This window comes from Crinia signifera, chromosome 3 (genome assembly GCF_055691185.1).
Source record: "Crinia signifera chromosome 3, ASM5569118v1, whole genome shotgun sequence".
NCBI classification, from domain to species: Eukaryota; Metazoa; Chordata; class Amphibia; order Anura; family Myobatrachidae; genus Crinia; species Crinia signifera.
Window position 1 is genome coordinate 197,000,278 of NC_139219.1, and position 288,358 is coordinate 197,288,635.

Below are 288,358 nucleotides of genomic sequence, written 5' to 3' on the forward strand. Positions count from 1 at the left end.
TCTGGGAACAGTAGAGAAAAGCTTCTAGTGTCCTTCAAAGGGGGAGAGTCTCAGCTTTTGGAATATATCCTCAGAAAAACTCTAAGTCAGATAGAACCTGAAATATCTGACTGGGAATAGCAATTAACAGGCTTGGATGGGGACCACTGTTTTGAAGTCAGATATCTCCGGTTCCCAAGGGCCGATTTTAAAAATTCTTGTACCCTTGGAAAGAGAGGACCCTCAGCTTTCAGCCAAACACCCTTAGACTCCTGGAGGGTTTTTTGGGTACTCAGAACACCCCCCCCCCCCTGACGTGTGATTTCATGATTTGCTATATGCTTTCTTTAAAAACAGTGTAATTAATTCCAGAGGATTTGCTGTTCAAGATTAGTTGAGGTTCAGGCTCTTGGAGCCCTTGTTTTGAATATGTGTTTTTTTTATGTAATTGAATCATTAAGTTATAATATTGCCAATGTTTTAAAAAAAAAAGACCAAAATCACAACCTGCTTTGGCCCATGGCCAAATCCCGAATGGCTGGTGTAAAGATAAGGCAGTTGCTAAAATCTAGTGGGCTAAAGGATCTTCCACGCCCAGGGGGAGGAGCAAGGCTGGAGGGCTTGCTCCTTCACTATCCACGCCACCACTGGTTGCCTTTAGTAACCAGGTGGCGAGCGGAGAGCCACCGTGACCAAAGCGTGACAAGCGCCGCAAGACCGCAAGGGTCCAATTAGGTACATTATTCTGACCTTGCTCCTCCCCTCTCCGCCCCTGTCACATTACAAGGTCCCTTAGCCCACTTGAATTTAGCCCTAACCATATAGGAAATTCCATGAAGGGGCGTGATTAATTTCAGTGCATCTGCAGCCAGCCTACAACTCTGCTATAGCCCACCTCTCTTCTCATGTGTCTGGAGCAGGCTATTTTAAGAACAGAGCTCCACCACCTCGCTGGGTTGTGTGTACCCCTTCAGTTAATGTACCCAGGTGTGAGGTTGGAAGTGCGGTTCCATACCATTAAAATTCTTATACACATCTCTTTGCCCTTATATAGTGTTTCTTCCCTTATGTGTCCCCCATACAGTGTATCTTCCTTCATGTGCACCCCCATTTAGCATATGTTCCATCATGTGTCCCCCTTACTTCTTGCTTGCACTCCTCATGACTGAACTCAGCATCCACCTCCAACACCTTCCGGCTCCACATGCAACTGTTTTAATGCAGTTCCGCCCTATTCCAGCTCACTTTAACCCCATACTTGCCTGCCAATATTAGACGAATGGGAAGTGGGACACATATTGTGGGCATGGCCTAGTGGCAAGGGGGAAAGTCCTATGCGCGCCTGCTCCTGCGAGGCCACCCCCCATTTTGGTGCTGTGGGGGCATGGCCAGCGGCTCTGTAAGCTGCTGGCCATGCCCCAGCCCCTCTGGCTGCAGCTATTCCTGCGCACAGCATCTAGTCACGGGTGAGGGGGGGACTCCCAACCCACGCCATAGGACACTGCGGGATGTGGGAACCTACCAAAAAAGTGGGATGGCTCCGCAAAAAGCGGGACAGTTGGGAGGTATGAGACAGGCATACTAAAGTTTATCTTCAAATATGATTTCCCAAACAGTTGCAAAATCGTGGACACTCCTTCTGGTAGGGATACATAAAGATTTGTGTTGATCACAGGGTACGAAACATGGGCTGGTCTCTTCCAGATCACACCTGCCTACACTTATAGCATATATTCTCAGTATTGCGGAAGTTTTTCTGTGTAATCATTTCAAATAGAACAGTACAGGAAACTGCAGGTTTGATGGAAATGAAATTAAATAAAATGTGTAAACAGATGACTTCAATGAACCCAAATAATCATTAACCAATTACAGAAGAAACATTTTTGTATAGCATCCCATATTTTCAGTGGCGGCTCCTGCTTTTAGATTTAAGGGGGGCTGCAATTTCCTGAAAACTGCTCTTTGCAAATGGAACAAAACATACAGATAATCTACAACACTGGACTCTGGGGTAAGAAACATTTCACTAACTTTATTATACCAATCACAAAATTGCAAGGCTCTTATATGCCCTCATGCCTATGTAGCCCTCGCTTAATCTTATCAACCATACTTAGGTCGTCACCGTTGGGATGACAGGCTCTAGGTCGACATGGTACAAGGTCAACATGGGTTTAGGTCAACACATGCGTTAGGTCGACATGGATTTTTTTGTGGGTTTTTTCAGCCGAATGTCGACACAGTCGACATAGACACAGTTGGAAGTGAACCGCAGCCCCTTCGCATCACTCGCAATGCTTCGGACGCAGTGCCTTGCTGCGCTCAGCACACTATTTTATTCTCCCACTGTGCCCTAGTGCAGGGCTGGGCAACACCGGCCCTCCAGATGTTGATGAACTACACATCCCAGCATGCCTTGCATCAGTTTTAGCATGGCCACATAGCAAAACTAATGCAAAGCATCCTGGGATGTGTAGTTCATTAACATCTGGAGGGCCGGTGTTGCCCAGCATGAAATACTCATAAAACAGTGGAAAAAACCATGTTGACCTAGCCCATGTCTACCTAAACCCATGTCGTCCTAGATACCTGTCGACCTTCACCCATGTTGACCTAGAACCCTGTCGACCTTCTGCCATGTTGACCTAGACACCTGTCAACCTTCCAGCATGTTGACCCAACAGTGTCGATCTAAGGACTGTTGACCAAATGATCCCAACACCTGCACAGTATGCACTGGGTTAAAAAGTCTCCTCTCTGCTCTTTACTTCCTGCCTGTTCCTGGTGAGATCACAAGGGAGACAGCCTATCACTCTCTGTGACCTGCTCATGACTTGTAAATACCATTTCAGAGCCATTCACACTACAAATGGATTGGCTCTGAAACGGGTAGGACACTGCTTTTAACCCATTTTGGATTACAGGTATTTTAAAAACGGTAAATTGTCTCTGGACCTTTCACATTACAGCTAGAAACGTTTTAAAGCCATTTAAAATCGGCAATTTACCGTGTTTTAGCTGTAATGTGAAAGGTAGCGTCACTACTACTGTGGCCATTATGTAGAAGTGGCATCATGTGTAGAGGGCACTGCCAGGGGCGGATTGGGATGTAAAACCAGCCCGAGAAATTAATGGAAGCAGCCCTGGGGGCAGGGTCTGCTGAGGGGGTGGAGTCTTTCAAGAGGGGGCGGATCCTAAAATAATCTGAATCAGAGTTGCTTGCCATGGCGGCCTTCCTTTTATTCTTTGTTGCAGTTGCATCTGCAACTATATACCAGGGTTAGCTGACCCCTCTATACCCACCTCTAAATCACTTTTCAATACCATTCTCATAGTATATAAAAGGAATCTACACACTGCTGTTTTTATTTATCTTTTATATCACTGGAGCACTTCCTATCACGACTTTGGAAGACATCGAATCACGGATCACCAGGGAGGAGAAAGGGCTTGAAAGCACACTCCAACAGAGTGAGTTAGGTACGTCCATTATTTTTACAACGGTTTAGAACTACACAGAATATATATATATATATATATATATATATATATATATATACACACATATACACAGTGCTATTTTTGTAGGAAAATAGGTTCAGGAACTGTGGGCGGGGCAGAAGCGGGCAGTCATGTGGGTGGAGCTACCAAAGGGGCGGGGCATCAATTCATGCAAAACCTTTTTATTAAGCACATAATGCCTTCAGCAGTACCATAAATGCACAATGCCACCAGTAATGCCATATATACACAGGCCACCAGCAGTGCCAGTTACACTATGCCCCCAATACCCCCAGTAAGTCCAGATAAACAATGCCGCCCAGCCAGTGGTGCAAGTCTAAAATAATACCTGATGGTACTGTGTGCGTGCGCCGGAGGCGCGCGGCAAAAATTGGGTGTTACCATATGCCACATGAAGCCTGGCCAATGAAAATGGGGGCATGATACACATATGAGCCCAATAGTGCAGTCCGTGATGCCCATTATACATATGCCGCACACTGAGATGCCCATTATACATATGTCCCACACCGAGATGCCCACTATACATATGCTACACACCGTGATGTCCATTATACATATGCCACACACCGTGATGCTCATTATACATATGCCACACACTGTGATGCCCATTGTACATATGCCGCACACCGTGATGCTCATTATACATATGCCACACACCGTGATGTTCATTATACATATGCCACACACCGTGATGCTCCATTATACATATGCCACACACCGTGACGTTCATTATACATATGCCACACACCGAGATGCCCATTATCTATATGCCACACACGGTGATGTCCATTATACATATGACCCACACCGAGATGCCCATTATACATATGCCACACACAGCAATGCCCATTACAGATATGCCACACACCAAGATGCCCATTATACATATGCCACACACAGAGATGCCCATTATAAGAGACTTAGGTAAACCCACTAACCTCTGTGCCCCATATAAATGGCACCCATTGTATCTACTATAGTTAATCTCATTATCACATTGCAATCAGCAGATAGGTGTTGAGATAAAGGGATGGTGAATAAAAAATACACACATATATTTGAAATGGAGCAGTCTTTTCTGCAACCAATTAAACATCCCAGACTATCAATGGACCCAGACTATTTCGGGCAACTACAGCAGTGAGAAAAAAGAAAATTGAATTTGAATTGTTTCTCACTGTACCAGACAGGCAGGGATGAGAATCCAGCGCAAGATGAAAGGTTCCACAGGCTAAGGCAGACGGGGGAAGCGCGTCCTCTCAGGTCAGGTCAGGCAGGCAGTCAGGAGAGTGTGCTCCTCAGGTCAGGCAGGCGGGCGGGAGCGAGTCAGAGCACGCGTCTCAGGTGCCGTGCCTGGGTGTCACCATGGATGCGCACTGCACAGTGACATCATGTGCATGCATCCATGGAGTAGGAGGTAGACGGGCTGGTCGCCGGAACCCGACTGCAGTGAAGTAAGCCGAGTTATTCTGCCGCTGTTTAGAACTTCCGGAACGCCGTTCCTGATTAGGTCATTTTTCATCAGAGCTTCAGGAACGGTGTTCCGGAACGTTCCGCCACAAAAATAGCGCTGTATATATATATATATATATATATATATATATATATATATATATATATAATAATCAAATTATATACCCACTCTATTTTTCATTATATACACATCGTTGACCACTTTTGAAAAATTACTTCGCGGAGCACCTTATTCTATGAAAGAAAGGACACAGTCGACAATCAATTTTATTGAATTGGTTATATCACGTTATTATCACAATATAGTATTATCACGTTTAAACCTGCCACTTTATGCGCCTCCTGAAGAGTCTATTCCAAAAAACTTTCTTTCTTTATATTTATCTTGGGGCGTTGGTGACACCCAGGAGGACTCTCTTCTGAAGCTGCATAGCACCACCTTCAATTTGTTGTTCATTTTTTGCGTTCTATTGTAACATTATTCTGATGCTTGAGTGCAGAATGAACGAATGGGAAGAACCGAAATTCCAGAAGAACCAAGTGTATGTGAAGAACAGAGCCTGCAAGAAATTGTCAGGCCACAACTTTCTCAAGAGCCAGCATCTCATCGTGGCCCTACTATGGATGACACATATTCCAATATGGCCAACACCAATGAGGCGGAGTCAGATGGTGCTTACATGAGAAGGAAAACTTAAGAAGTGACCAACAAGGCCGCAGCAGAAGACCTGGGATCCTATAAACCCAATGCATCAGATTCAGTTATGATTCAGTTATGTCAATGTCTAAACCTCATGATCCAGCCAGATTCAAGAGGGAAATTAAACAGGACGTTAAATGGCTGTTCCCAGAGTGGCATTACCCTGAAAATGAGTAAACCTCAGCAAAGTGGTGAAGATTTCATCGCACTGTTGCAACAGGCAACAAAGAAACCAGGAAGGAGGCACACATTTCTGCCCATTAGATATGGACCTTGCTTATGTCTGATTTTACTAATGATATGGACTTGATATGCAAAATGCATATAAATGTGATGCTCTAAATTGTTCCTTGCATCATAGAATCAGGGACTGTTATATGCAGAACTTTGACAACTCCCATCCTTGCGTGAGGACACGCAAACCTTCAAGTGCCGAAGTATGTAATACCCCCATCTCAGGGATTACAGGGGTTAATGTGCACATTGGGGGGTTAACTCATTGGCAGCTTCTTGCACATGAACAGCACAAGTGTGCTGTGAAAGAGGGCTTTAGGACCCAATGTGTAGAGAGAGAGTGTGCTGAGGCAGGAAGTCAGTGTTGTGAGAGAGGACCATGTGGCTGCTCTATGAATCTGAGAGAATCCCAGACAGTGCTGTGCAGAGAGCTGTATTTGGAGCTTGGCAGGGACCCTGAGCTGTGGAAAGTTGCAGCAGAGAAATCAAGAGGTTTGAATCGAGTACCAGAGACCCAGGTGCAGTAACAGGTACAGAAGCAGGGAACAGAGGCAGAGGCTTGTTAGAGGCACCAAAAGAGAGCTGTGAGTCCTTTCATACAACTGCAGCCTGTGTAAGTCACAGTCTACAACTGCACCAGAGAGAGCCTACTATACACAGACAGGCAGCTTTACAAAGCAATAACTACAGCAGCTGCATATTGAGCCCCAGCAATGAGAGTACACCATTCTACTGCAGTTACTAACACAGACACCATTCTGCCAAACAGATGCCAGCAGGCTTCAGAGGAGTGGTGAGTCTTGTACTATGACATTATGCTACCCTGACATCACTCTTAGATGCTGGTATTGATAAAGACTTTTATGGCCTATTGAAGTAAAGTAAACTTTTCATATAATAGCTACAGTATTATATATATCCTTCCCACTATGACATCGCCACCTGTGTCTGGATCTGGAATTACAAGCCTACTGTTATATTGGATGTAAAGACATTGCCAGGATTACAAAGACACTTGCATACTGTACCTTTGGGAATGCTTATGTTGCTTAAAAGGAACCAATTATCCTCCTACTACTATACCTGGGCCCATTGTGCTGATCAGTGAAGATTTGGGAAATTATCCCTGAACATTCTGTCAGGACTCTGAGTTTATTGCCAAACTATTGATTACAGTATTTACCCCAAAAAGTTAATTTACATGTTTTTATTGTGAAGTATTGATTATTAATGCAATTATATGTCTAGTCAAAGAAGATCATTTTGAACATTTACAGTTTCTAAAGTAGAAATTCATAGCTAAGATTATTTGTACTATTGTATTATATGGTCACTGCAGTGATATTTCCAGTTATTCCACTGTCAGGAGCAGTCTGAGGTAAATTCATATGACTATTGATAACCAGCTTATTTCATGAGAGAACTATTAGAACAATTCTCTTCAAATAAACCAGTTTCCTGTGAAGGTGACTGTTTACCTTATACTGTGTGGACTCAGTTTCCTTACCCCTCTGAAAATGAAAAAGAGAACCGGGTACAGAAGAATCATTCACCAGGTAAAATAGAGTGTAATTATGATAAGTTACAATACCACTATTGCGGCTAATACCTGGGTACCACACACACAGTGGAACAGATATGCCCATAAAACTCCGCCCCACCCCTCCCAGCATTATACACGCAGTGGAACGGTCAATCACTGTGTGTATAACGCTGGGAGGAGTTACAAACTCTGCCCCGCCTCCCAGCGTTATACACACAGTGGAACAGATTTGCCTAGTTCCTGCACCCAATGACTTCTCACCCACCAGACTCACCCAACCCATACACCCCTGTCCGGTGTCCACCAAGGCTAAAGTCATGCACACAATGACACCCACACCCATGGCAGTGTTTCCTACCCTCCACTGTGCATGTGCGACCCACACGTCTTGCAGGTGGCGCCTGCTTGCGAGACGTCAAGTCGCCGTCACGCCATCATTACATGTGTTCACCGGCCACCGCGGGACTTTGTGGGTAGGGGTGACCACAACAAGGGAGAGGACCGAGGTGCGACAGCAGGACCGGTGCAGCCAGGTCACGAGAGACCTGCCACAGAAGCACGAGCGGTAGCGGTGCCAAGCGGATTGGAAGCAGGAGAGCCAGGGACCGGACACAATGTAACGACCAATCAGCGCAAGTGAGTACAGTGTTTCCCCCTCCCACAACACCGTACTAAAGCACTCAGCACCAGTTAATATAGTGTCTCCCCCTCCCACAAGACCATACTTTATTACTGTTCATTCGTCATCTTCCACACACCTCTCCTGTCTAACACTCAATACCTGCTCCACTCCTCTCATTCCAGCCCCATTACAAACATCTATCCTGCCTAACACTCAATACCTGGTCCACTCCTCTCATTCCAGCCCCATTACAAACACCTCTCCTGCCTAAGACCCAAAACCGAAACATAATTCACCTTAAACTATATTTCTAACTTTAAGGGGGCGTAGCCCCTTACAACGATGTGAAGAGCGCCCGTAGGGCGTGATGAATCACCTAGTACTGAATACAATACAGGAGAACAGACAGGGTATCTTGACTGAAACACAATAGAAAGTGAATGGAAAAAAGAGCTTGAGGATTGGCAGGAAATGGAGCTAGAACAAATACTGAAGCTGGCTGGAAACAAAGCTGAACAAATGCTGAGGGCTGCTGGACACAGATCTGGAACAAATGTGGAGGCTGACTGGAAACTAACTGGGGCAAAAGCAGAGAGCTGAGTGTCAAGGGCTAAAGCTACAACTGTGAGCTATGTCCAGCACTGGGAGAAAGGCAGACCAGGAAGATATAGGGAGCATGGACCAATCTGGATGGCTGGAAAAACACAAGCCTCCTGAATACAGATTAAGTCCAGCTAAGTGGTCAAACCCATGGTAATGAGCGAATTAAGCTTATGTGACAGGTTTGTGAAAACACACAGGAGCAAAGCTGCCTTTCCACAGACCTGCCAGAGGTGGCTTTAACTGTTGCCTGGCAAAAGCCAGGACAAAATCCTGACAGAAGATGTAACATGAACACGCATTCATTTTAGGGTTAATTTTTGTTGGAATCCAATTAACCTACCAGTATATTTTTGGATTGTGAGAGGAAACCCACGCAAGCACAGGGAGAATATAGAAACTCTGCAGTTAGGACCATGATGGTAATCGAACTCATGACCTCAGACTCGTGAGGCAGTAATGCTATACCGTCCGTGCTGCCCAAAGGTATAAGTCTTATGGTGGCCATACATTGCTGCAGGGCTGCCATCAGGAGTGGTACCAGGGGTACAACTGTCCTAGGCCCCCCTGCTTTGACAGAGAGCTGCAGGCCACTGACTCTCTGGCTGACTGCACCACTGTGTGATGGCAAGCCTGTCAGTGCCTCTCACTGCAGCCGCCCACCTCCCACCAGCTGCACACCTGCCACCAGCCCTGTGAGACCAATTCTCCAATCAGCGCCGGGCCACGGGTCACTGTGGCCACAAAACATCAGCCCAGCTAGTTGAACCCAGGGGGAGCTGTAGTGCACCGCAGCTCCTCTCAAGAACTGCCTGGCAAGTGCGCTCGTCCTCTTCTCCCTTTCACACAGCCCTGCATTGGCCACCTCTTCACTGCCTCTCTCCTCCCGTTAACCCCTCCAAACAGCCAGCCCCCGGATCCTGCCAGTGCTCCCCTGCCTGGGACACGTCGCATGCAACCTCGTTCCCTGCTGCAGGGAGGGGGTAGGAGTCGGAGGTTGGACGTGCAGCAGGTCCAACCTGACTCTGATGTGCAAGGGACCACACACTGGATCTCAAACACATCTGATTTGGCCACTCTTCATCCTTTTTCTCATCTCAATCCGTTGGAATTGAATTGAAAAGTGGCCAAACCTGACTTGTGTATGGCCAGCTTAACACATATCAGTTAGGGACTAACTGTACAAGCTACTTGCAAAAAGCTGTTGGATGTTTTACTTTTGAAATATCTGATGTTTTCTAGCTGTAAGTATTGGGCAATAAAAACACATTGCTAGCTGATCATTTGTATAATAGCAGCACTGTAATTGTTATTTAGACAGTTTTATTATAGGAGCTCCAAAAAGTTGCTTACACTAGGAACAACCATTAATCTGTTACTGCAAAAGCATAGTATTTGGCAGTTAAAAGGTTAACAAAAAAAAACACACTTTTAGTTTCATTTCTTAGATTCCGCTAGGTGGGAGGAGACCTACTTATATAAAGAAGTGCTTGTAATTTGTTTAAGCACATGCACATCATTCAGGAGCAGATAAGAAATGGGAGACAGTAGACGGAAAGAGATGGCAAAATGTCCAAAAGAAAAGAAAGACAGGAAATACCAGACTTCTGCGCAAAGTGAGGTATGTGTAGAAGGGGGATGGAAATCAGACAATCTTGAAAGATATATGGCAACATCAGAGGTTTATGGCAGTTCTGCTGGGAAGGAGCAGCAGAAATCACAAAAAGCTCACCCGAGTAAGGATAATTCTACATGCTGCTCAGATGAAAGTAACCTCTCTCGGAGAAAGCCACCCAGAAAAGAAACTGTAAGGAGCTCTTCAAAAAATGGAGATAAAAATACTAAAACTACACCAACAGATAATCCGGAGAATTTTATGTCACTAAATCTAGGGAGTGACAACAGTTATGCGTACCACCCAATTTCCCCAAGTTTGGTTGGACAGTCCCAATTCATAGGCTTTGATAGGGCTGGTGTATCACCCAAAAATGTTCTTTCCTTGGAAGATAAAGGTGAAGCATGTGCAGCTTTCGATGAAACTTTTTCAGATCAGGGGCATGGTGGAACCAAGGTTAAGGTAAATGAGGGGAAAAAAAAGAACAAAGTGAACAAAAAGAATGATGACTTAATGGAGCACAAAGCAAGGGATAAGACAACTATTGATCCCAAATGCCCTGGGAGACTAAAAACGGTGGTGGAGAGATTAAGACTGAAGGCGGCAGACATTTCCAATGCAGCAGAAACAGTAAAAAAGGTCATTAATAATATTGTCAAATCTGAACAACTAAAAAAAGATGATCTTTTCAGTAAAATAGAACAATTCTCTTCTGGAAGCTACTATGAAAAACTCAAGGTAAGACTACCAGCCTTTAATTATTATTACTACCATTAGAATTACTACCTTTTATTTACTGTATATAGTGTGTCATGGGTTCTATGTGACCGTAAATAGGTGATAGAACATAAACATTATACAGTTACATACAAGTTTACAAACTAAATGCCTACTTCTTACGTGAATACATTCTGTAAATTACATAATTTTATAGAGGAGACAATTGTAAAGGGTCCTGCTTGCTTGTAAGAGCTTACCTTCTAGATGGGAGAGGGAAGGATACAAATTCAGAGAAAACAAAGCTATCGACCGGGATTAAATACCCCCCAAAGAGGGAGATTTTAGCAGAACTGGGGAGCAAAAATTTAGGAGGAGGGGTGATAAGCTTGAGTCCCCCCTCCTAAGCTTAACCATCCCAAGGCTTTTTGATCCAGTCCTGGTTCTAAAAATACAGTATTTAAAGAACCAGCACTGGGCTCTTGGACCGGTCCTGGTTCAAAAACTTTGGGGAAAAGGACATAGGGGTCCCCCATATTTTTAAAACTGACACCGGGCTCCACCAGCCAATGCCTCAGCAGGGGAATATGTTTATACTGACGGAGCTGTATAACTAATCAGCCCTGGCGGAGGTTCCCCCCCCCCCCCCACACACACAAACTCTCCCTCTTACCTAGAAGCTGAGCAGCAGCATGTTGTAGATGGTGGAGGAGATCCGGTATGATATTATTAATCCTCACTACCTGGCAGCAAAATCCCAAGATTAGCAGTATTGTACCCATTCTCTTCCTTGCTCTGTTCTGGGTATTCAGTACAGTACCTCCCTACCTGCATGCACTACTGTATACACAGTGCTTATTATGGGTCTGATTGTCAGTTGGGCACATCCATGGCTATTTTAGGCTGATTACTATTTATACTAATTCAATTATAAATCCATCCACAAGAGAATTTGTGCCCCTACATGTATTGCCCACTGTTTTTCATCATTATTAGTATCCACAACAGGCCTGGGTGCAAAAAAAAAAAAAAAAGACCCATCTGTAAAAGGTTTCCCATTTATGTCAATACCAAAAACAAACACAAAATTCAGGCTACCACGACATTCCCATGATATGCATCTGTATTGTGTTTCTACATGGAAACCGCCCAGATGGCAGCCAGAAACACTCACTTAGAAGGCTATGTCCACTTGAGATTGCAGACACTTTGTGGGACGCATGCACGTACAAGTTTTTAAATGCATTATTCTTTGTTTGAATAAAATGCTGCGACACTACCTGTTGAACAGGTGTTTTGTGTACTGTCAATCTACAATTCTTCCTTTCACAGCTTTGTGGTCATTGCTGACTGATAATGGAGGTCTCCTTACCTTGTTTTCTTCAGTTTTTTATCTTGCTTTGTGTTTTGTTGTTGATTCTGCCACATACACAGTGGTAGCAGCATGTTGCAATCAGCATTTCTGATTTCTAAGCACAGATTCTGCAATAAGGAACATCCTGCTACTTACCACAACTATACTATACTGGCAACTTGAGGGCCTACTATCTATATTTATTGGATGTGCTGTATTCCATAAAATTATAGTTTTTATCAAATTATTACAGTCACTAGATACTCTAATTAAACAAATGTGTTTAACTAAAGAAAATGTACTAACAAATATTCTTACCCTAAATCAGTTTATTATCAGCAGCACACTGCATACCTCCCAACTGTCTTGCTTTCCGCAGGAACGTCCCGAGTCCCGCCCGGTGCTGGCAGTGGGGATTAGACGCTGTGTGCATAGCGCCTATTCCCACAGGCAGAAGGGCATGGCCAGAAGCTCACAGAGCCGCTGCCCATGCCCCCCCACAGTGGCAAAATGGGGCGTGTCTCTGCGTGAGTGATGTGATTTGTAGGCCATGCCCCCAAATTTTGGGGCGAGTGTATCCCAACTGAGGAGCATCTAAAGTTGAGAGGTATGCACACCAGCACAGATAAGAATGTGTGTTATCAATATACTGTGTCCCGGACTATTTTTTTTAGCAGGCACTAGAAGTAACTCTCCTGAACCTTTCATTAAATATGACATCATCAGTACTGGGTTCCCGAACCTGTTTTTTCCTTAAAATAAATGTTATATTGGGGCCATGATGAGGGTGTGCTGTACACCCAGAATGTCTGTGTCATGACAGTTTGGGGAGAACTAATGCTGCTGTATCACTGCCTGTGTTGGCTTGTGATACTATGCTGTGCACTTTTTATATGTTGGATTTGAACTTATGCCTTTAATAATATAAAAATACCTTGTATATGGATGTTGCTGGCTTCTCTATTATGTTGCTTGCATGATAACACCATATGAGCCCTGAACTCTAATTGTTGCCTGATAATGTTACATTCTTCCGCAAGTCCGTGATTACAGCACTTTGCTGACCAATATCAACGGCAAATATCATCCAGTGTGGATGCAAAATATCCTCTGCCCGTGGCTGATATGGTTAACTATAAAGGCCACAGCCCCCGTCTGCTAGGGTGTATGGGTCTTAACTCTCTCTGCACATGTTTCATTTGCCTCAGCTACAGTGCACATGGTTTTGTCCAGGGCCTAAAGTGGTCCTGAAGAGGTGCTGGAACTCAATTACCCTGCCACTGCAGTACCCCCAATTCAAATTACACCACAAAGTAGCACAAACATATTCACATTACACTGCATTTAGAGCCCCTAATTCATATTACACCATATGGTAATGCACCTTATTCACAATATGCTACACAGTGGTGCCCCTTATTTACATTATGCCGCTAAGTAGTACCTCTTATTCAGGTCATGCTACACAGTGAATTGGAGTGAACCCACAGCCGGGACTGTTGTTTAGAACATTCATGACGCACCCTACTCTGCCTCTGTACCAAATAAGGGAATACTCCCAGAACGGGTAGCTGTGCGAGACAGTGCTACCTGTGCAAATCCTCTGGTGGGCTTTTAGTAATTCAAACAAGTTTAAAGAAACATGGCACAGAAGAAAGACAAAAACTTGATAAGAAAAGGAAACCCAGGCTCCAAAGTGGAGCACTTATGGTACCAGAACCAGCACAGGACCCAGGGAGATGAGGCACCAAGCAGACCAGGACCGAACAGGAGAGGACCCAGGAGCCGACAGAAGCAGGAACCAGAAAAACAGGAACCAGCAAGGAGGCAGGTGACTGGTCAAAAGGACACTATCACTGGCAGGGTCAGCTCCCTTAAAAGGGCTAGACTGCCAATCCCTGTAGGGAAATGCTGCCCAGCCCTCCAGCCTTAATTATCAGCTGCGGGCGGGCGAACTGCTCTCACGTCTGTGTTGCCCGGCAACAGCCGAGCATAGGAAGTGACGGCCACTGCCATCACCTGGCATCCCTGGTTGCCGGGCAACCGCAGGAGCCCCCAGCGAAAGCAGCGCCAAGCTGTTTTGTCTCTGGTTGCTGAGCAACCGGCCCAGGAGACAACGCCTGCAGGGGGAGTGAGATGCCAGGAGCCGGTGCAGCCCCGGGGACTCATTGCGCATGCCCCCTGTGTGCAACAATACAGGCATGCCACACAGTAGTGTCACTTATACACAATGGTCACAGTAGTAGTGTCCCTTACACATAATGCCCACAGTAGTAATGCTGTTTATACATAATGCTCACAGCAGTAGTACCCCTTACACAAATGTTTCCAATAATAGTGACCCTTACATATAATACACATAGTAGTGCCCCTTATACATCCATAATGTCCACAGTAGTAGTGCCTCTTATACACATATTTTGCCTCTTTCATTCCATTGGTTCACTGCCTCTCCAGCAGCTTCCCTACCTCTGTGTCCCTCCAAATCACCTCTCACCTTGTCTTTAGCATGCAAAGGGGCTGCTTCTTAGTGGCTCTTCTGCACTTTAGTGGCGGTAGTGGTATGACATCACCTATGGCGTGTCAGAAAAGAAAGCAGCTGGGACAGGCTTTCTGTTTGAATTACTGTGCATGGCTGTGGTGGAACTCTGTTCTACCCAGTTCACCCCACATTTAAGTCCCTGTGTCCACTGCAGAGAGTTGTAATGCTTCCGGGAGTTTAAGAAGTTCCAACCGATGGGCCATCAGAAACTGGGCAGATACAAAGTTTTCTGCAGCACCGGAGTCCAGCAATGCTTGAGTAGTAACGGAACCACTAGGCAAAAAGATTTGGAGGGTAATAAGAGAGTCTGTTTTGGTTAGAGTGTTGAGTCTGTCCTAGATTGGCTTCTCTAAAGCCAACTAGGACCGAGAGTTTAATGGTCGGCGAGGACAACTAGCAAGGCGGTGACCGGACTCTCCACAGTACATGCACAACTTTTGCTGTCGCCTCTGCTGACATTCTTCGGGAGTGAGGCGAGCCCGATTGATTTGCATAGGCTCATCCCGAGGAGGAGAGGACGGTGTTGAAGCAGCAGGAGGCAGATGGGGAGCAGGAGAGGAAAGACCTCGATCCTGACGAGATCTTTACAATTGTCTTTCTCGATAGCAGAGATCTATTTTATTGCATGAGATGACCTCGCCTAAGGATGTGGGCAAGTCCCGGGTAGCAAGATCGTCCTTCAAATGGTCTAATAACCCTGCCAAAAAAGTGGAGGTCAGGGCTTCCTCATTCCACTGAATGGGAGATGGTGGATGCTGTAGGTCTCTGGGTCAAAGAAGGTTGAAGCTGGACCTGACGCTCGGACACATTTTGAAGAGCCCGAGACACTCCCTGTTGACCCTCCTCTAAGGCCTGAAGCCAATTGGCTATGCCCTGCAAGAGCTCCTGACCAACAGCCAGATCCATTTGGCCAGTGCTTACTGTCAGACTCTGTGGATTTTGTGAGTCCATCTACAGATTCGGAGATAGCGGGCTAGCTGGGAGACGGAAGGAGGCAGGCCGTATTTAAGTCCTTCGCATAAATGGCCAGGCTGACTATCTGAAGTGAGGAGGCTAGGCCGAGGGCAGTTCAAGAAAACTGAAGGTGCAGTGGTGCCGCACTTACGAAGAATAAAGATGAGGCTGCTGTAACAACGGAAGCCCAGGCACTGGAAGCATGGGTACCGAGAGCATAGAGTGGATACAGCAGGAGCACAGGTGCCAGTAGCACGGAGTGGATACAGCAGGAGCACAGGTGCCAGTAGCACGGAGTGATTGCAGCAGGAACACAGGTGCCGGAAGCACGGAGTGGATGCAGCAGGAACACAGGCGCCTGAAGCACGGAGTGGATGCAGCAGGAACACAGGTGCCGGATGCATGGAGTGGATGCAGCAGGAACACAGGTGCCAGAAGCACGGAGTGGATGCAGCAAGAACACAGGTGCCAGAAGCACAGAGTGGATGCAGCAGGTCACAGGTGCAGGTAGCTGAAGCACACAGGTGCAGGTGACTGAAGCACAGCGGAGCAGGTGGTCACAGGTGCAGATGGCTGAAGCACACAGGGGCTGGTGACTGAAGCACAGTGGAGTAGGTGGCCACAGGTGCAGATGGCTGAAGCACACACAGGTACTGGTGACTGAAGTACAGTGGAGCAGGTGCAGGTGGCTGAAGTACACAGGTATCAGAAGTCTCTAAAGCACAGGGGTCACTGGAAGTGGCTGGAAAGCCCTGGAACTTCTGGAGCACGGGTCGCAGGATGCTCTCTAGGGAACAGGTAGCGAAGCACTGGCACCAGCCTGTCCCAGATGAGGGGCTTTATCAGCTAGCCTTGCTCCTGATTGGAGGAGCAGCTAAATCTGATGCAGCCATTGGATAGCTACAACAAAATGGTGGCACCCAGCAGGGGACAGGAACTACTCCTGTATGGTGGGCGGGAACACACGCTGGCAGCCGGCGGGCAGGAGGGGATGGACGCAGCTGAACGGAGCAGCAGCACTCCCCCGACCGGTACCAGTGAGGAGGGACCCTGCCGCCGGACCCGGACTGGTAAGTGCTGCCGCCACCCGTGTCACCCTGGTCTTGTCCATTAGAAAAAAATGTTTTGCAATTCAGTCTGAATTGGATCCAAAATACGATTGATGCTGGCCAATTTAAGGATCAGAAAATAAATTGGATGTACGTATGTCAATACACTCAAACCTGGATAAGTGGGACCTGGATAAGTGGAAAACCTCTATTATTGGAACTTAAGCACAATAAAGACATTGTTAACAATGTTATTGTGCATATTGTTTAGTATGTACGAACTATAATGAGAACGATTAGCATTTTCCATTCTCGTCTGAATATGCAGTTCAATTTTCGTGCAGCGTGAGTGAACGAGATACATTTTTTTTGGCTGCTGGCTATGTATTGTCTCCAGGGTTCCCGCTAATGCCTATAGGATTAATGAAGATGCTTCCTCCACCCGAGTCTGAGGACAGCGCGGGTAGCTCCCGGTGGATTGCTGGTTGAGGAGAGGCATGAGGAGATGCTAATGATGCTGGAGACGGAACTGGAAGAGAGACAACATGATTAGTCTCCATGGCAGTGGAAGACTTCTTACACTACCAATATCATTTTCAAGAACCCCTAACTGGTCTACAGTGTACCCCAGGTTGGAAACCGCTGCTCTAAATTGTTCATTCCGTAGCTCTGGGGAGTTCAGGGGAAATACGATAAAACTATATCGTTAGCTGCCTTTATCGTATGTTGCTACAGGTAGCAACATAGAGAACCACCTTTCTTATTGGTTAAATGTATGTATTTTATACTTTATATGGTTAATTAAATATTATTTTTAAAGAGAACCGTGTAATTATTGAAACAGCAAGTGCTGGCACACATTCCTTCTTTACCTTTCTTATTGTACTAGTACCAGACGACAATTAAAATTTGTTCAATAATATTTGCATAGCCCCATTAATCCTTATAAGAAACAAGATAAAAAAACATTTAATGCGGCAGTACGGATGGTGTAATGGTTAGCATTACTGCCTCACAACACTGAGGTCATGGGTTAGATTTCCACCATATGCAGAGTTTGTATATTCTCCCTGTACCTGCATTTGATTCCTCCGGGTACTTCTGTTTCCTCCCACAGGGACTGAGGTGAATGTTCAAATATTCTCTGTAAAGCGCTGCGGAATGTGTGCACTATATAAGAAACTAATTGAGGAAAAGTTACAGTACCAAATATTGTAAAAGTGAACTAAGATGTACTGTTACTTGCATGCATACTCTTACTGGTTTCTGGGCTGTTTCGATGAGCCTTGTTCACAATTGTTACCCGATTGTGTTGCAAAAGTCTGCCTGAGGTATTTAGGTAGGAAAGGTTCTTTGAATAATAATTGGTACACTTGTTTAAAGGTACAGTAATTATATTAACCATTGGTATTCAGGTAAGTTTTCATCATAGCCGATTAGGAGAAGAACTGAGGACTACCCGTTGCAGGGAAAAAAAATGACTGTTCTTCCTTAAGAAACTTTTTTCCGTTGTTTAAGATTGTAAACGGATTGCTGTTGTGGTGAACTAGTGCGTGTCTACCATTCAGTAAGTTTACTGGTAAGTTTTTTGAATAAATGAATTTAAATTGAGAACACATCACTAATTTTAGGGCAGAGCAGTGGTGATCACTCACCACTGAACAGTGCAGGGAGGGGAGCCAGAGGCTGGCCAGCTGCTCAGGGAGGGCTGAGCACACCCCCAAAATTATAATGTTGGTCACAGCACAAGCCATGCCCCTCCACTAAGGCCACACCCACCCCTCCCAAGGTCCTGCCCCTTTTTGGATCTGAGGTTTCCATTCCCTGATTACTAAAGTTGAAAGGTATGTAAATATTCTACATATTAAAATTACAAATAAAATGTCATTGTGAAATAAAGAATAATCTTGTGGAGCCTGAAATCTGCCATCCTTAGTGGTTTTTAAATCATCCAGGCTTGCTGAGTCAGCAAGAGGTTGAATATATTTTTTTTTTTCAAAATAGATTTTTATTAAGTCTTGCAAAGAGAAGAGCAATTTACAGGAGGGTAACAATTGTGCATTGAACAGAAATATATTGAACAATGAGGAACAATATGAAGGCAGATCATTTAAAATCGGCACATAATCTGTAATATGATTCGCCATATCTTATTCCAGCCGGCAAGACTTACATTTAACAAGGTGGGGTGGGGGTTGGGAACAGAAGGAAGGAAAAGGTAGGGAAAGGAACGGGGGTGGGGGGGGGCTCAACATATTATACGATACAATAGGAAATATGTGAAGGGAGCCGAGATCACCCATCAGTGGTGTGCGGTGGGGAGGAGAGAACTGCCAAGTCTAAGGGCTCACTATATAATACAGTTTGACCATGTTTTTCTCTGTATTCGCTACACTTAAACCATTTCAGATGGATTGAAGTAGCAGAGGGTGAGTATTTGACGTTGGCTGTCTCAAGCAAGAAATGCTTATTAATTTTGTTTGCTATGTGTCTGATTGATGGGATGACAGGTGATTTCCAGTATTGGCCTATGGCAGCTTTGGTGGCTATCAGGATGTGACCAAGTATGTATTGATCTCCCACCTCGAGATGTGTGTTATGGTGTAGCAATGCAACTATCGGGCTGGGCAAGATGTGGGTTCCCAAAACATCAGCTATGAGGAGAAATACTTCAGACCACAGCGTGCGTATTATCGGACATTCCCAAAAGATATGGTAAATGGTGCCGATGCCTCCACAATTCCTCCAACATAACTTGGATACGGAGGGCCAAATGCCATGTAACCGCTGAGGGGTGAAGTATGCCCTCTGGCATAGCTTGTAGAACATTTCCGAGTGTTGTAGACATTTGGACATTTTAAAACCGGAGTAGGAGATAGAGTCCCACTCCTCTTCAGTTAACGTAATAGAGAGGTCTGATTCCCATTTAATATGTGCTGGTAGCTTCCCTTTCTTTGATTTAGTAATTTGATATTCGTACCATCTGGAGATTCCTCCTTTATGTAACGGGGAAGTCAGTCTAGAGAATAGAATTCTAGGGAAGGCTGGAACCCGTAGATTGAAATGCATTGGATAACCAGTGGCGTATTTAAAGGAATTTGTAGAAATCTCGCTTAGGGACATTATGCTGTGACTGAAGGGTGGAGAATTGTAAGAGGATACCTTTGGGGAATAACTGTTTCAGGGAGGGCAGGCCTGCTGTAGCCCAGCTGTCTAACTGCAAATTAGGGATCAATCTGGCTATGGCTTTAAGCGTTAAGTCCGGACCTGGTAGGGATATCTCCTCATCGTCTTTGATAGCTCTGTGCCATGCGGAAATTGTGGCTCTAATAGCTGCGCCCGACCCTGACCAAGTTGGGGATGCATGTGAGGGTATCCAGAAGAGGTCTGGAAGATGGAATTTAGGTAAAAAGGATCGTTCCATAATTACCCACGGTTTAGGTGAGTGAGGTGCGAACCAATCCCTGGCCTGACTAAGTATAGATGCCATTTGATAGGCCTCAATATCTGGGTAGGCCACACCCCCAGAGCGCTTGGGTACGGTAAGGGTTTTCCTTGAGATTCGAGGTCTAGCACCCTTCCAGATGTATTTAGAAAACAGGATATTGAATTTAGATATAATAACTTTGGGGGGGTTCCTAGGGATAGCTCGGAAAACATACATGAGCTTGGGTAATAAGACCATTTTAGAGGCCGTGATCCGGCCCATCCAGGAGATCTCATGAAGAGACCACTCTGTAATAAGCTTTTCAAAGGCGTTAAGTAGTGGTATAAGGTTACATTCATATATATCGCTGTCCCTGGTCACATGCACCCCCAGGTATTTAATAGACCTCGACTGCCATGCGTATCGGTATCTGTCTTTCAGTAGCGCAACAGTCTCCGGAGGAACGTTTAGGGGGAGGGCTTCAGTCTTGGATGTGTTCAATTTATAGAAGGAGATATTAGAATACTCTGTTAAGGCCAAATGTAGTGCAGCGAGAGATTTTTCTGGGTGTAGTAGGCATAGGAGTATGTCGTCGGCAAATAGGCATATTTTATGTGATATCCCTCCAATAGCAGGACCAACAATCTCACCAGCTGATCTAATCCTTTCGGCTAAAGGTTCTATGGCCAACGCAAAGATAAGTGGTGACAAGGGGCAGCCCTGTCTAGTGCCGTTAGTAATCTTAAAGCTAGAAGAGAGGCAGCCGTTTACAAACACCTTCGCGGATGGGTACGAGTATAACGCAAAAATAGAGTCTAGGAACCTGCCTCCAAAACCAAACTTCAACATTATGGATCTGAGGTATCCCCAGTGTAGCCTGTCAAAAGCCTTTTCGGCATCTAGAGAGAGCAGCAATAGAGGTTCTTGATTCAGATCGCAGCTTTCTAGAACATTAAACACCCTACGCGTATTGTCCGGGGCCTGTCTGCCCGGGACAAATCCCACCTGGTCAGCCGCCACCAGAGAGGGTAGCAGAGGGGATAACCTGTTAGCTATCATTTTCGCATAAAGTTTTAGATCCGTGTTCAGTAAGGCTATGGGGCGAAAATGCTGTACTGATGTGGGAGGTTTACCTGGTTTTGGAATCGCCACTATCCTGGCTTCCAGCATTTCTTTCGGGAAGCTTTTGGAATCTGAAGCTCCGTTAAAAACTCCTAGCAATATAGGGGCCAGCTCTGTCTTGAAGCATTTATAAAAGTTAGAAGGGTAGCCATCGGGGCCAGGGGCTTTATCACGTGGCAAAGCATCGATGGCCGCCTCTACCTCCGACAAGGACCAGGGGGAGCACAGGGACAGACAGGTCTCTCTTGGGAGATCAATGTTGCTCAAAAAAGCCTCAATGTCGGCTGGAGCAGGTTGAGGAGTATTGGGGTCCAAGTTTAGGTTATAGAGCTGGGAATAGTATTCCGCGGAGGTGTTTGCTATGTGGAAGGGGTCCACAACCCTATTTCCCCGAGAGTTATGTATAAGATTAATTCTCGCCTTAGCTCTGTGGCCTCTCAATTTCCTAGCTTAGAGTCTGCCCGCTTTATTCCCAAAGGAGTAAAAATGCTGATTAAGTCTAGCTATATTCCGCTGAACTTCCTGAAGGAAGAAGGTATTCACCTTATCTCTCGCCAGCAGAAGACTCCTATATATAGATCTGTTAAGGGGGTCCGCCTTATGATCAGATTCTAGTCTGGACAACTCCGTTTCGGCTGATACAAGCTCCCTAGCGTGGGCCTTCTTTAGTCTAGCTGCTGTTTGTATAGCGGAACCACGGACAACTGCCTTAAGAGAGCACCAATGATTAAACACATTAGTGTCCTCTGGCTTGTTAGTAGAGGTGTACAAGGAGAGGGAATCCTGAATAGCTTGACGGGATTCCAAATGGGACAGTGCATGGTTACCCAGTCTCCAGGGTAACCATGCATAGGCAGTATATCGACTTTACGTAGGGAAGCTAGCGTCCATTTGTCAGTTAATGCCAAATCAATCCGCGAGTATGACTGATGTGGGTGGGAAAAAAAAGTATAGTCCCTAACCGCAGGATGTTTGGCTCGCCAGGCATCGTGCAGGTCATATTCGCCCAGGATCTGACGGAGCCCGGTAGGGTGGTCTACTGCATGGGGGCCTACATGACTACCAGGGCGGGATCTGTCGACATTAGGGTCGAGGACTATATTGAAGTCTCCGAGAGGGAAGAGAGCTCCCCTTGCATGTTTTTGAACTAATGCGCATAATTTCCTACAGAAGGGAATTTGCCTTGTGTTAGGGGCATAGCAGGAGACCAGGGTGACTTCTGTGTTTTCGAGTGTGCCAACTAGTATAATGTATCTCCCCTCTGGGTCACAGTGTTGGGAGGTAACTGAGAAGGAGCAGTTAGCAGAAACCAATATAGCCACTCCTGCCTTTTTAAGAGGGCCATTAGCAGTGTAGCACTGGGGATATCTATTATCGAAAAACTTGGGAGGGGCTGATCTTTTGAAGTGTGTTTCCTGGACGGCTACTATTTGGGCTTTCAATTTGTGAAAGGAGGCCAAAGCCACTTTACGTTTCTGGGGGGAATTCAATCCTTTCACATTTAATGAGAGAATATTAACCATTATTCAGGGACATAAAGTGCTTATTTTTTCCTTGGATCAGTATATCAATCACATTGGGCATACATATGTTGAGTCGAGGGGTACCAAGAGGGAAGGAGAAACAGGACACTGAAAGGCCTAGGGAGAGGAGGGGGGACAAAAGGACAGCGACTCTAAGAGTCGTAGTAAGGCGCCAAAATAGAAACGCCTCACCCATATCTACAGGGGGGTAGTGGCTACCACCCCGCGGTCTCCTAGGTAACAAGGGAATAATCACATTGAGCACAGGATAAGTGAAACCAAGATGGTATCTAAACATAACACCATTTCAAATGCTAAAGCAGAACAAATTAGAGATATACTTAGCGTTACAACCCATGGGACTCTCACACAAATGTAAGAAGGGTAAAACTAGATAAGTACCTCTGCTGGTTTCTGTTGGCTCTGTCTTAGAAGCAAAGCCTCCCGGGTATATCCCAGAGCGCCCCCTAGAGCAGTTGTCGCTTAGCGCATTAATTAAAGGAGCACATATTTGAGTACCAGTGGCCCTTCCACAGGACACATAAGGTCATGCCCATTGGTGACATCGCGCAGAGGCACCCACGGAGCCGCGAGTCAGACAACAAAGCAGTGGAAATCAAAATATAACATCCTACATGTGCGACTCTTATCTAAACACAACATAACTGTATTTTAGGGCTACTCCCTACTTGTCAAGTACGATACCCATACAGGGAAAATAAAACAAATATAACCATGTAGTGTATATAGGAGATAGAACGCATACTGTATAGCATGGATAACAGTCCAGAGAGTTTGGGGGAGGTATGAGTCTCCATGTTGATGGGTCGCTACTCCACCTCCGACCAGTCCCGCTGAAGTCGTCGGTCAGGAGAAGCGTCCGGGTGGGAACCAGATAGATTCCATTTGTGCAGAAGTTTCATACCTTCATCAACCGAAGAAATGGAGATAGTCGACCCCTCACGCATGATCAGAAGGGCGAGTCGGGAAACCCCAGTGGTAGAGTATATTTGCCTTCCTGAGAGCTGTGGTAACAGGTTGCAGAGATCGCCGTTTGGCGAGAGTCGCCTGAGACAGGTCACCGAACAGCTGATATGATTCCAGTGCCTCCGCTGTGTCAGTGGGTCTGGCGGCCTTCAGTAGCGCTTCTTTAATGTGGAAGAAGTGTACCCTCATAAGGACATCTCTGGGAACCCCATCAGGTGCGTTCCTCGACTTCGGGATTCTATGTATCCGGTCCAGGAGCAGATCAGAGGGTGAGGCCGAGGGCAGAAGTTTTTTAAAGATGGTTATCACAAAGTCATGAAGGCTACTGTTAGAAATGTTATCAGGGATGCCCCTCATTTTAAGGTTATTTCTGCGTGACCGATCCTCCATGTCCGCCAGCTTGTCCCTCATGGCTGCAACCTCACCCTCCAATGCGGCATGCGACTCGACCAACACATTATGAGAACCAACCACTTCCCCCATTTTAGATTCTAAGGCATCTGTGCGCTCCCCCAGTTCATCTATGGAGCGCTGACACGACTGGAGCGAAGTACGGATTTCTGCCGTGACATCATCTTTAACTTGTGTCAGCAACATTTTTAGCGTGCCTACTGTCAGCGCCTCATCAACCGCTACTTCCATGCGAATTGAGGGTCCCACCTGGGAGGGCGTAACTGGGGAGGTCACGCTCGGCATTGGGGGAGGGGTCGAACTTGAGGTTGAAGGCTGCGTGCTTCTAGTGGCAGAGGGTTTGGGTGATGGTTTGAAGAAAGGCACCTGCGACACAATTTTGGGTACTTTGCTTCTCCGTGAAGGCATAGTGGCAAATGTGAAATGCTGTAAATGACACTGGGATATGGTGCACTATAGGCGTGAGGGGTCTAACTGAAATATTATACAAACACTGTTATTTACTGTGGAGTCATCTCAACCCGGCTCATATGATCAGTATAAGCTCTCAGACCGCAGGGTGTGGAGGGGCCTGTTAATGCATAGGGTGTTTAGGCATTGTGGTCAGGCAAGTGGGAGTCTCACCACAGCAGGGTTGGTATATACAGGGGCTGGCCTCACACAGCCCATAGAGTTTCCTCAGAGGGGGGAGAAAGGCACCCACTATAATATATGATGCTCCTAAAATGGCTGCTGTCCCTGAGGGGAGCTCACAGCCAGCAGTGTCCCTCACCTGTCACTCCTTTTGTCCTGGGGGTGGAGAGGTGCTATTTTTATGTGGGGCAGTCACCCCCTGCCAGACAGGCAGGTCGGGCTTCAGTTCCCCCTCTTCTAGCCGCTTAACTGTTTCTGCACCGCGTCACGGAGCCCGGCCGGCGGGGGGGCTCTCAAATTTAGTCCCCGGCTCCTATGGTGTGTAGGCCGCAGCCCGAATGGAGGCCCTACAGGCTCTCCCCGGAGAGCGCGGCGGGCGTCGTCGTCAGCGGGAGTCCTCCGCTCTGAAGGGGCACTCTGCAGCAGCCTGTTGGGGCAGCTCCAGCCCGCCAGAAGATCGCGGCGGGCGGGCGCCCAAATCGAGGTCCCGGCTTTGGCTCGGCGGGTAGGCCGCAACCCGCAGGCGCACTCAAAAGTGCACCCCGGCTCCGCAGCACTTACCCTCCGGCAGCAGGAGCACACGTTAGGGGGCTGGTATGGGGTGCAGAGGTGGGGGATTATGGTGCTTTTGAAGACCCTCTGCAGGAGCTCTCCAAACACACGTCCTTTCGCCTGTCCCGTTAAGCCACGCCCCCGTAGGTTGAATATATTATTTGAACCCCTTTGTTGTCTATTTAGTTATTTAAGATCAACTGAGGATTATGAAAGCAGAAATGTCTATATGTACAACTAGTTAAGAAATGTTTTAATACCAACTCTTTTTTTTTTTTTCTTCAGATTTCAATGCCAGACGAATTTGACATCATGCTGGGAATCTCTGTCCCCGGTTACCAATCAATTGAGCTGACCAATGTTATTGGTGCTTTTTACACACTTGCTTATAAAAAGAGAAAACCAAAAGTTATGGAAAAATACCTTGATCAGGATGGAAATATTTCAGCCGTTGCGATTTTATCTGAATTTAGAAAGCTTGTAAGTGACGTATTGCGAAAGTCAGGTGAGTTATTTTCACTTAAGGTTTCCTTTTTGTTTTTGCTTGTATGCAGCAGGTAATGGTGCAGCATAGGTGGTTGGGGAGTGACACATCATTGTGGCCCTGCCCCCCGCTATTCAATGCCATGATTATGATCATTGTAAAGATTTATCAATCCAAAATTTAATCTTTACAAGAGCCAGCATTTGGATTGGTGGGTGGCTGGCTGAACCCTTCCACACACACACACTTTTGGAATTGTACTCTAAATGGTGCTGGAGTTTTAATATAAGTGTAATATTTTTTTGTGAGAGCTGAAGCAGGAGGCCCAGGATCAAATCCGGCCCCAACCAATTTGATGCCCTAGGCAAGATTTTTGTTGGCGCGCTTCCAGTGCAGATCAAAACAGCAGCCAACATCACCCCTTGCACCCACAGCAAGTTATACCACTGACATACAGTATGGAAACACAATGTCACAGGAAAGCAAATTGGAAACCGTCACAGGCAGGTGCATGGACATGGGAGGGATCCCTTGCACTGGTGGACACACAAGTGGCACAGGAGAGCGCACTCTGGAACAGCAGGAAACAGTGGCATATATGAAAAGTGGGATACGGTCATTTGGTCTACAACAAGAAGGTCAACAAGCATTGGGTTGACACCATTAGGTCGACATGCAGAAAGATCGACATGGGTCTAGGTCAACAGTGTCATTATGTCGACACAAGAATTAGTCAAAAGGTCGACATGGGGTTTTTCACTGTTTTTTGAGCCGACATGGAGACAAAGACTGGTACAGGAGTGCAGTCTGGCATAGGACACACTAGCACAGAGACACAAATACTGGGACAGGAGAGCACACATTGGCACAGAAGGGTAAAATTAGGACACACACACATTAACAAAGGAAATCACACTGGCACAGGGGACACAAAATAGCAAACTGGCACAAGGAGACACAGGTATATGGGGGTTAGGGGGGTAAACTGGCATAGGACACACTAGTACAAGAGAGCACACAATGGCACAAGAGGGCTATAGGCAGAATTGAGATTGGTATGACTTACACACAGCGGGTATAGCAGGCCAGACTTTCCATCCAGTTCATACTGTATGGAACTATTTCACATTCCAGGTGGCTGGTCATAACTCTTTGGTACCCAGTGGTCACTGCATTCTTGCTATCATAATCTGCCAAACCAAAATGGCACTGCTGGCTTCACCCCTGAACCTGCATGCTCCTGCTGCCAGTGTCCTGCCTGCCGTCCCCTGTGACTGAGCGACCGTATTATGGTGCACTCACTGACAGCTGCCGCTGTACTCTCACCAGCCATTTCCCTTTTGTCACACCAGCCGGTGCTCCATCTCACAAGCCAGCCCCTTATATCCCACCAGCCACCCCCCTTTTTTCTCTCTAGCCAGACCTATTTTCTGTCCTATTTATGTCTCTCCAGCCAGCACCCCTTCCGTCACTCTATACAGCCCCCCTTCCGCCACTCCAGACAGCCCCCCTTTCTGTCACTCCAGACAGCACCCTCCTATTTTATCAGACAGCCTGCTTTTTTTCCTCTATAGCCAACTGCATATCTGTCTCTTCAGCTAGCCCCATTTCTGTCTCATCAGCCACTACCTCTTAGGTCACTCCAACTCCAGCACCCGGCCGACACTTACTTGGCTGCCCAGAAACCATAGATGGGAAAAATAATAGCCACTGCGGCTGCATTATTCAACAGGGAGCAAGCAGTGGTCACTTCACTCCCTAATTACTGTGACCATCAGTGATCAGGATTGGTGCAGAGGTTTGGCTGCTGTGCTTTTAATGCAGACTCAGGGGCACTGAATACGGACATGAGGGGCGGCGCTAGACTCCCCCATCCACAGTGATTGGGACACAGTGAAGCCACTCCACTGACTACATGCTGCACAATCACTGTGGCAAGCAGATTGGGACACACTGGAGGCATGGGTGCAGGAAGGCCGTGAGATCCATCTGAGACTGGAGGCTGCTGGGAAATAATCAGTAAGCATTTCTGGCTGGTCACATCTGATGTGACCACTTTAGGCAAGTGGTTAAAAAAACACTCCCTCACACCCCGACTTTCTCCAATTTATTACGCCTATAAATCTATGGATAGGGTCCTCTTCTGTTTTCCAGTTTCTAATCCAAGTCATCCTATCAACAATAGGTCTCATGGGTTACCAGTAACTAACTGAGAACCAATAGGTTAGTAATGCCCAATCCACGCATGCAGTTTAATGCACTCAACTACATTTATATTAAGTAGATCAGCAGTTCCCAAACTGTGGGTCCTGACTATGTTGCTGACCATCAGGCTGATGACTTCTCTAGTCTCAGTCAGTGAGTTAAGGAGTCTGAAAAGTCTGTTGAATGGTCTGGTGTTTTAGACTCCTCCCATCAGTCTGTGCCTCCACAATGCTGCCATGTATGTGCTGTCTGCTGACTACACATGTGATGTGATGACCTTCTGCAGTAACTTGCTGGAGTCCCGTAATTATTTCTATTGTCTGATGGGGTCCCAGAGAAAATAGTTGGAGGACCCCTGAAGCAGATCATTGGTAAAGATTAGAAAATTAGCTAAGCATAAACACATTGTTCCATTTAACTTGATTTATTTTTCTGAATTTTTATATTTACATGTACAAAGAAAAATATACAGGTATAACCGCGCCAAACCTGGCTGCTGCAGCTTGTACACCCCTGGGATACCAACCCCACCTCCAAATACAACCAGAACACAAAGAGGGTGTACAATGATGCGTGTCAGTGAACAAGGTGGATAATTGTTCTCCTTTCTTGGACAGGCGTTATTCCAATATTTACATGAAATACATCTACATGAAATACAAGCAATTCTTTGTAATGTAGTGTACATCCGGTTCAATTTTAACTTGCTTCTATAGTCAAAATCAAATTGGAATCGAACAGTTTAGAGATGCGTTTGATCCCTATTTGATGCCGATGCGCCCTCCCGTTTTGTCAAAATCAAATGTGTACACTGCTCAGTTTGATTTGATCCCGGCCGCTCCGTTGGATTTGATCCCGATCAGATTCATTAAGCAACGTTCCAGCCGCCCATTTTATTCATTCTCTGCCCTGGAGCTGCAGAAGCAAACACCCTGTATTTTGGTAGGTACACTGTCATTACCACACTAGCAAATGAAAAGTAAAGCACATGGGCCTACCTGTTCTTATTTTTCTTCCCTTTTTTAAACCACTAACTACCACCAATGCATATTTGGAGGCATATGCATACAGGAGACACTGATGGGGGCCTTATAGATATGTTTACTGTGCAATTTTAATACTGTATACATGATTGTTCTGGATACTTGCTTGTTTGTCACATGGCTGCAATTTTTTTTAATGCAGCCATGTGACAAACAAGCAGGTATACAGTATCATAATTGCGCAGTAAATGTTTAATGGGCCTTTATAATACTTTATACCTGCTTGTTCATGAAGCCTGCTTATGTCACATAGCTGCATAAGCCATGTGACAAACAAGCAGCCTATAATCTATACCGTAACCTCCAGAATAAGCAGGAATAAGGTGATAATATTGCACATTAAACATTGCTGTGTTCATTATGTTTATAAGTGGGTGGGTGGGGGGGGGAGGGGGTCATTATGTATGTAAGAGGACCTAAGGGGGCATTTTGTGCATAAGTTGTAGTTACGCTGCACTACTGTATATGTGTAAATTGAACTTTGGAGAAGTTTTACTTATCTAAGCGGCACTACGGAGACATTATGTGCATAAGTGGTCCTAAGTTTGCAGCACAGCCTTCCTACCTTTCTTTCTGTTTAAGTTGTTAAGAACCTTCATTTCTGTTGGGACCCAGAAAAGGTCAGGTTTTTTTTTTAGGTTTTCACTAACACTGTATATATTTATACATTACACATACATTGTTTAATCTGGATATTTAGCCGTAATATCACCATTTTGACACTTTGAGTATCACTGTTAATGCTTGTATTTGCACTGTCAGTTTTGAAAATGTCCAGCTGTACCTCTAATGGTTGGTATCCCCCAACACTTTATTCTTATTCCTCTTCTTTTCTATCTCTACATGTCCTCTCTGGATGAGCTCATTTGCTCACTTGACTTCCAATATCACAATATCTACAGATTTGTATGGTTTATTAACAATTAAGCTCCCTGCCCCAGAGGAGCTTACAATCTATATTCCCTACCACATGTACACACACAGCCATTCTAGGGTTCATTTTTGTTAGAAGCCAATTGACCTACCAGTATATTTTTGGAATGTGGGAGGAAACCAGAGTACCCGGAGTAAACCCATGCACGCACCGGGAGAATATACAAACTCCACACAGTTAGGGCCATGGTAGATATCGAACCCATGACCTCAGCGTGTGAGGCAGTAATGCTAACCATCACACCATCTGTGCTGATGGAGCCAGGTTAATATTTACAGGGGCTGGCGATTCTAGGGGGCATGCGTGCATGAGATGTTCGCAGGCCCGTGACGACGGAGCTCCTCGCTGCCGCCACCCTAAACCCCCCTAACCCTGCCCATCTGCCGAGAGACTGGGACACGCGTGCACGTGAGATGCACGTGCGTCCCAGTCTGATGGAGTACCTCTCCGCCAGCGGGGACGGTCTGGCGAGAGCCGCGCAAAGAGGGGCTCCATCTGTATGTTGATAATACTTAAATCTACCTTTCCTGATCTCTCTCTACCTCTATCCTCACTCATATCTCCTACTGTCTCTCTGCTATCTACTCTTGGATGACCCAGTGCTTTTTTAGACTTAAAATAGAGAAGACTAAGCTGACCCCTTTCCCACCCTCCTACATAAAACCTGACCATCTCTCATCCTAACCTTCTGTTTATGCTCACTTCTTCCCCTTCTGCGTCACCCCTGTCTGTCTAACCCTCCCCTTTACAATGTAAGCTCTCACGAGCAGGGCCCTCTCTCCTCATGTGCTTTTCTTAGAATATATATACACATCTCTGCCACCCTGATAATTGATTCAGTGTCCTGTCCCGATGCAACTATCCAATATTTACCATGTACTTGTCCTAAAATTGTCTTGTAGTGTAATTTGTTGTTTTTGTTCATTTGTGTATTGTTAGGCACTGCGGAACCTTTGTGGCACCATATAAATATATATTAATTAATACACATACACACAGAATACGGATCGGCACTCACCATAACTGCATCATCATTGCCATAATAGTTGCTTAGTCACCCAGTTCCCGGCAAGGTACAAGGAAAACTGCAACAGCAATGCAGTACTTTATAAAAGTCAACTTTTTCCTCTAAGGAAATCCTTCCTAGCACTCCAGTATCCCAGGTGGAAGGATGACTTGCCTGGGTTCCCTCCTTAGGGGAATATCCCTTCAGCGGAGTCCAAGTAAAGCGACACTCACAAGGCTTTCAACTTTGAAAAAAAGTGCATGTGTTCCATTTAGTAACATTTCAGGGACTGCATCCCCATCCTCAGAATAACACACTTAAGCAACAGTGGACAGACCTCCACCCACTGTGGGCATGGTCATCCCCACAGTCAAAATGTGCGGTTCCAGTCCTGGATGACAATTTAAGTTTCAGCTGTGCCTCCTGTCAGGAGTGTCCCTGTGCAGCAGGAAGCGGGAAAGACTGCAGGTGCCACAAAAAGTATAATACTATCTGAAAAATATACACTAAAAGACCAATAACAAAGTGACACAAAATCTAAAAATAAGTGCAATGTACATAAAATACAGGTCACCACACTGACCTGATATATTAGGACACTCGTTTATCAAAACTTACTTTATTGTATATGCTATATTACTCATATTTAAAACGCTACTATGCAAAATGTGAAATTAATTAACATAAATGCTATAACCATCAAAGTTAATTACTATATCTATATCCTATAATAATATGCGCTAAAACCATTTTACAACATTAATTCCAAATAGTATATAATTCTGATAGCACCATCTGGTGGTTGAATTGTTATATAACCATTATTGGATCATGAAAAATTATTCATTTAGACAAAATTTCTAAACTTATTATTAAAACACATGAGACCATATACCAGAGTTGTATTATGTTTTATTATGGCCCACACACATTAGGCAAACTTTGCCGATATTGGCCACATCGGGGACAACCGAGGTGGCCGACATTACCAATTGCATGCACACTTAGCGATGTCGGCTTCAGGTGAGCAACGGTGGGGGGGAGCGATGGCCATGCTGTGGCTGTAGCAGGGCCATCATTAATAAGGCCCTTCCTTGCCTGGACATGCTGGACAAAGGAGGGGGTCATTACTGATGCACGGGGGTGCACAGTGCTGACATTAAGCACCTTTCTGAGCGATATTGTGTACAATATCTTTTAGTGTGCATGGGCTTTATTCAATTGCCACCTCCATTCAAATGCATCTCCCTACATACGGACCTTACCTGACTATAGTTTGCAAAGTTCACTACCCAGGATATTTGCCATGCTGCCAGGCAAAGACACTGCGGTACTTGTTTCCTAGCACGGCCACAACGATTTAGATCGTTGTGGTCGTAAGATAAAAAATCGGATCGATCGCATCGCATGCGATTTGGTCACATACGATGCGACCGATCCGACCGACCGATTTTTCACCCGATTTTTTTTTTTTTTTTCACCAGATTTGTTTCAATTGCCCCCCCAAATGTTACTAAGTGGGCTAGACCCCACGATAGACGTCAACCCGAAGCGTGGCGAGCGCAGCGAGCCCGCGAGGGGCGGCGGTGCGCGTCCTCCGACCTTTTCATTCCCCTACTATCCACGTCGGCGTGGAGTTGAGAATATATAGTGTGGCGAGCGCAGCGAGCCACCGAGCCCGAAGCGTGGCGAGCGCAGCGAGCCCCGCGAGGGGACGCGTATAACTTCACAGGTATACGCGTCCGCTCGCCACGCTTCGGGCTCGGTGGCTCGCTACACTATATATTCTCAACTCCACGCCGACGTGGATAGTAGGGGAATGAAAAGGTCGGAGGACGCGCACCGCCGCCCCTCGCGGGCTCGCTGCGCTCGCCACGCTTCGGGTTGACGTCTATCGTGGGGTCATGGCGGGCACATAAAAAATGTGAAATGGGTCATATTGGCCCATTTCACCTTTTTTATCATTTTTCCCTATGTGAGATGGACTTAATCAAGTCCATCTAATCTTGTGCCATTATAATGGCACAAGACCGACGCGATCCTCCCGATTTCAATGTTAAAAGATTTTTTAACATTGAAGTCTATGGAAAAATCGGGTGAATCGGTCGGTCGCATCGCGGCCGATTTTAATTGGTCGCGACCGACCGATTGACCCGATTTCTGTCATTCAAAGTGAAAAAATTGTAAAAAATCGGCCACCGAGCCCGAAGCGTGGCGAGCGCAGCGAGCCCCGCGAGGGGACGCGTATAACTTCACAGGTATACGCGTCCGCTCGCCACGCTTCGGGCTCGGTGGCTCGCTACACTATATATTCTCAACTCCACGCCGACGTGGATAGTAGGGGAATGAAAAGGTCGGAGGACGCGCACCGCCGCCCCTCGCGGGCTCGCTGCGCTCGCCACGCTTCGGGTTGACGTCTATCGTGGGGTCATGGCGGGCACATAAAAAATGTGAAATGGGTCATATTGGCCCATTTCACCTTTTTTATCATTTTTCCCTATGTGAGATGGACTTAATCAAGTCCATCTAATCTTGTGCCATTATAATGGCACAAGACCGACGCGATCCTCCCGATTTCAATGTTAAAAGATTTTTTAACATTGAAGTCTATGGAAAAATCGGGTGAATCGGTCGGTCGCATCGCGGCCGATTTTAATTGGTCGCGACCGACCGATTGACCCGATTTCTGTCATTCAAAGTGAAAAAATTGTAAAAAATCGGCCACATCGTGAGGATCGTGTCCCTTAATTAAGAGCCACGATCACTCACGATTGTGGCCGTTCTAGGAAACAAGTACCGACACTGCTACTCCACAGCCACCAGGTGAGTGGCAGGTCTGCCCGCACCCCCCCTCTGCCAGCGCCCCACCCCAGACCCCCGCAGCCCACCCTCGCCCCCCCCCCGCGATTCACGGCACCCCCCCTCCCGCGATTAGCGGGCACACCCCCTCCCCTGATACAATTCTAACCATATTACTCACAATACAAACATTCACAAATTTAGGGGGCGCAGCCCCTTACGATGGTGTGAAGAGCGCCCGTAGAGCGCAATGAATCACCTAGTATATATATATATAATAGATATAGTAGTGGACTGTGGCGAGCCGGCACTCTCCTAAGGATGCTGGGTCCCCGGTGCCCGTTTGTGGTAATGTAGAAGGCTGGAAAAATACAGCGGCACTCGGAGGACTTTCAAATAAACAAAGTGTATTCACAGGAAGATGTCCAACGTTTTGGGGTGCTTACACCCCTTTGTCAAGGTACAAAAGGTACTCCCTCCATGATCCACTCCTCAATGTGAATTACTGCGCATGCATATAAGGAGAAAGTACAGGGAAGACGGACTAGTGCAATATGTTAAACACAATTTATTGTCACTGCAAATGACACAAATTAAAATCTGTACAATGTTTAAAAACAAACAGGCTTATCTGGTGGTGATGCACACAAAGCTGTCATTCATCCATCAAAGTGAGAATAGTAAATAATCCCTCTCAACGCGTTTCATCTCTCTGGACTTCTTCAGAGGGATGAAACGCGTTGAGAGGGATTATATAGTATTCTCACTTTGATGGATGGATGACAGCTTTGTGTGCATCACCAACAGATAAACCTGTTTGTTTTTAAACATTGTACGGATTTTAATTTGTATTAATTTAATTTGGGGTTTGTATACTACGACCACTCCTGCCCCCCCCCCCCCCCCGATGGGGTTTGTATACAACTAGTACCAGTTGTAACAAAATCCTGGGCAGTATTTAATATGTCTGCAGGTCAAAACCTGAAGAAAAATAGGGTCTCAGAGCATCTGAGGCAACTACATCTAACAAAAGTGATTAAAGAGGCCCTCTTCCCTCCTGTTGTGAAAGCCCACTTCTCTTCACATTTCGCTCTCCTATACTCAATCACTCAGTAACCATCTTCGTCTGCATGCTCATCTCCATCATTGGCCTCAAGCCTCTAGTTGTATGTTGATTGAGTCTTCACTACTTATATTTAAGCTGTAATGTGTATTGAACTGTAGTGCTCTTTATTTGTACTCTATTTTTGTTATTTATTCAATGTTATCCCAAGTTTTGTTTCCCTGTATTGTTCCTTTGTACGGCGCTGCAAAACACTTGTGGCACCTTATAAATAAAATAATAATTATTAAAGCTATGTTGGCTACAAGGGTTGACACATGTGTCGACTGACAACCAAACAGTCAAAAAAGGTTAATAAATCTAAACAAGGCATATAATATTGCAGTGGATGTAAAACTAATGTACATCAAGAGAGCAACATGGGGACTGTCACTGTCGTTTCGCATATGCTAAGGTCGACATCTGTGTCGACCACTACAAAACACAATGGAAACTGCAATATTCGTTAAGACCCCCCAGGTGCACCGTATTCAAACGGTGAATCCAGCGAGTTTCACACTGTAGGAGGGATTTATCTTGATCACCACCCCTGATATTGAACGGGATCTGGTCAATTATCTTGTACCTTAGGGTTGACAGGTTATGCCCAAATTCTCTAAAATGGCATGGTACGGGCTGTTTGTTTGCAGCAGGTTTACCCTATATAGATTGTCTGATCGTAGATCTGTGGGAGCCCATGCGTTCTTTAAAGCTCATTTTGGTCTTCCCCACATAGAGAATACCAAAAGGGCATCGGACAATATAAACTACATGGGTACTTGAGCATGTGAGGACCCGTCTAATGGGCATTTTAACCCCTGAATGGGGATGTGAGAAAGAGTTGCCCGTCTCCAGGTAGCTACAGGTGGTACAGCCCACACACTTGTAGCACCCCGTTTTTTCAGTCATAAAGTTGGTTTTGGGTGCCTTGTCGAATCCTGTAATGTCATTCCTGACAAGCCAATCCTTCTAATTCCGCTGTCTCTGGAAGCTAGGTAATAATGTACAGTTTTTGAAGGTTTTAAGGTTCGTGCCCCCTTTGTACCATGGGCCACAGGTTACGAGCCGATTTGACTATTTCTGAGCTGGCATTGGTAAATTTTTGGACAAAAAGGGATTCTTTTGTCCGCATTGGTTTTGGGATGGGACATTTGGGGGTTAAGGTGGAATTGCAGGGGATCGCCAATGCTTTGGCAGCTAGCAGTTCCCCATAATTGTATCCCCTCACTAAGAATTTTTTGATCATCAGGTCCATCTCTACCTCTGCTTCAACCGGGTCTTCGCAAATGTGTTGAGCCCGGAGGAGTTGGGAGAATGGGAGCCCTCTGATTGTTGAAATGGGGTGTTGGCTGGAACAGTGTAGCATTGTGTTCCGGTAGGTGGTTTTTTTTGTAAAGACCCGTTCGAATCTTCCCTCCCACCAGTTTCAATGTAACATCCAAGTAATATACAGTAACTGGGTTAATCTCAAATGTGAACTTGATGGTACTGTCCAACAAGTTGATGCGTTCAATCATCTCCTCAAACCCACGTTTATGCCCCGTCCAAATACACAGGAGGTCATCAATGTATCTGGTCAGGAAGAACATCCTGGATGAGACGAAAGTATCAGAGAAGAAAAAATCTTTTTCGATGTCAAACATATAACCATTGGCAAACGCCGGGGCTACGCAATATCCCATTGCACAGCCCCGGTGTTGGATGTACCACTTGCCCTTAAACAAGAAATTATTATTGCAAAATGTCAACGACAACAATTCCAAAAAGAATGTAAGGTCTGGGCCTTTGTAGACCGGACTGGCCGACAGTAATCTGCGGGCAGCCTCCACACCAGCATTTTGCAGGATACTGGTGTAGAGGCTGACCACGTCCATGGTACATGAAAAACTTCCTACGGGAATATCTGGAAGGCTCTTGCATTGGACACAGATGCTGCAGGGAGACTCCAGTACAAGCATGCCTGGATACTGATGGTGACTGCAGTCTCTATTGATTTTAAAACATGCAGTATTCATGCCCACACTGAGGAACTGTAGGGTACGAGACGTAATCAATCTGTGCTTTTTATCTATGAGCGAATCTATTCCTTTTATTAAAACAATGATGCACTATGAAGCACTTCCATCAACATTTTTTGGTACTTGTGTATTTTGGCGGCGCCCCCGATGTCCGTCGTACGACGAACAGATCGCATCGCATCGCATGCCATGCACCCGATGGCATGCGATGCGATGCGACGCGATTTTGACCCCCTATACGACCAAAAATCGTATAAGCACCCTAAAGGGTGCTTTTGAGCACCCAAATGGGTGCTTACAATGTTAAATGCACCCCCACGCCACCCCCCGCTATAAACGTGAACCCGAAGCGTGGCGAGCCCGCGAGGGGCGGCGGTACGCGTCCTACGACCTTTTCATACCCCCACTATCCACGTCGGCGTGGAGTTGAGAATAGAATAGTGTGGCGAGCGCAGCGAGCCACCGAGCCCGAAGCGTGGCGAGCGCAGCGAGCCCCGCGAGGGGACGCGGATACCTTCACAGTTATACGCGTCCCCTCGCAGGCTTCACAGGTGTCCGTGGCGACGCGGACACCTGTGAAGCCCGCGAGGGGACGCGTTTACCTGTGAAGGTATCCGCGTCCCCTCGCGGGGCTCGCTGCGCTCGCCACGCTTCGGGCTCGCCACACTATTCTATTCTCAACTCCACGCCGACGTGGATAGTGGGGGTATGAAAAGGTCGTAGGACGCGTACCGCCGCCCCTCGCGGGCTCGCTGCGCTCGCCACGCTTCGGGTTCACGTTTATAGCGGGGGGTGGCGTGGGGGTGCATTTAACATTGTAAGCACCCATTTGGGTGCTTAACATTGTATAAGCACCCATTAGGGTGCTTATACAATGTTTAATCGCATCGCATCGCATCGTATGGCATCGTATGCCATGTACAATGGCATACAATTTCAAAATTGTATGCCATCGTGCACTATCGTACGATATCGCGTCGCATCGCATACCATCGTATGTGTTATGGTATGCGATGCGATGGGCGCCGCCAAAATACACAAGTACCCATTTTTTTTCCCAGATTTGTCTTAATCCTGTTTGGATCCCGGGATTCTCTTTAATGGTTGGAAGCTGCTGTCTTTGAAATTAAGATTTTAGTGCCTTCAAGTGTGGACTGTCGGAGTACTACATTGACAAAAGCCTGACACCGGTCCAGGTGCAGACTATAACATGCAAAGTTTAAAGCTAGCGCACCTCTCAATTTATATATATATATATATATATATATATATATATATATATATATCTGGAAAAGGGATGGAAGGAAGCGCTATATAGTGCAGAATTACTTTGATACAAAATGAATTTATTTCAAGATAATAAAACAGAGCTGGTGATACAATGCTCGTACCATTAATTTCCACTCTGTGGGCTAAAAATACCACATGGTTTTTAGATAATAAACCCGGTCTCCCGGTCACCGTCTATCCACGTAGCTGCCTCCTGGCAGGGTTCGCTTTGTCTTGAAACGTCATTATCTTAGAAAATCTAACGCCATAGAAAAAAACTGGGAAAGTCAAAATAGTTCAGGGTTAAAACTAAAATCTACTTTGGTACTCTTTACTTAGAAGGGCGCCCATCTCGGGCATTGAATGCACTAAAAAATCAGGTGCGATGCGACAGACGAGATGCCCGAGATTTCCCATAGGGAACAATGTTAAATGTCTCAATTGACCCGATTTTCCTGTTCAATGCCTCAATTGACCCAATTTTTCCATAGGAAACAATGTTAAATGGGCCACAGAGGCCAAATAGGCACCCTGAAGTGAATAATGGCCACCCGAATTGTTAACGCCACCCCACGATCAACGTCAACCCGAAGCGTGGCGAGCGCAGCGAGCCCGCGAGGGGCGGCGGTACGCGTCCTACGACCTTTTCATACCCCCACTATCCATGACGGCGTGGAGTTGAGAATAGAAAGTGTGGCGAGCGCAGCGAGCCACCGAGCCCGAAGCGTGGCGAGGGGACGCGGATACCTTCACAGGTATACGCGTCCCCTCGCGGGCTTCACAGCTGTCCGCGTACCCTCGCGGGGCTCGCTGCGCTCGCCACGCTTCGGGCTCGGTGGCTCGCTGCGCTCGCCACACTTTCTATTCTCAACTCCACGCCGACGTGGATAGTGGGGGTATGAAAAGGTCGTAGGACGCGTACCGCCGCCCCTCGCGGGCTCGCTGCGCTCGCCACGCATCGGGTTGACGTTGATCGTGGGGTGGCGTTAACAATTCGGGTGGCCATTATTCACTTCAGGGTGCCTATTTGGCCTCTGTGGCCCATTTAACATTGTTTCCTATGGAAAAATCGGGTCAATTGAGGCATTGAACAGGAAAATTGGGTCAATTGAGACATTTAACATTGTTCCCTATGGGAAATCTCGGGCATCTCGTCGGTTGATCGCACCCGATTTTTTAGTGCATTCAATGCCCGAGATTTTTTACTAACGATGCCCACGATCAAAATCGTGGGCGCCCTTCTAAGTAAAGAGTACCTCTACTTTTTTCCCAGTAGAATCGAAAGGTCCATATATAGAGCTGTTTGCGAAATTAGCTAAACAGGATTTTGAAAAAATTGACACTAGCAGACAAGCCAAAAATTTGACAAATTCTGAAATGAGGGCCCTGAAAAATCTGTCCGATAATAAAGACCTGGTCATTAAGAATGCTGACAAGGGGGGTGGGATTGTTCTTATGGATAGGGAGTACTATGAAAAGGAGGCATATAATCTGTTGCACGATGGAGTGTCATATAAAAAACTTGAGAAAGACCCCACAGGACAGTATATAGAAGAACTTGAGGGAATCCTTAAAGAAGGTCTATTAAATAAATGCATTTGCAAGGAGGAATATGCCTACCTCATGAACAGAACTCCTCGCATTGCTGTGTTTTACCATATACCCAAAATCCATAAGAACATTTCCCACCCCCCAGGTCGACCAATTATTAGTGGCATAGGGTCACTCACGTCGAGAATTTCAGAATATGTAGATAGTCAAATTAAGGGTTATGTACCTAAATTGAAATCCTATGTACAGGATACCACACATATTCTTAAAACTCTTGAGGAATTAGACTGGAAGGATACGTATAAATGGTGCTCGATTGATGTACAATCGTTATATACCGCGATACCCCATATGAATGGAATTGAAGCAATTAGAAGGGTGTTGGAGGCGGATGAGACGGTTGAACAAACAAAAACAGAATTTATTTGTAAATGTTTGAACTTTGTTTTGAGATGCAATTATTTCATGTTCCTGGAGGAATGGTATGTACAGGTTTGCGGGACGGCGATGGGTAGCATCTGCGCGCCAAGTCTCGCAAACCTGTACATGGGACAGTGGGAATCGGAAATGCTGTCGACACATGCCGACCCACGTATAATCATCTTTCGTCGCTATATAGATGACGTGATAGTCATCTGGGATGGCACCATACCTGAGTTTGAGGAGTTTGTTGCGAAAATAAATGTGAATACCTATAATTTAAAATTTACATATGTGGCCAATGAGTGTAAACTAGAGTTTTTAGATCTGAGCATAAGTAGCAATAACAATAAGATTGAAACATGCACACATTTTAAAGCGGTCGATTCAAATAGCTACTTGGAATATAGTAGCTGTCACCTGCCTGCATGGAAAAATAATATACCATTCTCTCAGTTTTCCCGACTTCGGAGAAACTGCAGTGAGCTCCAGAAATTTGAAGAACAAGCCGGGGTTTATAAAGATAGATTCCTTGAGAGAGGATACCCACTCTCTTTGATAGAATCATCAAAAGACAGGGCCCAACAGACCCAAAGAACTGATCTATTGGTTTATAAAACAAAGAAAAATGATAAAAAAATGATGTGTCCCTTTATTACTGGTTATAATAATGCAGAAAAGCATATCAGAAATATAATTAAGAAAAATTGGCATGTCCTCTTGTTGGATCCCATATTGAAAAATGAATTACCCGAAAAACCCGATCTAATTTTTAGAAGGGCTAAAAATATTAAATCTGTAATATCCAGGAGTTGCCTGGAGCCGATTAAAACAAATGTGGCACGCCCTTTGGGTGGTCTTATTGGTTTTTACCCCTGTGGGGGATGTAAAGTTTGCCCATTGGGGGAGAGGGCTGCCAAGCACATTGAGGATAAGAGTGGTAAAAAACATCTAATAAAAAATTTCATTAATTGTAACTGTAAAGGAGTTATATATGCCCTCACCTGTCCATGCGGACAAATATATATCGGTAAGACAAAACGGGTTCTTAAAATAAGAATATTAGAACACACGAGGACATTAAAAATAGAGTCACAAACCATAGTGTACCGCGGCACTTCCTGCAATGCCATGGAGGGGATGCAAGTGGTCTCAAGTTTAAAGGCATTGAGCTAGTCTTACCTGATAAAAGAGGAGGTGATCCTGATAAGCAACTATTGCGAAGAGAAACCCATTGGATACTGACTCTAGATACCATCATTCCGAATGGATTAAATGAAAACTGCGAGATAACCCCTTTCATTGCTAATACATAAGAGAGCTGTCAGAATAAGAAAACATTATGCCTGTGTAAATTAAATCGATTTTTGATAGGGAGTTGGAGCAATAAGAACTGATTATCAGGTTCCACGTCCTTGTCACAATGTGCTATCTGTGACCTGCAAAATTATGCCTATGATAATAACCACCCCTGCCTGGTGCAGGTGGATTGTTAGTTTGTATTGTGCATATAAGTATAAGTCAACGACACAATTATAGCTATCAGGCTTAATGGTATATTTCTGTATTTTTTGTGTATTTTTTGTGGTTTTTTTGTGTATTTTTTGGTATCTTTTGGTTTTTTTTTCGACATCTTTTGATAGATATTATGAAACTGAGGGCAAAATCCCAAAATTGCCAGGTGTGTATGACTAATGAATAAATTGTAAAGTCCCGCTGACCTAGGACACGGTGAAATCACCAATGAGCTATTATAATTCACTAATAAAATACTGACAACCTTGTCTAATCCATCCAAATATATGAATATTAAAAAGGAGATGACATCAATCTGGAAAGTCATATGCAGCCGATAAGGGGTTGCTTGGAGTGAAGTATATATAAGTCGGTACTCAAAAAATTGAAATGCTAGGTAATTCATCTCTGTAGCATTAACAAAATATTCACCGCGTCTGAATTGTTTGTCTATATGTTGTAAGTGATTTTGTGCGAAAACTTTTTAGAGTCAAAAGACATTTTAATTTTATGCCGTAGCCACCAGAGAGTGATTAAGCCGTGTCCTGAGTGAGCGGGGTTAATGTAACAGCTGTAATTGATTGTGAGGGTAGAAAAAGACTGAGGTAGCGTCAGGTGGGACAGCCCACTGACGAAGCCACAGGCGAAACGCGTCTGGGTGTGTCTTACCTGACGCCAAACTATCACACCAAGTCGTAGTCCCGCTGCAGAGAAGGAGAGGGGAACCGCTTGTATCGTGGAGCGCTGTGCACGCGAGCGAGACAAAGCTAACCCTGCCAGGAGGCAGCTACGTGGATAGACGGTGACCGGGAGACCGGGTTTATTATCTAAAAACCATGTGGTATTTTTAGCCCACAGAGTGGAAATTAATGGTACGAGCATTGTATCACCAGCTCTGTTTTATTATCTTGAAATAAATTCATTTTGTATCAAAGTAATTCTGCACTATATAGCGCTTCCTTCCATCCCTTTTCCAGATACAAATTGGTTCTGTTTGGATCCCAGGACCCCATTTCGGTTGGAAGCTGCGGTCAATCACACTAATGACCTAGTGCCTACTACATAATTGGGACAATCTGGTCTGGAGAACTGATTGTGCATAAAAGTACTGGTTACTTTGGACTTGTTTTAAGGAAACCCAGGCTGACAAGCTAGCGCTCCCCCAAATACTTTTTGCAAAATATATATATATATATATATATATATATATATATATATATATTTATGCAAAAGAATTAGAGAAAAGCGCACAATGGGCAGTATTCAATGAGGCTGATTCACCATGTTTTATGGCGATTTTGTGCTATTTTCGCGCTGTACGGCGATTTTTTGACTAAAACGGTTAATCGCCCTATTCAATGACCAGATGGCGAATACATTTCAAGGTTTTTATCGCCATGATTCACCGAGTAGCAATCGCTATCTTTTTATGGTGAAGTGGAATGTGAACTTTTAAAATAAAGTGTTTTGTTTTTTACATTTGGTGTAAAAAAATCAGGAATTTTATTCTGAGGAGGGGCATGCTATTTTTATTCATGTGCTGTTATTACATGAATATATATTTAATTTAAAAAAAATATATATATATTTTTTTTACACAGAGCAGCCAGCAGGGGGTCGGGAGCCGAGCCGCTCATTAGATATTCATATATTAACTGCACCCGATCATTACATATGCACGATCGGGTGTAGTGAATACCCAGTCCCCTGTTGGCTATCCCGGGGGGCAGCCTGTGCTGCCTGGCTCCCAGGGAAGCCCACCTCCCCCCCACAAACATTCTGGGGCAGGCAGGGAGACTTCAATCTCCCTGCCTGCCGCGGTCCTCAGGCTTCCTGCGTAATCGCGGCAGGAGCTAAAATTCGCCGGTCAGGGGCAGTGAGCCCCTGACTCGTTGAATACTGGAGCTGGCGAGGCTCCGGAACGCGGCGGGCAGTGGCGAATGTGCAGCGAATCCTAAACAGGATTCGATACACATCGTCAAAATTCTCATTGAATACGGCCCAATGAGCTATAATTCAAAGTGTATTTATGTAATAAAAAATCTCACATACATGTAGGCAGAAAATGAACAGCTTGCTAGTGTATTACATACACTTTGAATTATAGCTCATTGTGCGCTTTTCTCTAAAGTGTATTTGTATAATAAAAAAGCTCACATACATATAGGCAATAAAATGCTTGCCAGCAGTAGTATTCAGCAGTCACACATGGCCGTCCATCAGCCATCTCAAGCCGCACAGGATTCACGTCACTGCTTGGCCACGCCCTGCCAAGCGATGGTGTGAAGCCTGACATGCAGCATCCACTTCTCCCTACCACAGCGTGCAAGGCTGTGTGGCTTTAGACGGCTGATGGAGGGCCATGCGTGACTGCTAAATACTACTGCTAGCAAGCTATTCATTTTATGCCTATATGTATGTGAGATTTTTTATTACATAAATACACTTTGAATTATAGATCATTGTGCGCTTTTCTCTTGCATGTACTTTGGTGAGCTGTGGGAACGGCTTAAGAGAGAACGCTGCACCATATTTGTGGGATAAATTGTGGACTTTATATGGACTAGCGCGGTCAGAACCTTGTAGAACTACAACAGCTGAAGGGCCTATCCAGGGGCATTTCAAGAGTGGAGAGGACATGTGTGTAACCTCTGCTGCTGGCCCCTTGCTCTAGCATTAGTCTAGAATCTTCTGCAAATGCTCAGGTCTCCATGAATGTTGCTCCGGTCTTTTCCACGGAAACATATTCAGTGTGCATGTGCAAATCACTCTGAAATGGCCATGGCGACATTTTTAAAGTGATTTGCATCTTCAATGCAGAGATGCCACTGGACCCAGAGACATGCGTTCACCATGCACACTGCAACCATTATAGAAATACCAACTACCCTATAAGCTGGTATTGATTTACTGGTTTTGGAGATGGACGATTGGTTGAATCTTATACTTTATTGCCCCACATGCAGATACGATGGCATTGAGCTTTGCAACTCAAAGGGAATTTTTACATTTTAAAATCATTAGAGGGTGATGGCTTTGAACGTTAAGAACATACACAAAATATAAACATCCATTGTGAATAAAGACACTATTGGATTTCCTTCATTTCTGTTGTAGAACTACACCGCTTTTCAATTATGGGCAAAAGTCAATATTTCCTAAGGTTCAAAACCATGATCTTCAAAGTAGTTCACCAAGAAACCTTGAGAAACTAGTTTTAAGCCCCATACAAACATGGGAGGCATTTGGCTTGAGAACAGATTGTTGAGCACACATGCTTGTGCTCAGTTGGGTTTTGTCTATGTGGATAGGCAAAACACAGCGATCTTCAAAAGAAATACAGTACATACCATGTATAACACTGCAGGCTATATGGAAAACCGTGCATCGTCATCGCAGTTTGAATTGTAGAATTATTTCGAGACGAACATCCCTATGCAAAAAAGAAAAATTAATATTTAAATTATGTTGAAAGATTAAATAGTAACACCATATTTTTAGCAAAAAAAAAGAAAGGATCAGATTAGCTCTGTTTTTTCGACCATGACAAAATATTATTCAAACACGTAAAGGAGCTTTCATCTTTTCCAACATTTATACATGCACGTGCATGTATTCCTAGAATGTAATGCCAAAAACCTTTTATAAACACTTAAACTTGAGAGGAAAAAGACATGTTATAAGATTATAAAGAAAATAAACTAATGGGAAGGTTAATAATGGAATGAATGAATATATATATATATATATATATATATATATATATATATATATATATATATATATATATATATATATATATATATATATATATAGAGCACAGAATGCCAAGCACTTCCTCCGATAAAGTTGCTGTGTGGGTGCCCGCACTGGGGGGTATTAGATAGTTGATCGAGATGTGCAGCACTCCAGTCAGAATCATTCGAAAATCAGCTTTATTAAGAAACAACAACGTTTCAATATCAGGTCGATATTGTCATCAGGTTAAAATACATAGTGAAACAGACACATTAAATAGACAGTGAAATCAATGTCAGCTGGAGCGTGCAGGAAACTCGCGCCAAACGTGTCCAGAGACAACGTCAGCGTCTGTCTCAGACACACCCCCCCACTGACATAGTACGCATTACATCACCAGTAGCCATGGAAACAACAGTAACAAAACAAAAAAGCCGTTCGGAATATAGCACATTCTAAATCAGCCATAAGAAAATAAAAAAATAAATGAAAAACATAAGAGCATAAAGAAATCGTGTAAGAAAAAATGACAATCGGTAACAAGTGCCTGTGGTAAACAACATACACCAATTGACAACAGTCAACACGATGTCGACATAAATCTAATTACATAAAATAGAAAAATACATATATACAAAATCAAGGTGAAGCATATAAGCAATATTACAAAGCACCAGGAGAGAAAATATCGGAGGAATTAATGAAGCAATAAAAATTTAGAATACAAAGCCATATAGCAGCATGTCTTATAGTGATACCATATAGCGGGTCAACCACCTTACAAAGAAATAAATTAAATTAAATCAGTAGTGAGGAAATGCCGGATTGCTCGTTGAGCCCATTCGGAGTAAGGGTCCCCAATCGTGCAATCCAGCGTGCCTCGCACTGAAGTAACATAAGTTTTCTATTGCCACCTCTAATCGGCACAGGAATGTGGTCAATCATGCGATATCTAATGGTGGTCACACCATGTCTCGCCATCACAAAGTGCCACGCAACCGGCTGATCGCTCAGACCGGTTGCTAAGGCTCCCTTGATGGCCGATCTGTGGGCAGCCATCCTGTCTTTAAAAGGTCTTTCAGTCTTACCAATGTAAGACAGCCCACACGGGCAGATAATCTGGTAGACAGTGTAGCAAGAGTTGCATGAAAGAGTGTGTCTAATAGATAGACTCTTCCCTGTGCGAGGGTGGTTAAACAAGGCACCTGGTAACATGAATTTACAAGATGTACAAGTACACCTCACGCAACCCAATTTCCTACCCACCGGCTGATTGGTGAGGGGTGCAGCATTAGATTTAACTAAAAAATTACCAAAATTTCTAGATCGTTTGAAACTAGGCAATAGTTTAGTATTGCCAAGTCCCAGGTCCACATCAGATTGAATGATGGGCCAATGGTTGCGGGCAATTTTAACAATCTCAGGGCTAAGCTGGGTGTATGTGGTGACCCAAGGTAAAACTTCAGGTTTTAAATCAGAAGAGTAAGAATTAAGAATTCACCCACGATTGGCAAACATGACCCATCCTTCTGTAGGAAATGGGTAGCCATAGCCAATAAATGTGCACTCGATTGGATGCTACTTATTATTGAACACTCGACTAAAGAAACAAATGGGGGGTAGGTGTGTAATAGGGAGACCCCAAAACTGGGAACACCCTAAGGCATAATAAGTCCCAACAAATTAAGAAAATTGTACTAGAAAATTTCAAACTATTGTCATATGACAAAATTTTACAAGAGATCCAGATCACCCCTAAAATCACCTTCAGAAGGAATAGCAACTTAAAAGACTATATTTCTCCGAGTCTGTTACCCTCATTAAAGCCCAATCTGTCATCCACTTGGATCCCTCCCAAACCCACCGGCAATTATAAATGTAATAGGAATATATGCTTAACTCGCAAATACATGTCTAATAAGAAGAAAGAAATAACATCTACTTACAATAAACAAGTGTTCCCCATAAAACAATTTTTGAATTGCGAAACAACTTATTGCGTCTACGTGCTGGAGTGCTCGTGTAAACTCCAGTACGTGGGACGCACAACTAGGAGTCTGAAAAGTCGCTTCAGAGAACACAGAAATAATATCCTTAAGAAACTGCAAAATCATAGTGTCCCACGCCACTTCTCAGCAAAACATGGAGGTGACCCAAGTGACCTGTCAGTTACTGGAGTAGAACAAATTGTTATTACAAAAAGAGGGGGAGATCGATACAGGAAACTTTGCCTCGCAGAATCAGCCTGGATTTTCAAACTCGACACCCTGAACCCTCAGGGATTAAACGAGGCTCTTGATTTCACTTGTCTAGACTAATCATATAAGACCCTTATTCTAATCCATTTTCTAGTGAATCTCTCACGGGATGGAGCGATAGGGATCTACCCGACATGCTCCTTATTGGTGACATGCCGGGTTTGCAGACCCCACTTGTCCCACCCCCTGAGAGATTAACAGATAGCTCATAGGTATAACTGAACAAATATAATAAAACATAATTAAAATAATAATAAATATAATTAAAATGACAGAAAAATAATTAGTATTATTTGGGACTAATATAACAATTTCAACCTAAATGTAACTGTAATAAATTAAGCCATATAGATTATTCATTTCACATGATTGCAGATGCGATTCTTAAATGCTTATTGGTAACGTTGAATTAATATATATAGATATGGTTATAATTGTTATGGATTTGACATATTGACTTTGAGGGGACACCTCCTAACTAAGAAATTATATACATGATTTTCCTAACTTCTATTAATTTCTATTTTCTGACTTTGGATTTTCTCCTTATTAAGTACAGCAGCGTACTACTCTAAATAAATTGCTATATATGAGAAGCAACTGAATGAATTAATCTCTCCTCGATAGACTTTTGAACTGGACATGCCGTTCCCTATATTAATATATATCCCCTGGTTTAAATGCAATTTCTCTCCATATACATGTGAAAGTATATATACACATGTCTATATTTAATTTTTGATGTTTCCTCTATAATTATAATTATTTTCTTTATTGTATTGTTGATTATTCCTTATTACTAATTGCTTTATATTTATGTATATATATATTTTTTATTTATTTTCTATTTTTATTTTTATTATTTATTTTTTATTTATTTATATATTTTTTTAGACAATCATAATCTCTCCTCTCGTCTCTAAGATCTGCGATACATAACCTTCTCTCTCGCGCATATACTATTTATAATAATTTAATTCGTGTCCACATACGTTATATATATTTTTTTTTCCCATATTAATTGTGAATATATCTAGTGGATTTATACACGAGGGTACTATTACTTTGATGGTTCCCATTTAGTCATGTTCATCGATTTCCTGATTAAATGAATGTATTCAGTCTAATCTTTCTTTTATATATTTTTTACTTTTTATATACTCCTGTCATTATAACATTGCATAATATATAATTTTTGTTATTTATATATTACTAATTACTTAATGTTCCTATTTAATATATGCTAGGCAATCCATTTAAAGTGCCCTATGATATTTGGTTAATTTGTTGTAGATAAAGGACACACTGTTTACTATATATATATGTTTTTTTTAACCTGTTATTTTAAGCAGGGTTGTGCTAAATTCCAAGCATGGTACAGCTATTCGACCAGGTGCATTATCACCTGTATTGAATAATTACAATGGCCACTGAAGGCCAATTACCTCCCTTTAAATAAAGCTTTCAGAGACAATCATGCTATCCGTCTTGAAAAAGTTCCCATTTCACTGAAGGGGACGAAACGCGTTGACGTCATACTTTACCCTCACCTGGAGATCCACGCTAAGATACCAGTAATTCTACAGCAGCAACGCAGCTTTTTCACACACCGCTGTCTACCTGCCGCCACACGCAGATTTCAACCTCCCAGCGGCACCCTGCCAGAGCCGGCCACCGCCGAGTGCTTCTTAACATCGAGCCGACTGAGGTGCGGCGTTCCCACTCACCGCCGGTTGTTGTCCGCTCCAACGGGTGCCAGCGCAGCCACCACACGTAACGGGCTGCCTGTGACTTCACGCTGACTTTACCCTCCAGCCGCAGGAGTTCAGCGCTGAAAGCTGACTCTGCGAAATTACAGTACTACACGCCGTATTATCACAGGTAAATCTACTGACTCACCGCTGCCCTCTATTTTCACTAAGTCAGCTGAAGTGCAGCATTTCCCCCCCCCTGCTGCCGGCCATCAGCTGAGTCCTGAACCAGGTACACGAAATTGCCGCATATCAAAGCATCTGAAATTACATCTTCAACTCTCTCCTTTTCCGCCGTGGTTAGTACGGTAAAATCTAGACCGAACCACTGGCTGGCTACACCGGCTTTTGCCGAGAGGAGCATCAGAGCTATGCACTAACGGAGACACCATACTCCCAACGTACTACCTGACAACAAAGTACTGGAGAATTCTTACCTCAATTCCATCTAACATCAAGGGTGAGCATACATAAGATTACCTGTGCTTATAGTACTTTTAATTGCTGCTATTGTCCAATTAAAATCAAGTCCTCCAATTCGGGACACTCTGTTTCTCACTTTATTCAAAAAAAGTGATTTGTTCCACATAGTGACTGGAGCCCATTGAATTACTGAAAGTCTGCTAATACTGGTTCCTATTTATCTCCATAAATTGGATATTAATTTCCCAACCAAGTGTATCCATTAGAATATAACTGTACCCATTTTTATTGTTTTAATTTGTTGTATGTAATTGTATTGCCATTTTCTATTTTTTCATATAAAATTATTTAAAATATAAACAGTGTGTCCATTACTCATTCATCTTGTACAGCTCTTGAGTGTGTCTATTTGTGTATCCAACTATATATCAGCAGCGCAATTCACTCCACCCCCCCCTTCCTAACTCGACTAAAGAAGTCAAACTTTGCAAGGAAAAGATTGCACAATTTGAGGCTGCACATAAACCAAATTTGGCAAATGACACATCAGTGGATTGGTACGAGAAACTTAACACACAACTGCAGATTCATAAAAGAGAGTTGATTAAATTCAAAAAAGAAAAAAAGAACAAAGTCGACCTCGACTACGAACTGAATACTGTATATCAATGGACAATACCCCAGAGAGAGGGTGATTCTAAGAAACCCTTCTTTAGACGTAACAGAGGCAGATTTCAGCGTGACTACCAATCCTCGACAGATTTTCATTCATCAAGCAGTGATGCGACTGACAGACCGTCCAACTCCAAAAAAATCCCTTTAGGAGTGAGGACCAGGCGACAAATCGCCGCTCCCGTCGATTCACCAGGCGTGGTGGCCAGTGGCGGCGGCAGAGGTCGGGGCAAAAAAACACCAAAAACTCAGAGTTAGTAATAAATCTATCCACGTATGAACTATCAGCAGCAGAAACTAAAGTGTTGTCCAAAGGCTTGTCGTTTATCCCCTCTGCAGACTTTAATAACATTGAATGGGACATTGAAAGTCACAGGCTGGCGAGACAATTACGCCTCAAAGAACATTTTTCCAAACCATCTTCGGCTAAATCTATGTTACCCATTAAAGAGTCTTTACCTACACCACTACAGAGGCTACAACCAAGATCCACTTATGATCCACAATCTTTTAACGCGTCTATACGGACATTTAATCGTATGCTGAACTCTGAGGTTCAAGCTGTGTCTAAATCCCCCAGGACGCAGTTTAACAATCTGAATAAAACTGAACGGGACATTGTTAAAAATCTTGCCTCCAATAACTCCCTGGTTTTCCGGGGAGCTGATAAAGGGGGTGCCCTGGTGGTCCAGGACATGGACAAATACCACCTACAAGTGATGACCCACCTGGACGATTCAGGGACTTATGTTTCGTTGCCAGGTGATCCCACTGTTATTTTTGCCAAAGAATTACGTGAGTTACTCTCTGAAGCTGTTTCGCGTGATGCTATTTCCACTGACTTAATGAATGCTTTGATTCCTAGTTTCCCGATTGTGCCCTTGTTTTATTGCCTCCCTAAGGTACATAAGCGCCTAATTGATCCCCCCGGCAGACCCATTGTGGCTGCACGGGGTTCCCTTTTGCAGCATGTATCTGTATATTTGGATTGTCTTTTTCAGCCGTGTATACGGGGGCACCCGAGGTATCTGTTGGATACTAATACACTACTGAAAAAACTCATTGAACTGGGACATATCGATGGTGAGGTCACGATGTTTGCCATCGATGTTTCTGCGCTGTATACCTCCATCCCCCATGCTTTGGGGTTGGCGGCGCTCAGACATTTCCTTACCAATAATAGACTCTATAAGGGTCCTGACATCTCCCTCATCTTGGAACTGATGCAACTGGTTCTAGAAAAAAACTTTTTCCTATACAATAATAAATTCTTTTTACAAAAAATCGGTGTTGCGATGGGGGCGGCGGTCGCTCCCTCGTACGCCAATATTTTCATGTTTGAATACGAGCAAACTTTATTTTTTGATAATCCCGCCATCGCCAGCAACATCGTCTATTATAATCGCTATATAGACGATTTGCTGGTATTTTGGAAGGGACCACCTGACATTTTTTGTAAATATCTGACCCAGCATAATGCTGGTTTGGATCCCATTAAGTTTACTTTTACCTATAACCAGTCCTGCATCAGTTTTTTGGATGTGAGTATTACTCTCAAAGATGGCAATATCCATACTGACCTCTTTAAGAAGGAAACTGACCGCAATAATTTATTAGAGTTTTCTAGCTGCCATCCGAGAGCGATGGTAAGAAGTTTACCATATTCCCAACTTCTACGCATCAAACGGATTGTTTCTGATCCGCTGATGGCTGATCATCAAATGGACCTCATGATCGAACGGTTCATTGATCGTGGATATCCATTATCCGAATTATTGACCATTAAAGCCAAAGTTATTGGTTTAGATCGTATTAGTTTGCTATCATCCATTAACTCTTCTGATTTAAAACCTGAAGTTTTACCTTGGGTCACCACATACACCCAGCTTAGCCCTGAGATTGTTAAAATTGCCCGCAACCATTGGCCCATCATTCAATCTGATGTAGACCTGGGACTTGGCAATACTAAACTATTGCCTAGTTTCAAACGATCTAGAAATTTGGGTAATTTTTTAGTTAAATCTAATGCTGCACCCCTCACCAATCAGCCGGTGGGTAGGAAATTGGGTTGCGTGAGGTGTACTTGTACATCTTGTAAATTCATGTTACCAGGTGCCTTGTTTAACCACCCTCGCACAGGGAAGAGTCTATCTATTAGACACACTCTTTCATGCAACTCTTGCTACACTGTCTACCAGATTATCTGCCCGTGTGGGCTGTCTTACATTGGTAAGACTGAAAGACCTTTTAAAGACAGGATGGCTGCCCACAGATCGGCCATCAAGGGAGCCTTAGCAACCGGTCTGAGCGATCAGCCGGTTGCGCGGCACTTTGTGATGGCGAGACATGGTGTGACCACCATTAGATATCGCATGATTGACCACATTCCTGTGCCGATTAGAGGTGGCAATAGAAAACTTATGTTACTTCAGTGCGAGGCACGCTGGATTGCACGATTGGGGACCCTTACTCCGAATGGGCTCAACGAGCAATCCGGCATTTCCTCACTACTGATTTAATTTAATTTATTTCTTTGTAAGGTGGTTGACCCGCTATATGGTATCACTATAAGACATGCTGCTATATGGCTTTATATTCTAAATTTTTATTGCTTCATTAATTCCTCCGATATTTTCTCTCCTGGTGCTTTGTAATATTGCTTATATGCTTCACCTTGATTTTGTATATATGTATTTTTTTATTTTATGTAATTAGATTTATGTCGACATCGTGTCGACTGTTGTCAATTGGTGTATGTTGTTTACCACAGGCACTTGTTACCGATTGTCATTTTTTCTTACACGATTTCTTTATGCTCTTATGTTTTTCATTTATTTTTTTATTTTCTTATGGCTGATTTAGAATGTGCTATATTCCGAACGGCTTTTTTGTTTTGTTACTGTTGTTTCCATGGCTACTGGTGATGTAATGCGTACTATGTCAGTGGGGGGGTGTGTCTGAGACAGACGCTGACGTTGTCTCTGGACACGTTTGGCGCGAGTTTCCTGCACGCTCCAGCTGACATTGATTTCACTGTCTATTTAATGTGTCTGTTTCACTATGTATTTTAACCTGATGACAATATCGACCTGATATTGAAACGTTGTTGTTTCTTAATAAAGCTGATTTTCGAATGATTCTGACTGGAGTGCTGCACATCTCGATCAACTATATATATATATATATATATATATATATATATATATATATATATATAATAGAAAAATACAACCCTAATCATATGATTCAGGTATCCCGGGCCTCTTGCTCTGGATCAACACTTTGTGATCAGTGATCACCTTTCTGGAATTAGCAGTCTTCTGAAAGTCTAGGCTGATTGAGTTTTATGACCGTGTATTTTTTGAATAGTGGTTGAGGAGGTTATCACTTAGAGTTTCCATGATGAATTATTGTTTGTGAAATCTAAAAAATTACAATACTGAAAGTCATTTGAATTTATTTTTAGTTTGATGTGGTGTTTCATGTTATTACAAATAAAGTTTATGTAGTTTTATTCTTGGTTCAGAATTTATGGTACTTATGTACTAACTGGGCTGCCGATTTTGAAATCGGGTCCATCGCATCGCATCCGACCATATCGCATGCGATGCGATGGACCCAATTTTTCCATAGGATTCAATGTTAAAATGGACTGAGTCCATTTTAACATGGAATTCAATGGGAAAAGGGGTCCTTTTCATACCCCTACTATCCAAGTGGGCATGGAGTTGGATATAAACCTGTGGCGAGCGTAGCGAGCCACCGAGCCCGAAGCGTGGCGAGCGGACACAGAATACCGTCCGCTCGCCACGCTTCGGGCTCGGTGGCTCGCTACGCTCGCCACAGGTTTATATCCAACTCCATGCCCACTTGGATAGTAGGGGTATGTAAAGGACCCCTTTTTTCCATTGAATTCCATGTTAAAATGGACTCAGTCCATTTTAACATTGAATCCTATGGAAAAATCGGGTCATTGCATCGCATGCGATATCGCATCTGATTGTATGCCTTAAGTTAAGGCATACAATCAAAAAAATCGGCAGCCCAGATAATACATAAGTACCGAATTTATCTTATAGGTGGATACCCCTTTTTAGATTCTTAACGGTGAAGCGTTTATCTTCTTGAGGTATTTAAAATAAAAAATTAAAAAATAGGATACCTTACAGGACTGGAAATCTACCTTAGAAATACTGCTTTTAAAAATGAAGCTTAATCATCCTGTTCAACAATGAATATTTGGCTAATGACTTTTGTATTGATGATTCCTGCCAAAGTACAATTCCAACTCCATTAAAATACACTCTGCATTTCTTCCTAACTTGTTTGGCCTTTGTTGTACTTGTTGGCATGGTGTGAGCTGGCAGTCTTTCCATGCTTGTCACCGTGTCAAAAAAACAGTGAATCCTACAGTTGAGCTGTGGCCCATAATGGAGTTTGTATTTGTCGAAGTAAATTCTGTAAGGCACAACAAGCTTAACCACCCAATCTATTTTGTCCACACAGAAATCAATAGCGGTGTGCAAAATTCTGAAACGATTGCTCAGGATTCCAAATGCATTCTCGATTATTCTTCTGGTACAAGAAACACTACAATTGTTGATCCTTTTGTACTGGGAAAGAGGACTTTGTGGATATGGCTTTATAATATTCTCATGTAAAGCAAATGCGTCATCAGCAACAAATATAAAGCTTAGTCCATATTTCGATTCCTGCGGTTTGGGTAGATGTAGATGCGGACTTTGATGTTTTTGGAAAAAGTATGCATCCTTTAGTGATACACATAAATAAATTCATAGTTTGCATTTACAATAGCCATTCGTATAATAATGAAGAAACCTTTAAAATTTTAATAAAGGGATCCACTCTCTGCTGGAGGTTTAAATTGCCATCGATATCTCTTCAGTTTGGAAAATTCACTCAACTAGAATGTAAAATGTTTTAGAATTTAGTTTGCATTTTGAAACCCACAAACTTTGCAAGAATCAATGATTTTTAAAAATATAATGAAAAGATGTGGTGTTGCTGAGCTCTCCGATGCATTCTTTCTTTCGAAGAATGTTCCAAACAGTTGATTTGGCCACACCTAATGTTTCTGTGATCTCTCTGATGGGTTTATTTTTTTTTTTTCAGCCGAATGATGGCTTTCTTCACTGATAGGGACAGCTCTTTGGATCTCAAATTGAGAATCAACAATAGATCTCAAATGCAAATGTCACACCTGGAATCAACTGCAGACCTTTTACCTGCTTAATTGATGATGAAATAACAAGGGAACAACCCACACCTGTCCATGAAATAGCTTTTGAGTCGATTGTCCAATTACTTTTGGACCCTTAAAAAGTGTAAGGCACATATAGAATTAAAGCTGAAAGAGTGTAGTTAAAGCACATCTTGTTTGTTTCATTTCAAATCCATCGTGGTGGTGAATAGAGCCCAAAATATGAGAATTGCATCGATGTCATAAAAATATTTATGGATCTGACTATGTGATGAAAAACGGAAGTCCCTAAATTATCTTCCAGTTGCAATATGAAGCATAGCCACAAGCCTTTCCTCCACAAGGATAGCCATCTGCATGTTAGTGTCCTGTTTCTTAAATCAATGGTGAAACAAGTCTCAACAGCTCTTTAAACATTGCATGATCCATCCATAAAAAGTTGCGATAATCCTCAGGGTTATTTTCTTGTAATTGATGAAGCAAGGAAAAATCTTTCCTTCTGCATCATTTAGGTATTTGTTCAGCATCATCTAACACATCTCCTTCTGCTGTCTCTCCATCTCCATGACTGCACATGCCTGGGCATATAAAACCCTGAATGTGTGGTGATCCAGCTTGAAAAGTTCTTCTTCAGTATGAAAAGGTGTTTATTTAGCAATAAAAAAAGCACTTCGTTTAGGCAAAGCCATAAATAGAAAGCAAAATAGAAATATGCAGGGTCCAAACACCACCTAAACTCAGCACAAATATAAGAATTCTAAATTGGCCACGGCCATTTATTTAGAAAGCAGAGACACACCCCTTTTTTTGAAAAATAACAAGCCAGTTATATTTCAGTATAGTGAAATCAATTAAAAAGTACAAATTGAACGTGCATTGCATAGCAAATCCAATGAGAAATAAGTCCAATCGAAAGGAGGTCGATTAGGACAAATCTAAAAGAAATCAAAATCAAATATAAATTAAATTGCACTGTGTGTACACTACTATAGGCCCTAAGTGTACGATTTGCTACAGGCTACAAGTGATGACGTATAACATTTATTTATTAACAGTTTCTTATATAGCGCAGAAGATTCCGTTGCGCTTTACAATTGTAAACAGAGATAAAACAATTTGGGTAACAGACAGAATAGGAGGTCCCTGCTGCAAGCTTACAATCTATAGGGACATAGGAGAGAAACACAGGGACAGGCACGAGTAATAGCATAGCAGTCCTACCAAGTTGCATGTTCAGAAGAAAAGCTATATAATACATACCGTATATACTCGAGTATAAGTCGACCCGAATATAAGCCGAGGCACCTAATTTTACAACAAAAAACTGGGAAAACTTATTGACTCAAGTGGGACCCTCACTCGAGTATAAGCCGAGGGGGGCTTTTTCAGCATAAAAAATGTTCTGAAAAAGTAGGCTTATACTCGAGTATATATGGTAAGTGCCTCAGAGATAACATGATAGGCTTGCCTGAAGGGGTCAGTTTTCAGGGTACACTTGAAAGTTTGGAGGCGTTGAAGGGCATTCCATAGGATGGGAGCAGCCCAATGAAAGTCCTGTAATAGTGAATGGGAGCTAGTGATCCTCGCAGAACAGAGATGCAGATCTTCCTCAGAGCAGAATGGTCCAGATGGGAGATATTTTGGGATAAGTAAAGAGATATGGTGCAGTATGGTTAATAGCTTTATATGCGAGTAGTAGTGTTTTATATTGAATACTGTAAAATACAGGCAACCAATGGAGGGATTTAAAATGGATTGCAGTGGCGAGTCTGTTCTTGGGAAGACCAGTTAGGAGACTATTGGAATAATCAATGCGGGATATAATGAATGCATGGATAAGAGATTTAGTAGTCTTGTGTGATATAGGGTCGTATTTTGGATGTTTTTTAGATGCATGTAGCATAATTTTGCAACAGATTGAATGTGGGGAACAGAGGACAGTTTAGAGATAAGGAAGACCCCTAGGCAACGAGCTTGTAGGGTAGATTGTAGAGTTGTCATGTATGGAGATATCAGGATGGTAACTGTTCTTGGCTGATGGGAATATAAGTAATTCCATTTTGGAAATATTGAGTTTGAGGTGGCGAGAAGACATCCAAGATGAAATGGTATAGACATTCAGAGACTCGGTCCAAAACCAGTGGTGACAACTCTAGGGTTGATAAATAGATTTGAATATCATCCGCATACAAGTGATACTGAAATCCGAAAGAGCTGATTAGTTTGTCAAGGGAGGAGGTATAGATTGAGAACAGCAGAGGACCTAAGACTGAGCCTTGTAGAACTCCGACTGACAGAGGTAGTGAAGAGGAGGTAGAGTCAGAGAAGCGAACACTGAAAGAGCGATCAGATAGGTAAGATGAGAACCAAGAAAGGGCTGTATCATTAAAACCTAGGGAGTGCAGTGTTTGCATGAGAAGAATGTGATCAACAGTGTCAAACGCAGCAGAGAGATCTAGAAGAAAAAAGTAGTGAGTAATGACATTTAGACTTGGCAGTTACCACATCATTCACAACTTTAGTCAGTGCTGTCTCAGTGGAGCGTTGGGAACGAAAGCCTAACTGAAGTAGGTCTAATAGGCTGTGAGATTTAAGAAAGTGTATGAGGCAAGGGTAGAAAAGTCTCTTGAGTAGCTTGGAGAGGCATGGGAGTTGAGAGATAGGACGATAGTTAGAGAGTTAGGGTCAGAACTGTTTTTTCAGAATGGGAGTAATCGCTGCATGTTTGAACAGAGATGGAAAAGTACCAGTAGCAAGAGAGATTGCAGATTTTAGTTAAGGTTTGGATAAGCACAGGAGATAGAGTTTTGAAGACTTGTGCAGGTATAGGATCAAGAGGAGAGGTAGTGGAGTAGGAGGATAAGAAGAGTGTGGATACTTCCTTTTCATTTGTGGGCTCAAATGAAGAGAAAGTGCCAGAGGGTTCAGGTGGAGAAAAAGTGGGTTAGAGGTTGAGGAAGAGCATACCATTTCATCTCGGATGTTATCAATTTTATCCTTAAAGTAAGAGGCAAGTTCTTATGCACTGATGGTAGCCGGTGGGGGAGGAGCGGGAGGGTACCGAAGAGACTTAAAAGGTGTTAAAAAGTCGCTTAGGGTTGGTGGCATGAGAAGAGATGAAGGATTGGAAGTATGTTTGTTTAGAAGTGTCCAAAGCATTGCAGTAGGAGTGGTAACTAGTCTTATACGTGAGGAAATCAGTCATATTATGAGATTTACACCATTGGCGTTCTACTTTACGTGACTGATTTTGAAGTTGTTTAGTTATTTTGGAGTGCCACAGTTGGCATCTAAGCCTGCGTGGGGTGTAATGGGAAGCTGAAGCCACTTCAAGAGTCTGGTACATGTGGCAAACAGCAGAGTCAGGAGAGGTAAATGTAGAAATTGGTGAGAGCTGTTGATGCAGAGAGCTGTAAAGTTGTGGAAAATTTATAGCATTAGTAGTTCTGCGAGTTTCAGTAGGCTTTCCTGATTGTCATTGAGCTTGGGTTAAAGGAATAGAGCGAGAGGGTGATGAGATTGTGATCATAGAGAGGAAAGGTAGTGTTAGTAAACTTAGAGACTGTGCACAGCATGGTGAAAAAAAGGTCAAGGCAATGGCCTTCCTCCTGAGTGGAGGAGTCAGACCACTGGGAGAGGCAGAGAGAGGAGGTTAGAGAGAGGAGTTTGGAAGCATGCAGAGATGGTGGACTGTCAATCACTGACTGTTCATAAATTTCTATGTCCGCCTGCTGCTGCCCGGCTTCCCCTAAGCTACCCAGTCTCTGGTCCCCTCGCAGCGTTCACCGCCCAGACCAGTGCGCCCACTGCCTCCCCTACCCGGCTCTCTGCTTGCGGCATTCACCGCCCAGGTCAGTGCGCCCACTGCCTCTCCAGCCCGGCTCCCTGCTTGCAGCCCCCCTCGGCTCCCTCCACCTGCAGCTCCCAGGGAACTGCATGTGATAAATCGCATGAAATTTATCACATGCAAAACTTGGCACATCAAGAGCCAAACCGTGTGTGACCCCCCCGGGGAGTTCTCAGTATCATTATGTTGACTTGTCCTTCGGACAAGTCATCCAAATGTATGGGGGCCTTTAGAGACAGGATTAGGTAGACAGGATAAGTTGACTAATGATGTGTAATAAGTATTGGATTTACCTTGCTTGATGTTTTTCAACTGCTTTTTAACTGAGAAATTACAATGTGGGAACTACTTTTATTCAGACAACTGCCCACTAACTTAATGCAGAGATATACTAAGCCTGATTAGGACATGCTACAGCTGAGGTCACATGACCACCTTATCAAGGACATAAATTAGCCTTTGTCAGATAAACACTAGCCAAAATATACTCCAATAAATTATACCTCACTGAACAACTTCAAACAAGCAATACAAACACTACAACACATCCTTTAATACAATACTGGTTATGCAGTAGAGAAAATACAGATTAAGGCAGAGATTTAAGGATATCAATACAATTCACATACATTGAGTATACTGCATAGATCTCATAGGAGGTGATGCAGAGCCGAATGCTAGGACTTGCAGTTCAGGCATGCAATTCACATACCTGGAATGGAGAGAGAAAAATAACAGATCAGTCCATATTCAGTGGGATTCATGCAGAATAACTTTTTTTTTTTTTTAACTGTTCTTTAAAAGTAATTCCCTCTTTGTATATTTATAACTCAGACAACTGCCCACTAACTAAATAGCATGTGTATGGATACAATATTGCATGTTTATGATGCTTTGAAATAACTACACATATATTTATATATATTTTACAGATATGAAAGTCCATTTAGAGAAAAAAGATCCTTTAAGTCCTGCGGTAACTCTTCGCATTGAAGAAAACACTAGAGTTATATCAGTGGACCTGGTTCTTGCCCTTAAACTCAATCAGCCATGGCCTGATAATACAAGAGATGGAATGGATATTGGTCACTGGCTAGGCACTAAGGTGAAACAAGACTATAGAAGAGAACCATTCTACATGGTACCTAAAAAAGCAAACTTGGGACAGGAAAATAAAATAGGTAACAGTTTGATTGTCTGAGTTCTCTATGTTCCAATGTTCCATTAAGTTAATTGTAGTCCTCTGGTGAGATTAACTTATGTTATGTGGGGTAGAGAGGGGTAACACGTGGCACTGTGTGTGGGGCAGAAAGAGGAAACACTTGGCACTGTGTATGGTGCAGAGAGGGGGCAATATATGGAACGGAATTTTGATTCTGTGCTGGGTAAATACTGGCTGCTTAATTTTTAAACTGCACTATAGATATCAATTTGAAGTACACACCCCACCCAAATCTAACTCTCTGCACATGTTACATCAACCATACCTGCAGTGCACATGGTTTTGTCATTTAGCAAACCAAATGTGCTTTGCAAACCAACCTGAATCACCCCCCAGGTTTTAAGGATCAACCTGTTTAAGTCCAGATGGTTAAATTAACTTATGTATTAAGTCACTACATGGACCCATACATGGATATAATTAAAATATGCACTTTAATTTTACACTTCGGGAAACTCTGGGTTAAATGTTATTTCTGTAATACAGTGGTTCTTAATCTCAACTCTCAAGTTTTTCAAACAGGTCATGTTTTTCCTCTCTGCATGATTAAAAAAACTCTATAAAATATTATCTGTTGAAATTCAATGACGTAATGGATTGTTTGTAATATCTAGATTACAAATCTGATTTCCTTTTAAAATAAAATGATATACCGTATATATTTTAAAAAGTCTTTATTATCTCTACCATGCAATTGGCTGTCTTTTACAGATACATGGCGAATTTCATTTTCAAATATTGAAAAGAAAATAATATCCAATCATGGGAGTCAAAAAATCTGTTGTGAACAGAGAAGAGAAATGTGCTGCAGGTTAGTACAGAGTTATGTTACAGACACATATATAAACAGAAAATTTTTGCTAAACACCAACTAAACAAAAAAAGTTTATTTTGTTATTAGTGTGTTGCCTGCATCTTCGCTTGCGTGGCTTAACGGAACTAACACGCGGTGAGCTTTGGGCAGTTAGAGCGAGAGGAATAGGTTTAGGCACTAAAAAGCATGGGGGGGTTGGTTAAGGGCTAGGTCTTTAAGCGGTAGGATTAGGCTGCGGGGTGATGGAGGGATTGATGGGCTCAGGCACAATTGGGGAGGGGGGTTAGGCATCAGGTAAGGAGGGTTAGAGGGAGAGGATTAGTATACTTATCGAGCCCCTGCTGGGATTTCCAACATTGGGATTCCGCTGTTGGTCTTCTGACTGGCATCCCAACCCTGTATGTATTCAAGAAATACAATAGTGAAAACAAGATCCATATTAAACAGAAAATTGTGAATGTATTTAATCTCCATAGTTCATAAACAGTTCCTAGTAGTAAATTTCTCCTAACAAATTCTACGTAGACACATCCCTTATATTTTTATTATATGTATAGATAACAGTTTTTATCTAAAATTATTGCTAGGTTGCAAAATGGTCAACTAGTCGTTGAGACAGATGTATTTTTTAGAGATTTACAGTGTTTTAAGAAGCAATAATAACGGCTTAGTAAGAATAATATAGGTTACGTTTTAGAGGTTTAATAGCGCCAAAGATTTTTTTTTATACTACATTGGAGATTAACGTTGCATGTCTAAACAATAAAGATTCCTAGTAGCTTGTAGTTATGTACACTTATTAATAATAATAATAACCTTAATTAGTTAATAAAAACACAAAAAGCATTTGACAATGGTACAAACAGTGCTCTTGTATTGTACTTTCCCTCAGAAAACAGTGCCTTAAACTGATGAAGAACCTCCTGGAGTTGCTTAAAAATACTGAAAATAAAAGAAATAAAAGAAAAATGGATCCGTTCTGCTCCTACCATGCCAAGACTGCTTTACTGCACATGTGCGTGATATACGCAAAAGATGACGACTGGAAACTGGAAGATCTGGATTCATGCTTTAACAGATACATTGAATATTTCCAGACCTGTCTTAAAGATTACACTCTTAAAAACTTTTTTATGCCTTCCCACAATCTTTTTAGTCCTGAAAGTATCGACAAAGCAAGCTGTGACTATCTTTATAAACAGGTAGAATATCAAAAAAATCAAAATTATCCATTATTTTATCCAGGATTGGAATGTCCAACCACTTAACTCAACTACTCACTCAAAGATAAACAATCAACGGACCAGATCAAATAAGTAAATAAGAGAAAGCCAATTTCAAATCTCTCATTACCAGACATAGGGGCAGATGTATTAAGCCTATAGAAGAGATAAAGTGGAGATAAAGTGAAAGGAGATAAAGCACCAGCCAATGAACTGTGTTTGAAAATGAGTTGGGAGTTCATTGGCTGGTGCGTTGTCTCCTTCCACTTTATTTCTTCACCAGGCTGAATACATCTGCCCCATAATCTACTGATCCTGCTAACCTGTTTGTCTCCATGAACCTGCTGCCTGACTGTAAACTCAGTTCTGGTATCCTCCCTACTTTTCACATTCCACCCACTTACTTGTCTGCATGAAATCATTGTCTGCCTGTCACCTTGAACTGACTGCCGGGGCCTGGTTTTCAGGTCTAAAGTCACTGGCTGGTACTGCTTTTTAAAAATACATGCAGCTCTGACCAGGGGACCACCAGCATAATTAACAATTCCAAAATGACATTCATTAGTTGGATGAAAAGCAAAAGTAATATACTAAAAACCGTAACGGTGTAAGACTAGTGGCAAAACATAAATGCACCTAGGCTCTCCAATTGGCGGCCTAGAAGATGAGATCGGTCTCAATTTGGACTTGGTAGCAATATTGCAACTTTGGAAAAATAGGAAGAAACTGGTTATCAAAATGGTTGCCCATGCAAAATAGTCAGCAGTGATATTGTCACTATTATAGAGATGGGCGCCGGAGCCAAAGATTTGGATTCATCACTGGGATTTGGATTGGTCAAGCGCTGGTGAAAGCTTTGGAGTTTTTTAAAAAATGGTAAAAAAAACAAAACGCCCAGATCACGTAATTTTTTGCGTTTTTTGTCCCTAGACTAATATTAACCTCAATAACCTAAATTTCCAGCTCTTTTAGACAATTTTGACCACTTTACAGCTCACAATGTTGTTTTCATTCAATTTAGGCCAAAGTCTGCAGCAAGCTGGCTGCTAATTAACACACGGAACTTCTGACAGTATCAGTATGGTGTATTGGGGTGCAGTACACACAAACAATAAAGAGCAAAATGTATTGTTTTTCTACTTTATTTTAAGGCGCAGCTTGCGCAACACTGCGTGGAGGCAGAACAATCACACATGGAACTTATGACGTTAGGACAGTATCACACAAACCCCTCTGCAGTCTGCACAAACTCCTTTACACAACACAAACCCCTCTGCACAGCCACAAACCCCTCTGCACAAAGTCACAAACAGTACACCCCTGCACAGCAGCACAACCCTTAGCCCAACAACAACCCCCCGACTGCAGAGCTGTGCGCTGCTTGGAGAAGTGTGGGAAAAATGGTGCCAAATTCTCGAGGTGCCGAGCCTATGAAGACTCTGCGTCTCACGCAAATCTGTAGCGAGACTTCACCGTTCGGCCGCGCTCAGGTTTCCGAGCAAAGCCGGAAACTTGCGAGTGCGGCTCATGGCGGGCTGTGTTTGGAGCGGTTCGGATTCCACAAAAAAATGCCATTCAAGTGATTAATGTAGATTTCAGGAGAAAAAGCTGGAATAATACTGATTTATTTTATTGTAATTGTTATTTTAGATGTAATAAAAAATAAATAATTGAATAATCTCATTTAAGAATAAACATTGTTTAACATGTTTATTGGTATACCTGTAATTAACTACATGTGATATAATCCAATTTAGTAATTGTATAGAAATAGTCATTTAGTCATTGTATGGATATAAAAACAATCAAGATGTGTGCACAGAAACTTTGATTTTAATTTTAAAAATGAATTTTAAGGCTAGAAAACTATCCTATCCCAACGGATCAATCCCAACACTATTCCCTTGTCTCTTGTATTGCCACGTGTATATTAGCTATTACAAATGGATTGACTGGAATACTTCTTGGATGCAGAACCTAAAGCACAAACCTTCTTTCATATTTGACTTCCGTATATCTATTTTCTGTGTCTCCGACTGTGATTGATAATGTTCGCAATGTGGTAAAGTTAACCACCTGGTTTAATATGACCTCTAACTAATGGCACTCCTCTATGAAATAACTCTTTTGTGTTAGTATACTGACCTGTACATTTACTTTCTAATGAACACCTTGTGATTTGTTCTATGTTTATTTGTACGGTTATATTCATGGACGATGATTTGTATGACATACCTATTTTTCTTCAATAAAAATAATATTGAAAAAAAACACGACTTTTCAGATTTGTTTTCTTACATGAAAGCAAAAACTAACACTCCTGGGGCCTTATTCTGATCGGTGCGGCCCGATCAGAATATGCGGCCGCGACCGTGCAGGCGAATCCCCGCCTTCCATACGGATCGCCACCTCCCGTCCGTACGCGGATATGTGGCGATCCGCATGAAATTGGACGGGGATACGCCTCCTCCGTCTTGGGAGCAGCCCCTGCATTCGATGGTCGCCGAACATCGAATGCAGGGCCGCACGCTCCACCAGGTCCCGCAACACAAGACCACACGGACACTTGTCCGTGTGAAATCTTGTATGGGGGCGGGCAGCTGACATCCGGCGATGTCAGATGCCCGCCCCGTACCCACGCGTCACGGCCTCATTACCATGCATACGCCCCGCGTTTGCATGGGAACGCCCATGAAACGCGGGGCGTATGCATAGGGTAATGAGGATAAGTAGCCCCTCACGCCCCTCTACGCCCCCTGTGCGGCGTATAAAGAATCCATGCGGCGAAATCGCCTGCACATGCGCAGAGTGACCTCTGCACATGCGCAGACTATAAACATCGGCGGCCCGTACGCAAGCGGGAATATCTGCACCGATCAGAATAAGGGCCCTGGTTAGGACAATACAATAATAAGTAAAGTTGTGCTTTAAATTAGGAGTGACCTGTGAAGAAATAGGATTAACTTGCCCTACAATATCATCAATGACACTACATCCAGTTATATATGCGGAATGCAGTAGGCAGACTAACCAAAATACAAACTTCTTGCACACCACTCCCTAATTCCTAGTCCAGGTAAACTGTTGCAAGCGGCACATCAGGATGCATGCCACCATCTCGTTCCCTGGATAATATCCTCAAGACCCACTATTGCTGAACACACAATAATACATCTGCCCTCCCCATGTTACCTATTTACTCTTTGCAGAATGTTAGAATATGTCAGTGTTAAGAAATGATAGGGAGAGGCTGGAGCAGCTTTTTCATTTTGACAGGAAAAATCTGGCAATGGGCCATGCCTATGGGTTCCACCATGGGGCCCTCTTGACCTATTTGCAGTACACACCTTGCACCCATGGTAGATACATTATTGTTCTATGAAGATCAAGAAGTTAGTACAGTATTGCACTCAGACGACGCAGAGCCTATTATATGGCATCTATAGAAAAGTGCTTTCTATGCTATTTCTTGGCATCATTTAAATTATATTTACCATGTACACATACAGTGCTGTTCTATATTAGGTTAGAAATGCACTGGAATTGGGCCCTGTCAAAGATTACGTTAAACATGCTGCCGAGTATTGAATGGAGAAGGGCACTAGGCAAGGCAAGAAGCTAACATTCAAGTGAATGTTAAGGCTCTTCAGGCTGCACATTGGTGTTCCAGACATCCTGTAAGCCAAACAGAGGTGCCCCTGGAGAAGCAAAGGTGCCACCTGCAGATACTTAGTAATAACACTGCTGTCTAAGCTCTAAACACATAGCATTCATATACCAATGTCAAACATGATAACTAATACAGTACATTCAGCTTGTTTTTATCGGTTTAAAAAAGAGCCAATAATGCTGCCTCTGATCTGAAACCAATTTCCTCTTTAACTTACAAACATTTTGGCATTCTTGTCTACTTTTCATACCTGCCTTCCAGAAGATACTGAAGCAGTGTCAGAGTGGAGCATGAAGGGCCCAACAGGGAATGCACAAGTAAGGGCCCATGCTAAGAGGTGTGGCCAGCCTCCAGAGGTCTAAACATCTTGATAAATATATAAAGCAAATACTGATTGTGCAGGATATTAACAGAAACAATGCACTGTACAAAATACACTATAATCATGTGCAGTATAAAGGAACACATGTAAAATTCAAGGGCACAGTCTGGAACCGATTCCTAAAGGAGGGGGTGAGGCCCACCAATGTTTTCTCCTGTAACCCTGTACTTAAGGGGGTTATAATACGAGAAGGGTATGACTGAGACAGATTTTATGTGTACAATGAAAGACAAATGAAGAACAATGTATTTTTCTTCCTCGAAGGAAACCAAACATACCTAGAAAAATCCTGTTGATAAACTTACTAATGCCTGGTCATTGGTCAGTGTCCTGTAACTCACCCAGCACCACTGTCCAAGGTTCTGGAATCTGTAAAAGAAGAGTCCACTTCACCGGACTGGAGTTTATTCCTTTAGCAGATTTATGCGTCAGAGGACTTTGGGTTAGTATAAATTATAATGGGGTGGCGACAAGGTAATGACTCCACTCTTCACATGCCCACATAATGGCTCTATTGCCTACATAATACATTTCATCAGGAGGCAATTTTTCTCAAGTAAATTCACATGAATGCCGATTCCCCCTTCGGAGATATTTGGATCATGTTGTTGCAGTATAAATGGGTTCAAACAAAACTTACATTTTTAAGGTACCAATGCCCCCTCTTGAAGTTTGGCCCCTCTTTTAATCATAGCAGTGAAAGGTGCTACAAGGATGGAAAATTACCTGCTGAATTGTCTGTAATCATTTGCAAAGCCCAGGAAACTTGTATGGCCTTAAGGTTGCTAGGCAATAACCAATCTATGATAACCTAAACCTTGACTAATGCCCCTTTCAGACCGCACATATTACCTGGTATTTTGCAGTTTTCTTTACCGTTTCAAAACGCTAATATGTGCGGTCTGAAAGGTCCACAGTGATTTTATTTGTAAACAGTAAAAAAGCAGGGTACCCGCTTCAGACCCGTTTGTTTTTTTTGCAGTCTGAACGGGTGTGAAATTGTATTTCGGACCCAGCAAACAGTGGTGCATATCTAATGAGCGGGACCCAGTGCAGTGAATATTTAATGAGCGTGTGGGGAACCACCCATTAAATATGCACAGTTGTCATTAGATATGAACAAAGGTGTGTCCCCCCCCCCGTGGAGGCATCCCCCTCCCCACACTGATGCATCGGACGGGGGGGGGGGGGGGGGGGGGGGGGGGGAATAGGATTGCCCTAGTGGGGAGGTTTTTCAGACCACAAAACCTGTTTAGACCACAAAACCTGTTTAGACCAGATTTTCTGTCAATCACCAGTGTATTTGCAGGTAAAGAGAAAATCGCGTTGATCGATTGATAATGGGCCGCGATAAGATCGACGCGATCAACCCGATTTTACATAGGGAACAATGGGAAATGGCCAATATGGCCCATTTCTCATTGTATATGGTTATAAAGTATGGTTAATGCCCCCCCCACTATTGACGACAACCCGAAGTGTGACGAGCGCAGCGAGCCCTTGAGGGGCAGCGGTACGCGTCCTCCGACCTTTTCATACCCCCACTATCCACGTCGGCGTGGAGTTGAATTTATATAGCGTGGCGAGCGCAGCGAGACACCGAGCCGAAGCGTGGCGAGCCCCCGCGAGGGGACGCGTATACCTGTGAAGTTATGCGCGTCCCCTCGCCACACTATATAGAATCAACTCCACGCCGACGTGGATAGTGGGGGTATGAAAAGGTCGGAGGACGCGTACCGCTGCGCTCACCACGCTTCGGGTTGGCGTCAATAGTGGGGTGGCGTTAACAATGGAGGGCCATTTCACCCATCAGGGGGGGGGGGGGGGGTTGCTATTGAAATGGGAGGTTTGGGGGCTTTTTACATTGAAATTCATGTAAAATTGGGTCTCAGGGACCATTTTACATGGATTCCAATGTAAAAATCGCGTCCATCGCATGCAATTTGATCAACGCGATTTTTCCGACCCGATCAATACAATCAAAATCGTGTGCGCCGTGCTAGGAAACAAGTACCTGTTTTAAATACCGGGTCTAAGCAGGTTTTGCGGTGTGAAAGCAGCATAAGTCTATGCATAATTCTTTGGGCAGAGGCATCACTGTGTGTGGTGACACCTTGCACTGGGGGTGTATTTCAGAGGGAATTGCCCCATGGGAAAACTGTTGCTTTCATCACTTCGGGGGGTGTGGCCAACATTAATCGGTCGGGCCAGTGTTCTCAGAGAACACTGGCCCTGACAGATCGCTCAGCACACAGCACTGGCAAATCGCTGGGTGCTGAGCAATCTAGCATCGCTCAGAACACATCTACACACATCACTACATGCGTTAGGACCCATTAAGGCTTTAGTTGGAGATCTGCTTGCTAAAAGGAAACCTCTGGGGAAATTCCAATTGTCAGCATTAACAGGAAAATAATGTATTGAAAAGTAAACCTGCCTGGACAGAAATATTAGAATTGATTTTACAATAACTATCATTGTACAGACTTAACTCGCACACAATAATGTGATAACTGAAACTTTATTGGCACAGTATTCCATGCAACAATGACATGTTGACAAAATGTACTGTATCATGCTTTAAAAGAAGCATCAACTCTACTACAAAAAAGACCGTCCAATTTGAAGACTTGTGTATAGTTCTTTGCAAATGGTTCCTTAATCCAACTGGATTCATATCAATGAACAAACTTTTTTCAGCCAAAGTAGTGAAATTTTCATATACTGTAGAAAAAAAAATAAAGAACTTGTGAATATTGATCTTTTTTTTTTATAAACAATCAGGTCTTTTTAATTAATTTAGTTTCTTTGTGTTGTGTTACAGTAGTATTAAAAATGAGGTAGATTGAGCTGCATTTAAAATGTCTAGCCTGCCAAAATTTGTTTATTTTGCACAATCCCCTACATCAGTGATAGCCAACTCTAGTCCCCGAGAGCTACCAACAGTTCACCAAAGGTGCACTTATTACTCACTAACACATTTTAAAAGATCCTCAGGTGGAGCTAATTACTTCACTTGTGATTCTGTGAGGAGATCTGGAAAACATGCACTGTTGGTAGCTCTTGAGGACTGGAGTTGGCTACCTCAGCCCTACATAATACCCCAAATGATTCTTCATCATTCTCCCTCATTTCCCCCTCCTTGATTTGCTGTGGACACCACTTTAACTATGCCCCATGACTCTGGACATCCCTAGAACTGTATCTGACTCTCTCAAAGCATGGGACTTGGTTGTTATCACTACTAATTCTGTCTCTTCCCACTCAGGCTTTTTCGTCTGATCCTGGTTCTAAACCTCTCCTACTGGATTTCCTGGGATATTGCTACTATAACAGATTTAGTAGGGTATGGATCATTAGGTAACCAGCATTAGGTCGACAGGGTCATTAGGTCAACATAGAAAAAGTCTACTTTTTTTTTACCGGAATGTCAACACAGTCCACATAAACACTAAAACGTAGTACTGTGCTCCCCATGCTTTGGGCATGGTGATTCTCTATGCTCGGCACACTATCGCATTCTCCCACCACGTCCTAGTGGATGATAGGGCATGTAATACCGCCTGTCGGCACATGTCGTGTCAACATGGACACAGAAACGTAGCACCACGTCCCCTTGCACAGCTCATTACGCTCGCCATGCTTCGGGCACTGTTCCTCGCTAGTGGATGGTAGGCCATGAAATACCGCCTGTCGGCACATGTTGTGTCAACATGGACACCGAAATGTACCACCGTGTCTGAAATACCACCTGTCAGCACATTTTGGCTCAATAAACAGTAAAAAAAAAAAATATGTCGACCCTTAACCCCTTCCCGCCGCAGCCTGTTTTTGCCTTCCTGACAGAGCCCTTTTTTTTTCAAATCTGACATGTATCACTTAAGTGGGGATAACTTTTTTTTGCTTTTACTTATCCCAGTGATTTTGAGATTGTTTTCTCGTGACACATTGTACTTCAAGTTAGTGGTAAATTTGGGTCGATACAGTCTGTGTTTTTTTGTGAAAGATACCAAAATGTCGTAAAAAAATTGGAAAATTTAGCAATTTTCAAAATGTTAAATTTTCTGCTTGTGAGACAAATAATCATACCACTCAAAATAGTTAATAACTAACATAGACCATATGTCTACTTTATGTTTCCATCATTATTACAACCTCCTTTTAATTTTTTTGGACACTAGGAGGCTTAAAATATGAATAGCAAATTCTCAAATTTTCAAGAAAATTTCAAACACTGATTTTTTTAGGGACCAGTTCAGTTCTGATGTGACTTTGAGGGACTTGTATGTGAGACACCCCCATAAATGATGCCATTTCAAAAACTGCACCCCTCACAGTATTCAAAACAGCATTTTGGAAGTTTGTTAACCCTTTAGGTGTTTCACAGGAATTAAAACAAAGTGTAGGTGACATTTCAAAATTTCATTTTTTTAGCAGATTTTCAATTTTAATACATTTTTCTAAGGAACACAGTAGATTTTACTAGAGAAATGTGACTAAAAATTGATTCCCCCAATTCTTTTGTTTTCATAAATATCCTATATGTGCCCCTAGTGTGCACGTTGACCAAACCACAGGCTTCATAATAGAAGGAGCACCTACTTGATTTTGGAGCCTCCTTTTTATGAGAATATTTTTTAGGCACCATGTAGGTTTGTAGGCACCATAAGATGCTAAAAGTTAGGAACCCCCCCACAAGTGACCCCATTTTGCAAACTACACCCCTCAGGGAATTCATCTAGGGCTATAGTGTACATTTCAAACCCCCAGGGGTTTCACCAATTGTGGTACAACTGGGCAGTGAAAATGAAAAATTACATTTTTTACACAAAAATGCAGTTCTGGCTCAAAATTTTCATTTTCACAAGGAATGAATGAGACAAAGCACCCCAAAATCTGTGCCCCAATTTCTCCCGAGTACGGCAATGCCTCACATGTGACCAAAAAATACCATTTGGGTGGATGGCAGGACTCAGAAGGGAAGGAGTGATATTTGGATTTTGCAGCACAGATTCTGGTGGAATGTTGGTGGGTGCTATGTCGCATTAGCAAGACCCCCGAAGCACCAATACAGTGGAACCCCCCCACAAGTGACCCCATTTTGCAAACTACACCCCTCAGGGAATTCATCTAGGGCTATAGTGTACATTTCAAACCCCCAGGGGTTTCACCAATTGTGGTACAACTGGGCAGTGAAAATGAAAAATTAAATTTTTTACACAAAAATGCAGTTCTGGCTCAAAATTTTTCATTTTCACAAGGAATGAAGGAGACAAAGCACCCCAAAATCTGTGCCCCAATTTCTCCCGAGTATGGCAATGCCTCATATGTGACCAAAAAATACCAGTTGGGTGCATGGCAGGACTCAGACGGGAAGGAGTGATTTTTGGATTTTGCAGCTCAGATTCTGGTGGAATGAATGGTGGGTGCTATGTGGCATTAGCAAGACCCCCGAAGCACGGTGAAATGATGAACCTAATAATCCATAGATGTGTGGTATATTTTAAAACACTCCTTTATACATAGGCCGGGTTTGTCGGGGCAAGTTTCACAGTGGAAAATAGTATCCTTTCTTATTCCCTTTTAATAGCAAACTTTGCACCTTTTTTGTGTCCTGCCCTTTTTTGCAGTGGAGGGGATTTCGTTAGGAAAATGCTGCCCTGGTACAATACGGGGGCCAGTACTAGAAGTACTGGGGCCCTCTGCCTGCTGGTTCCCAAATATTAGGCCCTTTATGACTTCCTCTTGAAAGTGCATAAATGTCCCCCTCTGGCTGGTAGAACGGAATAGCACGTAAGCGTTATACAGTGCCATCTGGATGATATACACGGCCAGCTTCTTGTACCAGATTTTTGTTTTCCGCAGGGCACTGTACGGCTTCAGTACCTGATCTGAAAGATCCACTCCGCCCATGTACTTATTGTAATCTAGGATACAATTAGGTTTTGAGGTGTGGGTACTGGTACCTCGTACAGGGACGGAGGTGGTACTGTCTCCGTGAATTGTTGTCAGTATAAGGACATCCCTCTTGTCCTTATATTTGACCAACAACATATTTTCGGTGCATATTCCCCTGCTTTCACCCCTTCTCAGTACTTGGGCAATGTGCGTTTTTGGGAGGCCTCTTTGGTTCTTGCGCACAGTACCGCAAGCTGCTGTACCTCTTGAACCAAGGGCCTTAAACAGGGGGATGCTAGTGTAAAAGTTATCCACATAGAGGTGATAACCTTTATCCAGGAAGGGGTGCACTAAATCCCAGACAATTTTTCCACTAACACCTACGAGGGAGGGGGGGCATTCTGGCGGTTCAATTCTTGAATCCTTCCCTTCATATACCCTAAACCTGTGGGTGTACCCTGAGGTGCTTTCACACAGTTTATACATTTTTATGCCATACCTTGCCCTCTTACTGGGAAGGTACTGGCGGAATTTAACCCTTCCTTTAAAATGTATAAGGGACTCAGCGATACAAATACATTTTTCAGGGATGTACAACTCTGCAAATTTGGCACTGAAATGATCAATGACCGGCCTGACTTTGAATAGCCGGTCAAAGGTGGGATCATCTCTGGGTGGGCACTGTGCATTATCGGTGTAATGTAAAAATTTAAGGATTGTCTCAAAACGAGTCCGAGCCATGGCCATACGGTAAAGTGGGGTGCTGTACAGAACATCTGTACTCCAATATTGCCTAATTTCTGGCTTTTTTACTATGCCCATATGTAACACCAGACCCCAAAACGTCATCATCTCTACTGCATCTACAGGGGTCCACCTAGCAAATGATGACGTGGGGTTTTGAGCAATAAACTGCTGGGCATATAAATTACTTTGGTCCACCATTAAATTTATAAAATCATCAGAGAAAAATAATTTGAAAAAGTCAATTTCTCTGAGACCTGTTGAATCAAATTGGATTCCTGGGATGGCCAAAAACTCAGGAACCTGGGGCTCAAAATTGTCTGGTGGCGGGGTCCATACGGGATCAATCATTTGGGGGGGTCTCAGCTGCTCTACGGGGGCGTCTTTGAGGGGGTCCCTCATCACTAGAGGAGGAAGATGAGGTTAAGACGAATCCTTCAAATTCCCCGCTTGCATCACTGGCTGTGTCAGAGTCAGAGGCAAGCATGGCATATGCCTCCTCCGCTGAATACATTCTTCTGGATGACTGGGATGACATTTGGGATGCCATTTTTATTTTTGTGTTTCTGTAAGTGTAATGTTTCAACACGTGTATAGTGTAGGGGGGGTACAAACTTTATTTCAACACGGGGGGTATGTAGTGTGTAGTGTGTATGTAGTGCAGAAAAAAAAATACTTTATACAGGAATTTGATCCCAATAAAAAAATAAAAAAAAATTATATCAACCCTGTGCCGAAAATGCTGTTCAGTGATGTACGTCACTGATCTGCGCTCAGCGGCCACAGGACACCCACAAAAGCAACGTGGGTGTAAAAACAATTTAAAAAAAATAAACCACAGCACTCTCCAAAAAAAACAATTTAAAAAAACTGCAGAAAAAAAATTATATCAACCCTGTGCCAAAAATGCTGTTCAGTGATGTACGTCACTGATCAGCGCTCAGCGGCCACAGGACACCCACAAAAGCAACATGGGTGTAAAAACAATTTAAAAAAAATAAACCACAGCACTCTCCAAAAAAAAAAAACAATTTAAAAAAACTGCAGAAAAAAAATTATATCAACCCTGTGCCAAAAATGCTGTTCAGTGATGTATGTCACTGATCAGCGCTCAGCGGCCACAGGACACCCACAAAAGCAACGTGGGTGTAAAAACAAAACCCCACTGCACTCTCCAACAAAAAAAAAACTGCAGATCAGGGATGCAACACTGATTAGCAGTGAGGGGCAGCAGGCACACAACTGTGGGTGCAACCTGACAGGGTATATATATATATAAAAAAAAAAAAAAACCCTGGACCCCAAAAAAGGTGCTGATCACTTAGTTTATACTGATCAGCACAAAAGGGGGGGGCAGCAGTCAGTTGCACAGGCAGCACAACCTTTGGTGCAACTGACAGGTATATATATAAAAAAAAACAACCCTGCACCCCCAAAAAGTTGCTGATCAGCACAGATATACTGATCAGCACAAAAGGGGGGGCAGCAGACACAAAATATAGCACTCTCTATCACTCTCTGTGACTCTATGACACTGCAGCAGCAGCACACAGGAAGTCACAAGATCCAGGAAGCATCCAGCTGCTGGCAGCACGCTACCAGCGGTGATCAGGTAAGTATCAGGCAAGGATCAGGTCAGTATATCGCGACAGATTGGCACGGTGACCGCTCTGCACGCAATTCCAGACCGGAATGGCGTCTGCAGCGCAGTCACCGTTAGTTTAAATCACGCGCCATGGCTGTGATTGGTCCGTCGGTCCTACGGACCAATCACAGCCTTGGGGGCAGGTGGGGTGAGGTGTGGTCATCACCGGTGACCCCCTCACGCCCGGCGGAGATTGATCCCTGTGTTACCGAGCGTCTGATTCGCCGGTAACACAGGAAAACGCTGCGACTGGCTGTTCACATTGAACAGCCAATCACAGCGATCGCCGACGGGGGGAGGCATCGCCGCCCCCCCTGGGCATGCAGGGACATGTCTGCTGTCAGGGACAGCAGACATGTTTAAACTGTCACCGCGTCTATAGACGCGGTGACAGTTTAAAGTCATGACGTATATATACGTCATGTGTCGGGAAGTACATCCCGGCCATGACGTATATATACGTCAAATGTCGGGAAGGGGTTAAGTCATATCGACCATCATGCTGCCTCATCTATCAACCCATTTTCTTCTTCCTGATAGGGACCTATTTACTTATACACAAATTAGACACTGGTTAGCTCGGGACCCCCATATCACCCCACTCCTTCAATAGTATTATAACTTACCTCCGTAAACACCAGAGGCTGCATTAGGTTTTGGTATACTATGCACCGTGATGTTGACCCAGGTAGTAAATCTCCCTCGCAACTTTAGTGGGAGGCGGACTAATAGTTGACCTTTACTCCCCTAAAATGGGACTGTATTTATGGTCCAAGTGTATAGGTTACACGTTCACAAGGGTCTCCAAGCACAGAGTGACACCGCAAGGTGTAACCCCCCCCCCCCCCCTTCTATACTACAATAGGTACTGGTAGTGTACCTTACACTTCTGCAGCCAGGAGACCTCCCACCGTCCACGGCGTAACCTTCCCGTAAACCCCATCCCCTAAAAGATGACTAAAGCTAACGAGTCGCTCCCTGACAAGGGCTGTTTAATGTGAAAGGGGGCTGGATGTACGTGAATACATCTGTAATTTGACTCCGTTCACCTAAAAGGCACGCTTGATACCAAAGAACTAACCATGCACAGATTAGCAGAATAAAAATAACTATGGAAAACCTTGAAAAAATTTAATTGGTCAGAATGATATCCCTGTAGGGGGAAATGAGAGTAAAGCAGAGAGGCTTGCAAAGGGTAAAACAGAACTAAAAATTGTGAGGATGGCAGCACAAGGCAGCAAAAAAATGCTCATTTATAACAGGCAGAAAAATGTATTATCTAAGAGAGCAAAGATGACCACCTAGCAGCTTTCAAGGTGCATCCATGCTGCCTCGTGTTGGCGCACCATTGTGAAATCAATATGAAATTACAAATGTTTGGAAAATGTGGAGAGTGAAAAAAGTACAATATTTTTTCCCCTTAATCAAAATGTAGGCACAATTGAAAGTAAGCACATGGTAAAAAAATTATTTGAATTTCAAATAAATAATTCTCTAGCATGTTAGCAATATCTGAAAATTGGTATCACTGTCTGCATGGACCCAAAGCTAAGTGTATTGTACATACAGATGGAGCGCCTCATTTAGAGCTGAGAATCGCCAGCGGAGAGGCGCTCCATCTAAATGGGATGCGCGAGCGTCCCAGTATTTTGGTGATGGGGGATGGAATCCCTGCCCATCGGAGGAGCGGCCTGGAGGCGGTGGTGGGCTCTGTCGGAAGGGGACGCGCATGCATCTCGTGCGCACGCATTCCTTACGGCGGTTGGCAATCTGACAGCCAGCACCCGGCTGAATGAGGCAGACACCATCTGTAGACAGCATAGTAGTGAAAGAACCACAAAATATTACCAAGTGAAGCCAATCTGAAGCCACTTTCAAGTCACTAATATGGCACAATTGTTTAAGAGCAAACCAATACATTTCTACTGCAGTGTACATTTTCAAAATAAGGCACAGGTTCTCGAACTCGGTCATCAGGACCTCACAGGGTGCATGTTTTTCAAGTCTCCACACAGAATCACAAGTGAAATATTTAGTTCCACCTGCAGACTAAGTTTGAGAACCCCTGAAATAAGGCAACTACATGCTTTTTTGTGCTAAACAATATGTACCCACTGGTGTTGAAATGCATCTAAAGCAAACATTTGAAGCAAACATTTGGAACCCTTGTATCCAATTCTGGCATACCCACACTTGCTTATACTTGTATTAAGATGCATTGTAGTTTTGGAACACATACATTACAGATGTGTTCTTTTATGTTGTTACCACCATCACAAACAATACTCTTTATAGCAAGACATATGCTATGCCTTCACTTCAATGGGGCAGGTGGGCATATGATCGATTTCTATGGAAGCTGGCAATGATATGAATGAGAGCGGTATGCTGTACTGAGTTTGCATTATTGTTCCAATACAGAACACTGCTATACGCAGCAAAGCTGTAGCGGGACATGTGTTTGGGAAATAACTGGTGTAATATATAAGAAAAAGTAACTTAACTCCTGCAAAAAATACTAATTAAATATAACCCTTCAAAGTGCGAATAAAATGTCAGTGGTGCAAAGACCTAACGAGCATATACAACTATATGTTCTATCATACATGAGCATTAATTGTCACGCCATCGTCCTTTACGGGGAAGCAGGTCTCGCTCGCCATCTTTTCTCTTCTTAAACTCCGCATACCTCTCAGCCATATCTGACAGCTCATTTGGAACTTCCTGAGAATAATAATGTACATAACTGTGACACGTATATATGTAAAAAGCATACAGTAGCTCAAAAGCAGTTATTCTTTTGTTTGGAAAAACAAAACCTAAATCTAGCATAGAATACAGCATAAGTATTCATTAGATAACTCCTATCGGAGGTAGCATCTAAGAATTAGTAAAAAGTTAATAAGGGAGTAAAAAGGTGGCATCTTTATACCAGAAAATGATGCACCAAGCCTGAAAATGACTACAATGACAGTAAGATAAGGCTATTGAACAGAAAAGGTATGATGCATATATACTTGCTAGCATATGTAAAAGCAGGAAGAAATCCAAACTTCTAGTAAGAGAGTTGAGGATTTCATCAAGTGGTTCAACAAGATGTCAAGGATGATCCTGACAACTTCACGGAAATACATAAATTTCTTTGTGGAGCTTGATATTTTTATACTGCTTTGCAGATACGCTTTAATACCACATGTTGCTAAATATCTCATAGTCTATTCATTACTTACTAGTCATAGGTCTGAAAACAGGATTTTGGTACTTACCGGTAAATCCCTTTCTCTGATTCCAAAGCGGGCACACTGGACAGAAGGTTTACATTGGGGTATAGACGGGCAATTAGAGGAGCTGTCACTTTAAATTATTTGTAGGTGTGACAGGTTCCTCCCCCTCTATACCCCTCTCCTCCACCAGTTAAGAAACTGTGCCCGAGGAGAGACTTACCGTCTCACACACACTGAAGAAGAGGATAGAAGCAAACACAAACAAACCACACAAACACACAGAACATAAGGCAAAGACACTGGAACAGCCTTCATGAAACTTTAACAACTGCAGGAAAATTTAGAACAGCACAGGGTGGGCATCCAGCGTCCCCTATAGAATTAAAGAAAGGGAGTTACCAGTAAGTAACAAAATACAGTTTTCTCTATCATCCATAGGGAATGCTGGAAGGTTACATTGGGGATGTCCCATAGCTCCCATCCTAGATGGAAGAGCGTTGTGTACCCTGCAAAACAACTCTGCCAAACTGTGTTTCTAAAGTGGCAAAGGTATCAAACTTATACCCGGGGGGAGGGGTAGTCAAACTTATACATTTTACCCTGAAACTTATACCTGGGAAGCCACCCAAGAAGATCCCACTGAACGGGTGGTATGAGTGTAAACCATAGACAGACATGACTGTGAAGCCACAGAATACGCCTGGGCAATGACCAGGTGGATCCAACAGGCTCTAGTCTGTTTAGATGCAAGACAACCAATTTTGTGTGCGGCAAAAAGCACAAACAAGGACTTCCGAAAAGCCGCAGTCCTTTTTTTTTTACAAATCTTGAGAGCATGCACCACTTCCAAAGATCTAACCTCAGAGGAACTATCCGTAAGAACTGGTAGCACAATGGGCTGGTTTATAAGGAAAGATGAAACCACCTTTGGAAAAAAAAAGCTCCACGTGTACGCAGTCCTCAAGGTACAATGATTTACAGGAACAAGCCCCTTACTCCGAGAATCTCCAAGCAGAAGCCAAGACTAAAAGCATAAGTCTTCAGGTACAAAAAACTTTAAATCTGTGGATTCCAGCGGTTTGAAACGAGGACTGCAAGAATCTCAAAAATAGAGTTACATCCCAAGGCGATGTAGGAGCAATGACTAGCAGCTGAAGATTTAAAACCACCTGTAGGAACATTTGAACCTGGGGTAGCAACGCAAGCCTGCGCTAAAAAATATGGAAAAGGGCAGAGACCTGCACCCTTGAGCCCAGCAGTAAACCAGCGTCAAGGCCCGCCTGAAGAAAATGTAGAGAATTGGCCAACCAAAAAAAAGACTGTTGTGGATAATTCTTCCGTTCGCACCAAGCAACATACAATCACCATATGCGATGGTAATGCTTAGAAAATTATGAGTGTTCAGCATAGTAGGAATCACTATTGAGGGGAGGACTGCTCTCTCAACAGCCAGGCTGTCAAACGCAGATGCCGGGAAGTCATGATAGCGAAAAAGGAACTGGATAGGCCAAGGGATCGTTAGACTGTCCACTGCCTGAGCTCCTCGATCCAGTGTTCTTGGGACATCGGTAGAAAGCTTAACACTGTGTCTGGATGCCATGAGATTCACACTGTGAAGACCCTGGCATTCCACCAGCAGCTGAAACACCTTAGGGTGCAGAGCCCAGTCACTGGGATGGAAGCCCCGGCAACTGAGATAATCTGCTTCCCAGTTGTGGACTTCTGGAATATATATGCTGCTGAAATTGCCTGTGCGTACCTTTCTGCCCTTTGAAGAATGGGAACCATCTCTCGCCTTGCAGCATGGCTGCATATGCCACCTTGTTTGTTGATTTAAGCCTTTTCATTTTTTCATCAAAGCTTGCGAATACTGATCGGCAAAAGATATTTCTGGTAAGACTGCAGTTCCAGTCACTGCCCCCAACCCTGCAGACTGGAGTCGGTTATATGGAGGACCCAATCCCATGTGCCGAATGGACGACCCTCCAGGAAGTGATCCCCCAACAACCACAAGAGGAGAGAAATCCCAGTCTGAAGGGAGGGATGAACCAACTGATGGAGAAACAGGAGGTCCAGCTGAAACATCCACAAGTGGAACGTTCATAAGGGCCTCAAAAACCGCCACCATCTTGCCTAACAGCCGGATTGACTGATGGATCAACACCCACCGTGGATAGAGAAGCAGTCTGACAAGATTCTGAATGGCCTGAAACTTGTCCAATGAGAGAAACACCATGTTTGTTGGTGTCCAAAATCATGCCGAGAAACTGAAGGCGTCGAGTTCACAAAACAAAGGGACTCCATTTTGAATGTGAAAACCCTCTGGAAGTGCTCGAGGGATTCTAAATTTAATATGGGGTCGACTGACCCATCTGCGTTTGGAACCATTAACAGATTTGCATACCTTTGTTCTGTTGAACTGGAGGAACTGGAAATATAACCCCCATGGTTATCAACTTTTGAACTGCCTCCTGTAAGACTACCTGGTGGTCTGTTAAAGCTGACTAACCGGAGGTGAAAAACTGAACTAGAGTTTGAAATTTGAATTTCAGCTTTAGGTTCCCCACGTGATAGGGAAGCCCATCATGTGGAGGGACTTGGGCACGATGATGGTAACTGAACAGAAGGCTGGACCAGAAGAATGGCCTCTGGAACCTCTAGCTGCAGAGAGGGAAGCATCCCTGGCCTTGCCATGAAACCAGGATGGTGGAGACAAAAAAGGTACTTCACAACCCACAGCGTAAATAGTGACACCCAGGAGATACAAATAATATTAATCAAATGTATTCACATTTTAGTGAAGTCAATGTGCATGTCAGAGGTGTCTTTCTCAATCCAATAGGAACTTTCCCATACAGTTTCCCTAGGGACTCGATGAAAAGTATATAGTGCAGGCATTACCAACCATGGTCCTCAAGGCACACCAACAGTGCAGGTTTTGTAGATATCCAGGCTTGAGCACAGGTGACTTAATTAGTATCTGAGGGATTCTGATTAAACCATCTGTGCTGAAGCCTGGATATCACTAAAACCTGCACTGTTGGTGTGACTTGAGGACCATGGTTGGGAATGCCTGATATAGTGCAATAGCGTATTTTTAAAAAATATATGACATTTGTTAAACACACTCACATGTAGTTGTAAAAAACAAGCATATCACCCCTCAGGGTAGTAAGATCCATACACTGTGCCAAAGAGACGCAGACACCTCCCGCCAAGCCGGCCAGGGTCTTCGACGGAGATGCAGCAACTCAGGATGGCATCAGGACAGGATCCGTTCGGCGTGCTTTCAGGCAAACAATGCCCTTCTTCAGAAGCGTAGTGGACACCATCAGACTAGGCCTTCTTATACCCCACACAATTAAAACATTACAAGCAGCTGATTTCACGGCACCCATGTGCCGGAAGTTGCGTCCCGTTCTTCTAAAACCTAGCAGGCGTTATAACAATTTAGACACCAGATTAGCCAAGGCTGAAATGGAATGGATATTTTGTATCTCCTGAGTGTCACGAAGTACCTTTTTTGTCTCCATCCTATTGTTATTCACCATCACTAGACACCCTAGCTGCAGTATGTTCTCATTTAGGGAAAAAAGGAGAGATCTAAAAGATTTGTTCAATAATGAATTACCATCGAATTTATGTGACAAAGATCTATCCACAACCATGAAAAAAAATTTAAAATCTGATTTTAAAAGAGAATCGATGTTGGTGGGAAGTCAGTACACTGGAGAGAGTTATTTATATGATAATTTAGTACCAAGGGGACTAAAAATTCAAAAAGCCCCTTCTTTTCCTCCCACTAATGGGGCTTTTAAAAAGGATTGGGATTTAATATTAGAACAATGGCCCTTATTCAGATCTGATTGCAGTACAAATTTGTTTGGAAAATGGGCAAAACCACTTGCACTGCAGGTGAAGCAGATGTAACATGTGTAGAGAGTTAAATTTGGGTGGGGTGTGTTGAAACTGAAATCTAAATTGCAGTGTAAAAATATTGCAGCCAGTATTTACACTGCACAGAAACAAAATAACTCACACAAATCTAACTCTCTCTGCACATGTTACATTTGCCCCACCTGCAGTGCACATGGTTTTTCCCATTTTCCAAACAAATTTGTACTGCGATCAGATCTGAATAAAGGCCAATGTTCACTGAAATTAATGAGTCTAATTATTAGAGAACGCGAGAGGAATCTTGCTGAATATAATGAGGAAGTTATCCAATTACAAAAAACTTTAGACGCATTAAAGGAGCTAGAGGATTATAAACGAATAGAAACTGAAATTTTGAGGAAATTAAACAAGGAAACTAGAGAATTGAAGGATAAGAAATGGAAAAAATATCAAAGGGATCTTAATGATCTAAAAATATCAAATTCTCCTCCTCAAGAGGTAGTTAATGTAGTAGAAAATCCAACAACTACTAATCCACAGCCAAAAAAATCTAAACTTTAGAGAATTTAAAAGATCACGTCCCCAAAAATTTCAAAGGATGGAAAAGGTATCCAAGGTAATTGGAGGATGAATCATCCCAAAAATAGAGATTATTCTCCTCGTAGGTTCATTCAAAACCACTATGAGTCCAATTATCAATCTAATAGGAGACTCTATGATTCTCCCAGATTTGAGAACTATGAAGCACCTAATTGGTATGAACCATTGAGAGAAACACCTTTTAGATCCCTTTTTTTCAGGTTTACCCCAAAAACAAGATGGAGAAATAAAAATGGGGTTCAAAAATGAAAACGCAGAGGGGCAAAAGAGGGGTTATCAAAAACAGAAGGAGTAGAAATAGAAACCCATTAATCCATTAACCAACCCCGATAGAACAAACAAGAAGGTTAACTACTCACACCATGTATGAATTCACACTGCTTCTTTAATTAATAGATAAAATATAGTTATTCCAGTAATAATAAAGGTAATTTAGTATGGTAGCCACCACAAATAAAAAACATACATTAAATGCATAAAATATCAAATACGTAAATCAAAACAAATTTAAAAAAAGAATATCCAGTTTGCCAATGCAAATCACTATTCATTTTTATGCAGAAATTTGTGCACTTCAAATTCAATTGACATCTATATTAGGCTGTCTTTATAAGCTGGGTGGACAGTCATTGATATAATGTAATAGTTGCTGTATAAATTGGTGAATGAACAGAATGCCACAAATTACCACTGTGGTACCAGGCTCTCGATACTCACAGCAGTGCAATATGGTGTTAACACTGATGTTACCCTGAAAGGTGAGCAGACCGTCTCCCTTTGCCCCTTCTAACAGATGGTAGTTTGGGCGGGGTTGCTGACTGACGTGACACGGCGTACCTCACCTGCCTGTGTCTGATGTCCTGTCAGAGCACAGAACGGCCGTGGATGAAGGGAGACGTGGAGCTGTGGTGCGTCTCTCACCCGCACCTGTCAGCTTTGCTCACAAGTCTCTTTGATGTAAATGGGACTTTCTCCTTCCAGGTTGGTGATGCTGGGACATCTTTCAGTGGCACTGTAGACGTTCAGGGCACCAGGTGACGAGTATGTAAATAGGCTTGTAGATGTCGGTGTAAAAAAATAGTAGTAGAAGGTATTAGCGTTCTGCCCTGTATATGGGCTGGATATAACAGCTGCCAAATGACCAACAAACGCGTTTCACTCTCAGGGAGCTTTTTCGAAGAGCCCCGATAGAACAAATAGATGTACAGACATCAGATAATAGTACAAACATCTTTAATTTAAGTAAAAAAAAACACTTACAAAAAGTAGAGGAAAGTGTACTAAAAAGGGGGTTGAAATACTGCCCAACGAGTAAAATTGATAGCTTCGACTTCTACGTAGACCTTCAAAAATATATACGTAAATCAACTGTAAAAAAAATATTTTTGAGTAAAGATGCAGAGCTGGAAGCAACCCGAGGTCCCTCGGATCACCAGTTCCTCCCAAAGTCTACATTCTATCCTAGGAGCATTTATTGAATAATTTAATAAAATAGTTCTAGAAGAAGTCGAAAATACTATAAAAAAAAGAGGAGAAACAATTGTAATCTAACTAACTAGAAAAGAATTGCAGGCACTTGAATCCCTAAAAAAACAAAAAGAGGTTGTAATAAAGCCGGCAGATAAGGGTGGAGGGGTGGTCCTTATGGATGTGGAGGATTATGTCGCTGAGATCGACAAACAGTTGGGAGATGGAAAAACTTCTGAGAAATTAAAGAGTGACCCGTTTGCACGGATATCCAAGTCACTACTTTCCTTAACAACAAAAGCGTTGGAAAAAAATGTAATCTCTAAATCGGAATTTAAATATAACAGATGCATCCACCCCAACGATATATGTCCTCCCAAAGATCCATAAGGACCCCCTCCACCTGTCAGCACTAATAGATCACTATTTACAACCACTAGTTAAGAAAACTTTTGTCTATATTAAAGACTCAAATGAAGTATTACAATTTTTAAATGAAGTTCTCTGGAAAGATAGTTATACTATGGTCACTGCTGAAGTCTCAACCTTATATACCATCATCAGAGAAGATAGAGGTATAGAAGCAGTGCAATACTTCCTGAGTCAAACAACATATTCAGAAGATCTAAAAAAAACTTTATTATAGAAAGTATAAAGTTTATCTTGCAAAACAATTACTTCTATTTTAATGGGCACTATTATATTCAGAGAGTAGGGACAGCCATGGGCACCAGGTGTGCCCCAAACCTCTTCATGTCCTATTAGGAGTCTCAAATCGTATGGCATGGAGGGGAGCTGGAGGCAGGCCTGGTGCTGTGGTGTCGATTTATCAACGATATTCTGTTCCTTTGGGATGGAAGTCCCACTAATCTAGATTCCGTCTGTAAAACCCTCAATGAAAATAATTATGATATAAATTTGACTTTCTCTCAAAGCAAGAACCAATTGTGTTTCTTAGATTTATGTTTCTATGTAAAATAAGACTCTTTGCATAGGAAGATTTACAGGAAACCTACCGACTCAAATAGTCTTATTGAAAAATCTAGTCAGCACCATCAGAATTGGCTGAAAGGCATACCATATAGTCAGTTCTTAAGAGTAAAAAGAAGCAGATGATAATTTACAATGGTCATTTATTAGCAAGTACCACTGTCAACATAAGGAGGTTGAACATATCTTTAGAAAAAATTAGCCAATCCTTCAAAAAGGACCCAATTTTGGGCCCAAAATTGCCTAGATACTCAGGATTTATATATATATATATATATATATATATATATATATATATATATATATATATATATATATATATATATATAGGCGGTCAAAAACGATTAAAGATACTGTGGTGAAAAGTACAATGGATGTTCCAAAAAGAAATAGTGTCAGAAGTCAGGGTTTCTACCTCTGTGGATTGTGCCTAATGTGTCGCACCACAAAAGGTGCAAGTAAAATTAAAGAATTTGAAGTAAAAAACATCAAATATCCCATTAGAGTCTTCTTGACCTGTAATACAAGAAATTTTATTTATGCTTTGGAGCATGTAAATGTGGTTTAGTGTATATTGGCAAGACCACTAGATGCCTAAAAAGCCGATTATCGGAACACATCTACAATATCAAAAAAGGTCATGAAAGCCATACTGTTTCCTCACATTATAAAAAGGTACACAGTTCGAATCCCAATTGTATTAGATCTTTTTGGGGAATCCAATCCATCAATCCTAGCTGGCATTATAACAATTTAGACACCAGATTAGCCAAGGCTTAAATGGAATGGATATTGAAACTAAAAACATTAGTTCCACTTGGCTTAAATAGTGAATTTGAATTAAAGTGGTTTTTGTAACGGTGAGCCTTTTTCTATATCCTATATATGTTTATTCTTTCTTTTCCTTCGATTTATTTTTCTATATACAGTACCACGAAATATGATTGTAATTTTCTTAAGTTTATTATTGCAATTTTTTTTAAGTGATCATATTATGAATATATGAACTTTATTTCTCTTTTTTGGGTATTTTATATTGCAAATTATGGAATTTGATGTGGAGCACTTTAAGATGGATATGCATTCCTTTCCTCATAAGTGCGTTCCATTAACCGGACATGACTTAAATAAACTACCAATCAAGGACCATTCTTTCCATCCATTATAAGGGTGATGCATCTCAAAATGGAGGAAACTTGCGTTCCAGGAAATGGACAGAGAAATCCGACAAAGGAGGTTGGAACGTCACTTCCGGTTTTAGAAGAACGGGACGCAACTTTCGGCACATGGGTATCATGAAATCAGCTGCTTGTAATGTTTTAATTGTGAGGGGTATAAGAAGGCACCTTCCAATGGTGTCCACCACGCTTCTGAAGAAGGGCATTGTTTGCCCAAAAACGCGCTAAAGCCTTGTGAACACCACCGAACGGATCCTGTCCTGAGGCTATCCTGAGTTGCTGCATCTCGGCCGAAGACTGCTGGCCGGCTAATTGGTGGGAGGTGTCTGCGTCTTTGGCACAGCGTATGGATCCTACTACCCTGAGGGGTGATACGCTTGTTTTTTACAACTACATGTAAGTGTGTAACAAATGTCATATTTTTTAAAAAGACGTTACTGCACTATATACTTTTCATCGAGTCCCTAGGGAAACTGTATGGGGAAGTTCCTATTGGATTGAGTAAGACACCTCTGACATGCGCATTGACTTCACTAGAATGTGATTACATTTGATTAATATTAAATTCATCTTCACTTCAGATGATGCTGTACTATGGTCTTTTTGCTCTGAGTCTCTTTTAGATCAAAAAGACTTCAATATAGGAATATTGGTATATGTTTACTGTGTAAGTGATTATATATATTTTTTCTGTGTTAAACTCGCCAGCGGATTTACAGAAAATTCTCTGTTGTCCTAGGAAACCTGGATGGTGCCCGAAAGGACCAACCGATTTAAGTTTCTCTACGAGGAACAGCTGTGGATGGCAAAAACCTGGACTTACCACCTGTAGCCTGCGGGATCCATCAATCTAATTCTGTCCAAAAAAGTTCATCACCAGTAAAAGCCAGCCCTATTTTAACCATCCTAAAGACCGGTTGATAACTGCCCCGCCCAGGTCTCTACAGCCTTGGTCACCCAAGAACCAACTAATTTGGGGCGCAGTGCAACTGTATAAACAGATTTAAGGGTACCCACCAACTTCCTGTAACAGGGGTCCTTAAAGGTAGTCGCACCTGGTATAAGGAGGACCGTCTTCTTAGTGAGTCTAGAGACAGACAAATCCACACCCAGGGAAAGGGATACAGAGAGGAAAAACGCCTAGGCACATGGAATTTTTTTAATCCCGGTGAACTCAAGCCATTTCCAAATCACGATCCAATTCCTCTGATGCAGGACGATTTTGGCTTCTTTCCAAGCACAACATTTTGTGAGGAAGCAGAATCAGAGTAATCAACAAAACCTGATGCACTGCCTGAATAAGGGCTTCTATGCCCTGGGACTGTGCATCAACCTCCACTAGTGGAGGTTCTTCTTAAGAGTTCTTTGGGAATTCACCCTCTTCTAAAAGGGGGGAATCATCCGATTGCAGAACAGCACGCAAATCTCAGTACAAGTCTCACAACAGAGCCATGTCCTCATGATTCTGTGCAAACTTAACTTTACATCCTTTACAGGATAACAGTTTCTGCGAGCTCTTACCAGCAGCTTTGCCTGTCATTCTTACACAGTACAAAAAGAATACAGGGGTGCACAATTCTTCTCCGCAGAGAGAAAGAAAATGATTGGGGAGGGAGGAGCACCTCACACGGTCCTAAACACAGTTAATATATACAGAAACACAGTAATATAGATATATGTGCACAGTCTATTTAATATAGACATATAAATATTATATATTACTATACATACAAAGGGCAGACCGCAAAATATACACAGCACCCCATGTCTACATGTCTACATGAAAACCTGGCCAGGGAGTGGCGAGTGCTGAGCGTAGGCAGTCATTCACACAGCAGGAACCCTGTACAGTGTGCTCCCCCTCCAATGACCACTGCCACATGTGGGTACCGCTAGGCTTCTGGGACTCGGAGTACGGTGTCAAGCTTCAAACCCCCCCCCCGACTGTTCGTAATGGCTCCAAAGTGTCCCAATGGCCGGCCCTAACTGCTGTGCTAAGCACGGGCTACTCTGCTAATCAGAGCACCAGGCGTAGCTGTTCCTGCCACCAGGCCTCTCTTCACAGTGCTCCCAGTAGCAGCTGACTGCAAAGGTCTCCAGCCGACTGGAAACACTGGACCCGGGCGGTGGAAACGGGTCCTCTTGGCAGCATCCCTCTGTGCAGGCAGACAGTGCCATTTGTCTGCCTGTTGATGAAAGGCATGAAAAAATATATATCAAAGAAATAAAAAAAACTTTCTGGACACTCCAGAGAAGCTTCCGGCTCACCCGGGCCCTTTTTTCTAAACTGGTGGAGAAGAGGTGTATTATTATAAGTGCCGGCTCCCATAATCATCATTTATACCCCAATGTAAGCCTTCCTTCCAACGTCCCCTACGGATGATAGAGAAAAGTAATTTACCCAATTCTTGGTCTAATTCAGCAAATTGCCATACTCTTGCTCATTTGAAATTCCCTACATTACAAATATCCTGAGACTTACTTGTTGTGCACGTTCTAATATAGTTATCAGTTCTCCTGCAACTCTCCAGTCTTTTCTACACATCAAGGTAACGGATTCACCAGAGCGTCTGTAGGCAAGTATAAAAATCAAGCAACAAAATTGACAAAAGGCAATTAGGAAAGGTCATAATTATATTTTCAATACCATTAACATCCCAAGAACCCTTTTAATTTAAGTACTTGCCAAAAGTTTATCAAATCCTGATGAATTTTATGTCGGTACTTGTGTATTTTGGCGGCGCCCACGATGAGGATCGCGTCCATCGTGTGTGAAAAATCGGGTCCATCGCGTCGCGTCGTGTGCATTAACATGGCACACGACGCGACCGACGCGATGGACCCGATTTCTCCATAGGCTTCAATGTTAAAATATTTTAACATTGAAATCGTGTCGGTCGCGTCGGTCTTGTGCCATTATAATGGCACAAGATAAGATGGACTTGATAAAGTCCATTTTACATGGAATAAAATGGGAAATGGGCCAATATGGCCCATTTTTCATTGTATATGTCCCCGTCATGTCCAAATATAACTGCCCCCCCATTGTGAGCGGCACCCCAGTATTGACGTCAACCCGAAGCGTGGCGAGCGCAGCGAGCCCGCGAGGGGCGGCGGTACGCGTCCTCCGACCTTTTCATACCCCTACTATCCACGTCGTCGTGGAGTTGAGAATAGAATAGTGTGGCGAGCGCAGCGAGCCACCGAGCCCGAAGCGTGGCGAGCGCAGCGAGCCCCGCGAGGGGACGCGGACACCTGTGAAGCCCGCGTGGGGACGCGGATACCTGTGAAGGTATCCGCGTCCCCTCGCGGGGCTCGCTGCGCTCGCCACACTATTCTATTCTCAACTCCACGCCGACGTGGATAGTAGGGGTATGAAAAGGTCGTAGGACGCGTACCGCCGCCGCTCGCCACGCTTCGGCTTGGCGTCAATACTGGGGTGCGCCTGACAATGGGGGGCATTTATATTTGGACATGACGGGGCCATATACAATGAGAAATGGGCCATATTGGCCCATTTCCCATTGTTTTCTATGTTAGATGGACTTTATCAACTACATTTGATCTTGTGCCATTATAATGGCACAAGACCGACGCGACCGACAGTATTTCAATGTTAAAAATATTTTAACATTGAAGCCTATGGAGAAATCGTGTCGGTTGCGTCGTGTGCCTTAACTGTAAGGCACACGACGCGACGGACCCGATTTTTCCATCGGGTTCAAGGTTAAAAATATTTTAACATTGAAGCCTATGGAGAAATCGTGTCCATCGCGTCGCGTCCTGTGCCTTAAAGTTAAGGCACACGATGCCCACGACGGGCGCCGCCAAAATACACAAGTACCTTTATGTCTTCTCAAAGAAGATACTACTCACCCAGCTCTTCCAGTACGGCCAACTCTATGCACATATTCTTCAATATTTCGTGGAAAATCGAAGTTGAAAACATGGGTGATATCATGCACATCAAGTCCACGAGAAGCCAAGTCCGTAGCAATTAATATTCGCACCCTCCCTAGGAGGAGAAAAAAAGGAATTCCTTTTTTATATTGTTTAAAGTGTAGATATGGTGGGTGTTCAATCTGTGCCACTATTTCCACCGGCGGAAATCTTGGCACTCACTTATTCAATGCTGCCATTACTGACAGCATTAAAGGCTGTCAGATCCAACTTTTTTTTTAAAAGTCAGATCTGTTTAGTTGTAAAGGGCCGCGGATTGATGAGTTCACGTCTTTTTTTTCGACAATCCGCGGCCGTTTTCACAGATCCATGGACTTTCCGACGCTCAAAATATTGAATTCAACTGTCGAGTTACTGTCAGATTGTACGAAAAAGGCCCTGGATTCTGACTGTCTGGACGTTCCGACAGTGGGAATTCCGGATTGATTACCCCCATAATTGTTTTGTTAGCAGATAAATAAAAAGGATGTACTTGGTCAGAGTAGAAAATATTTGCATCAACTTTAGAAGTAACTAACATTTTTGAAAATAGGCAATTAATTCTACAAACAATGGCAAAATCAATATTATACATAAAATAGTACAGTGAAAAAAATAATGGTACTCTTTACCTAGAAGGGCGCCCACGATTTTGATCTTGGGACTCGCAAGGTAAAAAATCGCGTCGGTCGCATCGCATGCGACCAAAAAATCGCATGCGATGCGACCGACGCGATTACCCATAGGGAACAATGTTAAATGTCCCAATTGACCTGATTTTCCATAGGGAACAATGTTAAATGGCCCACAGAGGCCAAATAGGCACCCTGAAGTGTGAAATGGCCCCCCCAATTGTTAACGCCACCCCACGATCAACGTGAACCCGAATCGTGGCGAGCGCAGCGAGCCCGCGAGGGGCGGCGGTACGCGTCCTACGACCTTTTCATACCCCCACTATCCACGTCTGCTTGGAGTTGAGAACAGAAAGTGTGGCGAGCGCAGCGAGCCCCGCGGACACCTGTGAAGCCCGCGTGGGGACGCGGATACCTGTGAAGGTATCCGCGTCCCCTCGCCACGCTTCGGGCTCAGTGGCTCGTAGCTGTCACCCGAGCTGAAAAAGCTGAAGTTGTTGAGATCGGCTACACCACTATTGATCACCCGGTCAACATACAGGGAGACATACATTTGTTTACGGGGATATGCGTATAGACACTGCGCTCACCGATGTAATCTTGTAGCAGCTGCTGGTCTCCAGGGGAGGGGGGCCACCCTCCAATAGATAATTATGGAAGCAGGGGGTATGGAGACCTGCGCTAATGCAATATCGGAGTATGTGTACCCCTAAGTATGCTGATGACAGTAAGTATAAGTGCTTAGCTATACAAATATGTGTAGGTCAAGCAAATAAGATGAGAGGGTAATTGTAATACAAACAAATTTATTGAGAATAAAATATAAGGTGCAGTGAAAAGCACAGAGGCTCAGGAGGGGAAGGGTTCACTGTTAGAGCACTCTGTGGTTGTGCTGAAAAGTTCCACAGTTCCCAGGGGCGTCGCAAGCTGCACTTGGGTCACAGCAAGAGCAGCTCACCCAATGTTAGCGGCTTGTAGATGGTGACAAGTGCCGGGGAGTATGGGACACAGAGTATGGGGCGCGGAATACACTACACCTGGGTGGCAGCAGAGGCTGGGCACCGTGTGCAGGATGCGCTCTTGGAAGTCTCGATAACAGTGGTGGTGGGAGAGAGAGAAAACAAGTCTAGTATGCAGGTGGGATGAGTCGGTCACAGGCCGGTGGTGCGGGGAGCTGGCGTCCCGTCCCGTCTGCAGTGCACCTCTAACCTGTGGCTGGTGTTGGTTCCGATCCTCGTTCCCTCCGTGTGTACCCGCAATCCCGCCGCGGATCAGGTCGGCGCCGTGTCCGCACGTCCTGCCGGGTTTCACGGACTTAGCACAGGACTAGACTTCCGGGATGTGGATGACGCGGTATCCCTGCACCCGAGTCTAAAGTCCTGGCGTCTGCTGTGCGCTCTACTCCCGACGGGAGGAGACTGGGGTGGGTGTCTGGTAGGTAGAGTGTCCTCCAACGCGTGTCGACCTTGCGGCCTTCTTCAGGGAGATGCTGTGTATTGGATGTGGTGGCCGGGGGTATTTTTAGTACAATCCTGGGGGCGGGTCTCTGGGGTTGAGCCGGCCATATTGGTTATGGGCAAACGTGCCCTCAAGTCTGTATTCGAAACCGGTCAGTTTCTGTATAGTTCTAGTGGGTATAATCGGTATCTGCCGTGCCTGGGTTACGTCTACTATTATTTTATAATAGCTCTGCTGTGGTGGGCTCAGGACAGTGTTCTAGCTTGTTTTTCTGAATGGGAATCTAAAAGCAAGATTCTACACTGCAGGAGTCGCCATTTTGATAGTGGGCACTATGCCCTTCTTTGTAAAGTGGAGCTGTGGTTTTATTACGTGGTACTAATTGACCTGACCTCGTTGTCCACATTGAGGCCTCTTGGTGTAAGGGTTTTAAGGTTAAAAATCCATTTTAGCTGTTCTTTATTTATCATTTTTAGGTAATCTCCTCCTCTCCAGTTTTTGGTTACTAATTTTATCCCAATTACTGTGAGGTTTTTGGGGTTGCAATCATGTGTCTCTTTGAAATGTCTGGAGATGCTGTGTGTGTCTGAACCTTTTGCAATGTTCCGCATATGCTCGCCCACCCTGACCCTGAGTTTCCTAATGGTTCTTCCTACGTATTGTAACCCACAGGGGCAACTCGCCAACATTTGTTTACGTATGAGACAAAGGCAATTGGGTGTGAGATCGCTATGAAAATCTGGGATGATTATATACCTACTTACTTCATAGGCCCTGAAATGGACAACTGTTTACCAATGCTCATTCCAGTAATATCCGATCCTGGCGGTGAGGGTAATATAACCCTCTGTGTCGCTCTCATTGCCCGTGCTACTACCGCCGGATATACTGTTTATGGGACTGGATACCCTATGGCTCAGATATGTCCTCTGGCCGTACTGCAAGCTCCTGTCTACTGTTTGTTTGGATTCTGTGGCATGGATGCCTCCTTGTCACCGACAGTGATATTTCTCCGGCTAGTTATCGGGGCACTCCAAAAGTCTGCATACAAGGGACTCACTGTTACTGTTTCTAAATTACTGTGGCATGGTCCTAGCGCTCTGCTTTCCTACTTTTGAGATATTCCACGCTGGCCAGACTGAGATTATTTTGCACATGATAGATGTAGCAGTCCTGATTGTGGGTTTTAGGCCAATCAGACTTGGACTGCACTTTGTTTCTCTATGTATGTTTGTATTTTGTTCTTCCTTTTAAAGTAAGTTCTCTTATGCTATAAAACTCAACAACAATTATTGAATAAAAAAAAAAATATCCAAACTTATTCCAAAAGCTGATTGGGATAATGACATTGACAATGTACTGGTGGCTCCCTCACTATTTATAGGAGCAGTATCATTATATTATAAATTTCTCCAAGACCTATGGACTATTCCTGCCTACGCTCGGCACTGTAAAAGATTTACTTAAAATGTTACAGTATTCCATTACTACCTTCCCAATGGCCAAATATGTTGAAATTTACTTAAATATTTTTCATCATTAGTATGACAGGATTTAGTATGGGTATCCTAAATGCTCCAACAAGCCCAAAGTGTATATTCTCTCAAGCTGATCTGTATCATTGTTTATGGTCCTGCACTGTTATTAAACAAAAAAAAAATAGTAATTTTGCTAAGGAACATCTAGGTAATTATGCTCCATATACTGCTGAATGGGCCATTCTTTGAAACTTAAGGATAAGTTGCTTTTCATTTTTCATATGGATTGGCTTGAAGCCTCTCTTCAAAAAGAATCTTGCACAATTTTTTTTTTTTTTTTTGATACCTGTGGCAACTATATTGAGGTTCTTCCACTGTCCATAAGACAAGCAATATTTCACTGTTTTTGAAAAACTATTTGGTATGAAGAATGAATATTGCTTAATGATCCTCCAATTTCTTTTGAATAATAGTTTTTATTGCGCAATGTATTAGCACACTGTCTATAACCTATAGTTATTGCTTTTATTGACTTGATAACCTTATTGTGGTTTTGTGATAATCTTGGACTTGTAGTTCAAGTACTGTATTCATTGCTTTGTCACATTCTGAAGCTTTTAAATGAAGCATTTACCCCCCCCCCCCCCCCCCCCATATTTACAGATAGACTAATGTTTTCATTAGCATTTTAGTCATTAGCATTGTTTCAACATAGAGATGCCGGAATTATGAAACCAATAAGAACATGGTCTGTGATGATGTTGTCAAGATTATGACTACAATCTAGGGCTTAAGGGGCATGTGGTGTGTCTGATGGCAAGGGAGGACTGTCAATTAATGGGCAGGGTCAAATAACATGGAAGAAATAGAATTGCCACAAGGAGCATGAGGGCAGACCGACTGGCATTTAATGCCATTTTGGGAGGTCGGTTTGGCTCCTAAGCTGCCTGTAGTGTAAATGATGGCATGGGGTGGTCTATTTGGCATTTAATTTTGCATCTGATAGTATGTAGGAGGCCTGAATGAAAGTTCTAGATCATGAGGCAGTGGTAGGATGGCACACGGAGTCCAATTGGCACTTAAGGTGTATGTGGGAGGGGAGTTAATGAAATGTACACAAAACCATAACATAGTACAGGACTCAGAAAAAGTAATCAGAACTTGGTGCAATCATTGGTCATATTTCTGCTATTATACGATTTTCATATAGCCACATAGTATTACTACAATATTACATACAATAGCTGTAGAGCTTACCCTCCTTAAAATCCTCCAATGCTTGTTCTCGGTCACACTGCTCTCTATTACCATGTAATGATTGAACAGGGATTCCTTGGAGACTAAAGTCACTTGATAAATCATCAGCACTAAAAATGATAACATAAGATAATTCTGATAACAGAAAACAAGATTTTGTACTTACGTTACATCCTTTTCTCAAAGTCCACAGGTGGCACTGGAGTGCTTTACAGTGGGGAAGGCACAAAGTGCTCATTACGGGAGGGAAGGCCCTAGGATCCCCGTAAAACCGAGTGACCAAATCGGGAAGCCGAAGCCGCAAAGGTGACAAAATGGTAGAACATGTCAAAATTCTTCCGAGCCGACAAAGTATCAGCACGGCAAAGCTGCTGAATGGACACTCCACGGGCAGCCGCCCAAGAGGGTCCCACAGATCAAGTGGAATGCGAGGAAATGAAATAAGGTGGAGGCAGAGAGGCCACCACATAAGGCTGGCATATAGTCTGGGGAATCCACGGAGCCAAAGCCTGCCTGGAAACTGGCCAACCTGGCTTATTGGCATCATAAAGGACAAATAAGGTGTCTGACTTGCGGACAGCCGCCTTCGGTCCACAAAAATGTGGAGTGCATGCACCACATCGAGCAGCTTGGAGACAGGGTCTTCCTCATGAAATGACAGAACCACAATCGGTTGATATGAAAAGCTTCAAAACCTTTTGGAGGAAAGACCGACTGGTGCAAAGCTCCGCTCGGTCCTCATGATATACCAGGTTTCCTGGTGCTCATTATGGTAGAGATCACCGCAGAGGGAATCCAACCACGCCGTCAAATGAAGATGCCCTATGTCTGGATAAACGAAGGGGCCTTGAGACAGCAAGTCGTCCTGCAAAGGTAGAGGCCATGGATCATCTATCAGAAGAGACGTGAGGTTGGTGTACCAAGTTCTGCGTGGCCAATCCGACACTATGAGCAGAACGGTCACTGTCTCCCTGCTTCTGTGCTGGAGAATCCGAGGCAACAACGAGAACAGAGGAAAGAGGTATATAATCTGGTAACACCAGGGAGGCTGTTAGGACATCCACCGCAACAGCCCCTGGATCTCTTGTGCGAGCACAATAAAGAGGCAGTTGATGATTGTGGCGAGATGCAATCATGTCGATCTGAGCACACTCCCAACACCTCACCAGCCTCTGGAACAGCCGAGGATGAAGACACCACACTCTCTGGTGGACGTCCTGCCAACTGAGATAGTCGGCCTCTCACGTCTCTACACCTGGTATGAAGACCGAAGAATCACCTCGGCATGGGCCTGTGCCCAGAGCAGAATCAGACTTACCTCTTTCATGGCCGTGCAACTGCGTGTACCTCCTTGCATGTTTATGTAGGTCACTGCTGTGGCATTGTTGGACTGCACTGTGATAGCTCAGCACTGAAGAAGGGCTTGCGTCTGTATCAGTTCATAGAACACGTTCGAGGACATTGATGGAGATGAGTCTCATGGAGTTGTCCACCAACTCTGGTAGTCCAGCGTAACCGCTCCCCAACCCCGGGGATTTGCATCCGTGGTGAGCTGGGTCCAGTCCCAGATGCCAAAGCACTTCCCCTGGAGGAGATTCACTGATGTGAGCCACCAAATCAAAGATAGGTGAGCCTTAAGAGAAAGCGTCACCCTTTGCTGGAGGGATAGGTAAGAACCAGACCACTGACGGAAAAGGGCAAGAGCAAAACTGGCCGTACAGAACTGACTCGAACACAGCCACCATCTTACCCAGAAGGCAGGTGCAAAGATGGACTGAGACCCGTTTGTGCTGTAGGATCTGATGGACCAATAGCTGAAGAGAGCAAACCTTGTCCTGAGGCAAGAGGACCCTCTGGAGGGACGTGTCCATAATCATCCCCAGAAATAGCAGTCTCTGAAGGCAAAAAATACAACCAAAAAATTCAGTGGCCCTAGGGACACTTAGTAGCGCTAATCGGGCTAGATCCTAATTCTCTTACTCATTTATAGAGAACAGATTCATAAACACTTATTCCCCTAATAAGATCAAATATAAGGGGTAATCCACCAATTTGGATGTAACAAAGATTTTTAGCTGTGCAGGATTTTTGCTGCTTCCTAATTAGGGAGTGTTAATCCCTTAGGGTACAGAAGATCAAGAGATAGTGTCAGATACCTAAGCATCTGGCACTTTAAGAAGCGCAATCCTGCCCAGAAAAAATTAGAATGTCCTTACAGTTTTTAGAAATATATAAATCAATTTATTAAAAAATATATATAAAGTGGAATCAATCCACACAAAAATTCATATAACAATACAATTGTGCACAATTCAACAGACAGACATGACAGACAGACATGTAACATATATTTGCAATAAAAAGCTGATTTTGCTGGGATTGCCGTTTTTCTTGTGAGTATTAAAGTCACTGAATTAGGAATGAAAATGTCTCATATTTTCATTCCTAATTCAGTGACTTTAATACTCACAAGAAAAACGGCAATCCCAGCAAAATCAGCTTTTTATTGCAAATATATGTTACATGTTGTCTGTCATGTCTGTCTGTTGAATTGTGCACAATTGTATTGTTATATGAATTTTTGTGTGGATTGATTCCACTTTATATATATTTTTTAATAAATTGATTTATATATTTCTAAAAACTGTAAGGACATTCTAATTTTTTCTGGGCAGGATTGCGCTTCTTAAAGTGCCAGATGCTTAGGTATCTGACACTATCTCTTGATCTTCTGAAGGCAAAAGCTGCGATTTCTGAAAACTGAGAATCCATCTGTGATGTATCAGTATCTACCTGATGTTGTGCATAAGAATCTCTTGCAAAGCTGCTTTCAGGAGATCGTCCAAGTAAGGTATTATCATAACACCCTGCGCTCGAAGTAGCTCCATCATCACCACCATGACCTTTGTGAAGATCCGTGGCACCGACAACAGGCCAGGGCCCCAAACTGGAAGTGCCAGTTCAGGATTGTGAACCGTAGGAACCCCTGGTGAGGTGGGCAAATAGCAATCTGTAAGTATGCATCCTTGATGTTCAGAGACACCAAGAATTATTTTTCCAGTCCCACGATCACTGAAGGGACTTCATCCTGAACTTGACGGCCCTCAAGAAGGGATTGAGCTGTTTCAGGTTTAGGATTGGCCTGGCCAAACCGTCCGGCTTTGGCACAAGAAACAGACTGGAGTCAAACCCGTTTCTGTTGATCTTGAGGCACAGGAATGACCATCCTCAGTGGTCAGTAGTTTGTCGATAGCATCCTCCAAGACCTTGCGCTTGTCTGGAGAAACTGTCAAACCAGTTGAAAAAAAATGTCAAAAAAATTCATCCTGTAAATGAAACAAACTGCCTTAACCAGGCATCCCAACATGAGTGGACCCAAGCGTCCATTAAGCAGAAGACGAGCCCCTACTGTATTTTATCAACACACCCTGTACGTTACCTTGTAATTTGTTTGCTATGTACGGTGCTGCGGACACTTTGTGGCTCCTTATAAATAAACGTACTACTACTACCTTGGGATCCCCCCAGTGGGTTAGAAGCCCAGCATGTTGAATTCTAGGATGAAGTTTTAAAGTCAACATGGGTGAGGTGAAAGTACCCCGACCATGGCCATTGGTTCCTCTAGAGGAGGATCCCTTCCCTTAGATGGCCTCCAAATCTACTGGCCAGCCAAAAGGACGGCTCATGAAGGGTTCTACGGGGGGGCCGGGGGACCTGCAGAAGATAGAAAAGGAGACTTCCCTCCTGTCGCCTGAGAGATCAATTTGTATAGATCAGGACCAAATAAAACCTCTCCATTGAAGGGCAAAGCTTCCACAGCCCGCTTAGATTCAGCATCAACCTGCCAATGGCGCAGCCAAAGAGCACGACGTGCTGAAACAGATAGAGCTGAAATTTTTGCAGCCACAAATACAGAAATATGTAGAGGCATCTATGAGATAAGCCGCTGCCTCACAAACTTGCTAAGCTATAACAACCAGGTCCCCCTCAGCCGGGTCGGATTGCAAATGTCTGGAAATCTGGCCAGTCCTGACCTCCATAGCTTTGGATACCAAACAGCCTACTTGAGCTAGGCGTTATAAAGACACCTTCAGCAGTATAGTTTTTAACGTGGTTTCCAATTTCCTGTCAGAGGGTTATTTAAGAGACGAAGCCCCTGGTACAGGAAGCACAAGTTTTTTTTGGAGAGTCTGGAAACCGATGGGTCCACACTTGGAGGGGTCTCACTTAACTGTCTATCAGAAAGAAGGAAGATAAAAATTTCCGCGACAATTGAAATTTTTTATCTGGGTGCTTCCAAACATCCAATAAATAGTCTAGCTCTTCAGAGACCAGAAAGGCCGCTGTCTGTTTTTGTCTCTTACCAAACATAGTAGGTCAATATGGGACCTGATCCTCATCCTGTACCTTAAAGGTTAATTTGATCTTGTCAATTAAATCCACTTCAGGTTCCTCTACAGCAGAGATTTTCAATCTTTTTAACTTGCGGCACACTAAATAAGATTTAAAAATTGCGAAGGCACACCATGAGGCCCCCACAGGAAAAAAAAAAAAACTATTGGCCCCTATATAAAAAAACAATCACACTGGTCCCCACAGGTAACAAACATAAAATACATTGTCCCTTTACATGAAAAGAAGACACCAGTAAATAACAGTAAAACTGGTGGTGGCTGTTAACTGGTTTGAGCATCTGTAGATCTGGGGGCACACTTGAGAACAGCTTAAGGCACACTAGTGTGCCATGGCACAGTGGTTGGAAAACACTGCTCCTGAAGGTCACCTTCTTAGAAATGCCTCCTGCCATCTCACACTCACAAAACACTCTATACGCACTTGTTAGTATAGGATAGTAAGAATTACTGTACAGGAGAGAAGCACAAAGGAAAAGGCTATGCCATAGTGCTCCAACAGCGCTATGGTATATGAATATGCAGAGCGCTATAACAGTAAATTTATACACAGCCTGCTCTCTCCCCGACAAGCCACTAAACCCCACTGTCTTGACTCACAGATCCTGGGGTAGAGGCAGTGGGGCACAGGACACCTCCACTTACTTCTCCAGCAGCATGCGCTTTAGAAAATGGCTGCCGCAGGAGGAAATGCTGGGGCAGCTGGGAGCCAGAACGTGCAGTGTAGCTCACCCGCGGCTGGCCCCGCCCCTTTAATGGTGTGTGTTTTGAAATGCCCACCTAAAATGCCGTCTTCCAGCCTGGACCCCATTCTAGCTGGGAGCCAGAGTATACTTACCGCTGCCCAGCTGCTGGTGGCAGCGGTATCCGATCCTCATTGTAGTGGTGGTTACAGCAGCGTGCAATAGAGACCCCCAGCAGCTCATGCAACGCAGGCAGGTAGGGCCTGTCCTCAATGTTAAAAACAGAAAATATTAAAAACCCAAGAGGGCTAAAAAAAATTACCAGCTCCTGCAGGGCACAATCTAAGACAGTCTTGGGGGAATTAGAAGGGGAAGAGCTAGCCACACTGTTTAATATTTAATGCGTCCATGCTCCTTGTGGTCGCCTTCTATTCCCCACTGTAAAGCACTCCAGTGCCACCTAGTGGATGAAGGAGCAAAACAATTTTACAACTAGCATAAGGCTACAATGGTTTGTCAAAAACAATTCACAACTAATGGAGTATACACTGGTTTCATAATATTACTAAAGCCGTTAATTTATTTCAAATTAGCACGCTGTAAATAATGTATACAAACTTGCAAAAAGTCCAGAGACCCCAAAACACCTTGTCAATATCATCTATAGAATATATATGTGTCTAGTGTCCATGTGACTCAGAAACACTGCCATCTATTGGTAGCAAGTAAGACTACATCTTCTAGCTTTGGAAGCATCTGCTTTGAGCGGGCTTATATTGTCACCTGGGTACTCTTTACCTAGAAGGGCGCCAACGATCAAAATCGTGGTCATCGCGGGTAAAAATCGCGGTGATCGCGGTAATCGCGGGCATCGCGGGTAAAATTGGATGGTCGCGATGCCCGCGATCACCGCGATTTTCCCATAGGGAACAATGTTAAAAAAGCTGATTGACCGCGATTTCACTGTTAAATGGCTCAATTGACCCGATTTGGCCATATTAACCCTGAATTAGGCCCAATTAACCCTTAAATGTCCCCCCCAATTTTTGACGCCACCCCACGATCCACGCCAACCCGAAGCGTGGCGAGCGCAGCGAGCCCGCGAGGGGCGGCGGTACGCGTCCTCCGACCTTTTCATGCCCTACTATCCACGTCGGCGTGGTGTGAGAATAGAATAGTGTGGCGAGCGCAGCGAGCCACCGAGCCCGAAGCGTGGCGAGCGCAGCGAGCCCCGCGAGGGGACGCGGATACCTTCACAGGTAGACGCGTCCCCTCGCGGGCTTCACAGGTGTCCGGGTCGCCACGGACACCTGTGAAGCCCGCGAGGGGACGCGTATAACTGTGAAGGTATCCGCGTCCCCTCGCGGGGCTCGCTGCGCTCGCCACGCTTCGGGCTCGGTGGCTCGCTGCGCTCGCCACACTATTCTATTCTCACACCACGCCGACGTGGATAGTAGGGCATGAAAAGGTCGGAGGACGCGTACCGCCGCCCCTCGCGGGCTCGCTGCGCTCGCCACGCTTCGGGTTGGCGTGGATCGTGGGGTGGCGTCAAAAATTGGGGGGGACATTTAAGGGTTAATGGGCTCTGTGGCCCATTTAACATTCATTCCTATGGCCAAATCGGGTGGATTGAGGCATTTAACACTAAAATCGGGTCCATCGCGGCTTTTAACATTGCTTCCTATGGGAAATCGGGAGCATCGCGTCGCGGGCATCGCGGGTACGTTTATGGCCGGCCGCGACGCGACCGACACGATTTTCATGTTTTACATTGATTTCAATGGGAAATCGCGGGCATCGCGTCGCGGCCATACATAAATGTACCCGCGATGCCCGCGACGGGCGCCGTACTAAGTAAAGAGTACCGTCACCTGTTGGCAACATCTCTCTTTCTCTCTCATACATGCAAAAATACAGAGGCAATCAGAAGGTAGCAAACTAGCTTTCGAAGCATTTGCTTCAAGCAGGCTTTCCAACGAATTTGTATTTTGCGTGTACAGCAATTAAGTAAACAGTTAAATCCTGAATATAATTAGTATTATTAAGTTTGTATATAGATCTACATTTTGTTGGGGTGCTGCTGTTATAGTTCTCCAGTTCGTATGAACTAATTACCACCAGAAAGAAAGTCTGTGTATAGTATGGGGGTCCAGAACAAGTGCGACAATTACCCTCTGATTAAAACTGTTCCACATGCTGACAATTACAGGTAGATAAACACATGGAGCCACAGATACCTGGGACTCTGAATTATGACACATCTCTTTGCCAGAATGCAGTGTGCGAATTACTAGAGCACTTGTCTCCATTTGCTTCTTTGTTGGTAGATTCATACTTCACATACTGTATATAGTTTTATTATACATACATCAATTTCTTTCCAACAAATATTATGACTTTGTCTTCAGGTTTCAAGGAATCAATGAAATGTCGAGTTATTGCTCTCTTCTCTTCTTCTGGGATAACCAAAACTCTCTGTTGTACTGTATTCACAGCCTGAAAACAAAACAGTATACAGGTGAAAGAAAGACTCCAATTATTTAACTTAAGAGAATGGACAGTGCTAAATGCAAGAGCCAAAGACCATGCCAGCCCATCGCCCCTAAAAAAGCAAGATTGTACTGTATATAGCTCTTTGACCATTGCTTTGGCACCACAGGTAAAGTAAATCTCTTTTTAATATATGGTCAGAAACAGAAATCAAACACTGGAACAATACCCTTTTCATGCATTTTCCTATAGCAACTAAAATAATTTCTGTTACATCTACTATTCACAGGGTTATCAAATGTGCACTTTAGGTGTCTTATCGGAATAGGAAAGGCTTGAAGTACAAACTTAAAGCCATTTAATTTTTGAGTTTAAAATAAATCTCTAATTACTATGACATTTAAATGGCAGTATATCGTGCTCTTCCAGACATATACTGTATCTACCACTTTTTTTTATTTTTTAAGTTTGTCCTGGTTACAACATATATGAAATAAAAGAAATTTTAATTTATCAGAGACTGAAGACAGATTGTTGAGAAATGTGGCACCCAGTAGGCGTATGGACCTAAAAGGTGCCCATACACTGAGCCAATTTGGGCAGATTCACAGTTACAGTAGGTGCACATACACATTGTGAAGGATCACATGCGTTCCTGCCTCCCGGGCGGCTCGCAGGGTATCGGGTGGATGTGCACTGCTGCGAGACATCGCAGCAGTGTATGGGCACCTAACTGTTCACTGATTGTACAGATATAGCCACGGTCATTCATCCTGATGGGGTGACTACTGTGCCTGCGAATGAGACTCGCACATGTGTACGAAAACACCATTCATTCCTGTGACTAGTCGCAGCCAGGCAAATACCGCCGCATGCAGCGATGCAAAGACTACCGTGGCTTCATGTCCAGGGACCATTTTGGTGTCTGGAAGTTTGTAGAAGGTAATTAGTGCTGTTAGTTTCAAGAGTGGTTTCAAATTGATAAAATTGACTAAAAATAGTTTAAAGGTTTTCAGGGTTTAAAGGGACTCTAGGTTTCTTTACAAACATACGTACACTAAAGAGAGAGAAAAAAGGATGCATAGAGAAGTGTTCTCATAGATCTTTGCTGCACTCTTGTCAAACAGCTCATGAGACTCTGCTAGTAACAGGCATCTCGTTCACAGAAAATTACTCTACATTGTAATGTGGTGCGGTTAAGATGTATCAGTATACTATGAGCAATGGAGTTTGTGAACCTGCATAAAAAGTGCTATCATGCAGCCGCAACAGCTTTTTTCATTGTCAAGTTCAGTGTTGATTCCTACACAGACTAAATCGTCCACAGATTTGCAGATGTGTTGTAGTTTCATGTTTCGCCATGTAGTGCTTTATAGTACTACTATGATTCACTACGCTATGCCAATGGACTCCCCATTTAAACTGTATAGATAACGGGCGAATGCATAAGCACGCCCAACAATAGAGGAGGACATATCTATAAGGGCTGCACATCAAACGAATGACAAGTTTCCTGGCTCGTCCTGGTCACATCACAAATGCAATAAGCCACATTTCAGTAAAAAAATAAAAAATATGCCTGATGCTGTTGTAGGAGGGCACATCTGTACATCCCCATGCAAATTCAGAAACATTTTCCCTTTCCTGCGCTCTATATTGCGGAGAGATTTTTAAAACCCCCACAGTGCAGAGTTTTTCAATTCATCTGCCTGTGAGAAAATGAGCCATGGAAATGCTTATAGAAATCAAAGCAGCTTTTTTTATTCAAAGCTTTAGAGAAGGACCAAAAGCCTTTTTGGACTTGCCTCTGGACCCCTTTTCCTGTCCTTTGTTTCTGTTTAGAGTATTTTAAAATGTTAGCCGTGGTTAATCCAAGGTAAAGACTTTCAAAAACTTTCTAGAATAACCAAAAGATAAATTACCTTAGGGCTATAGAAATGAGCTATAAAAGGTCCCAATTCAGGTCCAGTTGGAATTGAGTTTTTCAAGCAGTCTTCCGATAACTGGAAAATTGCCCATGCACAGGAACCGTACTCTGTGCAGTGTAGGTCCTGCATCCCCAGGGGCAGGAAGACATCAGCTGGATTAGCGGTCTCCATTTCACAAAGCCAGGATCTGTGTTAATTTCCTGGTCATGGTGAAGAAGCTGCATTAGCCGGTATGCAAAACCTCAGACAAAGGTGTTTCAGATTAATCCTTTGCTGCATCCTCGGACACAGCTGTGGATCACACATGGATTCAAGAGGTATTTACTTATGCAGATGCCTCCTGCAGCAATACCATGTCAGCATTACTACTACTTCTTTAAAGTAAGTAGTAGCTATGCAAACTCAGACCGAACCTGAATTGGGCCCACACAGAGTATACAGTTAACAAAACTCATGGAAACAAATCAAACTAAGCCATTAGTAACAATAAAATAATCGAAATTGCTTGGAGAGACCATCAGTGATCATATTTGCCAGGAAACGCAAAAAAAAAAAAATATATATATTTTTGGTGAAGGAGCTAATGACAGTTTAATTTAACATTACAAAAAACTTGGAAAAAAACCTACAGCTAAATCAAGGGTTCCAACGTATACCATCATTGGATCTTTCAAATAGGATTTTGCTAGACGACGAACTCCATCTGGCCAAGTAGCACTAAAATAAAAAAAGACAAAACAAATGAAAAAAATTAAATCAAAAGTTTGCATAATGAAACAATTAACATAAGCATTACAAATACATAAATATAATACATTTATACCCCTTTCAGACATACTGTACTACCCGGGATTTCACTCCCGGGTTCGATCCTGGGATTTTAGTGACCCGGGTCGATTGCAGCTGCGTAGGATCCAGGAGGGAAAATCCAGGAAGACCCTGGATCAAGTGATTCATGTCATTTTCACGTATGTCTGAAAGGGGTATTACTCTGTGTAAAATGGATATTGCATAGGTTATTAAACTTTCATCTACATGCATATCCTTCTCTATATTTATTTATAATCAATGAGCAGGTTGGCACACAGAATGCAAAAGCATCACATAAATGTAAAATTTTTGTATGGATGCACTCACCAGGGACTTTGAGAATAAAAATAAATTTTATTAATCCATATATTCAAAAATATTACAACAAGCTATATTTCATTGATATCAAGGTGATCTCACCTTTTTAGTTTCCTTTGGTCACTTCACTATAGGTAAGTTATAATGCCCCTCATGCTCACACTGAAAGCTTAGCGTAGTCAGCGTAGTGTTCCTGTCAGGGAGCGCAGTCATCATACTGTCCCCGCTAGCTGCAGCTCTGTCCGCAGTGTCCTTGACCAACCTAATGAGCACCTCTCACACAGCACCGGTAAACCACCAGATCCCCTGTGCTGGCAGATGCCGGCGAACATGCGGGCACCGGAGGAGAGGTGCTCCATCTGCCTGAAACGCACGAGCATCTAATACGCTTGTGTGTCTCAGTAATTCTTGCGGCAGGGTACAGCAACCCTGCCCGTGTCCACTTCAGGGAGATGGACAGGGTTAGGGGTTCGTTCTCGCATGCATGTCATAAACAATAAAGGACGCAAAGCCAGTGCTCTATGTCACATACTGGCAAATGCCTCCATTTCAAACCCCATTATCCACGCCAGCCCGAAGCGTGGCAAGCGCAGCAAGCCCTCTGAGAGGACGCGGAATACACATCAAGTTATACGCGTGCGCTCGCCACGCTTCGGGTTCGTTTTACAGGTGCGCTCACCACGCTTCAGGCTCGGTGGCTCGCCACATTTTATAGAGTCAACTCCTCGCCGACGTGTATAGTGGGGGTATGAACAGGTCAGGACGCCTATCGCTGCGCTCGTCTCGGGCTGGTGTAGATAGTGGGGGTATTTCAGGAACATATTCGCACCTGTCATGTCATCCATCTGAAACAATAATGATGACACATGTTAACTGTCAAATGGATTTTACGCTGACTGACTACACTAACTGCGTAAGCTCAGGTTAGCCGCGAACGTATACAGTCGCAGGATGCTGACTACACTGGCATGGGGGAATACGACGCTGATGCTGACAGGGACACCGACTACGCTGACTGCGACGCTGACACGGACACTACACTGACTATGTAAGTGCTGCCGTGAAACTACACAAGTACCGAAATTACTATTAAGAAAAAGAAAACATTTATAAGGGACTAGGTGATTCATCGCACCCTCCGGGCGCTCTTCACATAGCCGTAAGGGGCTACGGTTGCAACCCCCCCCACCCGTAGCAGCGGGTCTGGCCGCACCCCCCTTCACCAGAGCAGCGGGTATGCCTGCTCTCCCCCAGAGCGGCGGGTCTGCACCCACTCCCCCCCCCTCAAGCTGCGGGTATGCCCGCCCTCCCCCGGAGCGGGCATATCCACCAATGATGAGAACCAGGTTTACCGATCATAGCAGGGAACGATTCTTTAACAGCCCGTTGCTCAGAGTATGTTGATGTGTTTCTCAAACACAAAGTACAATAACTCCCGTCATGCCTTAATGATACAACTAACATCTTGAAACGTCTAAAAAAAAAAAAAGTCCTCTGGAAGGACTCATACATGTGGACCACTATAGAGGTATCCTCACAATGGCCCTTATTCAGATCTAATTGCAGTACAAATTTGTTTGGAAAATGGGCAAAACCATGTGCATTGCAGGTGGGGCAGATGTAACATGTGCAGAGAGAGTTACATTTGGGTGGGGTGTGTTGAAACTGAAATCTAAATTGCAGTGTAAAAATAATGCAGCCAGTATTTACCCTGCACAGAAACAAAATAACTCGCACAAATTTAACTCTCTGCACATGTTACATCTGCCCCACATGCAGTGCACATGATTTTGCCCACTTTCCAAATTTGTACTGCGATCAGATCTAAATAAAGGCCAATATATATCTGTAGAACACGAAAAAGGTATACAAGCATGTAGAAAAGCCCTAGAGAAAGATCCAAAATGGTCAGCAACACAAGTTAACTTTATATGTCAGATCATCACTTTTATATTAACACAATTATTTTAAGTTGTTAAACACATTTTATGTACAAACGGTGGTACGGCGATGGACACAATATTTGCACTGAGTTATGACAACATACTGATGGGCAAATGGAAGGACCAATTAATTTACAACAATACTCTAACAGCAAGAATATCCACACGTATAGACGATCTACTTTTAATATGGGATGGAAACTTAGAAGAGATTATACATTTTATTGAATATATTAACTGTAATAATTTAATTTGAAATTCACTTTGAACATAAATAAGAATTTCTAGATTTGGTGATATTAAGTGAAGGAAACTCAGATATGACAAAGAAAAACTGCAAAACAGTCGACACTAATAGTTACCTTCATTAAAAAGAGTGGGCTTGTGAGAAGATGGTAAAATAATATACCATTCCCTCAGTTTTACAAGATTAAACGTAATTGCAGTACAGCATCTCTCTGTATGGAATAGATTAACCTGTACGCAGATAGATTTAAAGAAAGAGAATATCCAGAAGAAATAATCATGGAAGCTAAACACAAATGTGAGAAATTGAAAAAAGAAGACATACTAGAGGATTCTCATCGAATAAAAGAAACATACATACAAAATCAATTGCCTTCATTACACAGTTTATTGTGAAGAAGCAAAAACCAGGCAAACATTCAATAAGCACTAGAACATCTTGTAGATGGATCCCCTGTTAAAAGAAACATCACATATCAACATTATAATGTGTACGGTCATTAAAATGTGGCCATTGCAATGTATGCAAGTATCTCCACCCAAAAAGGAAAGCATTTGACAACTTTAATAATAGAAATAAATACTGTATGAAACATTTTTGCAACTGTAACACTTAGTAATATATGATATAATGTCCATGCGGCCTCAAGTATGTAGGGAAAAACAAAACACCATCTTAAAACTAAGAATACAGGTGCATATTAGATATATTAATAAACTAATAACACACAAGGCAACAATTCAATACTCCAAGGATTAACAGGAGGACCACAACCATGTGAGTGATGGATGCCTGGATGTAAACAAAGCCAGCATCTGTGTCACAAGTACACATCTAGTAAAAACTTCCGCTTTCCACCATAAATCGAATTCTAGGATTCCACCAGCCACTACTTCTGGTTCCGCAGCTCAGATGCACTCCACAGCTGGATGGACAATGTAAGAGTGGGACAATGTTCTGGAACTCATCCAACCCTGCATGTATGTATTCTACAAGCAGGAGAAATAAACGGTCTAATGCAGGGCTTGACAAATTTAAAAAAAATCTAGGAGCCAGGATGAAAATGTAGGAGCCAGAAAAAAATAGTGACAGTGAGCGCCAAAAAGTAACACCATAATGCCTATTACACATGTCACATACCCATTACACATACCCACATGCCACAATGCCCATTACACATTGTGCCACACACCGAAAAACCTTTTGCATACTATACCACACACAATAATGCTCATTACATATACCACACACACACACCGTAACGCCCATTACCCGGTAAACCAAACACCGTAATGCCCATTACATATAATACCACACGCCGTAATGCCCATGGCCGGGGGCGTAACTAAAAGAAAGGGTGTCTGGGAGAGAGAGGCAGCATCAGGGAGGGAGAGAAAGAGAGTGAGCAGGAGAGACATTGCCAGCACAGTCAGGTAGGATGGACGGACATAGAGGTACAGTACAGATTGGGGAAAATGGTTGGAATGAGCACCATATGCTGCATCTATGAATATATGGATGGACTGGGGCAAAGATGGACAAATGGGCAGACAGTATGGGGGGGATCACACAGTTGGGGCAGGCTGGCACTTGCAGGCCACACATGTGGGGCAGGTTGGCACTTGCAGGGGGGGTTCAAGCCACACAGGTGGCACAGGCTGGCACTTGCAGGCCACACAGGTGGGACAGGGTGGCACTTGCAGGAGGGTGCAGGCCACACAGGTGGGACAGGCTGGCACTTGCAGGAGGGTGCAGGCCACACAGGTGGGACAGGCTGGCACTTGCAGGCCACACAGGTGGGGCAGGCTGGCACTAGCAGGGGGGTGCAGACTACACAGGTGGGGCAGGCTGGCATTTGCAAGGGTAGGGTGGTGGTGCAGGCCCACACAGGGGGGGGGGGGGGGGGCGACGACATATGTATGCTGGAGGTTAGAGTTGGGGAAAATGGTTGGAATGAGCACCATATGCTGCATCTATGAATATATGGATGGACTGGGGCAAAGATGGACAAATGGGCAGACAGTATGGGGGGGATCACACAGTTGGGGCAGGCTGGCACTTGCAGGCCACACATGTGGGGCAGGTTGGCACTTGCAGGGGGGGTTCAAGCCACACAGGTGGCACAGGCTGGCACTTGCAGGCCACACAGGTGGGGCAGGTTGGCACTTGCAGGAGGGTGCAGGCCACACAGGTGGGACAGGGTGGCACTTGCAGGAGGGTGCAGGCCACACAGGTGGGACAGGCTGGCACTTGCAGGCCACACAGGTGGGGCAGGCTGGCACTAGCAGGGGGGTGCAGACTACACAGGTGGGGCAGGCTGGCATTTGCAAGGGTAGGGTGGTGGTGCAGGCCCACACAGGGGGGGGGGGGGGGGGGGGGCGACGACATATGTATGCTGGAGGTTAGAGTTGGGGAAAATGGTTGGAATGAGCACCATATGCTGCATCTATGAATATATGGATGGACTGGGGCAAAGATGGACAAATGGGCAGACAGTATGGGGGGGATCACACAGTTGGGGCAGGCTGGCACTTGCAGGCCACACATGTGGGGCAGGTTGGCACTTGCAGGGGGGGTTCAAGCCACACAGGTGGCACAGGCTGGCACTTGCAGGCCACACAGGTGGGGCAGGTTGGCACTTGCAGGAGGGTGCAGGCCACACAGGTGGGACAGGGTGGCACTTGCAGGAGGGTGCAGGCCACACAGGTGGGACAGGCTGGCACTTGCAGGAGGGTGCAGGCCACACAGGTGGGACAGGCTGGCACTTGCAGGCCACACAGGTGGGGCAGGCTGGCACTAGCAGGGGGGTGCAGACTACACAGGTGGGGCAGGCTGGCATTTGCAAGGGTAGGGTGGTGGTGCAGGCCCACACAGGGGGGGGGGGGGGGGGGCGACGACATATGTATGCTGGTGGTTAGAGCAAAACATGACACACTGGAAGGAGAGGTAGTGTGCATTACCCCCCCCCCCCCCATATCCCCATCCCCTTCCCTATCCCCTTGGGGTTACATACTTTGCCAGGGGTTAACATTCTCTGCAGGGGTTAACATGTGTTCTCTGCAGGGGTTAATAGGGGCATAGAGGAGGCGCCGAGTTCTTTAGCAGCAGCTGCCGCACTGAAAGGGTCGACAGTGCGCTACCACTGTTCCCTGAGGGGGGAGGGCGGGCACCCAGCCCGAGCTGCTGACTTCCAGGAGACGGGGCGGGCGCCGTTCAGTGCGCTGCCACTGTTCCCTGAGGGGGGTCGGGCACCCAGCCCGTGCTGCTCACTTCCAGGGGGCGGGCGCTGCTCAGTGCGCTGCCGCTGGTCCCTCCAGCAGGTGGGGGCTAGGAAATGCTGCTACTGACCTGCCCAGACCAGATTCTGCTTCCTCTCTCCCAAAAAATCTGGTCGCCAGGAAGCAGAATCTGGTCGCCATGGCGACCGGTATTTGTCGAGCCCTGGTCTAATGGATTCCTAATACTTGGAAGGAATATCGGCACATTTCCAGACTGCCAGGGGGAGCTTCCGTTTCCGGTTTTATGTCCAAATAAATATATGGTTTATACAGTATACCCTAACTACAGAACAGTCCCCCACTCCCTGCTTCCTTTGTAGAAGTCCAAGACGGACGAAACGTGTTAGACCTCCTCTTTTGCCTATTTGGACTTCGCGTTTTGTAATTCTTTTTACCCAATCCTAATGGAAATAATTTTTTTAAAGTTAAGTACTTCTCTACTCTATTTTTTTTTTAAATAGAGTATTTTTTATTGTATTCTCAAAAGAAAGCAAAAACTAAAACAAATAGTAGTGCCATAACAAGAGACATAACACATACGGTGCATCATAATATATATGTATAGTTGCAGTTGGACCGGCACTCAATCCCAGTGCAGCATCTAGTGTGTGGTCCAATGTTTAGGTAGGTGCAGAGGCGGCATTCACTCGGATTTGTCCATATAGCAATACAGACTACGTCTGTATTGCTATACAGCAGTCTCACAGTGGAATGCAAATGAAAAAGGGTGGTCAGGTAAGGTAGAATCCAGTCAGCCAAACATCACCATCCCCAGGATGCCTGTCTGTTAGTACAGCAGAGGGTAAAAGGAGAACCGGAGAACAGCTCTGTAGCAGCAGGAGAGTATTTGGGGTATCGGTAAGCAGGACAGGGGTGTCCAAATTCCCACAGCCAGAATAAAAATCAGGATTTATGTGGAGCTCACTCACCCCGCGTCCTCCTACATGCACAGCCAAGCCACGCTCCCCTTCTATTTTTTTGAGTATGTGAAATTCCTTACAACATCATGTATGATGCAACAAGATTTGCACTTTTTTTGCACTTTAAAGAAACTATGTTGGTTTTGCACATTTATGACATAAATAATTTGTTTTCTCTGAAGGATGTTGCTGGCTTTTCGTGTTTATTTGCAAAAAAAATTTGAGCCTTGTACTGTGCCTATATTGAATACTGGAGCAGGTGCGGCTTGATTTAATGCAAAAGATTATTTATATAATAATATATATTTAATAAAAACATTTTTTTTTACAAATAAATAACAAATAAATAATAAAAGTTAAGGCACACTTACCTCGTCATTATGGTTTGTCTGTCAGGACGAATGTCAATAATTATCTTCATTATCTGTGGTTCAAACCCCATGTCTAGCATTCTATCTGCTTCATCCAAAACCTACAGTATTAACAAAATTCCTAGTTAACAGTATTTCTGATGCAGTAACAATACATTGCATATGAATTTATTTATTTTGCAAACTTTTATTGTATTGGAAAAGGTGTCACGTTAAATGGTTTAATTCATGAACTTCTGTTTGTTAGAAAGTTCTTTCTAGCAATTGCAGGTTCTGTAATATACCATTACTAGTTATCAGCCCATCAAAATGAACTAACCGTAATGTCAGTGGCTGGGTGCACCTAACATAGTAACACTTGAATCTCTCCGTCAGGCACCATCTAGTGGCTGCAGGCACTCACAACCCTTGAATTTCCCACATAGAGCTGAGGAGCAGTGTTAGCCTTTTATTATACAGGATATTATGTATAATAAAATGACACACAGATATATTGGCGATAGATAGATGAAATGATTTGGTATGCAGAAGAAGCCAATGCTGTATGTCGAACCTTGATCACTGGCACAGACTCATCCCCAGACTGGACAACGCATCCATATTAAACACCGGGTGACATGTACTACCAAGTTCATAATTTATCTTATTACATGCCTGTGTGGGCTTGGGTACGTTGGCAAAACTGACGCACTCTACGGAAACGGATTGCAGGACAATCCGAGCGGCTATTGGGTGTGAACCCTCCAATATGCGCAGAAGTGACAGATCGCTCCGTCTCTTACAGAGAGAGGCCAGATGGATAAACAGATTAGGCACATTCCCGTGGATTAATCAGTTGGTCTGCACTGCTTTTTATAATGGTCCGTATATTGGTTTCTGCTTCTTACTCGTTGCTAGTTTAAAGAGATTTTTTGTATACTTTTGTGCTACAATTGTTTCCATCTTATATTGTCTCTGCTTCCACGTTCATGACAAACTTAATCGTTATAGTGTTCTGTATAACTATGCATATAGCTCCAATTTTTTATTGCATACATTTATCAGCATTTTGATCGTTGCCACTTGTCAATATGTATTTTGTTTTTAGCAGGTCGCCACGGCAACCAGCTCAGGATGACAGCGTCATCAGTGGGCGTGTCTACCTTGGTCCAGTGGTGTGAGGGCAACCACACATGGTGTGGCTTTGTCTTTTTAAGGTTTGTGACGTTTGTACACTACTATCGTGATGACTATGTGAAATTACATCGAAAAAATTTGATCACATGAACTGCGTCCATTGCCTTATTATTGTCTCTGAGTGCCACCACTGAACCTCACACACACAGAGATGGAGCCACGTCAGTTGGCGGACCGGCTGACAGCAAAACAGCAGGGAGCGGGGACCAAAGGCTAACCTGCCCATCTCCACTTCAGGGAGATGGGCAGGCTGGGGCAGAGCGGGGAGACTGGAGGAGGGCTGCTACAGCCTCCAACAGAACGGGAAGCGCGAGCGTCTCATATGTTTTAGGAGTTGTTAATGAGTGTTCTATTTGATTAAATTAAAAAAATGTATAACAGACATGCATCTTATCTCACCGATATTTCTTATGACAGCGTAGTCAACTGTAGATGTTTGTATACATCTATTGTTTCCTGGTACCCAGCTGACATTTTTCCAGTGTTTGTGTATCATGTGTTCACAGGGTCACTCTGTCTTCACCATGCCTGACCTGCGTGACGTCATCACAGCATGTCGGAACCGGCAGCGGATGGACAGTCCATTTGGGTATTTAGGTGAGCGAAGTTTTGTTGGTCTGCTACTGCACCCTGATGAAATTGCTGCAGTTTAAGCATTTCTAGAACACCGGGTACACAGCCCTCCACCGCATTCTAGAGGTTGCCCACCTCGCCCTCTTCCTCCTTCCTTAGCTTCACCATAGGATTGCTTGGAGGATTGGGACCTACAAACTTTCTGGAAAGAACATCCGCATTGAGGTGCTGTTTCCCTGGAAAATGCTGCACCTCAAACTTAAACAGCTGTTAGTGGGTCACACGAGCATTCACCTCTGTTTGCATGCATCCATTGTAATGGAACATTGTCTGTGACCAACAAAAAGTCTTGTACCAATAAAAAATATTTTAAGAACTCCACTGCCCACTTAATTGTCAAGCATGCCAGCTCTACTGTGAATACTTGTGCTCACTGGGCAGTCATTTACAGCTAAGGGGGAGGATCGGCTTATCCTCTCCATCTACCTCTTGGGAAAGGATTGCCCTGAATCCTCGCTCAGAGGCATCAGTCTGCAACACAAACGGTTTTGTAGAATTAGGAGCTTGCCATAAACATAAGGGTGTTAGACAATGTGCATAAATAACTGAAAAATTTATCCCATGCAATCATAGATCAAGCAGCCCCTGCATGTGGTGACCCCCAATGTCATTCTCCTCTCCATAACTCCCCCCCTCCTCCTCCTTTCCTACAGCACAGGTCAGAGCTTATCAGGAGCTGAACTATTACAGAGCGCAGGAGCTTTTAGTAACTTACTAGCAGCTGAAGACTAGAGACGCTCTGCACATTCTGCCTGCTCCCGCCTTCTTCAGCGATCTCAGTCCTGCACTGAGCCGGTGCGCGGTGACGTCATCTGTGCACCGGCGCAGTGCACCACTGGGAACGCGGAAGCCCTGAGAGGCTTCAGTCAGCAGACTATTTTAACGGGGACTGGGAACTATAGAACTATAACTACCGATCGTGATCTACCGGCGGAAGGCCCGCGATCGACCGGTAGATCGCGATCGACCTTCTGGCCACCTCTGATTTAGGGCATATTATGTATCACATTGTTGGAGAAAGATCATGAATTTATAAATACAGACAAAAAATCAAACATGTTCTATTTGTTAATTCCCAGGCAGGAGAAGATCTAGTACAGCATGTAAGTTTTCCAATCCATTCTGCTATCTCCGACTTTAGTGAGCAGACGTAGGTGAGAGGAGGAGAGGGCACACTGATGGAAAGTGAAGCCGGCTACAGTGATATCACTAGTCTGTGGTGTCTGGTGCTACACGTAGCATTGCGGGAGGTGGAAATTCGCCACCCGATGTTCAAACCTGCACTGGCAGACCGAAAGAACTGGGGGAAGAACAAAAACATAAAAAGCAGAAATACAGCTTGTAGATCCCCGTATCCTCTGCTGCCCACCGTTTTCTGTGAGAGAAGGTCGGTGAGACAGGCGGGGTATGCTGGTAGAAGGGACGATACTTGTTACCTAGCACGGCGCCCATCGCATCGTATACCATAAGCCTAAATGCGATGCAACCCGATCTTGTACAATAAAAAATCGTATGGCATACAATGCGATGGTATACGATTTTTAATTGTATAAGCACCCTAATGAGTGCTTCCAATGTTAAAAGCACCCACACTATCAACGCCAACCCGAAGTGGCGTGGAGTTGTTTCTAGATAGTGTGGCGAGCGGAATACATGTAAAGTAATACGCGTGCGCTCGCCACGCTTTTGGGCTCGGTGGCTCCCTGCGCTCGGCACACTATCTAAAATCAACTCCACGCCGACGTGGATAGTGGGGGTATGAAAAGGTCGGAGGACGCGTACCGCTGCGCTCGCCATGCTTCGGATTGGTGTTGATAGTGGGGGTTGCGTGGGGGTGCATTTAACATTGCAAGCACCCATTAGGGTGCTTATGCAATTAAAAATCATATAGTGGGCCCATTTAACATTGCAAGCACCCATTAGGGTGCTTATGCAATTAAAAATCATATAGTGGGCCCATTTAACATTGCAAGCACCCATTAGGGTGCTTATGCAATTAAAAATCATATAGTGGGCCCATTTAACATTGTAAGCACCCATTAGGGTGCTTATACAATTAAAAATCATATTATCATATTGCATCGCATGCGGCTATATGGCATGCGATGCGATACGATGCATAAAATGCCATACGATCTAAATCGTGGGCGCCGTGCTAGGAAACAAGTACTGAAGGGACAAAAGAAAATGAATGTACTGGAGACACTGGCTGTGTGCGGTGTTAGGTCAGTGCTGATGTCCGCACATTGCAGCGCTGAGATGCGCCGCCAGCAGGTCTCCTGCACACCAGAAAGGGGAAAAGATACCTGGGAAGCAAGGTGCGCTGCAGCCTGAGAGGTCAATGAGCAGTTCCCTCCGCACCGGGGAGCTGCATGTTGAAAGAGGATGCATTTCAGCACGTGGGCTTAATCACTCTAAGCCTAACCGCATTGTGCGCCTAGTTCAGTATAAATAGCAAGATTAATTGGCATATTAGGAACACTTGTAGGTAAATTGATGTGGTTTCAAGGTTGCTGAAGGAGGACAAAAAGCCCATTCGGTTTTTAAGCAAATAGATTAATTTCATTTTGGCAAAATTTTTAAAACCCCTAAGGGTAGAAGATTAAGAATATTATTTGGCAAAAATAGTCATTAAAAAAAAATACACCACACAAAAATCATTAAAAAAACACCCAAGTCCTGAAAAATGGCACCATATAACATTGGATTTTTTTTAGATTCAAAGAGCAAAAAAAATACTCACCAAGTAAGTAATGCTTTTTAGAGTAATAATATTGTTCATCTGCAGATCATTTAGTCTTCCAGGAGTAGCAATAACAATATCTACTCCCTTTGATACCACATTTATCTGGTTTTTACGATCGCCACCACCGTAAATGCAAATGCTAAAACATAAGAAGGAAATCACACTAAACATCAGCGCATGAAATGTCAATGTTTATAATATTGGACAGTAATAGTATATCAGGTAATAAATAACATCAAGGATAAACTTAAAAAACAGTTGTATATACAGGGACCCGGGGGTATTAATCCCGGGTCCCGACATCTGTGACCCAGCCTGTTTGAGTTTTGCTCACCTGTATATCGGCAGGACGAAATCAATGTCTGGCCTGCCGATCAGAAAAAAGGGGACATGTACGCGTTAACAGCCGTGGATTGTCGAGATCCATCCGTGATCATGAGAATTAATGGCTTCTCACGCCAAAGTAGGCGTCTGCCGCTATTTCCCCCATCGGAAATAGTGGCTGGGATTGAATATCCCCCTTAGTGTTAAGTTAAAGATAACCATGTTTGAGTACAGATTGAATTATTATATCAATCAATGTGATTTAACAGTCAACTGTGTTCCAGCATTGATATCATTAAAATTTGGACTGTAGTGGCGGACTTTGGGAACCTCTGTCCTAGGACATCTCATCTCTCTTACAATGTCTAGAAAATGAGCCTTCAACAATCAGATCAAAATACAGCAAAAATCTTACTGAATATGCATATCATTTCCTGCATCATTTTAGGATTAAATAACACAAAATAGTTCTCGAATGTGTATGCAGCATTCACTCAGTCATAAAATTGCCGCTTTGTTGGTTTAATTAATAACACATATGCATTCATTACTGTCTTGAATGCTAGCAGTACATTCTATGTTTGAATTGGAGATATATGTCCTAATCTGAAGTATATTTTATGTCGCCAGTAATGACAGTACAAGTTTATGCTGCCATCATTAACCCTGGTGTGGTACCATGAAAATAGTTATGTTGCTAGTATCATGGGTCTATGCACAACACTTCATGTGTGAGTTTCTGATTATCATTATCACTGTAGGCCTAACTTTTACTGCTGGCATTGGCTGCACAACCATTTTCTGTTCTCTTCGCACACAAAGTTGTTGCACTCCTTACAGACAAATTTGGTTTTCTTGTCCTTTGACCTGGGACAAATGTAACATCTCTTCCGCTGTCCAGCACGACCAGAGGACGCTGCGGCTGCAGCGGTCCTCGCAGCCGGACACCTACTAACGGAAGGAGGCAAGGCCTTGAGACAAAGCCTCCGGGACAACATTCACCCGTCCATCGCACTAAGGTCAGGACTGACCTGGGGCGAAATAGGACCGGCTAAGAGGAAGATAAGGCATCAGAGCACGGTAAGAAGCAGTGCAGCGGGACGCCGCACACTGCTGAAACCCAGCATTGACTATACACTAAGGTACCACTTCAAGACTTGAGCATTTGAGTACCGGTGCTCACCAGCAGCACAGCTGCCAACACATCACAACCAAGACCCTGAGAGACATAAGCCAATTGGTTTATGGTATAAAGGGGTCTGTTGATCCCCCGAGGGGCTCTCATTGGTCCATTTGTGCACCAAGACTTTGCCCCCACACCCATCAACCCCATATCGCAATTTAATTATAAATAAACAGATTTTATTTAAACATACTGTCACATGTACATTTGTTTTTGCATTAGACAGACACACACAGGGGCAGCGCTCAAGCCCACCCATTGCTCTGTATACAACCCAACTCACAGGGGTTAGGGATACCCCAGTGGCTGAGCAGCGCTCCACAATCATTTCCAAGGTGAGCGCAGTACACCCCATCTTTGCTATGTCCACCATTAGTCTAGGAATTCCAAAGGTTGCAAATTTTTTGTAAAAAGGGAAACTTCATAAAAAAACAACCTGGGGGGGGGGGGGGATCTGCACTCACTTTTATGATGAAGAAAGAAGGTTCATTTTTTTTTTTAAAGAAGCCCAGTTTCTCAATCCCAGCCACCAAATTCCCCCAACAGGTAATGTTTAAGGACTTCTGTAAGTTGAAGCACATGGGATAATTACTGTCCCAGCAAAACAGATTAACTCATCTGTGCATGAATAAAGATATCCACAAAACATTACCTGTTGGCGGCATTGAGGACTGTAGCTGAGAACCCATGATTTAAAGCATCTCACATCATACCCTCCAACATAACCCATGTCATTACAAAATGCTCTGCTCCTAGATTTCCCTCTTAACCCTTTGAGTGCCAAGTGAATTTGTCAAAATAGGTGTGAAAACTGCCAAGCAAACATTTTTATTGTAGCGTAATGACCTGTAATGTTTACATTACATAGGAAATATAAACTTTCTTACACATTTTTTTTTTTTTAATTTATATAACAAATGTGAGCAACGCTGGAATTTTTAGCAGATATTTTGCACATCTCATGTTTAATCTATGATTGCTATCACCTACTGTATGTTAAAACACTTCATCAATTAACTATTTCAACACAGGTGATGGCAATCAAGTCCAGGAGTAGAGAATTTTGTACCAAATGGAATGGGCCATGTTGGAGGGTGTCAGATCACCATGCAAAATACCCATTTCACATCAACTGCGAGCCCCCTCCCGCGATTCGCAGGACCCCTGCATCCTCCCCTCCCGCGATTCGCGGGACCCCTGCGACCCCCCTTCCCGGCATTAAAAGGGCCCCCCGCGACCCCCCCTCCCGCGATTCACGGCACCCCCCCCCCTACTGTGATTTGCGACCCCCCTCCCGCAATTCGCGCCGCCCCCTCCCGCGATTCACGGAACCCCCCGTAGCGCCCCCCTCCCGCGATTTGCGGGCCCCCTCGGCACCTCTCGCGATTTGCGACCGCCCCGTAATTCACACATTCGGGGACCCCCCCTCCCGCGATTCATGTCCCCCTCACGCAATTCACGGCACCCCCCATACCCCCCTTCCTGCGATTCGGAACCCCCCACGACCCCCCCTCCCGCGATTCACGGACCCCCGCACCACCCCCCTGCGCCCACCCTCCCTTGATTCACGCCCCCCTCATGCAATTCACGGCAACCCCCCACACCCCCCCTCCTGCGATTCGCAGCCCCCCCACGACCCCCGCCTCCTGCGATTCATGACCCCTCCCGTGATTCATGGACCCCCGCACCACCCCCCCTTGACTCACGGCACCCCACGCGCCCCTCCCGCAATTCACGGACCTCCGCAACCCCCCCTCCCGCAATTCACTAACCCCGACAACCCCCCTCCCGCAATTTGCGGACCCCCCTTCCCACGATTCAAGCCCCCCCGCGCCCCCACCCACGATTTGCGGACCCCCGCCCCCTCCCGCTAACTGCGGATCCCCACACACCACCCCCCCTCCCGCAATTTGCAGACCCCCCAGACCCCCTTCCGGCAATTCCACCCCCCAGCGGACCACCGCGGCCCCCGCATTTCACGTACCCCCGTGACAATGGGGGATCCTGTACCACCACAAGCAGGTACCGCCCCTAGGTGGGAAATCCGGACCTGGCTGCCGCACTGCAGGTTTCCCCACTGCCCTCTGCACCAGCGCCACAACTTTTATCAATGTCTTGCCCACATACCACTATTATACAGCCTCCTGCTCTCATGCACGCTCACTCCCTCCCAGTGGGAGGAGACGCTCACCCACTGCCGGGAGCTGCATACTGTCCCCCACCCTCCTCCAGTTCTAGGGATGCCCATCGACCATCAATGATTTTCAAATAATCGATGGTTTATGGCCGATGTTGAATACTTTTGCCATCAATGTGGGAGGACACTGCCCTGCCTCCTGTTCTCCTGCCCCGTAACTTCTGCCAGTGGAGACCCGCTCACCCTGTGTTGCCCACATTCTCCTATCATGCTTTACCGCCCAGCCTCCTGCTCTCATGCACCCTAACTCCCACCCAGTCGGAGGAGACACTGACTCCTGTATTTCTGTGCTGCCACGCTGGACCCTCACCCACTGGCAGAAGCTGCACAGTGTCCACCACCCTCTTTAGTCCCCCGTATGCCCACACACCCCTATCACTACCCAGCTTCCTGCTCTCCTGAACCGTAACTTCCACCACTGGGTAATCGCTGACGCTGTGTTGCTCACATACCCCTATCATGCCTCATAACCCAGCCTCCTGCTCTCATGCACCCTAACTCCCACCCAGTAGGAGGAGACACTGACTCAGGGCCACCGTCCGGTACTCCTGTGCTGCCACGCTGGACCCTCACCCACTGCCAGAAGCTGCAATACAGGGCATCTTTCATACAATTCTAACCATATTTCTCACAATACAAATGTTCACAAATTAAGGGGCGTAGCCCCTTACGCCGGTGTGAAGAGCGCCCGTAGGGCGCGATGAATCACCTAGTTCATTATAAAAAGGGAAATTCTTCTAAATGAATATGTTTATGGACATCAACATTACTACTTTGATTGCTAGTAAATAACATAAATGTCAGCTCAAATTATTATTACATACGCTAAAGGTGAGCTATTTATTTAAATTAGAACCATACCTTTCAAATCCTTTATATTTGTACTTTGAACACTCCGACTTCACCTGAAGAGCTAATTCACGGGTTGGTGCAAGAACTAACATACCAGGTCCCTCACGCTGATTCCTGGGTCTAATGGGGGAGATTTGATAATCAGTTACATTATAATACACACACGGAGATATATTCATTATATTTTACACAAACGCATTCAGTGAAAAATTTAGATGTAAAATCTGCTCATAAGAAATGTGGGCCAATATAAAAAAATAGTTCTAAATAATGTAAACACCAGGAGTATCCTGAGAACTACAGATAAATATCACATCTTTTTTTAAATCAGCGGCGAGAGCTGTCTGTCAGCACGGACCCCCTGCAAATTCTTGCCGTTCTCCTGATGTAGGCACGAAGAATCCGAACCACATCCAAAGATGTCGGCACCTCAGACTGAGATCCACTAGCAGGAACCACAATTGGTTGGTTCACGTGGAATGCTGACACTACCTTGGGAAGAAAATGCAGGTTAGTGCGTAATTCTGCCCTGTCTTCATAGAAGATCAAATAAGGGCTCTTGCAGGTTAACGCCCCCAGCTCAGAGACCCGCCTAGTCGATGCCAAGGCTAATAAGACCACCGTCTTACACATCAGATATTTCAAATCGATTTCCTCCCACGGTTCGAACCAGGAGGAACTCAGGAACGTCAGAACGACATCCAAGTCCCATGGTGGAGTAGGGGCCACAAAAGGAGGCTGTATGTGGAAGACGCCTTGTAGGAACGTCTGCACTTCAGGTATATTAGCCAGCTTCTTTTGAAAAAAAGACAGACAGTGCAGATACCAGCACCTTTAAGGAGCCTAACCGTAGGCTCAGATCCAAGCCAGATTGAAGAAATCTGAGGAGTCTCTCAAGTTTAAACTCCGCTGGAGCAAACTTCCCTTGTTCACACCATCCTACATATCTCCTCCAGATATGGTGGTAATGTGCAGCCATTACCGGCTTCCTAGCACTCGTCATGGTCTTGATGACTGATGTGTGAAATCCTTCTGTTAGGATTTGCCGCTCAACCTCCAGGCCGTCAAACGAAGCTGCTCTAAGGCCTGGAAGACGCACGGACCTTGCATGAGCAGGTCTCTTTGCAGGAGGTAGACGCCACAAGTCCCTTTGAAGACTTAGAAGATCTGGATACCACGATCTTCGTGGCCAGTCCGGAGCCACTAGAATGACCTCGGCTCCGTCTCTCCTTATCTTCCTTAGCACCCGAGCCATGAGGGGAATCGGTGGGAAGACATAAATCAGGCTGTTGAACGCCCACAGTATGGAGAGGGCGTCCACTCCCTCTGCCTAAGGGTCTCTCGCCCTGGAGAAGTACCTGGACACTTTCCAATTGTGTCTTGATGCCATCATGTCTACTAGTGGGGTCCCCCACCGAGCCACCAGAGCACTGAACACCTGGTGGTGTAGACTCCATTCCCCGGGGTGAAGCTCGTGGCGACTGAGGAAGTCGGCTTCCCAGTTGTCCACCCCGGGTATGAATATGGCAGATAGAGCCTGACAGTGACTCTCTGCCCAGGACAGGGTCTTTGTTGCTTCCTGCATGCAGGACCTGCTTTTGGTCCCGCCCTGCCTGTTCAGAAACGCCAAAGTAGTGGCATTGTCTGATTGGATGCGGACCGCATGCCCGCTGAGGAGAGGGGCCGCCTCCAGGAGTGCATAATACACAGCACGTAATTCCAAGTTGTTGATATGGAGACGTGTTTCCCAGAGGGTCCATTTGCCCTGAAAGGACTGACCCATGGTCATGGCACCCCATCCCAGGAGGCTCGCATCCGTGGTGACTAAGACCCAATTTTGGATGCCCATCCTTCGCCCTGCCAGCACCACTGTAGTGACAGTCTCGTCCGAGACGACAACACAATCTTCCGATGCATCTGGAGATGTGAACCGGACCACTTGCTCAGGAGATCGAGCTGGAAAATCCTGCTGTGAAACCTCCCGAATTGTAGGGCCTCGAAGGAGGCCACCATTTTTCCTAAAAGGACAATGCACTGGTGCACTGACACCTGGGGGGTTTTCAACAAGTCTGTGACCAGCTGTTGAATGGCCACAATCTTTTCTTGTGGCAGGAACACTCTCATGAGAGCCGTGTCCAACACCATCCCCAGGAACTGGAGTCTCTGAGAAGGGATCAGAGAGGACTTTGCTAGGTTCAGGAGCCAACCGTGACCCGACAGGGTCTGTCTGGTAATCTGTAAGGCTGCCTGCAGCTCCTCCGACGACCGCGCCTTTACAAGCAGGTCGTCCAAGTATGGTATAACACAAATCCCTTGCTTCCTGAGAACCACCATCATCTCCGCCATCACCTTGGTGAATATGCGCGGGGCTGAGGACAGGCCGAACGGCAGTGCGCGGAACTGATAGTGATCGTTCAACAGCGCAAACCTCCGATATTTTTGCTGAGGTGGCCAAATTGGGATGTGAAGGTAGGCATCCTTCACATCCAAGGATGACAAGAACTCCCCTTCCTCCAGTGCCGCTATCACGGCCCGCAAGGACTCCATCTTGAACTTGGTTACAGTAAAGAATGGGTTCAGGGATTTTAGGTTCAGTATTGGGCGAACCGACCCGTCCGGTTTTGGGACAACAAATAAATTTGAATAATAACCCTGCCCCCTTTCTAGGGGAGGGACCGGAGTTATTACTCCGGCCTGTACAAGTTTTTGGATTGCGTGCTGCAATACCATCTGGTCCACTGGGGTTGCTGGAAGGCCTGATTTGAAAAACCTGTGAGGTGGCTGTTTCGCAAATTCCAGCTTGTAGCCGTGCGAAATAAGACCCCGTACCCAAGGATTGGAGCACGAGGCTTCCCAAACATGGCCGAAGAACGCCAGTCTGGCTCCCACCTCGACCGGAGCTATAGGTGGATCCCCACCGTCATGCTGTAGGTTTACTTGCAGCTGCCCTGGATGGCCGCTCTGTGTTGGCCGAAACAGCAGGCTTCCTGAATTTACCTCGGGAGCCTCTTGCTGCATTGGAACCACCCCTAGCTTTTGGGCGGAATTTACCGGTCCGAAAGGACTACTGGGTTTGTGAAGGAAAAGGACGCTTGGGCGCTTGTGGGGTCGATGGCAGGAAGGTGGACTTCCCTGCTGTGGCTTTAGAGATTAACTCATCTAAATCGCTGCCAAACAACCGTTCGCCTGTGAAGGAAAGGTTTTCAACGCTCCGTTTGAAGTCAGCGTCAGCCATCCATAGCCGAAGCCAGAGGGATCCGCGACCCAATACCGCCATGGCTGAGTTACGGCCGTTAATGGGACCTAACTCCTTCTGCGCCTCACACAGAACCTTAGCTGTGTACTGAATGTGGTGTAATTTTCAGACACCTGCGCCACTGTCATATCACCCTTATCAGAGTTGCATGCATTAATAGCAACTGCACCGTTAGTGCTTTACTAATCACCCTTGTTAAGCGCAATTGTGAATCTCAGTAATTAGAATCACACACACAATCCACAGTGGTTGTTGGTCAGGGATGCGCTGAGGATTAGAATAATCACATTGCTTCTCCAAGGAGGAAAGCAAGCATCAACTACACCATTGAGGTGAGGACACCTTCTCCAGCCTTGTCTTATATGACTGGATCAAGCAGACTCCTGGGAGTCTACTTAATGCCCCCCAATAGGTTAAGGGGACACCTCGTGACAAGTCACTTGTGATAAGGAAGCATTTTTGCACCGCCTGCAGGTTAACTTTCTCAACATGTTGGAGAGAGAACCTTTCCACCCAGACACATTGACACAGACTATATATGACAGTGTGTAGTAGGCATTATGTGAAGCATTTACCATTTCAGTGTCTGCACCCTAGCTATCAAGCCAGTGTGATAAGGACACAGAGACACTGACACTTTTACCACAGCTCTCTTGAGCTGGTAATGCAGTACATACAGCACCACCATAATATATATATATATATATATATATATATATATATATATTTACATATAATATGTCAATTGAAGTGTACCCAAGGTAACACTTAATAGCGCTAGTAGTTATCTGCAGATTCCCTGCCCTGGCATTTTCGGCACCCAGGGAAGGAGCAGTTTTTGGCGCTTTCTGTCTCAATGGCGCTTTAGTTATAGTGCAGAGGCAGTCCCTGTATGCAGGTGACCATGCGGTTCGAGGTGGACACCGCAGTCGCCATATTCATGCTGCACGCAAAACCGGGGACTCACATGAGGGGACCCCGTTTTTTAATGTTGCTGGCCTTAACACAGCACTTAGTGACAATATCTGTGCTGCTCACATGTTTGAGCTTGTTTCACTGCAGAGCAGGAAACCCTTCCCCCATCACCCAAGCTGCACACAAGTGTCATGTTACAGTGTGAGGCTAGACAGTGTGATGTCTGCTAATAGCAAGTGGGGTATAGCACAGAAATAAGGGGACCAGTATACTTTAACTGCGCACATTGTGAGGTGCAGGTTACAGACATACATATACTGTACATGTAATACATGCAGATTATACACTATATAATAGGGCTAACACTCTTACAGAGATAGCGCTTTTAATAGCTGCAGCACATATACTGGAAAGTGTCATGTGCCTTCTGCCCTCTGCAACACATACACTGTGGAGTCTCATGTGTTGTCTGATGGCTGCTCCTGTTAGCATGTAGCCAAAAGCGCGCCCACAGAGTCCTGGTCCCGCTCTGGGTAAGCTCCGCCCAGCGTGATGGCGCCGGAGCTTACCTGCATTTTTATACTGGAACTGACATTGAAAAATGTCCAACCCATGGTAAACTGCCCTGGACAGTACAGGAGGCAAAACCCTGTTCCAGTGTAGGCAGGGGGTTGCACGGTCCCTGTGCAGGGCACCGCCGATACCGGCGCCGCCATCTTGCCGCACAGTCACCCGGGGACCCCACGGCGGGGGACCCTGGGGTAGTACTCACCACACAACGTCTTCAGACTGGACTAGGGGTGTGCGGCATGCCAGGGGTGTGCGCGCTGCAGCGCAATGCCCGCGGTAACATCACCCAGTGGACAGTGGTCTTGTGGCAGGGACAGCTCGGTACCATGAAATGGCCTACAGCTGAACCCTTCCCCCAGTCTTCCACGACGCAGGACTGCTGTTGAGTCCAAAACAGCAGTCCCAAAATAATAAAATAAATTAAACAGAAGAAAAACTCTCTGGAGCTCTTCATGACATGTGCTTCTCCTGAGGCACATTTTCTTAACTGACTAGAGGAAGGGGAGCAGAGAGGAGGAGCCAGTACACCCAGTGTAAAAGTTTATAGGTGCCTGTCTCCTACGGAAACAAACCCTCTTTATCCCCAATCGTTATGAACGAATTCCCTGTATCCCATAAGAATGTAAGAGAAATATTGTTATTAATAAAAAATTGTGTTTATTGTACTGGGTGTAACTGGGCCTCATAAAAGGAGCTGGTGATTTATTCACTGACTCCTATTGCTACATACTTCTATGTCGGTTTGTTTCTACCCAGTTTGGTTTATCACTGTTTCCAATGGTAAAGCGCAACGGAATATGCTGCGCTATATAAGAAACTGTAAATAATTAATAAATATTTCCTCAAACAGCGAGGCTCGCGGCTAATGCAGGGAACCCGCTGCGTTTAGCCTTGAACCTCGCTGTTTTAGCAGCTGCATACGCCATTCCCCCCCCCCCAGCTCCAAAAACCTAGCGAGGGGGAAACGGCATGTGCATGGGATCAGTTGAATACTGACCCTGCTCGCTGTCACTGTCTGCAAAAAGCATTGAATAAACCCTAAAGATTCTAATAGAAATGTACATAATGAGAAAAGGAGACAAGATGTACATGGACACATCTGTAAGCACACAAGATGTTTTGTAATGCACAAAGCAGATAGAGGCACACACTGAGAAATTGGCCAAACTAAAAGAACTGGGACAGTGGTACAAAAGGTGCAACTCTGTTTTAACTATATATAGATAAAGAAGAGACAAGAATATAAGTACATACATGTGAAACAACGAGTCCCAATTTACATTAAAGCAATTTAGCAACCTTACATTGGTTGAAGATCTAAGTGTATGAATCCTGGTAGTAAATATGCCAATGTTTTTCCTGTGCCTGTTTGTGCAATCCCAATAAGATCCATTCCTTGGAGGATGATTGGCCATGCCTGGAGCTTTAAAAAACAGAGAGGAGAAAAGGCTGGTAAAAACAATGCACATACTTGGAAAGAGAATTTGTTGGACTCACTGTTCAATCTATTTTTCAGGACTCATTGGGGAACACTAGTATACCTTTTGATTGTAAACTAGTAGTATGAACAAAATTCAAAGTCTCATTTTTGGCTAATTAAAAATGATTAAAAAAAATTTGAAGTGGTTAAGTAGTCACTAAGGGGGTTGGCCAAGGAGTTTTGAACCAAGTCCTAACATTTTACAAAAAAAACGTAGATTTTTTTAATCTGCTGCGAGGGTGTGAAAAATTTTTCACGATGAACCCTATGGAAAATGATCGCATGCTAGCATTTGGATAGATGCAATAAAGTGGGTCACAAAAAAAGATGCGTTTTTGCATCTCCCCCCACCCCACAAATTGGGTTATCACAGCTAACTAAATATCCCCAATATACTTTGATGGCAGATAAGAACCTCTTTCCCATCTGAAGTGTACCCGAAACCATAAATAAAGGCATTCCTCTGTTCTGGAATAAGGTTATACATAAAATGAACAGATTGAACAGGCAAAAATTTGTGAATGATGCTTTGAAGATGTACAGTATCCAAGTCTAAGTGGAAAAGTCTGGTTGTTTTACCTGGTAAAACTGAGCCCACAACTGGGTACATCTGCAACATAATCAATGTTCCCCCTAAAAAACAGTGCAATTTCTACACAAACTAATGATTGAATGTTATTATTTGTTGGTACTACTCAAACACTCCAATTAACTAGATCCAATATCTGTAAAACCTCCAACACATGGAGCAAAAACTTTGTACGTTTTGAACGAGATTGCATCCCATCTATTTCAAAACGCATGTGATGTGCTAAAGCACCATGCGTTTCGAACTAGGTGCCATGCAATCTAGTTAAAAAAGCATGGGCAACACATACATGCTGTACAATGGGATGTGCACGGGAGCGTGTGTCGCAACCACCCATCACACTGTGTGTGGGTGGTTTATAACTGTAATAAAATGCACAGCAGACAAAAAACAATAAATAAATAAATAATAATCAGCTCTTTGACCAAGCTTTGCGTAATTACCTGAATTGGAGTGGGTCTCTCAAACCCAGCATTTTTTATAGCAGACATAACTTCTGGATATGGATGGAATGCATCTTGAAAACTACGAATTGGATTGGGAATTGGCCTTCTATCGCCTTCTTTTAAGTCTTTACATATAATATTATTGTTTTCCTTCCTAAAACAAGATTGTTAACATTGTCAAGAAAACAAATAAAGTCATAGAAGGTTCCTATACTTGTGGTGATTTAATTTTTGGAACTCAAGAACCAAAAACCCTGCAAGGCAGCACTTATAGATGTTAACCAAATATACTATACTATATTAAGTATGAACAGGGTTTAATGTTGGATTTGGCCACTTCTAAGGTTCCAACCATCTCTCAAATGGATTTATTATTTATTTATTTGAAAGCTCCTTCGAACACATGTTGTGTCACAGCAACAGCTTCCAAATGCAAATACCACACTTGAATTTAACTCCAGACCAGTTGCCAGCTTATTGGATGAAGAAATAGCAAAGGAATAGCACGGACCTATACATGGCACAGCTTTTGATATAACTGCCCAATTGCTTTTTGATCCATCAAAGAAAAAGGGGGGGGGGGGGGGGGTTACTATATATTAAACAGTTGTAATTAACGTTTATCCTCTACAGTTTATAACCATATTAACATTATATAACAAAATTAAATATGTTTTGTTAAACAGGTACATGTACATTTGGAAACTAAAATAAATGGCCATTTCACGTAATTGTATGCAACTACGTATCTGCAGAAACGGTTCACAATTGAAGAAAAAGAAAATATAGTAAAATTGAGGAAACAATACGCAGCACGTGAACTACAACCACTAAATTTGTAAGGTGTTGTGTCTTTTTGGCACAAAAAAGTATAGGTGTGTACATATGTATTGGTATGCCTAGTGTAAATTTTTCCTAATGACCATGTTTTACACATTGACAAAACAAGGTATTGTCAGCATAAAAAAAGTAGTTTTGTCCAATCTACATGTCATACCACTGCGCTCCTTATTAGGAAGATTAAAACCAGGATAAAATGTACCCTTTAAGTACATTGTATTTAGTTAATTATGCTTAGTAAAATAACATTATGAAAACTAACATTTTTTTTTAGAACTACCTTACTTACACAAATGTTCCTTTAGGTACCCATGAACTCAAAAATTATTGCGCATTTGTTTACATTTACATACTCCTTTTCCTGATTTGTAAATTTCATACCTTTAGATGCAAATACATGGGTTTTCTTTAATGTTAAATATTACCAGTTTACCATCATTCTCTCAGATCTAAATGCAAGATATACAAGTAGTATACATAGCATATAAAAAATAAAAAAAAGGTAAGCAACAAAGTTATATTAGGTTATTTAATTGGACAGTAAAATCTCAAAAAATATTTCCCCCATTGTGGGAAATCAAATCTTCATTTGTAATTGAAATATACTGGAGCTCTCTTGATATATACTCGTTTTCTGTTTACCCAACAGGACAGACCTGTTTAAAAATGTGATAGTTCTATAGAATTTATCATGAACTGATCAATTATAAGCGGGTTATTCCATATCTCAGTTGAATCAGGTGTTTAGACCACCCATCTCAGAGTTTTACTCATTTTGTTTTAGTTAAGAGAGGATGTCAAAACTATTTCTGGCAAATATTTCAACTGTCTGACAATTTGTTTATCAAATATCGATTTTTCAATGTATTAAATTATTTGCTAATAGTAGCTTCTTTATCTAGTTTATTAGAAGTATCACTGGTGTTTATCAAGAAAACTTTTACTGGTGTTTATCAAAAACTTTTCCTCCCAAATCCAAAATTCCAAACCAAATGACTATGTGCCTTTTGTTTTGCATTACAGTAAAAAGGCAAAATTTCAAAAAACACAACAGTTAGGTTAAAATAGAAGTAGAGATCCAATTAATTTTTTAGGTGCTTAAAACAAAAATGGTATACCTTGCTACTACAAGGTACTTTAATAGTGGAGAAAAAATAATAATGAAGTTGGCGTTCAATTAATGTTGTACCGAATACATAATTAACACAAAAAACTAAAATGAAACGGAAATTGAAAAACTTTACCATAACGTAAGTTGAGTCAACAATCAAATTTTTCCTGGTTTTAAATCTGTTTTAGCAGATGGCAGCAGAAAGTGTATACTGTCTTCCAGTACTTTCTTGGATAGTACACACTTCCGTTACACAGAGGACATGAATAAGAGGAACAAAACACTTATCTCTTAAAGGCCAAGCCAACACATTTGTTGATTGGTTTAATTTTAGGAAGTGTACCAGCACATCTTGTTCCTTTTCATTATACTGCATAATATACCCAATGTACCAGCTGTTATCGTACACTGCTGCTCTCTATGTTCTAGGTTGCAAATCACTTTTGTCTACATTTTTGTGACTTTGGTAGTAGTGACATTAATTCCTGTTCCTTTCATCTGATGAGAAATGATAGATCTGTAACTGATCATAACCAATAGACCGAAATCTGTGATGAGTATGTGTTCCTGCCGCAGTCTTCGCGGTTTCTAGATGGCTATGCAGCTTGGTTTTGCAGTGTTGTATTTTATCTATGATATAATATTATCATTTTTTATATATGTCTTAAATGAATTGTATTTTTTTAGAATAAATTTCACCGTGATAATTATTAATTGACCTCTGTGCAGTTTTTACATTGTACTGTTTCCTTCTGTGTTTCACAAAGGGGTTTGAGTAACCCCTTAAAAAACAGCAGCAGGTGGTCATATGATTTTTTTTAAACAAATTGTGGGCAAAGTTGAGGCCAAATTCTAACCAATATAGAGCGCTAGACTTTTTCTTTTTGTTTATTTGTATTTTATGCCATGTACATTTTCATTTGCTCAGGTCCCAAAGTAGGAAGGTCAAATCTACCTACACCTTGATAAAGGAGCCTCCTGGCTCAGAAACGTTGGTATATCCGCAGTCTGGTCTCCATTTGTTTTGAATGCCGCCGTCCCCAAGTACATACAATTATATATATATATATATATATATATAAGGTGCGTCTAAATTCCAGGACTGTATGTGCAGTTAATGAATGAAAATGTGTAGGAACGCGTCATCATGCGGATGTGATAGCGTAACCAATGATAGCGTAACCAATGAGGCGCGAAGGTGGAACAAATGTGCAGTGATTGAGTCAGCATTTCCGGTTTGGAGAAGGTAAACGCAGGTGATTCATTAGAGCGCGTGTCACAGTCGGTGATGGAGCAAAGAGTGAATATCAAGTTTTGTTCGCAGAGTGAATCCTACGAGTTACTGAAAATTGCATATGGAGATGCTGCTATGTCCCGCTCCGGTACTTTCGAATGGTATGCACGCTTTCGCGATGGCAGGGAAAGCACGGAAGATGACCAGCGCAGTGGGTGACCCATCACAAAACAAACAGAAAATGAGGTTGCAAAAGTCTGCGCTTTGTGACTGCAGATTGCCGAAAGACCCTTAGAATGCTTGCGGATGAGATAAATATGTGCAAGGACACGGTGCACAAGATTTTGAGGGAGAATTTGGGAAAGAGAAAGATTTGTTCGCGGTTTGTGCCGCATTTTTTGACAGAAGATCAGAAGCAATGCAGAATAGAAGCTTGTGGGGACTTAATCGACACAGCTGACAGAGATCCGTCGTTTCTGCAATCGATCGTGACAGGCAACAAATCCTGGTGTTACCAGTTTGGCAAAACATGACATCGTAGAGGTTAATCATCCTCCGTATTCTCCTGATTTGTCACCTCCTGACTTTTACTTGTTCCCAAAACTTAGGACTGCTCTGAAAGGGCATCGATTTCAGGACGTAGAGGACATCAAGAAAAACGTAACCACTCAACTTCGAAGCATATCTTCAGAGGACTACGAAGCGTGTTTCCAGAATTTGTACCGCGTGCACAAAAGTGTGTGAGTGCCGGAGGTGATTATTTAGAGGACTATTAAACCTAGGTTTGTTTTTTATTATTCATTCCATTGTGTAACCCTAACAAACCACGTAGGTCGTAAGGAACAAAACTTGAATGCCTACAAAAAAAGTATTTGAAAGCAAGATAGAACTCTCATACAAAGGAATACTAATGTGATTGCTGACTCAGCTTAAGTTATGAACTCAAATTATGTTAAAGCTTTTACTTTTCACCATTTATTGTGTTAATTATGTATGCAGTACAACAATAATTGAACACCAAAGTTATTTTTTTCTCAACTTTTAAACAGAGTAGAAAGGTGATATCTAAAGTTGAGTTAACCTAAGGGTTATAGTGTTTGAAAAATGTGAGGCAAATAAGGTAATTTGGTTTGGATTTTTGGATATAGCAGGCAAAGTTACCTTAGGAGTCCAAATTTCATGGTGATACCTTAAAACCCCAGTGATACTTCTAAAACTGAATAAAGAAGCCATGACTAGTAAATTTAAGAAACTGAAAAATAAATATCTAATAAAATAATTGGGGGGGTGATTTGATTTGGAATGATCAAAGAGGCAAATTGTATACAAATGGGAAGTAGTACTACCCTTTACATAGGTTTACTTTGCTCCAGGTTTGTCATATATGTAAGCTTGAACTCATAACATGTAAAGTTTAAAGGTTTTGCTACAGTACATCAACTTATGGCCCACCTACCATATACACAAAGGTCATACAGAATGCTTAGGTCTTCACTTTTGCATGTGACCTACTGTAGGTAAAGTCATTATTTATATTGGTCTAATTTAACTAATTTAGACACTCTGTTGGTACAGTAGCCAGATTCAGGAAGGCACAAAAGTAATTTTGTGCCTGGAACAAACCATGTTGCTATGCAAGGGGAGTAAATGCATATATTGTTTTTGTGCAGGGTAAATACTGGCTGATTTTGAATGTAATCAACAGATTAGACCGCTTTATTTTAACACTGCAATTTACATTTTTTTGAACACACCCCACACAAATCCAACTCTCTCAATTGCCCCACAAGCAATGCAACATGGTTTTTCCCATTTGCATCTTTTTATGATTTGCAAACAAAGCTGGTGCTTGCAGCCAGTGGGATGCAAAGAAGGTTGTATTAAACCATATTACAAAATTGCATTTGTAAGTCTTGAACATAAAAGACCAACTCTGTGGTACAGGACAATTCTAGCTCCCTGCAAAACTGTGCATTGCATACATTTCCAACACATACTGTACATCAAGCTTTACAGTAGTCATAGAGCATGTTCAATGCACTTTCCAACATATATTGGGTAGCTATTAGACATATGTATGAATAAACTTATTCTCCAATATGTCAGATCTGCAAATTATAATTTACCTCCAATTTGTTACCTCGTCTTCAGACATTGATGCAACACTTGGAGATTCTTTGTAGAAAACTTTCCCAATTGGAGGCATGTCTTGAAAGACAGGGGAAAGTGTGAACAACAATTGAAATTTTTAGGCTAACACACACACTATGCTTACACAGCAACACACATGCAGCTCTATAAGGGTCACATTAAATACTTGTAATATATACCCAGAATGCCAACATTTTCTTTATATACACTAGGTAATGTAAGATCAAACCAAGAACCTTAGGAGCTGATCGGTGATAAAGCTATAAAATATCAAGGAACTGTATGTGGCAAAATAAGTGCAGAGAATTCGATTCCAGTTGAAAGGATTCATCTGGCCAAATCAGCATGGCAACAGCCGTGATTTTACACAATAGTGTTCACAGCCCCATATGGTAGAGAGCACTTTTAAGTTTATTTGGGATATGAGTGGACGAGGAGAGTGAGATCTGGTGCCGTTGCATCCTTAGCCTGGCCTTGAATTCCACCCTTCGATTTGAGAGTGGCTTGTCAAAATCACATTTAGATTGCAGTGTAAAAATGTATTTCTGAGCCGACAGGCGGTATTTCATGCCCTACCATCCACTAGGGCGTGGTGGCCGAATAAAAAAAGTGAAAAACCCCATGTTGACCTTCCCCATGTCACCTTAATGCAGTGGTAGCCAACTCGTTCTTGAGAGCTACCAACAGTTCACGTTCACCTAGCTGGAGCACAGATGGATTCATCGCTCACTGACACATTATAACTGATCCACAGGTGGAGATAATTACTTCACTTGCGATTCTGTGAAGAGACCTGGAAAACGTTAACTGTTGGTAGCTCTCGAGGACTGGAGTTGGCTACCCCATGCCCTAAAGCAGGCGTGTCCAACGTTGGCCCTCCAGATGTTATGAAACTACACATCCCAGCATGCTTTGCCACAGTTTTGCTATTAGAGAATGCTAAAACTACTGCAAAGCATGCTGGGATATGTAGTTTCAAAACATCTGGAGGGCCAACGTTGGACATGCCTGCCCGAAAGCATGTCGACCTCCCTGCATGTCGACCTAGTTGCGGTCTACCCAATGATCCATAACCGTAAAAATAACCCTTCCCAACATTTAGAAGCTACTGTCGTCAGGTTTGATGCGCAACTCATCCAATATGGCCGTGGGAGAACGTACATTGTGGATACACACTGAGCAGTGTAGGAAATACTCCAGTCCGATCTGCTAAACCAGATGGTAGATCACTGAAAGCATACCCAGCCTTAAGGAGCAAGTGGAGTCATGAATACCAGTTATGGTTATGCACTAGCAGTGTATGGTTTATAATAGCCAAAACTAGTTGCTGACAAGTATTATTTTACAGGGGCAGTACCAAACTTTAATAATTAGCTCAGAAAACTGTTCCCATTTTTCAGTACTGATCAACTACAAAAAACAATTAATTATTCGCATAATAGTGCTGTGGAGTTGGAAGACTGTACATCGTCAAAGTAAAAACTGGATATACTGTATAGATCTCTCTATCATTGCACATTTCTCAAGCACTCCTCCTGTTTAGTCGTATGCATCTCTGAACATATGAGCCTAATCATTATTTCACGGAAAAGAAAAAAAACTAAAAGAGACAATAAAGCGCTAAAAAAAAAGACCAGCACAGCAGAGTTTCTTCTTCTATGAATACACAAAGAAATACAAGAGAAAAAAAAATGAATAAAAACAGTGTCCCTTGTCCAGAATAAGCTTTGTGAACAGTGGTCATACCTATGGGAGGTTTTATCCAAATTTGGTATAGGTACAAAATATATTGCTTGGGTTAAACCAGTGGTTCCCAAACTGTTTTGAATCACGGCACCCTAGAGCATCAAAATGTTTTCAAGGCACCCCTAGGTCAAATGTTAATTATTGAGAAATTTAGAAAAAAAATATTCAAGTAAGTACATTGTGTGTATACAGTATGTCAAAGATATGTAGTGAGGGGCAGGATTTGCTCCTGTTTGTCCACATATATTATGATTGGCAGCCACCAGCACTAGTTTTGCCTGTTACATTGACCATTAATAATATGAATTGATCCTGGTCGACGAACCCAAGGCACCCCTGCAAGTGTCCTGAGGCACCCCAGGGTGCCTAGGCACACAGTTTGGGAACCACTGGGTTAAACTATTATACTCTGGTCCTGCTGCTAGGGTAACTATTAATAGATTCACTACTAACCCTTTGTATCTGAAGAGAGGGGCTAGGCAGGGATGTCCCTTGTCCCCTTAACATTTGCACTGGCCATAGAGCCACTGGCATGTCATATATACGCTTCGACTGATGTACAGGGTTTTGTGGTGTGGGGCAAGGAGTAAGAGATAGGACTGTATGCGGATGACAGATACTCTGGGATCTGCATTAATTGGGACAAGACGGTGGTGTTTTTGTTGCTTTTAACTACTCTTCAGCCGGATACATATACTTCCCCTTTACAATGGTGCAGTTTAAAGATTTTCCATTCCGAACTGATTATGTAGCCCTTATTTTGTCCCCACAGATTAACACTTTCTGCACACATAGCATTAAAGACCCTTTCTAGATCTAGGATTAAGGGTGGCTTAGCATTGCCCAATTTACTTATATTATTTTGCTGCGCAATTGGTTTAGCTGGGTGACTGGGTCAAGCCTGGAAATGATTGAAATCTCCCTATGGCCCTTTTAGGCAAAGTGGGTCCCTCGTTCTTGCCATTACAGTTTTTGTTAGCTCATACCTCCTTATTGTCTTTTGCTCCTCTTCTACAACAGGCTTATAGAATCTGTGCAGCAGTTGGAAATCTTATGGGATATTCGGCTAGTGATCCCTGTTCCCCTATATGTAAGAATTACAATTTCAAAGAACTTTGTACTCTGGAGGGTGGTTCAGGCTGGGTGTCCATTGAAATCACAGCAATAAGGTCAAATATTTAATGAGGGTGTTCTTCAATCATTTCAATCATTGGCAAATACTTATGGTATCCCCAGGAATTTTATTTACGGTTACCTTCAGCTCTATAATGCAGAGAAGGTGCAGTGCGGAACTGGCACTCTACAACTCTACAGTTCATGCACTAAAACGCAATATATGCCTTGCTGCAAAATGATTTTGTTTCTATACTCCTCTCCTTCTCTGAGACACATGGTCTGGCTGTGTTATGCACTAAATAGGTGATTGATCTGGGAGACCTTGATAATGAAGATTGGGACTATATTATCAGCTCGCCTAAGCATACCTAGGCTCGCTGACATCATCTCCAAGAGCTGGGACCACCAATCACCACGGTGGGGGCAAGCCCAGCACCCCTAGCCCACGTCCACGAGGGAAATGGATGCCGCACACAGGCATCTATTCACCTCCTCCCTGGCTATGCAGCTGTCTGCACAGGATGGCAGCGGAGGGTATGTGCGACCCCCCCCCAACCTCCATACTGACTGAAGGACGCTGCAGTCGGGAGGTTGGGTTCCCCCATTGGTGTAGACAAGCCCCGAGTCGGATGACCCAGGATACCCATCTACACTGGCCAACCACCCATTTTTTTTTCCAGGTACGCCATTTAACCCGCGGCTGACCAGGGTCAACAAGGCAAAAACCCGGGTTTTTGCGGTTGTGTAGAAAGGGTATTTTGGAAGAACTTACCATTCAAATCCCTTTCTCCGAGTCCATCCTGGTGACACAGCTCAACCATGGTATGTAGTGGGTCCGGAAGAGCCAAGGCACAAATGCTGCCTGCTGCATCCCAGAAAACTTTTAAAGAAGTTTTAACAACAAAAAAAATCTTAACTCTAAATCAGCTGCTGCACGCAGCCGCTTAACATATGCATTCACTCCTGTGGGCACCTAAAACAAACTGTAGTTTTCTAGGATGCAGCAGGGGAGGAACCTGCCTCTTAAAGTCATAGCAAAGGTGCCTTGGCTCCTCCGGACCCACTACGTCCCATGGTTGAGCTGTGTCACCAGGATGGACAGTACAGAAAGGGGTATTACTTTGGCCCGTGTATTTATTGCACGTTCCTGGATGGGTTCTGAAACGCCGTCCCATCTATCATGGGTTACACTAGTTAATATCACCATTTCCCATTACATTTTAATGTATACCAAATTTAAATGTGATAAAATATATGAAATTGTATTTGGTCTCTTTAAAGACTCATAGCTCTCTCTTAAACTGGCTACTTAATATGCCCTTTGTATACCAAATCTGGACTCTCTGGTGCTCGCCCGGTCATCTACACACTTACTTTATCTTATATGAATTCATTCTATTTTATTATTTATGATCTACTCTAATTAAAATTTGTTATAAGATGTATTGTACAGTATTTTCTACTCTCCAAATCCAACTGGATTGAAATGTGATATATCCGATGATATAATTGAGACTCTGCACTTTAGAATGTGTGAAATTCTTTGACAAATGTAATCAATATTATTTACCCAATTCAGGTGGATTGATTAAATTTATATGACAAAATCTGATGTGCCTGTCTGACAAATTCTTATGTGCCTGATGTGTAGGACACAATCCACAATCCGGTGCCATTGGGTATAACCAAGAGATTGTAAGAGATTGATCCTCCTGCACATAGGATAAATCTTGAGTAAATCAGGTCCAATTTGTTGAACAATAAATTGAACAAGTGTAAGGGGGCCTTAAGGGGGCTTACTTTTTAGAGGAGTAAATATTGTTTAAGTTTATATTACAGGTTGTTTGCTTTTGTTTTGAAAAATAAATCAATAATAAAAAATATATTTGGTACTCTTTACCTAGAACGGCGCCCATCGCGACCATCGAATGCACTAAAAAACGGGTGCGATGCGATGCCCGCAATTTCCCATAGGGATCAATGTTAAAAGTGAGATTGGACGCGATTTTAGTGTTCAATGCCCGCGATTTTTCCATAGGAAACAATGTTAAATGGGCCACAGAGCCCAAATAGTCACCCTAAAGTCTGAAATGGCCCCCACAATTGTTAACGCCACCCCACGATCAACGTCAACCCGAAGCGTGGCGAGCCCGCGAGGGGAGGCGGTATGCGTCCTCCGACCTTTTCATACCCCCACTATCCACGTCGGCGTGGAGTTGAGAATAGAATAGTGTGGCGAGCGCAGCGAGCCACTGAGCCCGAAGCGTGGCGAGCACAGCGAGCCCCGCGAGGGGACGCGGATACCTTCACAGGTAAACGTGTCCCTTCGCGGGCTTCACAGGTATCCGCGTCCGCTCGCCACGCTTCGGGCTCGGTGGCTCGCTGCGCTCGCCACACTATTCTATTCTCAACTCCATGCCGACGTGGATAGTGGGGGTATGAAAAGGTCGGAGGACGCGTACCGCCGCGCTCGCCACGCTTCGGGTTCACGTTGATCGTGGGGTGGCGTTAAAAATTGTGGGGGCCATTTAAGACTTCAGGGGGACTATTAGGGCTCTGTGGCCCATTTAACATTGTTTCCTATGTAAAAATCGCGGGCATTGAGGCATTTAACACTAAAATCGCGTCCAATCTCACTTTTAACATTGATCCCTATGGGAAAATCGCGGGCATCGCGTCGCACCCGTTTTTTATGTGCATGCGATGGCCGCGATGCCCGCGATTTTTTACCCCCGACGCCCGCGATGCCAATCGCGGGCGCCGTTCTAGGTAAAGAGTACCATATATTTTATGTAAAAAATAAAATACTTGCAAACATCACCAACTCAGAAATCCCCTTATGGGGTGTACACACTGTCAGATGTGCCTTCAGATACTATCCACGATCCGATCAAATCGGATCGTGGATAGTATCTGAAGGCACATCCGATTTGCATACAAGTCTGACTATATAGTGCAGATCTGCACTATATAGTCAAGGCAGACAAGACTTTCTGCCTTGCGATACGTGAACGGGCATCGGAATCGGAATCTGAAGGGTTAAAACCCTTGCGATCTGCATCCGATTCCGATCCGATGTTGACTATATCGTCAACATCGGAAGGCAAAAAGTACTGTGTGTACATACCATCATAGGTCAGACTTCTCCACTCACTTAAGGCCTAATTCTGGGTCGGATGCTATCCCGAAATGCAAATGGTCTAGGTTTCATCTGCGCACACATGCAAATAGTTGCACTGCGCCTGTGATCCATGGTACAAATATGCAATATTTGCACAGCTATCAGATGCTCCATTGATCACAATGGAGGCCTTTCTCTCACTGAGAAACTGAACTTTGAATGTGGCGGAACGATGGATGTGTTGAAAGAAGTCCTATAAAATATTTAACTGTCCTTTTTGAAGAACAGCTATCACTCAATGGGGAAGTAGTTAGAAATCCGGCTTTCGGATGCTGGGAGAAAGAAGACCAGCGTCAGAATCCCAACACTCCAAATCTTCAAGCCAGAATCCTGACTAGTAGTATCAGGGAGACAGTGCGACACCAGGATCCTGTATGACACCCCACTCTGTATCCTGCCTTACAGAAATAACTTGCTTATAAAAGACATGTAAGAATCCTAGCAAGGGTCTAAAAGATTGGACTGACTCTACCAAATTAAAGGAACAACGGCCAAGCGTAATAGCCTCCGAGTTTGGTGGCCGTGCATGATGTCGGTTGAACTTGGATAGTTTTTTAAAGGGGCAATCACTTCCAAGGCATGAGTGCACCTTTAGAAAAATCAAAAACAAACCTATGAGTTATCCAGCATAGCGGCTGACCTCAGAGGCTTTTACATTTGGTTGATACTCTCACGTACCAACGTTGTTCATCCTCTGGGTGTAAATGAATAATTTCAAAAAAATAATGAGAAAAACTATGAGAGAGTACTGATATTGGATTTCAAAATCTACTTTCAGGAAGGACCCTTGCACAGACTGTGATATAGAAAGCTGTTTGCCGTTTCTTTCATAAGTTACAGTAAGTTAAGCACAATGCTATTTGGCAGGAATTGCTTTTTTACTTTTTGCCATCTGCTTTGGCTGCAAACATACAGACTCTTCAGTTGTAGTGAATGTTAACAATTAAATTTGTCCAGTGTGTAAGTAATGGTCAGGTATCTGAAAATAATAAAATAGCAGATAGATCCTGCAAGCAATTACACCACTGTATTACACTGTGTATGCCATCACTGCTCGATTGTCTCTGATTTCTAACATGCAGTCTAAAGAATATTTTCTAGACATCTGGTTGTGGGTTCTTTCAATTAGCCTTGTGCTATCACATGACCACAGATATCATCTTATACAGGCTTCCTGGCTTTTGATTAACAGAATAACTGATCTTGAACTTCTTGTATTAACTTGCCTTTGTAGGGACAGAACACTTTTCCTTGAAGTGTAGCTAACCAAACACCTAGTGTTCCCGATAGGCTGTTTTAGCGGGGCGCTGCCCGATTTTTAAAGGGAAAAATGCGCCCTGCCCTGCTAGCAGCGCCCTGCAAAAACAGCCTAGTGCCTGCCCCTTTAGCGACGCTGGCGGGCCCGCCCCTTTTAATGACGTTGTGGCCCGGGCAAGCCCCTTTTAATGACGTCGGCGGCCCGGGACCGCCCACAAGTGTGACGTTGGCGGGCCCGGCACTGCCCGGCGCCCTGCCCGCCCGCAAAGCTAGAGTGAAACTAAACACATGTACCTGCTTTAAAATGCATTCAGTCATCGTGCCCATGCTATCTAAAATGATTAGCATATTTAACGGAAACTGTGGTTTCCTAGGAAAGTCTGAACACAGATGCATCAACTGTAGAAGGAATATCCCAGAGATCATGTAATCAGAAAACATACAGTACGTCCTGTTGCATATATTTAGTGTAAGGATTAGTCATGTCATTGTCCTACAAATACAACATCTGCTTGTCCTCTACCTTGTTAATTTCCACTGTTTTATTCATGCTACAGAAATCTGTTCATTGATATGACACATTGATCTAAAGTCCTGACAGGATAAAATTAGTTCTCATCACCACTTTGTTTTTAAATTTATATATAAAGGGTTCTCTTTTCAACATCTCTTATTGTAGAGGTGAATGACACTAGAAATATTACAGCAATAGTGCGGCAATAGCAACACACTGCTGCAGACCGACCTCACACAAAACTGTTCACTAACCCATAGGGTAGCGTGCACTTTTGTGTGAATTCTGAATTCAGCAGGGAGGATGAAGAGTGCGAGCCGCAGTGCCTTTGCCAGAGTTTAAACACCCCCTCTGTGTTACCCATCTGGGAGAACCAAGACACCAAAGAACCAGGTGTAATGGTTAATATTACTGCCTCATAACACTAAGGTCTTGGGTGGTAAATCCATCACGGCCCTGTGTACTGTAAATCATGCATGTTCTCCCTGTGTTTCCATAAAGTGCTCTAGTTTTCCCCACACTTTAACAATATACTGATAGGTTAACTGGATTCTGACAAAAAATATTAACCCTAGTGCAATATGTGTGTGTACCAAGTGGTGGGGACCCTAGTGCAATATGTGTGTGTGTACCAAGTGGTGGGGAGCATTGCAGCATCTGGTATAAGTTGATGACTCCTGCATGCATGATCCACACTTATCTGCTCCAGGACCTGGTAAGTTCAGAATACAGATTCATAAAGCTTTATTTTGCAGTGAAGTTTCCTCTTTTCTGCTGTATACAACAACCTTTTATAACTTGGGATCAAAACTTTGAGACAACATGTACTGTGTCAACCACTACAGGTCGACATGACATCGGGTCGGCAAAAGCAAAAAGATGACATGTAATGGTCGACATGCATATTTCAGAATCCCCCCCCCCCTTTTTTAGCTTTGCCATCCACATGGACTACAATTGGGAAAAATAAAGTGTGCTGAGCACAGTGATAGTGGCCCTGGCCCAAAGCATGGTGATAGAGTACACCAATTGGGAGTCCATGTGCTCAAATCTACAAATTGATACAAAACACCGCCAGGAAAACTCATGTCAACTTTTTCATGTGTTGTCCATTTCCAGCCCGACTTTTTGCTTTGGTCAACCTTTTTACCATGTCGACCCTATGATCCATAGGCTTTTCACATTTACTTAAAGTATTAACATAGTCGGTGTATTATTACAGTGCTTTCCTGCCAAATATTTCTTTCTTATTGGATCTGATCTTTTGGAGCCAGCCTTCTCTAGAACGATTTAACAGAGCTAATTACACAATGTTCCAACCTAATTTAGGTCTCTGGAGAAACTACCTGATTTCTTTGTAGAAGGACAGAATGCAGGAAATAATTACTATTTTTCTGCATTACTAAGCAATCCTAAGAAACTTTATTAAACAATGCAAACTAGCTTGTAACAAATTATACTACATACAATATCTCTGCATTAAGACCATGGGGGGGGGTGTATTCAACGCTATTCAATATTACGCTATTAGCATTGGTGCCAAATCCAACTTTTTTTAGTCGGATCATCTGCTTTGACTATCTGTGGCCGTGTCTGACAATTTACGGTATTCAATCTCGGCTGAGTTTTCACCAGGCGGAAAAAAAATGGCAAGGGATTCGCCTATTAGTATTCAATCACAAGTTTTTTTTGCCCAAATCAGCATGGCCAAAAACGTCCACAAATTTGCCAAAACTATGTGAATTTGCCACAAACTTACACGATTTACGCTGACAGATTTTTCGCATAGATGAATTGGCACAGGGATTGAATAGGGCGAGTTGAACTCACCCTAAAACAGACGAAAGGTGCAGATTTTTTACCTGGTGAAAAATTTGCCCGGGATTGAATACCACCCTATATATGGGATGTGAGGGAAAACCTGTGATGCCAGTGGGCCCGGAATTGTACATCAAGGTAAACGCTTTGGGCAGTATTCAATTTGAATACTCGGCATGTGCAGCGAATCCTGTTTAGGATTCACTGCCCTGTCACCGTATTCAATGCCGCAGCAGCTGCCCCCCGGGAGAGCTAGCAGGGGACGCAGGTAGGGAGCCGCTTGCACTGCTCCCGATCGTGCATATGTAATGATCGGGAGCAGTGCATATATGAATATCTAATAAGCGGCTCTCGGCCCCCTGCTGGTTGATATGTGTAAAAATTTTAAACTAAATATATATTCATGTGCTGTAAGCACATGAATAGAAATAGCATGCCCCTTACATAATAAAATTCCTGATTTTTTTTACACCAAATTTAAATAAAAAAAAAAAACCTTTTAATTTAAAAGTTCACATTCCAGTTCACCATAAAAAGATGGAGATTGCTACACGGTGACACACAGCGAAAAGCACTTAGAAAGCAATTCGCCATCTGATCATTGAATACACTCCTGGCAAATCACATTGAAAAACCCATTGAAAATCCCTGCAGTTCGACACCCGACTCTGACTCCAATACTCCAGTGCTGGACCAGATACAGACGCCTTTCCTATTTTGACCCAGGTATCTCGCTTCTTACCCCTTTAATCAATAACCCTGAATTTTCCCCGGGGTTCGCCCTTCGGAACCTTCCTGGGCGTTACTCTATAGATGTAGCTTACCTGGGGCAACTAGTAGATAAGTCTGGACTACGTTCTTTTGCAGACCTGCATACAGAAATTGGTCTCCCGGTGGATCTCTTTTGGTTCTACCTTCAAGTTTCACATTATATCTTCTCCCTTCCCAAACGCAACCAAAGTTTGGAACCAACTCCCTTTGAATCATTACTCCTTTCCTAAGAGTTCCCAAAACATCTGATTTCTAAATTCTACCAAATATGTCTAAGTAATCTTCCAGATTTGACACCTGTCTATACTGTGGCTTGAAACAAGGAGCTGGGCCGAGATCTGACGGAAGACCAATGGAATCAAATATTTAAGTATATCTTTGCATCCTCTTCCTCAGTCCAGACATTGGAAACCCAGTATAAGATAATGTCTCGTTGGTATAAATGCCCGTCCACACTGCACCAAATAAACCATACTCTGCCTAATCTATACTGGAGATGTAATCAGCCTACAGCAGGGGTGTCCAAACTTTTTGTGACGAGAGCCAGATTTGGTGAAGTGTAAATGTGTGGGGGCTGACCATTCAGCCTGACATTCTTTGAATCATTAATCACATCAGAATGGTCCCCCACTCTGCTCCCATTCACCCTATGTCCCCCAGCCTTCCCCTTTACTGTATTTCCCCCATTCACTGTATGTCCCCCAGCCTGCCCCTCCTTCACTGTATGTTCCCCACTCTCTATGTACCCCACTCACTGTATGTCCCCAAGCCTGTACCCCCTTCTCTGAATGGCCATCACTGCCTCCATTCACTGTATGTCCCCCAGCCTGACCCTCCTTCACTGTATGTCCCCCACTCTGCCCCCTCCCTTCTCTGTATGTTTCCCAGCCCCTTGTGTGAGCCAGAGGAAGGAGAGGCAAAGCAGGCACTGTAAGGACAGGAGATGCTTGGGCTCCCGCTGCTGCCCTCCTCCGCTCTGCATGTTAAGGGAGAATGCTTCCCCCCTCTCCAAACACTGCTGTCACTGTGATTGTGGAGTAGGGTGATATATGATTGCAGCAGCAGGGGTGGGACGCCAAACACATCTGACTGTGGCGGCCGGCACCTCCTCACTGCAGCAGACAGCAAGGTAAAGGTGTGCTCGCTGGGGCCCCACCTTTAGTGCCCTGTGCTGTGCTTCCCACATCTGATGCTCTGTCCGCTTCCACAGCTGGAGGCTGCGGACCGCTTGAAATGACAGCACGGGCCGCAATTGGCCCCCGGGCCTGACTTTGGACATGCCTGGCCTACATGCACCCCTATACATATTTGGTGGTCATGCCCACTTATTCAAGAATATTGGTGTTAGATCCACAAGATTTCCCTTTAGCCCAGAATTTTGATTGCTTAATCTTATGGACATGCCCATCTCCAGATTTAAGAAATCCCTAATTAGACACCTAATGAATGCAGCAAGAGCGGTCATACCTTGCCACTGGAGGTCCTCAACACCCCCTCCTCACTCACACTGGTTCTGTAGATATAACCTGTACATGACTATGGAAGACCTGACATCCTTTTTGAAAGATTCCACCCAGACCTTTAATGCCACCTGGTTCGGATGGCTTGCCTTCAAAGAATCCCCTGATTATTCCCACCATGCCTCGTCAAGGCAGGTTTCTAATACGCAATGATCCTTAGGCACATTCTTCCCCCTTCCCAAACTCAACCCTCCTCTTCTCCTTTTCCTCTCTTTCACATATTAATTTTCTGCCATACCACTTTTTCTCTATTTCTCAGATGTGTATTTTTTCTAGAGGAGTGGCATTTGTAATTCATCTTTGGCCCGACTGATAAACATAATTACATTTTATTGCCGCTCTTAAATTTTGCACTTGATCTTTGCATTGTATTCTTATATTGTCTGAAAGTGCATTGCATTGTTTCACATTGATGATGTTTTGTAACTTTATCTCAATAAAAACTGATTACATAAAAAAAAAACATTGAAAAACCACAGCGAAATGCGGTGACTATCAGACGGCAAGTTGTCCATCATTCACTGTTCGCCGTCTACGAATAGTGCTCGTTGAATAGGGTGAGTCACTTTAACACAAATAATTTACATTCCAACACGGAAATAGTACACATTCGCCGTCGAACATGGCGAATTAGCCTCATTAAATACTGCCCCTCCCTAGACTGTAAGCCAGTATTGTGGACTTAAGGTAATTGCTGGACAAAAGATCAATAGGGTTATAATCAAATGTCACAAAACAGAGACTGCAATGATGCTGGAAGCAAAGCAACCACTCAACAAAAGATGCAAATAGGCTGACCTCATCTGGCCAAACTGAACAATGATGATCTCAAAACAGGATAAGACACTGTACAAAAAGTTACCATGTCATGTACATACCTGCCCACTTCATTGCTTCATATTTATCTTTATTTTCCCGGAGTGAGGCCCAGTTTATAGTGGGCCCTTCTTGAGCATACATCTCTGTGGAACCTGAAGAGTAACTATACTTCTGTCCAAAACCTACACATATAGTAAAGACATTTAAAATGCTTACAGTTGTCAGATTTTATACCAATTAAAACCTTTTTTTTTTTTTTTTTTTTTAAATTGCTGCTTTACATTACATACAATTCATGAATATATCACTCAGCAGAAATAGTGGAACAATTAGCCAATGTCTAAGTAATACTATAGTGCAGGGTTGGGCTACCTTCGGCCCTCCAGCTGCTGTTGAACTACACATACCAGCATGCCCTGCAACAGTTTTAGCATAGCAAACAGCAAAACTGTAGCAGGGCATGCTGGGATGTGTAGTTCAACAAAAGCTGGAGGGACGAAGGTTCCCCATCCCTGCTATAGTGTATACATGGTTACACGTACACTACATTTAACTTAATCAGCACTCAATTGGGGATGCAAAAAAATCAACATCAGATTAATGCTAGTCCTTACTGCCATCCAACTTGTCTCTAAAAAGATTAATTAAAATTAGGGCTCTGACATAGGAATTGTTCTAAGGCACAGATTCCCAAAGTCGGTCCCCACACAGTGCATGTTTTCCAGGTCTCCTCACAGAATCAAGTGAAATAATTAGCTTCACCTGTGGATCTTTTAAAATGTGTCAGTGAGTAATGAGTGCACCTGTCGGGTGACCTGGAAATCGTGAACTGTGTGGGGTCCTGAGGACCAACTTGGAGAACCTCTGTTCGAAGGAGAGATTTTATTCACATGGCCAATGACTTGAAAAATTACCCCTAAAATAGAAGTTCAGTCATTCAAAACTAAAGGATAATTTTGTGGTTATGAGAAGTGTTTATGAATATAATAAACAGATTACAAAAACTTTAGTCGCATCTACCTGAATTTCTCAATTTCTGACTTTACCTTAAACAGACAACTTACCTCTTTCTGGTCTCTCACAGCTTTCTACAATACCATCAATCAATTCTTTTGCTTTACTTTGCTGTTCACTGCTTCCAAAGATCGTGATCTGTGAATCCATTTCTTCTTTTACTATCTGAATAAAAGTAAAAACACACTTTATAATAGTTGATACTTGTGTATTATCACGGCGCCCATCGCATCGCATACCACTAATTAAGGTATGCGATGGGACCCGATTTCAGCCTTTCCCCAGGCTGAGTATATAATTTGGTACTTGTTTCCTAGCACGGCCACACCGATTTCCATCGGGGTGGTCGTGTCGGAAAAATTGCGTCGATCGCATCGCATGCGATTTGGTCGCATGCGATGCGACCGACCCGATTTTTTAATTGAATCAAATGTGAATAGGGTCCCTGGACCCGATTTTACATTGGATTCAATGTAAAATATTCCCTAGACCCCCAAATTTAACCCCGTGAACCCCACCCCACGATAGACGCCAACCCGAAGCGTGGCGAGCGCAGCGAGCCCGCGAGGGGCGGTGGTGCGTGTCCTCCGAACTTTTCATTCCCCTACTATCCACGTCGGCGTGGAGTTGAGAATATATAGTGTGGCGAGCGCAGCGAGCCACCAAGCCCGAAGCGTGGCGAGCGTAGCGAGCCCCGCGGGGGGACGCGTATAACTTCACAGGTATACGCGTGCGCTCGCCACGCTTCGGGCTTGGTGGCTCGCCACACTATATATTCTCAACTCCACGCCGACGTGGATAGTAGGGGAATGAAAAGGTCGGAGGACGCGCACCGCCGCCCCTCGCTGCACTCGCCACGCTTCGGGTTGGCGTCTATCGTGGGGTGACGACGGGGCCATATATAATGTGAAATGGGTCATATTGGCCCATTTCACATTTTTCCCTATGTGAGATGGACTTAATCAAGTCCAACTCATCTTGTGCCATTATAATGGCACAAGACCGACGCGATGCTCCCAATTTCAATGTTAAAAAATATTTCAACATTGAAGCCTATGGCAACATCGGGGGCATCGCGTCGGGACCAATGTTAATGGTCCCGACCGACGCGATGCCCCCGATTTCTCCTTTGCCGGCAAATGGACCTGATTTCAAAGGAAATCGGGTCCGTCGCGGGGATCGTGTACCTTAACTTAAAGGTACACGATCCCAAAGATTGTGGCCGTGCTAGGAAACAAGTACCTATAATTTTAATATTGGGTCGCATCGCATGCCATTATAAAGCCCGCGAGGGGCGGCGGTACGCGTCCTCCGACCTTTTCATACCCCCACTATCCACGTCGAGTTGATTTTACATAGTGTGGCGAGCGCAGCAAGCCACGCCCAAAGCGTGGCGAGCGCAGCTCGCCATGCTTTGGGCTCAGTGGCTCGCCACACTATATAGAATCAACTCCACGCCGACGTGGATAGTGGGGGTATGAAAAGGTCGGATGACGCGTACCGCTGCGCTCGCCACGCTTCGGGTTGGCGTTGATAGTGGGGTGGCGTTAACAATGGGGGGGCATTTAACAGTCATTACCCATCAGGGTGGGTGTACAATCAAAAATCGGGTCTGGGGGGGGCATTTAACATAGGAATCAGGCATCTGGGTGCCTGTACAATTAAAAATCGGGTCCAATCGCGTTGTATAGCATGCAACGCAGATTTTTGGTTGTACAATGCCCTACGATGGAAATCGTGGGCGCCGTGATAATACACAAGTACTTAATAGTTATTTGGATAGCAGGACACTCCCCTTCCCCCCCCCCCTCCCCATTTTATATTTTAGATACCAGAGCACTATTCCATCATCTCCAGTCAAACTGACACCTACTGAATACAAAATGCAGTGGCCATTCACATGTAATCTGATAGCAAAGCTAAAAACAGGAGGTGGCGCCATAGCTCGCTTATTCAATATCTGTAGCAGTTTTGCCACTTAATTGGCACAGTTGCATGGGATGTGGCCACAGCCAGGGTGTCAGCTGACACCGTCACATCCCTTGAAACACTGCTGTCCTGCTGTGTACCCCCCATTTGTTATGGGGGAAGTTTTATCTGTACATGTGAAGTACAGAAATCCTCCTCCAGCCTCTATACAATTATGTCCTGACATCACACCACAAATTACTTCTCAGAATGCCATATGAAAGGCACTCTGGGACAATGGGGCAGATGTATGATCCGTCGTTATGGGGGAGAAGGGGTATCAGCGCACGTTATGTGCACTGATACCGCTTCTCCCCCATGTATGAAGCAGGTGAGATGCGGTAAAGGACAGGGGCGCTATGCGCCCCTGTCCATATCGGCGCTGCTATCAAAATGATAGCAGGCTGAATGTATGAACGGTCAGCATCGCTGACCGTTCCGCACGAAGCCTGCTTTGGCTTCGCCAGCATCAGGCTGGCGAAGCCCTATCTAAACAGCAGGGACAGCGCTGTCCCTGCTGTAAGGTTTGGGCTGCGCTGGGGATCTCGCGTGAACAGCGAGATCCCGCGCATGCCCAGTGCGGCCGGCCGGGACACACGAGATAGCGCATCAGTATTAACTGATGCGCTATCTCCAGAAAGGGACATCGCCGGAGGGGGGAGGTAACGCTCCCCCGCTTCGGCAGACAAGATGTTAATACATCTTGTCGATGTCCCTTCCTGCTTCGCCTCGCTATTGAGGCGAAGCAGGAAGTATCATAGAGGCGCGATAAGCGCTGCTATGATACATCTGCCCCAATGTGCCATAAGCCAAAACCAAACAGACTTCACAACCCCACATCACATATGCGTATTCAGAGATAAGCTGCAGCAAGTAGAACTGATGACCATTTCCCCTGCTGCACCTGCTCTACAATAAAGTGAGGGGGCGGGGCTATGACAGGAGGGGAAATGGTCTCTTACCATTAAGCAGATATTAGTACAGACATTCCATACTGAGTGATTGTCGCCGCAGGCTGCAGAATTTTAATCTTAGCAGCAGAGGTTGACTAAAGGGGTGTACCCACAGGGCGATTCCAGACCCTTTTCTAAGCGATATGACTAGATTGATATAAAATGGTGCACTGATCAATCTGTGTATATGCCCTACAGTAATGGTGATGTGCAGGGAAAGCCAGTGCTTGCTCTAGCTTTCCATAGATTGCGAGGCTTTGCCTATTAAAAATAGGCAAAGCCCTGCTCAGCACAAATCATTCAGCTCACAGCATAGGGGGTGCGCCACGATGTGTGCTGAGCGATCAAGCTGAAGTACATCGCTCACCCAAAAAGCCAAGTCGTCACATCTGTATGGCCCTTTACAGTACAAGATACCATTTCCCAAAATTACAGCACGTGTCCCTGGGACTGTTTACTAATTATCCACCCAGTTTTCTCATGGAAGGAGGGTGTTGACCCACCTGCACAACTCCAGCCGGTTGATGTAGTTGCCCAACATGAAAGGAAGGGACATTTTCTTTGTCTATATTTTGTCCACTACTTGTACATAGATATCAAAACATTAAATCCATTGAGGCAATGCATGCTTATTTATCCAGAAAAACTACATTTAAATTACAACATTTGCTCTACAAAATATAAGTTAGAAGATTTGTACCTTTATTCTTGAGCCAGATTCCTCTTCTAATTCTTTTATTTTAGCCCCTCCACGTCCTGCAACACACATTAATATTAGTTAACAGACAAATATTTCTTCATGTATCTTACCTCAATACGCCACTCAGGAGTTGTCTGATGAGAGTGAGCCAACAGGTCCCATATTACTTAGCATTACTTAGCTCCCCCCCCCCAAAACAAAGTGCCTCACAATGCTATGCAAATAAGATGACTAAAAGGATACGCAGCATAACTATATTCTGTGTATGACTGTCTGTATCTGCACACTAAATACTACCATAGTGTTTTCTAAGAAAACACTGTAGCGTAGCTTTCCGGATGCAGCCACAGTTGCACACAGAATATAGACATGTCACATCATTTTAATCAGCAGAGTCTGTTTTTGGTAACTTGACCACCAAACAGAGGACAAAAAGAGTACAAACAGTGAAGTTACCTAAACCTACTTTACTTATATTGCATGCGATCACATTCCCTGCTGCCAAGAGACTGCTCGTGTCAGAGGCCAGATGCGCATGGGGCTGCGTATCGAATCAGATGTCAAACACATACAATTTGGCCACTTTTCACACATTCTGTCAGAATCGTGGGAAAAGTGGCCATAATCGGAAAAGTATATGGCCAGCTTAAGATGGGAGACAAAGCAATTGCTGCAGGAAGACTGTGACAACACTGCAGTCTGTAAAATGGCGACTCAGCATTCTGAAACTACTACGACTACACAGACATGCTTAGACTCCGGGCTGTAGAGAGATTGCCGGGGCCAAGTAAAATCGTGGGTCCTAGCGTATCAGAGGTGTAGCCATACCCTCTTTAAAAACAATACAATAAATTAGAATATATATTAATTATAATATACAGGCCAAAGCCGCTCAAGACTTCTAAATCACCAGTGACAGCTTACAGGTCCTTTCACACGTGCCAGACACTGGGTAGCAGCCAAATCTATCCAATGAAAAGGACAGCTGCCGCCCCGTCCTAACATGTCAGTGTGTGCACAGGGAGATGGGGCCTCTCTCACACACAAGCCGGTTTTCGGTGTGCAGGTTCAGCTCTCCCCGTCCTCAATTTAACATCATATATAACCCCACCTGCAGAATTTGACAACCATAGTAGGAACAGATGTAGATAAATTTAAAATATTTTAACTTTTTTTATAAGCACACTATTAAATACAGTAAAAACAGGTGCATGTGAAAGGCACTCCTGTCCGGCAAAAAAAGGAGAAAATGAGTCATTTTGTCATCCAGTCAAACCAAGAGTATGTGAAATAGCACCTGACCCGAAGCATTGCGAGGGTACGCACTACACTTATTGGGGATGCATGTGCTCAGGTGTCAACATTAACACAAAAAAAACTCATGTAAATAGTTTCCATGTCGACCTTTTGTCAATGGTGATCTAGGGCATGTTGACATTGTTTGTTGGCTAATCCACACCCGTTAGATTTCTCGGTACTTATAGGTTAGTTGGGCGCCCACTAAGCAATTAGTTTAGTGGGCTATTATGCGTAGGGTAATCGCATCGCATGGGCCATTTTAGTGGCATGCGACGTGCGATGCGATTTTTAATGTAATTTATTCACTGCTCTGTGTGCCCCCAAGGTATCGCATCTGCCGCAAAATCGCATGCGATTTTATAGGGTATGCGATGCTATTACATTAGGTATACAATAATATGATTGTATGTCCTAAAAATAGCTTTTAAGCACCCCCCACCCCGAAGCGTGGCGAGCGCAGCGAGCCCCGTGAGGAGGGGCGGAACACATCCTCCGACCTTTTCATACCCCCACTATCCACGTCGGCGTGGAGTTGATTTTAGATAGTGTGGCGAGCGCAGCGAGCTACCGAGCCCGAAGCATGGCGTGCGCAGCAAACCCCGCGAGGGGACGCGGAATACATGTAAAGTAATCCACGTCCACTCGCCACGCTTCGGGCTCACCACACTATATAAAATCAACTCCACGCCAACGTGGATAGTGGGGGTATGAAAAGGTCGGAGGACGCGTTCCGCCGCCGCTCGCCACGCTTCGGGGTGGCGTGGATAGTGGGGGGGTGCGTAAAAGCTATTTTTAGGACATACAATCATATTATTGTATACCTAATGTAATGGCATCGCACACCCTATAAAATCGCATGCGATGCGATTTTGCGGGAGGTGCAATGAGATGCCCCAGGGCTAAAAGTCGTGTGGTATAACACACTGACAGTCGGGATTCCGACAGTCAGTAGCCCGACGTCGGAATCCCGACTGCACAGTGGGGGGGCAGTGCAATGAAGCCCCTTGCGGGCTCACTGCGCGCACGGTGGCGAACCGCTCACCACCTATTTTATTCTCCCTCTATGGGGGTCGTGGACCCCCACGAGGGAGCAGTTGGGATTCCGACGTCGGAGTAATGACTGTCGGTGAGCCGCCCGGCCCCCGCTAAAAGAGCAGTGAATAAATTACATAGGAAAATCGCATCGCATGCCCCTTAAAATGGCCCATGCGATGCGATTTTCCTAAGTTAGCGTACGTATGCTAGCTAACATATAAGTACCAATTTCTCCGATACCACGACAGAATGAGGACTTGCCCCAATATATGCTACCATGATGTGTGGTCCCGATAATAGGGTCCATACTCACCCAATTCTCTATTATATCAACACCTGTTAGAAATATCCGGCTCGCTAATTTCAACAACAAAAATGGTCAGAATCAGCAAGTCGGAAAACGAACGTGTTAAATTTCCCCTTATGGTGCTTCTTTATGTTCTGCACAACAGAACAGATTTGTTGGTTGTTTTGATTATATATTGTTTTAGTTTCTAGTTTACAAATACAGTGACAGTGTGCAAGCAGCGTGCAATATGGCAGCGTGCAAGGGGGCACTAGGTCTGCTCACCAATCACCCTCCCGATCACCGAACTGTCCAGGTGGAAGCACATCGGGGGTGTCGCAGTATCCTGGCCGCCTTCTCTTCTCCTGAATTCTCTCGTCCATTTGGCATCGCTCCCCGGGTTCCGTTCGAAGGACGCGCCCGGCCTGCGGAACCCGCTGCCGCCTTCCTCTCGCTGCCATCCCCGGGAGTCCGACCCCCGATCCCTGTACTGTGCGCGGTCCTCGTTATCCGTGCCATAGCGCTGCCGCGGCGAGGGCTTCCACGGCTGACTCACAGCATAGGCCCCGGAGCTACCGACCGCTCTGCCGCCATCAGCATCTTCCTCCCAGTCCGACATGGCGCCCAAACAGAAAGAACGTTGTTGCGCCGCCGCTTCCCCCAGCCCGGGCTCCTATGTCACCAGCAGGATCGCGGCTAACAGCTTCCCGCCTTTGCGGCACTAGAGCCAGAACAAGGAGGCTACAGACCTGTAGGGGGCAGCAGGCGTAGGATGTATCCTACACCATCTCCATAAGGAGAGAATACCCAGTAACCAGACTGGCCAGTGGCCAGCTAATGGTACCGGTATGTGGTGTTTTACACTGGTTAGCTAAAAGTGTGATGACAGAAAGGCCTAATCGTGTATAATACAATGTAGAAATGCCAATAGTGTAGTGCTGTAGTTCCCCAACCACAATCACACTGGTACAGTAAATGCAATCAAACGATTGTACATATGAATGTCCATAGCCTGGTTACCCATACTGTATACATTATATAGTGCCATGTCTGATTATATTGATTTAATCAAATTATTAACAGTGTATCAACGATCCTCTCCATGATTTGCAGGAGCAGGGCTGAGCAATTATATGTGGCTTTATTTATTTTATTAACAGTTTCTTATATAGCGCACACATATTCTGCAGCACTTTACTAAGACTATTTGAACATTCAAATCCGTTCTCTGCCCCAGTGGAGCTTACAATCTATAGTGCCTACCACATGTACACACACACATTCACTCTTGGGTTAATTTTGTTGGGAGCCAATTAACCTACCAGTATATTTTTGGATTGTGGGAGGAAACCGGAGTAAACGGGGAGAATATACCAACTCCACACAGTTTATCACATGTAAAACCGGGGAGCTGCAGCGGGCGGTGTGGGGCAGGTGGCGGGTGCTGGCTGAGCACTGCGCTAGTGGGCGGTGAGGAGCAGTGGGGCTCAGCACCCGCCTCTAGTCCCACTGCTCCTCACTGCCCGCTAGCACAGCAGCGCTCAGCAACCGCCGTCCGCCCCACTGCTCTCTGGTCAGGCATGAAAAAACAGGGAGGTCGGACATGATCTTATGTTCTGAACGTCCAACCTCCTGATCCGGTTCAGATGTCATACACATGCGATTTTGGGCCGGTTTCACCCGATTTATCATCTCAAAGTACAGAAATCGGGTGAAATCGGCCCAAAATCGCATAGAGTATGGGCACCTTTAGGGCCATGGTGGGAACTGAACCCATGACCACAGCGCTGTGAGTCAGTAATGCTAACCATTAAACCTTCTGTGCTTTAAAACTAAAACATTGTTGACATACTTTCATCAATAGCAGAGAACCATTGTCTCTCAATGTAAAAAATGTTCATTGGCAACCAGTGATGGTGGTTAACCATCAGTGGGTGATGGACATCACTAATTGCAAACGTAATCTGAATCTGTATGAGGGTCTATCCAATCCTCTTCTCTAATTTCTCCCCCTATCTCTCCAGGATGCATTCCGCATGTCGATGGTCACGATTCTGGCATTCATAATTCCAATACCAGCATCCCAACTATGGAGATCGGCATCATAAACCCGTCAATAATGAGAATGCCAGTGCCGGAATCACGAATGCTGTGATGCTGAAAGCAAAGTAAGCGTGGAGTACTAGTATCACACCAAGGTAAGGGGGAATTATGATTAGGCAGAATTGGGGTGGCCATACACAACTGTGAGAAGTTGCAGCAGTGTATGGCCAGCCGACCATACCTTGAGCCGCCCAAGACCTTACCAGGTGGCAGGATCGCATGCGGTTCTTCTGCAGAAGGTCCGACATCCATTGGATTGGATGTCAAACACATTCAATTTGGCCACATTTCACTTGATTTTTATTTCCGATTAATTGGTATCAGGTGAAAAGTGGCCAAATCGGACTAGTGCATGGGGCCTTTAGGGTTGGGATGCAGGGGGGAGAATAAATTTAGGCTAAGGAAAAGGGGTTTAGGCTTCGGTTAGGGGGCAGGGGCAGTGCAAGAATACTTACCTGACTCCTGTAGCGATTCTCTTTATCTATCGTGATGCCAATGTCAGTATTCTGGCTTACAGCATTCCCACTGCCGATCATTCAGTTGTATTCTATCTCCCCCCCTTTCTGCTTTTATCTCTTGCCACTTATCTATCTCTATTCTACCTCTGAAACCATTTTAACTGTCTGTTTTTCTTTCTTTTTTTATTTCTCCCTTCCATACATGAGCAGTGAAGTGCCACTTTTTCCTGACCCATCAATGTCCAGGTCGGGGAATCAGGAATATTAAACAGTGACAACACTTCCACACTGTCACTTCTACCAGCGTACCACCCTGGTACTGCCAGTGCCACTATTTAGGCTCTATTGCACAACTGCCTGTGTTTCTCCTGCAGTCCTACTTCTTGGTGTATAGACCACCACCACTGCGGGGACCGATCAGGAAAGAGCAGGTGGTAGTGCGCAACATCGTGCAATGTGTGATGTCATCAAACTCAGTAGTACGTGGATCAGTACAGGGAACCATGCCCAGGAGATTATTACTGTGTGTGTGGGTGGGGACGAGTAAGTTCCCATCAAGAAATCCACGTCTGAATAGATTCACCTATGTACATGTGCAACCCCATTCCATCGCATGTGCAACCCCCAACCCGTCTTACTTTAATATCAGCCGGTGGCAGCAAGCCGCACCTAAGCATAATATTGACCAAGCCACAAGAAGCAACACCAGGCAGTTGATAATAGCACACATTTTACATCAAAGTCCCGCGTCTGACCCAGGATTTGGAACACCGTTCCAAACCGTGTTAAACCTAGGATAGACCCTTTTAGCAATTTGGGTCATTCCCCGGTCGGTGCCATTCACAGTGTGAGTGCTGTGCCGGGTTCTTACACAGTGGGGGAAATTTACTAAGATGGAAGTTCTATTTCAGATGGGATATTGCTATGGGCTTCAGAATCTACTTCTTATTTATTTAACACCTTCTAGTAGATCATAGATGGTATCTGAGTGGTTCCTCATAGCAACATCCCATCTGAAATAGAACTCCCATCTTAGTACATTTTCCCCCTGTGACAGGAGCTGGGTGCTGCACTGTAACTGTACGTTCAGCACCCGGCTCCTGTCACTGAGGAGGATCTGGCCATAGACAGAGGTCATTAATAATGGTACAGTACCATCTCATCAAATAAAGTAGGGGGAGATATATCAAATCTTTTGGAGATATGAGCGGTTGCTCATATCGACCAACTCACTTCTGTCTTTTTCTAGCATGGCCTGTAAAATGACAGTTAGAAGATGATTGGTTTGTATGAACAACTTATACATTTTCTCACTTGAAGAATAGATACTGTACAGTAGATTTCCTCCATAGTCTTTCCTACCTAAGTTGACACAGTTGGAAGGTAAGTTGCTGTCTTCAAAAGTCTTATGCAGGTAGAATGAGATATTAAAAGCACACTTGGTACTCAAGATGCCAATTCTGGGGATCTATATCTGTATTGTGCTGTCACCAGGCTAGAAATGGCCCGGCAGGGAACCAGGGGATTCACTGGTAGGCTCCAGTGATTTATGACCTTGCTCACTTTTATAGGAGGACGGGGCCTGCTTTACAGTTTTTCAAAATGTTGCGCTAAAAAGCCGCCTTAGTTTTCCTCCATTGTTCTACAAAAGTGTGACACCACTGGCCCATACACATAACATACAAAAAAAAAAAAGAAAAATGGAAACAATCCTAGGCGCTAAGATTACAGAATATTGAGTAAATATACAATATGTTCCTCATGATATTGAAGATGTGGATATTCCAAAGAATTCTTTGTGAAAGTTCACTTTTCAGTAAAGAGGCAAAATCCATAATGTATATACAAGAAAAAGAAATTGAAAAAAGAAATTGAAAAAAATGTGTAGTAAAGTAATAAACTAATTTATATAATAATACTAGGAGGTAGGTTGACGGTTGTTGAGTGAAAATTGGCCGTACCCCACTCACAGTGCTGAGAGCGAGTACAAATCTATAAAGGTTTCTTTAGTTTCTGTGTGGGTGAAACATGTAATCTTTACCTCAAATGTAAAGAAGACTGAGTCGTACCTTGACTTACATAAACTTCTTCTGTGATAAGTGCATCAAGGTATCTTTATGTGTTAGTGGGTTTTACACAGGATTCAAGGGCTGCATACCATACGGAAAGTGTAGTATTTATAAACCCCTTAAAGGTTTTATTTTTTATATTGGCTGCCGAGTCCCTGCTTCCAGGTTTATAAAGTATAGAGTTCTCCGGATATATTTGAGACGTAAAAAAAAAATGTTTAATACGTCATGAATATCAACAGTTTTAGGGGGTTTACTACACAAGGGATTGTGTTTACCCCACTTACATCAAATGTAGTGCGCACCCATGTATTAGGGTTTCTTTTGGACCTTTCACTATGTGGATAGAACCTTTACCCATATATTACAAGCAATGTCTTACCCCAACTCACATCTACTGTCTTAAAGATATGTAAATCATGATATCTTTGTTTTGGTACTTGTTTCCTAGCATGGCACCCACTAAGCTAATTGCTTAGTGGGCTATTCTGCATAGGGAAATTGCATCGCATGGCCCGATGCGATTTTTTTAATGTCATTTATTCACTGCTCTGTGTGCCCCAGGGGATCGCATCGCACCTCCTGCAAAATCGCATGTGATCGGGTGTGCGATGCCATTACATTAGCTATACAATATTATGATTGTATGTCATACAAAGAGGTTTTAGGCATCCCCCCACTATCCATGCCACCCGAAGCGTGGCGTGCGGCGGCGGAACGCGTCCTCTGACTTTTTCATACCCCCACTATCCACGTCAGTGTGGAGTTGATTTTATATAGTGCACCGAGCCCGAAGCGTCCGCTCGCCAAGCCAAATACATGTAAAGTCATTCGCGTCCCCTCGCCGTGCTTCGGGCTCGGTTGCTCGCTGCGCTCGCCACACTATATCAAAATCAACTCCACACCGACGTGGATAGTGGGGGTATGAAAAGGTCGGAGGACACGTTCTGCCGCTGCTCGCCACGCTTCGGACTGGTGTGGATAGTGGTGGTGTTTTAGGAACACATTCACACCAGCCATATCATACATCTGAGACAGTAATGACGACATGTGTTAACAAAGAACTGTAATTTTTACTTAAATATATGAAAAAGAATGATAAAGATAATAACAATAATGATTTAATAACAATAAAGATAAAAAAAAAAGATACTATCAATAATGATTAGATAAGAATTCATCGAAACACTGAATCATTAATAAATCACGAATAATTGACAATAAAAAGATAATAATTTAAACATCAGTCCTCTTTAGGAAGGAGGGTCAGTGCGAAGAGGACTCTTTCAAAAGGGTTCTCCGCACCCAATGTTTTCCTCCAAATAAATTCTTGGAGGTACGACTGCAACATGTGGTGTTCCATACCCCTGTGACGCTTGTTGCGCCACTTGCATGTGCTCCACATGCGCTCGATATTCTGCGTATGCACGCCTGTTGAAGGATCGACAAAATTGTATTGATGGTTGACTTGGGCATGAAAATACCCTGCACGTTCCAGTTCCTCTGTGGTGTAACCCCTCCAACAGTCACTATAAATAGTGGTGCCTGCCTCGATGTTGTCCACAATCGCCGCCATCAATGTGGCAGCATCTCTCTGAGGCACCATACACAGAAAACACTGGCCCGTCTCACGACAGATACGGCCAAAAACCCACTGATGTGGGAGCATACGGCCAACATTATATTTCCTGCAAACAAACATGCTTTTGTTGACCTCGACGATCTTCCCTGGCCCGCCAATATGGTGCTGTGGCTGCGCTAGGAGGTCACACATGCAGGCCTCTCTCATCCATCTGTTGTATAAGACGGCAGTCTTTTTGGACATATCCAGCTCGTCCTGGCAAAACTGGATTGATGTCATCTCCTGGGCCCAGGCATAAATGAATCTGACCATGGTGATGAAAGACAAGCGGCACCCCGGGAACCAGTGCGCCACTCACACGCTCACCTTCAATCTGCAGACTTTAACGTGGCAGCACCACATGTTCTCTCGTACAGAAAGCCTCAAAATTTCTGAAACTGGCACAGTAGGAGAAGAACTGAGATTTGCTGCCTTTATTCAGCTTTAACCTGAGGCTTATACAGACTTTAAGTAACCTGAAAAGCCAGTATGAGCCACCATTGTGATAAGGCTTAAGTTTTTACAATGAATTCTGGAGAATGAGTAATCAATTTTTTGGTAATTAAATGACTTACATCCAAATGTAGATGAGCCCCAAAGCATTTAAGATTTTCTGTACTTGTTGAAGAAAAGACACTGATATGTGTCAGTGCTTGTTCATGTATTGTGTTTTAGAAGTGGTTCCATTTAAGTGCCCATGAGAAACCTTATTTTTTTAAATGCATCTAGGCACATGGATCATTGTGCTTTATAACCAATGCAAGGAAATAGCACTAATAATTCCATTTGAATGTATATATTTCAGATTTCTTTTTTTTTTCTTTAAAAAAATATAAAACAACTGCATAATATGGGTTAGGTAAAAACAGGGAGATTGCTAGGGGGCATCTGCTGTATAAAGCCGCTTACAAACAGGTATGAATGGAATCAGCCGTATACGACATGAAAATAAGAATGAGAAATACAACAAATTTACTAAGCTGTCATATTTTCATTCGTAATTTCCAACGTTATACCCGTTCATGTGGGGGGTGCCGCCCGGGGTCCCAACAGTTGGGATCCCGAAGTCATTAACCCAACGTGGGGTTCCCAACTGTTAAAACACAGACGGCCGTCGGCTATTCTCCCTCGTGGGGGTCCACAACCCCCATAGAGGCAGAATAGAATAGGTGGCGAGCATAGCTCGCCACCGTGCCCGCAGCGTGGCGAGTACAGCGAGCCCACAAGGGGCTTTCAGGGGCAAACGCAGAATTTTTAGAAGGGGGTTTCCAGAGGGGCGGAGCAAAGCACAGAGATGGACACTTAGGTGACCCAGTATATGCCGGGTCAGTTAAAGTATTATAGATAGACCAAATGTATATAAATAATAATAATATATATATATACACACACACATATATATATAACAGCAGTGTAGACCCCTGGGCATAGCAATGTATTGGGGCCCCTACCGATCCTCCAGCATTAGGGGTGGGGGAAGCTTTGATGTCCCGCGGGTGGTAGGGGGTATTATATCAACCGCTCAGCATGTAGGGCCTGGATCAGTAATTTCCACTAATTACCCCTTTACTGTACAGATGGTGGGAGAAGGGGGCATTGGGCTGAATTAAAAACTAGAGAATATCACCAGAGTTCAGGAGGCAGAGCAATCTGCCAACAAGGATATAAAACTACATACCAGGTGTGTGGAGCTGGAGCAGTAACCAGCTGCTGGAAGGCTGATATCTCTGGTTCTGGGAACAGTAGAGACAAGCTACTAGTGTCCATCAAAGGGGGACTAGTATACCCTCAGAAAAACTCGAGGTCAGACAGAACCTGAAATATCTGACTGGGAAGAGCAATTAACAGGCTTGGATGGGGACCACTATTTTGAAGTCAGATATATCCAGTTCCCAAGGGCCAATTCTTAAAATTCTTGTACCCTTGGAAAGAGGGGACCCTCAGCTTTCAGCCTAGGGTCTTTAGACTCCTGGGGGGGTTTCTGGGTACTCAGAAACCCCCCCTGCGTGTGCTACTGGCTTTGTTGCGCTGGCCACGCTGTCTGAGTCCGGCCAGTCGGGATGCCGATGTTGGGCTAATGACTGTCAGGATCCCGACTGTCGGAACAGCATACCACACCCCATGTGGGTACCCTTTCATATAACTATTTGGCTGCCAAATTTATGGCCGCCAAATAAGTGCGAAGTGGCAGGATTGCATGGATCAGTGTGATCTGTGCAATGCTGTCCTGTGTTAAAATAAATAAATAAATAAAAAGACGTGGGGTCCCCTAACCATGATGTTTTGGTGTAAAAAATAGATATAAAACTATTGTGTTTTGTTGTCGAACTACAAGTCCCACCAAGAGGGGTGTGTGCCAGCGCTTGCTGTTTCAATAATGGGTTACACCGTTCTCTAAAATAAATATTTAATAAAAATTAACATATAAAATACATACATATATTTATTATGAAAAATAAATAAAATAAACGATCTAGTACTGGCGAATCATTTTTGGTTATATCACTTTGGAGTGTAATCTCATGTAATTAATCCCTTAATAGGGGAATGTTTGAAGCTGATATATGTAATGTTATATTACCATCCAATTTGTCTGGTGGATTTTGTAGCCAGATGTCTGTGACAGCAGTAGTTCTGTAGTGCCTTATCATTTCAGAGGCTCAAGACTCCCATACGACGATCTTCCTTTCTCTTGGATAATCCCTGTGCCAGCAGCTATTGATTGCGCAACACACACCACCTGTTTTTTCCTAAAAGTCCCAGCAAGCCTACCCTGCATTCAAGGAGTTTGAGTCCCAGCATGCAGGGCATTAAAACTCCGGCTGGTACTTGTATCTCTACAACAGAACAAATAGTTAAATAAAAGACACAGACACATCAGAGAAATAAACTTTAATACACACTACATTCATTCACACAATACATACCAGTGGCATAACTAAGGCTCAGTAGCCCTAGCGGTGGCGGGGGGAGCAGGCGCCACCGGGTTGCAGGGTCACAGAGGCTGCCAGGAGCCTTGTGTAAGGAAACTGAAAGCTCAGCAGCATCCAGTAAGTAAGGATTCTTACTTCTATCTCTGGCTGTCTGTGTGAGGACGCTCAGTGACCCGCCCCATGAACCGCCCATGGGGCGGGTCACTAAGCATTCTCACACAGTCAGCCGGAGAGCTCCCCCTTACACCATGGCCACTGCTCCCTCTTACCGTAGCCGCCCCCCCCCCCCCTTTACACCCTGCCCGCTGATCCCCTGTCCTCACTCCCAGGCCCTGGTGGATCAAAGTAGCGCAGGCACTGTTCAGTCTGTACCTGCACTGTCAGGACATTTTGGAGGTGGCAGAATTTTTATGGCTGGGGTAGCTACCATTCTAGTTACTCTACTGATACATACCAATGGATTCCATCGTTGGCCCATCCCCTTCTCCAGTAGAAATCCACTCTGTACCTTTGGGAGCTAATTATACTTATCGAGGGCGTAGATTGTGTACTCTGCTTCTGAAGCAGGCATCCCCGGATTGGAAAAGAAACAAACCACAACACGCATACCCATTACTAGAGGATATGTGAATGTTTGTTGACATTCATGGCTCCTCCCCCGAACTGGGTGATTGGCGTGCCCCCAGCCAGTCAGGAGCAGATTTTCCCTGGAGGCCACTCCTGATTGGCTGGGGGTGCAGTTTCAGGGGAGGAGTCATGAATATAAACAAACATTCAGAAATTCTCTCCGTTAGTGGGTATGCGTGTTGCGGCTTGTTTTTACCATACCAGGATGCCTACTTCAGAAATAAGAGAATACGATCTATGTCGGAGGCCTCGGTAAGTATAATTTCCTCCCACAGGTACCAAGTGGATTTCTACTGGAGAAGGGGACAGCCAACGATGGATTGGTGTATTGTGTGTTTGAATGTAGTGTAGTATTTAAAGTTGTATTACTCTAATGTGTCTGTCTTTTATTTAACTATTCTGTTGTGGAACTACAGTACCAGCAGGCCTTTTAATGTCCCGCATTATTTATTTATTTATTTACAGTTTCTTATATAGTGCAGCAGATTCTGTTGCGCTTTACAATTGTAAGCAGAGATAAAACAAACTGGGTAACAACATACAGACTTGGAGGTAAAGGCCCCCATACACTATGAGATTTATCTGACCTGTAAAATTGGATCTGATTTCCCTTGAACTTCCCCGGCAGCTTCCCAGGATGCCTACATACAATTTGACACTTGATGTGCCATTTTTTACATCCAATTTGTGTCAGATAAATCACATGTGATTTATCACATGATTAATCACGTGATTTATCTGACGCAAATTGGATGTGCCATGAGATTTATCTGATGGGATGGCCCTAGGGCAGGGCTGGGCAACACCGGCCCTCCAGATGTTAATGAACTACACATCCCAGGATGCTTTGCATTAGTTTTGCTATGTGGTCATGCTGAAACTGATTCAAGGCATGCTGGGATGTGTAGTTCATCAACATCTGGAGGGCCGGTGTTGCCCAGCCCTGCCCTAGGGAGTGGCCTGAACAGTGCTATACCTTGCAGGTATTATGCTGCCCATACATATGTGAGATATTGCATGCAATCATTCGATTTCGGCCACATCTGGCCGATAAATCGAATGATTGCATGCATTTTGAAGGGGACATTCGACGCGATGCGCAGGCACGCCGTTGAATGTCGCATCGATAGATATTATGTGCAGCACATAATATTTATCGAATTGCATGAACAATCGCATGTGGTTTTTAACCACATGCGATTGCTCAAATGCAATCAGCGTGGGGACTGGAGCGGGGACCGGAGCTGGCAGCGGAGACCGGAGCTGGCGCTGGCGGAGGACAGGAGCGCTGGCGGGGACCGGAGCTGGTGGTGGCAGCGGACAAGAGCGCTGGCGGGGACCGGAGCTGGCGGTGGCAGCGGACAGGAGCGCTGGCAGGGACCGGCGGTGGCGGCGGACAGGAGCGCTGGCGGGGACCGGAGCTGGCGGTGGCGACGGCAGAGGACAGGAGCACTAGCGGGGAGTTCTTCACACCGTCATAAGGGGCTTCGCCCCCTTAACCTGATACAGCCTTTATTGCTTGAAATATGGTTTGGCCGGGTGGGGAAATGGTGCGGGTGATGTTTGTACAGGTGGTTGTGGGGGTGCTGCGTTATAAGGGGTCTAGGTGCAGGTCTATGGGTATAAGTGGAGGTATAGCTGATACAATACTACATGGTATTTGGGCAGGAATATGGGTATAAGCGGGGTATATATATGGTAGGTATAAGGGGTATATAGGCAGCTATTTGGGTATAAGCGGGTTATATATGTGGCAACACACTAACCCTGACACACTAATGTTGACACACAGACAGATACTAAACACACTAATGTTGACACAGTGTTGCCTACACACAGACAGATGCTGAAACCTGGCCACTAACACAGTAACCCTGAAATGTTGACAAACTGATGCCGACATACACAGATGCTAACACATGGACACAATTATGCTGACACATGGACAGAAGCCGACACACTGATGCCAACACACAGCAGATCACACAGCCACAGGACATTGACACATTAACCCCAAACATGCTGACACACAGACAGATACTAACATACCGACACACCAATGATGACACATAGACAGATGCAGACATACTGATGCCGACACACAGACATATGTAGATACATGGACACTGACACAGTAACCCTGACACATGGATGCCGACACGCATACATATGGTAACACACTCACACAATGATGCCGACACACAGACATCTGTATTACACATATATACAGTCACCCCATATAATATACTCAGTGATATCAGTGATTTTTAAGTAGTACATAAGATATTACATTACACATCATATTCATATTATTTCATGTACACTGGCAAAGTGGGATATCTACTGTATGTATTGTACATATAATATGTAGACAATCTATTTCCTACCACACACTATAATCTTGTATTAAACCATGATAGCAGCAGGGATCTGCATGGGGAACTCGTTGTGTGAGAGATTTAATGTAACTTTGTCACCTCTCTCCTGGGTTTCCTTACCTGGTTTCAGCAGCTGGGGAGAGGGGGGGGGGTGGGGGGGGGGCAGACGTTCATTAGCTGGGGAGGGGGGTCCGGACTCTACAGCCCATGCACTGCTGTCATTCAGCAACTGGGGAGAGGGGAGTCCAGGCTCTGCAGCCCGTGCAGACATTCATTAGCTGGGGAGGGGGTCCGGGCTCTACAGTCCATGCACTGCTCATTCAGCAGCTGGGGAGAGGGGGGGCCGGGCTCTAAAGCCCGTGCAGACATTCAGCAGCAGGGGAGAGGGAGGGTCCGGGCTGTACAACCCATGCTGTCATCCAGATTGAAGCAGGGAGGGAAGACTAGAGTCTTGTAACTGCCGCCCTCTGCCCTCCCATCGCGCCTGCCCCTTCCTGTGACGCCGGCTGCTGCTACTACACAGGGGGTTGGACTGGAGGAGGTCCACAGCTCCGGAGAGGAGGTACCCGGAGTTCTATAGATATATCGGATCTGAAACATCGTGGGTGCTAAAAAGCGCCCATGATGGCTCAGATTCCGATTATATCTTATGTTCAGCAGATCCGACCACCTGATCCAATCTGATGAGCACGGGAACGCGCATCAGATTGGATCAGATGTCACAAACATGCGATTTTGGGCCGATTTCACCTGATTTATCGGCCCAAAGTGCCGAAATCGGGTGTAATCGGCCCAAAATCGCATAGTGTATGGGGGCCTTAAGAGTGACCTGCTGCAAGCTTACAATCTATAGGGATATAGTAGGGAAACACAAGGACAGGCACCAGTAATAGCATAGCTTGTAGGTCCAGAAGGGAAGCTATATAATACATAAGTGCCTCAGAGGGTTATGCATATGGAACTTAAATATGATAGGCTTGCCTGAAGAGGTGAGTTTTCAGGGAACGCTTGAAAGTTTGGAGGCTAGTGGAGAGTCTTATTGTGCATAGAAGGGCATTCCATAGGATGGGAGCAGCCCGATGAAAGTCCTGTAATAGTGAATGGGAGCTGGTGATCCGTGCAGAAAAGAGATGCAGATCTTGTGCAGAGCAGAGTGGTTGAGATGGGGGATATTGTTGAGATAAGTAGAGAGATATATGCTGGTGCAGTATGGTTAATAGCTTTATATGCTAGCAGAAGTGTTTTATATTGAATATGGTAAAACTCAGGTAACCAATGGAGAGACTGGCAGAGCGGATCAGCAGACGATGAGCGTCTTCCTAGGAAGATCAGCCTAGCAACAGCATTTAGAATGGATTGCAGTGTTGAGAGTCTGTTCTTGGGAAGACCAGTTAGGAGACTATTGCAATAATCAATGCGGGATATAATGAGTGCATGGATAAGAGATTTAGTAGTGTCTTGTGTGAGATAGGGTTGTATTTTGGATATGTTTTTTAGATGCATGTAACATGATTTGGTGACAGATTGAGGGCCTTATTTTGGTTCATTCTTTCTGACAAAATCCTTCTTAGATGGGCAAAACCATGTGCATTGCAGGTGGGGCAGATGTAACATGTGCAGAGAGAATTAGATTTGGGTGGGGTTTTACTTCAAAGTGAGATCTATATTGCAGTGTAAAAATAAAGCAGTCAGTATTTTCCCTGCACAGAAACAAAATTACTCACCCAAATCTAATTCTCTCTGCACATGTTACATCTGCCCCCTGCAGTGCACATGGTTTTGTCCATCTAAGAAGGATTTTGTCAGAAAGAATGAACCAAAATAAGGCCCTGAATGTGGGGAACAAAGGACAGTTCAGATTCGAGGATGACCCCTAGGCAACGAGCTTGTGGAGTAGGGTAGATTATTGAGTTGTCAACAGTGATGGAGATATCAGGATGGTAACTGTTCTTAGCTGGTGGGAATATATATATAATTCCGTTTTGGAAATATTGAGTTTGAGGTGGCGAGAAGACATTCAAGAAGAAATGGCAGAGAGGCATGTGGTTCTCCAAGTCTCTGCATGCGGTAAAGGCTTGCTGGGATTTGTAGTTTGACAACATTTTTTATATCTGTTTTTTACACCAAAACATCAGCTCGGTGCCCACTGCCCAGGGGCACCGAGTGCAGGCCTGGGCTCCAGCACGGGCAGGGGTTATACTGGAGGGGGGGTCCCCACTCCCCCAGGGTCCCTGCCTGGGCTGAACAGTCAGGGGGTTTAATGCTTTGGCCGGGCGAACTAGTGTAAATAATTTACCTTGGCTGTGAAATTACCCTGCTGGCTGTTTGGGCCCGGTGCTGGTTGCCAAAATACGAGGGACCCCTAATTGGCAATCTTTGTATCAATCTATGAATTTTGGGAACCAGGACCTGCCCTTGAGCCTGGTGCTGGTTTTAGAAATTAGAGGGAACCCAAACTTTTTTGGGGACCCTGAATTTATAAAACCAGGACCGGTTCTTTGAGCCCGGGGGTGGTTATAGCCGTGGGGGGGGGGACAACCACATGCCATTTTTTATACTTTATTTATTATTATTTTATGCTGAGAAGCCTGCATAGATCTGACTGATCCATGCCGGCTTCAGTCATATACGAACAAATGGAAAAGATGGTCTATTTGCCATTCGTATTTACTTGTGATTTGTTCGTAATCACCAGTATGAATCATTTGTTTGTTGATACCATTGAAATGAATGGGACCTTACAGCCATATTCTATCGATGGTGTATGCATTCGTATCTTTTGGATTTTCCACAAAATACGAATCGTAAATTACGAATTGGGTTGCAGTTTTGCGCATCCTCACAAAACTTCAACCCGTGACGGCAGGGTGGCACCCTGCATGCCGGGTGATGCTCCGCAAAATGTTACTGCACATCACTATTGCGGGAAGTGCTCACACATCACCGGCTGCCCCCTGGCTGCGCAGCCTATTAGCGAAGCCAGGTGTAGGCTGGCCATCTTTTGGCCGCCACGGTCCTCCCTCCGAGTGGTCTGGATACTCTTGCGATGTCCAGACCGCATCACCAAAAATTATGCATCACCGTCCTCACAGTCGCAGCAGTCCATCCCACCACTTCGCCACCTCGCTACTTATTTATTATTTATTTATTTACAGTTTCTTACATGGGATAGCAAATTCCATTAGCTATACTTAAATTGAGATCATGATACAATTTGCAGGGCTTGTTGAATCAGGACCAAAGTCTCAGATGAAGTACAAATGGAACTTCAAAAAAGCAGCAATTACTGTATCACAGCACCTTGTATACAGATTCTGACTCTGCTGCACAAACACACACACCCTCACAAATGTTGCATATCAAATAATCATTGCAGTCTCATGCAGTGGTTTTTAATGCATCTTGTTGTTTCATTTGTGTGATTATGATGCATATTGTACTGAAAAAGTGACAAGGAACCTGGTTCACAGAGGGCTGTGTGGTGCGATTGTGGTAAGTCTACGGAGAAACATGTAGGCAAACCTGAACTCTTCACTGCCTTCATAGTGTGGTTATTTACACCAAGAGCTCATTGTGTATGTAATGTCAAAATTGAAATCGGTAAACAATGCCAACATCGCTTATCTGGTTCTTAGTTATTTAGCAAAGATCTGTGCAAGAATGTATCTACACTTTTTGAGTACTATGGCAATTGTTAGCAGTTTCCAGTATCTTATTAAATAGTTTTGTTCTGCTAAAGAAATGTTGTGTCTGGCATTTAAAGAGGCATCCACTTCTAGAATAAAACACAGGTGTGGTTCTGGATAGTTTGGAACTGAGTAATTTATGCACCTTTGATGTTGGTTAATTATAACATTTAACCCTTATGTGGGGTACACACCAGGACGAAATGGCCCAAAACGAGCCAATTTAGATACAATCTTGACCAATTGTATGTAAAGCGGAAAAGTCCCGCTCACGAGTAGGATCGTGCTGGTGTGTACCCAGCATTAGAGATTTATTAGTCTGTGCGGTAGCCTTCCAAACCACATGTGGTTTGGAACTGAATGATCTTCTTGAGGTGGAGGTGAAGCTACAGCACAGTCCAAAATTCAAATAGGGAGGCCCTGCCCACAGGGTTTTGGGTGGCAATTGGTGTGAATTTAAAACTCTGCTGCAGCCCCACCTCTGGAGTCCCCCCCTGGTAAAGACCATATGCAATGTGTCAAACAAAAAGAAGGCATGCATTTTTGGGTCAAAGCAACTGTAGAATAAAAAAAAAAAAATTTGATTATGGACATACAGTAATTACCCAAAAAGTGTTGAGTGGACTAGACATAAAGGCCCTTATTCTGATCTGTGCGGCCAGATCAGAATATGCGGCCATGACCGTGCAGGCGAATCCCCGCCTTCCATACGGATCGCCACCTCCGTCCGTACGCGGATATGTGGCGGTCCGCATGAAAGTGGACGGGGATACGCCTCCTCCATCTTGGGAGCAGCCCCTGCATTCGATGGTCGCCGAACATCGAATGCAGGGCCGCACGCTCCACCAGCGCCCGCCACCCTAGACCACACGGACACTTGTCCGTATGAAATCATGTATGGGGGCGGGCAGCTGACATCCGGCGATGTCAGATGCCCGCCCCCTACACATGCGTCACGGCTTCATTACCATGCATACGCCCTGCGTTTGCATGGGAACGCCCATGAAACGCGGGGCGTATGCATAGGGTTATGAGGCTAAGTAGCCCTTCACGCCCCTCTCCGCCCCCTGTGCGGCGTCTAAAGAATACGTACGGCGAAACCGCTTGCACATGCGCAGAGTGACCTCTGCACATGCGCAGTCGAAAACCATCGGCGGTACGACCGCATGCGGAAAAATCCGCACCGATCAGAATAAGGGCCAAAGTTCTGTCTAATTTTCAGTTGCTTGTCTTTATACCTTATCCATCTCAATTAATTTTACTGATATATTGTACCTCCAATTAAAATTACCGTGAAGTAATTTTACTTGGACTGACACCTAACCCCCGTACCCCCCCGCCACTCCTTACACCCGCAGGAGTACCGGCTCACAGGAGTAGGGCTCAAATGTATTGTCATTGTATTGTTTTCTGATAGGAACACCCGCCAATCACTGTTTAGTGTAATAAATGTGAATTTATGTTTTTCTCCTGCACCAGCAATCTATGCATGTAAGAACCACCTTATTGCACAGTAAAAGTTTATTTACAGTAAAATTTGCCCATTTATTTATTCAACAACCCACCAGACACACCGACACAGGGGTAGAGCGCTGCACTCAACCAAATAAATACCAGGTTAACAATTAAGTTTACCTCCATGGTTTATACTGTACAGCAGGGGTCTTCAACCCATGGCCCGCGGGCCACAAGTGGCCCGCTGAGTTGTTTTGACTGGCCCGCCTGTAAATGCAGTTTAAAAAAAACAACAACCCTGTAAGTGCCGTTTAAAAAAGCCAAAACCTTCCACGCTCATCCCTTTACATGGGGGACGCAGCGGAGGAGCACGTGCAGTGGCTGGGGTGGACAGGACATGCACATTGTGGATTTCCTGAAGCTGCGCACACGTCCCGCCCGCGCCCTTTCAGAGAAGACAGCCGCCGCGTGACAACCGGCTCCAGACCTCTGATGCTGCGCACTCGTCCCTGCCTGCCTCCTTCTCATTGAAGACAGCCACCGCCGCCAGCAGGAGCAGCCCTCTGAAAGGGAAATACGGAGATTAAGGCAGGTTTCTTAAGGGGAGGGGGGAGGTGAGCTGCCTGCCTGCAATGCGGTGCTGACTGGGGGGGGGGGGGGTGAGATGGCTGCAATGCGGTGCTGACTGGGGGGGGGGGTGAGCTGGCTGCAATGCTGTGCTGAGTTTCGGGGGGAGGTAAGTTGGTTGCAGTGTTGTGCTGAATATTGGGGGAGGGGAGCATCTGGCTGTGCAGTGCTGACTATGGGGGAGGGGGGCTGGCAGTGCTGTGCTGATTATCAATGGGGGGGGCTGTGCGGAGATGCCTATGTTTGGGGGGGAGGGAGCTGTGCTGTCTATCTATGAAGTGCTGTGCTTTATGGGGGCTGTGCTGGCTATCTAGAATTACCCCTTTCTGACCAGTGACACTACTGGTGGCATTTTATGAGGGACACTACTGGTGAAATTTTATGAGGAACACTACTGGTGGCATTTTATAAGGGACATTACTGGTGGCATTTTATGAGAGGCACTGCTGCGGGCATCATATGTATAAGCAGGAGTATTGGGGGCATTATAGTGCAATGGGCATCATGTTGTGTGGCATAATGTGTAATGGGCATTACGGTGTGTGGCACAATGCGTAATGGGCATTGCAGATAAACAGTGTATATTGATTTACGTAGCCTGTCATTGCTTGGGCTTGATTTGTGAGGAGTTCTAGGTCACTGTGTGGGCCTTCATGTTTATATGTCACTGTGCGGCCTTTAGCCAACCAACTTAAGTGTGGAAGGACAGCAACCATTCCTGCGGTAACCAATATCTGGTCATGCAGGTTGCAAAAGTGAAATGTCAGGTAATGGTTTTCCTGCTAGTTCACACGCTTACAATTAGGCCACACCCCTTTTGGGGAGCGCGCGCCTACGGCGCGCACAATTTCTTCAATATGATATTATGTATGGGGAGCTGCATTTTTTTTCTTTTTGCACTGGGACCCTAATTGTCTAGAAATAGCCCTGCTGCTGATTATATATTGGGGGCAGGGTTTATGTGTATGGGCAGCTGTGCCAACTATGTATGCCGGGGCTGTGATGTCTATCTATGAAAGGCTGTGCTAAATACCACAGTAGAGATTAGTGGCCCTCGGGCTTAGTTGAATTTTTTAATGTGGCCCACACTGTCGGAAAGGTTGAAGACCCCTGCTGTACAGTATATAAACATTTCAATTAATGTTTCTTTGTATTTAGAGTAAACAGTGATATATTTATGGGCAATGCAACAGAGCACCTGCCACTTGGTGCGCCATTTGATCCACCCCCTCTAACGTGCAATGCCATGGTAACACAAACTATACCAGTTTAAGCAGGAAGGTCCTTGTTTGTCCTATCATTTTACCCATCAATAAATACTTTTGATACAATTGCCAGGACAGTAAAGAGCTGTCTCCTGCTCATTGGGCAGAGCATTGTTTATAATTACAAAAGGCATAAAAGAAAATATGAGTGGTATTTAAGAGCTATTTCATATAAAAAAAACAGGTACTTATGTAGTATCTGGGCGTCCGATTTAGAAATCGGATCGCATCGCATCGCATGCGACCAAATCGTATGCGATGCGATGGTCAAGATTTTTCCATAGGATTCAATGTTAAAATGGTCTGAGTCCATTTTAACATAGAATTCAATGGGAAAAAGGGGTCCTTTTCCTTTCCCCACTATCCAAGTGGGCATGGAGTTGGATATAAACCTGTGGCGAGCCCGAAGCGTGGCGAGCGTAGCGAGCCCCGCGAGGGGACACAGAATACTTTTTAAGAAATATGCGGCCCCTCGCGGGGCTCGCTTCGCTCGCCACGCTTCGGGCACGGTGGCTCGCTGCGCTCGCCACGCTATATAAAATCAACTCTATGCCCACTTGGATAGTGGGGAAATGAACAGGACCTTCTTAACATTGAATCCTATGCAAAATCGCATCGCATCGCATCTGACTGTATGCCTTAAGGTAAGGCATACAATCACAAAATCGGCAGCCCAGATACTACATAAGTACCAAAAAACACAAACATTGTTATAAACAAAACTATCTTGGACAAATCTATGTATGGCCTTGTCCCATACATTGAATGCATAGAGGACATTGGCCATAGTTGTTTAGTGACAAGTAAATATTCTCAACCAGTTAAGGTTTATTGACTATTATTTGCCTATAATTCTGTAAATCTGGTTCAGTGGTGGGACCTCAACTGCTTTGAGCAACTTTCTTTGTATTTTTCACACCTTGATCATGCAGGAAGAAGCAACGTACCAGTGGGGAAAGATGCAGAGCACTAAAGAATAGCCTCAGAACACTCTTTTAGAGAACTGCCTTACGATGTCTGCCCTTGGAAACTGATGCATGAGGAAAAAAGTTAAGTTGTATACCACATTATTTCTAGATCAAACTAAAAATTGTACAGTTTTAAAAGAAAGGGGAATTTAAGAGGAATAATAAGGGGTTTATATTCTTGATAGGCGTACGGTAGGTTGTTATAGAAAAATAAAACAAAGGACCATGATTTAACTAATTTATAGTTTTACAAATACTTTATGTTGATTGCATTCAGCTAATCCTATCCCTCTGCGACAATGTAAGAATCTTTTTCCAAATTGTGTTGACATGCACTCAAAAATGTGCAGGTGGGTCACCTATGGGCTGAGATGACTGCACACAGGGTGGTGGTCACACAATTGAAGTGGTGAGGTAGAATTCTCAGTACTTGTGTATTATCTGGGCGCCCAATTTTTTTCATCGCATGCCACTACTTAAGGCATGCGATGCGATGCGATTTTTCATTGTAAAGACCCGATTTTTAATTGTATAGCACCCATGGGTGATTTCATACCCCCACTATCCAACTACACATGGAGTTGATTTTATATAGTGCCCGAGCCCGAAGCGTGGTGAGCGGACGTGGATTACTTTACATGTATTCTGCGTCCCCTCGCGGGGCTCGCTGCGCTCGCCACACTTTGGGCTCGGTGCGCTCGCCACACTATATAAAATCAACTCCATGCGTAGTTGGATAGTGGGGGTATGACATCACCCATGGGTGACTATACAATAAAAAATCGGGTCCTTACAATGAAAAATCGCATTGCATGAATTGTATGCCACTATATTGCATGCGATGCAATACAATGAAAAAATCGGGCGCCCAGATATTACACAAGTACTGAATTCTCCACCTCCATCCCAGCATGCAGCCACATAAAGAATGGCTATCAGCATGTTGATTGGTGGATTGCTTTAGCTATCCACCAATCAGAGTTCTTACAGATATTCCCTGAATGAAGCAATAGTGCAGGACCGCAGCAGGGGCATGTTATGATTATTTTCTAACTTGGTAACAATTAATGGGTTTATAGGGAACCCAGTGCATTGCTTTGCCCAGAACAATGCTGTTAAAATTACCCTGGTGTGATTTAATCTGTGAAGAATAAACATTATAAAATATACCAGTTACTAAACTAAAACATTTTTACATTTTACTTAAGAGGAAAAAGGTCCCAAAAATTGTATATATAATTCATAAAAATGCCCAGTTATGTGCACAAAATTTTATTAAATAAATTAAGTTAAAACTATTAAATTTCAAGCTCTCAAGCATTTCATTTAAGGCAAATACAGTATACCAAGTTATGTGTGATAAATTGCCAATAAATCAACTAAAGGTACCTGCTCAGTCTAAAGAAGAGAGAAGCAAAGTAACATAAACAGTTTTTGTCTTTAAAATGATAACCTCTTTTGTATTTTGGTTAATCTTGTATTAACCAAAATGTAGTTCTATGAGATACTGCAATATGCAATGAAATAAAGGCACATAAAACATTGCTTAAAATAAGATGGAAGAAAAACCTGTATAGATGTATACATTGTACAATACTTTTTCATGTACATAATAGATATTTGGCTAAACAGATGCAAACATTCAAAATAAGTTATTTCTAATACGAGTTGAGATGTTGAAATACCCTAGATAATAGCACAAAATTATTAGTAAACAAGCTTTTAGTAAGATCAAACTGAAGTTTTACTTATTAAATAGAACCTCGAAGTGGCATTTGAAATGGCAAACAGTAATTAGCTTTTTGTGCTTCAGACATCTTTCAGAATTGATCATCAAATCTTTGTTTACATAGAATAAACAGAACACAATAATTCAGTTGTGAGTCAGGGAGCTCATTTCAGAAGGGCGGTTTTCTACGCCTTTAACAAGACATATTTATGGCATTGACAGAACCAAGCCAATGAATTAAAAAATATAAAAACATAAAATTCAAATTGGCCTCTTTCTTTTTCTGAAATGACATCCCTTTAAGTAAGTTAATGTCAGAGACATGGACGCCATATATACAATATACAGTATGTACTTTCACATAACAAGCCTATCATTTAACATCCAAGAACACGCTCAAAAGAAATATGGAGGCAGAACATTTTTCATGGTAAACAGGTCAAGTCCTTCATTAAAGTTTTTTTTTTTTTATAGCATTTAATATGGTTAAGACTGCAGTGACTTTTTCATGTGTAATAAATCTTTGTACCAAAATAATGTTCCTATTAGAAAGAACCTGAAAGTGATGTGCCAATTTTATTCGTCACAACACTACTTCAGCAGAAATATACAGAAATCAACATTCATGTTACATGTGCATCAAAAGAAATGACTGAAATGAATATGTATGTGTACTGTGTAATCTCGTCACATCTAGCAGCGGTTCAAGTCCAATGTTACTACTTTCCTTGGTACAATTGCTAGCAGCTGTAACATCCTTTTTTGTTGTAAACATGACCATATATTTCCAATGTGGACAGTTGTTTTTATATAGATTCAAAGTGCTTTAGACTCTAAGGTTTATGAACAGTACCATCTTATACTAGGCCTTTGAAATTACTCATATTAAACCATGTCAACATATTTTGTGTCATTGACTTGCAGGCAAGCTGATACTTAAATCAGCTTCCATTTATTGTTTATTGTAGGGATAAATGTACAGTATATGTGTGTGTGTGTGTGTGTGTGTGTGTGTGTGTCTGTGTGTGTGTATAGGTGTGTGTGTGTGTGTGTGTGTGTATGTATATGTGTGTCTGGCTATGTGTATAATTTGTAGCCTTCACTTAAACATGCATTTTCATGCAACTAGGAGAGATAGGCTTGTAGGGCTTCCATTCCGTTTCTTTCCACTTCTTGCAGTTACACTAGTTTTACGGGCTTTCAAAAAAGTTCATGCAATGATATGAATGACTAAAGGAACCATAAACCCTATAAAAATGTTATTTGTGTTTAACATGTGGAGGGTTAAGGGTTTCTTTACCATCCCTAGTTTTACTAATGCTTTGAGATGATTTTGCTATTCCAGTCCTCAAAGAGTCAGGTAACAAAGTTGTTTCCACTAAAGGCTCAGAGGCAGCATCAAAAGTTTCAGTCTCTGTCTCCAGCTCTTCATCTGCAATAAAAAGTTTTGATTCCCTCCATTGTGGGTAAAATTCCTGGCTGCCTCTGGAGACACTTGAGTCACTGCATGAAAGCTGAACATTCAGTTCTTCTGTGGATTGAATAAGATTTTGCACAGAAATTGATTTGCCAAAATCCTTTTGTGTATATGGAACTGAGGACAATACCCCACTGTTTGCATCAAGGCTTTTCCGCCTTACGAAATTTTTTGTTAAACCAGTTTGTGGAGGCTGTACACTTTCTTTTGAGGCAACAAGGCAGGCGGTGATGTCACAAATATCTTCTTTTGTGGTCATAGGAATTATTTGAATTGGTTCTGGCTTGTTGATATTCTTTAAGGAGGATACAACTGGTAGCTGTAATGTTGTAGGTGCTGTTGGCTTTGAGGCCTGGCTTATTTGGTTAGATATACTGTTCGTTACCATAGTTACAGGTCCATCACTTACATTTGTTGATGCCTGTGTTGCTTGGCTATATAAGGTAGGACTAAATCCATAGTAAGAAGATGTGTTAAATTCATTTGGAGTTAGTACAAACTGTAGCCCCCGGGGGATGTTGGCACTAGCCGATCTGGTAATAAATCCACTGGTCTGTGCAGAACTGGACAGATCTTTGCTGTCTATGGGACTTTGATAGTCTGAAGTTTGTTCACATTCAAATAGTGGCATCTGAAATGATGCTAACGTCAGTGCTGAGGCAGATCCTTTCTTTAAGACCTGTTGGTAGATATCAAGTAGGCTGTCTAATTTTGATTCAATGGATTGTACCTGCAGTTAAGACAGTAAACAATGTTAAAATGTAACAATCACAATGAGATTCAAGCATAAATGGATCTTAACATTGCTGTAAGAATGTATATACACAGGATAGTATCCTGGCAGTGCTTGAATGATGGGGAAGAGGTGTATCCTGCATCTAGATTTGCCAATGTCCAATCTGCCCATGAATGTGTGTGTTTGTAGGTGTGTCTTCTTATTAAGTTTGTGCTGTCCTTTTATGTACAGAAGGTGGTTTTAGAAGGAACACAATGCATACATGCCAACTTTTCTGGCTGCCCCCTACATCACAGCCTTTTCCCCCACTATACAATACCGACATTACTGGCACTGTAAAGCAGGAGCAGGTACATGATGATGCAATTCAGAGCGAATCATGTTATGATCCTGTCCACTTTTCCTCCATATGCGGTGGTGGTGAGGGGGGGATGGGGGGTTGGTTGGACAGTACGTGTGGGAAGGTGGTAGTTGTAAGCCGGCTCTAGGAGACTTAGCTACTTCTGGATGGCTAAGTGCCCCTCCTGATTTTGTGAGCCTCCCCGATGTTCCAGGAAAGTAGGCCAATATGTGTCCATGATAACATATCATCAATGCCTACAAGTTTTTAAAAAATTGTGATATTTTCAAATCTGAAGAGTCACCTAAAATATCTAAGAACTGTTCCCAGATAATGGTGTCGGAAAGGTGGATTTGTCCGCAGCAAGCGACCAGATTCATACCTCCCAATTTAGTCGTGCCAGTCCCAACTCTATTATACCATCATGTACATGTTCTGCCATTTGGAAAGTAGGGAACTATGGGTCCGATTCTGGATCACTCTCAGTGATCAGAATTCAGCCCCTGTCATGATTGGATCAGGGTTTGCGCAAACCCCATCAATGAACGGGCTCAGATGGGGGGTGGTAATAGAACTGGCAATGGGAACGCCCAGCATTTTATGGGTGTCCCCATGAAATACGGATACACGAGCGGACCGATATCTGCCGAGGTGGGGTGCTGACGTCAAATGTCTTTATCCTGGCGCTCGCACATAAAAGTCAGTTGAGACTGACTTTTGTTTGTGAAGTCCGGACAAATCATTCCATGGTTGATGGGGGTGTATTCGGTGGGGCAGCGTCTCAGGTGCTTGGTGAGCTGCGATGTTTGCAGCTTACTGAGCAAACTTGAATCAGGGCTTATGCTGTGTTCACACTAGCACGTAATGGGTGCTGTATACACCAGTGACTGCTGTGGGAAATGAGGGCTGTAAAAGTTTACCTATCTCTTCAGAAGCATGAGATATACCCATTGCCACATGCTCCTTTTCATTATATCCTTATTGAAGCCCTAAAAAAAGGAAGTATGCAGAGTTTGACATTCATTTTGTTATCTGTTATTAGAAAAAAAACTAATTGATTCTGATTGGTTGATATGGACAACACTTCATTTTTCAAACTGTTTCCTGTAGAACTACTTTCCTAAAACCCCTCAATGGGGCAGATTCCCTTAGACATGACAGAGGTAGATTATATTTGAAGACTATGGAAGTGCAAGCAGAAAGAAAACCAAAGGCTGATTAAGCTTGAGGTGACCTAAACTATCGAAGGATTCTGAGATGCCTGCACTTTTAGTTGTGTGTTTTTGCTAGGGGCTATGATGCTGAAGCATTAGCCAATTAGGGATCCTGTAGTTAGGAATAGCCAGAGTCAGGTGATCTGCCTCTCTGGTCCGGTTTTCCCCACCCTCCCTCCCTATTTTTTCTATCAATTCTTGGCGGCGGTAAAGAACGGTCCTTGTTCAAATGGAAGTGGTATGAGGATAGTGGGGTGCGCTCTCCCGTCATTGATACGTCACTAGCCGATGCCCCTTGGAGAGGGGTTGGGCTACACCATATGCACGGGTGGGTTGGGTGGGAGAGTTGAACACCAACGATGTGTGAATGGTGTGATGTCATCTTACCCCTCTTTTCTCTATGACCGTTCTTTAGGGCCGCCACCCTCTTTTATAAAATCAATATAAATAGTTGTCAATCAATAAATTGGACATTCATATTGAAACGCCAGCACTTGTGTCTGTCTCGTTATTTTAGTGTTAAGTTTAGATAAGTTATTAAAGTGTGGGGCATAAAGATTGCCGATGGTAAGTTTATCTAAAATTTTCATTAGACAGCTTATGTTTTATTAAATCTGCCCCGTATGTGACTTATTTGTGGAAAATAGCTCAGAATGCATATTTGTATTTTGCAATTAAGAGATTAGAAAACAGAAATATAAAATATCATTATACATTTCATCTCTCTTGCATTTATAAATTGCATAAAAATCACAAATGTTTTTATTGTGTTTCATTATGAGTAACTCAAGGCTGGATACAAAACTACTCCACATAATTAAGTGTTACGCTGTGTACACACGGTGAGATTTGACATTAGATTTTGAGGTACTTATGTAATATCTGGGCACCCGTTTTTCTTATGAGACTACGTCCCCTCGCGGGGCTCGCCACGCTTCGGGCACGGTGGCTCGCTGCGCTCGCCACACTATATAAAATCGACTCCATGCGTAGTTGGATAGTAGGGGTATGAAAAAATGGGGTGCATTTAACATGGGAGCCCAGATAATACATAAGTACCGTAAAATACAAAAGACAGGAAAAGCGCCCACTGTTAGGATTTGTTGTTCAAAGTCTTCAAGGTCCATATAAAAAGTTCTCTTTTTATCTCCAGCACAGGTATATGTGAAGAAAATAAAAATAGAGGGAACACAATGTGTAAATCTGTTTCTTGAACCACAAAAAATATATATAGATGGGGTTTCTTTAAGGACACTTCATATCCCTTTTTTTTTTTTTTCTCTCCAGTGATGTTTATAGTCTTTAAGGTTCACCACGTGTTCTCTGGTCTGTGTAAAAGCTGACGTACATGTATGCTTACATATATCTGGAGCTTTCAACACACATCAGGGTATCTTTTTAGTAGGTATTCTTACTTGTATGCTTACTTTAAGCTAAGTATGGATCCTCACATCAGGGTATCTTTGACCATGGACACGTCTCCAAAGGATTTTTCACGTAGTTTTATTATAACAAACGAGGGTCAAATTATACAAATTTTAAAAATGGTTTCCAATATCTTAAAATGTATACCAGTGATTATGGATTGTTCTAAGGCCCAGGTTAGGGAGTCACAAAAAGATGTAATGCCCGGGACGTTTCGACCCTCAGGTCTTTATCAAGGTGGACCTGAGGGTCGAAACGCGTTGGTGCGGTGCTGCTGTTTTTAAGGTATATCCAGTTTATGTTCTTTGTAATAGACCTAAGGCATTGGTGACCCGTCCCGGGCATTACATCTTTTTGTGACTCCCTAACCTGGGCCTTAGAACAATCCATAATCACTGGTATACATTTTAAGATATTGGAAACCATTTTTAAAATTTGTATAATTTGACCCTCGTTTGTTATAATAAAACTACGTGAAAAATCCTTTGGAGACGTGTCCATGGTCAAAGATACCCTGATGTGAGGATCCATACTTAGCTTAAAGTAAGCATACAAGTAAGAATACCTACTAAAAAGATACCCTGATGTGTGTTGAAAGCTCCAGATATATGTAAGCATACATGAACGTCAGCTTTTACACAGACCAGAGAACACGTGGTGAACCTTAAAGACTATAAACATCACTGGAGAGAAAAAAAAAAAAAAGGGATATGAAGTGTCCTTAAAGAAACCCCATCTATATATATTTTTTGTGGTTCAAGAAACAGATTTACACATTGTGTTCCCTCTATTTTTATTTTCTTCACATATACCTGTGCTGGAGATAAAAAGAGAACTTTTTATATGGACCTTGAAGACTTTGAACAACAAATCCTAACAGTGGGCGCTTTTCCTGTCTTTTGTATTTTACTGTCTTTCTTTACCCAGGGAAGGTAACCCCTGGGCAGGTTAGTGCCGCCCTTTTCAGCGCCATTGATTTTATTGCATTTTATTGTAATACATAAGTACCGATTTTGACTATATAGTCAAAATCGCATGCAGATTGTATACAGATAGTATGCAGATCACACAGGTTTTTTTACCTTGCGATCCTGATGCGTGCTCCCGTGACAGCACAAATCGAAACCCAGATAGACAGGGCAGCAATGACTATATAGTGAAAATCTAAAGGTGCCCATACACGTACCAATTACCCGGTACTTTTTGTGCTAAAATAGCATCGTTGTGCATGGGATGCAATGCTATTTTAGCACAAAAAGTACCGGGTAATTGTTACATGTATGGGCACCTTAAAGCTGATTGTATGGATTGTATGTAAAAATTACAGAGATAGCAAAGATTGTACAGCACTCAAAACGTAAGTCGAATAGCAAGGTAAACTCACCATGTGTAAACACCATTACAAAATAGGTTATGCCTTTGCAAAGTAAATAAATAAATATATCACACCCTGGGCCTAAAACAGCATGGATCCTTAATCAGAGAATTCGCAATCCGTTCGACTATTGAATGACTGCGCGTATACAACATCCACAATGCACATGCATGACTGCAATTAGTGAATAAATATCCATATGCAGAGAAGTCACAGTTTGATTGACAGGAAGCCAGCATTTAGGGGCGGAAACATGGCATCTTCTGGGTGTGTTTGTAAAAAACGCAGGTGTGCCCAGACATTTTTTGTCACATTCTCTGACATCAGCGATGACCACTTCCAGTTTGTTTTTTAGTTATAGAGGAAAGGGGTGTATCTGCACTGGCTGGTGATATAGCACTCGTATGGGCCCCAAGGGAGACAATCCAAATCCATCGATCTCAGTGGGGGTGCAGACTAGAGGAAGCCCTAGACTGGCTCAGATGAGAAAACAGTTTGATGGTTTGGATTTTTGTGATTGGATCTGCAGATGGATTGCTATTTGCAATGTGTTTGCAATTTTGCAAGGGGTGGTTTTTCTTTCTGTCTGGGCAAATTTCTGCTCGCAGTCCACTGCAAAATCTCTGATTAGCGATCCATTCTTAATTAGGCCCACTGCTAATACACTGTAATACTTAATAACGATAATTGATAAAACATTACCTGTTTCTCAACTTTAACCACTCTGCCCAGCATACTGAGGTCATCTGCTGCCTCACTTTCAGAGATACTCTTTTCTCGACTTTTTTTATCTGTTGTTATTTGACCTTTTCCAAGAATTTGGTCAACCCTGTAATGGGGAAAGAAAAATGTAATGGGTTATCCAGCCAATTTGTTATGGCATGATAGGATGTGAGTTTGTTATGTATCCTAGGGAACCCAGTTAGCTTACAACACTGATTTAGACCAGTAATGCAACTAAATGCACAAGTATCCATTGATATTTATTTTACATTATTTGCTACAGCTGAAGAAAGAGGACAAGTAGCATTCTACTCTAATGTATGAATAAAAGTCTTAACTGAGCCGATATATAAAGTCTAGCTAGCTACTCCATAAATCTTCAGCACAAAGATATATCTATCCATCTATTTATATATATCTATATCTATATCTATATATATATATATATATATATATATATATATATATATATATATATAATTTATATTTATATATAGATAGTTATATATATATATATATATATATATATATATATATATAGATAGATGTAGATATACATATATCTATATATATCTCCACTTGTGCCTGGCACTCCGCTGTAGGTAATAGTATACCACCTGGTGCCCTCCTTTCTGGACTGGAACGTCCCTGTACAGCGTGGATCGATCAGGCGGCACTCAAGGAAATTTTCAATTGCAAACAAAGTGTTTTTTATTCCTCCGACATGTTTCGGGCTACTGCCCGTCCTCAGGGATCCCTGAGGACGGGCAGTAGCCCGAAACATGTCGGAGGAATAAAAAACACTTTGTTTGCAATTGAAAAATTCCTTGAGTGCCATATATCTATATATATCTATATATATCTATATATATATATATATATATATATATATATATATATATATATATATATATATACTGTATATAAGAAGTATTACAAATATGTATAACCGCATACTTGCCAACTTTTTCATTCACCTTTCAGGGAGAAGCCCAGTCAGTAGATGCAGGTGGACAGTGATGGGGGCAGAATATTTGTAAAAATGCTGTGATTCTCCCATATTTAAATAGGAGACAGGGCAAAAACAAACAATTACCATAGAATAGCACCACTAGGCCCTGCCCCTTTCTCATGGACCTCATATTCATTAGTAAGTGGGGGATGCGGAGAACTTCCTGAAAAAAGGTAGAGTAGGCAAGTGTGTAGAAGAGGAATGGCAGAACATTCACCTTACTAAATATTATGTCTTAACCAAGAGAATAAACAAACATTTTAGTTTGACTCTATATAAATCAAAAAAAGGAGCAGAAATTCCATAAAGTTTTATTCCAAGGTATAAACAGAGCAAGGGTTTGTACCAGTCGCACAGGGAAATATAGTATCGTTTTCATTCAGGTGGACCCTTGTATAGGTTATTTCGTGTGGGATTCACTTGAGTCAACCTGTAAGGGTGTGCTACCATGGGACATAAATTTTGAGCATACAGAGAAAGAGAAAGCACAGAATGTCCAGTATGGTGCACCTTTAAAAGGAATGTACGATAAAATGTAACTTTTAATAAAGGATGCTTTTAAAAGATTGCGAACATAAAAACACACTAACACACAGATAAACACAAATAGTGATTTAAAAGAGGAAAAATTCCTCTTGCAGTGTGTCCCGGATTTGTAATACAAATGACAAATTGGAAATTTTTATTATAGATGTCTCCTGGTGTGTATGCACCACGGAGAACCCCACTTAAAGGTTTGCTGTTAAATTCAAGAACAGTTGTACTTCATGTGTAACCCTGAAAATGAGATCTACCATGAGATCGGGTTCACATGTATCGATTTCGTGTGTGTTGAAGGGAGATTGACTACTAAGTCCTATTATTCGTGTGATGCAAAATCCCTGTCAGCGCAACCGTTGTATCAATCACTGGTATAGATCGATTGACTTGATATTTACACAGACAATAATTCGTGAATGATTGCAACCTTTTGATAACCCTTCTTAGACAATGAGATCCACTGTGGGATCGGGTTCAGGATTTTGCGCTCAAATGGTTTTACAGAGAGGCTTTGAGACTAATACTGGAAATTACTCCCGGTGCAGGGTGTGGAGAGCGTCTCCGTTACCTGCCCTGATGGCGGTCACCGTAGCCGTGTCTCAAAGAGTCGCCTAAACTCTGTCAGTGAGGCGCATCTGAGGTATGTGCCCTTGCACGGCCTCAGAAAAATCAGAGTGCTGCTGAAGTCAGGTGACGGCCGTCACAACCTGATCAGTAAGCAGCGGGGTTCCGGAACCCCGCTGCTTACTGATCAGGTTGTGACGGCCGTCACCTGACTTCAGCAGCACTCTGATTTTTCTGAGGCCGTGCAAGGGCACATACCTCAGATGCGCCTCACTGACAGAGTTTAGGCGACTCTTTGAGACACGGCTACGGTGACCGCCATCAGGGCAGGTAACGGAGACGCTCTCCACACCCTGCACCGGGAGTAATTTCCAGTATTAGTCTCAAAGCCTCTCTGTAAAACCATTTGAGCGCAAAATCCTGAACCCGATCCCACAGTGGATCTCATTGTCTAAGAAGGGTTATCAAAAGGTTGCAATCATTCACGAATTATTGTCTGTGTAAATATCAAGTCAATCGATCTATACCAGTGATTGATACAACGGTTGCGCTGACAGGGATTTTGCATCACACGAATAATAGGACTTAGTAGTCAATCTCCCTTCAACACACACGAAATCGATACATGTGAACCCGATCTCATGGTAGATCTCATTTTCAGGGTTACACATGAAGTACAACTGTTCTTGAATTTAACAGCAAACCTTTAAGTGGGGTTCTCCGTGGTGCATACACACCAGGAGACATCTATAATAAAAATTTCCAATTTGTCATTTGTATTACAAATCCGGGACACACTGCATGAGGAATTTTTCCTCTTTTAAATCACTATTTGTGTTTATCTGTGTGTTAGTGTGTTTTTATGTTCGCAATCTTTTAAAAGCATCCTTTATTAAAAGTTACATTTTATCGTACATTCCTTTCAAAGGTGCACCATACTGGACATTCTGTGCTTTCTCTTTCTCTGTATGCTTTATTCCAAGGTATTTTATAGTCCATGGCCTCTTCTCAAAGCTCAAACAATGCCATTGTTTGAGCATTTGAAAAATGATTTGTCAGTGCAAATGCATGAAGAATCCTAAAAGCTCTAACAGTATTTTAGCCCCACCCTCTCCATATAATCCCAGGAATAATCTCCACATCCTGCCTGCTACTAGGAAGGAGGACTGCCCAAAAGAAAACAGGAGTCTTCGGCAACTTGTGGAGGGGAGATGGAGAGTATGGCCCAAAGTACCGGTACTCCTCCTCCGCTGCTAACCCGCCTCTCCATCACACTGTCTACTGTGGTCTATATAGTTGAAAAGTGCAATTTGGGATGCAGTGCCACCATAGTGACTAAATGTGGCGCTGTTGTGTGGAGTCCACACAACATGACAGGCATTTAGCTAGATTGTAAGCTTGCAGCAGGGCCCTCTTACCTCCAAGTCTGTCTGTTGTTATCCAGTTTGTTTTATCACTGTTGTACACAATTGTAAGGCGCAACGGAATCTGCTGCGCTATATAAGAAACTTCATAAGTAAATAAATAAAATGTATCTTTTGCATGCAGGGTAACTATGAAGTAACTTTGAAGAGAAAGCAATGGTCTGTCCTCATAAACAAGAAAATAAAGGTAAAACTTCTAGTCATCCAGAAGTCTGGTACCATAAGACAGCAGCAGTGTCAGAGCCTAGCACAGTAGACTGAGGGTAGTAACCAGCCCACTATGGCCCTTATTCTGAACTAGGCGGTACGGCCCGTGTGCGGCCGTACCGCCGATGTTTTCACTCTGCACATGCGCAGAGGTCACTCTGCGCATGTGCAGGCGAAATCGCCGCACACAAATTTTATACGCCGCAAAGGGGGCGTATAGGGGCGTGAGGGGCTTAATACCCTCATTTCCCTATGCATACGCCCCGCGTTTCATGGGCGTTCCCATGCAAACGCGGGGCGTATGCATGGTAATGAGGCTATGACGCCAGTGATGGGGGCGGAAAGCTGACATCGCCGGATATCAGCTCTCCACCCCCATACAAGCTTTCACACGGACGATTGTCCGTGTGGTCTAAGCTTGCGTGAGCGGGGGGAGCGTGCGGCCCTGCCTTCGATGGTCGTCGACCATCGAATGCAGGGGGCAGCTCCCACCATGGTGGAGGCGTACGCCCCACCATTTTCATGCGGATCGCCAGCCGTCCGCGTACGGACGGCCGTGGCGATCCGTCTTGTAGGCGGGGATTGGTTTGTGCGGCCGGAGCAACGTATGCGGCTCCGGCCGCATAGATCAGAATAAGGGCCTATATGAGGTGAGACACAGACAGTATGTTTGTCCATGAGGGGCCAGCAGTGTCGACACACTGTGAAACTGATCTCCATCACTGAGCAAGTAACACAGCTGTGTGCAGATGTTGCACCTATCTGGCATTATGGACATGGATCTCCAACTCACACACTCCACTTAGCCGCTTTGCAGACCTAAAAATTAGTCTTCCCCATATGTTGAATCAATACAGGAAGAAACATGTTGCTTTCAAGTCCACAATCATCCAATATTATACATAAACATTAACCATTGGGACTCCCTCCTCCAAAGCTCCCTCTTCAATGCACCAGGCCTCTTCAGACTATGCACTGGATTGGCATACATGTCATGAAGCCACATTCAGGCCTTTTCTGTGCATGTGTTGGACATAATGTGGAGATGCTTAGGGAAGACATCGCATGGTAGTGACAGTGATGCTGGCATCGCAACATCCTTTGCATTGACATGTAACCACAAAGAAATTAGTCAATGTAGCACATGTGCAGTGGTGCTGTTGGGGCATCCAGAGAAGGGCTGATTCTTGCTAATTTTACTCCCAGTGTAATGGGTGGGTGTTCGAGCCAAACAAGTCTCCAGCAGCAATGGGCGATCCACGTCCCCCCCCCATGTCGGGATTTCGGCGTTCGGGATTCCGCCGTCGGGATTTTGAACGCCGGGATCCCGACCGCCGGCTTTTCATGCCGTATCCCCTAACACTTTTGCCCTCAGCTGTATTAGTTTTTGTTTTGCAAGATTTAAGTTGGGGCAGTAGTCTTAATCAGATACAACACTGTCACATATACTTACGAAAAATGTGATGTAAATGACTGGCGTTTGTTTCATTGCCCATGTCCTATAAAATGAGGCAACTTGTCTCAAGCGACGTTCTATGGAACAGAACTGTTCAAATGTCAAGCCAATCATGAAGATGAAAGTAACTGAAGGACTGGACCTATTTAAACATCTTAGGTCAGCTTTTGGACAGAAAGGTTGTCCGCTGAGTAGCAATAAATGCGGTTTATAGCTATTCTAGAACTGGCTGCTGGGATAGGGTAAAAACCGAAAGGGTCCAGACCCTGAACGCAGGAACAGATGGCGGCAAAAATCTTAGCTATGGTGGATATACTGTAGCTGAGTGCTGCCGTGTATGTACAAACACATATGTTTGCTCCCACCTGTAGCACACAAGCTGCCGAAAAGGAAGTGTCCCCATTATGAAATATGTATTCCCATATATTGGAGGGCTACAATTATTATTACTGAATGTTATTAGGGATGTACATGGTTTATTTTATTTGTTAATTTATATTTTTTATGTTAAAAAGAGGGGCTTGTTTCTCAGCACGGGATGCGGTCATTCGTCAGACTGCATTTAGGTCTACAGTCATTAGGTCGACCCCACTAGGTCGACTGGCAGGAAGGTCGACCTGACTTAAGGTCGACATGGGCCAAGGTCGACATGACTTAAGGTCGAATTTGCATAAAGGTCGACATGAGGAAGGTCGACTGGTCATAAGGTCGACATGGGTTTTTCACTGTTGTTTGAGCCGACATGTGCCGACAGGCGGTATTTCATGCCCTACCATCCACTAGGGCGTGGTGGGAGAATAAAATAGTGTGCCGAGCGCAGCGAGGCACCGTGCCTGAAGCATAGCGAGCGATGCGAGGGTCCGATTCTCATTGCCAACTGTGTCCATGTCGACTGTGTCGACATTCGGATAAAAAACAGTGAAAAACCTATGTCGACCTTATGACCAGTCGACCTTCCTCATGTCGACCTTTATGCAAATTCGACCTTAAGTCATGTCGACCTTGGCCCATGTCGACCTTAAGTCAGGTCGACCTTCCTGCCAGTCGACCTAGTGGGGTCGACCTAATGACTGTAGACCTAAATGCAGTCTGACGAATGATCCCATTCCCTCAGCAGTGTTTATTTTACATTTATTTATGAAAGCGCTGCAGAAGTGTGCGCCTTATATAAATAACTGGTGATAAATACATTTATTTATTAAATTGCTACTTTTATTGACCTAATGACTCTTTGGATGACCCACATGCTCTGTCCATTCCTTATGGTGCATACACACTGAAAGACATTGGTGACCAATTTTGTACTTCCCCAGTGTCCTCAATGAACAGTTTGACGAAGACAACTAATGATGAATGATCTAGATAGACTCCATAGCTTTTTTGAAAGATATCCGAATTTGACAACCTTGATGAACAACCTGCAGGTACGCGCATAGTTGTTCATCGTTCGTAGCATACACACTAAACGTTATTTTGACCAATATCATTCAGAAGGTCCAAAATTAATGATATTGGTCAAAAAAATTGTAGTGTGTATGCACCTTTAGTCCGTCCATGCAAGCTCAAAGAACCTGCCCCTGCATTTTATCAGATTCTGTACACATAGGAGAAAGGCTAACTTGGTTACAGCACCATATTATGCCCATATTATGCCCAGGACTGCGTCATTTGTGTAGCAGCCTTGTGAAGGTTTCTTTTGATGTTTTAATGCAGCTGAGCTCTCCCTGAAATACTTAATTTATTGTCACATGAACAATTTAGTGCACAGTGTAATACATACAGTTAAAGGCCAGTTTACACTTTGAGATTTAATTGTCTAAAAAAAAAGTCACTGCATCACTATAGGAAGATCATTGATTTCACCTGGTTGCATCTAAAATTACAAAAGACTAATAGATGATGGTACTCTTTACCTAGAACGGCGCCCACGATGTCCATCGCGGTCATCGGGGGTAAAAAATCGCGGCCATCGCATGCACTAAAAAAACGGGTGTGACGCGATGCCCGCGATGCCCGCAGGGATCAATGTTAAAAGTGAGATTGGACGCGATTTTACTGTTCAATGCCTCAATGCCCGCGATTTTTCCATAGGAAACAATGTTAAATGGGCCACAGAGCCCTAATAGTCCCCCTGAAGTCTGAAATGGCCCCCACAATTGTTAACGCCACCCCACGATCAACGTGAACCCGAAGCGTGGCGAGCGGCGGCGGTACGCGTCCTCCGACCTTTTCATACCCCCACTATCCACGTCGGCGTGGAGTTGAGAATAGAATAGTGTGGCGAGCGCAGCGAGCCACCGAGCCCGAAGCGTGGCGAGCGGACGCGGATACCTGTGAAGCCCGCAAAGGGACGCGTTTACCTGTGAAGGTATCCGCGTCCCCTCGCCACGCTTCGGGCTCGGTGGCTCGCTGCGCTCGCCACACTATTCTATTCTCAACTCCACGCCGACGTGGATAGTGGGGGTATGAAAAGGTCGGAGGACGCGTACCGCTGCGCTCGCCACGCTTCGGGTTCACGTTGATCGTGGGGTGGCGTTAACAATTGTGGGGGCCATTTCACACTTCAGGGGGACTATTTGGGCTCTGTGGCCCATTTAACATTGTTTTCTATGCAAAAATCGCGGGCATTGAGGCATTGAACAGTAAAATCGCGTCCAATCGCACTTTTAACATTGTTCCCTATGGGAAATCGCGGGCATCGCGTCGCACCCGTTTTTTAGTGCATTTGATGGCCGCGATGGGCGCCGTGCTAGGTAAAGAGTACCTAAATGATTATAGTAATTATAACAATGCTATCGGTACTTGTTTCCTATCTGGGCGCCCGCTACGTTAATTGCGCACCATGCTATTCTCCGTATAAAAATCGGATCGCATCACATCGGATACCACAAATGCACATACACGATATTGAACGATGCGATGCGATCCGATTTCGTTCCCGCTTTTATGGTTGGCCCATAGGATGGCCCATCTGTAACACTACTGTATTTATTTACCCTTCAAAGCCCTCCCCTTGTGACATCTGCACAGAAACACAGTATTGACGTCAACCCGAAGCGTGGCGAGCGGCGGCGGTACGCGTCCTCCGACTTTTTCATACCCCCACTATCCACGTCGGCGTGGAGTTGAGAATAGAAAGTGTGGCGAGCGCAGCGAGCCACCGAGCCCGAAGCGTGGCGAGCGGACGCGGATACTTCACAGGTATCCGTGTCCCCTCGCGGGCTTCACAGGTATCCGCGTCCCCTCGCCACGCTTCGGGCTCGGTGGCTCGCTGCGCTCGCCACACTTTCTATTCTCAACTCCACGCCGACGTGGATAGTGGGGGTATGAAAAAGTCGGAGGACGCGTACCGCCGCCCCTCGCGGGGCTCGCTGCGCTCGCCACGCTTCGGGTTGACGTCAATACTGGGGTGGCGTTAACAATGGAGGCGCATTTTAAACCATCAGGGGGGGTTTCCTATACAAATCGTGGGTTTGCGGGGTTATTACATTGAAATCAATGTAAAATCGGGTCTCAGGGACCATTTAACATTGATTCCAATGTAAAAATCTGGTTCATCGCGTCACCGCATGCGATGCGAACCGATTTAAAATGAAATCGGATCGGATCGGATAGCATCGTATGCCATCGTACATCATCGAGTACCAAATCCGATGCGATCCGATATCATTACGGTGCCGTACGTAGAAAATCTGGGCGCCCAGATAGGAAACAAGTACCGTCCTATCTATAATTATATAGATATGTAAACAAGACAATGATGGCTATTTGCTATATAGTTAAAATATTACCCTAAAGCTTATCGGGGCTAAGGAAGCCCTTGTTGTTCAGATAAAAATCCATGCTACCACTTCTAAATTTCAGTATAAACAACAATACAGCCAAGGGCTAGTATCTGGCAAATCGGTCAGTAATTCCACACTACAGTACAGTACAGTACTATTATTATTATTTCTATTACTAACCGTGTCTGAAGACTCTTTATTCTGCATAACATGTCCAAATGGCCAGCAGAGTATTGCTCAATTACATCTTTCACATCATAAGGGCGTAAGGTCTCCTTAAATTTCCTCTTTGCTACATGGAACTTCATGATTCTGTAGAGAAATGAATTAGTTATTGTCACTATTTCCTATCACATCATTGTAAGGGTAAGGTATGAATACGTCCCGGGACCTGTCTAGAGAAGACGGCACATTTTTCATTAGATGTTACCTAATTTTTCCTTTAGGTTAACTAAAAAAAAAAAAAAAGCCCCCCTCACTGAGCTAATATCATACATCATATACAGCACATTATGAATTTCACAGGACCTGTAAACAATACAAAATAGGGGCAAATGTCATAGGCTGCAGTATGTTGCTAAGTTTGCCACAAGAATTAAATAAGCAATTTTTTTTTTCAATTGCAGCTTTTAAAATTATGTCTACACCTCTGACATTTTGCAGCTATCTGCAATTTGCAGGCTATTGCATTTATCACACAAGTATGTCTCAAGAGAGGGTATATGGAAAACATATTGGCATATATTCAATGCCGTGGGCGAGCGGTGACTGCGAGCAGGACTTTTTGCTCGCAGTCACCGCTCACCCTGTCAGTATTCAACTGACCCCCCCTCATACGCAAATTCCCTCTCGCTCCGTTTTTTGAGCGGCCGGCGAGCGGCTGGCGTATGTGCCTCCAAAAACTGCGAGAATCGAGGCTAATTACAGCGAGTTTGCTGCACTAGCCGCAGCTCTCGCAGTTCAGGGGAATTCTGTGACGGCGAGGATTCCCCCAGAACGTTGCATAGTGCGAACGGCCGACGCAGGGTTTAAACTGCGAGGATCACTGGTTTTCTGTGATCCTCGCAGTTTAACCCCCTCGCCGGCCGCTTGCACCAGCATTGAATACCTGCCACTGTCTTTCTACTGTACATTGGGCCTCATTCAGACCATGGGGGTCATTCTGATCTGTTTGATCCCCAGCGTATCTGCACCAGGGAACGATGTTTGTCCTCTGCACATACGCATATTCGAATATGCGCAAGTGCAGGGCTGCTGTGCGGATGCTTTTGGAGACTTGCATAGTTGCCAAGGCTTTTGCACAGGGGGGAGGGGCTTGAGGCAGGCAGGTGGGGTTCGCAATGGGATGCCCAGCGTTTCTTGGGTGTACCCACGAAATAACTGTGCATCCCCATTTGATTGCAAGCAGGCAGCTGCCTGCCCGGGGATGGACAGCTGACATTACAGGAAGTCAGCCGCCCACCCCGTTATAGGGCAGCAAATGATTTCACCCTGTACGCACCCTTGCAAATGGATGTTTATGCAAAACATCCATTTGCAATGAGCAAGGAATTTACGCGCGAGGGCAGGCATTCACTCACTCAGGAGGCAGCGTTAGTTGACTTGCTAAGCAGCAAATTGACGCTGCTTAGCGAGTCAACCAGAATCAGGCCCCTTGTTCTCAAAATGAGCAAAGCCATATGCACTGCAGGTGGGGCGAGTTAGATTTTGGTGAGTTATTATGTTTCTGTGCAGGGTAAATACTGGTTGCTTTATTTTTACAGTGCAATTTACTGTAGATTTCAGTTTGAACACACTTCACCCAAATCTGACTCTCTCTGCAAAATGTTACATTCGCCCCACCTGCCGTGCACATGGTTTTGCCCATTTTTTGCAGTTCTGCACGATGATGTGGCTACTAAATAGCAGTGTTTTGTCTACTTGTCACTCTTCCTTGTACTTCATGAATTGTGTATTGCCTGACATGGTCATTTCATTCAGGCTAAAAGTTTTGTATAAACGCCACTAGAGGGCAGCAAAAGACCAAAGGAAAATAACAGTGCTATACTGTACGGTATATCTGACATGGAAAAAGACATTCTATTTTATCCATATATACTACAGAAATTATTTATTATATATTTACATATTTCTGGAAATATACAAAAAAATTGTTGCAAACCAAAAATTGTCAAAAAACATAAATATAGAAATTTCTAGATGTGCAGGTTCGGATTTACTTAGATTTACCCGGATTTACTAAATGTCAAATCTGGATCTTATTGGCTATCGTCTGTCACATGTTTTGGCTCTAATAAGATCCTGATTTTGAGATTTGAGAAAACCTGAAGCTGCACTGCTGGTAAACCCTTCACCTTTTAAAGGGGTTATATAATATTTTTGAATAACATTTGCTTTCATCCGAGAGCTCGCCTGTTGCATTTAATGACATGTGCACAACCCCTTTATGTATGGGACACTTTTATATGGAGCCTCATTAAAAAGTGAATAATTGCTGTGTGTGATGGCAATCACCGTATATTACTGAGTAGGCTAGAACATACTACTATATATACTACTGTGCATGGGAATTCATTTTAAGGTATGTTTTAGGAATGAAAGGAGTCATCTATAAACGTATTTAAGAATCGTGGATAAAACAGCTAAATAGGTTGCAATGTTATAGGTTGCAATATTCCTGATTGAAAAATCTGGACAAATGAGACCATGTCCCAGATCTTCACAAACCATGCCTTGCCCTGTCCAAATCATGTCCACCTCCATTTTAAGATGCATTTAATGTTCCAAAAATCGGGACTATTGTCAAGATGAAAATAAATGATGTCATTTCAACTTCTCATGGAATCTATTTATGAAATAGCCTGGAAAAGTCGTATTTTTCACATCTCATTATGAAATAAATGTTGAGGCAACTGAACGATGCTCAGTAAGCATAAACTTGGCCCATCTATTCTGTACTGCGTATGCATGACCCTTCATGCCAGGTACACAAGGGCACTGTGCTGGTAGCCTAGTCTTGTACTTCCAGGTGCAGATTCCTTCTAAACTTATTATTATTATTATTATTATTATTACATTGGTTCTTTATAAAAATTTGAGCTTAGTAACTTTTAACATGGCTCTATCATAGGATGACAGTTCTGCAGCAATTCAGTTTGACACAGTTCTACCTCTTGCTCAGAAACAGAGGTCTGTCGAGTACTGAAGTTAGTTAGTACTGAAGTTAGTCAGTACTGAAGTTAGTATGGGCCTTATTTAGGCTCAGTTGTACTTTTGCAAGACTGGCAGCAGCAGTAGTGTGTGTGTGGGAGGGTGCCCAGCACAGGGCAAGGCTGCCCCAGATACCCGGTCCCTCCATGCTATGTGCCCGCAAAGTTTTGTGGGCACATCACTACTGTGTGAGTGCTTCACTACAAAGCAAAACTGGCAGCTCCTTGGCTGCGTAGCTTACCTGTGTAGCCAAGCACTAGTCGGCCATGTTTCGGGTCACAGCGGCTGCATTTGGCATAAGGCAGCTGCCATGGACCTCCCCCGAAGTGGCACACTACACCTGCGTTTTCTTGCCATTCCCCCTATACAGGGACGCCTATACAGGGACGCCGATTTATATTTTTTCCGGTGGGTGCTCCCGCCCCCACAGACTACACCCCCCCATACACACACACACTACCACCCCACCCCCCGGGACTCACCCGCAGCCGCCGCTGGGGATCCTGGATCCAGCGGGGTCCCAGCAGCGGATATGCTGTCAGCAGCAGGGTCCCTGCAGAAAATGGGAACTAGCAGTGGTATTAATACCGCTACTAGTTCCCATCCAACGCAGGGACCCCCGCTGATGACAGCATATCCGCTGCTGGGACCCCGCTGCCGTGGCCCGTGCCGTGGGTGCTCCACAATTTCCGTGGGTGCTCGGGCCCCGGAGCACCCATGGTTTCGGCGCCTATGCCCCTATAAATGGTATGTACTTTGATGTAATACTCACTATAAAGTTACAAAATGGTGCAGTTGAGAAGCAGGATGACAACTGTTCATCTGAAGTTTCACAAAATGGGAATCCATGTCCTGATCCGGATTAAGCCTTCAGGGACAGGGCTGCCATCAGAAATTGTGGGGCCTGGTACTGACAACATAGGCAGACCCCTCTAGGTGGTCAGAACTGTGACTAATGTAGGTGGACTTTGGGGGTGGGTGTTATTATAACATATAAATCTATGATACTCCAGCTCTGCCTCAGCTACCTCAGTATATATAAATACCCTCATGGCAGCTCCATCTAACTCACATAGACACACATACCCCAACCATCTTCCTCTCACATACATATACTTAGGTCTGCCCCAGCCACCTCCCTCTGACACACACATATACCCCAGCCCAGCCACCTACCTGTCACAGATAAGCCTTGCCTTACAACTGCCAACTGGAGATTCCCAGTGAGATAGTAGTTCTGTTTGAATCCTGCAGACATAAAAGTACCTTATCTCTGCCTACCATTAACTCTGTTGCTTCCTAGTGTTCCTACAGTATGTGATAGTTTGCATTTATTAGTCTGTATTGTCGGTTTGTCTCTTCCATTATGGTGGCCATTTATATAATTATATACTTGTACACAGTTATAGAGGGGACCTAGGCCTCCTGTCTGTCTGGGCTCAGGACAAGAGTCCCAGCAGTCCCTCATCGATAATGGTGCAAACAAAAGATATACATAACTTATGACCAGGCACTGATATGTTCAACACATGTGGTGCCTCTCTGCCGTTTTATATACCGATGGTACCATGCGGGGGCGAAATATTGATATAGTGAAGTACAGTTGGGTACAACAATATTTTAATAAACACAAAACAATTTCTGGTGGGTTACATTCAGATCCTCCAGATGTATGAATGACAATGTAAAATTCAAGTAAAACAATGATATTTCAAAAATCCATGTAGGGAGCCTCTTATTGACTCAAAGGTAGAGAAATTACCAGATATGTTGGAACTGATCGCCAGTTCAAATAGCACATGTCAGTCCCGGGGCAAATCACAGGTCTCAGGTCCCGGCACCTCTCTCCTGAGTCAACCAGACGGTACTCCCAGTTTCGACTCCTGCTGGAGTCTTTTTCAAGGTCTCAAGTGGTGTCCACACCACCTGAGACACGTGATTTTCCCAGAGATCTGCCCCACGATCGCATGTCATTTTATAGGGTGTTTGATGGCATGACATTAGGTATACAATCATATGATTGTATGTCCCAAAAAATAGGGTTAACGCACCCCCCACTATCCACGCCAACCCAAAGCGTGGTGAGCGGTGGCAGAACGCGTCTTCCGACTTTTTCATTACCCCACAATCCACGTCGGCGTGGGGTTGATTTATATAGTGTGACGAGCCCAAAGCGTGGCAAGCGGACGTGGAATACATGTAAAGTAATCCACGCCCCCACGTGGGGCTCGCTGCGCTCGCCACACTTTGGGCTCGGACACTATATAGAACCAACTCCACGCTGACGTGGATAGTGGGGGGTGCTCGCCATGCTTCAGGTTAGAGGGGATAGTGGGGGGATGCATTACATCTATTTTTGGGACATACAATCATATGATTGTATACCTAATGTCATGGCATTGTACACCCTATAAAATCGTATGCAATGCAATATTGTGGTGTCAAGTAAAAATTTCAAATTACATGAAAAAATTGCAGCCATGCGATGCGATACGATTTCCCTATGGTGCCGTACGTAGAAAATCTGGGCGCCGTGCTAGGAAACAAGTACCATATCCCCCCCCCCCAGGGTCATAAGATCAGCGCCTGGTCATAAGTTATGTATATCTTTTGTTTGCACCATATTCTATGAGGGGGCAAAGGGAAAACCCTCCATATACAACTAGGTAGGCTGCTGTGCGCAATGTTGGGGAGCACCAAACTGTTTTGTGTACCTCATCGATAATGGCCCTGTTCAGGGGGCCCAGCACCCTTTCCTCTGGTCAGCGCTGCTCCCCTGACTGTTTCTGCTGTATGTGTGTTTCCACCCCTCACAAATCCATGAGGTAACAGTAGCGCAGGTCCTACATACACTCCTGCATTGGGGGCAGACTTCAGAGCCTCTTCTCATGCATCGTGTATTCCCGGCTATAGAAATCTTACGACCCTGTACACGTTTTATGTGTGCATGTTATGCTCCAGCCAGGCACAGTTGCTTGTGAGTAATCAAAACAGAGCATGTGTCATGGTTTCCTTTTTAAAAGCATGGTGTAATTTGCCTGTCAGTGTGGGACTGAAGGTGCCCCTATATTATGATCAACATTATGTGCATTACACAACCTACCGGTATTTTCTCTTTCTCTTCTAAGAGTGGAACTGTGACACATGAAATAAAGACATCCCTTATGCACTCTTATTCTTGTCACTTGCTTTAAACAGATTACAGCAGTGGTCACCCTGGGGGACCTTAGGACACTTGCAGGGGGGGCTTGGGTTGAGGTCCAAGACCAACTCAAATTGTTCAATAAAACATGCAAAACCAGTGCCTGTGGCTTCTAATCCTAAAATAGGTAGACAACTAGAAGTGAATTGTGTCTCTCACCACATAACTCATTCTGGGAAAATGATGAATTGCACAGGTTCTGTTGCTGGCTGACTTCAAACCTGCACACACATGGTTTTACTCAACCATAGAACCTGTGCAATTCATAAGTTTAAAGGGATAGTATTGTAAGCCTAATAGAAGTAGCAGTGTTTTTCAATACTTATTTGCCTGTACAAGAACCATCAGAGCCTTGCTTGCATAATTTTTCAAACACCTTCCCTTCACTTGCGGCTAAGCATAACCATTTTGCCACTTTTTGGGCTATGCAAGCTGCTTTTTTAATGCACTGTAAAACGGCGTGGGGTCCCCCCCCACGGGCATAACCAGCCCCAGACTCAAATAGTCCTGGTTCAAAAAAATCAGGAAACAAACCAAGTTGGGGTTCCCTGTATTGTTTAAACCAGCACCAGGCCCAAGGGCTGGTCCTGGTTTCCAAAATATGGGGGACAATACGAGTAGGGGTCCCTCGTATTTTAAGAACCGGCACCAGGACCAACCAGCCAGCAGGGTAATGCCACAGCTGGGAGACACATACTATATAATGTCCCGCGGCCAAAGCATTACCCCGGTTAGCCTGGGCAAGGGACCTGGGGGAGTGGAGACCCCCCAATGAAGGGGTCCCTCCCTCCAGCATTTACCTACCCAGGCTGAAGCCTGAGGCTGTCCCCGGTACCCCTTGGCTGTGGGTACCGGGCTGATAAATGTGTAAAAAATAGAATAAACTATTGTATATTGCTGTGGAACTATGAGTCCCAGCAAGCCTCCCCCACATTAAAGAGCCCTTTCATACTGATACTTCCCTATCTTGACCCCATAGGTAGGTAACCGTCCATCCGTGCTGTCCTGAAGAAATCCATAGGGGTACCTGTGGAAGGAAATTATACCAGGTCCTCCGGCGTAGATCGGTCCTCTTGGTTCCAAAGTAGCATCCCTGTGTCTTGGCAAAACAAAACGGAGCCAGCAACTAAGGAAGGAGCCGCACGATGACGTGGCTGCTAGGCGGGCAATAGTGGCATATATCCTTCATATATCTTAAATATCAACTTAAAACACTTTCGCACTTGCATCTGTTAATCTCTTACACTCCCTTATACAACATTTCTCCTATGCTGCTGACCCCTTATGGAATTCCCAATATAAAAACATTAAACATTCTCTGAGAAATCATCTCTTCACTAGAACTTCCTCTACTCACACACAACACACATTATTTTACCCCACAACTATTAAACACACCAGTTTGTCTTCACAACTTTCCCTTTTCTAGACAGCTCATAAATAATAAACATTTGAAAGAAATAGCTGGTGCTGGAAATATAGGGCCAAGACAGATAATAAGCCATCTCCGGTGAGGCAAATGACTGATACTGTAGGTCCCCCTTCTCAAATTGCCAAAATAGCTATGTAATGTGGCTCTGATCAAAGTTGCCATTTCCTTAGTATTCGCAGCGCGTTTCTTTACAGTCTGAAACATTCCACTTCTTGGGTTTCTATACAATATACATATAGCCTATATGTTGGTCTAATCAAATTTCACCATAATTAAAAGTGCAGACTCAATCATTTTGTCCTGTTATTGGTGGGCTCATCTTGCTGTCACACCATTTTTATTAAAGGAACTACACATATATAGACATGCATATGCAGGGCCGCCGAGAGGTATGCTGGGCCCCGGTTAAATTTTAGGGGTGTGTCCTAATCGCAGGAGGCGTGACCACCTCCCACAATTAGGCCACCCCCCCAATGTTTATGGGAGGTGAAAAACACTTTAAAGTCTGGGTGGACTGTTATTGTCCCCCTCTCAGCAGCAGCAGCAGCACACACCTACAGCATGTGCTGCGCTGACAGCAGGCTCAGCATGAGCTCTCACGCTGTCAGTAAGACGCTCATGCTGAGCCTGCTGTCAGCACATGCTGTAGGTGTGTGCTGCTGCCCGGGGGGGGAAGGGGGGGAGTCGGACCAGGGCCCCCGCCATGCCCCTCCAGCATGCCCAGGCCCAGGTAATTAGTACCTGCTTCCCCCCCTGTCAGCAACCCTGTGCAAATGCAATGTATATGTGAGGGACTCGTCTCTGAACCCAAAAAGTGTAGCAAAGCATTTTTAAAGTTTGTCCCACTCCCAGAATTTCTTTTATTGTGTTGATTGGACATACTATTTCTATTTTTTGGTGTTTATGTTTGTACAATAAACGTATTTTATCGTTAACGTGTCATGACCCTGTACTTCAAGCATCACCTATATTGTTTGTTCTTTGGAAAGAGAAGTGGCATTCTCCTTTTTTTGCCAAGGGCTTGCATAAGAAACAAGACTATCACAGTGATTATAGATAATCAGTTTACGGAACCTTTTTTGTGTGATAATAATGCTGAGTTTTTTTCTTTAATAAAAATTAAAGATCATACACCAAGATCACACTGGATTTATAACTGGCCAATCAACAATCTCCAGTCTCACAAAATATAGATGATGATAACATGTTGGTGTCTCTTAATACCATAACCCCTTAAGCCCCACCATCCTTTTAAGCTGCGGTATGTCTCTTGAAAGAACCAACTACATTTAAATTGAAAGCTTATTTCGTGCAACTCATTTTAGTAATTGCAGTATTACAAAATATAAAATGTGAGTTCTGCATTGGGTTTGCCACGGAAGCTAGATGATAATGGTCTTTCTTTAGATGTAGTGGGTGACAGAGGAGACAGCTGATTCATCATTTTCCTGTAACTTTGCATAAATAGATTACTGATAATAGAGATCTATTACTAGTTGCTATATCCCCCATACTCTGAAATCCCCCCCCCCCCCCAATGATTAATTAAATAGGTACTTGTTTCCTAGCACGGCCACACCGATATCAATCTTGAGAGTCTTGAGCATCGCGTCGCATCGGTGGTTTTTTTGTATGGTAACGATGCTCCCGACCGATAAGATACCCCCGATATAGTTATGTACTCACGATGTGTTTTTTTCGCGTCGGTTTTTCATATCGGCATCTTGTTGATTGAGTCGTGGCCCTTTTAATTGTGTACCCCCGACCGACGCGATACTACCGATTTACTTTTTTTCTCACGATCTCTCTATTAAATCGCGTCGGTCGCGTCGCATGTTTAAGTAAAACTCCCCGATGCTCACGATGCACACGATTTTCATCTGTCCCATTGGCCCAACGATTTTCCCGCTGTTTAGGCCCTTTTTAATAGGCCCAATTAATCTATATAGTCCGACCCCCTATAAAATCTACCTAGTAACATATGTTTTAATGTGTTGGAGTGTGTGTTTCTATGTCAATATGAAATCTTCCCTCTGTAATCTGCTCAGTTACAGCATCAATGTCAATATTTATTGTGATAGTCCGGCCCCTTACTTTGACAGCCCCTTCTGTTCTTTTTTCCCCTACTGTCTTTGTGGGTTTGTCTCGGTAGGAGTGAGACGTGTATTCAGTTGCTGGTGATTTCTTGGCTGATTGATCCTTTGTTGGTGATATCTCCCTGATTGATCTTGTGCTTTGAATACTATTTGCTGTTGTTCGTGAGCCTTGTGCTGCGGATTGCTGCTGTTCCAGTGGATTATTGCTGATCCTGATTATTCTGCGATTGATTTCTGCTGATCCTGACCCTGAGCCGTGCTGATCGTTAGTCCTGAGCTGTGGATTGGTCTGCTGTGGAGTGCTCTGTGGGTGATTTCAAGACCTCTGAGATGGCTGAGGTGAATATGTTCTCACTGCCTACAAGTGAGGAGGAGGCAGTGGCGTTTCTGCAGCGCCATCATCTGCTGCCATCAGAGGCTACATGCGACAATGGTCATCCGATGCGGCTGAATTTGAAGGAGACCATGTGGCGCTGTAACGTGAGGGACTGCCGTTTGAAGAGGAGTCTGAGAGCAGGACTGTTCTTTCCTGGCTGTCGTTTGCCTTTCGCAACGCTGGTCCGCTTCATATTTTCCTGGGTGGAGGAATATACCAGCATTGACTACTGCGAGAAGAATTTGTCCCTCTCTAAGAAGACGGCTGTCCTGTACAACAAGTATATGAGGGAGGCCTGCCTGCTGGACCTCATGGCGCAGCCGCAGCGCCGGATCGGAGGTCCCGGCATGATTGTCGAGGTGGATGAGACCCTCTTCGTCAAAAGGCAAGCCAATGTTGGCCGAGTACTGCCTCAGCAATGGGTATTTGGTGGCATATGCAGAGAAACTGGCCAATGTTTCGCCACCAAGGTTGCCACTCGGGACGCCAACACCCTCATGCAAGCTATCCTGCAGTTTGTGGAGCCGGGCTCTCATGTGTATACTGATTGCTGGAGAGCCTACAGTACAGCCCAGCTGAATGCTGCAGGATATGAACATGCCCAGGTCAATCACCGTTATAACTTTGTAGACCCTACAACAGGGGTACATACCCAGAATGTTGAACGGATGTGGGGGGCATGTAAGTGGCGGAATAAACGCCACAGGGGCACCGCCAGGCATATGCTCCAGAGTTATCTTGAAGAATTCATGTGGCGGAAGAGCCTGGGACAAGAGAATCCTTTTGCCCGCATACTAATTGCCCTGACTTTATTGCCCAAGGACTCTTGAGATTTACCCCCATTTCTGTTTCCCCCATTAATGCTCATGTCATATGTTTTGTTTGCCATTGATTATATACAGTTTTTATATTTTCATTTCAAAAGTAAATTTTCAAAAATGCTTTTAAAACACTTGTGTTTCTTGTCTCAGGTGAATGATTTGTGATGGATGAATGCTATGGAGTCACACCACCACTATCCAAATAATTTTTGGAGCGCGGTGAGTGTAGTGGAGCACTAAGTCAAAATCGTGGTAAGCGCAGCAAACCCCAAGAAGCGTGTGTGGGTTATTAACATTATAATTTTCATAGGCTTCTGGGGCTTGGGGCCCTCACCATGGTTTGGACACAGAGAACCACTTTTTTTAAGCATACTAAGCATGATCAACTTGAAGTTGACATGTTTAGTCGACATGTCGACATGATACACATGTTGACATGTTTAAAAGCATATCGCGTCGGCCGCAATGTACTGTGAGCTTAACAGCTCAATGCTGCCGACCGACGTGACATGTACTTGATTAAGCACTGTATAGTGCTTAATCAAGATCTTAACATGTCCGTCGCGTCGGGGCCGTTTTACAACGGCTCCGACCGACGCGACCGATCAGTATAAGCACTATACAGTGCTTAATACTGTTCTTAACATGTCCGTCGCGTCGGGAGCATTTTACAATGGCTCCGACCGACGCGACCGATAAGTATAAGCACTATACAGTGCTTAATACTGTTCTTAACATGTCCGTCGCGTCGGGGGCATTTTACAATGGCTCCGACCGACGCGACAGATCAATTGCGAAGTAACTCCCTGTATTACGCGCTACACCGTCAATATACAAAGAAATATCGCGTCGGTCGGTCTTATGCATTGTCGTGAGCGTAACATCACCGCCCGACCGACGCGATTTTTCTGCCTGCCGGAAAAAAAGCGCCAAAAGCACTCTGGGGAAGGACATCAGCAGCCATTTTGATGGTAATCAGTGAGCACTACGCAGCAGCTGTGTCTGTCTCCCTGCCCCTGCATAAAACAGTAAGTAGATTTACAGACTTACTGAGCATAGGTGGGCCTTTGGGTTTGTGAACAATATATACAGGCTTAGGAGGGTGGGGGTGGGGTGGGGGGGGGGATTTGGAGGGGTAGGGGCGCTTACTGTGGTTATACATGTGTCCTTCATATATCATTTGTTTGAGGATTAGGGGTTTATCATTGGCTGAATAGAGTGGATAATGCTTATGTTCAAGGGGTAGTGCTTATCTAAATAGCTATAAAGTGTTTATGTGCAGTAGTTTATGAAGTGTATGACTTTAGTGTCATGGCAATAATGATAATATGGATAACACAGGTTTATGTGCAGAGAATATCATGTGCCTGGAAATGATGTACTGTGTGTTATAATACATACAAAATAGTCTGTTGTTTCTGATAGTAATGCATGGTGACATAGACTGTAATGATTTCTTGGTACATATTTGTTAAATAGAGCAGTTTGAGGTGTGTTGTGCTTGTTATTGAAATGGTGCAGCAGGCAGTATGCTGTGTCTACTTTATAGTAATGTGCATGTAAAGTGGTTGGTAATTGAAGTGTGAAATGGACCCCACAATTGTTAACACCACCCCCACTATCCACGTGAACCCGAAGCGTGGCGAGCGCAGCGAGCCCCGCGAGGGGCGGCGGTACGTGTCCTCCGACCTTTTCATGCCCTACTATCCACGTCGGCGTGGAGTTGAGAATATAATAGTGTGGCGAGCGCAGCGAGCCACCGAGCCCGAAGCGTGGCGAGCGCAGCGAGCCCCGCGAGGGGACGCGGATACTTTCACAGGTAAGCGCGTCCCCTCGCGGGCTTCACAGGTGTCCGTGGTGATGTGGACACCTGTGAAGCCCGCGAAGAGACGCGCTTACCTGTGAAGGTATCCGCGTCCCCTCGCGGGGCTCGCTGCGCTCGCCACGCTTCGGGCTCGGTGGCTCGCTGCGCTCGCCACACTATTATATTCTCAACTCCACGCCGACGTGGATAGTAGGGCATGAAAAGGTCGGAGGACGCGTACCGCCGCCCCTCGCGGGGCTCGCTGCGCTCGCCACGCTTCGGGTTCACGTGGATAGTGGGGGTGGATTTGTATGTCATTCCAGTTTGATTATTGATTTTTTTTTATCTGTTTTGTGGAATTGCAGTTGCGGTTATCGGTGAATTAACACCTGAAAGGAATCTAATTCCATTTTTGCAGAGAATAATGTGAGTTGTGCTTAAATTGTGCTTCTAATTAATTTGTTAATGTACCCAAAATGACTTTTTTTCACAGTGTACCAGCCCCACTATCCACGTGAACCCGAAGCGTGGCGAGCGCAGCGGTACGCGTCCTCCGACCTTTTCATGCCCTACTATCCACGTCGGCGTGGAGTTGAGAATATAATAGTGTGGCGAGCGCAGCGAGCCACCGAGCCCGAAGCGTGGCGAGCGCAGCGAGCCCCGCGAGGGGACGCGGATACATTCACAGGTAAGCGCGTCCCCTCGCGGGCTTCACAGGTGTCCGTGGTGATGTGGACACCTGTGAAGCCCGCGAAGAGACGCGCTTACCTGTGAAGGTATCCGCGTCCCCTCGCGGGGCTCGCTGCGCTCGCCACGCTTCGGGCTCGGTGGCTCGCTGCGCTCGCCACACTATTATATTCTCAACTCCACGCCGACGTGGATAGTAGGGCATGAAAAGGTCGGAGGACGCGTACCGCCGCCCCTCGCGGGGCTCGCTGCGCTCGCCACGCTTCGGGTTCACGTGGATAGTGGGGGTGGATTTGTATGTCATTCCAGTTTGATTATTGATTTTTTTTTATCTGTTTTGTGGAATTGCAGTTGCGGTTATCGGTGAATTAACACCTGAAAGGAATCTAATTCCATTTTTGCAGAGAATAATGTGAGTTGTGCTTAAATTGTGCTTCTAATTAATTTGTTAATGTACCCAAAATGACTTTTTTTCACAGTGTACCAGCCCCACTATCCACGTGAACCCGAAGCGTGGCGAGCGCAGCGGTACGCGTCCTCCGACCTTTTCATGCCCTACTATCCACGTCGGCGTGGAGTTGAGAATATAATAGTGTGGCGAGCGCAGCGAGCCACCGAGCCCGAAGCGTGGCGAGCGCAGCGAGCCCCGCGAGGGGACGCGGATACCTTCACAGGTAAGCGCGTCCCCTCGCGGGCTTCACAGGTGTCCGTGGTGATGTGAACACCTGTGAAGCCCGCGAAGAGACGCGCTTACCTGTGAAGGTATCCGCGTCCCCTCGCGGGGCTCGCTGCGCTCGCCACGCTTCGGGCTCGGTGGCTCGCTGCGCTCGCCACACTATTATATTCTCAACTCCACGCCGACGTGGATAGTAGGGCATGAAAAGGTCGGAGGACGCGTACCGCCGCCCCTCGCGGGGCTCGCTGCGCTCGCCACGCTTCGGGTTCACGTGGATAGTGGGGGTGGATTTGTATGTCATTCCAGTTTGATTATTGATGTTTTTTTTATCTGTTTTGTGGAATTGCAGTTGCGGTTATCGGTGAATTAACACCTGAAAGGAATCTAATTCCATTTTTGCAGAGAATAATGTGAGTTGTGCTTAAATTGTGCTTCTAATTAATTTGTTAATGTACCCAAAATGACTTTTTTTCACAGTGTACCAGCCCCACTATCCACGTGAACCCGAAGCGTGGCGAGCGCAGCGAGCCCCGCGAGGGGCGGCGGTACGCGTCCTCCGACCTTTTCATGCCCTACTATCCACGTCGGCGTGGAGTTGAGAATATAATAGTGTGGCGAGCGCAGCGAGCCACCGAGCCCGAAGCGTGGCGAGCCCCGCGAGGGGACGCGGATACCTTCACAGGTAAGCGCGTCCCCTCGCGGGCTTCACAGGTGTCCGTGTTGATGTGGACACTTGTGAAGCCCGCGAAGGGATGCGTTTACCTGTGAAGGTATTTGCTTCCCCTCGCGGGGCTCACTGCGCTTGCAACGCTTCGGGTGCGTGTGTATAGTGGAGGGACACAAATATATAATTACTTCTGTTGTCAAATGTGGTGTAAATTGCATTTATTGTATCATATGCTATCAATATCTCAGATAAAAGTTTTTTTTTTTTGCGGTTTCTATTTCAGTTTGATTGTGATTTTTTGGCCCTTTAGGGGAATTAGTTTAAAACTCTTTTTTTTTTACACCTGCTACTGACTGAGGTAAATATTAGTGGTTTTTTTGTAGTGTGTTAATGAATAACAGTGCAGTGCGTTCATTTTAATAGTGTAAACCTAATTTTTTTTTTTTTTTACAGAATGGCCCGTCAGGTTGATAGAAGCATCATGAAGAAGTTGATCGATCTCTACAAAGAGAATAGATGTCTGTGGCGACAAGATCACATAGATTTTCACAACCAGGCAAAGAGGAATGAGGCCTTTGGGAAGATCTCGGCCTACGCTTTGAGACGTGTCCCTAATGCAGACGTCACGTGGGTCCGAAAGAAGTTCACTAATATGCGGACAGTGTTGGTGAAGGAGCACAATCGGGTCCAGCAGTCGCGATCTTCAGGAACTGACCCTGCAGATGTGTACCAGCCGAAGTTGTGGTACTACGACCGTATGCTCTTTATTGTGGAGGAGCAAGGAAGGAGGGAAGCAGAGGGAACTGCTACGGATGAAGACTCTTCATCCACTGCACAGGAGAGTGCTGACGTAGCAGTTCCCTCTGAGTCGTCGCAGCAGGGTGAGTCGTTGTCGGAGGTGGCGGCTTCTGTGGTGGCGAGCACCTCATCAGCTCCCCCCAGGAGGCGTAGAAGGAGACGGGCGACAAGACCTGCTGTTACCGGCCAGGAATATTGCTGCCCATACAAGGAGGAAGCAGTAACCAATCCCCCAGATGACTGCAAAATGTTCACGAATCATGTCTGCGCAGAAATGCGAAAGTGGAAGGGGTCAACACAACACCACTTTAAGCGTGTGCTGTATGGCCTGATGTTGCAGGCAGCAGAGGATGATATCTGTGCTGACTGCAACGGAACGTCATGCCGCAATGCGCACAGACAGCCACCACGCCCACACCCACATCACCCCCCCATGTTCAGTGCGCCGGTTGCTCCTCCGCCTGCCCCTTACTATGCGCCGGGACCCCCTATGCCACCTCCCACTGATCCCTCGACTTTGCCTGGTGCTGTGTACTCCGCATTGCGGAATGTGCAGCCCCCCACCCCAGGCGAAGAGCGTTATTCAAATTATTAATTCGGCTAATTTGACTTTTAATTTATAATTTGGCAGCAATGTTCTTGTTTCTCTTCCTTTCTGAGTACTCTACAATAATGAGTTTTTAGTCATGTACTACAATTTTGGTTGGTGAACGTTGCAGTGCGGTCTTCCTGAATTTTGCGATGGCTGTACTAGTTTTGCTCCTTCACTAACCACTGTTCTGCATATTTGTAACTTCTTTTGGATTCATGTGATTGTTTGCATTAGTGGGCACTGTTTTGGAGTGTGCCGTGATCTTCCCACGCCTCATTTCAATTTGCCTGGTTGTGATAGCCAGGCATCTATTCTCTTTGTACTGATCGATCAACTTCTTCTGAGTTTGTATTTTGTGTCTGAAATGCATTCATATTGTTAAAAAAGAAAAAAAAAATATCAAAAAGAAAAATGACAAAAAATATAAATAAAATGACAGTTATATTGTTAAAAAATACAAAAAAGACAAAAAAAAAGACAAAAAAAAAAAAGAAAAAAAAACATAATATTTTTATTTATTTATTTTTTTGTATGTTATGTTCTTCAAATTTTTTCCCGTAAAAAACAAAATAAAGGAAAAAAAAAAAAATTTAGTTCAATACGTTACAAAAAAGAAAACGTAAAAAAAAATCAACTTTTAAATAAAAGTGTTGAAATCTATTATCATGTGTCGTGTCATTTATTATTTAGGGTGTAAATGTGTGTTTAAATTTGAAGCAGCCATGTGAAACCATGAGATGGGTGCTTGCAATAGAAAATATTGCGTCGCTCGCATCAGGGCCATTGAATAATGACATTCAGTGCTCCCGATGGGAACGATAGTTCCGGTGTAGTTTTAAATAGTGTGTAAATTGTAAATGGGTGCTTGCAATAAAAAACATTGCGTCGCTCGCATCAGGGCCATTGAATAATGACATTCAGTGCTCCCGATGGGACCGATAGTTCAGGTGTAGTTTTAAATAGTGTGTAAATTGTAAATGGGTGCTTGCAATAAAAAACATTTCGTCGCTCGCGTCAGGGGCATTGAATACTGACATTCAGTGCTCCCGATGGGACCGATAGTTGAGGTGGAGTTAAAGATAGGGTGCAACTTGTAAATGTGGGTGTAAATGTGGGGTTGTATTGGAAGCAGCCATGTAAAACCATAAAATGGCTGCTTTCGATAAAAGAAAGCTCCCAATGGGACCGATAGTTGAGGTGGAGTTAAAAATAGGGTGCAACTTGTAAATGTGGGTGTAAATGTGGGGTTGTATTGGAAGCAGCCATGTAAAACCATAAAATGGCTGCTTTCGATAAAAGAAAGCTCCCGATGGGACCGATAGTTGAGGTGTAGTTAAAGATAGGGTGCAACTTGTAAATGTGGGTGTAAATGTGGGGTTGTATTGGAAGCAGCCATGTAAAACCATAAAATGGCTGCTTTTGATAAAAAAATCGCGTCGGTCGCGTCGGGGGCATTGAATACTGACATTTAGTGCTCCCGATGGGACCGATATATGTTAAAACACCCGATATCGGTGAATGCTTCAATTATCGCGTCGGTCGCGTCGGGGACAATAAATCCTGTCATTTAGTGCTCCCGATGGGACCGATATCTGGTAATCCACCCGATTTCAGGAAAATCTTCAATTATCGCGTCGGTCGTGTCGCGGTAATTGAAGCATGGTACACGATACACAAGATTGGCAAAAATCAAGAGAATCGCGTCCGTCGGGGGTGATCGCGGCCCTTAAAGTGCACTAAATAAGAGCCGCGACCAATCCCGATTGTGGCCGTGCTAGGAAACAAGTACCATTAAATAAATAAGAAGTCATATTTTTGTATCACAACTAGGCTTATAAGGGTTCCCATTTCTTACTTGTACCCCCCCCCCCCCCCCCCACACACACACACACACACACATTCCCAAATGATGTAATCTATTATCTATCTATACTAAGATACTATATATCATGTCATGAATGGCAACAATCCAGTCTCGTTCGGCACATTCACCTAACTGAAGGATTTGTAAATTTGGATGTTTTGCAATAAACAAACACTCCTACAACTAATTGTAATATCCATGAGCCCTATAATTCCATCACGTCATGTACAGCATTGGTTTTGTATCCCTATGCTCAAAAGAATTACAGCTGATTACAGATTTAGGGGTCTTTTATGCAATTTTTCTAATAATCAAAAAGTACTTTCGGGGAGAATTATGAATTATCTTATTTTTTTAACATACATAACATAATCAGCACACTATAAAAATTATATTATTTGGTACTCTTTACCTAGAACGGCGCCAGCGATTGAAATCGCGGTCGTCGGGGGTAAAAATCGCGGTCATCGCGGGTAAATCGGGATGGCCGCGATGACCGCGATTTTCCCATAGGGAACAATGTTAAAACGGCAGATTGACCGCGATTTTACTGTTAAATGCCTCAATGGACCCGATTTGGGGCCAAATAGGCCAAATTAACCCTTAAATTTCCCCCCAAATTTTTAACGCCACCCCACGATCCACGCCAACCCGAAGCGTGGCGAGCGCAGCGAGCCCGCGAGGGGCGGCGGTACGCGTCCTCTGACCTTTTCATGCCCTACTATCCACTAGGGCGTGGTGTGAGAATATAATAGTGTGGCGAGCGCAGCGAGGCGAGCGCAGCGAGCCCCGCGAGGGGACGCGGATACCTTCACAGGTATCCGCGTCCCCTCGCGGGCTTCACAGGTGTCCGCCTCGCCACGGACACCTGTGAAGCCCGCGAGGGGACGCGCATAACTGTGAAGGTATCCGCGTCCCCTCGCGGGGCTCGCTGCGCTCGCCACGCTTCGGGCTCGGTGGCTCGCTGCGCTCGCCACACTATTATATTCTCACACCACGCCCTAGTGGATAGTAGGGCATGAAAAGGTCGGAGGACGCGTACCGCCGCCCCTCGCGGGCTCGCTGCGCTCGCCACGCTTCGGGTTGGCGTGGATCGTGGGGTGGCGTTAAAAATTTGGGGGGACATTTAAGGGTTAATGGGCTCTGTGGCCCATTTAACATTGATTCCTATGGCCAAATCGGGTGGATTGAGCCATTTAACAGTAAAATCGGGTCCATCGCGCCTTTTAACATTGATTCCTATGGGAAATCGGGAGCATCGCGTCGCGGGCATCGCGGGTACATTTATGGCCGGCCGCGACGTGACCGACACGATTTCCATGTTTAACATTGGTTTCAATGGGAAATCGCGGGCATCGCGTCGGTCGCGTCGCGGCCATACATAAATGTACCCGCGATGCCCGCGACGGGCGCCCTTCTAGGTAAAGAGTACCTATTATTTATTATTTATGTATCCTCTCACGGCGGCACTCCCGGTCGAAATAAACACAATAACACACTGTATGTGTTCAATGTTTCAGTGCTGGTGCACTTTTATCAAGAACAGTGTATTTATTATTTACATATACTGCCATATGATCGAACAATCTGTCAATTAAAAATCTAGAACATTTGCATATACGAACTGAAGATTTATTCCTAGTGCCAATGCAGAATCAAAATCCTAAATCAAATCTGTTCATCGATGGGCTAAAAACTCTTATCATGAAGTAGTCACAACTGATGTAAGGAGAGAACCAAATTTAATTTCTCGCAAGTCTTAGGTGTAGATTTTTTAAAGCTTTTAAAAATTTAAAGAGTTGGTGTTGTTCATCAGATTCTATCATGTTCTAGGATTCAGAAATGAGAGAAAGAATCTGATTGGTTGCTATGGGCAACGTCACTGCTTTTCATTTTTAGAAGCTTTAGTAAATCTACACCTTAGATACTGTATGTGTACTTTAAACCTCTTACTAATGCTTTTCTATGTACACATCTGAACTGTGAGCTACTGTATTTGTAGTGAATGCGGATCTTTTTGACATAGCCAATCTTAGGCTGGCCATACACCTAAAGATTTATAGTTCGGTACAGTAATATCTGAATGACCGTTTTTGTCCGTTTTCCAGCATTTCGAAGCAAATGGACAACTTTCATTTGCTCCCATAAATTTCCAGATTTTTGTTCCAACCGGCCAGATCGGACAATACATTTTAGATGTATGGCCAGAATGATTAGCAAAATTGGATACAAATACTGTATGTCAAATTTGTAGATTGCACATGTTCTGTTTTACATAAATGGTACCCCCATGTTCTATCTAAGGGAATCTGAAGAGCAGCATATCTAGTTTTTGACCAGATTAGCATTAATTGCTATGAAATGCTTAACTAGTAATTCTGCTGCATCTGAGTTCAATGGATTTATAATTTATATTTCCAGTATAATGTGTTTTAACGGATTTCTGTCTTTAGCATTTAGGAAGGCTGCTGAATGAATATCCTTATTAGAGAATTAAATTTGAATATTAATATAGGCTACTTTTTACTAACCTGACTGCTCGGATGACAGTTTTAAGAGCTGGGGTTAGATCTTCTACTGATACATCGCAGTGACACCCTTTGTCATCATGTACTTCCTCTGTTCCAAGGTTGACGTCAGCTACAAAGATAAAATGAGATTCAACTGAGAAGATACATATGGGAATTTCTAGACTCCAGCCTTTTATGGTTTTAGTCTGTAGCAGATAAAACACAAATGTATGGTCTTTCAATAAAACAACTTCTGTATATAGAGCACCTTTATAATTGTATTAAATCAAACTTGCTGGATTAAGTGAAATTTAAGATAGCATACCAAATGTCCGCTCCGACTGCATGGCGCCGGATGCATAAAGTGCTGCAGTTCCCCAGGGGATCCATCCAGCATATTAGAGATCCCCACCTGGACTACATGGTCAGCGCCGTAGCCACCGCTGGTCACGCATGTGCCGTCACGTATTGCTAATGGAACCTGCAGCAGCACCAGTAATAAGGACACAGGGCAGAGTGCTATCATTAAGGGCCAGATGTATCAAGCTTCAAAAAGTGATAAAGTAGAGTGATAAACACCCAACCAATCAGCTCCTATCTGTCATTTTTCAAACCCAGCCTGCAACATGATAGTTAGGAGCTGATTGGCTGGTTGTTTATCATTCTTCATTTTTTCACTTTTAGAAGCTTGATACATCTGTCCCTCACACTCTTTTAATCTGTATTTTGTTTATTATTAGTGCAGCTTCAATGTTATTAGGATGGAGGGAAGTGTTTGATGGGGATGCGCTACAGTGCATGAGTGGCTTTACTATGTGGCTGATCCCTGTTTATACAACTGTAAAGGAGAAAAGCTTGTTCCTCATACTTGTGTATCGGTCTACACAAGTCGGGAAAGTTACAATCTCATTCTAATGCTCCACTTAAACTGAAATGAGGCACTTTAACCTCCAACTTTATTAATGACTATTTCTGAAGTGGAACTGTCCATAATTCAGATTTATTAATATGCTACATTAACTGATTGGACTCCAATGATCTTGGAGGACATCATCTGTTTTGTTGTATTTACTTATCATATTTCATAGTTTTAATGAGAATATTAAATGAAATGTTATATTTTTGTCTATGCGCTCTCTTAATATCTCTTTGAATGTAATTTCAGTATATGTATGTGCATTTAAATGAATGATTGCTTGCAGAGAGGAAAAAATCAGATTACCAAAGTAAAATTGTTGCTGTGAACAAGTGCAAATGAAAAGACCTTGGGCCAGTGTACCAATTGCTGGGCCTGGGTCTGAGATATGTGCAAATTTGAATGCTGGGATTGATGATAAGGAGCTAATGCTCAAGAAATTTGGTAGGACTCCAAAAATGTCAGGACACCAGTTGACAAAAGTATAAAACGCCATTTGAACTTTAATGTATGCAAGTGTTAGCATACATCCAGGCAGTGCCGGATTAAGAAGGAATCTCAGGGTAAATGTACCCCCAGGCCCCCCTCCCTGAGAGCTGGGCCAGATTTGGGAGGCAGGCTGTGACCTGCAGGATGCTGCTGGTGCATCCTGCCTCGGAAGACACATCGCTGGGGCTAGTGGAGCCACGTGAGCCTCCCTCCTCCTGCCCCCTTGGCTGTCCTCCCTCTGCCCATGCGCAGGTGACTGCTTGGAAACAACAACATTGTAAAGAGGCACTTCCTTCCCTGCTCTGCTATACTACTGCCGCTGGGTGCTGCCCCTTCACATAGGCAACCACATGGAGAGTGCAAAGCACACTTCAAAGCTGGTGCCTCAGCAGTATCCCATGTCAGACCGGCAATCCCTGGCAGGCCCCGCAATGGGAAAATCAGTGTTGTCCGGTGGTAGAGTCAGGGGTACAGCTTAGACCAGCCCTGATTCTTCACTGCCTGGGGTAAGTGCATTAGACAGTGGAATGGGGGGGGCAGCATTTTACCCTAGACCAGGCATGTCCAACGTTGGCCCTCCAGATGTTGTAAAACTACACATCCCAGCATGCTTTGCCACAGTTTTGCTATTAGAGACTGCTAAAACTATTGCAAAGTATGCTGGGATGTGTAGTTTCACAACATCTGGAGGGCCAACGTTGGACATGCCTGCCCTAGACCATCCGGTCTTTTTAACATAGGGGGGTGGTCATAATTGTTATGCCTAGGGGTGGCCTGACTCCAAAATTCTGCCCTGCTTGAGAGGGCAACATCTGGAGTGTCAAGGTTTACCCATCACTGTTCTAATACAACCTTCAATATTGTGCGTACACACTGCCAATATCCTTCAGTGACATCACCGGGACCTGCTAAACATGCAGGTCGTTTGGCTATATAGCAGGAGCGTGAATTGTGAAAGATATCTTTCCCAATATCCTCTAGTGTGTATGGGGCTTAAAGCAGATATCCAGTGCAAGATTCTATAAATCTAAATGTTCTGCTAGGTAGGGTCTGCAAGTGCTTCTTTAAATATGTTTAATAAATAGGCATCCTTGGGATCTGTGTAAAAGGCGGTGCATCATCTGTGCACTACAGTCACTTTATTTCGATAAACTGTCTCTACGTTTCTTCAAAAAAGAAAAAAATCACTTTTGTCTGTGACTGGTTTCACACAGCAAGCTTCCATGCAGTTGATTATTTCTGTATGAGCTTGAAAAAATACTCTGGAACTATATTTTATGTGCCATGGACAATTTATGTATGCCTTTGGCATCTACTTTTTACCAACATTGCCTTATTCAGTAATGTTTTCAAGTGTTTCTTGACAACAGTGGGACTATCACACCAGCCTAATCTTGCTTGTAGTGGTGTCATTTTAGCAGTACTACGATACCATCTGTTTACTAGTCTAAAATAGCATGTTTTTCTTTCCAGTTTTCCTTGTTCTATTTGGCAAATGTTCTAAGTGTAATCTTATATACTGTATATACAGTGTAATTGAGGAGTCTGACCAGAAGACAAATATATCATGCACATTTTAGTTATTAGCATGCCTCCGAAGCTCTGTGACATGTGGCAGTCGGGTCTGCCTGCAGTCATGCTATCGAATTCTATTACTTATTAGGGAACAAGAAATTAAACAATTCACCCCATGCGGATGACAGCAGGGAACCAAATTATAATGTAAATTATTAAGACTCTTCCTAAGTTTACAGACATTGTTTCAACTATACTTCATTGCCTTAACCAAACATAAGGCACAGCTTTACAAAGCATCTGGCAACACAGATGTCAAACGCTCTAGTACCATAATGATGAAAAGGAAAAATAAGCACAAGGAAACTTTAATCTGTACGATAGGTTTATAAAGGTAATCTAAAACTGTTTTTTTTAACCGTATCATTGCATTTTCACATGGGCTGGTATTAGGTCAATTGCACTGTGTTGAGACAAATTTGTATATAGTTTTTACAGTGGGCCTAATTTATGCTTTCACGTAATGCCAATGTTCACGCAACTGTAGACATGTGCCATGATTTCATGCATCAAGGTAACTATACAAATCCACTTGCAGTGAGAATTTAAACACATAGTGATTCACAGAAAGGAACCTTTTGGTGGAGGCCAGGGTAGTGGCAGCAAAAACACAGTTTTGTCACAGACTTTTTTGGGGTGTGTATCTGTCTTTAGCTGTGATTGTATATGCAGAGGAACATGAAGGCAATGTTGCCATGGCTAGTCTGCGTGACCATAAACTCACTTGGGGAGTCAATGTTCCTCTCTGTGGGCCTTATTTTGGTTCATTCTTTCTGACAAAATCCTTCTTAGATGGACAAAACCATGTGCACTGCAGGGGGGGGGGGGCAGATGTAACATGTGCAGAGAGAAATAGATTTGGGTGAGTAATTTTGTTTCTGTGCAGGGAAAATACTGACTGCTTTATTTTTACACTGCAATATAGATCTCACTTTGAAGTAAAACCCCACCCAAATCTAATTCTCTCTGCACATGTTACATCTGCCCCACCTGCAGTGCACATGGTTTTGCCCATCTAAGAAGGATTTTGTCAGAAAGAATGAACCAAAATAAGGCCCTGTGTTTGCAGTTGCTGAGGACTTTGTGATGGATCAATTGGGGGTCTTTATTCTGTTCTTGGGAGCAGAACCACTTGCGATAATGTAGGCTTAAAAACCACAGATCATCCATACAAACATGAATTAGGCCCAGTGATGGAAAATCTTCTATTGCTACAATTTACCATTAAACCTTCATCAGTGCAGCTGGGTGATGGATTGATTATCAACCAGTAATTTGTTTTTGTGTTTTTTATGCGCTTTTGTTTTTTAAAATATACATTTTTCTGTTGCCTTCCTCTGCTATTGTGATTCTTCTTAAATAGTCTATCCAGCAGTAATTTTAATTAGCATGGGTTCTTCTTAATTATAGATAAGCTTTATTGCCATCAAAAAACATTCTTTTACTGGATATAGGACTTTTTTTCATTACTGTTTTAAGAAACTAAGAGGCTGATGTGCAAACCACAGGAGCTAATGGCTTTAGCGAGTTCCACACTGTGCCATTCGCTCGAGGAGGGGAGGGGTGGGCAGGGGGCGGAGCGTTTACCAGGCGAACAGGTCTGAATCAGGCCCTAAGTACAACGTATTAACACAACAATTTTCCTTGGTTATTGCGTGCACAAATACAGCAATCTAAAAGTGCGTCTAAAGTAGTGTACACACTATGCAATATTGGAAACACTCATTTTGGCCCTTCTGAGTGATATTGTTTAACTTATTGCCATGTCATCTGTACATGCAGCTCAAATATTAAAGGACTGCATGTACAGAGCAGGGGCCTAATGACGTTACTCAACCATATCATTAACAGTATTGTTCAGTGTGTATTCCCAAAATTATTTGTCCAGCAGCACTGCCGATATCATTAACTATATCAGCGGTTCCGCAAATCAGCATTTATAGTAAGGCAGGAAAATGACCCACACTGTGCTAAATTTAATTGAAAGTCTAATACCCACTTCTTTTCCTTCAATTATTTTTTTTGTTCAAAATCACATTGGTACTTTAACCCCATTTAGGTCTGAATTAATTATAAGTGGAGATGTTAAGAGCCTAAAGAGGATTAAGGCCCTTATTCAGATCTGATTGCAGTATAAATTTGTTCTCAAATGGACAAAACCATGTGCACTGCAGCTGGGGCAGAAGTAACATGTGCAGAGAGAGTTAAATTTGGGTGGGGTGTGTTGAAACTGAAATCTAAATTGCAGAGTAAATATAATGTAGCCGGTATTTACCCTGCACAGAAACAAAAGAACTCACACAAATCTGATGCTGGGTACACACCAAAACGATTTTGGCACAATCCCATCAATCTGGATCCAATTCAGACTGATTGGATGCAGATTGGATGCAGATTTGGTCAAAATCGTTTGGTTGGATCTGAATTGGATCCTAGGCCCTTATTCTGATCGGTGCGGATATTCCCGCTTGCGTACGGGCCGCCGATGTTTATCGTCTGCGCATGTGCAGAGGTCACTCTGCGCATGTGCAGGCGGTTTCGCCGCATGGATTCTTTATACGCCGCACAGGGGGCGTAGAGGGGCGTGAGGGGCTACTTAGCCTCATTACCCTATGCATACGCCCCGCGTTTCATGGGCGTTCCCATGCAAACGCGGGGCGTATGCATGGTAATGAGGCCGTGACGCGTGGGTACGGGGCGGGCATCTGACATCGCCGGATGTCAGCTGCCCGCCCCCATACAAGATTTTACACGGACAAGTGTCCGTGTGGTCTTGTGTTGCGGGACCTGGTGGAGCGTGCGGCCCTGCATTCGATGTTCAGCGACCATCGAATGCAGGGGCTGCTCCCACCATGGAGGAGGCGTATCCCCGTCCACATTCATGCGGACCGCCACATATCCGCATACGGACGGAGGTGGCGATCCGTATGGAAGGCGGGGATTCGCCAAGACGGACATCACCGCATATTTCTGATCGGGCCGCACCGATCAGAATAAGGGCCCTAATCCGATCCTACCTGCTGCAGGTAGGATCTGTAAAAGATCCATTCATCTGAATACAGAGGGGATCGGATCGTATGCAAATCGTACGATCCGATTTGCATACGATTTGCATACGATTTGCATCCAATCCAAATCGTTTTGGTGTGTACCCGGCATAACTCTCTCTATACATGTTACATCTGCCCCACCTGCAGTGCACATGGTTTTGCCCATTTTGAGAACAAATTTGTACTGCGATCAGATCTGCCTATATCTCCACTATTTCAATGGGAGAAATGTTTTATTTAATTAAAGGAAGCATTTACATTATATTGTATATAGTCCAGCACTCGGAAGCTCACACAAATACCTTGTTGGGTGTCTGCTGTCAATTCCGCTGAAGAAGAGCCTGATATTCGGATTCTGATCCATAGTAGGTCAAATCACCTGTCATCGTCATGCCAGTGCAAGCCTAACCACCGAAGGTCAACAGGTTTTAGGTCTACACATGGAAAAGGTTGACATGGCTTTAGGCTGAAGGGGTAATCAATTCGACACAACCATTATACATTGTGAAGGTCAACAGTAAAACGTCGACATCGGTTTTAACTTTGTTTTGAGTCGACATGTGTCGACAGGCGATATTTCATGCCCTACCATTCACTAGGAAGTGGAGGAAGAATAGAATAGTGCCCAAAGCACGATGTCCATGTTGACTGTGTTGACATTTGGGACAAAAAAACGTTAAAAATCCCATGTCGACATTTTGACGGTCGACCTTCCCAATGTCTACCTAATGCTTGTGTCGACGTCATGACTCTGTCGACCTTTTTCATGTGTCGACCTAAGGCCTGTCAACCTTCAGTGGTCGATCTAATGCATATCGACCTTTTGTTGGTCGACCTAATGACCCATACCCTAATAAAGCACAGTTATGTTGTGCAATTTAATATAAGGGCTCTCTTTGGTACAGTTGGAGTGACTCTCAGCCAGCACCGGGGCTCACCAGAATGTCCCCGCTGGCTATCGCCGGCGGAGAGGTGCTCCATCAGCAAGCATCTCACTCGTGCACACGTCCCAGTTTTCGGGTGGCGGGGGATGCAAACCATGCCCGTCTCTGCTTCAGGGAGATGGGCAGAGTTAGGGGGGGTGTGGGGAGGTGGTGGGGACCGTCGGAGAGCTCCGTCGGAAGGGCTGGCGCGTGCATCTCATGTGTGCGCGTTCCCATCTGGTGGCTGGCGGTTGGCGACCCCCGCTGAATGAGAGTGGCTCCATCTGTATCAGGAAAATTATATCCCTTTCATGCAGAAATTACTGGGTGAGGCAGTGCACAATTCCCAGGTCTCCAAACCAGGGACTTGCCAGGGTCGAGCACCTGGATTTTTAACCAGGGTTGACCCGTGTTATTCAGCTATTCTGTGTGAAAGAGGGTCAGACTGGGACCGGTACAATTACCCAGCAATGAAAATGCCGGATAAAAGCCAGAGTTTTATTATTGACCAATTCCATGCTGATTTATCTTGAAGTTGGTTAATATTTGAAGACAATTATACTATCTGAATTACTTAAAAGCAAAGGAGAACCCCTGTAGAAGTCTCCTGGAGCTGAAATGCGTAGGATTAGGACTTTATGATTCTAAGAACCAGAGACTGGAGAACTATGTCCCTAATAAAAGAGTGAATGATGTACACTTAAATGTGAAATAATTTCAAGTCAAATTGATGGATTGTACAAATTTTTATTGTATTGTGAAATTGTATTTTTATTAAAACATGAGTGTGGATGTTTCTTCATAAGTTTTGTACATAAAAGTCTCCTTATTAATGTTAAAAGATTTCAGAAAAAAAGCTTTTGACAGGCTTATATACATATAAGTATTCCTAAATAATTTTACCGCCTTTTAAGGCAAGAGAATGATATATAAAATCATAATCTATCATTTAAAAAAACAGAGCGCCTTCTTTTGGACATATGAATCTGTATTGATATATTTAGTCTCGTTAACAGCAGTTCCTTTACGTATAGTGATCAACTAACAAATCACAACCAAATGCAAAATCAAACAGCATAAAGTATAGCACTCAAAGTAACTTCTTTTTAATTAAAAGTCAATATAACATTCCAATAATGGTATAACTCCGCATATTCGGTGCTTTCTTGAAGGTTATATTATGTGCATCTCAGAATGAAATAACGAATGAGATATGTAATTTCCTCTCAATGACCCTTATTCTGATCGGTGCGGCCGGATCCGAATATGCGGCCAGGACCGTGCGTGCGAAACCCCGCCTTCCATACGGATCGCCAACTCCGTCCGTACGCGGCAAGAAGCTGTCCGAACGGACCGCACGTGTATTTTTCATGGAATACGCCTCCTCCATCTCAGGAAACCTCCCCCATCATGCAGGACTGAGTGGTCCACCAGCTCCCGCAACCTCAGACCACACGGACATTTTTCCGTGCAAAAGCAGGGATCTGGGCGGGCAGCTGACATCCGGCGATGTCATATGTCCGCCCCCTACACGTGCGTCACGGCCGCATTACCATACGTACGCCCAGCGTTTGCATGGGAACGCCCATGAAACGCGGGGCGTACGCATATGGTAAGAAGCCCATATAGCCCTTCACGCCCCTCTCCACCCCCTGGTCGGAGTGTTCACATTTCATGCGGGATTTGGCCGTACGCCCCGCTCGCACATGCGCAGAGACGCCTCTGCACATGCGCAGACACAAAACATCGGCGGCACGAACGCACGCGGATATTACCGCACCAACCAGAATAAGGGCCAATGTTCGGAGACACGGTTGTTTAGCATGAAGTGTGAGGGGAATATAGGGATATACAACTAATATGAGACACACAACTTATAGTGACTGGTGCTCATGTGTCAAGTGATAAATAAAAGTGTTGGCTCAGTATTAGCAGAGCTTAAAGACACCAGTTGTGTGTCACAAGGAAAGCATAAAGGGGCTTCAAAGTTACTGTTGCAAGTCTGATTTACTCAATCATTCTGGTACCATCACAATCATAGGAGGATCTAATGCTGCCATCTCATCACTTGTGAGATATTGCATGCAATCATTCGATTTCGACCACATCTGGCCGATAAATCGAATGATTGTATGCACAAAATGTGTACCATTCGACGCGATGCGCGGGCACGCCGGTCAATTGTTGGGTCTCAAGATCTTATGTGTTGCACATAATACTTATCTAATTGCAGGAGCAATCGCATGTGATGCTTGAATGCAATCCGCTGGTGGGGGGAGGAGGCAATGCTTTTTCAGGGGCTTAGGGATGGGGAGAGGGGGCCGGAGGGACCGCTGGCGGCGCGGGAGATGGTGGGCAGAGGGCGGTGTTGTAGCTGTAGCGTGAGCGGGCAGTGGGGGTAAGTCAGCGGTGGCGGCAGAAGTGTTTAAGACACTGGGTAGCTCTCTGATTGGCTGAGATAGCTCAGCCAATCAGAGGGCTGCCCAGTGTTTTAAACACTTCTGCCGCCACCGCTGACTGACCCCCGCCGCCCGCTAGCACTACTTCTTGTGCTACATAACGCTGTCCTTTGCCCGCCCTCTTCCAGCAATCTCAAGATGGCATGTGACATCGGTGCTGCAAAGGGGGCACTTTAGCACCACAAGATGCGATCAGCGTTTGATGGACATCACACTGCGATGTTGCATCGAATCCGATTGCACAAGTGTATGGGCAGCATAAGGGGTGGTCCAGGGGTGCACCGGATCACCCATTACACCCCCGGATGCCGCACACACAATTTAAAGAAATGATAGCCAGGCAGAAAAGGGCTGTGCGCTGCCCGGCTGTATAGTCATTGGCTAACTTGGCTGTATAGTCATTGGCTAACTTCTAAGCAAACTAGCAGCTCCGTCACCGTCAATACCGTCAATATTCCCGCTGGACCGTGAGCCAATAGGAGCTCGAGGTCCAGCAGCCAATCAGGAGCTGCCTCCAATAACACCAATGCTGCTCCTGATTGGCTGCCGGCTGTGAGCTCCTGGCTTGCGGTCCAGCGGGAGTATTGAATGAAGATATTGACTGGGATGGAGCTGCTGCTTTGCTTAGAAGTTAGAAAGTGACTATACAGCCGGGCAGCATACAGCCCTTTTCTGCCCGGCTGTTATATCTCTATAAATTGTGTGTGCCCGATGTCACTCCCCCTTGACAATGAGCAATACCCTCCCCCTTGACAACGAGCAATACCCTCCCCCTTGGCAACAAGCAATTCCCTCCCCCTTGGAAACGAGCAGTACCCTCCCCCTTGGCAACAAGCAATACCCTCACCCTTGGCAACAATCAATTCCCTTCCCCTTGTCAACGAGCAATACCCTCCCCCTTGGCAACGAGCATTCCCCCCCCCCCCCCCCATTGGCAACGTGCAATTTCACTCTCCTCTGGCAACAAGCAATCCCCCCCTCCAAGGAGCAAATTCACTCCCCTTTTGCAATGAGCATTTAACTCCCCCTAGGCTAGGAACAATTCACTCCCTCTTGGCAACAAGCATGTATTCCCCTCTTAGCAATGAGCAATCCCCACTCCCCCTTTGCAATGAGCATTTAACAACTCCCTCTTCGCAACAAGCATGTATTCCCCCTTGGCAAGGAGCATGAAGCCCCCTTGGCATCGAGCATGAAGCCCCTGGCATTGAGCATGAAGCCCCTGGCATCAAGCAAGAACCCACTAGCAATGAACATTTAGGTAAGCAGCACTTATGTGTCAAATATGTAATGGGCATTACGGTTTGTTATATAGAATGTAATGGGCATCATGATGTGTGGCACGTGTAATTGTCATTACGGCGTGTGGTCTTATGTGTAATTGGCATTACGGCATGTTGCTTTATTTGTAATGGGTATTACAGAGTTTGCTAAATTGTGTAATGGACATTATGGTGTGTGGTCTAATGTGTAATACCATGCCCCGTTTTGTGATGACATGCCTCCTTTACATGAGGCCACACCCCATTTTCGCTGCATTTCTTCGCTGTGCAAAGGTCCAACCTGCTTCAGTATTTTGATCTGGGACCACCCATTACCATATTTCTAGATTTGCCTATGCTCACAATATTTTAGTTATTTATTTATTAACAGTTTCTTATATAGCGCACACATATTCCGCAGCGCTTTACAGAGGATATTTGAACATTCAAATCAGTCCCTGTCCCAGTGGAGCTTACAATCTATATTCCCTACCACATGTACATGCACACACAGACATTCTAGGGTTAATTTTGTTGGGAGCCAATTAGCCTACCAGTATATTTTTGGATTGTGGGAGAAAACCGGAGTACCCGGAGGAAACCCACGAACGGGGATAATATACAAACTCCGCACAGTTAGAGCCATGGTGGGAATTGAACCCATGACCTCAGTGCTGTGAGGCAGTAATGTTAACCATTACACCATATAACCTTAAAGGATTTAAAGGCTACCTAGGGAGCATTACCTAGGGAGGCAAAGGTTAATTGGTGCTTAAAAACGGAGGGGTAGTGGATGAAACAGTGATAAGGGAGAAGCGAGCCAGAGGAGAAGTGGCCCATAGCAACCAATCACCACTGATGTAACATCTATAATTTCCATAATATAAAATTATACAGAGTAGCTAAGTGGCTGCCATGGGGCACTTCTCCTTTGGCTCTTTTCTCCTCCCTTATCATTGCTTCATACATCTAACCCTGAATGAGAGACATTATGGACCAAAGTAAAGCTGCTGTCTGCTAAGAGTTTTGTACTGGGCTATGATATCATAGTCCAGAAATATGCTTCCAGTCACCAGAGACCCCAATCTCGCCTGCTACAGTAAGAAGCAGTAACAGACAGAACAGGATCTGCACACTAGGTATGGACATCAGAAACCAAGCATCCAATCAAGTAATGCAATGGCTACTTTCCATCTTATCAAAACCTTTTGTTGGTAATACTATCAATGGCTGTACTATGCACATGCACAGGTGCAGATACAATTTCCAGGTGTCTGCAGCTGCATATAAGGCAGGATGCCATCAGTTGGGCAGCGGTAAGCCACATTCGACAGCTGGCAACTTAATCCAGCATTTCGATGGAAAAAGTAATTCCATCGGAAGGGAAAATGTACAACCCTGTACAGCGCTTGATCTGCTGAAGCTGGGAAGTGAGGGAGGAGGTGTCACATCATGCTTCAGGGATCCTGCATATATAAGAATTTGAATATCTGAAATAAATTTAGCTACCCGGGACAAGCTTTAAAATGGGAAGGTAAATTGGACATTTTTGAAGCTCATGTTCCCAGTGATGTGTAAAAAAAACTGGGTTTGGGCACCGGCCACATTACTATGCATGGGTGATCTCCTGGAAAACATTGTGATTAGGTGACAACTATTGGAGCCAAGTTCTACAGTTCTTCATATTCTGAAGCTGGGTTAATTTGACAATTTTCCAATCTACTGTATGCAACTGAGGACTCTAGCAGATATGTGGGCAGATGTAATAGGATCCGAGTTCAGCGGCCATGTGGAATGCCGTCCAAACTCACAGATTTTTTTAAAGGTGCAAACACTTACAAAGAAAAACTATGTCTTGTAAATGATTGCCCCTTTAGAAAACCTCATAATTCCTGCATGGCCTATGAACTCGGAGGCTATTACATTTGGCCCATAATGTTTGTTATAGACACTTCCTGGGGATACTAATATTTACAGGTACCTGTAACTGTGTTATTTTACAAATTGTATGTTATGTCATGGTGTTCTATACTTTACTTTAAGCTTCATGTAAAAATGTTGTTATATTATGAATTGCTATTCTTTACTACAATACTTCATGTAATCCTATGTGTTTTCTTATTGGGATGCGGTTAATGTGGCGGGCGTTATGCCGGCAGTCAGAATCCTGACTAGTGGCCACAAGACCAGCACCGGAATCCTGACATTTATAAGGATGCCAACGCTGGAATCCCGACTGCCGGCATGCCAATCTTTAGTATGCTGGGCGGATTAGTATTAGGCCCGGGGATGTTAGGGTTAGGTTGCGGGGGGGGGGGGGGGGGGGTAAGGCACTTAGATTGGGGGTTAGGGATAGGCTGCATCATGGAAGGGTTAAGGCTTTGGGGTAGGGTTAGACTGCAGGGGAGGTTTTGGGGTAGGGTGCGGGAGGGAGTGTTAGGGTTAGAGGAGGGTAGGGGAAAGGTAAAGATACTTACCAGACCCCTGTCGGGTTTCCCTACATCAGGGTTGGTATTCAGACCGCCAGCATCCCCGCCACCAGTCATCCATATGTATTCCATTTTTCCAAGAACTATCCTTTACTACTACAGTGTACATCACAGCATTAATATGCCAGACTGTAAAATCAGTGTATTATGTAATGGCATACTATAATTTATTATTATACTTTATTAATTATGTGTATTATGTAAAGTAGTGCTAAGCTTTATTAATATATGTATGTCCCAATAACAAATGCATTATCTCGGGTGCACCATGCTTTATTGCTATATTTCTCACTGTAATCAGGTATGTAGCAAAGCGGAAGCTCTTACTATCAGTCACTGGTTTGGGTTGCGAACTCTTCAGTCTAAGAGAAGGGCGAAAGCGTGTTCTATCATTGAAGCTCCAGCTCTTTTGTACTTTTGTGGGGCTTGCTTCTGTGGTCACATCAGTGCTGGGGGAACGACGATCTCCAACTGATGTCTGTCTGCTCTTTATACTTTGCCCTCTTGGGCTTGCCATGCGCACACGCTCTTTAAAACTTAACTTCTGGCTGTGAAAGAAAATTACAGTGAATCAAATGCATTTATTACTCCATTAGCAATATAAGCATCCGTGCCAGACCAGCATACTGTACAACTCTGTAATGAGCATATTTAATACTCTGGCTTTCCATGTTATTTTTTATGAACTTATGAACTAATCCTTACGCTCCATTTGTGCAGTCACTTCACTAAAACATATCATAATGCAATCAAAATAACATCAGTACAAACATAATGCAGATAATTCATACAAACGATGCTACTGGATAGTAATTTAATGACAGATTCACTTGTAAACCGAAATGCAGAACAATTATATTAAATACTGTATGTAATATAAGTAAACATGCAGGTTAGTTCGCTGCAGGCAATAATGTACTTAATAAACCGTATCCTCATGCAATGTGCACTTATTTTTATTCTAAAATAAATATAACAATTGAATGTTGTATTTTGTCTTTATACTGTATTAATGTAAAATTATGGTGGTGACTGCGAATTAATTGTACACAGTATAAGAACTCTTGGACCATCTCCTTGTGCTATTCCAATGTATTATATATTACTATATACTAGTATGGGGATGCAGTTTAAATTCTGGCGGTCGGGATCCCAGCGTTCAAAATCTCGACGCCAGAATCCCGAACGCCGAAATCCCGACACTTTCTCCCCCCGTGGGTGTCCACGTCACCCTCGGTGGGAGAATAAATGAGTGTGCCGAGCGTAGCGAGGCACCGGGCCCGCTGCGTGGCGAGCGCAGCGAGCCCGCAAGGGGGGGGGGGGGCGATCCACGTCCCCCCCTTTTCGGGATTTCTGCGTTCGGGAGTCCGGCGTCGGGATTTTGAACGCCGGGATCCCGACCGCCGGCTTTTCATGCCGAATCCCTAGTTTGTGTGTGCTTTATAAAACATCAGAGGTTGAAGTGGAAACTTTAAAATGGAGGCGTGGAAAACTTAGAAACGGCAGTACAGTATGTCAAAAATAATTAGATGGGCTTCAACAGGAACAATAAAAACATCTAGACCACCTACAAACAAACATATAAAAATACACACATACACATTGTCCCCGATGTGAAAAACACACACACAAATAAAACGTTTAAGGATTCACATGTTGGCCCCTAGAGGAAAAAATAAAACATGTAAGGCTTCACATGAAAAAAAAACACACATTAGTCCCCACAAGAAAAAAAAGAACACACTGAAACTTCACACACAAAAAAACCGAACACATTGGCAACAATTTGAAATACAACAAAATGGCCCCCAACGGAAATGGGGAATAATAAAATACATAAGGCTTCACATGAAAAAAAAAGCTTGCTTTAAATAACTTGCAAAATGTAATTATGTTTATCGGACAGGCTGATGGGGGCTCACACTCATTGACTGCCTGTCTGGGATAGGGCTGTCACACTACAGATCTGCATTCTACTTGTGGGCTGTGGTTTCCATGAGTCCTTCATATGTCTTGTTGCATTGTGCAGCAAATTTCAAGATAGATTAGAGAGAGAAGCAATAGGAGGACAGAGGCAATAAGGAGGGGTGATGGGATGGGGGGTTTAGGGGCCTTAAAAGGACAGAGACTTTAGATAATTCAAGTGCCTCACAAGCTCTACGTGACTCCTCGTACTGCCCAACAGCTGTCACCCCACCTACTAGAATCCAGAATCCAGACTGCCGGTGCTCCAACAGGGGGGTGAGCGCAAAGAAGCCCCTTGCGGGCTTGCTGCTCTTGCCACGCTGCAGGCTCGGTGGCTCACTTCGCTTGCCATAGGTTCTATTCTCCTTCTATGGTGGTTGTTGGCCCCCACAATGGAGAATAGCCCCTGTCAGTTGGGATCCAGACTGTCGGGCATTTAAACAGTTGGGATTCTGATGTCAGAGTACTGACCATCGGAATCCTGACTGTCGGGCAGCCATCTGGCACCCTGGAGAGAGAGGGAGCTGTGAATACAGAGATTGGAGGCAGGAGCAGATAGAGACGACACTGTCATTTGGACAGGCATTTAACTAGGAGAGTAGACCACCATTTTGAATCAAATGCACTTTCCAGGTGAAGTTTAAAGGAGGCTGGATGAACAAATAAGGGCTACACTTTGATGTGACATTTCCTGCACACAGGGCAGGTGCAAGTTTTTTTGGCAGATTCTGGAGCCCCTAGGCAGCTGCCTAATGGTAGAGCTGGCCCTGCTTGCACACATAGCAGACAACTGGTTTGCAGAGACTAGGCTTGGGGGAGTCCATCCAAGTCCACAGTCCAAAACCAAGACGTATTGCGATGTACAGTGTATTTGACTATTGGATTAATCCTTTTTACAGAAAGATGGCAACCACAACAGACTATGCTGATATTCCTGTAAAATAAGCTCTGGCAAAACTTAAAATAAGAATCATAGACAAAATGAGTAAACAAACTTGACTTCCATGATCCCTTACTTTATATATTTGACCAATCTACTCACCGAGTGGTGAGCAAAGAGTAAAAGTACAGAGCTTGGGCATGAAGTATAATTACTTGGACAATTTCACCAAAAATTAAGCTATTTCATTATATTTGTCTCTGAGAACTTTCAATAGTATAACCATAAATAATTCCACACCATAATTATATTCCAAATATGATACATGATTTAATTTGTCCTGTAAATCCGGGTTCTTTTAATTCTATTTATAGGCATGGAGTGAAATTAAAGGTTTACTGTGGAAAAGGGAAACTGTTGTGTGAAAAACATAACATGGCAGAATTAAATTAGCACAGGTGGAGTATTCCTTATCCAAATATCCCTTATCCATAGTTTCCAGAAAGTAATTTTTTGTTTTTGCTAAAAGCTCTACTGAGACACCTGTACCTGGCACTACTGAGGATATGATATGTAACTGGCACTAAATATGTACAAGTAAATGACTGCTTGGCATTTAAATTCAGTGCCCAATATAGCACAAACTTTGTTTCATGTTTTGAAACCTTGTTTCATGGACAATAAAATATATTTGTGTATATTTCATGTTTTGTACAACATAAATGCAAGATACCTCATTAAAATATAAAAATATTCTGAAATACGGAATAATCCGTTATCTAAAATTTTTCTGGTCCCGAGCATTTTGGATAAGGGATACTCAACCTGTATTATACTATTTCCTATTGCAAATTGTAAAATTCTTGTGCACCTGAACAAATTGAATACAATGCCTTCTAAAACATATGTAAAGTACTGAGTGCAACAAGGAAAAATACATTTGCATGGTCAAAATCCTGTATTTTCTCACATTTCTGCTCAACATCTCAGGGAGGTGCAAGTAGAAGTTATGAGCATACCTGACACAACCAATCAGAGCTACAATTGAATTGCTCCACTAGGAGCCCATTACATAGCGTAAAATATCATTTAATCCCCCCTTGTATTCGCTACGTGTCTAAAAACTGGAATGGCAGATACAGACATGGCACTTTTATATATTGTTGTCTGATGTGCTCTTTTGACTCCTTAGTATAATGCATAGTATAATAAAAATCTAGTCATTCTCCGCAACCCAAATTTGACAATATGCTGGTCAGTAGGATCACTGCTATGCACTGGCATATTTAGAATGGGAGCAGTGTGTGCAATGCACACTATACACATATTTTTGGAAGCAATAACATTGCAGAAATTGTCAGGAATATAGCATAATGACCTTTTTATGGCGATTTGCGAATGCGCAGTGAGAACATCACTGGGAAAATGGCCACTGCACCATTTTCCCAAAGACCTAGTGCCCAGAGTATAAAGTGCTGCTGTCAATAGGAGGAGGGCCCCAGATGGAGTCTGCAAATGGGCCTCATTCTCTCTAGAAGCGTGCCTGCTGGGTTGCCATATTTGTTGAATAGGAAGTCAGTGCAATGCTGTCTGTACTGAATTGCTTCAGGAGGCTGTCTGTTTTTGTATAAAGGCACTGAGTTTCTGTATTTTATGACAGTCATTATCATGCTATGTAATAATACTATCTGCATTGGACATGTCACTGGTATGCTCTATGTATAGTACGATGGTCACTAGGTTGCTGTCTGCATGCTGTATTACAGGTGCTAGAACACTGTCTGCAGTGCATGTCAGTCACTGGAATGTCTATATGTGGTGCATGGCAGCAACAGGTTTGTTGTCTGTATTGTGTAGCAGCCTCTCAATAGTGCAGGGTGGCAAATGGGATTCCTTCTTTATTCGAGGTGTGTCAGTGGTATGCACTCTGTAGGGTGTAATAGTAAATGGTATTTGTAGTGTATGCCTGTGATATGGCCACTTTTAGAACCTTTTCCATGGCCACTTTATATCTGTTCCTGTTTACGTGTGAGGTTTACACTACATTATAACAGCATGCATATGTACAAAAAACATAACGTTTTGTATGTTTTTGTATAGCATTAGCAGTTTTTCTAAATATATATTGATTAACATGGTATACTTGATTAATTGTGTAATCGAATTGGTTATGCAGATACATTAAATAGAGCGGTTATACATTTTATACAATTAGTATTTATATCCTATTTGCGCCTGATTGCTTTGTTGTATGTTCATCAGCCTACATTAACACACTATATTCTAGGTTTATGGGTAAATTTTTTCTTATACTGTATTAAAAGCCCCTAAACAAAAAGTGGATCAACATTTTTTTACTTTTAATGTCTCACCCATTGTAAAAAAATGATTCAACAAATAAAAATGTGCTTTCATGCTCATATCAGTATCAAATAAGAAGAAAATAAATACTTGTCATAATGGTTGTATGTGAAATGATGTACTGTACTGTCACCATGTTTAATAACACAAATAAATAGCATATGGTGGTATTATTATTAGCATGCAATTCTTCACCTGAAAGTTTTCTTAAAAAAAAACAACAACCCTGAAATGCGAAACTTGCAACCAAAAAAGAAGTCCTACCGAGCTATCAAAATACTTAACCATGCCCTATTGGAAGAACACATGCAAAGCATTTCCGAGCACTTGTTATCATTCACCTTCCTGATGATTTTCCCACACTCGTACAATAAATAGACAATAAATACTTTTTATATTTTTCCATGAAAATATGGCAAATATTATCAACAATAACAATTAGTAAATATGTAAAATAGGGGCAGATGTATGAAGCGGTGATAAAAGAGAAGTGAGCCAGAGGAGGAGTTACACATGGCAACCAATCAGCACTGAAGTAACAAAGTTGAACAACTTCTGTTCAACTTTCAGATCCAATCTGGCCCACTGTACCCGTATATTAGTATAGGGACCATAATTTATTAAGCTCGGAAAATACAAAATTTTTGGCATTTGACATGTTCCATTTACCACATTCAGATGGTGCTAATTTTCAAACCCCGCTCCTTCATTATGGGAAGGAGGCCAAAATTGAGAATTGTAATCCTTTTGGATCCTTTTGCTCCTGTTTAGTGTCTTCCATTGGAAATCTCGCATTGCAGTGCTAGGTTTCATTGCTATTAAACTGGCTATAGGGAGCGCATACCAGCTAATCTTTATTCAAGCTCCCGCAATATTGAATTCCCCTACTGATTTTATATCCACCACTGATACTCACAGCAAGTTGGAAACGTAATTTTCCGGGAACACCCTAAAAGTATTGTTATATGAACCAAACTATTTATAAAGTTAGAAGCTGTTTATTATCTCCCATTAGAAATGAATGATTTTGCATTGTATAACATGTAATACTGTACCTTCTTTCCAGCATACAAAAAAGGAATTCAAAGTAATAAGCAGTAATTAGTATTTATAACATGTTAGGTACAGTTGTACAGCTCCAGTTGTTTTACACTGTTTATGTATTCTAATCACACAGTTGTATACAATAGTAATTGGCTAGATAGATCCTGGCTTCTCATAGAAAGGGTGTGAAATATTAAGGAATGGAACAATCCTGCCCCATTCTGTATCATCCTGTTCTTAAACAGATTTAGACATCCCACATCAGCATTATCTACAGAATTGCTACAGTACTGTGTGAATGGGTGATACATCCCTTTTTTCTTCTTACAAGCATGTTGGCAACATGGATTTGGCTGCTGAAAACTCTTGTTGTACTCTTCCTTCACTACAGCCATGCATTATTTACAGAAACGTAGTCATTTTCAGTTCTCCATCAGTATACAAAGTGTTTATGGGATATGGTCATTGGGTCACCAGCATGATGGTCGACAAGCATTAGGTCAACGTGCATTCAGGTCGACCTGACTTAAGGTTGACATGGGTTAGGTTGACAGGGTTATTAGGTTGACAGGGTCAAAGGTCGACATGGTTTTTTTTACTATTTTTTGAGGCAAAATGTTCTGACAGACGGTATTTCATGCCCTACCATCCACTAGGGTGTGGTGGGAGAATAAAATAGTGCCCAAGGCATGGTGAGCGTAGCTAGCCATGTGAGGGGACGCGGTGGTACGTTTTTCAATGTCCATGTCGACATGACATGTGCCGGCAGGCTGTATTTCATGCCCTACCACCCACTAGGGCAGAGTGGGAGAATAAAATAGTGTGCCGAACGTAGCTAGAATGGTGCTACGTTTTTAGTGTTTATGTTGATTATGTTGACATTCCGATTTAAAAAAAAAACGTCGCCTTTTTTATTGTCGCCCTTACCCATGTCGACCTAATGACCCTGTAAACCTAAAGTCACGTCTACCTTCCTGCATGTCGACCTAAATGCATGTTGACCTAATGGTGTCGATCTAATGCTTGCCGACCATAATGCTGGTGACCTAATGATCCATACCCGTGTATACATAGCTTAGATTGTCATAAATCATTACATTGATTAACGAAATATAACAAGAAACTACTGCTTTATTTACTAATTGTAACAAGCATATCTTGTCTCAACTCCTTGTGGACACCAGTCATTTTAATTATCCCATCTGTTCAGTATCCGATCTAGCTCCTAATATAGACGGGCGGATTGTTTCAAACTCAGGAACGTTAGGGCATTCAGTTTACGCCTGGCCATGTGTGCAGTTGTTCACTAGAATATTAACATCTATTTATAAGACCTTGTCATGTCTGCCAAGAGGTAACAACAAACTGCCAGCGTACAGTACATTATCACAGGCAGCAAGCAGCAGGGAACATTTCAAGCAAGTGTTAGAGTTCCACAAAATCTGTAAGGCCACACGAGCGAGTAGGCAGAGATTACAAAGCACAAGGAAAGGAAGTCACCCATCATGCACCTTCTATCAGATCGCATTCTCAGATATTATATGAGCAGACTGGATGCTGAATACCTAAATTTCCGAGAGCTGTACATCCTGAAGAGCTTCTGTTTACTACTACAAAGCTTACTAGGAGTGAGGGGAGATAGAGGATCAGGTTACTGCACATGGCACTAACAGGAGACAGTTAGGCCTCATCACTTCACTAAGACAGTATATTAATAAAAAACACTACATGCAAAACCACATTAGTAGAAAAGGAAGATATTGACACGAATAAAGTCATCTGATACAGCAGGCACTAAGAAACAGGTTATTAGATTGTTCTCTTTACTGTATATATATATATATATATATGTTATCTTGATCCCCTGTTCTGAGCCCAGACACAGGGGAAGAAACGGCACTCACGGATTTGGTAATGAGGTTTTATCAATTCAAAGTTCAATAGGTTACAGCATAATCTTCAACGTTTCAAGGCGTGTTGCCTTTTCGTCAGGATGCGCTGTTATGTGCAAATGGTGCCATAGGTGCCATTCACTGCACCGTGCCGTTTCTTCCCCTGTGTCTGGGCTCAGAACAGGGGATCAAGATAACCTTTACAAGACACCATAAGGGCACCGTGGTACTTAAAGATATTCGTCCGGAGGGCCGAACATACCAGAATACTATATATGTATATATATATATATATATATATATATATATATATATATATATATATATATATATATATATATATATAGTTACAATATTTGCATAATAATCAAAATCTACAGGCTACATGCAATAAAACATCCATAGTGGACAGTAATGCAGAGAAGTTGTATGAAACATAATGTGACACAGTTTATTTCATAGTAGGTTTGTTCCATAGTAGGAGGCAATAATTGTGTCTCTTATTCTGTTCCTAAATGTTTATTATGGTTAATAACATAAATCAGTCTCTACAATTTAAAATATCTTAAATGATATATTATATATATCTATAGCCAAAACAGAACATAGTTTTCAGGGTATTCCATAAATAAAATATATATGCAGATTACTGGGTTCTGGCTATCCACCCAAAGTCAAACAATTTATCCTAGAGAGGATAAGGAAAGATCTGCCCGGATGGGGCACTCGCCTTCTATAGTTTAGTAAAGTTACTGTTTGAATTGTTGCATTAAACGAAATTGTTGCATTACACTTTTCTTATCCCCTCTTGGATAAATTGTTCGACATTATTACCATAATCCCAGGGAACACCTCCACAACATAACCCAATATTTGTATCCATACTTGAGATCGATATATATTCTTTCTCTTTTGCAGTTAAGGTTGCTCAGTGCCCTAGACCTATCTCCCTACCCCTTCTTCCCCTTCCTTTTGCACATGATATCCACCCAAAGTATACTACAGTCAGGAGAAGCTGTTCAGCATATTTCATTGTCGGTGGATAACACACTGTACAGTATATTACAAAAGCCACAAGGGGAGTTATGAAGTGCTAATAGATTTCATTAACTATGGAAGACATATACTGTATAAATATAAAAAATATTGCTTGCTATTACTGTCACTTGTGCCATAAAATTTGTTTTGCTCTGCACCTGCTTTGCTACCAATGGAAACACCTGTAACAACTGTGCATACATTTTTTTCCCCATATCCACAACATTTTCCAAGAGTTAATGGTAGGTGCACTGTGTAATGCTGCCCATAGAAATTCCTCTCAGTTTTAAAGTCCAAAGGGTCACTTTTAGCAGTGCCAGTGTGCTCTTACAAATCAACTGGTACTGTAATGAAGTCTGCACACACGGCTGACGCCACTATTGCTGTATATATAATATAATTAGGATGCCTTAAATTAATTAGCTAAAAGTAGCAAAGCCTTATCTGGCAAAAAGTTTTTCTTGTTTTCGTTTTTAACCAGAAATAGGGCTTCTGCTTGTTTATCAAGGGCTATATAACTATGGGGGTTATTATTTATCCATTAGCATATGGGAATGTCCAGTGTTTTATGGGCGTTCTCATGAGAACGCTGGGCGTTCTAATTCTAATGAGGCTGTGACGCGGGTGGGGGTGGGGGTGGTCAGCTGACATCACTGGATGTTGGCTGCCTGCCCATTTCCTCCCCAGCATGCACGCATATATAAGGTTACTCAGAGCTACCCTACATATATATGCACCTTCCAGATCTTTCGATGGACAGTGCCCATCGAAAGATGTGGGAGGTTCCCCCTTCCCTGCTCCTGCCCTGTGTAACATCCATTCACAAGCCCCTACGAGCAAGTCACCCTTGTGAATGGGTGGCGACTGCCAACCATTTGCAAGGCAGGGTTTGGAGGACTTGCAAGGCTGCAAATTCAACCAGAATAACTCCCTATGTCAGGCAGTGACGATCTGATCACAGCGCTCTGCAAAATCACCCAATAGCGATCAAAATTAAATCAGGCACCAAGTTCATGCTACTGTATATCACATTGCAGTGCTGCCAGAACACATTATGCCACATAGTACCCCACATTCTCAGGGGAGGTCAAGGGCGGTGGCGGCGCTTCAACATGGTATCATGATGCGTGGTGCCGGGTGCGGGCGGCTGACATCAAATCACATCAGCCACCTGCCCTGCTGTTGGGCCTTATTCTAGTTCACTCTTTCTGACAAAATCCTTCTAAGATGGACAAAACCATGTGCACTGCAGGTGGGGTAGATGCTACTTGTGCAGAGAGAATTAGATTTGGGTGGGGTTTTACTTCAAAGTGAGATCTATATTGCAGTGTAAAAATAAAGCAGTCAGTATTTACCCTGCACAGAAACAAAATAACTCACCCAAATGTAATTCTCTCTGCAAATGTTACATCTGCCCCCCTGCAGTGCACATGGTTTTTTCCATCTAAGAAGGATTTTGTCAGAAAGAGTGAACTAGAATAAGGCCCTTTGTCCCGTAGCCTGCAAATATAAGCCAGTCTCCACTGACTTATATTTGCAAGCCCAGGAGAAATCATTCGATGGTCTCTGTCCATCAAATGATTTCTCCTGCTGCGGGCACATGCAAGGGGAAGAACTTTTTCGGCGGAGCAGCGGGGCAGGCACTCTGGGACTCAGTAAACTGCGATCAGCTTACCGAATCAAGCAGAATCAGGCTCTTACTGCAAACTTCAGGCGAATAAAGTTTATTTGTTCTTCTGTGCTTACATATTCATAGGGATGTTACTGTAGCACATCAGTGCCACATTGCTTCCTCCAATTCCAAGGACTAAACATGCTACTGTTCTTGCAGCACTATATGAGGGGGGAGGCATACCATACACCCTGCACCCATTCACAACATCACAGATATATCCAGGAAATAATGATAGACGCACTTTTCTATATTAACATATAGCTATGTCTTTATACATCTAGGCATTCTGATTAGCGAACTCACCCGTACATTCACACAAGTAGTTTGATGTTGAAGCTCTGTGCATACGCATATTCGCTTATGCGCATGTGCAGGGCTTCAATGCGGGCGCCTTTGCAGACTTGCATAGTCTGAGAGGCGCTCGCATTTGGAGACTTGCATAGTCTCTGAGGCGCTCACAAAGGGGGGGCATGTAGGGGGCAGGCAGGGGGCATTCGCATGCAACCGTCCTGTGTTTCCTGGGTGTACCTACCAAATTGCTGGGTGCGCCAAGGAAAATGCTGGGCATCACCATGCGAATGCCAGAGGGGTACCTGGTTTCCAGGGGCAGGCAGCTGCTGTCACTGAACGCCAACTGCCCATCCAGTTCTTGGAGCTGGAAGCCACAGATCTAAGTCAGCAGAGTGTAACGTATAGCGGGGGGCATTTGCACACCCAGCAGGTGGCGTTACAAGTCTTGCAAAGCAGCGAGCCAACCAGAATGAGGGCCCTCAGAACACAAGATACATGACACGAGTAAGCTTCCAGTTCATCTTAGACTCAGCAGGGTTTATATTCTATTTCAGATGGGATGTTGCTATGCTCAACCAATCAAAATCTACTTATTATTATTTAGCACCTTCTAGAAGATAGTAGAATTTGATTGTTTCCCATACCAATATCCCATCTCACTTACAACTCCCATCTTAGTAAATTTACTTCAGCGTTGGGAGTATTTTTTGCCCAAAATACTGATGTACTGTACAAGTGTCACATACACATTACAGTCCACTGGTGCATCTTTGTTGCTTTGCATTATGGCTAAGAGGCATTCCTAGAAGAAAAAAAAATGCCGGATGCCATGGGAGTCTTGCAGTACCTGCTGGCTCTTCGGCACAACCGCAGCAATGCTGTAATTACACATCTGTATCAGCAGTGCTACAAGTAGGAAGGAGCATTTGAGCATGTGAGTGGTTGAGCATCTGGGAAAACAGCTGCTGCTTTGGCACACTTGTGACACTCTCAGCCCGCAGAACAGACCATTTTTGAATGCACTACTACTGTAGCTCTCTCCAACCCCCCACCCAAGAACACCTATCACATTTCCACCACCTTTCTGATACCATATGAAATGATGACAACAGCACCTTTGTGCATACACTCTGTGTAAAACATAAACCATAGGGTTTTCAGAAATGAAATGCACGCCAGGGCTGTCTTAGCATATGGGCTTGAAGGGCAGTTGCCCAAGGGCCCCACAATGCTAGGGGCCCAAAGTTCAAGCCCGCCCCCCCCCCCAATCGCACCCTGTACCACTACCACCCCATCATGACGCTGATGCATTACTGGGAGCGAGTAGAGAGTCCAGTCTGGGAGGGGACGAGTGCTCTCTACTAACCAATGACCTGCAGTGGGAGCCCTGCTTCCACTCTTTATGTAAATATGTAGTGCAATGGTACCGCTGCATTGTGATCTTCGGCTCTGTGTCGGAGCGTCTGTAACAGCTCCAGTCACATCACCCACCCCCATGCTCCGACTGTGTCCATCATCTCTCCAAGCTCCTCCAGCGGCATCCGCTCCAGCAGATATGGCCACAAACCACCCCCCCCCCCAAGCTCCAGCCGCATCCCCGCCACCAGGTCAGGCCGCATCCGTCCCCCCTCCAAGCTCCATCCGCATGCCCTGGCCAACTCTGGGCACGTCCCCCCTTCACCCCCTCCAGCCGCAATGGTGTACTGTACTCTGCCGACATCAACTGTGCCGGCAGAGGAGACTCGCAGTGAAAGGCTACTGCTACACAAGCCCTGGCCTCCCTGCTGCTAGGCATTAATGTCAGAAGCGCTGCCCTGCCGCACCAGTTCGCACTATAGGAAGAATTGTGCAGATACCATGCAGCTCTGTCCACCAAGTTGAGGTAGAATATATACATGCACATATTTATATATATATTATCAGCAGATATATATATAAACAAAATGGGAGTCCATGCATGCAGCTTTTGTGTTTGGATAGGATTATATAAAGGCTGCTATTTTAGTGGTGTCTTGGGGGCTAATTCAGACCTGCTTGCTAGGCTGCATATTTTCCCTGCCTAGCGAGCAAGTAAAGGCCACCCTGCCAAACGCATGACCCGCTGCTGAGTGAATCCCCACACTAGCATGCGAGCAGATGTGTACTCTTACAAATACGCTTGCATGCGGCCACACAGTGAAAAAATCATTTGATGTTTGCCAGCCCCTAAATTCAGTTCAAGTAAGGACCTATATATTACACATAAATATACATATAAAGGTATATAGAGAGAGAGAGAGAGAGAGAGAGAGTAAATGGAGGCAATCCCACGAGAACCACAGCGGCAAAGGTGCAAGGAGAAAGTAAGACTGGTGCCCGCCAATATGCAGCACGACGGCTGCTAAACACAATGTCCACGGGGATGGCGGCACTCAAATGACAAAAAACTCCACACTCAGGTAGGTAGAAACAACGTTTCTGGGCTTGCTAGCCCTTTTATCGAGGTGCAGGAAGTTCCCCCTGGACATTATATATATATTGTTTTGTCCTGACGACGGGGGAGACCCCAAAACGTAGCCTACCAGGCAATAAAAATTGTCCTACGTTCACCAGCATCTAGTCCCTGAGTGCCCTTCTTTCTCTAACTGTATATATATATATATATATATATATATATATAGGGGCCCCACTGCACTGCTTTGCCCGGGGGCCCATAATGCTGTTAAGATGGCCCTGATGCACGCATCATTGCAAATAATCGCTCAACTAAGTGAACACACACACCCCTGTGTTTGTGTGTTTGGTCGGTATCCTTTGCCCACTTGGCCCTTTGTTATAGTTTTTGTGTTGTGTATGTCTCTCCTCCCTCTCCGCATGGTATGTGTTGCCCTACCTTAGCTTTTTCAGACTATCTCTCTTCCATCCAATAAGATAGTATAGGGTATACAGGTCAGTGATGTAGTGTAGGGTATGGATAAGTCAATGATGTAGTGTTGGGAATAGAGAGGTCAGCAATGTAGTGTAGATACCCTACACTACATTGCTGACCTCTCTATTCCCAACACTGACCTCTCTATTCCCAAGAGAGGGTCAGTGATTTGTGCTGGGAATAGAGAGGTCAGTAATGTAGTGTTGGGTATAGAGGGGTCAGTGATGTAGTGTAGGGTATAGAGGGGTCAGTGATGTAGTGTTGAGAATAGAGGGGTCAGTGATATAGTGTTGAGAATAGAGAGGTCAGTAATGTAGTGTTGGGTATAGAGGGGTCAGTGATGTAGTGTAGGGTAAAGAGGGGTCAGTGATGTAGTGTTGAGAATAGAGGGGTCAGTGATATAGTGTTGAGAATAGAGAGGTCAGTAATGTAGTGTTGGGTATAGAGAGGGTCAGTGATGTAGTGTTGAGAATAGAGGGTCAGTGATGTAGTGTTGAGAATAGAGGGTCAGTGATGTAGTGTTGAGAATAGAGGGTCAGTGATGTAGTTCTGGGAATAGAGAGGTCAGTAAACTAGTGTTGGATTTAGAGGGGTAAGTAGTGTAGTGTTGGGAATAGAGAGGTCTGTAATGTAGTGTGGGGTATAGAGGGGTCAGGGATGTAGTGTTGGAAATAGAGTGGTCAGGGAATATTGTTAAAAAAAAAAAAAGATAGAGGTCAGAGTTTCGATACAAGTGACCCAAGCCATGTATCATTATGCTTAAACTAATGGTGTGTACACACGGTGAGATTCCCTTGATATTCGACTTAAGATTCGAGTGCTATGCAATCTTCATGCTATCTGCATTAGATTTGCACTATATAGTCATTGCTGCCCTGTCTATCTTGGTTTCAATTTGTGCTGCCACGGGAGCGCGCATCGGGATTGCAAGGTTTTTGTGTTGTGTATGTCTCTCCTCCCTCTCCGCATGGTATGTGTTGCCCGACAGCATTGAACAGGGTTTCCTGGCAGAACGAGCCCGACATCTCTAGCTGTCGGGCTCGTTCTGCCGAGAACAGCGGGGAAGTGACGAGCTGCCGGCTGCATCTCGTCACTTCCCGGCCGCAACTCGCGGCCACGCCCCCTTCTCGCCCCGCTGAAGGCGGGGCATTGAATCCCGCCTGCATGTTCTCGGTCGAGCTGACCGAGAACGGGACTGGGTCACGGCAGGCGAGCAAGCTCGTCTGCCGTGACCCGAAGATTGAATACCCCCCTTAGTCTTTATTTGTAGCAATAATTGTGTTTCTGTTATTCAGTTTCATAAAAATAAGTAGCTAAGCTCAATCACAGTGACTGCTGATTCATTAATACTGATCACTTTACAGTATCATAAGTGAGTTAGATATTAGTGTCACATGACATTTACAATCCATACCCGATTAGAAATGGAGCCTAGAACCAGATGTTAAAAAAAATCCACCATGTAGAAATGCCTTCATTATCACTGACACACTTACATTAGTATAATATCCATATAGCTCTTTTAAAGTGCCACTAAATATTCGATAAGTGCATAAGAAATAATTTTAATACAAACCTGCCAGATGTTTCTCCTTGTTCTTTCCTTCAGGTATTAGTAAATGAAAAAGAAACAATATAAATAAGCAAATTGTATTAATAATAATATTATAATGTTACAGAAACAATGCATTAGATGATGATATAACCGAAAATAAAGGCATTAATTGATTACGAGACACAACATACAACGTAGAGAAGCTTAAACAGCAGGCACAAGGCTTTAAAGCAACATATCACAGGTCTTACTCCCACAGTCCTCATGCAACATGCTCAGTACAAACCACAGCAGACTGGCAAAGCACTCAGTAAGGCAAAATGCATTGCTGACATATACTTTACAGAAAGCTGTAGCCTTTTCAAATAGAAAAAGGTATTTGCAGTGGTTAAGTAGATTTAATTTATTGTTGTCTATTACAGTATAATTTGGAACATAAATGTATATAATTTGAAATGTTTGCTTAAATTGCATTTACATTTATAGTTATTTCATTTTATAGGGTGGGGGGGGGGGGGGGGGCAGTTGTATACAAGTGACATACAGTAACCTTGTATTTGTGTTTGTCCAACAATTGCTCTTCACAGACCTACTATCTCCAGGCTCCAACTTAATGTTTTAGTTAATGCTTAATGTTTCATCATAAACAGACACCCATTGTATCTGCAGCATTATTTACGTGTATTTTGCTAATGAAAACAATAACTGCAATAAAGATGGACCATACCATTTGGCAAGGTATCACTCCCTTTGAAAGTGTTACAAAGTAAATTTGATCAAAAATGCAGTATGACACTAGACAGAACAGAATTGGATAACAAAACTACATTTAAAATGCTTCTCACCGCTCCCACAAACCTCTACTGTGCAAACTAGGGGGGTATATTTTCTAAGGTGTGGGTTTATATTAGTGAAGATGTTGCAAAGGTATTATACCCCTAAGTGTGATGTGCACATGATGGGTTGAAACGGAAAAGGGGGACAGGGTAAGCATATCTGGTAAGGAGGGGGCAGGAAGAACAGGCGGAGCAACGTAGTCCATTCACTATTACATGTATAGTATAAATTGAATCCCTAACCTTTGTCTATACATAGAACATAGAACTAATAATCAACTGAATTGCAATGGCTCCTCCTTGGGAGCACACAGGCTGCCCCCTTTTATTTATTTATTATCAGTTTCTTATATAGCGCACACATATTCCGCAGCGCTTTACAGAGAATATTTCAACATTCACATCAGTCCCTGCCCCAGTGGAGCTTACTATATTCCCTACCACATGTACATGCACACACAGACATTCTAGGGTTAATTTTGTTGGGAGCCAATTAACCTAGCAGTATATTTTTGGATTGTGGGAGGAAACCGCAAGCACAGGGAGAATATACAAACTCCGCACAGTTAGAGCCATGGTGTGGATAGAACCCATGACCTGAGCACTGTGAGGCAGTAATGCTAACCATTACACCATCCATGCTTTTATAAGAAATGCCTTCCCATTTATTACCAGGGCACAGCATGGCTCCCTATACCCCTGACCAAATTGTAGCCTGTGCATGGAAAGTCCTGTGAATTACCGTTAAGTTGCACTATGTTCCTCTAACAGAAGATTTTCTCTTTTTATTATATTCTTTGTCATATAACTTAAGGGTTATCATTTACATACTTAACTCTAAACTGTATATTTAATTCTGGTATTCGTTTTTTGGGGGGTTTTTTGAAGCAAAAAATTATGTAAAAAAAAAAAGGTGAGTGCTGTGATCTGTTGAGAACCATATATAGAAATACTGGTTACACTGTGTTACATATGTGTTAAAGTATTTTACAATTGCTGCATCCGGTGGGGGCCTGGGGATGCTCCCATCCTCGGCCCCTGGAGGAGAAGGAGAAGTGCGGCCTGGATGGTGATGGAGGAGGTGGACAGAGGAGGCGGATGAGGGTGGAAGCGCCGAGGAGGACTGCCGAGTGTCCCCCAGAGCAAGATGCAACAACCCCCCCCCCCCCCCAGCCAGGACAGGTGACAGCATCAGCAATGGCCCCGGCATGAGCCAAAGCTAAGCAGGATCACTGGCCATGTCACCAGGTTGCGCCACCCGGCTGAAACAGCAAGTGATTCCCAGCCTGCAGGCCGCAGCTGCTGTACTCCAGAAGACTACGGGAGCCCTCCTGCCCTCCCACCTGATGCTCCAACTCCGGGCAAACCCAGCGGCAGTGGCCCCCATGGGAGCAGGTTCTGCTACTCTATAGGCCCAGAGAGGGCCCAACTCAGGCCCCACGGATTCTCCCCGCCCTCACTGACACATCCCCCACCACCACCACCACGCTGGCTCTCCTAAGTCCCTCAGCAGGACAGCCTCTGGATCCACTCCAAGCTGACTGAAGGGAAGAGAGATGGCCTGTTAAGCCCCTCCACTGCTGCCTCTGTGCAACATGATGGTGCCGCTGATGGCTGCCTAGGATCTTGTTCTATATCAGGGTTGCCTACCTGACCCTCTCCTTCAGGGAGAAAATGTTCTGTTCCTGGACTTCCCTGGTAATGTATGACTGCTATCACCTGTGGTGGAAAAACTTTCTTATAACTAGCTCCCCACAGGTGATGGCAATTATACATTACCAGGAACAGAGCATTTTCTCCCTGAAGGAGAGGGTCAGGTAGGCAACCCTGTTCTATATCTGTACTGTTTCTTACCTGCTACCTATCTGGTTGTTGCAGTCACCAAATGGCACCACTGAATGGCTGCATATCTCTACATGTGATATATCTGTACTTTGGCCCTTATTCAGATCTGATTGCAGTACACATTTGTTCTCAAAATGGGCAAAAGCATGTGCACTGCAGGTGGGGCAGATGTAACATGTAGAGAGAGAGTTAGATTTATGTGAGTTATTTTGTTTCTGTGCAGGGTAAATACTGGCTACATTATTTTTGCACTGCAATTTAGATTTCAGTTTCAACACACTCCACACAAATGTAACACACATGTTACATCTGCCCCACCTGCAGTGCACATGGTTTTGTCCATTTTGAGAACAAATTTGTACTGCGATCAGATCTGAATAAGGGCCTAAGTACAGATATATATCACACGTAGAGATATGCAGCCATTCAGTGGTGCCATTAGTCCGTTTTACCTGTTTCCACCCTGGCTGTTGCACAGCAATTCAAATCTAATTCAAAGTATACGCAAGTATACCTGGCCAATAAAGCTGATTCTGAATTTTTTTGTGTTTAAAGGTTCTATAGTTTTAAGTTATGTTACCTTGGCCTATGGTTAAATTGTCTGATTTGATAAATTGCCCTAATTATCAGATGTCACAGGTCATGAACACTCCCAACAAACTCAGTTATCTCAGTGTCTGAAGAAACATCTGTAAAAAGCTCTTAAACTGCATAGTGCCGGACACCTCGTGTAATGATTTTCATTGGGATTCATGCGGAGTTTGACACATATGCCTAAAAAAATAAACTCCAAAAAGTTGCAATTAAATCTTGAGTTGCCTCAAGATTTATACACCGTCCAGTCACAGAGTACCCTATGCACCAGTACCACGTAACCACCTTAATACACTTACACAAAATCAGGACACAAGCTCAACAAGCTTTACAAGATATGGGCCAGATTGGGAACTAAAAATGGCCCTGGAAAAAAGTCTAAATGTGGCCTCACCTGGACGGCACCAAAACATATGTGTGCTTGTCCAACATCAACATAGGTGGAATTACTGCATCACTACACCTGTGTATAAGCCGTTGGCAGTGTAGTTGTCCCCAACATTTATGCTGCTGTAACAAACCACAAACCTCCACATTTCAGATAATACCCCACCTTTCCCCCACACACACACCCCTAACCTCCATCAAGTATACAAACAACTCATTACCATAATCCCCAAACACACCAGAAATTGTTACAACCCCAGATGTCACAATGGATATATATGGACACCCACCTTAGATGAGTATTGGCAGCATCAGGTACTCTGCTCTGCGAAATGCTATGGTTATTTGTGTGGGAGACAGAAAGGAGGGGGGGTGGTGCACAAGTCTGGGCAGTGTCACATCTTTTAACCCCTTCCCGACATTTGACGTACATTTACGTCATGGTCGGGATGTACTTCCCGACACATGGCATAAATGTACGTCATGACTTGTAACTGTCACCGCGTCTAGAGACGTGGTGACAGAGGGACGATGTCTGCTGTCCCTGACAGCAGACATCTTCCCTCATTGCCCAGGGGGGGCAGCGATGCCCCCCGCCATGGGCGATCGCTGCGATTGGCTGTTCAAACGTGAACAGCCAAAAGCAGCGTTTACTGTGTGATGTGTAAAATTTAGACTCTGCTGCCCCCTAGCGTCCCAAAAAAATAAAAGAAAGTTGAAATAATGATGTAATAATAAAGTTTAGATATGGTCTATGTTAGTTATTAACTATTTTGAGTGGTATGATTATTTGTCTCACAAGCAGAAAATTTTACATTTTGCAAAAAGCAAAATGTTCAATTTTTTTACGACATTTTGTTATTTTTCACAAAAAAAAAAAAACTGTATCGACCAAAATTTACCACTAATTTAAAGTACAATGTGTCACGAGAAAACAATCTCAAAATCACTGGGATAAGTAAAAGCAAAAAAAAGTTATCCCCACTTAAGTGATACATGTCAGATTTGAAAAAAAGGGCTCTGTCAGGAAGGCAAAAACATGCTGCGTCGGTAAGGGGTTAAAAACAATAAAATCACTGACTGACAGGTGGCCTCACTAGTGCATCGGCCTCCCGGGAATATTTCCTGTACGTTACATGGCCAATCTGCCCCTGAACATGATAGAACAACGATGATTGATTTAAATATAAGCAAATCAATACTACTTTGGGTACAAGAATACTGAATAAAACTATGCAAACAAAACCATATGTTATGGCTCAAGTATCTGATATGCATATAGACATATCCATATGCATTTTTTTGCGTACATGAGCAGAGCCATTATAAGGATTTTATACAAAGGAAATGGATGTACACCTACATTGACTCAGCACGAACCCCAAACTATGTAACAATACTAGTTAAACACAATTCGAGATGTTGTCCTTCTCCACTAACACTGGTAACAAAGATTTTGTCCCATAAAAAAATTCTGATACACTTTTTCACGCTGAATTCAAATACGGTATCAGAACTTTTCTATCACCATCGGCTTTTTTTGTTCCAGAGAACACTCTTTAGGTCATGTGGACCAAAATAGTAGCAAACATAGCTATTTTTGTAGTTTGTTAAATAAAGTTTAATCAATTTAAGATAATTGTCAATCTATTTATACTAAATTCCATTTATAATGACCAATTATAATCAAAGAGAAGAGCTAAGATAAATTACACAAGAAGCCTGCATAAGTACAGCTGGACATTTTGAGACATGCAAATAGCCCCACCTGCAAGAAGCAGCTTCCTGTTAGGGTGGGGCCACACATAGCGGCGCAGTGGGTCCCGTTCAGGACAATAAAATAGATCAAATGCAAATGATGATACATAATAGCACTAGTATTATAAAACTAATATATATATGTATATATGGTACTTGTACTTGCCCCCGTTTTTGATTGTATTACATCTTATACAATCGCATCGCATGCAATATAGCGGCATGCGATGCGATACGATTTTTATTTGTACAAGCACCCTGATGGGTGCTTTTAATGTTAAATGCACCCCCATTGGCAACGCCACCCCCACTATCAACGCCGACCCGAAGCGTGGCGAGCGCAGCGAGGGGCGACAGTACGCGTCCTCCATCCTTTTCATACCCCCACTATCCACGTTGGCGTGGAATTGATTGTAGTGTGTGGAGCGCAGCGAGGGGACACGAGCCCGAAGCGTGGCGTGTGGACACGGATTACTTTTCATGTATTGCGCATCCCCTCACGGGGCTCGCTTCGCTCGCCACGCTTCGGGCTCGTATTACGCGTCCCCTCGCGGGGGCCGTTGGGTTCGTCACACTTCGGGCTCGTTGGCTCGCTGCGCTCGCCACACTATCTAATATCAACTCCACGCCGACGTGGATAGTGGGGGTATGAAAAGATCGGAGGACGCGTACCGCAGCCCCGCGTGGGCTCGCTACGCTCGCCACGCTTCGGGTTGGCGTTGATAGTGGGGGTGGCATTGACAATGGAGGTGCATTTAACATTGGAAGCACCCATCAGGGTGTTGTACAATTAAAAATCGGATCGCATGCCATTTGCTGGCATGCAATGCTATGCGATATTTCATTGTACAAGCACTCCTGTTAATTTAGCATGAATATCGCATCGCACGCATCGCATACCACTAAGTATGCTATGCGACGGGTGCCGTGCTAGGAAACAAGTACCGTGTATATATATATATATATATATATATATATATATAAAGCACTTACCCCCTCGCAGAAAGTATTGGAGCCGGCACACGGTAGTAGGTGAAGAAAAAAAGGGTTTATTGCAATTACATCATTGCACAAAGAGACAGCTGCCGACCTGACAGCCGTTTCAACTGCATGTGAGCAGTTTTCATCAGAGGTCATGATGAAAACTGCTCACATGCAGTTGAAACGGCTGTCAGGTCGGCAGCTGTCTCTTTGTGCAATGATGTAATTGCAATAAACCCTTTTTTTCTTCACCTACTACCGTGTGCCGGCTCCAATCCTTTCTGCGAGGGGGTAAGTGCTTTCTATTAACCACATTATGTGCCTGGCACCAGAACAGTTTTATCTTTAACCAGAGTGCCAACCTGAGAACCCAACTGTCTATATATATATATATATATATATATATATATATATATATACATACACTAGTTACCGTTATGTCAAAATGATGGAACATCATAACCGTGATATCAGCATCTGTGGCTGTGTGCGCCCAAACAGTGCAATGCTTGAATTCCACCACAGAGGTGAGGAGCAGTGTTAGTGTTTTATTATATAGGATATATATATATATATATATATACAAAGTCCAGCAGACCGGCACCCTCCCTCTTGTGCTACTGCCGCGGTGCTAGGAAGATATATCTAATACAGCATCTCCAACATCCTGCACCCACGGGCTTTCATGAAATGATACTCATACCACACAGGCTCCTTGTATGACAAGCTTTCGGGCTTTATTGCCCTTCGTCAGGTCAGGAAAACAGAATAACATACAATGTGTACAACTCTCACCTTATATTCTCAAGTAGCTCCCCTCTTCCGTTTGCCACGGCCGCCATCGGTCCGCCCCTCACGGCGCAGACACTTCCGGGTGCATCTCACCATCATCCCTCTCTCACCGGAACTTCCGGGTGCACTCCTCAGGTCCGGCGTCTCGTCACCATGGCAACCCGGCTGCAGACGGGGATCACTGCTGGAATATAATGCACTGGTTCATATATTCCAGCAGTGATCCCCGTCTGCAGCCGGGTTGTCATGGTGACGAGACGCTGGCGACGCAGGACCTGAGGAGTGCACCCGGAAGTTCCGGTGAGAGCGGGATGTCGGTGAGATGCACCCGGAAGTGTCTGCACCGTGAGGGGCGGACCGATGGCGGCCGTGGCAAACGGAAGAGGGGAGCTACTTGAGAATATAAGGTGAGAGTTGTACACATTGTATGTTATTCTGTTTTGCTGACCTGACGAAGGGCAATAAAGCCCGAAAGCTTGTCATACAAGGAGCCTGTGTGGTATGAGTATAATTTCATGAAAGCCCGTGGGTGCAGGATGTTGGAGATGCTTTATATATATATATATATATATATATATATATATATATATATATATATATATATTTATACACACCCACACATATAAATATATGTAGAGAGAGGCAGATGGAAAGAGGGAGATAATGTACTGTGTAAAGTGGTTAAGTGTCTGATATATTGTCTTTGCATAGTTTTTTTGGTTTGTTAGTGAACTGCCTGTGTCTTGGTGCCAACCTGATACAGTGGTTCACTTTACTATATCCTAGCCATTCTACAGTATGTTGCTTTATACTGTACAATAGTTTTATCAGAATACAGTAGCGCACGCAGGGGGGGGGTTTCTGAGTACCCAGAAACCCCCCCAGGAGTCTAAGGGCTCTAAGCTGAAAGCTGAGGGTCCCCTCTTTCCATGGGTATAAGAATTTTAAAAATCGGCCCTTGGGAACCGGAGATATCTGACTTCAAAGCAGTGGTCCCCATCCAAGCCTGTTAATTGCTCTTCCCAGTCAGATATTTCAGGTTCTGTCTGACTTACAGTTTTTCTGAGGGTATATTCCAAAAGCTGGGACTCTCCCCCTTTGACGGACACTAGTAGCTTGTCTCTATTTTCCCCAGAACCAGAGATATCAGCCTTCCAGCAGCTGGTTACTGCTCCAGCTCCACACACCTGGCATGTAGTTTTATATACTCGTCGTTGGCAGATTGCTCTGCTTCCTGAACTCTGATCCCCTAGTCCCTAATACCATTTGGTAGGTGGGATTCTCTAGTTTTTAATTCCAAAATCTAATCTATTTCTGGAAACTGGAGATATCTGCAGTCAAGCAAGCTGTCCTCCCACCAGAGAATTATGATTAATAAGCCCACTCCACTATACACCCCTCCTCTGCATATTAAACATCCTCTACCACCCTGGAAGTTATGTATCAGGGCCCCTTCATTCAGCCCAATGCCCCCTTCTCCCACCCCATCTCCCACCATCTGTGCAGTAAAGGGGTAATTAGTGGAAATTACTGATCCAGGCCCTACATGCTGAGCGGTTGATATAATACCCCCTACCACCTGCGGGACATCAAAGCTTCCCCCACCCCTACCGCTGGAGGATCGGTAGGGGCCCCAATACATTGCTATGCCCAGGGGTCTACACTGCTGTTGACGCCCCTGTATGTATATGTATGTATGTATGTGTGTGTGTGTATATATATATATATATATATATATATATATATATATATATATGTATATGTGTGTGTGTGTGTGTTATTAATATACATTTGGTCTATCTATAATACTTTAACTGACCCGGCATATACTGGGTCACCTAAGTGTCCATCTCCATGCTTTGCTCCGCCCCTCTGGAAACCCCCTTCTGAAAATCCTGCGTTTGCCACTGGAATATATTTATCTACATTATAAGAAGTGAGCAAGGGCCAGGCAGTGAAGGGTGTACAGTCTGCACACTGTCCAACAGCGGCCAAAAGGAGCATCAGCTGAGATTATAACTGCAGACAGAAGCTGTCATTGGTGGACATGGTATGGATCAGGACACCAGGAATGTTTTACCCTGGAGCACAATCTAAAATCATTGCTGACTTTAATTATGCAGTTTGCTACCTCGAATAATGCTTATGCAGACAATGTTTGAACACTTTGTCTCAATGCAATTAGACTATACTCTTACTTTTTCTATTCTATGTTCAAAACTAAATATTTCCTGACTTAGGAGTTTTCTTATGATAACATTCATTGTGTTGCAAATTTCCTTCCAGTGTAATAAAATTCATCTCTGAATTATAAACGTAAAGCATGAATCGCCTCGGTAACTGGCAGAGAAATAGGCTACTAAAGGTCAGTGGATATTAATATACAGAATGTTACAGTGCAAAAAAATGTATAAAAATAATGGAAATGGGATATGGATCATGGGATAGACATCAACTAGGTCGATAAGCATTGGGTCGACACCACTAGGTCGACATGCAGGAAGGTCGACATGGCTGAAGTTCGACATCGGTTAGATCGACAGAGTCATTAGGTCGACACAAGCACTAGGTGGACATGGGGAAGGTCGACAGTCAAAAGGTTGACATGGGGTTTTTCACATTTTATTGTCCCGAATGTCGACACAGTGGACATGGACACTGAAACCTAGCACCGCTTCCCCTCACATGGCTCAGTGCGCCTGCCATGCTTCGGGCTCGGTGCCTCGATATGCTTGGCACACTATTTTATTCTCCCACCACGCCATAGTAGATGGTAGGGCATGAAATACCGCCTGTCGAACAAAAAAAAGTGAAAAACCTCATGTTGACCTTTTGACTGTCGACATTCCCCATGTCGAACTAATGCTTGTGTTGACCTAATGACCCTGTGGACCTGACCCATGTCAACCTTCATGCATGTCGACCTAGTGATGTCGACCTAATGCTTGTAGACCTAGTGACTGTATCCCATGGAAATCATAGAAGCCATTTTTGTTGTACTTGTACTACATTGTTAGCCACAGTATCATAGCCACAGGCCAATTATTGACAAGTCTGTAAAGGAGATTTGGTGACATGTAATACTGGCATTGTGCTGCCATGCTTCTGACCCTTGCAACACAAAATTTGGCCTTTCCAATTATACAATATTTTTCGGTACTTGTTTCCTAGAACGGCGCCCACTAAACAATTTGCTTAGTGGGCTATTCTGCGTAGGAATATTGCATTGCATGGGCCATTTTAGGGCCATGCGATGTGCGATGCGATGCGATTTTCCTATGTAATTTATATACTGCTCTCTCTGCCCCGGGCCATCACATCGCATCTGCCGCAAAATCGCATGCGATTTTATAGGGTGTGCGATGCCATGACATTAGGTATACAATAATATGATTGTATGTCCCCAAAATAGGTTTAACGCACCCCCGCACTATCCACGGCACCCTGAAGCATGGCGAGCGGCGGCGGAACGTGTCCTCCGACCTTTTCATTCCCCCACTATCCACGTCGGCGTGGAGCTGATTTTATATAGTGGAGCGAGCCACCAAGCCCAGGCATGGCGAGCGGACGCGGAATACATGTAAAATAATCCGCGTCCAATTGCCACGCTTCGGGCTCAGTGGCTCGCTGCGCTCGCCACACTATATAAATTCAACTCCACGCCGACGTGGATAGTGGAGGAATGAAAAGGATGGAGGACGCGTTCCGCCGCCGCTCGCCACGCTTCGGGGTTGCGTGGATAGTGGGGGGGGGGTGCGTTAAACCTATTTTGGGGACATACAATCATATTATTGTATACCTAATGTGGGTACAATGAGCATAGAAAAAAAATCACATAAAAAAATCACATTGCATTGCATGCCGTTATAATGGCCCATGCGATGCGATGTGATTTACCTGCGGTGCCGTACGTAGGAAATCTGGGCGCCGTGCTAGGAAACAAGTACCTATTTTTCGTTGCTTTCTTCGATGTACAGCATGTTATTTTAGACCATGTTTTGACCATGTTCTAAGATGGTGGTTCTAAACCTCAGTCCTCAAGTACCTACAACAGTTAATGTTTTCCAGGTCACCTGGCAGGTGTAAAGGTGCACTCATTACTCACTGACACATTTTAAAAGATCCACAGGTGGGGATAATTATTTCACTTATGATTCTGTGCGATGGCCTGGAAAATGTGCATTGTTGGGGGTACTTGAGGACCGAGGTTGAGGACCTACACAAGCGCAAACTCACTAAAGGTCTAGTCATCAATCAGAATCAATGTTGTGTTTCAGGGGTTAACGTGCACATATAAAACTCATATAAATATAAACTTTAATATGTACAAATCATCTGCAAGTAAATGTGCACTTTCGTCTCGGGAATATAACATTGATTTAGACTGATTTAAAATCAATTAAAATCAATCTTTAGTAAATTTACCCAACAGTAATCTGAGATGGATATCTTTTAATTAATACCACGTACATTATCTAGCACAGTCTACTGATGAATGATAGTTATACTATCAATTAATATTTCTTAATTTTGAAACAAGAAAGCAGAACATTCATATATTAACTTTATTTACAGAGTGTAATACGCTTGTATATTTTGCAATTGACAACTGGGGCGAAATGTAATAGGGTGCGATTTTTTTGCTGCGAATTCGCATATGTAATGAGATGAGAATTTGCGGCAGAAAAATGTGATATGGTGCGATTTTGGGCGATTTTTAGTCATGAAAATGTGCGCATTTTAAAACATGCAATTTTGTGTAAAAAAAAAAACGGGGGAAAAAAACGGCATGGTGTACCCCCTCCTGAGCATAACCAGCATCAGGCTCAAGGGCCGGTCCTGGTTCCCAAAATACGGGGGACAAAATGACTAGGGGTCCCCTGTATTTCAAGAACCAGCACAGGGCTGAACCAGCCAGCAGGGTAATGCCACAGCCGGGGGGAGAATTCACCCCCTGACCGGTCAGCATGGGCAGGGGTCCTGGGGGAGTGGGGACCCCCTCAAAGACGGGAACTTACCTGCCCATGCTAAAGCCCGGGGCTGTCCTTGATGCCCCTGGGCGGTGGGCATCGAGCTGATGAAAAACTATTGTGTATTGCTGTGGAACTATGAGTCCCAGCAAGCCTGCACCACATGCAGGGACTTGGACAACCACAATTCCCAGCATGTGGGGCAATAAAGGGCCCGATGGGACTTGTAGTCCCACAGTAGCACAAATAGTTAAATAAATACAAACACACACACACAAACTTACAGTAAAACTTTATTTCACACGGAGCCCATTCATCCATACATACCTATGTTGATAGAAGATCGGTCCCCTTGTCCTGTAGAATCCACTGGGGTACCTGTGGAAGAAAAACATACTCACAGCCGTCTTCAGTGCTTCTCCGGGAACCCTACAGCACTGTAATCATGGTCCAGTGTTCTGTTTACATCTGTGGCTCCGCCCCCAGACCGGGATTTAGGTCCACCCACCAGCCAGCCTTGGATTGCTAGTCCAGAACCAATTCAAATTATTAACAGCCAGTGTAATAGGCAAAACCAGTGCTTGTGGCTGCCAATCATAGAAAAGGGGTGAGATTTAATAGGATGAGAGATTCAGAAAGTGAGAGATTTGGTGAGATATCTCGGTTTTTTAAAGCGGTGATCATTTACACGGCAAAACCAGTTTGAACTTGCAGTGTAAATGATTGCCGTTTTAAAAAAACGGGAGATTTCTCACCAAATCTCTCACTTTCTGAATCTCTCATCCTATTAAATCTCCAAAAAGAAATGAATCCTGTCCCTCGCATATAACTGACTCTAAGGATGACGTACTGTATAAACACAATTAACTTAAATTAGTGTAATATATCTTACTACATTTTTCAATAAGGAACGTTTGGCCTAGGGGTGCTGTTAAAAAACCTTTATACTCTATGGTGCCTTAATTCAAAAAATTTGGGGAACCACTGGTAAAAGCTCTTCCTCAACAGAAATACAGAAGAGTATGATAATAATAATAATATAAAGAAAAGCGTATAAAAGCAAAAACGGAATAACAAATTACATTTTTAATTGCTATTGTTGCTAACTTAGTGTTTGGTCTAAGAAGTCCAGATAGAAAGTGCAATATTGCATTGAGGCAAAACCATATTGCATAGCTCAGTGGCCACTGAACAGACATGACCACCTTATAGTGGGCACTTGCAAGGGAATGCTTCCCTGCCCCAAGCATCTTCCTTAACCCCTTCATGACAGAGCCAGTTTGTGCCTTCATGACAGAGCCCTTTTTTTCAAATCTGACATGTCTCACTTAAGTGGGGATAACTTTTTTTTGCTTTTACTTATCCCAGTGATTTTGAGATTATTTTCTCGTGACACATTGTACTTCAAGTTAGTGGTAAATTTGGGTCGATACAGTCTGTGTTTTTTTGTGAAAAATACCAAAATATCGTGAAAAAATGGAAAATTTTGCAATATGCAAAATGTCACATTTTCTGCTTGTGAGACAAATAATCATACCACTCAAAATAGTTAATAACTAACAAAGACCATATGTCTACTTTATGTTGCAATCATTATTTCAACTTCCTTTTAATTTTTTTGGACACTAGGAGGCTTCAAATATGACTAGCAAATTCTCAAATTTTCAAGAAAATTTCAAACACTGATTTTTTTAGGGACCAGTTCAGTTCTGATGTGACTTTGAGGGACTTGTATGTGAGACACCCCCATAAATGATGCCATTTCAAAAACTGCACCCCTCACAGTATTCAAAACAGCATTTTGGAAGTTTGTTAACCCTTTAGGTGTTTCACAGGAATTAAAACAAAGTGTAGGTGAAATTTCAAAATTTCATTTTTTTTTCGGATTTTCAATTTTAATACATTTTTCTAAGGAACACAGTAGATTTTACTAGAGAAATGTGACTAAAAATTGATTCCCCCAATTCTTTGGTTTTCATAAATATCCTATATGTGGCCCTAGTGTGCACGGTGACCAAACCACAGGCTTCATAATAGAAGGAGCACCTACTTGATTTTGGAGACTCCTTTTTATGAGATTATTTTTTAGGCACCATGTAGGTTTCTAGGCACCATAAGATGCTAAAAGTTAGGAACCCCCCCACAAGTGACCCCATTTTGCAAACTACACCCCTCAGGGAATTCATCTAGGGGTATAGTGTACATTTCAAACCCCCAGGGGTTTCACCAATTGTGGTACAACTGGGCAGTGAAAATGAAAAAAAATAATTTTTTATTTTCACAGCTCAGTTGTATCAAAATTGGTGAAACCCCGGGGGGTTTGAAATGTACTCTATACCCCTAGATGAATTCCCTGAGGGGTGTAGTTTGCAAAATGGGGTCACTTGTGGGGGGGTTCCACTGTATGGGTGTTTCGGGGGTCATTCAACCAGAATCTGTGCTGCAAAATCCAAAAATCACTCCTTCCCTTCTGAGTCCTGCCATGCACCCAACTGGTATTTTTTGGTCACATGTGAGGCATTGCCGTACCCGGGAGAAATTGGGGCACAGATTTTGGGGTGCTTTGTCTCCTTCATTCCTTGTGAAAATGAAAAATTTTGAGCCAGATCTGCATTTTTGTGTAAAAAAATTTAATTTTTTACACAAAAATGCAGTTCTGGCTCAAAATTTTTAATTTTCACAAGGAATGAAGGAGACAAAGCACCCCAAAATCTGTGCCCCAATTTCTCCCGGGTACGGCAATGCCTCACATGTGACCAAAAAATACCAGTTGGGTGCATGGCAGGACTCAGAAGGGAAGGAGTGATTTTTGGTGGTGGAATGAATGGCGGGTGCTATGTCGCATTAGCAAGACCCCCGAAGCACCAATACAGTGGAACCCCCCCACAAGTGACCCCATTTTGGTCACCAGCTTTGGGAGGGGGGCTGGCGCTGCGGCTGGCGGGGGGGTGGGAGGGGTGCTGGCGCTGCGGCAGCCGGGTGGGTGGGAGGGAGGGGGGCTGCCGGGTGGGAGGGGGGGGGGGGGCTGGCGATCGGTGCGGTATACGCACACACACACACACACACACACACATATATATATATATATATATATATATATGTGTGTATATATATATATATATATACATATATATACATATATATACACACACATATATATATATATATATATATATGTGTGTGTATATATATATATATATATATACACACATTTGCACATTATTTTATTTTATTTTATTTTTAACTTTTCCAGCAGCAGCATGATGCTGCTGCTGCTGCTGCGGGGGGGAGGGGGGAGGAGGGGAGCGCAGCGTGCGCTCCGGACGTAGCGGTGGAGCCGCTGGAGCTGCTGCTGCTGCCGGGTGAGTGCCCGGCGGGTGGGAGGGGGGTGCTGCCGCTCGGTGGTGATCGGTGCTGCACCGATCACCACCGTTTTCTGTGTTACCGAGCGGCTTAGCCGCCGGTAACACAGGAAACGCTGTGATTGACTGTTCAGATTTGAACAGCCAATCACAGCGATCGCCGACCGGGGGGGGCACCCCTGCCCCCCCTGGGCGACGAGGGGGGATGTCTGCTGTCAGGGACAGCAGACATCTCCTAACTGTCACCGCGTCTATAGACGCAGTGACAGTTAGAATCCATGACGTACATGTACGTCAAATGTCGGGAAGTACTTCCCGACCATGACGTACATGTACGTCAAATGTCGGGAAGGGGTTAAATTAGGATGAATATCCTATCGCAGAAAAAACTCAGGTCCGTGATGGGATTAAAATGGTACATGTTTTGACAGATTTAGTATGGGGGTGTAAATAAAACAGTCAAGCACTTGAGCTCTGCATGCAAAAGCAGCAACTATTTTTCCTACATGGAAAATAAAAATGCATTTATACCCCTTTCAAACAATGGGCCAGATGTATCAAGCTTCAAAAAGTGATAAAATGGAGAGTGATAAACAACCAGCCAATCAGCTCCTACCTGTCATTTTTCAAACACAGTCTGTGACATGTCAGGTAAGAGCTGATTGGCTGGCTGTTTATCACTCTCCATTTTATCACTTTCTGAAGCTTGATACATCTGGCCCAATATGGTTTGTCTAGGTGCAAATTTGTACCAATTAGTTGGATTTGCCCCTACCTGGAAATGTATGGTCCATTATGCTCTTTGTGTTACAGCCTACTAAGCTTGAGAGGAGAGAGAGATTATATACAGTATATATATATATATATATATATATATATATATATATATATATATATATATATATATATATAGATAGATAGATAGATAGATAGATATACTAGCATTACTAATACCTTGTGTAGGCAATGATGCTTCTACTAAGCTGAGAAACAAACAATACAGTGCTGCAACACCCCAAATACAAAAATATTTTTTATAGTGTAATAATAAATGATTATGCTTTTCATAACAATATCCCTTTATAACAGACAATGCAAATGTACAATTACTTTAAGTTGGAGCCTGGTGATTAGGGTTCTATTTATTAGTCTAGATCCATTAATTAAGGACTGTGACATAGGAAATAGTAAGGACACAAAACAACATAAATGCTAGTGTTCTAAAGGTTGAACAGACATAACGAATAACACCAGCTGCCATATTGTACCTACTTTGTAGGGCTGCAGGTATGCAAGGCCTTCAAATGAGGCTTCCAGGTAGCAATGGAAACCGATTTCTCATCAGCCGCATAACTACGCCATACACACTACGTGCAGGATATAATAAAAAAAAAAAAAAACAAGGCAGAGGGGAGCAGGGATAAAACAAAAATTGAAAAGCAGATTAGTAAACCAGTACAAGTCATGGCTTTATTCATCATTCATAGCATTGATACATGCCTGAGAGGTGGAAGAATACTTTCATAATATCGCCAGGTGGCTGTCAGGTATGTCCGACTGGAGTCAGTAGAATAAAACCGCCACGTAGCCTGGTATGAGGAGAAAATAAAAGCACAAGGGAACCAACAAAACATGAAATAAAGGAAGAACCAAGTTGGTTATGGAATATTAATACTTCGCTCACACCAAGTGCATTTCCTGAAAAGTCCAAAGGAGCTCACAATGCCAGACGCAATTCAACTAACTCTTCCATTTTCATTGTGAGCGAATACAATATGAGATGTAGAGGACAACCCATGGAATGTTAGAAGATATTTGTCTAGTACTTTGTAATTTAATACAAATGTGAATATTATTGTCTTTTACTTTGCATTATATTGTATTGTTCATTCTGCACATTGGGTTTTTCAGTGATCATACTGGATTGCTGATTACAGAGATTACGCTGTGGTGTCACAGATTCCACATATGGGGCCTGATTCTGAGCCACAGAGCTGCAGCCAAATGAATTAGCTTATGCTACTGCAAGTGTCCATTTGTCTATACAAGTATCAGACCATTGTTATATATATATATATATATATATATATATATATATATATATATATATATGTATTGCTCCTCCCACTATTTTCCTATAGGCAGCTGTCATTATTAGCACTTGCAGCCTCTCCAGGCTGGGTGCAAACAATCCATATGGGGGAAATTTACTAAAGGAAATTTGTAAAAAATAGGTGTATTTGTATCCAGAAATACACTTATTTTGGACATTTACTATCCCGAAAATACGGCAATTGAATTGCAAAAATAAGTGTATTTCTGGATACAAATACACCTATTTTTACACCTATTTTTAACAAATTTCCTTTAGTAAATTTCCCCCTATATCCCACCTCCATCTGCATGCTTCACACACCCACGACACTCCCACAAATCTGTTCTGTGCGCCCTCCTGGTAATCATCCAGGTGTCACAATAGAAAGCTCATTTCACAGTCAGAGCAATCTGGCCATGTATGGTGCACAGTGGCATATTTTGAATGGGTGTACTTTGTGCAGTGCATATGGGCACCTGACTCCGAGGGGGGGGGGGGGGGGGCAAAACGCACACAGCAATTTTTTTATACTATGGAGTCCCATGATGATGGCAGCAGCCATGTGAAAATCACTGGAAAGATGGCCACTACGTAATTTTTCTGGACAGCTACACATGGGTCATTCCATGACAGCAAATGTTACTGTTGTGATGTAGCTTTGTGTTGTGGACCAGGAGTATCAAGCTTTAATAATTGATAACATGGAGAGTGATAAACAACCAGCCAATCAGCCCCTGTCATTTTTTTCAACCCAGACTAACATGGCAGTTAGGAGCTGATTGGATGGTTGTTTATCACTCTCCATATTATCACATACTGAAGCTTGATACATATGGCCCTCAATATTTTGTGACAAGGAAGCACATACACTGGATCAGATGAAGTCTGGGTCTTTATTTTTGTAGCAGATGAACAGCATACCAGGTAAATCAGCACAGTAAGAATGGTTACAGCATTGCAGCATCCAGGTCTCGCAGAGTACAAACACTTCAGGAAGCTATAAAGTGGTCCCTACCGTAACCCACACCACGGCCTATCTCTTGGGCAGCTATTCCACCGTCAACAGCAATGATCCTCTGCCCTGGAAACCCTTATATCAGGAGAACACAATTGCTTCTGATCATCCCAATCGTGATCACTCCAGTTAGGAAACCTGGAGTGGATCTAATTTTCCTTATCCTGCTTCTGATCTAAAGCTTGGTCACCATTTTCCACATTATTCTCATGTGGAAATATGCTGTATCTGACACAATTTTAATAATCAAACAACATTCTCAATGGGGGGGGGGGGGGGTATTCAAATGTTTATTTTTGGGTGTCATATTTTTCACACCTTTCAAATTCACGCATCTGACGTCTTTTGAAGTAATGGTCGGGTTTGCTATTCAAATGTTTTTTCTTTAGGCGTCTAATCTGTTGTAGTTGTCTTAATGATCACGCCCATTTATTCCCCTCTTTTAATCTCACGCCCACCATGTTTTACCCTGCCCTCTGCCCAGTCATACAAGTTTGTCTCCATTGTAAGAGCGCCCCTCACCCCATTCAGCAGACGCCATTTAATTCACACTGATGTGTCCTGCGTCGTGATTCTGAAAAGCAGACAAAAAGCAGAGGAAATGTGCTGCAGCCTGCCGCCCACAGGAGTGACGACGAGTCGCTGTGCTGTGCAGGGAGCTGAAGTCTGCCACCAACAGTAGAGAAGGCGAGCCGCTGCACTGTGCAGGAAGCCAGAGCCTGCCACCCACAGGAGAGTAGAGGAGCCGCTGCGCTCTACAGGGAGCCAAAGCCTGCCACCCACAGAAGAGAAGATGAGCCGCTGCACTGTGCAGGGAGCCAGAGCCTGCCACCCACATGAGAGAAGAGGAGCCACTGCGCTGTGCAGGGAGCCAGAGCCTGCCACCCACATGAGAGAAGAGGAGCCACTGCGCTATGCAGGGAGCCAGAGCTGGCCGCCCACAGGAGAGAATAGGAGCCGCTATGCTGTGCAGGGAGCCAGAGCCTGCTGCCCACAAGAGAGAAGAGGAGCCACTGAACTGTGCAGGGAGCTGAAGCCTGCCACCCATAGGAGAGAAGAGGAGCTGCTACGCTGTGCAGGGAGCCAGAGCCTGCCACCCACAGGAGAGAAGAGGAGCTGCTGCGCTGTGCAGGGAGCCAGAGCTGGCTGCCCACAGGAGAGAAGAGGAGCCACTGCGCTGTGCAGGGAGATGGAGCCGGCTGCCGCTGACTTTGCTGGGATACAGTCATTAGGTCAACACTATTAAGGTCGAAATACATTGGGTCAACCACTGAAGGTCGTCAGGGAAAAGGGCGACAATGGAAGGTTAATAGTTAAAGTGTTGACATGTCTTTTTCAAGGTTTTTCTGAGCCGACGTGCCGACAGGCGGTATTTCATGCCCTACCGTCCATTAGAGCATGGAGGTAGAATATAATAGTGTGCTGAGCGCTTTTTCGGTGTCCATGTTGACTACTGTATGTCAACATTAGGGACAAAAAGTGAAAAAACCTATGTCAACCTTCAGTGGTCGACCCATACGCATTTTGCTGGTGTGCTTATACTCTATGTGGGAGGTGTGCCTATACTCTATGGGGGGATGTATGCCTATACTCTATTGCATAGGTTCTCAATCTCAACCCCACACAGTGCATTTTTTGCAGGTCTCATCACAGAATCACAAGTGAGATAATTAGCTCCACCTGTGGATCTTTTAAACTGTGTCAATTAGTAATGAGTGCACCTGTGCACATGCCGGGTGACCTGGAAAACGTGAGCTATGTGGGGACCTTGGGTCTGAGTTTGAGAACCCCTGCTCTATTGCATTTTTTTTAAGTTTATCCCTAACCCCTTATAAAAAAAAGGAAATCTCATTAAATAAAACATTCATTTAAAAAAAAAAAAAAAACACTTTTATTACCACCTGAAGCCAGGTGAATAAAATGATGAGAAAATGACCAAGTTTAGACGACTATTAAAAGGCGTGAAACTTATCACCAAACATTTCAATATGAAGCCCATTGAAAATAACTGTGAAATAAAGGATGTTCAAAAAAACTGTCAACTTTTAAAAGACGGGGAAGAATTGAATATCACACTAATATCACGATATATAAATGTTGTGAAAAAAGGTAGAATAGTCGTGAAAAAGAGAACAGACCAACATTTGAATACAACATAGGGTGAGATTTAATAGGATGAGATATTCAGAAAGTGAGAGATTTTGGAAGAAATCTCCAGTTTTTTTAAAGCGGCAATCATTTACACTGCAAAACCAGTTTGATTTTGAAGTGAAGATGATTGCCGCTTTAAAAAAACTGGAGATTTCTTCCAAAATCTCTCACTTTCTGAATATCTCATCCTATTAAATCTCACCCATGGTGTTAAAAATCCAAGGTATTGAAAAAAATCAAGACCACTGATAAAGGTGAGAACAGGTTTTAGGTCTATGTAAAAAAGAGGCTTTCTGGATATTCTCCTTTGCAACACTTTCACCTGCAGGGTTGAATGAATCAGTTGAACTTAATAACTTCTAAAGTTCTCTACCATGATTGGTTTCTAACGATTATAGTCCATACATTTTGTGATTCTGTGTTCAAATGATAACATATGATGCTTTATGTGGAAGTTAATCCTTCTACATCATAGAAGTATATATGTAGAAGGATATGCATATGTAATTCATTATAAACATGTTGTTTTTTTAATAGTATAATCATCACATGGAACTTTTTAGTGGACAGTCATATGGTACACCATAGAAACCTTATTAGGTTAAGTATTATGTTTTAAAATTGTATTTATTGATCTGTGGAATTGTATATTCCTTTGTTTATTAATTACACAAGTATGTGGTTTGATTATAAAAATATTTACTAATATAGATAGTTGCGCTCTTTTTATTAGCTGTATGTGTGGGGGTTGAAAGTATTCCAGAAAACTATAATAGAGCAGCGATCCTAATTGGTGCATCAATATCAAGGGGGTCTCTCGGATGCCTGGAAATGTAGTCAAGTCTCCTGGAGGCTACCTGCGGGCCTGTGACTGCCCAATTACCTTGGGAAGTGGGTTCTGTGGGCAGCTGGTGATGTTTCTGCAGCAGCACGCCTCTCCATTACAACATAGTGCCGATAGTCGTTAAGTATACTTGTATATGACTTGTATCTTATGGGGAAAATTCAGACTGGAATGCAAGTTAATTTGTGGCGTGTGTATTGCATGTCTTCACATTGCACATGAAAACTTTAAATATAGGCATTGTAGAGCTACAAACAAACCAACAGCAGCTCTACTTGTTGCGGAAGCTTGCAATAAGGCATTTGTTACTTGGCTATATTTAGAGGGGGTGCGTTAACAGTATTGCAGACTTAAGATGATGATTGCTATGAAACCAAGTTTATGTATAGGGTAGCCCAGCCACAGAATTGGATATAGATGTAGCCAGCATCATTGTTACTGTGGCTACTGTATTTGTACTTGTTTGCCATGACGCAAGTGCTGGCTAAGGGCACGTGCATATAGTCACCTCCATGGCCCATAGATTTAACATTGGGTTATTGCAGGTGCGATTAGTCACAGCCAGATGCACCGGTTACGGTATAAATGATAGACTAATTGTATGTCTAGGTCGACCACTTATGGTCCACAGTGACTAGGTTGACACCTTGAAATGGTCAACATACCCAAGGTCGACATTGACAACAGGTCTACACAAGCTTATGGTCTGCATAGACATGGTCTATATGATTAAGGTCGATATAAGTTTTTCAAGTTTTTGGTGTCTGGCTTTTGGTTGATATATGTTGACATGGACACTGTATAAGTGTACTGCATCTACTCACATGGCAAGCCATGCTTCGGCACGATGCCTCGCTGTGCTCAGCACACTATTATATTCTCACTCTATGCCCACTTGTATAGTAAAGTATGAAAAACCACCTATTTTGAAAACAAAAGTGAAAAACTCATGTTAACTTTTTCCATGTTGACCTATTGATTGTGTCAATCTTTTGACCATGTTGACCTTTTGCCTATCGACCAATAGTGTTCGACTTATTGACTGTCAAACTATCGACCACATCCCCACTTCTCAACCCCTCTTCCTGTATGAACAGAACAGACTGATATTCAGTGGCCTCCTTGGCTCCCATGCTGGGGACTGTGGCTGTGGGGACCAGCAACAGATATGGGCTGCTGCTGTGACCCTCCAAAAAGCTTTAGTAATTAGTACCAGCCTCACTCAATTTATCTGGAGGTCAGTAATGGTCTTCAGTGTTTTTCATTTGTAAATAATAATTAGTTGTATGCATCTTACTCATAAACTGTTATGCATACCAAATTGTGTTACACTGTTTGGCTGAGAAATCCTAGCTTAACATTTTTTATCCACATACAGTCACAATTACATAGAGAATATAAGCATGCTGGCTATAAATTGAATCTCTGATTCACACAGCCATTACAAATGTGCTTTAATTTTGTACTTGAATTTAAACATTGCTGAATACAACTCACCCAACAAAAAAAAAAAACAATTCTAATTTTGTAGAGCTGTTTTGTGTCTAAGGGGGGGATGTATTAAAATACATCGCCGCCCCTCACTGCCCATCCACCGATGTTGATCACATATGTACTAACATATGCGATCAACATCGCAGCGCGGTGACGGAGGCCCCTGTGATACCTGTGAGGTGGTGTGCAGGAGTCTCCTTCACATCCCTGGCCATGCTCAGGAGGGGGGACCCCAAACCATTTTTTTTCTGAATTTTAACTTTTTGCTAATTTTTGGGACAGAACCATGCACAGATCACACTGGTCTGTGCATGTTTCTGTCAAGCTTGGCATGGTGAACTTGTTGTGCAATTTTTGGTATCGTTTTACATAAACCGCATCCTATTAAATTATGCAAGTTGTATACTGTATAATGGAAAAACATCTGGATGCGAATTGAAGTGTAAGAAAAAAATCAACAGGTCAGAATGTGCGATTTTGGCAGCAAAAATTGTGATTTTTTTTTTTTACTGCAAATTGGACCCTATTAAATTACTGATTTCACTAAAATTCCCAAAAGTAGAAATATCGCACCCTTTTAAATGTCACCCGTAATGTCAACAAAGAAGTGGCACGGTGTGATGTAATGTCTACAAGGATCAATTTGTTGTGGTGTAATGTCAACAGGGAGCAATACATTGTGGTATAATGTCAACAAGGCACTACAGTCAACAAGGGCTACATTCATCACAAAATTCCATGAAAGGCATTTGTAAAAACCATCAGCGGAAACTTTAGAACCTTCATGCACAGTAGCACTTCAGGGTTCAGCAAGAGGAGTGAAATAATGAAACAGAAATTCATTTTTCTTCTTTCACATAACAGGGATGGGCTTATAAATATTTGGACATTCTGATAAAACTTAATTTCAAATAGCAAAAATAAGAAGTTACAAAAACTGCATTGGGTCTAAAATCTGACAATAAAAAAAATCAATGTCCTCTCTATTTGTAAAGAAACATTTAACAGCTGATATCAGTACACATATGCCAATACATAGACAAAAAGTGCGGCAAAAAGTGTGATTTTGCAAATTTTCCCATTGTTTCACTAAAAATCACAAAAGTAGAAATATGTCATCCTATTTAATGTCACCTTTAATGTCAACAAGGAGTGGCATGATGTGATGTAATGTCTACAAGGATCAATTTGTTGTGGTGTAATGTCAACAAGGAGCAATACATTGTGGTATAATGTCAACAAGGCACTACTATGAGGCACAACCTGAATAAGAGACACGACACCTAATGCCATCTTTGGATGAGGTACATTTTCTATGGGCTACATTCATCACAAAATTGCATGAGAGGCTTTCATAAAAACCATCAATGGAAACAGCAGACCCTTCATGCACAGTAGCACTTCAGGGTTCTGCAAGAGGAGTGAAATAATGAAACAGAAATTCATTTTTCTTCTTTCACATAACAGGGATAGGCTTATGTATATTAGGACATTCTGAAAACTTAATTTCAAATAGCAAAAATAAGAATTTACAATTACTGCATTGGGTCTAAAATCTGACAATAAAAAAATCAATTTCCCTCTATTTGTAAACAAACATCTAACAGCTGATATCAGTACACATATGCCAATACATAGACAGCTAACATTCATCATTCCTGTATGCATACTATGTGACCCTATAGCTGTAAAGTTGTCTAATAACCCAATACTTGGTGAAAAATGTTAGTAGTAAAGTCTTACATTTAGTACAAGGGGCTTGTGCAAAAAACCTAGTGGGGCGAATGCAAGTTATTTTGGTCTGTATCCAACTTCAACTTCTGGTTCAATTCAGAAGAGAGAAAGACACCAGTGACTGTCTCCTGACCCCTAGAAGGAGCTGTAATTGTTACTAGGTAATCTGTCCCTATTTTTCAATGCCCCAGGCAACAGGGACTATGTAGCAACCCCATTGGACAGCAGAGGCGCATCCTTTTACTTTCTCCTAGTCAGAAGTGGGTATGGCCACTTTCTCATTTATCATTCAATGCAGCCTTGCATATTACAGTCAGAAGTAACACAGCCTATATGTTTTTAACACTTATTATTCTCTATTAGAAGTTATGTAGCATTCCAGACACTGTACATCTACTTTATAATGTACAGTACAGTATACAGTGAGAAACATAAATCTACAGTATGTGGCTAAACGCTCTGATATGGCTTTGCATGGAACATTTTTTTATGTTAATTTGATATTTCGGTCCTGTGTAAAATAACCTGGTATGTGTAAGCTTTTATAGAACTACTTATCCAATGCAATTTAATAGACATTTTTTACTAGATGAGAAGTGTAATTGTTTGTACACTAATATACTTTGCCTAACACGATTACAAATCCCAGTAGATTTGCCAGACTGGATGAATCTACTGTGAATGTTATTTTGGTACTAGAGGGGCCAGTTGTGACCAACTCCCCTAGCAAACAGGGGACTAGCACATCAGGCTTAGTGGAGGACAAGGAACCTCAGAACCCAAGGCAGATTGTGGTGGTAGGGGATTCTATCATCAGAAAGACAGACAGGGCAATCTGCTCCAGGGATCATGATTGGTGTACGGTCTGTTTTCTCCAGGGTGCTTGGGTATGGCATATTACGGTCCGTGTAGACAGATTACTGAGTGAGACATGGTGCATATTGACACAAATGACAGAGTTAGAGGCAAGTGGGGTGCCCTTAAAAACTATTTTAGGGATCTAAGCCATCGATTAGACTTCTCAGTTAGGGACCATCTTTACAGCAGAGATGGATTGCACCTAAATGAGGATTGGGTGGCCGTGCTGGGGGACAGGATGGTTAGAAGGTTGGAGGATTCTTTACACTAGACATGGGGGGGGGTTTACAGTTAGCAACTATTGGTTCAATAGATAGAGTAGTATAGAACTGGGTAGTGATAGAATGGAGGATGGAGAAAGAAATTTGAACTAGTCAGAAATGGGCAGCACATATAGAAAACAAAAATACCTTGCTTAGAGGAAAGGAGGGCAATACATTTAACTGCTTACTATCTAATTTAAGAAGCATGACAGGTAAGCTAGGTGAGCTGGAAACTCTGGCTTCAAGGGACCATTATAATATAAAAGGTATAACAGAGACATGGTGCATTGAGACAGATGATTGGGCTTTAAATATGGAGGGGTACACCCTTTTCAGAAAAGAGAGAGAAAATAGGAGGGAGGGGGGGGGCATGTGTCTTTATGTAACAAACCTGAAAACTTGTTTATAAGAAATGGGCTCAGGTATAGCGGAGGATAATACTGAGGTTGTGTGGACAGAGATAACTGGAAATAACAAAAAATTTACTGATTTTAGGTTATGTTACAAACCACCTAACATTAATGAAGAGATGAGGCACTGCTTTTTGACCAAATAAAAAAAGATTGACAGATCAGGGGCAGGTATTATTTATGAGGGACTGGAAACTATTACATTATCTAAAAGTGGGGGATTCCTAAATTTACTAAAGGACCTGTATATTATTCAATCAGCTCCTACTCGTAACGGGGCAATATTGGATTTAGCACCAAATAACAAATAATATAGATTTAGTAAATACCAAAGTAATAGAACATCTGGAAAACAGTGACTTTTATGAGGTAAGAGGAAAGAAGTTAACTCTATGTGGGAGCACACTTTACTGAAATTATGTAATTGCTAAAACAATTTTATTCGACATGCATTAAAAGAGAAAAAATACATATGCAGTCTCTGTTATCCGTGATGTAACCTTTACGAAATATTGGGTAGAATAATGACTGTAGTGCCATTAATTAGAAATGGTATGGCCGTGCTGATGTAACAATATCTCCTAGCAGCTGAAGTTTATAGAAGACTTATTTCAAAGTAAAAAATATAAATGGACCTTCCTTCATTCGTATTACCTTATTGGTATATGTGGTCAGATTTGTGGTGGTTTAAATCATTGGTCAGATGCAGTGATTTGTAGGTAATACAGTGATAATCGGAATAATTAATCAATGTTAACACTAAATGTGATAACTCCTGTGATGACACAGTATTCACATATGGTACCTGGGTATTCCCTGGTGGTCTCCCATACAAGTACTAGCCCGGCCCAACATTAGCTTCCAAGTGTGAAAACAGTGACCACAACATGGTTTCACTGGAAATTAGCTTCTGCATACAACAATATAAGGGACATCTAAAATACAAAATTTTAGGAATGCTAATTTTAAATTGTTCAGGGAATCTTTAAAATAAACTGAGTAGGATGCTTATTTGAATGGAAAAAATACAGAAGAAATGTGGGAAACTTTGAAAGGGAAATAAGGTTAATATCAACAAGAAAAAGCCATCAAGGTTGTACAAAAAAGTAGAGTAGCAATAAACAATAAAAAGAGAACATTTAAGATATACAAGGCTAATAGCGATGAGGAGGCATTTGATAAGTACAAAGAATTAAATACATTTTGTAAAGTGGTGGGTTTTGCTGGGGCAGGACAAACCTACCATGGCAGGTTTGTCCTGCCCCAGAAAACCCACAACAAAACGTAGCCCCCCCCCCCCTCACCTCTGCTCCGGCATTTGCACGCCAGAGGCTGAGCTCCCCTGCCGCCACTGCCACCCAAAGGATTAAAACAGCTTAAAAGCAAAATGAAGAGCACATAGCCACTGAAACTAACTAATCCCCAAAAGTTTTTCAAATACATAAATAGCAAAAGATTAATAAAAGAGAACATTGGCCGTTAACCAATGTTAATGAAAATAGCTTTACTGAGAATAAGGATAAAGCAGAATTGTTTAATACATTTTTCTCATCTGTCTTTACTAGGGAGGAGCAGACATCTGAACCCACAGGCACCACACATGGGACAAGCTCATTAGAACTAAACATAAATTTCACTACATAAGAGATCCAAAAGACACTCCACAAAATAAAAACTAATCACCAGGTCCATATGGGATTCATCCTAGCATGGATTTGATGGAGGAGTGAGCAAATCCTCTATATTACATTTTCAATAAATTGTTTTCATCAGGTATAGTGCCAAAGGACTGGAAAATAGCCGTATCAGTTGCAGTACCCATATTTAAAAAAGGAAAAAGAGATGACTCAGAATTTTTTTTAGTTTTGAGCATGCCATGCAAATTTGTCAAAATAGGTGTGAAATTGCCAAGCAAACATTTGTATTCATCAAAATAACAGGTAAAATTTACATTATATAGGGAATAAAATCTTTTTTTCCCCCCAACATTTTTTATTTATATTTATATAAAAAAATCTCTTACAAAGATTTTGGCACTCAAAGGGTTAATAGTGGGGAAAGTATTTGAGGGAATATGATTTATCCCAAAACATTTAGAAATGTATAATATAATCAGTAAAAACCAATATGGGTTTGTAAAAAATTGTTCATGTCAAACAAACCTAATCAGCTTGTACGAGGAAGTCCGCCAGAACCTAGATAATGGAAATGCTGTAGACATGGTCTAATTGGATTTTGATAATGTGCCACATAAGAGGTTGATCAATAAAATGGTGGAATTTGGACAAGTGGTAAAAATTTGTAGCTGGGTAAGAAACTGGCTGCAAGATAGAGAGCAGAGAGTGGATGTAAATGGTGCATTTTCAGGTTGGATACCAGTACTAAGTGGAGTACTACAGAGTTTAGTGCTAGGGCCTCTTTTATTTAACATACTCATTAACAATATAGTGGTGGGAATACTCAGCAATGTATCCATCTTTGCAGATGACACAAAACTGTGCACAGTGATTAGAACAGACAAGGATGTATCCACGCTACAGAAGGATCCAAATCAACTAGATGACTGTGCAAAAAATGGAAAATAATGTTCAATGTCGATAAATGCAAGGTTATGCAACTTGGGAGATACAATCTGTGTGCTAGATATAACCTAAGCGGGATGGCATTGAGTAAATCAAAATTGGACAAGGATCTAGTAATCCAAGTTGACAACAAACTGGGGTTTAGTGCTTAATATCATGTAGCAACCAAAAAGGGCAACAGGATACTAGCCTGTATAAAAAGGGGCATGGAAGCTAACAATGTAAATCTAATTATGCCACTTTACTAGGCACTTGTTAGACCACATCTACAATTTTGATTAAAATTCTGGTCTCTGCAGTACAAAAAGGACATTATTGAACTGGAAAAAGTCTAAAGAAGAGCAACCAAGCTAGTAAAAGGTTTGGAATCTAAACTAAGCTATGAAGACAGACTAGACAAACTGGGATTGTTTAAGCTGGAAAAAGAGATGTTTAAGGGGAGACATGCTTATTGTACAAATACTGTATAACAGGGGCCAATATAGCAAAATATCAGGCAGCCTTTTTACTTTGTGGAAGTTTAGGACATGCGGGCATGCATTTAGACTAGAGGAAAGAAGATTCTGTACCCTTAGAAGGAAAATCTTTTTTTTTTACGATTAGGGCAGTTAAATTATGGAACTCTCTTCCTGGAGAGGTGGTGTCAACACAATAAACACATTTAAAATAAGGTTGGATAAACATTTATTGGTTAAAAACATCCAGGGGTACAATCAACAATCATAATTTGTACAAAGTTAAACCAAAACTCACAATTCAAATAGGGAAATAACAAACAGACCATAACCTTTAATCAAAGGTTAAACTTGATGGCCATACTGTACATCTTTTTTTCAGTCTAAACTACTATGTTACTATGTATGAGATAATCTTTTCCTAATGTAGATACAAATTTATGCATGAAATTTTTCAATGTTAGAAGTCAGGTTATATTGTTAAAGGTATATACTGCAATTATTTTTGAGGGTACTTAAAAAACTACCAGCATGCTCTATGTATTACTAAGAACCTTTGATTAGAGTAATTAAAAAATGTATTGAATAAAATGCTTGTCACATATAGGGAATTATAAGTAGATCAGTCCACAGCCATTATTGATGCCCTCACTGATAAACCCACTGCATAGTACCAAATGTTTTAGGACTTTGTAATACATTCCTGGCAAGAAAGGGACTCTGGTGCGTTGAGCAGGGGATGGTGTCTGGCGTGTACTGCGGTAAAATCTAATGGGTGTTGAGTTGTCACAAGACAGGATAGGGTGTGGGAGATGGAAGTGGGGGGGGGGGCAGGTTAGAGGAGATGTAGACAGATTTCCTGTCTTCTAAACCATATCCATGCCCCCAGTAATAGGCTATTGATAACAGATGACATCATAGCTTCCCAAATACTATGGTTTTCGGAGTATTACACATTTTAGAACCATGGATTAGGGAGAACCAACTTGTATCTGAAAATGGATTCTCTGTGCATTAAAATAGATTTCATTCAAGTGTTTCCTGAAAACTCACCTCTTCAGGCAAGCCTATCATATTTAAGTTCTACACGCATAACCCTCTGAGGCACTTATGTATTATATAGCGTCCCTTCTGGACCTGTAACTTGGTGGGACTGCTATGCTATTACTGATGCCTGTCTTTGTGTTTCCCTCATATATACCTATAGATTGTAAGCTTGCAGCAGGGCCCTCCTACCTCCAAGTCTGTCTGTTGTTACCCAGTTTGTTTTATCACTGTCTACTATTGTAAAGGACAACTGAATCTGCTGTGCTATATAAGAAACTGTAAATAAATTTGGTACTTATATGTTAGTTGGGCGCCCACTATAGTTAGTACGCTCATACCCCCACTATTCATGTTGGCATGGAGTTGATTTTATATAGTGTGGCGAGTGCAGCGAGCCACCGAGCCTGAAGCGTGGCAAGTGGACGCGGAAAACTAAGCAAATAGCTTTATATTTAGTTTCCTTAATACAAAGATGGAGCAAACAGTTGGCAGCCACTATATATATGGATCTTACTTTTGTACAATTAGGTTTTAGAAATGTAAAAAAAAAAAATTATGTTTTAATTATTGCCTTATATGTGTTATTTTATGGTTCAAATTAAATTCAAGTTATATTTTATATTTATAAAGCATTCTGTCTCTCTTTGCTCTTCTACAAAGAAGAAATACATTTAGTACCTGCAGGTATAATTTGTAGCCCCTGTTATGTGAAGGTGAACTCTGGACCGCTCTTTAACTGTACATAGAATACTTGGCAAGCGCATAACTGCAGACATAGCAGCCTATATAACAGCCAGCACCTCTAGAAGCATAGAGGGCCCAGGCTCTAGAGTTGAACATTAGTATTAGTTCAACATTAGATGCTGTCTTTGGTTGTTTGTATATATTGTACTGTCTCCACTTTATACAATGTAAATATGCCAAATTCATAGTACAATCAAGTCAAAGTGCACAAGTCAGCTTTTTATTGTATTGAGCAGAAATTAATTGATAATATTAAGCAATATTCTGAAATCATGCAGTGAGTGGTGTGAGGTACAATGCTGTTGCTGAAACATTATTTTCACTCTTTATGTACAATGCATTGATTGATACTGGACTTTTTATACCAACTAACATCAATTCTAAAACTATTTTGCTTACTAGGCGCTGGCATGATGATCTACTCTTAAAGGGCGGTATGCACTAAAGGAAAAATGCGGTAAAAACTCAGTTATAGGGGGTTTTACCACATTTTGGGATGCAGGAAAACCCAAATGTTGGGTTTTCGCTGCAGGGATACCCCATAGAAGCCTATGGTCTTCTTACCGCGACCCATGCTTCCCTGCACGGACCTCCGCCACCCCCCACACAGACCTCCGCCAACCCCCCCTTAACCTGTGTTTGGGCATCACAGTGCTATGCTGCCCATACCAGTGATCTCCTCCTCCCTAGCCCTACACATGCCCTTCCGGGTGCAGGGAGGAGCAGGTGGAGGCCGCCATGCAGCAGCCAGGTAAGAGGAGGGGGGAGCCCTTGGGGACCCGCTCACTCTCCGTCGGCTGCAGAGGGCAGCTCTTATCGCAAGAGCTGTCCTTTACTATACTAATCTCATATGTTAGAGAATATGCGATTAGCATCGCTGCGGTAGCCGGCATAGGGGGGCAGTAACTGGCAGTGGAGGATAGTGCATCCCGCACTACTGTATCTGTCCTGATAGAGGAGAAAGTAGAGGGCTGCACTTCATTTATATACCAGAGTGGCACCTTTACTGAATATTTACTGATAGAAAAGTTTTGTCTAATGTGGTAATAAACATACTGACTTTGCTTTAACTGTCTATTTTTAAAATACGTGTCATGGTATAAACATGTGCATCATAAATGAGAGTATATGTTTATTTATTTAAATAGGACAGAGGGAAAAACTTTCAGAGATATAGGACTGTGTGTCAGCAACGCTGACGGCGGAGCTGCTGCAGTGCCGCCGAAGCAGAGTCCCTGAGCCCTGAGCAGGGCGGTCCGGGTACTTCCACCCGGCGGCGCCAGCTCCAGTAATGTCATGTCCGCCCGGCCGGGTCGCGTCACTTCCACCCAGCTGGTGGACACTGTTAACACACAGGCCGCTTCGTCCGGCGGTTTCTAGCAAAGGGGGGACGCCGGGCTGCGCGCACTCGGCCACCTGAAATTAATGTTCAACTCAGGGGGCTGGGCTCATGGTAGGGGCTTATTGGTCAGGGTATCCCTTTTAAGGGATCTGGCCCAGCTCAGCCCTGCCAGTGATATTGCTTCCTGCAGTGTGTCCTGGCCTTGCTGCATTTTGATTCTGTCTTGGTCTGGTCCTGTCCTGATCAACGTTGCTGTCCTGTTCAGTCTTGTCAGTCCTTCCCAGCCTGCATTTATCCATCTGGTGCAGCTGGGAGTCCAGTTCGGGTCACATGAGTGCTCCAGTGGAGCCTGGTTCTGTTCCTTATTGATTTACAAAGTTCTGGCCAGCTGCCATATTCATTTCTTTATTACTGTGGGCAAGCTGCCCTGCTTACTTTGTTACTTAGTGTGTACTTTTGGTCCGGCTCTCCTAGGTACGGAGAGGCTCACGGTTGTGTGTATACGCCTGTTTTGGGGTACCACAGGTTATTGTGTATCCAGTATTTACTTTGGCATGTTTTGTTTGGTGGCACCCCGGTTCATCCGGACCTGGTGTCTGTGACTGGGTCACATTCCCTGTCCTTAACCTGGTGCTGTCAGGTAGGGTGTTCCTCCCAGATAGTGCCAAGAGGAGATCTACAGTAACTAACTGGCGCTATCTCTGGCGGTCGCCGTAGACTTGTCATCACGTAAAACCTGGTTGGAGCGGGCTTAACTCGCTCCTTCGAACGCAACGACTACTGGTTAAGCCTAGCAATCCACAGTCTACCCGAGAGGGTCAATAGAGTCAGTGTAGGGTGCGCCGTGGCCATCCTAAACAGCGGTCCTGGCTGAGGTTTGTCTATGGTGACACCAGTATGCCCTTAATGACTTAGCGGTCTATGTACTAAGCCGTAGAGAGAGATAAAGTACCAGCTAATCAGCTACTAACTGACATGTTACAGCATGTGTTTGAAAAAAGATACTCTATGTTATGTCGCTCTACTATACGTTATGTCGCTCCACTCTATCAGCCAATCAGCTCCTGTCATTTTTTTTTAAACACAATCTGTAACATAGCAGTATGTAGCTGATTGGCTGGTACTTTATCTCTGTCCACTGTATCTCTCTCCCACGCTTAGTAAATAAATCCCTTAATCTTTATATATTTATGACTGGTATAACACCAATGGCTGCAATCCACGTTTCATATTGAAATATATAAAATAAATTGTTGGCAGCAGTGATTATTGATGATATGCAGTAAAACAAATTATATTACATAAATGATTAGGCCAATGTTCTCATAAATGCCAACAAATACAATGTAACAAAAGTTTAAATGAATAGAGTAATTCTGTAACTACAGTATGTACTTTAAACAAGAGATGATCAATGAATAAGGCAAGACATACGGCCCCTACACACACACAAGGCGATTTCAGGATATTTTCTAAGCGATCTGACTAGATAGCCCAGAAAATGCCCCTACATTGCTCTGTGTATAGGGGCCATAGTGATAGCTATGCGCCTGTGTTGTATTCGTCCAGCAATCAAAATCCAGCATGCTGGATAAATCTAGTTAATCACCGGGTAACACTGGCCCTGACAGATCGCTCAGCACACATCGCTAATACATCGATGTGCTGAGAGATCTTGCTGAGTGTTCTGAGGGATCTAGTATCGCTCAAAGCGCTCAGCGAATTTTCATGTGTGTAGGCCTCTAAAGCTATAGACAAATGTGAGGTAGTTCTTTGGTTTTGTCACTAAATACAAGATTTGGATCAAAAGATAATTAACTCCATTGATTTATTGTGAAGGATACACAAGTGTATGTACTCTGCTAAATTAGTTCAAAGTGATAAACAGCAAAGATACACAATAAGTTCTAAACAATCATAAAAACAGCATGGTGAAAACATTTTCTTTCATTCCATTAGAACTTTGCAGAACATACTTAATGTAAATTATTTTCTGTTAACTGGGAATTTTGAAATGTAATAAATAATATAATAAACAAATTATGGAAAATGTAATAAGAATAGCAAATAATTTGTGAAATAAAAATATATATTGTATTACAATTAGCTTTGTTCATGTCATTAGCTGGTCTAGTACAGTCAGATGAGTTTCTTAAAGGCAAGTTTAGCAATTAATTATGTACATATGACAATTTAACTTAAAGCATATTATTTCACAACAGGATAAATAATTCAAACACACAAATTCAGATACTGTACCATTTCTAATATAATTTTTTTATATGTTGTGTAAAATGTAATATAAGTGAATTATGATATTCAGCATATAGTATAAAATGCAATACCAACAAAATGCTTTTCATTTTATAAGAAAAAGAATATTATGCGGCTGTTTTAGCATAGTGAGCACTAAAGTCTATTGTCCCGCAGATGGCTATGATACTGTGGGTGAGATTTAGGGCAGTATGCAATGAGGCTGATTCGCCATGTTTTTATGGCGATTTTGTGCTGTAAGGCGAATTTTTGACTATGACCAGATGGCGAATACATTTCAAGGTTTTTTTCGCCATGATTCACCGAGTAGCAATCGCTATCTTTTTATGGTGAAGTGGAATGTGAACTTTTAAAATAAAGTGTTTTTTTTTTTTTACATTTGGTGTAAAAAAAATCAGGAATTTTATTCTGAGGAGGGGCATGCTATTTTTATTCATGTGCTGTAAGCACATGAATATATATTTAATTTAAAAAATATATATATATATTTTTTTTACACAGAGCAGCCAGCAGGGGGCCGGAGCCGAGCCGCTCATTACATATTCATATATTCACTGCACCCGATCATTACATATGCATGATCGGGTGTAGTGAATATACCAGTGTGGTTTTGCCGTGTAAATGATTGCCGCTTTAAAAAACCTGGAGATTTCTGACCAAATCTCTCACTTTCTGAATCTCTCATCCTATTAAATCTCACCCGGTATGTCCAGTCACTGTGTTCTAAACAAGTGTCCCTGCAGGGACTGTGTGCTACTGTAAGTATTATGACAACAAAATTGAAATAAAAGAGAATTTGTTTTATTCTTACTCATTAAATGCTGCTCTCTGGCCTCCCACAGCTGCAAAAGAGATCTGCAGTCAGAGGCAGAGCTCGCTGTGGGGTCCCTTTCTGAACTGCCTGCACATACAGTATATCAGAGCCATCTACATTACCTAACATACAACTAACATGAAAATATGTATATTGCGTTACATGGTTATTGTCAGTTGAGCGTATTTACATTTTTGGGGAAATTAGTCCACATGGTCCCTTATAATGAAGTACACATGGCGGATGGACTTTTACTAACAAGTGCCCCAAAAAGAAACCATCCTCATGATACACTAACTCTGCTATAGAAGTAGTGTTTATAGTTAATGGCGATGACCTGGCAGACTGCACATGCCTTAACTTTGGAATACACATGAACACTGCCAGATGTCAAGTGTGGAGGTGGTGGAAGGATGCATTTGGATGCCTCTTTGCAACCCATGACCTCCTACCCATAAGAGAGAGCGAAGTTTAGAGAACCAATGCTATCTGAAGATGTTCGTTCTCAAAATTAAACCTTTGGTTTTTCAGAAAAAATAGCATTTCCGCAAATGTGATGGCCCAATAGTGATGATGAACAGGCCCCCGTGTGAGATGCTGTCTAAGTGGACCCTTATCTACTACAATTTTGAACTAATATGTTTGCACCTGTTACATACCAACATTAATACAGGTTGAGTATCCCTTATCCAAAATGCTCGGGACCAGAAGAATTTTGGATAATGGATTATTACGTATTTTGGAAAATTTGTATATTTCAGTGAGGTATCTGGCATTTATGTTGTACAAACACATCAAACACATAAATATACACAAAAATATATCTTATTTGTGCATGAAACAAGGTTTCAAAACCTGAAACAAAGTTTGTGTAATATCTCAGATACTGAGTTTGAATGCCAAGCAATCATGTCCTTGCGCATATTTAGTGCCACGTTATTTCCCCAGTAGTGCCAGTTACAGATGTAGCCAGTAGGTTTTTAGCAAAACAATTAAAAATAAAAGTACATTTTGGAGACTATGGTTTTCAGAATAATTTGGATAACGAATATTTGGACAAGGGATACTCAACCTGTATCACATTTTTGTTTTTTTTGAAAATACTAATCTTTTTGCATCCATCATGGTGAACTATAGGGACTTCAAATAATTTTTGCCTGATTCAAAGTTGATCACAAATACAAAATCTTTCTCAAATGGGCAAAACCATGTGCACTACAGGAGGGGTGGGTGTAACATGTGCAGAGAGAGTTAAGGTGCATACACACTGGGCAGGGGCGTAACTAGATAAAAATCTGATCACCTCTTCATTTTTAGAAGCTGTAGTAAATTTACCCTGCAGTTCCATAACAGCTGGAGAGCCATAGATTGGTCAGGCAAGTCCATCCCTCCTTCTTACAAATGATCGAATAGTAAACCCTTAGAGAAGGCACAGATTGTACCGCTTATTGCTGTCCCCATAGATGTGTATGTAAAAATGTAACACGTAGCGATAAGGTCAGGATGGCATTAGCTATACCTGATGTTGGAGAGGCTTTCTACCAGCTGTATATTATTCTATGTCACTGAGATAATTACTGCAGCGCTATAAAAAATAGACCCCGTTTTCCTCACTGCAAATATTTAAAACAATTAATTTTATGTAATTAAGATGATTTCTAAGTACAATTTACAATTATATTACATTTTACACAACATATGAAATACAAAATAGTGGTGGTTTTTGTTTATTCTGAGAATCACCTTGTACCTCTTTATAAAAACTTTTTTTTTTAAATCTGATCACAAGAACAGTTTACATTCTCTTGATGTTTGCTGTGTACATTTTCTGACCGGTATCTCCATTTGATAATGATATTTACATTGCATTGTTAAACCCTATAAATGTACTGAACATACAGTACATGCATGGAACTTTAAGTCAGCAAACAAGTGACATGGGATTCTTAATTAAGGCACTTGGTCCCAGTACTTTCCGTTGAAGGTGTGAAAACTAAACATTTTTGAAGCTTAGCTACGTTATTAAGTGTCATATTCAGATCTTCATATGGCATTAGCTGGCTCTTTCCTATGGAGTTTAATAGGGCAGACGCTTCCATTTTGACATGTTTTCGGTCCGATTTTGCTTCTAGAAATTGAACGTATAGATCTGTATTCGATACGATGTCCGTTCTCATTTTGACTTAATCGAATAAAAAAATAAACTGTGCAGGCAAGAGCATATTGAGTACAATCTAGTAGATCGAATGTGTACGCTGTGCCTACTATGTGAAATTGAAATCGAATTGAATACAAAAGTACAAATCTAATGCCAAATTGAATGGAAAGATCTAACGCCATATTTAATGGAAAATTGAATTGAACATCGAATCTAAAGCAAATCCAAGCATGTGTACACATCTTAAAGATGGACCCATATAGAATCCTTCACCTCCCCTGGTTTCTATGGCTTCTTTAGGGAGCTAGGGGGCAATAATAAATTACCAAAAACTCATTCTGGAATTTCTGCAAACACAGCACTAAGGAATTATTCATTCTGCCCACATGGTTTTACATAGTGGGCAAGGTTCTTTACATGATAAAGACTGAGGGTCTGATTCAGAGTTGGACACAAGCTGTTCCTTGTCTGCTTCTTAGCCAGAGGAATACCTTTGACTTTATGCAAATGCTGCACAAGAGCCCTTCTTTGTTGTACATCCATGTGACTAACAGTGGCCCTTATTCTGATTGACGCGTACTTTACCGCATACTTTCGGATCGCGTCTTTACGGTGTCTGCGCATGCGTGGAGAACGCAACGCGCATGTGCCACGCCTTGACTCCGTACCTGTTCGGCCAAATCCCGTACAAAACTGTTCCCCGCAATCATTCGGGAAATATGGGCGTATTATGGGCGTCATGCGGAATGACACATGGGCGTAGTTTCAAAGTGGGCAAAACGGGGCGGAAACATGGGCGGACACGGGGGAGTACACTTATGTTGGGGGGCGTACATTCGGATACCACTCCGAATGCACGCGATCAAAAAGGGAAGAAATGTGCGGTGTCCACAAGTGTACTATTGCTTTGCGGACACCACTCGTTCATGCGGTAGGCGAACGTACGCCTAATGACTACAAGCATTAACACCTGAACCCAATAGAATCGACTCCTTTACTCATTACTCACTAATAGGACGCTTGTCAGTGCTTTAATTGAAACCATTGCGCTTCAATTGCTGTAAGGGTTAATGTGTGCAATGCATGTGTTAGGCATGCTTGTAAGGATATATTGGCATCTAATTGATTCCAATTCCAAATAAGAAGTTTTTTATGAGGATAGGTAATTGAATAAGTGGGTCATGTGATGTATTGCAGAAGATACATAATAGTGGGTTGTTTGGCGTAAATACTCCGCTTACGTGCGGTAGCACCGCTTGGCTCCCGTTCGGATGCGGTATTCCCGAGCATACTCTGTAATACTCTGTAATACCGTGCAGAATCTGAGTGTTTCTCCCGCACACGCATGGTTTGTATGTCGTCCGTAAACACGCCCTGTTCTTAAAGAGTGAGTCCGTCCGAATGCGGAGGACCCGTGGGCGTTTCTACGGACGATGGCCGCACGCGGCAGAACACCGTGGCGTGCGGACCGCTCCGTAAGAATGCGGGAATATCCGCACCGATCAGAATAAGGGCCATTGTGAGGACTAAGGCACCCAGTATCGGCTTCAGTAGACATGGAAATGCCGTAGACCAGTGATGGCTAGCCTTGACACTCCAGCTGTTGTTGAACTACACATCCCATTATGCCCTGCTACAGTTTTACTATTTGGCCATGCTAAAACTGATGCAGGGCATGCTGGGATGTGTAGTTCAACAACAGCTGGAGTGTCAAGGTTAGCCATCACTGTCATAGATACTCCATCAGTCTCATCTGCCCTATGACAACTGCATCTTTTTGATTCCAGTATGGCCTCTTATATGAGCGGATTAGTGTCTGTGTATGGAACTTCTTTCAGCAACATGCCTGCGACTCTCAGATAACTTTCGTATAAAACAGATAATCTCTGGGCATCCTCTAAGCCACCTAAATGCCACTACCCAGGAACTAACCCAATTCATTTTAAAAACATTTCTAAGACCGTGCATCTCCGGCGCTCCTCAATTGCAACTCTGACTGTGCAGTGCGGTGGAGACACACGGCAGAAGATAACAATACGCCTTTTGTGCCTGACTCAAAACCAGCCCCTGATAGCAGTAAAACCAGAAAAGCTGCTTTTAGGCTACAACTTCACTTTCAGTATATAAAAATATTTTTATATGTTATTCTTAAAACTGAAGGCAAGATTTGATTTAAAACTTTGTGAGCTCACAAGCTGTGACACTTGTGCTAGGCTGATGTGGCTTGAACCTTCATAGGCTGAGAGCAGAATGTTATTAGAATTTTAATAACAAAGATTGCCCTACAATTAACAAAATGTGTTCATTCATTTGTGCAAACATATACAGTAGTTATACAACATGGGGACACAACCATAACAATATTATCTTGTTAACAAAAGAACATTGAATCATAACATACTGTAAGTACTGTAGAAACTTTAGCATTGTACAAAATTGAGATGTCTCAGCTCTCACCTGTATTAAACTAGCGGCAGGATTTCTCCTTTTTTCAAAGTGCTTCTGACGATGTTGTTCCTGAACTTTTAAAGCAAATCCTGAACCGAGAATGCCCTGTAATTTAAGGTGTTCATTGTTTTAATACCATGAACAATGTCTTGCACACTGGTGTATTCTTAGATTCTACACAGAAATGAGGAGTCCATAAGCTCTGGTAGGTGCATAGATAATTATAGCAATAGTAACTGCCTTAACACAAAATTACCCTGCTGAAACAATTCTAAGGAGAAAGACTGAATATCTGTTTATAGACCCTCTAGCTACCACTCAATCTCTCTTCTCCTGTTTACCTCCAAACTACTTGAATGGCTTGTATGCAGACCTCTCATTAGCTACATCTCTGGTAATTCCATCCTCGATCCTCTTCAGTCTGGCTTTCGACAACTCCACTCCACTGAAACTGCCCTGGTCAAAGTTATCAATGCCCTGCTCACCATTAAGGCCAGGGGTCACTTTACATTACTTATCTTCTGGATCTTTCTGCTGCTTTCACCAATGTGGATCATTCTCTATTGATCCACACCCTCCAGACTATTGGACTCTCTAGAACTGTTCTGTCCTGGTTCAGCTCTTACCTCACTAACCACTCCTTCTCAGTGTCTGCCTCTTGCTCCACCTCAGCCCCTTCTATCCAACCTGTCAGGGTCCCCTAAGGTTTGGTCCTAGGCCCCCTTCTCTTTTCCCTGTATACCTCTTCCCTTGGTGCTCTCATAAGCTCCTTTGGCCCTTAATACCACCTCTATGCCAATGACACACAACTATACCTTTCCTCTCCCGACCTCTCCCCCTCTGTCCTCTCCCAGGTATCCTGCCTCTCTGCCATCTCCTCTTGGATGTTTGAGTGCTCACTGAAGGTCAACATGGACAAAACCAAACTCATCATCTTTCCTCCATCCAGAGTATCCACTCTCCCCCACTGTCTACATCACTGCGGACAACACCATAATCTTCCCCTGTTCCCAAGCTCCACTGTCTGGGTGTCACTCTGGACTCCCTCCTCTCTTTTGCCCCCCACGTCCAATCCCTGCCTTAATTCTGTCAGTTCCAGCTATGCAGCATTGCTCGTATCAGGCATTTTCTCTCCCAGAGTGCAAATAAACTTATTATTCACTTACTGGTCTTCTCACAGCTCAACTATTGCAACAGTCTCCTCACTGGCCTACCACACTACCAGCTTACTCCCCTCCAGTCTGCCCTCAACTCTGCAGCTAGACTTTTCTTCCTCTCCCACCGCTCCACTTCTGACAAGCCCTTTCAAGAAAATCTACACTGGCTCCCATTCCCCTACAGAACTACAAACTTCTCACCATCACATACAAGGCCCTTTTGAACTACACTGCTCCCTACATCTCCACCCTCATTTTCCGGCATACTCCCTCCTGTCCTCCTCCAGGCAGCCAATGGCTGTCACCTCTCCTCTACCCTAGTTACTGCATCCCATACGCGTATCCAAGATTTTTTCCAAGGGTGGGGAAGTGGGAGGAGGAGGAGGGGCACTCCAATTTCTGTATTAGCCTAGGGCAGCTGGAACTCTTCAGGTCCTGCCAATTTGGGCACTTTATACCTCTAAATATCATGAACCGTGAGCAGAGCAAACTGTTGCAATTTGAGTGAATCTAGATACTCACCCAAAAGGATATTTGCCATATTTTTACCTGTTGGATGTTATTGACAAGTTCACAGTACTCAGTTACTCAGTGATTTGGGACTTTTAATTGATATATCCACTTGCTTCAAATCTATAGAATATTTAGTGTACAGTGGTTTTTGGTTTCATATACCGTATGTTTGCCTATGTACTGTAGTTTTTCGCAACCCCTGGGCGATATATTACAGTATATTTTTATGTATTAAATATCTTTGTATTAAATATTGTGTTTTATGTGTTATGAAGTGCCACCTGGTTTGTGTGTTTAGTACAGGGGCAGGAACTGACAAAAATACAAAATATTATTTGTACAATACGGCATTCATTGTTCATTGAGGATGGGACCCATGTGTAAACAATACATGCTAACACATGACATATATTATATTTGTGGATGAAGCAAGGTTTCAAAACATGAAAAAAAGTTTGTACTATCTCAGGTACTGAATTTGATCTCTAAGCTATCATTTTCTTGCACATATTTAGTGACAGTTACAGATCATGTCCCCAGTAGTACTTTTAGGAAAAAGAAAAAAGAACATTCTGGTAAATATGGTTTTTGGAATAATTTGGATAACAGATTTCCAGGTAAGGGATACTCAACCTGTAGCATAAACATAATTGATCATATTGGGGGAAATTTACTAAGAATACGAATACGATTTTTTGGGGGAGTATTTGCCTTAGTAAATTTCCCCTATTGACTGCTACACACTAGTTTATTAACTATGAACCTGAACCCTCGCGCTTTAACATAGAAATTATAACTAAAACAAGTGACAAAAATACTATAATAATCCGGTAAAAATTGTATTTAGATATAGTTGTAGCCAATCAGAACTATTTTAATAGGTTCACTAAATACCCGTAAGAATTGTATCTCTGTGACTGTATAAATATAGCAAAAGTCTGGATCTTCTTCACATTCACAATAATGTTTAAGCATGTGCAGTACATTGGTTTCCAATGGGGAAGGGGGGGGGGGGTGGAAAACCAAAAGGTTAAGATATATTACTATATATATTTATAGAAATTAAATGTCAGCAGTTGCCATATGTTTCTGTAGCGAGGTTTTATAAATTATCTTCTAAGAACCATCATCTTCGAAATGTAAAATTACTTCTTGGAACAGCCTATATCATTGACGGAGTTCTCTGGATAACGTAGAGTAAAATGTTCTTAGGTCGGTTTTCCATTTTAATTGGTCTCAAATAATCATATCAACCATATTATTGTACTTTTAAACTCTATCTAGTGGCCTCATTAAAAACTTTTCAGGCAGCCATTGATCTAAAAAAGAATAAATTCAATAATGCAAGTCTCTGGTGGACAAAGACTAATATGTGAGCTACAAATCACAGACAACAATCTGAAAGAAGGATATTAACTTCATTAATTCTAACACAATGGTTTATATTTAAAGTTTTGTCCTTGTGAATTGCAAAAGAACAAAGATACCATCCGTACTGTATTAGTGTGGCTGTGAGGATATATTTAAGATAAAAAGATATGCTGTTGTTAATGTGAGCAGAAAACTGCTCTGTTCTTTGTTTCATTTACTTCAGTATGTCTTACAACACAAAAAAAATTACCGCACAGTGAGTTACTTACTAACACAGTGAATATATTTTATAACACATAATAATCAATCAGCATGTTACCTGCGCTGACGCTCGGCGGCTGGGGGCGGGTGCACAGGAGGTGCACACCGCGCTTCCGCCCGACTCAGCCGAGCGTCCAGCGGGTACTTCCGCCCGGCGGGTACGCCGCTACAGGGGCTCTCCGGCTGTTCCTGACGCTCAGCGGCCGGGGGCGGGTGCACAGGAGGTCCACACAGCGCTTCCGCCCGGCTCAGCTGAGCGTCCGACGGTCACTTCCGTCCAGCGGAGTGACATCACTTCCGCCCGGCGGAGTGACATCACTTCCGCCCGGCGGAGTGACATCACTTCCGCCCGGCGCGGGCATCTGTGTATTAGCTCCCGGCGCTCCCCTGCAGCCGCCCAGCGGTTGCCTAGCAACAGGGGACGCCGGGAGTTGCGCGCTCGGCCACCTGATGCTATTAAGTAGCCGGGGGCTGGGTCATGCAGGAACATCCCCATTGGCTGTAGTATCCCTTTTAAGGGATGCTCACAGGCAAGATGGCGCCGGTTATAGCAGTTCACTCAGCTATCCTGGTCGCCTTGCCTGTTCCCAGACCCTGCTTTCTGGAGTCCTGTGGTGTCAGTCCTGGTGCTTCCTAGCCTTGGTTCGCCCTGCTCCCCCTCCTGGGGTCACGTGAGTGCTCCTTTAGGAGCTTTACTCTTTATCCCCTGTTTTTGGGGCTCATTACCCGTTGTTTTCCTTAGTGTTACACTTTGGCTGCTCCGCCATCTCTTCGTCTGAGATTTGGTCCCTGTGTCCTTGGACCTACCCTGTTGGTCTCTGTTAGCAACAGGGTTCATTCGGTACTTCTCTTTATTTCTTATTATTAGGCAGGTAATACCTCCTATCACATCCCCTGTCGTTTTGGGGAATGCTTTTGGTTTAGTTTTTGCATGGTGGTTGTTCCCCGTGTGACCTCCTTTGTGTTTGCAACTGGGTCGCATCCCCGTCCTTGGCTTGGTGCCGGCAGTCAGGGTGTGTTACCTCAGTTAGGCCCTGTAGTTAGAATCGCCTCTTGTGTTACCTTTGACGATCGCTGGCTGCATCGGGGCTGGAGCGGGCATAACTCGCTCCTTCGGATGTGGCGGCCACAGGTGAACACTAGCTCTCGCAGTGGCCAGTCATCTGCCAGAGGAACCCAACAGAGAGAGTGTAGGGTTCGCTGTGGCCGTCCTGACCAGCGGTCCCGGCTACGGGCTCACGCCTGACGTTCTACCAGCCATCCAGCGTAACACAGCAGTTCACTGTTCTAATGAATCCAATCTGTATATACTGAGTTCACTGTTCTAGTTTAGTTTTGAAAATAAAGTTAATTTATTAAAGTGAGTGTCAGGAAATATGTATCACCAACTCTCACAATTTAAAAATCCACAAGTGACCCAGAAATCATGACTTGTTAGGGGTCTTGAGGACCACGTTTGAGAACTAATGCTGTCTACACACCAGAACGATTTGAGCTCAATTCCTCCAATTTTGACGTATCTTATGTCCGATTGTATGTAAAAAGAGCAGAATTATGCAAATGTCCAAAGCGATTCCGATCTGATGCACGTCCCCCCTTCTGTCGTTGGGTCGCTTTAGAGATTTTAACTGCTGCACTAAAGATTCGTTATATACATTGGATTGGGTATAGATCATGTGCAGATCATGTGCACATCGTGTACTCCAATCCATCGTGCGATTGTACAATTTCAAGGAAATAGTTTCACGATCGTCGCAAAATCATGGTCCTTCTGGTGTGTACCCTACATAAGTCAATCTATTATCTACATAAACCACAATACACTTAAATATGAGCAGGTGAACAGCATATTTCTAAAATAGAGATTGGAACATTTGTGACAATGACCTCATTGGAATTCCTTTCTTGCATTAATCTAGGAAGTTGGATTGGATGTGGCAGCCCTGCCCAGCTTCTAGCAACTGTTGCGATTAAGTGCCTAGAAGCCATAGGGCTTGCTAGTGAGCACCGATCCGCAGACCTGTCAAAATATCTGCGTTTAAACCACATCATATATAAATTTTATTTTCCATAAACATTGTATACTTGGAGACATAATTTATTATAGTCAATATATTTAATACTCACTGCAGGTAATGCAAAGAAGGAAATTCCAAGTAGAGCAAATCCAGCTGAAAGAAGTCGTCCAAGCCATGTGTGAGGTGTTTTGTCACCATAGCCGATGGTTGTCAATGTGATCTAAATGAATACAAACAAGGAACAAGTTATTAATTCAATCTTACCATTCCCTGGTTCTATTACAATTGGGAAAGATTTTGCCAGCCAATTAAGATTATTGTAGAAATTCAAACTATTTCTTATCATCCAGAAGCTATCTTATGCTCACTCAGGAACTAATATGCCTAGTACTGACCTCAAGTGTAAATCAAGATTTCTTATTATAGGACAAGATAAGATTGC

At 43.6% G+C, this 288,358-nt stretch overlaps 4 protein-coding genes across 5 annotated transcripts in view; 2 read left to right on the top strand and 2 right to left on the bottom strand.

Annotated features, from left to right (window-relative positions):
* Window positions 1–10,165: 10,165 nt before the first annotated feature.
* Window positions 10,166–65,340, top strand: LOC146064105 (cyclic GMP-AMP synthase-like). The gene is made up of 5 exons (XM_083177209.1): window positions 10,166–11,032; window positions 25,851–26,070; window positions 60,754–61,002; window positions 61,755–61,854; window positions 62,750–65,340. The coding sequence occupies exons 1-5, from the start codon at window positions 10,217–10,219 to the stop codon at window positions 63,123–63,125; spliced, it is 1,761 nt and encodes a 586-aa protein (XP_083033335.1). The 5' UTR covers window positions 10,166–10,216; the 3' UTR covers window positions 63,126–65,340.
* Window positions 65,341–69,637: 4,297 nt separating this feature from the next.
* Window positions 69,638–155,397, bottom strand: DDX43 (DEAD-box helicase 43). 2 transcript variants are annotated; one of them, XM_083177210.1, is made up of 17 exons: window positions 154,925–155,396; window positions 152,020–152,075; window positions 148,449–148,563; window positions 147,444–147,566; window positions 134,618–134,699; window positions 129,304–129,460; window positions 128,096–128,214; window positions 122,060–122,170; window positions 117,492–117,633; window positions 112,940–113,040; window positions 105,682–105,769; window positions 103,003–103,130; window positions 95,540–95,649; window positions 90,652–90,790; window positions 89,258–89,345; window positions 78,026–78,143; window positions 69,638–69,856 (listed from the first exon to the last, which is right to left on the bottom strand). In XM_083177210.1, exons 1-16 carry the CDS (start codon window positions 155,256–155,258, stop codon window positions 78,033–78,035), a joined length of 2,004 nt encoding a protein of 667 aa, XP_083033336.1. In that variant the 5' UTR covers window positions 155,259–155,396; the 3' UTR covers window positions 69,638–69,856; window positions 78,026–78,032. The 2 variants fall into 2 exon arrangements, with proteins under 2 accessions (XP_083033336.1, XP_083033337.1); XM_083177211.1 differs by lacking the exon at window positions 78,026–78,143 and having other exon boundaries at window positions 154,925–155,397.
* A 21,618-nt stretch (window positions 155,398–177,015) lies between these two features.
* The window catches only part of KCNQ5 (potassium voltage-gated channel subfamily Q member 5), a 527,262-nt gene continuing 415,919 nt past the window's right edge, over window positions 177,016–288,358 (bottom strand). The window contains exons 6-14 of the mRNA XM_083177212.1: window positions 288,026–288,136; window positions 282,606–282,701; window positions 259,141–259,235; window positions 242,365–242,391; window positions 227,062–227,282; window positions 213,593–213,701; window positions 193,017–193,148; window positions 183,828–183,954; window positions 177,016–178,765 (exon numbers count right to left, since the gene is read on the bottom strand). Of these exons, the coding sequence (XP_083033338.1) occupies window positions 177,818–178,765; window positions 183,828–183,954; window positions 193,017–193,148; window positions 213,593–213,701; window positions 227,062–227,282; window positions 242,365–242,391; window positions 259,141–259,235; window positions 282,606–282,701; window positions 288,026–288,136 (1,866 nt within the window). The 3' untranslated portion in view covers window positions 177,016–177,817. The remainder of the gene's footprint in view (window positions 178,766–183,827; window positions 183,955–193,016; window positions 193,149–213,592; window positions 213,702–227,061; window positions 227,283–242,364; window positions 242,392–259,140; window positions 259,236–282,605; window positions 282,702–288,025; window positions 288,137–288,358) is intronic.
* LOC146062418 (uncharacterized) lies at window positions 203,464–213,537 on the top strand. The gene is made up of 4 exons (XM_083174562.1): window positions 203,464–203,833; window positions 207,490–207,550; window positions 208,261–208,688; window positions 213,515–213,537. Exons 1-4 carry the CDS (start codon window positions 203,464–203,466, stop codon window positions 213,535–213,537), a joined length of 882 nt encoding a protein of 293 aa, XP_083030688.1.

What these genes read in the sequence shown, in the direction of transcription:
- LOC146062418 (XM_083174562.1), top strand. Translation starts at nt 203,464, where the DNA reads ATGGCGCAGCCGCAGCGCCGGATCGGAGGTCCCGGCATGATTGTCGAG. An exon ending in TGAACGGATGTGGGGGGCAT is followed by an intron (nt 203,834 to 207,489) that starts GTAAGTGGCGGA and finishes GTGGAATTGCAG; the next exon opens with TTGCGGTTATCGGTGAATTA. An exon ending in CCATTTTTGCAGAGAATAAT is followed by an intron (nt 207,551 to 208,260) that starts GTGAGTTGTGCT and finishes TTTTTTTTACAG; the next exon opens with AATGGCCCGTCAGGTTGATA.
- DDX43 (XM_083177210.1), bottom strand. Translation starts at nt 155,258, where the DNA reads ATGTCGGACTGGGAGGAAGATGCTGATGGCGGCAGAGCGGTCGGTAGC. An exon ending in TTTGTTGGAAAGAAATTGAT is followed by an intron (nt 95,650 to 103,002) that starts GTATGTATAATA and finishes TATCATTTTTAG; the next exon opens with TGCTGATGATTTATCAAGTG. An exon ending in GGCCGTACTGGAAGAGCTGG is followed by an intron (nt 89,346 to 90,651) that starts GTGAGTAGTATC and finishes ACTTGCCTACAG; the next exon opens with ACGCTCTGGTGAATCCGTTA.
- LOC146064105 (XM_083177209.1), top strand. Translation starts at nt 10,217, where the DNA reads ATGGGAGACAGTAGACGGAAAGAGATGGCAAAATGTCCAAAAGAAAAG. An exon ending in GCTACTATGAAAAACTCAAG is followed by an intron (nt 11,033 to 25,850) that starts GTAAGACTACCA and finishes TTTTTTCTTCAG; the next exon opens with ATTTCAATGCCAGACGAATT. An exon ending in AGAAGAGAAATGTGCTGCAG is followed by an intron (nt 61,855 to 62,749) that starts GTTAGTACAGAG and finishes ACTTTCCCTCAG; the next exon opens with AAAACAGTGCCTTAAACTGA.